The 288,358-nt window shown below is 41.6% G+C and overlaps 5 protein-coding genes across 8 annotated transcripts; all 5 read left to right on the forward strand.

Annotated features, from left to right (window-relative positions):
* The first annotated feature begins 21,674 nt into the window (after positions 1-21,674).
* Positions 21,675-98,414, forward strand: dph6 (diphthamine biosynthesis 6). Of its 2 annotated transcripts, XM_033641931.2 has the most exons (15): positions 21,675-21,813; positions 22,239-22,330; positions 23,457-23,641; positions 38,890-38,963; positions 39,893-40,011; positions 50,600-50,661; positions 52,472-52,566; positions 52,724-52,817; positions 54,771-54,921; positions 55,339-55,464; positions 58,601-58,730; positions 58,861-59,035; positions 80,639-80,887; positions 87,936-88,323; positions 96,692-98,414. In XM_033641931.2, the coding sequence occupies exons 1-15, from the start codon at positions 21,791-21,793 to the stop codon at positions 96,808-96,810; spliced, it is 2,082 nt and encodes a 693-aa protein (XP_033497822.2). In that variant the 5' UTR covers positions 21,675-21,790; the 3' UTR covers positions 96,811-98,414. The 2 variants fall into 2 exon arrangements, with proteins under 2 accessions (XP_033497822.2, XP_033497823.2); XM_033641932.2 differs by lacking the exons at positions 58,601-58,730; positions 58,861-59,035; positions 80,639-80,887; positions 87,936-88,323; positions 96,692-98,414 and having other exon boundaries at positions 54,771-54,937; positions 55,339-55,460.
* Positions 98,415-105,704: 7,290 nt separating this feature from the next.
* LOC117266645 (uncharacterized) lies at positions 105,705-109,652 on the forward strand. Its single transcript, XM_033641927.2, has 2 exons — positions 105,705-105,854; positions 106,172-109,652. Exon 2 carries the CDS (start codon positions 106,221-106,223, stop codon positions 109,506-109,508), a length of 3,288 nt encoding a protein of 1,095 aa, XP_033497818.2. The 5' UTR covers positions 105,705-105,854; positions 106,172-106,220; the 3' UTR covers positions 109,509-109,652.
* Positions 109,653-109,853: 201 nt separating this feature from the next.
* Positions 109,854-185,388, forward strand: aqr (aquarius intron-binding spliceosomal factor). Of its 3 annotated transcripts, none has more exons than XM_033642898.2 (37): positions 109,854-109,950; positions 110,417-110,522; positions 111,073-111,129; positions 111,945-111,985; positions 112,094-112,129; positions 112,238-112,358; positions 112,476-112,616; positions 115,023-115,091; positions 115,254-115,354; positions 115,463-115,539; positions 116,462-116,526; positions 121,646-121,762; positions 121,898-122,011; positions 122,282-122,385; positions 126,680-126,782; positions 130,000-130,120; positions 131,470-131,611; positions 132,271-132,449; positions 134,393-134,560; positions 137,716-137,885; positions 138,839-139,080; positions 139,996-140,145; positions 140,813-140,882; positions 142,350-142,460; positions 143,043-143,152; positions 147,352-147,487; positions 150,421-150,630; positions 152,865-153,002; positions 153,105-153,176; positions 155,301-155,488; positions 155,601-155,772; positions 160,977-161,147; positions 171,228-171,313; positions 177,123-177,297; positions 178,555-178,665; positions 180,322-182,193; positions 184,745-185,388. In XM_033642898.2, exons 2-36 carry the CDS (start codon positions 110,439-110,441, stop codon positions 180,592-180,594), a joined length of 4,425 nt encoding a protein of 1,474 aa, XP_033498789.1. In that variant the 5' UTR covers positions 109,854-109,950; positions 110,417-110,438; the 3' UTR covers positions 180,595-182,193; positions 184,745-185,388. The 3 variants fall into 3 exon arrangements, with proteins under 3 accessions (XP_033498789.1, XP_033498793.1, XP_033498794.1); XM_033642902.2 differs by having other exon boundaries at positions 184,750-185,388; XM_033642903.2 differs by having other exon boundaries at positions 180,325-182,193.
* Positions 185,389-203,483: 18,095 nt separating this feature from the next.
* Positions 203,484-206,525, forward strand: LOC117266627 (actin, alpha cardiac muscle 1). Its single transcript, XM_033641896.2, has 7 exons — positions 203,484-203,604; positions 204,089-204,227; positions 204,484-204,808; positions 204,888-205,049; positions 205,218-205,409; positions 205,927-206,108; positions 206,191-206,525. Exons 2-7 carry the CDS (start codon positions 204,099-204,101, stop codon positions 206,332-206,334), a joined length of 1,134 nt encoding a protein of 377 aa, XP_033497787.1. The 5' UTR covers positions 203,484-203,604; positions 204,089-204,098; the 3' UTR covers positions 206,335-206,525.
* Positions 206,526-207,820: 1,295 nt separating this feature from the next.
* Positions 207,821-211,019, forward strand: LOC117266628 (gap junction delta-2 protein). Its single transcript, XM_033641897.2, has 2 exons — positions 207,821-208,261; positions 208,972-211,019. Exons 1-2 carry the CDS (start codon positions 208,191-208,193, stop codon positions 209,813-209,815), a joined length of 915 nt encoding a protein of 304 aa, XP_033497788.1. The 5' UTR covers positions 207,821-208,190; the 3' UTR covers positions 209,816-211,019.
* The last annotated feature ends 77,339 nt before the right edge of the window (positions 211,020-288,358 follow it).

Raw genomic sequence — 288,358 nt, forward strand, 5'->3', positions numbered from 1 at the left:
ATGACTAGCAAGTCTTTAATTCTTTTTTTAACGATGTAAGCAGTGCTGTGAGTTGTGTGTTTCATGTGTTTAGGGCTTAACCCAGGGTGACGGCCAGCTCTGGGAAAACAACATGGAAAAGACTTCTCACAATCAAATATCCTGTCTGAAGTGTTTTGGGGGAGTTTGTGTAAATAGGGCCCAGTCAGTGCAGCAGCAGAATGATTTCCTGTTACAAGCGCAGTGGTTTGCTGATGAACATCAAGAGGGACACAGCAGGAATTGGCATCACGTAACACAGGCGTGGAAGCAACATGGAGGAAATGGTAGGGCCCGTCGCATGTGATAAATATGCATTATTCCCATGTGATGGTGATTATCGGTTCTGTGGTGCTTTTCAGCATGTGTCACTTTCCAAAGAGGGAAAGATCATTTCCAAATTTTCCCATGCCTTTAAATAGATCTAAGTAATTCCCCACCATCTCAGAAGTGGACAGTAATATTATCTTTAATATGGTAATCATTGCAGAAAAAACACCTTTGTGCCTTGACTTCAAGACTGTAGAACAAGTGTTGGGAATTTATGACTAATCTATATAAGCATACCTTATTATTACTATAAATCATCTCAGAGCTGAGGAACGGAGGTATAAATGACCTTAACCATTTCATTAAATCTAATTAAATTGAATTGACATTAAAAGTCATCATTTCTGGCTCTTTTTTTCATAAGTGCAGATTAGATATGAGCCATGCTGGATCCCCTCAGTGTTAAACACATACTGCATACAGTATTACAGAGTTAATGGGACAGATAATTGACAGTGAACCATAGGAGGTTAATAATAGATGCTTAATTGACTCCTATCAATTTGTTACACTGAACATCACTGTCTAAAGATCTCATTCATACAGGGAGCAGGCGTATTCCCAGCAATGAACATATTTCTTTTTTATGACCTGCACTTTTGGGATGCACAAAGACGATGAAGTGCTGCGTGAAGCAGTGCAGGGCAAGAAAGACAGACAGATGGGAGAGACAAAACAGGTGAAAGTGACAAAGAAAATACTTAAACATACATGAAATACATATCTGCATAGCCTAAATATTGGACATATATTCATTACTGTGAATGAATGACTTTATTTTGTACCAAAAAAGAAAGAAAACATAATAAAAAACAAACAAGACAAAGATAAGTGTCCGAAAACGAGTAGGTAGAAGTAAAACTTGTGTCCCCACCCCTTTCATACATTTCTTCTTTTAACTCATATATTATTTCAACAAATTCCCAAATTTATGTACAACTAATATACAACTATCCCCAGTCTATTTACCACCCAATTAAAAAAGTAATAAACCCAGTTTATTTATAGTCCAAGTATCACCCAGTGTTACAAAATAAATATGCCCTCCCCTAACACAACCTTTCCTCGCCAAAAATATATATTTTTTGTATAGTTTTTTTAAGTTGATTTAAATTTGTGCTTTGTATCAACTCATCACGCAGCCCATTCCACAGCTCTTCTTAGTTGTTAAAATTCTCCTCTTAAATGATAACCCTCTCCCTGTCGCAAAACATTTTTTGAATGTTGCCCGAAAGTGAATTATTTCTCACTTTAAACATAATTGTTGCAGTTTTAAATTGATCAGATCTAAAAATTTCAGTGCATGTGACTTTAAAAACAGTGTGTGCGTGTGTTCCCCATTCACCACATTGTGTTCTGTCCTGATTGCTCTCTTTTGAAGGCTGTATAATGATTGTAGGTTGCTTTTGTAAGTTTTGCCCCAAACTTCCACACAAGTAAGTATAAAGTCACATTGCTATGGACACTGATAGTTGAAGACTGAAGAGAAGTTTAGACATGAATTTTGTACCTCCCTAAGTTCATTAAAATGTATGAGACATGTAGAAATGTATCAAAATAATGCATGTTGCCATGTCAGATGTTTAATTTAAAAGTTGGTTGTAAATGTGTCTTTAAGTGGGTCCTACATGATCCCTCCATAAACAACATACACTGTGGTCTGTTGTACAGATCTATATATAAGGCTGCAAAGAGAGTATCAGAAAGTATTACCAGTATCTGTGAAAATGTTTGATTCTTAACACTTTTCCTCATCTTATAACTGATGTTTGGACCCAGAGAGTACAAAGGGTTTTATTGACTGTATATTACTTGAAGCATTAATTTGGACTGGCTACAGTTCATTTAGTGAAGCTAAAATCACAATAACTTGCCATATACTCTCCTACATTGTCTGTTCTATTGCTGTACGCATGTTCTGGGCAGGCTATCATGTGTATGAGAAATGTTTCCCACAGGAGTATGAATTTGTCCATCAACATTAAGGAAGTGACAGTTTATTTTTTCTGACGCCACTAGACAGAATATGGCGGACCTGGCTCCTCGGTGTGAATGGTGAATATGACAGGTCAGCTACTGTCCCAGGCCCTCTAGGCCTCTCTCGCCGTTTTGGAAGACCTCCGCTGTTTATACATATCTGTTTCACCTTTTTCCTCCTAAACAATTAGCGTGCAGGCCAAGAGGAAACCCGTCCTGTGAGAGCTCCAAGCACATTCCAGCCGGCGCAGCCAGCTGTAGGGCATCATGGACATGTACTGTACATGGACAGGATAAACATGGAGAAACACTTGTACAAGTCACATTTATTAACTAAATAATTAATGGTTTCACAGCCTGGCCTCAGAAATACGTGACATGACCATGAGCTTTTAAAGCAGCATTACATAATGGTGGCACGTAATGTGTTAAAATTATGTGCTAGCACCACAATGCTGTAGGAAAGAACGGTCGCCATTTTGAACACATAGTTCATGTTGTGAGATGGTTGTAGTTTGGTTAGGTTTAGGGGAAAAAGTACCCAGCTGGCACACAACCAACCTTTAGCGCAATGTGGTTAAAATTTTGGCAGTTGTTGTTTCAACATTGAAACAACATTTAATTCTGATGGTTGTAAACAAGTTAACAAACTTCTCATAAATTAACTTTGAAATTCCAGAAAGATCTGTTTCAAGGCTGAAATTATTTTGAAACAACATTTAAAGTTTATGAAACAACACTGTGAAATCAATGTTGATTCATCTTTTAAAATCAAAACAGCATTCAACAGTGATTCAACAGCACAGTCTCACTCTAAGGTCATTGAAATCCGATGCTTGGGCAGTGACTTGCAGCATCAGAAACCAACGAAAAAAGGCATCCTTTAACGCCAGTTTGATACGTGGCCGGTTGGCGTTATAGTTTAACTGCGTCCAGCGGTGTCAGGGGGAAATGCGGCGGGACAGAACAAAAGATACATTGGCGAAAGTCCAAATGGGGCAGATCGGAGGGGTGGTGGATGGGTCCAACAAACAATGACTTTCTAAACACGCTATGCCAGTACAACACTGCAAATTAAATTTTTTTTTGTCCTTCAACAATGAACACAAGTGGTTGGGTTTCGGAAAAAACAACAGGGTTTGGCTTTAGAATCTTACGGGATGTGAATACCACTCTCTCAGGTGAAAGTCAGTGTCACTGAGAGAGCGGTAGTCACATCCTGTAAGATGTACCGGTGTAGCGTGTTTATTTTGAAAGAAATTGTATGTAAACGTTAAATTTCCTGTGAAAACGGAAATGTATCTTGAAAGAAGAGAACTTGACATGGTGTCCCAAAACGTCAACAACCAACGCAGCCAGGCTACCTTGCACGTGGAAAGTTCCATGACCAAAATGTCAATATGTGGCAAGGTTGAGAGAGAATGTGTTGGATTCAGCCATGGTGTATGACATTGTTCCAATAGTGAATAAACATAAAAATGACATTGGGTACTTAGGTTTAGAAAAAGATTGTGTTTTTAGGTTAAAATAAGTACGTACAGGATGCAAGCATGTCGTTATGTGACATAACTGCATCACGTAAAACATCACTTTAATATGGCCTACCTACATGAAGTAATTTATTAGGTAAAGTTAAAGGGGGAAGTTCCGTTTTTTACAACCTGGACCTTATTTCTGGCATTAAATACGGTTGTTTACTCACCCAGATAAGTTTGGTGTCATTTGGAGTCCTTCGGAAGATATTTAGATCCCTGAGAGCCGCGTACATCCATATAGTGGGAATGATCAGGACACTGACAATTAGGCTCTAAATAACACATTATCTGCCGCAAAACTCGTTCATTTCACCAATATGTTTTTATGAATTGCTAGAGTTGCTTGTCATCATCATCATCCAGGTCATTTATACTGACCTACTAACTCCTTTCAAAGAGCTCCTCATCCGTATACTCTGGCTCAAAATGGTAAGCACGTCCATCATATTCAAAGTCGTCGTCCACAACCTCAAAATCTGACAAATATTCAGCCATGTTTCAAAAAACTAACAGTAGCAAATTCCAGTTGTAAACAAAGCTGTGCTGCGGGTGTGGCGGCGCGCGCACCTGGATGACATCATCCAGGTCAGAGGTTAGTAGGTCAGTATAAATGACCCAGATGATGATGACAAGCAACTCTAGCGATTCATAAAAACATATTGGTGAAATGAACGAGTTTTGCAGCACATAATGTGTTATTTAGAGCCTCATTGTCGGTGCCCCGATCATTCCCACTATATGGATGTACGCGGGTCTCGCGTATCTAAATATCTTCCGAAGGACTCCAAATGACACCAAACTTATCTGGGTGAGTAAACAACCATATTTAATGCCAGAAATAAGGTCCAGGTTGTAAAAAATGGAACTTCCCCTTTAAATAACTCAGTGTTGATTTTTGGTTTGACATGGGATACTGCCCATATGCAAGCCTTTTTCCCCCTTTGTTACACAATGAAGTTGTAACAATTAAATAGTAAATACTCTGTCCCTCTCCCTCTTTCTACCTCTTTAACTCATGGTAATTTTATGCTCCGGAGGCTCATCGACTCATAATTTGAATGAATGTAAATAGTTTGCATTGGTACACAGGGTTGGCAGCGTGCCATGCATCACTCGGAGGACTTAAACAGTTTGAGAGCAGACTGATAGATGAACCTCGCCGGAGATATGTCGCTGGATGGAGAAGGGAAGGTGTTGGAAGGTTGAGAATATTAATCATAGCAATTATTGAAAGTGTTTTTCGCTGACATCATCGTGCAGACCCATATATCAGCCAGGAGCAGCATGCTTATGACTTAGTGACACCGGCTGAGTGGAGGACATTGAGCAGTAAAAATTAGCAAGTTATACCGAGTGAAAAATGAAGCCATCAGAGAGCCATAAGCAGGCAGCATTTGTTATTCCAAAGAACCCAATTCAGGAAGAAGGCTTTACGGGTCTTGTTGTTTGTATTGTCGTTGTCTTTACTGTGGAATAGATTCCTTAACAGAGTTACATCTATTGTGCAATCATAGGTCCTTAGGAAAGAAGTGGGCCAGAAGACGGAACAACAGCTGAATGGTATTTCATATCCGCAGGAAACAAAAGAAGTACAGGCATAAATTGATAACGTCAAAGATTCACACGCAAGTGACCTAAAAATGCAGGAGGAGTCTGTGTGCTGAGATCTTGGTGTTCTCTTTGTCCTGTAGCAGGAAGCAGCAGATACGACTCTTGAATCAGCGTTCTCAAGGCCGGAAGAGACTTCCTTAAGTAGAAATGAGCGGCAGTAGAGCACTCACAGTCCTCCATGGAATTAGGTTAACAGTCAAACTCTTTCTACAGAAATGTACCCTGATTTAGCTGTTTATATCGTCAGAACTTGCTCTAAGTTTCGTCTTGTTTTATTGTCTTTATCGACTTCTTTTAATCATTTTCTCCTAAAGTGGCCACTAAACTTAAATTTAAGTCATACTTGTGGCTTTCATCAGTCCTTTATACACAGAGATCACACAATAGGGCCGCTACAAAGTCCCTTCATTACATCACCTTTGCTTTTTAACACTGAACCACACAATGGCAGCATAATGCCACCCCAGTGTGTGATTTGAGAAAGCATGCCAGTGTCACAGAATCACAAGAGACATGGCGGGCAGCACAATAGTGTTGGCCTCTTGTGTTACATGTAACATATGCATTGGGCAGCACTTTCTAAACAATAACAGTGGCATAACATGGCAATAACAATCACTTATTGTTCCTGTTCTTTGGCAGTGTATCTCGCCCTCTGCTCAGAGGGTAAGGAGCTGCCTGACCTCATTGTCTCCCCAGTTTGCGGACGTTTTTGGCTACTGGTATTTTTCTTTGAGTTAGCTGCTAACTCTTACTAGCTGCGGTCCATGGTCCCATCCTGCTGGCTGTCCCTTTTATGTTGTGTTCACACCAAACCCAACGCAAATTTCATGTTGTGTTACTGGCGCTAGTTTGAACGCTAGAATATTTTGTGTTGACTCGCTTCATACGTGGAAATAGCTTGTGTCATTCCCACGTGCAATTGCTGAATTGATGAATTAACTTCCGCCGGTACTTCCTCAGCATCATACATCCCCAGAGGAACTCAATGCTGATTGGCTATTGAGGCGCAAAAAGGTTGCTGAAGTTCGGATTTTTCAACTCTTGTGAATAAGGGTATGACGCGAAATCACACTTGCCTAATTTGCGCTGCTTATTTTGCGTCCATTGCACTGTCTGGCTGGAATTTGCGTCTAATCGCGTCTTTACATTGACTTTCACTTGCGCGCATTATTTTATCTGCACCCAATGTGAACACAATATTACACAGATGCTGATTTAGCATTGTTACCACCTCTGTACCCCCATTCTGTGAATGTACCTATTAAGAATGGCAAGGCAAAATAACGGCAATGGGATGGTTACTTTTGAAATGTCGTAAGTTACAGATTACTAGTTACCCTGTTAAAAATATAATAAGTAATTCAACTATTTTAATTATATCATCAAAGTAATGTAACTAACTATTTGATTTTTAAATTAATTTTCTTGCAAATGTTTTAAAACTGGGCAATAAAGCTCAAAAATGGCAGCAAAAAGATGCAAAGTAACAGAATGAAAGTTATGTTCTATATTTAAACTTTTTACCAAAAAGAATATTTTTGGATGTTACCCCTTAGAAATCGCCAACATTTCAATAAGTGAATGTAATTTAATGTACATGTAAGAAGTTACTCCCCAAGATTGATAGTGTGTTCATCTTTGGGTGTTTAGAAAAGAAAGCTCTCATGACATTTAAAGAAAGAAAAGAAAGTTAGGGTCCCTGATCTACATCAAAGACAGCATTAATGTGCATGTCAGTCTTTTATCTGCCGTCATTCAGCTGTCTGACTGCAATGAAAGAGTCACAGTCTTCTTTTTACGTGACACTTTCTATATACTGTACCGCTCTTTCGTCATGCTCTGTGTAAGCCTGTGCGTCGCTCCTTCCCTCCCTAAATTTAAGATGTTGTAAACACACCGCAGCCTCTCCCTCTTTGGAAACTCTGGAACATCAGAGGGGTCCCTGGGTCTCTTACGTCTCTCCTGCTGCTCAGGGCTGCATCAGCTCCTCTGGGCAACCGCCCAGTTGGCTGGGAGTCTGCTGCCCTGACCCTGAACCTTGAATATGAGGGGTTAGCCAAGGGCCAGCGCAAAGGCTGAGGGTGGGTGTGGTGGCGAAGGTCAGGATGGGGGAGGTGGGGAGAGGGGGGGACAGCTATTAAACACAACAGAGGAAGGCCCATCAGGATGTGTCTTTTATAGCTGGCTGGTACTTGAAGGCATCACACCCCACTCCCACAGATGAGAGGCAGGCAGTCCAGCCAGCAGATGAATCCTGTAAGGGTGGAAATGATGGGATCAGGGTTTTTACAAGGTCAGGACGAGGTTAGTGAAGGGGCACGGACCCAGTAATCCCTCCTTTTCAGTCTCAGACATAGGATGTCTGTTAACTCATTCACACAGTACCTTCACACTGTAGCTCTTAACACGTGTTAAGACCTGAATGAACAGAACAATATTCATTTTCTTGCCAAGAGTTAGAAGGTTGATGCCAAAGTGGCAGTTGTACAGTTGTACAGTAAATATGTAGCTGGAGCCAGCTTGAGCCAACAGCCGGTTAGCTTAGCTTAGCTTAGTGTAAACACTGGAAACAGGGAAACAGCTAGCTTGAATCTGTCCAAATGTCAAAATTAATGAATAGAATAAATTTTATAAATCTGGCCTCAATCAGCTTTAAAGCTCACTAGTTACTATGTCACATTTTGTATGTTTAATCTATGGAGAAAAAAAAGAAAAGTAAAAATGACATATTATAGTTTACAGATGGTTCTGTGTTGGACTTTTTCTTGGCTAGAAGCAGTTGCCAGGCAACTGACGAGACTCCAAGAAATTGTGCTGCATATAACATCGGTACTTTTTTTTTTGCACTTCGTTTTTTGTATATATTAGATAAAGTGATAAGGGACTGTTATTTATAAGAGTGGAGGGGGTCGTGTAAAAAGGAGGAGACATGCCATTTAATTTTTTTAAGCACTGGGGAAGGACTTATGTTTTTTATTTTGGCTAAGGGGAGGAGCATAAAAATTTAAATTGAATTGAATTGAAGATTGGTTGTATTTTTTATTTATTTTTTTACGCCTGATTTTTATTTTTATTTTTTAAACATGCCTGTTTTTAAAGATAAAAAAATGCCAAAATTTATCATTGCCAGAAAATGTAAAAACAGAAATGATCATTGGATTTTCACATTTCTGCCGGTACTTGGACACATCATGTGCAATGAACACTTCCATCAGAGAAATGAATAAATAAATAAATAAAACAAAGCTTAAAATAATGATATTTCATCAAAATCTCTTTATTTTACGTCTAATTTAAAATTTGGTTATACATATATAAAATTTGGTTTCATACATCAAAAGGTACGTTTTAAAAATCCAATAATTAATTCATAATAGAGGGAGGGTTATGTATTTTCCGTAGCTTTGGGGGGTCAAAATTAAATGAATATACAGTACAGGCCAAAAGTTTGGACACACCTTCTCATTCAATGCGTTTTCTTTATTTTCATGACTATTTACATTGTAGATTCTCACTGAAGGCATCAAAACTATGAATGAACACATGTGGAGTTATGTACTTAACAAAAAAAGGTGAAATAACTGAAAACATGTTTTATATTCTAGTTTCTTCAAAATAGCCACCCTTTGCTCTGATTACTGCTTTGCACACTCTTGGCATTCTCTCCATGAGCTTCAAGAGGTAGTCACCTGAAATGGTTTTCCAACAGTCTTGAAGGAATTCCCAGAGGTGTTTAGCACTTGTTGGCCCCTTTGCCTTCACTCTGCGGTCCAGCTCACCCCAAACCATCTCGATTGGGTTCAGGTCTGGTGACTGTGGAGGCCAGGTCATCTGCCGCAGCACTCCATCACTCTCCTTCTTGGTCAAATAGCTCTTACACAGCCTGGAGGTGTGTTTGGGGTCATTGTCCTGTTGAAAAATAAATGATCATCCAACTAAACGCAAACCGGATGGGATGGCATGTCGCTGCAGGATGCTGTGATAGCCATGCTGGTTCAGTGTGCCTTCAATTTTGAATAAATCCCCAACAGTGTCACCAGCAAAACACCCCCACACCATCACACCTCCTCCTCCATGCTTCACAGTGGGAACCAGGCATGTGGAATCCATCCGTTCACCTTTTCTGCGTCTCACAAAGACACAGCGGTTGGAACCAAAGATCTCAAATTTGGACTCATCAGACCAAAGCACAGATTTCCACTGGTCTAATGTCCGTTCCTTGTGTTTCTTGGCCCAAGCAAATCTCTTCTGTTTGTTGCCTCTCCTTAGCAGTGGTTTCCTAGCAGCTATTTGACCATGAAGGCCTGATTTGCGCAGTCTTCTCTTAACAGTTGTTCTAGAGAAGGGTCTGCTGCTACAACTCTGTGTGGCATTCATCTGGTCTCTGATCTGAGCTGCTGTTAACTTGCGATTTCTGAGGCTGGTGACTCGGATGAACTTATCCTCAGAAGCAGAGGTGACTCTTGGTCTTCCTTTCCTGGGTCGGTCCTCATGTGTGCCAGTTTCATTGTAGCGCTTGATGGTTTTTGCGACTCCACTTGGGGACACATTTAAAGTTTTTGCAATTTTCCGGACTGACTGACCTTCATTTCTTAAAGTAATGATGGCCACTTGTTTTTCTTTAGTTAGCTGATTGGTTCTTGCCATAATATGAATTTTAACAGTTGTCCAATAGGGCTGTCGGCTGTGTATTAACCTGACTTCTGCACAACACAACTGATGGTCCCAACCCCATTGATAAAGCAAGAAATTCCACTAATTAACCCTGATAAGGCACACCTGTGAAGTGGAAACCATTTCAGGTGACTACCTCTTGAAGCTCATCGAGAGAATGCCAAGAGTGTGCAAAGCAGTAATCAGAGCAAAGGGTGGCTATTTTGAAGAAACTAGAATATAAAACATGTTTTCAGTTATTTCACCTTTTTTTTTTTTGTTAAGTACATAACTCCACATGTGTTCATTCATAGTTTTGATGCCTTCAGTGAGAATCTACAATGTAAATAGTCATGAAAATAAAGAAAACGCATTGAATGAGAAGGTGTGTCCAAACTTTTGGCCTGTACTGTATTTTTAAAAAGTCACCCTCTTCCCCTAATAAATGAAGAACAGTCCCTTATTGGCTATATTCCATATTTGAAATGATTTTGTTTTAGGCACTGATTGTGTAACACTACTTCCTTGTTTGGTAGTGATCTCCAGTCCTTCTGGCTTGTGCCAAGCGGGCTACAAATTATCTTCTTTAATTCACACCAACATACAACAAGACAGCTACGTCCAGCTTCACTTTTTGACTCCACTGTAGCTGTAGTTACTCTTACTTGAGGCTGAGGGGATGTGAAATAGCAAATCAAATGTATACATGAAAATACAGAAATAAAATAATAGTTTGAGTGCCATGAATAATAACGGCACAATTACTGTAATACAACTTAATTCTGTGAGTCCAAAATAACAATGTGGAATTATTCCTGCTAAAATACAAATCATTAGTATGGTGCCTTAAGTAATTAAAATAACCGAAAATATGTACAGTAAGTAAGGTTACAATTAGGTAGATTTGAGATTTTCAGTCTGGTGAAACTTTTATGTATTTATTTTTACCATTGTTCTATTTAAACAGTGACAATAAGGGACCATTTTGAAAAACTTCTTTGGTGTATCTCATGTAGGACACTGCCAAAAATTCCCTGGATGTTTGAGCTGTGTAGCCACAAAATCAAACCCAGAAGACAAACAATAAGCAAACATGGATGTTTTGAGAGGAAACGTGGGATTTGGGTCTTTTTATTTTTTTTAAGCATTGCTGTTTGGCAGCCGATGTTGAAAGTCACACCATCCGTGGGAAGCTTTCAAAACAGGCAGTGCAATATAATGATGATATGTTCACTGAGTTTGTTGAAGTGAAATGTATGGATCTCAGTGTCTCACCATAAGGTAGGAAATTGATCTTAAAACTTGGAACTTTGGATACATAAACATGTATACTCGTACAGCTGAAGATCCAAATCCATGCATCACTATTATTATCACCCTCCAGATGACCCCATCCCACTCACACCTCCTACCCCCGTCACAACCCTTCGACCCTGCAGTCCTCCAACCTCTCCTCCCTAACACCGTCTCGTTCCTTGTTTCATTTTCATTACAACTCTCCTGCGGGGACTTGAACTTGTTGCCCCGCCTGAACTGGGGTGACAGCTCACTAAATCACTACCTTTTAGTGGTGCTGCCCCCTTTTTTATACACTTTAATCACCCGACTCCAGTAACCAGGAATATTGGGCTCAGTGTATGGAATTCTCCTCATAAAAGAAAAGGCAGAGGCCACTGATGTGCTTCTCATGGCAGAGTCGCGGCTAGAATTCATCTCGCTCTTGCTGAGACGGTGGAGGGGAATTGATGGAGGCAGGGGGGAGTCTCTCTCTCTCTCTCTTATGGGTGACAATCAATTGCTCAGGATCAACAGGTTTTAGGCCGTAAACTTGAGGCCATCTCCTATCTAGCCGACAGTTTCTCATCTGGCAATGCCGGTGTTAATGCTAGTGGGAGGCCTTGGATTTTGTTTGTTATTTATGGTTAGTCACAGGTTTAGAAATGGTTCTGAATGATTGGAGGCTATCTTTCACACAGGGCCTGTCACAAGCTCTAAAATGGTTAACCCTGTGTGTACACACTGTGGCTGGGATGTGTGGAAAGACAGAGCAAATGCAAACTGGTAATGCGGAGAAGTTTTTGTGAATAGAAATGTTTTTTAAATACATATTTTACCATACAAATTGATCCCTTATTGAGCGAGATAACTCCACAAATCCAGTGCTGAATGCTTCTTTCTTCTCATCCCTCTCCTCCTCTGCTTGTCATCAACATACACAGTACCTGCCTTGATCAGTCCCTTTCCTCAATGCTCATCCCTCCCCTGTCCTCCTCCTCCTCCTCTCCCTCTATTTCATCTCCAACCCAGCATTAATCCTTATCCTCCCTAAGGAAGCCCACTTCGTGCAGCAGCGAGGGTATTTAGAGCCAGTGTTGACATTGGACAGCACGTTAGACAAATATCCCCAACTCAAAAACCACAAGACAAATGGCAGACCCGGGCTCGCTGTGTTCTGGCAGGGAGTTTGCTGGTCTGGCTTTGCTGTGGCCAGTTATTCAGCACAGGTGACGTCTTACTGCAGGGGAAAAAAAACTGACCGCCGATGAGGGTAGGTGGATAGATGAAAGAAAACATGTGGGCAGAGTGAAAAGAGGGAAGGATGGATAGAAAATGAAAGGAAAGAAGAGACGTGTGATTAATGCGGAAAATGAAAGAAAGAAAGCTGGAATTAAAACCAGAATGTTTTTGGATGGCATTATCAGGAAATAACAGGAAAAAAAAAACATACAGCATTAATAGTTTGGCAAAAACGTTGGGGTGATGATGTTTGAGCTTCAAATGGAAGAAAAAAAAACTAACATTACTAAATCATTTGTCTCCGGAGACCATACATGGAGGCTTTTGGAAAACCAACAACTCCCACAGACAACCAGGTGGTGGCTTTGATTATGGGTGCACATTACATCATTCCAAGGTGGAAACAAACACACGTACCCACACACAGACAGCTCTCACACGCAGACAGGGCCCTATGACTGTGACAAGCTATCCACACACACTCAACACGTTACCACACGCGCACACACACACACAGCAACACAAGCACCACACAGACACACTCTTCAGAGATATGGGGCCCCGTTTTGACAACCGCCAAGTTGACTTGGCATTGGTCGGACTGGAGTGATCCAAGAAAAGCAAAGCGGACCCACGAGAGGGCTGGGGCTTTTGTGTTTGTGGAGTGTCACACTTCATCACGAGGGAAACCCATAACAGGCCCAGGAAGACCTTTGAAGCTATGGGAGGGGTGTGTGGGAATCGCCTCTGTGGCTACCTCTGATGTCAACTCCAATATTCTGATTGCAGGCTATTTCCTGGATTAGGATTGTGTTTGTCGGCTGAGAGGGAAACTGTCCGAGGATTGTATATCAGAGGGCAGACGAGCTAATTACAGCATCCCACCAGACAATTTACAGATTAAAAAGTATTTTCACCAACGGCGGCCTTTGTACTACTTAGTCAGCTTAGTTACAATATTTATTCATCAGTTACCACAAGAAACTAGAATTGATCATATTGATTTACAGTAATATATCATCACTTCTATTTAGGTATATTCTGAAATGATTCTTCCATATACATTGATAAATATATCAACCTGATGATTTTATTTAAAGAGTGCGTTTGCGTTTGCTATGCATTAGTAAGACATTTGAGTTATGGTTTGGCTATGCAGACAGGTATACGCGTGGTTTCATTTAATGCAGATAGGCTACATGTCCAGTGGTTTGGATTACAAAGACACGAGTGTCTCTGTAAACCATTAGACTAAAGATCCTGTATATGGAACAGTGTTTGGCAGCAGGGTCAGGTGATAGTAGTGTGTGCTGTTTGCTTTGGCTGCTTCATAATTAGTGGAATGGTGGCGTACTGTAATGGACCACATCCTTTTGGCTGGAGCTTCACAGGGCTCAACCACTGAAGCCATAATTTGATTCTGGGATACTCGAAGCAGGGCAAGACAATTTCAAATCAAGGCGAAATATTCAGGAAATTGCATTTGTACTTAAGGACGGCTGGCCGGGGCGCACATTGGAAAGTTTCTTCTCCTGCAGTGTTTGATAGGTCAGAGTGAATTTTTTTCAATTATTTTTTTTTATTCATTCTGAAAGTCCTGATTCGTGCATAAATCCTCTTTGTGACTCTCTCTTAAAGATCTCAAAGGTCCATGGTTACTACGGACGAACAAACAGAGAAGAGCGATGACTATTGACAGTGCAACTTCAAAAACAAGTACCGACTGCCAGTTGACTTACGTCACAAGGGCAACACTTTTTGGATCTCTGGAAAGTGAAGTCCAAAAAGGCACCTGCAATTACTGCTTATCACCATAGGCACTCCAAAAGTTAACAAAATAGATATCTTCACTCGTAACTTTAAAGGCGGTGGCTGATGCAAAAATGTGAATGGCCCTTGCTAGAGCAGTGTTTGGTTCGTCTGTTCTGGGCAACTGCAGAACAACATGGCAGACTCCGTGGACGAGGACCTGCTCCATATGTACATATAAACAGCCCATTGTAAGGTAACAAAATCACAATGACTAACATTTTCCGGTGATTATAAACTAATTAAAAGTACTATGCACAAATCTGGTGCTTGGGCAGTGATTTGTAGCGTCAGACCCTGACGAAAAAATGTTTTAATGTCGGCATGATACACAGGCGGTCGCCATCAGGGGGAAACGTGGCAGGACAAGGACAAAAATTAAGGCAGTGAAAGTCTGAGTGGGGTTGGTGGAAGTGGTGGTGGATGGGTCCAACAAACACCGACTTTCACCCAGGAGAGCAGTTTTCGCGTCCTACAAGATTATAAAGCTAAACCCTGTTCTTTTTTCCTAAACCTAACCACGTGTTTTCATTGCTTAAACCCAACCACATGCATTAGTTGTTCAAGGAAAAAACATCCATTCAAACAAAATATTACGTCATAGAATGTATTATGTATTACTCTTAAGCTATAAAAAGTTCAAAAGCAGTTTTTTCAAAGTTCATCATTGCTATTTCTCTCTATGGATGGCAATGTTTGCTTGTTGGTCTGTCTGACAGTTGGTTGGTCAGTCAGTCCATCCAAATATTGGATGTATTGCCATGACTTGTTAAACATTCGTGGTCCCCAAAGGATGAACCTTACTGACTTTGGTGTTCCGTCAGTCTTTCCTTCAGTGCCACCAGCAGGTTGAATTTTTTGGCTTGGATCATCTATCCATCCATTTTCAATCGCTTCTCCAAAGCTGGGTCGCGAGGGCAGCAGGCTGAGCAAAGCACCCCAGACGTCCCTCTCCCCAGCATTGCTTTCCAGCTCCTCTTGGGGGACCCCAAGGCGTTCTCAGGCCAGACGAGATATGTAATCCCTCCAGCGTGTTCTGGGTCTGCCCTGGGGTCTCCTACCAGTTGGACCTGCCTGGAATACCTCTAACGCGAGGTGCCCAGGAAAAACTTACTGCCATCCATCCAGTAGTTGGCTCTGGGGACAACTATTGGATGGATGGCAATAATTAACCCTAACCCTAACCTAGCATTGGTTGTTAAACTTACATGGTGAACATGGCAAAACATTATACTTGCTAAACATCTGAATATTAGCATGTTGACACTTGCATTTAGCTCAGAGCACCACTGTGCACTGAGTACTGCCCACAGAGCTGCTAGCATGGCTCTAGACTCTTAGTCTTGTTTATTAATAATGAAAAGAATGTCAACATCTTAATACCAGATTTATGGACTTGGCTGGACTTTCTCCAAGCTGGCCACAAAATGTAATTTGTTGGTATCAAAATATTCTCAAAAAACAATCCATATACAGTGTATATACATATTATTGCGCTATTTTCCATTGTGCATATCATTATATGTAAGAGGTGTGAAATATTGTCACACTCTTAATTAAATGGATCCCTGATCAATTCACGTTGGATAAAAATATGAGGCATAAAGACAAGTAGCACTGAATCAGCACCACTTTCACATGGCTCTGAAGGGCACTTTTCTAGGTAAAGATATTTATTATTTTGACGACCAAATAATAGTTATCAGCAAAACGATCTCAGGGCTTTCACAAAAGAGCAGCAGCTCATGAGGCAAAGCATTTTTTATCCATTTTAATGCTTTATGTAGGTCTGACGCCAAATGGAAGAAGGGTAAAAGCCAGATTTTCATTGGGGGATTTAGACGGGGGGAGAAAAAAAACTCAATTACTGTTTGCAGACTGGGGCTGTTGTTAAGGACAATGGCATGATCAAACACAATTTGGATCAAACCACGACTTTATTTCACATTCTCTCACATTTCCAATCAAGGACCGATTAGCCTCAGACATTAATGAGCCTACTAATCCATTTGGGCCCCTCGTGATAACAGTTAATTGTCTGTAAAAATGTGTACAGATCCCCGTTTGGGTTGTTTACTAACTGATTTGGATGTGGTTAGGCCCTAAAGAGGTATCATTATGTTGATAGTTCTTTGGAAAATGAGCCCCTGATGGAGGCAACACCAGAGTGGAGCAGAGTTAAGAATACACAGGACTGCTTTCAACCGTTGCTCACTTGAGTGCAAATTTATCACTATCTTAAGATAACATTTGGCTGTCATCAGCCCTCATTGAACTTCATCTATAATTAGCATGACTTTTCTGTTGCACTCGGTACACTATGGTGAAGGAAGTGAACATTTTCTTACACAAGCCTCTGACATTTAGATAGATGATGATTCACACTGTAAGGTCCAGGAAAAAAAATCCAGGAACTGGACAACCACATGTTCCAGGCAGCTTGATTTGGCATCCTCTGTGTCCTCTGCTTCGTGTTTGTGGCTTAGTTGAAACTTAAATCCGTATTACAGTAAAATTCAAATCCAATTTGTGCTCTGCATAAAGTCACAGCAGGAATTGCACATTGGCTTGAGTTGCAGCAGAAACTTCTGTTTGACATCAGTTACTAATGCTTACTGTAACAAGAGGAAATTGGGATTACTATGACAAAGTTTGCTGCTCACATTCCTTTAAGGTCACTCACAGAATGAAATCTTATAATTTTGGTTTGGAGTTTAGTCAGACATATTTGCCCCAATTATTAAAGGAATACCTCACCCTCCCAAATGAGCTTTTGTTTATCAGTTACTCACCCAGTGTAATTGTAACCATAAATACTGCACATATTATATTTTTGGGTTGTTTTTATTACTTAAGATAATGTGTTATTTATTAATGGGTACATTATTAACACTTAATTAGTCATAGATTCAGCATTATTGAGTTGCGGGTAAGTTATTATTTCATTGTCATTTATAGTAGTTTGTGTATTGTTTCATTTGTTTTTTCATGTGCAGTGTTGAAGTTGTGTTCCCTTGGTTATGAGCTAATTGGTTCCTTCCTTGCCCTTGTTTGTGGGGACAGGTATGGGTGATTCACAAGAGAAAGTGAGTGCCTCATGCTAAACAGTGATGAGAAGCTGCTGTACCACTAAGTTGGGATGTGTTAGTACTGTCTTGCCATGTTGATAAAATATTAAAGGAAGAGGAAGAAACAAATGTTGCAGCCAGCTTAATACCCACAGCCCAGAAGAATGGGGGAACACCAACAATCAAGAAAATAGGATTACGTAATGTTGAATTCAGGAAGAAAACTGTTTGTCTCACACGCCTCCAGTGTGAACGAAGAATCCAAAAATGGAGAAAATTCTTGATGAATTGAAGTCATAAGAGTCTGTGGACTGGGTACACCCTGGACAGGTCCCCAGACTATCACAGGGCTGACACATAGAGACAGACAACCATTCACACTCACATTCTAACCTACGGGCTCACCTACCTCTCTCTATTGTATTAATTTAATGCCTGCATGTCTTTGGACTGTGGGAGGAAGCTGGAGTACCCAGAAAAAACCCACGCTGACACAGGGAGAACATGCAAACTCCACACAGAGGGGCTTCCCCTCCCCGCGGTTCGAACCCCACACCCCAGGTTTGAACCAGAAACCCTCTTGCTGTGAGGTGACAATGCTAACCACTGCACCAGCATGCCACCTATTTTATACACATAAACAATGCAAGCCTGCATGCTTGCATGAGACTGAGACTGTCCTTGCATTAGACTGTTTATAGAGAATTGTATTTAATAGTAAGGATTTATGGTGAACATATATGTGTGAGACCTGGATTATACTGTACGAGTTGTGTGAGAGTTTGTAAGTGGATGTTTTTATATACTTTTGCTGATGTGTGAAGCATTTCCTTATGACTTTAATTCATCAGGAATATCCTCCTTTTTTGGAACCTTTGCTCACCTTGGAGGCATTTAAATCATGAGAAAAAACATAATTAAACATAACATGGGGTAAGAAATTGATATACAAATGGTCATTTTAGGGTATTCCTTTAACATTCAGTGTCTCTGACAGAAACTCTACCTCAGGTATATACATACAGGACTGTCATAGTCTGAGTGAGTGTGAAAATATCCATTGTAAGATTCTGAGCAATTTAAAAACTGGTCAAAAAACATAAAAGATGTACCCATATGGAGAATAAACTGTGGTAACTATGAAATTTGTAGATACCACTACAGTGGATCTGTTTTGTCGACACTTCTCATACAATAATTATTATATTATATCAGCTATTGTATATGTCAATGATACATTAAACACTGTATTTTAAACATTGTCAGAGAACTAAAGTATATTACAGTTGTTTGTCATCATTTTTCTGAAGTTCATTCTCGACATGAACACGATGTAAACCCTGTCAAATGAATAATATTTTTGCATTACAGTATGGTATAACACAGTATCGATGAGTCATACTGAAACACCCAATTATTAAACTGCTAATGTTGCTGTTGTCATTAAGTTAAACATTTATTGATGAGATTTTTTTTCCTAATTTATCCCAATGTACACTCAAACACCACGTCATTTTAAAACATACATTTTTCCTTAAATTGTGCCGCTTATTGTTGCATGTCCAATCAATAAAAATAAGTAATGCTTTTTATCATTAAACTTAAGATTCTGATCTTTTATACTGAACACATTACAAGCAAATTTTCTCTAAATACCCACAATCCACTCCTCCTGTTCAGCAGTATACGTGATGCACTGTGTTACTGTGCAGCACATGTACTTGCTTTGTCATGTTGCTGAAGGGACCAGAAGTGTGTATGTATGTGTGTTTGTATTCTGGCCACTCAGCGTGCAACCTTGGCTGGCCTGTTCTGACACTCAATTTATCGTCTTGTGATTTGAGGCCTTAGTTTCTCATTACATCCAAAGTTTTTGTGTCCTTGTGCGACAAAAATTAGTTTGTGTGTCTGTGTAAATCACCTGTCATATGCACATGCTCCTTTAAGGAAAGGCCAAGGGTGTCATTTGATTCCTGCTGCCTTGCTTTCATATTTATGCGTCTCATATTCACGTCCATTGGCTGTGTCTCAGTTGGGCTATCCATCAACACTTTTTATCCCCATCGCACCAACAATACGGACATAAAACGCTCTTTTACGTCAGCAAAATGCTGCTACAAATAAAACCCGAACAACACACCTCTTTATTTGTCTGGGTAATAAACTACATAAATTAAAACTGATAAGTGACAAAATTTGCATGAGTCATATCCTATGGGTCTGGGCTTTAATGGAAATGACCAGAGGCAGTGAAGCTGTGTTATAAAGTACTGCCCACAAAATTGGAAAACATAGGTGATATATTAATGAGTTTACAAAACTGAGGGACAACCAGACCCAGGGGGACGTGTCCTGCTCTCTTCAAGACAAGGCTATTTTTCAAACCAACACGTCAAAGAAACATTTTGAAAACTATATCACTCATGCTGTCAAATGAAATGTCCGGCACTTGTGAAATATTCATTTTACAAATTTATTTGTGGTTGTTCTTTGTTGTGGTGGGGCATGTATTGTATTTGGCCTCACCTGCCCAGGGACTGAGGATGAATATCACCTGTCCAGTAAGATGTCTCTATAAAATATGTCAGTCTTTGCTGTGTTTTCTATTGTAGCCATATCAAATACTGATAACATAATGGCTAATGTTGAATAATCTAGAATTATTAAATACTGTAAATGAAGAAAAAGGAACACAATCAAGCAAAAGAACAAGAAAAGTAACTGAAAACATTACTCATATCAAATCCTAGATGTGCACTTAAACAAGCACATATTCATCCATTAGAAAGTGATCATTTTTAAAATATGATTAGCATATTTATCTTTTTATTGGCATGATTATCTGTATGTGGATTGTTATGTTGGGATGTGGCACCTTGCTATTGTATGTCTCTTTGGATGTTGAATGTCTGAACATCAGGGACCATGATGTAAATAAGTCCAACACTTGTTGTACTATCCCAGACAGTGTCTTATATGCTTGTATTTTTACTGCTGTATTTGAATTTTGCCAAATGAGCTAAACTTAAAAGATCCACATCCTCAGTCTGCACCGCCTGCACCGCAACACAAATGATGCTCATCTGCAGCTTGTAGATTTTGCCATACATTCAGGATGAATAAAACAAAAAACCAAACAAAAACAAAAAAGGGAACCTAGTTAAAAGCGGTGGGATGAAGAGACGTCTCTCTCAATTTTGTACGCTCAAACAAAATCAGTTGCCTTTAGCCTGCTTAGGGGTAGAAGGTGAGGGAAGCACACAAAAGCAGTGCAATTATTCTGCTCTGGCACAACAACAGAGAGCAAAAGGAGCATCAAAGGCTTTCCTCTGAGCAAAATAGGGCTCCCTCAGAGGAAAAGCGCAACCTGTGTGTGAACACCAGTGCATGGACTTTTGGTCCTCTCTCGAGACGCAAGAGGCAAAAGGATGTGTGTCAGAGTCAGTGTAAAGCTACAGTGCTTATCCACTTTGATTATGTTAGAGTACAGTTTGCGTCAGCAGTAAAATTTGCTTAAAATGTGGTAAGTTCGTGAGAGCTAAAATAATAAATAAATAAATTGTTTCATATATGAAGTGTCCAAAAAACCACATTTTTAATTCATCACATGTAAATGTGTTTATTGTAATATTGCATATAAAATTCTGCTTTTACAAGTGATATCTTATATCGTATTCAAATTATGAAAACTTGATAAATAAAATAAAGTTGATAAAATAAAGTTGAAATAAAATACATGTGCATGTACACACTGGGTCTGCCTGCCTGTTGTGTTAATGAAAAAGAAAGAGATGCATTTTATTCATATATTGATTTTTTTTAAAAATTACATTTATTCATTTATTATTTTAATTTTTGTTTTATTAAAACTGTTATTCATTATTATTTGTTTTAGTTTTTGGTATGTTTTTAAATGATTTGGTGTCACTAGTTGTATCTTTAATTATAGTATAGCCACAGTATGTGTTTTGTAATTTAAAAATTCTAAATTATGATATTTACATTTTAAACAACCTGTTTAAATGCCTGTTAAGAATTTTAATTTGAAAGAGAATTTTAATTTGAAAGAAGAAAGAAAATGCCAGGGACCGATTTTCCATCAGGCATATTAGAGGGCAGCCTCGTTTATAGAGGGGTCCTTCATAACCCGGAAGTCTAGCTCACATGTTGCTATGTTCATACACCGGTTGCTAAGCACAGTTCTCACGTTGTGTGCCATTACAGTCGAAACTTTCGCTGTCATTAGTCTCTTTAGCAAAAGATAAGAGGATGAAAGTGGTCGCGTTAATAAGGTAACCGCGTTTATTTGATATAAATGTCCCACAATTCTGTCAATGATGTTTTGTGCTAGCATGGCAGTAGCTAAGTCTCACCTGAACTGCTGTCAACAAATGCTAGATAACTTGTTTCTATGAGGTGTAAGATGTTATATTACGCCTCTGGCTTTGTTTAAAGCCAGGATATACCGTGTCACTATTAAAAATCTAAAGTTATCGACAATAAAGGTGTTGAAAACCAGTATAAGAGTAGCACACAGTTGCTAACTCTATGGTTAAGACTGTTTATGAAGAGCATCCTCACCCACAAACTGCATATTAACACTGCTGCGTCACATCCCCAGGGCACTAACCGTGCCCCTCTGATAATGTATAGGTCTGCATCTTAATGATTGAAACACAGCTTCATGTTTGTACCTATTTCTCATGCTGTGTTCCAGTGGGGGCAAAGACAGCTGCTACAACATGATGCAGTGCGTCTCTGCTGGGCACCGGATCGTAGCTCTGGCCAACCTCCGCCCTGCTAACACAGGTGAGGAAGATGCAATGCTGGGGTTTGTGTGATCTACAGGGGGCTAGCTGGGCTATGTGGGCCAGCCAGCTGCACTTCTGCGGACCAAGAACTGTGCACTCTGTTGGTGCTGCAGAACTTGATGTACTGTGAATCCTCCAGGAGGGTGTGCATGCAAGTTTATATGATATGCTTTAGAGCTGCAAGGATGAGGCGATTAATTGATTAGTTGATGACATAATGTTATAGGGCAACTATGTTGATAATCGATATTGAATTTTCAAGCAAAAATATTTGATGCCTGCAGTTTAACTTGTAAAGATTTGCAGCTTTTGCCAGTCTTATTATAGTAAAATTAATATTGTAGGTTGTATCTCACCCTGGTAAATATGATGCAAATTTTTCACTGTTTTCTGTTGTTTTATAGACCAAACAGCTGATGGATTAATTGAGAAAACAATCTGCAGATGAACTGATAATGAAAATAATCATTAGTTACAGCCCCACTATGTTCACGATTACTTTGGCTGAAAGAAAGATGGATACCAGCTGGGTTGTTGCACAGTAAATATATTTTTAAAAAGAATGTTTTTCAAATTTTGAGTTTTATTCTAGTACACACTGTTCCTGGTTCATGCTGTTGGGAATTCAGTTAATGAATAAAAACACAGTGGAATAAATATTATGTGTTATCATGAGGTTAAATGATACAATGAATAATGAATTGTGAAACATTTGAATATTGTAATAAACCCAAATTTATCAATGAAGTTTTTATGGTGACTGATGTTTGTTTGAAGTTTATTTCTATTAGTTTTTATTTTAAAAGGCTTGTTTTTGTTTCATGATGCCATTTTTCAGTGATGCTTTTCAGGAAAAAAGTGAATGACAGTCTTCATAAGAAGGATTATAATTTGATTTAATTATTTACTTCATTTATATATAGATATGAATATTTTGGCCCACATGAATCTTGATGCAACTATGCAGTATTTTGTTTTTAAACTTCTTTGCAAGCCAATAGTTTTAGTTATCCAGAATTTTAAAATATTGCAGTGTCACATACACATAATTACTATTTCTCAGACACGTGATCACTGACTTTTCACCAGACACTCACATAAATATTCTCTCCTCCATGCCACAGATGAGTTGGACAGCTACATGTACCAGACAGTGGGCCACCAGGCCATAGAGCTGTACGCTGAAGCCATGGATCTGCCCCTGTATAGACGCACCATCCAGGGCTCGAGCCTCGACACCAGCAGAAACTACAAAGTGACAGAGGGGGATGAGGTGGAGGACCTGTATGAGCTGCTGCGCCTCGTCAAGGTAGGCCTCACTGTCCCCGCCATTAGTGAGAAGTAACAGATTTTATATCCTCACACTGCTTTCGCCTGCAGAGTGGATGCTGCCTCACATGTGGGTTTCAGTCCAGGTGCTCTGGCCAAACGAGACACCCACGCCCTCTTATTTTCCATGCACACACACATTTTACAAGTTTATTTATTTTCAGTCAGGATATTGTACTGTGTCGTCTTTATAATTAGACGTACAAATAAGTTCAAACTGCCATATATTGAACTTATAGGGCCAAAGCAGACTTGTAGCAACAGCTGCTCATGGAGAACAGGAGACAACAGGATACACAGGAAGGCAATCCAGGCACTTCTATGCAGTAACAGCTATATAGGTGGCGCTTTACCTTTGTTGTTGTGTTTTTAAAGCCCTGACGAAGACCTGCAGTGGTCAAAACATGTTCGCTTTTTTAATGATTTAAGCAGTGTGAAGGGCACACACATCCCAAAAACTACATATTACAGGTGCTGAATCAAAAAACTAAAGCAAGAACTAAAACTCAAACTAAAGCAAGAACCAGGCAGGAGATGCGCACACTGTATTAAAAGCTGCCAGTAGTTTTCATTGTGCAACATTCCGATCTAACTGAGATCTTTGTCAGGCATTTTTTTAATGATTTAGCCACTCAAAACAAAGGAATACTTTGCACATCTATTTCCAGACAGGTGCATAGAAGAGGGACGAGAAGATGTTGCAGCACTGAAATCATTATTTTTGCAAGTTAGACAGCGTGTGGGAGTCTTTTCTACAACGATTTTGCCACTACAATTAAGGCTTTTTAATACTTCTGTCCTCGTTTTCTATATGTTTTGGACTGCCTGGATGCCTTCCTGTGTATCCAATTGACTAAATTTATTTACACACACATAAGAAACAAATCAGCATTGGTATCCCACCATTGGGACACCTCAATCTTGCACCTGCCAAACTTAAGTCCAAGATTCGTATTTGATGACTCCTTAGAAAAACATCTGGGTCTCTTTGTCTTGCCAAAAGTTCTAGTTTCGTTACTTGCCATTTGTTGGTGGGCTTTTTCCATTTTGTGTTGGGGAGATTTAGTGTGATCAGGTTGAATAATCCCTTTCTGTTATGTCAGTTTAAACATGTAATATGTGCAAATAAATACATGTACATATTTATCTGTACGTACCTGCATGCATAAAAAAACTGTACAGAAGTTGTAGGAATCTGAGTGGTTGTACAAGACCTCTTTAAAAAATTCATAGCAAAATGGAAAAAAAATGACATCAATCAATAAAGCATCTGGTCATGAAGCTAGAAAAGAAAAAAAATCCAAATTTTATTGTTATATGTGATAGAAGAGGCTTCACACATTCTTGAAATAGAGAGTGAAATTATTCCAAATGCTATGATAATACACCATCATTATGTGAACTCACCATTGCAATGCTTCACTGAGCCTATACAATAGTCCTCCTTTTGACTCCTTGCCACCACTGACATATGCTTGACTGCTTCTTAGTGAACAAGCTCTCAGAGCACTACTAAACTTCTCATCTCGGCTAAGGTTCATGACATATGTCACACTGTTGAGATGTTTTACAAGTCATTCTCTGTGGATTCAGAGTCACTTTGTAGCCCATCAGCACTGTCTCCGAGAGACCCTGCTTGTCGAGTTTCATCTGGCCCGCTGTACACTAACGGTCCTTAGCACCTATTGTAAAGTGCAACCAAGCCGCTCAGTAGATTAAAAAGCTATGTTAGTGCTTTTAGTCTGTCTTATTTAGTACGTCTTGATTTCACTTTCAAAGTGGAATAAGTTTTCTTTTCATCTTACTCTGGGAAAATAGCGTGCCTGTTGTATCAGTTAATCAAAGTTTCATGTGTGAAGTTGGAGAGAGGTGCCCTTCAACAACCGGCTTCACAGGAAAAATCCCATTCTTTTTTTTATCTCACTTGACAGAAGATCAGATGCAAAAATTAATCACCAAATTAATATTTCATCAAATACCACTTTTGCCAGGACGTTGAGAAAATATTCATTTGATGCCAAATTATGTATGAGACCTCGGTGGTCTGATGTGGTGCGGGGTGGCTGACTGACAGGTTCGAGACAACTGTGTGTGTGTGTTTAACACACCGCTGGCACTGCCTGCCTACCTGACCGCCTGCAGCCATGAGGAAGCTACCTGGACGCACACTTCAACAGCTCTCCCTGCTGTCAGCGTAAACAGGGTGTGGGATTGATCCTGTGTAACACTTTTCCCCCTCTGCAACCCCCCCACACACACAAGCTCTCATTTTAGCTTGCAGCATCAAAATTTAAGAGCTTCTTATGGGATGGTGGATAGGAGTTTGTTGTTGAGACGGGAGTTGGCTTGACGTGGTGTAAATGAGAGAGAGGGGGGGTTTGCTGCTCGGTTCTTCCTGTAGGTCTGTGTGGAGACATGTTCATCCGGAGCTGAGGGCTGCTTCAGGGCCCCTGCATGTCCGCACACCGCCTGGGTGGCAAGGGCCAGTCAGCCCGCCTCGGGGCATTTCGCGCCCTCTGTCTGACTTTCTTTGTCGTCTTCTGTATAAATCGCAGGCATTACACATGCGGCTACATGAGAAAGCCCTTGTTTGTGTGTTTTTCTTGTGAGTACGCACACATTCACACAGTCCAGTCTCTGGTTATCGCGCTCTCGTGAGTATTCACAGTCAAACAGTGGACGTCTCCTTGATACGTGATGCAATATACCGTCGCTGCCTGTGGTCAGGGCTCTAATTGCAAAAGGCTGCTAATTTCCCATTTCCAGGGCTTCTCTGGTCTGACCTCACCAGTCAGACGGGCCATAGATCGGGGCAGTTGGAGTCCCATGGGGCCCTCGCGGGCTAGCAGACCTCCAGTCGTCGCCCCGTTTACCCCTTCTCGCCATCATCAGCAGACCTGCACCATAAACAACAGGCTTCCTCCCTCTCTCATTGAGTGATGTCAGCCATAAGAAGCCAACTTTCTCATCTCAGATTTCAACTGCTCTCTGAAGTTGTTTTTTGGCACTCTTACTAATCGATAGGTTTCAGACTTACTACTACTCTTGTACCACATTGTTAAGGGTGGTAAACTCACACAAGTTATTGCATCCCCTGTAATTAGGAACTCAAAAATCTCTTAAAAAGTTGTTGGTTATGGTCAAATTTAGTTATATTTAACCCATATACCTGATTTACTAAGCAAAACAATATTTTTTTTAGCCATAAAGTTTGTGATGTTGTTGATAAGCGAAGGAAATGATAGAGGGGGGAGGAAGAGGGAAAAAAACACTTCTTTTGATAATGAGCTGTTAAATCACCCTTACTGGAAAAGAACAGTTTTAGCATGAAAAAAAAGTGCTCTGTTTGGAAAGTGTGATATTTTGAAAGATTCTTTCTAGCAGTTTGAATTAATTAGAAGTTACAAGATTATATTTGGCAAATGACACTTGAGCATAGATGAAAGAATTTTTTTTCTCAGATCCGGAGTTGATGAGTTTTAAGTGGATATTCTTCCCTCCTCCTCTTCCTCCTCCTCCTCCTGCTTTGCAGTGCCTGCGACGGCCCTGTAGCATGAGCCAACAGTGCCATCTATGGATCGTTCCCAGAAGCTGACTCTCTCCACTCTGGCCTCTCAGAGAATGTTTGGAGCCATTGAAAAGATTCAAAGGAAGAGATCATATTCTTCAGAACCATTGTTGATGGAGGAAAGAAAGCTCAATTATAACGAAAAAAAAAAGAGCCGTCCATCTCCTGGCTGTAGTGATAATGGCAGAATGACAATGCGGCCCTATCCTTGGCCCCTTTGCTCTCATCGCTGGCTGTGTATGGCAGTGTGTCTTTGAAGTGTGTAACCTGATAGACATGCAAGCCGCGGTGTACCCCATCCCATCCTGCTAGGTGCTGATCTTTGAACCCGCTCTTTGAGGGTGAGAAATAACAGTTTTGTCAGCGGCAGGGGGGAATCGTTCACTTCTGCACATCTATGGCTGAAAGGGTGTATTTTTATCGAATAGGTGATGTCCTTGTGTCCTCTGCCAGGCTTCAAAGGGACGATAGAATATGAACATTGCGTAAAAAGATACATTTCGATTCGCAGTTTGTGATGTAAATACTCTGTTTTCATGTTGAAGTACTCTTTGTGTGTCCATACTTCATGTGTGTGGCTGGGCTGCTCTTCTCTGCTGTGATCTGCTCTGATGTGTGATACAGATCAGCACTGTCAGTCACCCCTGGCTGTAACGCCAGTCCCCCCGAAGGCCTGCAAAACCCCTCATATTAGTCATATCACATCCCTCAAGTCCTTTATCCTTCCCTCTGTGCTCTGTGACCTGACACAGTGGCTCTTTATGCCCCGTGACCCTGCTTGTGTGTGTGTGTGCGTGCATGCGTGCGTGTTCAAGGTCAGGTCAAATCGGGCCTCTGTTACATGATAACAGGTCTATCTCTGTTCTCCTTGCACACCTCTTTTACCCCAGTTTGCCTTCTTTCAACACTTTACGGTAGGAAGAAGTGCTCTCGCTGCCCTCATCCTCACACGCTTTTTCTGTCTGCCAACTGCAAACTACTCTATGCTGCATGCAAGTAGATGTTATTATGTTTTAGTAGGTGTTAGTAAAAGAAATATTTTGTGTTTTAAAGGTGGATTTCAGCAGATAGAACACCTTACAATGCAAAGATGTGCCCTTTAAGTAGCACGACTGGCGAGTTTTGGGAAGATGCAACTTTGGTTTCAGTCGCTCAGTGTAGTACCAGATAACATATAAAAAGATAGTGACTCTATTGCAGCAACTCTGCAACCTTTGAGCTGATGAATAAAGACAAAGACATTTAAGCTCATTAGAGTGATGAGGAACAATAGATGATATCTACGCACACGTTCCTTTCTGCCAGCTCTAATTAGCAGCGCTGTGACATCTCTGTCATACTGAGACCCAGCTTTGAGAGCGATGGAAATGTTACTTTCAAATCTAATTTCTTCTCCTGTAATGCTTCCGACTTTACAGAAACACTGTTTCTTTTTTGTTTTTTGGATAGCTGATATCACGGGTCAGTTAACACCCAACTTCCAGTTCTCTCTCTCTCTCTCCCCCCCCCCCCCCCCCCCCCCCCCCCCCCCCTTTTTTTTTTTTTTCATCAAACCAGTTTTTTTTCCTGGATACGTCTGGGAAAAGTCTTAAAGAGGCGCGCTGAGACCTTTGGCCTTTGTAGATGAAACATTCCCTTCCGCTGGTGTGTGTTAAAACACCTTGTTTTTAGTGAGATAATCCTTTTCTTAAACTCGCACACACTCTTCCCCCCATCCTCCGATTCTCCTGACCTTTATTACACACACACGCACACATTCCCCCCTCATCCTCAGTCTCTACCGCCGCTCCATTATCGACATCAGCAGACAAGAGTGGGGCCCTCTGAGATCGCAGAGGCAGTCTGTCCACAAGTCCAAACATTCTTTTTTCATTCCTCCCTCTCCCTCGCTCCATCTTGCTTTCTTCTACTGGCATCTTTGTCTCCATTGTATTGTCGTCGCACTTTCATCCGGACCCTTCAGAAGCCTGGCACTGCGTTGTTGCGAGTGCCCTGATGGAGGTGTATCCTGCTGCGAGGAAAGGAGGGAGAGGAGAAAGAAAGGAGCTAAGAGAAGGAGGAGGAGGAGGAGGAGGAGGAGGAGGGCAGGCAGGCAGGCTGGCTGGCAGGCGGAGGAATCTCCAGTTGAACCAGCAGCTCTGTGGTATTGATTAGGGAGCTGAGGTGTTGTGAGACAAGTCATTGAGGAGGGGTGTGAACTACGAAAGGAAGGGGAGGGGAGGCGGTCAAAATCAAACACGCAACCCTTCTCTGATTACCGGCATGGTGCAGCATTAGATGTACATCGGGGGCTCAACAGGAAAATGGATTTCTTTAAAAAGCTGCTTAATACATAAATCATGACCTCTGGGGTCACAGCGAGGGTTTAGGAGATCAGATCAATAACAAAGCTAATGCAAGCGAGTTGTAGCCTGTTTGTGGTGCAGAGAGACCTCTAAATGGTGTTATTGGAAGCAGCTTACAAACAGTCTGAAAGCGATGGATAATCACTTTGTAGAAACTTTTCCTTTATTATGTTTTTACTGCAAGTTTAGAGCACCGCACTCAGGGATACATTTCAGCTAGATTCCTCCAAACAGCTGTCTCTCCGTGTCGCCTCGCCATGTGATAGCCATTGTTATCTTTTCCTTTGGTCTGAGACTGCTTGTATTTATGTTGGTCGACACTGTGGCAGTGGGGTTGAGATTGCAGGCTTGTTTTGCACATGAGGAAGGATAGCATTAGCGCTGAGATAATGGCGCTGTGTATTGTTCGCCGGCCGTGTGGAAGTGGTGGGACAGGATCTATTAGACGCAGGCCCATTTCCCTCCCAACTGACGCTAACAGTCCCCACAAACATTAGATAAAGAGCCTAGCCTCAAGCCTTTGTAATTTGTTTGTATTTTTCTGCTTAATGTACTTTGCTCAATCTTGTTTAGCGATGATGGAAGCTGATAGCCTTATCTCGCCTTGCCAAGGGCATGAGCCACTACCACTGCTTGGTTGAACATTGTTCCAATGAAGAATGTGTGTGTGTTTATAGTCCTTTTTTTTGGCGGATTTTATTCGGATGCCGGATGAGTTGTGTATGCGTCTACGCGGTTATTTGCATTTGAGATATTTGCTGATATGTTTTGTTATGCACTTATGTAAATACGCCATCATGAGGAGTGCATTACTGTAAATTCTCTTTTGTTAGATTGTTCATATTAGAAATTAAGGGAAATGCTGTGATCATTTTCTAAGCCTGGCTGACCAAATTTGATTTTCTTTTCCCATTTTTGTCGTTGTTTGTTTTGTCACTTTTTCCTCAAAATGCCTTTGGATGTCCCTCCTTTCAAAACAGCCGCTACTTTTGATCATCAGAGGTCTATTGTTACGTCTTCACTGTCACCCTGCATGAAAATACATATATTTTTTCACTCTCTGCTTCCTTCTTGAGGAAATTTCAAGCAAATCTGAAAATACAAAGTTGGATTTAACTTATTGCTCCATTTGGATTGACGCCACTTTTTTACTTTTCAACCCAGCCACTGAGGAGGTTGGACTTGTAATAAAACATTTTAAACTCACCAGTACTAACAGCTAGTCAGGTCCAATTCTGCCTGTCTCAGAGCAGACAGCTGAGGAATAGTGCTCCGTCTTTCAACTCCCTGCCATTCATCTACTCCAAAATTAAGAGGGCTTTTATGTTTTGTTTTGTGAACCATTCCCCTCAAGAAATATTTGTGGCAGGCCTCATCACCTCCCGCAGCTAAAGTCATAACCAGCCATAGAAAAACACTGTCTGGAGTCTGGAGAGTGGGTTAAACCAGCATCACTGCTATATTTTCCCTCAGTCTCTCTCTGGGGAGTGAAGGAGGAGGAAGAGGAGGGGGGGTTCATGATGTCTGTTGGAGCTATGGAGGATAGAGGACAGGAGAGCCAAGATGCCAAAAGCCTGGAACCTGACCTCATCAGAAAAACATTTACATTTTGGTGTGTGCATGTCTCTCTCTCTGTGTGTTTGTAGGCCAACCCTCGACTGTGTGTATACACACGGATGTCGATACATGTGCGTGCACCCTGCGGACTAGGTGGTTGTTACGGACCATGAAAAGCAACTGACATAGTTTACCTCTCTGTGGCATGAGACTCCTTCTTTTGATTCTGTCCTGCTCGCTTTCTAGAAGCAGCTTCCTGTCTCAGACGCTCAAACGCTCTTACCTCAGCCAAGTGGGAATGCCGCTGTGACAGAGCTGGGATTATGAATTTGTTTTATGCCTCACAGAGAACGGCTGCCGATGCCTGTTTATTGGAGCACCTTATCCTTTTAATGGCGAGGCCTTGGAAGAATTTACACGGTTTCTCGTCGTCTTAAAAAATTGACAATTTGTTTAATGTAGAAACAAGCATTAAATTATTGCATTTAATAAGAGCCAGTAATAATAACGAAACTTGTTTGCTTGAATTGCGTGTATTCATGGACATGTAGTACATCGATAAACAACCTTATGTCTCCCCGCTGCTTCCCGACATTTAGTTTTCCATGCGTGTAGATATGGAAAGCCTCCTTGTCCTTGGCCTGCTGAAACTAGGGCTTTGTGCTTGCTTTGGCCAAGGCCCTCTCCCTCCCTGTCTGACGACTGGCTGCGCCTGTGTTTACGTAACCATATATATCTGAGAGGAAACTCGTGAAACGTTAATCTCCCTACTTTTTAACCCTGATGAATTTCTACATTTTCCAGCTGTGCGGCATGGCATATTTATGCTCAGGCTCTATCGCTGAAAACAGCTCTGTCATTGTAAATGAATCACTATCCAAGACTAAAGAGTGTGTGTGTGTGTGTGTGTGTGTGTAAACTTCAGGCTAGGAAACTGTACAAATACAAACTCAGCCTTGAAAAGCTGCAGTGGTACCTTCGTGGATTCAATTTGCTGCTTCTTTTTCATTCCTCTCCAGACCCAAATCAGTGCACGCCGGCCTGTCACTTGACACATGTCTGTTGGCTGATAAGCGTCCTTCACTCATCGCGCTGATGAGACAATGTCTCATGTCATATCCTCTGCTGGCTGGTCACACCTGCATCAGCTGGAGGGCAATACTTTCCCCTGCTCTGCTTCCTCTCCCCCTTGTCTTGTATCTCTGACCTGCATCGTCTCAGAAACCGGTCGGGGTATTTCGGTTTATGAGCAGCTAGCTTTGTGTGCAGTTTGTTTTTCTTATCCCACCGCTCTGTATGGTTGAGGACTGACACGTGGTGAGTCATCTCGCCAGCCCATCCACAAGCACAAAGGAAGAGCCCGTCTTTCAACAGCTGCTTCAAACAGACAGCCCCACCAATTTACAAAAGGGAATGTCTCTGAAAGCCTTTTTGAACAAGGTCTTGGCCGATGTTTGTTTTACAAAGACATTCGCTAAGGTTGCATGTCCATTTGTTGCTTTATTTTGACGGATCAGACATTGTGTGTTGTGTTGTAGCCTCAGTGTATATAAGCAGCGTATAATCTTGTAAGCAATGGGTGTAACTGTTAACATTGTAATTGCTCCAAACGGCATCCTATGCCCTGTGCACACCTCTTCCACACACGATCGCTCCTTCACCAACTCAGGGAGTCACCTTGAAGTGTAACTGTCTGTACAGAATGGTAATGAGGAAGCTGATTTAAAACAAATAACCAGTGTCTCCTCCTACTAAGCTCACACTAAGCTTCCTGTCAGTTTGGCATGTCTGAGTTGTCAGGACAGCCCAACACGCCCCGGGACTATGTCCGCATTACATTAAACACAATCGCTTGACCCAAGCTGGCCCTATCCCCCTGTACCACATCTACTTGAGCTGCTACAACAAGGTCCAACCCCTTTTTTCCATGTTCCCACCATGTAGGGGGAACAGGGGAGAACAATCCCATTACATTACAACAGGCCCAGAGCTGATCTAATGGAGAGAACATTAAAACCATGTCGCGTCCAGTCACTTATTTGATGGATCCTGGAAGAGAGGGATGGAGAGGGGAGGGAGCATTGGAGAGAAGGGGGGAAGGGATAGAGGGTTAGATGTGGTGTCGATATGACAGTGCGGATGCGGCAATGGAAAGCTTGCGATGGTACCCCGGTGCCCTTGAGCAAGCTGTCATTCAAACCACTTTAATTAATTTCTCCACTTTGTCTTCTTCCCCGCCTCCCCTGTCACACACGAGCATATTACACGCAGGAGGCAGTAATATAATAGAAAGTATGTGTCAACAACTTTGGACTCGATAAAAAGAGTATTTTGTAATGGAAATATGTGGCCTTGTGTCTGTAATCGCCAAGATGTGCCAACGCTGGCTTCCTCGTTGTCAGAACAGGCTGAAGCAGGCATTTTGGAAACCCACCATTTTGCAAAATGGAGCTTTGTATTGTTAGGGTGTATAATTAAGACCTCATTGTGACAGCCATTGAGAGAGAGCTAATGAGGGTTCTGATGTATTCCATATGAATATGAATATTGAATTTTTAATATTTTATGGCTTTCTAATTGCCTTGGTTGCTGTTAATGGTTTTGACTGTTGAATATTACCCAGACTGAATGTGTGGCATGCGTAAGTACCTTTAAGCTGGGAGCTGATGAAATAGCCGCATTCTCAAGCCGAAATTCTTTGCTTTATGATTGCCGCGTATGTATCTTTGGGGCAGATACATATCTTGACTGAAGGCATGTCTGTGACTGTGAATACATTTGAACCACTCTTTTACTCCCTTACCAAGATGAATGTATATATAATTACAAAGTATATCACGCACACTACCTTGATATAGAGTTTAATGGCCGTATCGTTTCTTTGTGGAGCATGTCTGCTGGCCTTAATCTTCCCCACAGCTGACATCTTAATAACTCAGTCCTCTCCATCCATTTCCACGGGAGACATCCGGATGTGGGGGAAGGATTAGTTTAATGAATTTGACAATTAGTAACAGAAGTTAATGACTGCATGGGGCTAAGTACCCTGATGGACATGGCTGGGGGGACTGAGGGCTTCCATTGCTCTGGGCCATAGATCCTCATTAATAGCTTTGCTGCCTGCTGGAGAGGACAGGGGAAGCCAGGCCAGGCCTTTGTTTAGTCTGCCTCTGACGGGGCTGCTACGGGGTTGCACTGTTGCACAACGCCAAGCCAGAATTAGTCCCGCTCTGGGCGTGAGTTAATGCGGGGCCTCGGGTCCTGGATCAGGTGAAGCTTCCTTTAATGAGCTGGGGTCATTAAATGTTGAAAAAAGAAAAGTGACATGGAATCGGGGCAGGCGTGGAGCTGTTTCTTCGGATCTTGTGCCAACAGTCATGAAGAAAGAAAAGTGGCTCGCGGGTCACAAGAGCCCTGATGACCTCTGCCTTGATTTATCGTTCTGTTAGCTTCTTACCCGGATCCCACCTCTAATGTAGTCAAAACATCGTTTAGCCAGATAGCTCTCATAAAGATTTTATTATTATTTATTATTATACTGTGCTTCATGAGCTACCTTGTCGCTTTGTCAGGTATTCCCACTATAAACCATTTTGATAAATTTTTCAGCTACCATAAAATCAAAGTTTGTGTTTTTTATGGCATCATGAATACACATGAAATAATTCCCATAATATCCATCAATTCAGATTTATACATACATATACCACTTCTTCACAATAATTCATCCCACCTTTCCCACAGAGGATGAGAAAGTATGTCTAGAATTTACAGAATGGCGTCCAGAACAGCATTAGCTGCCCCCTCATTCCTGCCTGTCTCCTGGTGATAGCTGTAATAGCGACAAAAACATAACCGCATCCAAAAATAATCATTTTCCAAAGTGGTTTGCCAAAAGGTCTACGAGCTGGAGACTCCATTGAAAACAAGGGGATGTGTGAGAAATTGGTCTTGTGTTAGTGGCGAGTATGCCGGGGTATTATAAGGCTGCATGATGTAATGTAATGAGAGCCAGTGTAAAGAGAAGCCATTTAATTGGTTGAGGCTGAGTTGAACCTCAGAGGCCTGAGCCAGGGGTGAACAATATGGACCTAAAATAATGTCACAGCATTTCAGGGTATTTTTGCAATATTACACATATTGAAAAGTATTTTATTTTTAAGAACATACACTTGCAACAAAATAAGTGTTACAGTTTTTGTTATGTCAGTTTAAATGAACCAGACTGCCTTTAAATAATCACTACTGTACATGAATTATCTTTCAGTTGTTTAGTTTGTAACCAACAATCATGTTCTGTCATACAAAGTACAACTTGCCAAAGTTTAGGCAATGCCATGCTGAGCCAAGGGGGTTTGTCTGCTTAGTTTGAACTCACTATAGTTGCTGCAAACCAGTTGCCAGAAAGATGTTGGCATTGTACATTTCTGCAAACCACGGATACATGATATTTGCATGTTATTATGTAGCGGATAAGCTGAAGCTTTATGTTTCAACAATGCTGTGGTCAACAGTGATGTTTCGGCACAAAAACCACTTGGTTATAGGTAGGAAAAGATCGTACTTCGGCTTAAAATACTTGGTTTTGTGGGCACAGTCCATGCCGGAAATGCAGCAGCGTCTTGGTAAAAAACAACTGCTTTTCGTGGCACAATCCCTGCTTGAAACACTGTGATGTCTCACTTCTAAATTCCCATGTTTGGTGATAGGGGTTTAACAATCCATGGATCTGGATTGACATATAGATTTAATGATCAACAATCCAGTGTCATAGCTGCAAAGTGAAAACATCGGTACATGTCATTATCTTTAGGTTACACCTTTATTTTGAAAGTCTGTGTCACCGTCATACAGCGACGGATACGACGAAAATAACATTATTTACACTGGAATTAATCAACAGTGTGGAAATAGTTTTGATTTTGGAGAAAATACAGGTCAACACACATGCCATATGTAAACAATGACATAACGCTACCTGCCTGGACGGGCATCTCACTCCGCCAGCATCTTGCAGCAACATTAGCTGCTCTGTTTAAACAGTGTTAGGCTGAAAAAACGTGCATGCAGGCTGAAACTCAACCGTGCTGTTCTGTCAGGAGATGCAGTAAGGTCAGTTTAAAGTAAACTTAACTGCACCTCAGTGGTTACACTAATGTGTTGTCTTTATCTTTTATGCCAAAAGCAAAAAAAGAAAGGGGGACAGCTTCTTCTGTAACTGATTGTGTTAAAAGGGCATTAAATATTGTCTCATACCGATCGAAGGCCCCTGAATTGCATCAACTCAAAATTGTATTGTGGCAGACTTTTTAATATCAGCAAATGTTGTATTGTTGTCCAGAGAATCGGTATGATATCATATCGTGATGAAACTGGTGATTTACACCCAGATTTGGTGACTAAAAAGCTGCTGGAAGATGCAGCCATGACCTGCTCAAAACAAATGGTTTTGTTGTTTGTTGGTCTTGAACAGTTGTCTGCTGTGGTCTGCTTGGCAGGCGTCTTGCCTAGGGGTCGCGCCATCCACCATCCACCATCCACCATCCACCATCAACATCCCCAACGTGACAAAGTCAGCTCATATAACTTTGGAAACACTGACATGATGCATATAAAACATGCAAATATAATGTATTTGTGGTCTGCAGAAACATACATTGCCAATGTTGTCCTCTGGTGATTGGGCTGACTGTCGAGCTCTCCTTGTGGGATTTTTCGCTCTCTTCATACTAAGTGGGTCCTTCTGCTTGAGGTGGTGAAATGAGTTTGTTGTATTGTCCCCTTCCTCGTTAGTCTTCTTGCACTTTGGAGGTAACTGTGGAGTCGCTAGCTGTGTGTAAAGGCATCATTATGTCAACAAGCTGACATATTGCTATTATCAAAATACATTTTTTTTTTATCATAGTAAGAGTTATACCAGTATTTTCTTGAACAATATTATATGGCACACCCCTACTAAGAACCTACAACAGTCTGCCTCCAGAGAGAAGAGGAGACGGAGAGACAGAAACACAAGACGAGGATGTTGTTTGCTGTTGCTCTGATGCTGTTATTCTGTCAGGCCAAGTCTGGTCCTGCCAAGTTTAAAGCCGAGGGACCAAATTGGTGTTGATGTAGCACTCTCCTTCAACACTCTCATTCCTATCGCTTTTCCTCTTTCTCTCTGTCTCTCCTTATCCCGCTCTTTACCTCCTAATATGCCTCTTTAGGAAGTGACAGTTGTATTTAGGGAAAAGGTTATCATTGTATTAGAATAGAGTGCTGGCCCTGAGGCTTACCTAGAATTACATGACACTGCCTGCAGCCCCCTTCGCTCTGTGCTGGGCCTGAAATGTTATCAGTCTGACTTAATTACTGTCACTGGGCAGTGGAATTGACTGTAATGTATATTCCAGTGTTGGACACGTTGGGGAGATATTAAAACTTGAGTAGTGAATCCCAAGTTCTTAAGATCTCTTGGTGTTTAACGATAGGTCAAAGAGTTAAATCCTGGCTGTGTATTTGTCTGTATGTGTTTAACTTCGGCTTTATACCTCACATCCTCCGCCGCACCGTAAACACCACACACACATGCACATAGCCACACACACACAGAGAACATCCTTTATCTGATTAGCTGGCACGCCTTCGTGGAGCTGTGTGTGTGTGTGAGGCACAGTGCGTTGCAGCGCAGCGTCAGGCCCCAGGCAGGGCATGGATTTCATTTAGGAAAGTATCAAAGGTTTACACGCTGTTCGCTTTAATCAGCATGTTTATCAGGCAGAGAAAAATTGCAGGAAGGGACCACAGGGAGAAGGAGGGGTGGGGGGGTTATCTTAAGGACCAGTAGCCAGGGAAATTGATAATGGCTACAAGGTAATTTACTGGAGACTTGTGCATCCCTCCACTGCCTCTACCCTTGCCTCTCATTCTAATTACAGCCCATGTAATGTTCTAATGAATCTGCAGGTGTGTGTCTGTAGGGGAGGGGCGTGAAGGTAGGGAAGGGGGTTGTGTGCATGCATGTCTATACACTGCTTGCTTGCACCTCTGTGTGTTTGTTTGTGCGTGTCACTCCAGATCAAGCCTGTTTTTCGCGAGAGAAGATTGAACGCATCTCAAGGCTGTGTCAGTGTCTCTCGAGTGCGTCGTTGTCTCACTGTTTCTGAAATATGAATATGATATGAAAAGCAATTAGATTAGCCCTCAGCAATATTAAAGATACATGCCACTCACAGACACAATGCTCCACTGATACTTCAAGCTGTCACCACGGTTCCGTCTTCCAGCTGGGCTTGCGTTAGAGGATGGAGGCTGCGGCCAGACACACTCATCTCCCACTCGCACTAGACTGCTGATAAGGTCCAGGAACTGCCTTTAGTAGTGCCGCTGCCTCCAGTCACACACCCACATGTATGCATAAACACACACGTTTGCTGGCAGAGCTATGTCCGCAACCCTTCAGGGGATATGGGCTGGACCATGAAGGCCTTGATACAACCAGAGTGTAAACATCCCGATAGAACTGTGGTCCGATGAAAGGAAAGAGCTGTTGCTGTCTTTGTCTGGTTCAGTCTGTGTGTGTATATGTTTACATGTGTTTGTGTGGTTTTGTTCAGATAACACTTTGGGATACCATTGTCCGTTGGAAAAGGAGTATTTAACCCCTGTGGGATGGTGACATCATATTGCTGTTACAATGCATGTTGCTCATACTGTTCAACGGAAAAGGCAAGAAATCTTTGTGGTTAAGTTTCCTCCATCTTTTCCTCCCCACAGGAAAAGGAGGGTGTCGAGGCGGTGTCTGTGGGGGCCATTCTCTCCGATTACCAGAGGGTCCGTGTGGAAAATGTGTAAGTCAAACACACACACACTCATGATCCAGAGCACACTATCTAACTAAAGTGCACACACGCCCACTGCGTTTAGGCCTCTGAACTTGAATGACGCACACTCTGTGGTCCACTGAAGGAAAAGAGCACATCCTCTGTAGTCAGTGTGTGTTCCAAACTTGGACGGAGTTTTGTTTAAACACATGTGCACACACATGTACACACCAGTTTTGTTTGTGCCGTTTTATTTAGACTAGCTTTGATTTTTATGGTGCGGCTCTAATTTTATGGCGCAGGAATGAAACTGATAATTGTCATGCGATTTTTGGTAATGTAAAAAACGCACTTTTCCCATTATGGGTGTTATTCGCAGAAAGCTGAGGTGGTTTCCTCGTGACACAGACAGACATGTGTCTTTCTTTTTCTTGTTTTATTCTTCCTCTCTTTGTTTTTCTTTGCCCTCTGTTGTCTCTCTTTGTTCTTTCTTGTTCTAAACTTGCACAAACTGGACGCACTGCAACACAAAAGCTCTCTTCTTATTAACAAACCCTGCTTTCAGTCAACTATTGTTTCCCCTTGTACACATTAGATGAAACGCGTAAACATCTCACGCATTTCTTGAGCAGGAGACATTTGTGTGCAGACTTTTCGGGTCCAGTTACCTGCTGTGGACGTGAGTGCTTCACATGAGTTTATGCGACAGACAAGCCGCAGCTTAAGGTGGAGTTTTTGTTTTGTCTTTGAATAAAGACACTGGCAGTGGCGGCAGGTGGGAGCATGTCCTGTGGGCCTATCTGGGTGGCAGCCTTCCCGCAAATGGAGAAGGTGCCCAGCCCCAGTCGGCTTTGAAGTCGTTCTGAAGCTGGCAAATACTCAATATTAACTGCTTTGCATATCCTTCTCTGTCTACAACCTACTTCTCTGCTTCTTCCCTTTCACCTGTTTCCCAGATGTTTGCGGCTAGGTTTGCAGCCTCTGGCCTACCTGTGGCGCCGAGACCAAGAGTCCCTGCTCCCCGAGATGATATCATCTGACCTCCATGCTATCCTCATCAAAGTCGCCGCCTTCGGTGGGTTTGCGTCTCAACCTTTTGTGTCTCAGGCAGCTGTATTTTTACTCTCTTATTACTTTCTCTGATGGTGCCATGTTGGTTAAGTGGTGTTTGGCACGGGGGTAGAAGGGACAGAATTTGGATAAGTGAGGGATAGGAGGAGGAGGAGGAGGAGGAGAAAGGTAGGTGTAACCAGAAAGAAAAAAAGAGAGACAAGCAGAGTAATGCCCTAATCATTAATCTGTGGCTTAGCAGCGGTGTTGAGACTTGTGCCAGCGGCGAAGGTATTGAAGCAGAGAACAATATGAAAAGATAAGAAGCACAGAGAGAGGAGGTGTGAGGGAAGTGTGCAGTGGTATTGGGTGGGTGTAGGGAGGGTGGGGGGGAGGGTTGGCAGTTGAGAAATAATCACAGGTGATTGCCCCTCACATTAATGCATGCTGTCAATAAGCGACGCATGTCCCCATTGTGTGGGAGAAACACTGAATTCTCTGCTTATGCATAGCTCGGAATACATGGTCCGTGAAGCGAAGATTAAAATCTCTCATTTACGTTTTTTTTCAACCGCTTCAGCACCGGGGAAGAGGTTAATGTGGTATCACCTGCTCTCTACCTGCCTGTTTTGGAGCCTGAGGACAGAAAGATCAGATTACTGAATAACAGGAGAGAGTAAGAAAAAAAAAGTTTTCTTTTTCTTTTCTCAGGTACATGACGTTAAGATCCCTACCTGTATCTACTTGACAGTGCAGCTGGATCCCTTTTTGACTGTGCCAGTGATAAATGATAATTACGGCTACAAATGGTTCTTTTTGCTCTCAAACTACTCACGGCGATAGATCATCATGTAGACACTGTTTACGTGCTGTTAAGTGCTTGTTGTCACCTTTGGTAGCAATCAGACGAAAAGGGGTCCATGGCTGACTGATGACCTGGAGAGCTGAGCAGCGCGTTTAAGATATTCTACGCGTCTTTCAACGGTGCTCAAATAACCTCTCATGGAATGCACTTGTCAAGCCATTTATCTTTGGTACTTTATTTGCTGGACCCATTTCTCATTTTTAATGGTCTCGTGATAAAGGACTTTTTGGTAATAAATAATATGACTTGTCAGATGCCCGTCAGAGAAGAGATGATGTCAGAATCCATGTTTTTGAGATTCTGCGGCGTTATAATTGCTGTTTGCCAGTCAAAAAATATTTTTGTTTGCATTACACTTACACCAAATAATTTCCATGTCTGCATTTCATATTAATTGATAGTCATAAAGCTAAATTACCCTTCTGGAATAACACACATGGAGACAATAACCACACCTTAAAGACCTCAGTCACCTCATAACCCAACTCACCTCCGCCAAGCTCTCTACTCTAAACACATCTTCGTTCTAAAAGCAAATTCTCAACATTTTTTGGAAGATTATAATTAGAAAGGAAAATCACCCCCGGGTGCCTTCGAAGTGTGTATCTTGGCCTCCGACTGTAGGTGTTTGTGCGAGTATGTGTGCATGTGTGTTTTGGCTACAGGTAAAAAGGAAAGCTCTTATCAGCCCTGACTCCTCACCTGTCCCGAGGCAGTGGTAATTAGAAAGGAGGGAATTGAATAGGGGTGCAAGCGCCCACGGCATTTTAGGCAGCACTCACATAATTGCAGCTTTGGTGGGAGCAGGTCTGAGCAGTGAGGTGTGCTGTTTAGGGGAGATTGGGTGACAGAAGGGCGTACCTGGTGGCCTTTGGTGTTTTTGTGTGTGTATGTGTGTGTGTGTGAGTGAGAGAAAGATATTTTGAGGGATTTATTTGTGCAGACCGCATGAGGAGGATGAAAAAAGCAAACAACTCTTACAGGGCAAAGGTTAAGTCTGTGTCTGAACTGACAGCCAAACCGGCTTATGATATTCTGTGGTCGTATGAAATGGGTTTTGGTGGGCTCTGAATAGCGAGGAGTCATTCAAGATTAATATTCCTTCATTAGGCACTCAGAAAGACAGGTGGAAATTAGCTGTGAATGGATAAAGAAGAGAAAAAAATACTTTCTTTCTTAAGGCAGGATATATTCCTTGATGACAAATCCCTGCAGTGAAAAGACAGCTGTCCAAATGCAGGATGATCCTCTAAGTGAATTCTCTAGAAGTGTTCATTTGCGTGCTGATGGCAGCCTAAAACCACAAAAGAGAGAAAGAGGATTTGAGTCTTTGAAGATGCCAAATTGCATGTAGTGAAGTAAGTTCAACTATCTGAGTCTAAGCCTATGAATGTCAAAAAAATGCTTCTAATTAGCAAAAAAAAAGCAAGGGAAATGCATATTTTTTTGTTGGGGAACCGCTCTTTATAATGCAGTATCTCTTGAGCTAACTGTGCTAATTGGCAATTCCAAAAGCTAGTATTAAATATTCATGTAATTAGTTAATTGATTGATTAGTGCAGGTGTATATGAGGGCACAGGTTCAGCAGTTAATTGGTCCTCAGCTCCAGAGATAATTGGCATGTGTGAAATCAAGGTCTATCCGCCGGAAAACCTTTTATCACTGCATGATCTTTTACCCTTCACACGAGCAGAGCCTTTGTGCCATGAAGAACGGGATTTATGTCACAAATTTGCTTTTACTGATCACCTCACCCACTTAAGCACGTTGAATATAATTTAATATATATATATTTAAAGGACAATAAATGTTTAAAGACATCAAAGAAAATTTACCGAAGAGTCGTCAATGGAAGGCATTGAGTAGGCAATTTAAATAATGTACGTTCTGTTATCTGGAGAATGAAAATGCAACTTGTTTTTTTAATTACCTACCGTATATAAAGCAGTGTTTGAGCTGTAGATCGTAGGCATACAGATATGACAAATTGGTTTAAAGAAATAATACCACGCAGAAGATATTTGTACAAGATTGGAGCATGATCAGACACATATTAGCAGCTCCTACAAAAAGACAAGATGCAATTTGTTCCTGGGATTTTTTCCTGTGCTGTCCTCTAACCCAGGCCAAATTAACTTTCCTCATTTGAGTCAATCAGTTCATCTCATTTGTTCTCATCTGAGGCACTACTTAACCATTACAGGAGATTTTGAGGCAGTTACAATGAATGATAGACCCATGGTTTCTGACTTTAGGGTATTTGTTTAGCTGGAGTCACATGTTTAGCTACTTGCTTACAGTTAGGTTAAATAGCTTTGTTGACTCAGTTCAAAATCTGAATAAAATTCTTGAGACCGCTGCAACTCATGTTTGTTTCATAAAATTGGCAAGAATAGTGACAAATCCAATTTTGTTTGAATCAGACTGTCAAGTTGATGTCGTCAGATCACTTGTTTTGTCTCCTTAACAGCCCAAATATATTCTGCTTGCTGTCATTCAAGATAATCAAAGTTTTGAGGATTGGCTACTGAGAAATATTATACCTGAGACTGTTCGGCATTTTGGCAAAAAATACTTAAACGATGTATGACTAATCAAAACAGTAAATAAAACCTTTTGTTTGCCTTTTCTTTTTTCATTATTTGGGTCATTTTTTTGCCCTTATTAGAGGTAGGGTGATGACAGGAAAGGAACTGATACAGTGATGGGGAGAGAATGACATGCAATTATATGATCAGGGCCTAAAACCTCCCCTTGCTCTTATCCAGGGGGCGGGAACCTTTACTGTAATGGCCACCATTTTAGGCCCCCTTTTATTGAAGACAACTACCTATTACGTCTAAATTTGCCTATCAACATTATTTTAAGGTCTAAATGAGCATTCATTAATATGTTTTACCAAAGGGTGGCTACTCTGCAGTGTGCAATTTATGATAGTTTTCGTACTATAACTTTGCAGCGTTAGCGGTGAAAGCAAACCAACCGTCCACGCACTTTCACATTCTCTGTTTTCCTGTGAGACATCATCACTTTTAGACTTGGAATCCACAGCTAGCCTCGCTACGTAGGCTCTAGACTAGTCACTGCTATTGAGGTTTAACAAAATTTAGAGGAAAGGGCACCAGGCTGTAGAAATATAACTTACTTACTTACACTTCTTTTCAGTGGAAAATATAAGATTCACTTTTGACCTACGACCATGGTAAATGAAAATTAAAATGTTAAAAACCTTTTATTAGTTTTCGTCAATTTTTTTGTCAAGGCCACAGTGAGCCACTGGAGAGGGGCCAAAGAGCCGCATGTGGCTCTGGACCTATTCTTACCCCTCTTCTTTTAATGAAAATTAATAACATCCAGATAACTCAAAGTTTGCTTACTCATATTAAGATAACAAACATAAAATTATCACTCATAAAGTTAATACCTGGACAACTGTTATACTTGCTAGTCCTGTTGGCCAGTGACCATGACCTTATCTTGCCAGCTCAACCAGACTGATGTTGTGGCTCATGGTTGCCCTTTAGCCCCTCTCCAGTGGGGCACTGTGGCTTTGAGAAACAGTTTATGTAAATTGATGAATTATTATTTGTTTTTTTACATTTTAATTTTTCATTTACCATCTTTATAGGCCTAAATTAAATCTTAACATTCTCCAGTTGTAAAAATGTGTAGCCTATATACTGTATACAAAAAAAACCTTTAGTATTTCATCAAATAAAATGTGTGTCATAGCTTTATGGCCTTTTTATTGCCTTTTCCTTTAAAATTCGCTGAACCTCAGTAGATATGACAAGTCTTTAGTCAGCCTAGCTAGGCTAGCTATTGATCCCAAATCCAGAAAAGTAAAGTGTTGGAGGAAAATGGAGAATCTAGTAGTACGTGGCCAGATTTTGTTTGTATTCACTGCTAATGCTGCAATGTTAAAGTTACAAAAAGATCGTAAAATGCACTGCAGAGTAGCCATCTTGTAGTAAGACATATTAACGAATGCTCATTTAGACCTCAAGTAATGTTGATAGGCTAATTTAGACTTAATATGCTGTGTTGCATTCATTAGGTTCAAATATGTATGTAGCTCCATAAAATATTGTGGGGCCCAAAATGGCTCCTTTAAAAGTAAAAGTTGCTGACCTCTGGTATAGCTGGAGTCAAGGTTCAGCTGAAGCAGCTTTAAACAGTTCAAGTATTACAGGAAGTAGTTGGTAGTGTTTTTTTAACCCCCTCACACACATTGGATCTATTTATTGTATTGGATTTATTAATTTGCAGAGGTTAATTTAGTCTGGGTTGAGTTCTGTATGCTTGTAAAGTACTCCCAGTTTCTCCCTTTTGATTTGTTGGACTGAAAAGATTTCATCTTGATGTGATTGCTACACAATTCATGCTGCCTATTATTCTGCTCACAGACGCTGAATTTCAGATAAGAGCCTGACAAATTTCACATATAACCTTAATCTTATCATCCTTTGTACGGTGCCGCCTCCCTCCCCTTCTTTCTTCCTTTCCGTTTTGTGTTTCTCTCTCTCTCTTACGAAGATTAGGTGATAGTGAACAGCTATTGTTTTGGCGGGGATCTTTGAGAGCGTTGTTTAAAGGCTGATGCAGCTCACCTACTAAGGAGGAGATGCTTATTTCATCCATTTAAAGGCTAAAATGTTACACATCATGAATCCAATTTTCTCTGCCTTTTCTCTCTGAAGGCAGGGATTAAAGCCGAGCTGTCAGCTGGCACGCCAGATCTTAAGACAACCCGCGGATGTCTGCGATACTGCGCTCAGCTCAGCTCAGACAGTATCTAGAATCTCCCGTCTTTTAATTTAGCATTAGGCTCAGTAAGCAAAATCACAAGCAGTTTCAATTAAATAGGCAACTCACTGCTGTAGGTTTACATGAATCAATGTGTTCAAAGTAGGAAGAGGCCAATCATGATCGTTAAAAAGAATTAGTGCAAAAGTGTGCTTTGGAAATAATTGCCATTGACTTCTATAAGGGTGGACGTGAGAGCAACATTTTCTCTTGAGTTCAGAAAGAGAATATGCTTTTTTTATCTGAAAGCTTTGCTGTTTGGTCCAAGAATTAACTTCAAAAAGTAAGTTTCTAAGCACAAAGAAAGGTTTTCCATATTCTGCTTGTTATTTTATGCTTTGTGCTGTGGGGTTAAAGGAATACATCACCCCCTTATTGATCATAAGTATATCTCTTACTCACCCTGTGTTACGTTGACTTCCTGAAGAAAACTTTGTTTTTCATGCATGCCTTTGCCTCTTCCAAAAACTGAGAAAATTCTTGATGAATTGAAGTCATAGGGGTCCACATTTAACAACAGCAAAACTATATCAAAACATCCATTTAGAAACTCTTACACAGCTTGTGAAGTATAATCCAAGGCTCAATTATCCAGTGGTATGCTCAGTACTTCCCAAACAGGCTGCCCTTTTTTATCACTTTCCCCGCCATTACGAGATATTCTTGCAATCTGTGTTTTCACTGTTATAAGATAGGGGGCGCTCTTACACATCTTGTGAAATAGAACAGCACTGCCATGTCCAAAAACCAATGAAGAAGAAGATCCTCTGGAAACCGGAAGATGTTTACAGAAATGTATCAGCTTGTGAACAGCACGAAAATGCTGGCGCCAACGGAAAAGTTCACGGTTGTGCAAGCCCTGGAGGTGTTGTTGGACTCAGACTCTGATAATTACCGTTTTGATCAACATTCTGAATGTGATTTGTATGAAGAAGAAAACAAGTTTGGTGGGACGAAACAGGATGTCCATGAGTCACACGGACAAGACGACCACAGAACATTGAACACAGAAAGACAACAGAACACTGAATTATCACTCAACCTGAGAACATATTCTGCTTTGCCTCAAAGAAAATATTATTATTATTATTATTTTTATTTATACAATTCAAACTGACGTAAGGAAATGAGAAAAAACAAAATATATAAATGTGAAATTAATTTTGGACTTGAAAATGACATTCTTTGACAAAAATGCAATTTTCTCAGTTTTTTTGTTTAAAATGTTTTTTTTTCAATGAAAATGCACAAATTAAAGTGTTGATAAAAAAGGAATGGATTGAGACAGAATCAAATGTTTTTTTTTAATTTAAAAACAGAAGGTCTCGTCTTTAGTTTCATGCATACACTGTTTACGTATTCATAGAACAAATTATTCTGTGGGTCTTGAAAGATTAGTGAATATGATCAAAAATGCTGGCAGTGGCTGGCAACCTAAAAGTAATACTCTGGTGGGAAAGTTTTAAAGGGATAGTGCACCCAAAAATGAAATTTCACCCATTATCTACTCACCCATATGCCGAGGGAGGCTCAGGTGAAGTTTTAGAGTCCTCACAACACTTGCGGAGATCCAAGGGGAGAGGAGGTAGCAACACAACTCCACCTAATGGAGGCTTACGGCGCCCCAGATTCAAACATCCAAAAACACACAATTGAAACCACAAAATATCTCCATACTGCTTGTCTGTAGTGATCCAAGTGTCCTGAAGACCCGACATAAAAAGTTGTATGGAAAAAGGTCATTTGAACTCTGTTTTTAGCAATATGGAGATATTTTGTGGGTGAGTAGATAATGGGTGAATTTTCATTTTTGGGTGCACTATCCCTTTAACGGGGCACTAAACTAAAAGTGAAACCTAATCTATGCTCTCATCAAAGCCAGACTCCATTTACAAAAACAGTAATTTTTCCTTGCTGAACACTTGAACCGCTGGTAAATTTTGTGATCAGAACTAACCCTGTAATACACCAAAGTCACACAGTAACACAAACTAACTAACTGATCAAGGCAGCGGTAGACCAACAGCTCCTGTGTTCAATGAGGTAAAATTACTGTTTTTGTCAATGGAGTCTGGTGTTGAAGAGAGTATAGATAAGTAGTACTGAAGTACTGAGCATACAACTGGATAAATGAAACTTAGATGATACTGCACAAGTTTTGGTAGAGTTTGTAAACAGATGGATATAGTTTGCTGTTTTTGGATTCCTCGTTCACTGGAGGCATGTAAGAAAAACAACTTTCTTTACAAATTCAATGTAACAGGCTGAGCACGTGATCTACAGTCATTAGGGGGTTGAAATAGTCCTTTAACTTGCACTGTGTCATTTAATGTTCTGCATGAAGTTTTTAACATCAGTTTTTTACAGTTTTTTCATATCTGTAATATAAAAACAAACTTTATGGCCTAAATGGCTCTTAGTTTACTGGTAAACTTCTTATTCTTGGCTAATTTCAAGGCCTTAAATGTCAACAAGGTTTTTGAAAAATGCTCTCCCTCATTACTGAGCTCCCCGGTTTTAAAGTTCACTGAATTTAATTGGAGTTTTATAGGATAATATGAGGTAAAAAGCCCTTTTAAAGGAGAGCCATTCCTCTCAGTCTCTCTTAGGGAAGCTCCTCTCTCTCCAAAGTGCGGTCTTACTGTCTCTGGCGGCAGACTAATGGCAGCTTCTAGTGGGCTTATTTGGGTTTAATGTGGCATAATGAGGTTAGGTAATTGGGTTTAGGTCAAGTTGTAAAACAGGTTCAGAGGAGACAGAGATGTGAAGATCATGTAAATGAGTGGTGTTAGATCGCTGAAGGCTCACACCAGCGGCTACTCAAAAGACTTCTCAAAGCAGGTATAGTACAAGTGCAAGCTCATCCCACCTATCCTCATTTCCAAATGGTTTCAGTAACCTTAAGTCAGTCAGGAACATCAATTAAGAAAACACTCCTACAAGTGCTAAGTGGTCTTGGGAGAAATGCCTCCACGTTAATGCCATCTTTGTATCATTTTATCACTCACTCCTGTCTTGCTAGATTTCCATCGTCCTCTCCCCTCCTTGTAAATATCAAATCATGTATCATATATTATTTAAGAGCAGGGAAGTTAATGAACATATTAAAAAACGTGGCATCCCCTCAGCAATTTGGAGCCAATTATTAAAATTTGTTAAAAGGCATGACTAATTAAAGAGGATATTTAAATGGGATTGAATTTTAATGCTTTTTTTTCTTCGCCTGCCTTATTACCTTTGTGGCAGGGTTAAGATGAGAGGATGTTGAGATTAGATATTCTCACACTAATTAAGACCACAGATCCCCTGGGAAGAGAATAGGGGCCTACTCATTCTCTCCCTCCACACTCTCTCTACCCTCCCTCCACTCCCTCCGCTCCCTCCATCTCTCCCCCGTAGTGCTGGACCACCGGGGCCTGGAGGAGAGGCACAGCTGGGATTAAGATGAACCCAGGATGGGATGCGACGTCCTTCCTTCATGTTTCCCTCTCGTCTCTCATCCATTGCGCCCCATGGGGCCCCACGGATGACACGTTAACCTTTGAGGTTGTCAGGCCATGAGAGAGGAGAGATTCTCACATTGCGATTAACTTTGCTCCTTTAATTAAACACATGAATGTGCCGATGAGCGTGATCACATGACGCTTCGGAGTAGAGGAGCTATATTGGATTTTCCAAGAAATTATTAGGGACAGTTCAACACAATTTTTTTTTATTGCGATGGCATTACTGTCACAACTGCACGTCACTCTGCATAGGTCATCAGCAACTTGTTAATAATTATGTCAATCAATTAAGAGGCAGCCACAGAAAAAGGACATGGAAAATTGTTGGAGAGTTAGGGAAGCTATTGCCAGTGACCGTTCGGTTCTAGTAACTTTGCCCTCATACTTTTAGATAGCAATCAGGTTTTCCGCTGAACATAGTGGCAGGAATATATAACTACACAGTTTGGAATTTCCTAAAACTTAGCATTTTACACTCATGTCCTGTTTTGTTTTTACTGTTCTATTCTTCGTAGTAAGCACCTGGTACTCTTGGCAGAACTCAGAACAGTAAAGAATGTACAGTAGGCTGCACTTCCTTTGTGAAAAGAAGTTGTTTACAGGGTGAGATGGAGTTCAGCATGGTGCCATCAGCGACAGGTGTCTGAAAGACAAAATCGGGATTTAGTGTCACGAAAGAGTAAAACCTTTTAACGTTCAACAAGCCGAGGACAACTTTCTGTTCCTGCTAATGTGTGCATAATCCCTAAATTAGACTGATCAAAGTGCTAGTCTTTGGGTGAAGCTATCGTCTAGATTTGGATATTTTATTAGAAGGGCAGGAGGTTATGGCAATGGGCTGTTTTCTTTTTGTCTTGAAGTGTACTTGTTGGTTGGTTGGTTTTACTTGTTTTTTTTTTAGGTCTGGGGAGTGAGCTTTTATTTTAGGAGTGTGGCACCACTGGGTCTTCACACACAGCTCTCCTCCAACCTTCTTTCCCCTCCTTCTTTTCTCTCCCATGCCTCTGAGTCACTTCCATGCACCATTTCAGGGGAAGGGGAGGGAAAAAGGCAAATAAACAAGATCTCTTTCCAGAGTTTATATTCTCAAAGGGAACTAGATGATGGGGGCGGCGGGCGAGGGGGGCGTGGGGGGTCTGCGGCCAGCAATTGAAAACTGTTGCCCTTACCCGGAGAGATCTGTGTACACTACTTGCAAAGTCAAACAAATAGACCCAGGGTGCAGGTTTACGTGTGTGTTTGTGCGACTGCCCGTAAACCTCCCTGCCTGTCATCTTCAATCACTGTTCTCTGTTCCTGATCAGACCTCTCTCTCTTTCTCTCTTTTTCTTTCTCTCCAAACGTGTATCTGTGTCAAATTGTGTATTTCTGTCTTTGTGTATGGCTGTGTGTGTGTTCGTATTACTCCTGTGTGCGTTTCTCACGTGGATGCCAGGCCTGGATCCAGAGAAGCACTTAGGAAAACCTCTGGCTGACATGGAGCCCCATCTGAAACAGGTCATAAGCTGGTAGATATTCTGCCACCCACTTTACACTCTTGACTGCAGTATTGTATCTGTTTCATGTAGGGATGTTTATAATTACCAATTTAACTGTTATACGACAATAAGAAGTTTGACCTACTGATACTATCAAATAAACAGTTATGGGCTACGGGTGGAGTCTGCTGCCTAGACTGGAGTCATATGACGCCACCAGGGCAATACCATGATGTTGCTCCTGGGAGGTGACTGAAGTTACAGCACCCCTCAACAAGCTAATGATGCAGAGGCAGGGATTGTCACCTGTTACCTCTTTCCACTGTCCTCCCCTCATTGGATACTACCGTTAATCCCCTTCAATGGTAGCAAGGATCAGGAAACTTTCTGTTGCTGCCCTGACATAAAACAGTCAGTGTCTGCCCAGTTAGCACAAACTAACACAGCAATAGCAACTAACATCCAACACTGAGCCATTAAACAGTACCAATAAACCCACACTGCCCCCCCCTCATTAAATACTAATGTTAATCCTCTTCAGTGGTAGCATGGATAAGAAAACTTCCTGTTGCTGCCCTAACACAAAACTGTCAGCCCAGTAAGCATGAGCTAACACAGCAGTAGTAACTATCATCCAACACCGAGCCATTAAACGTGCCAATAAATGCACACTGTCCTCCCCTCATTGTATACCAATGTTAATCCTCTTCAATGGTGGCAAACTTTCTGTTGCTGCCCTTACATTAAACTGTCAGCCAAATCGGCTCAACTTAGATTAGAAAACATTAACCATGATTAGATGATTAGATTAGAAAACATTAACCATGTGATGCTAACAGTTAGCCCTGTCATTGTGGGTGTGCAGGACAGGCAGACTCTCAACGTCCCCAATGCGGAGCTCACACTGTAGTAATCAGTAGTGTCATGATAAACAGAGAAAGAGAAAGGAGGTGCTGAGCAAAGCAGTATGCTATATGCAGCTCTACAGTGAGATAAGATCTTACTCATTTTAGATAGTTAACTTTAAATTTGGAAAAAAAAATAGCATCCCTAATTTCATGTATTTTTACATGTTCATCATTTGCTTACAGCCAGGTTGCCTTATGTTCATGTTTAAAGTCTTAAAACATCTGGAAGTTCCTGGAATTGTGTTATCATGAGAAAATATCTCCAACTGATCATATTCTGGTACAACTGCTGTTTTTTTGTCACTGTTCAATTTCTTTGGGGTATTCTTTTTAAGCTAGTGTAATCCTCTTCAATGGTGGCAAGGATAAGCAAACTTTCTGTTGCTGCCCAGACACAAAAATGACAGCTTGGTTAGCATGAGCTAACACAGCAGTAGCAGCTAACAACTCACCTTATTAGGTAACATTAGCCGTGTGATGCTAACAGTTAGGCCTGTCATTCTCCGGGCTCCAGCCTGCATCAGTAGTGTCATGATAAACAGAAAGAGAGAGACCGAGTGAGAGAAAAGAGGTGCTGAGCAAAGCGCTATGCTACATGCAGCTCTACAGTGAGATAAGATCTTACTCATTTTATATAATAAACTTTAAATTCGGTAAAAAACAAAAAATCCCAGCATCCCTAACTGCATGTACTTTTACATGTATGTAAAAATTAAACTAGTGTACAAAATAATACACTTCTAAACTGATTATGTAGACACTTTCGTAATCCAAGACTTGTATTATTTTGAATTACTTGTAATGTGCTTATATGTTGCACATTTTAGTTTTACCTATGGAAATGTAAATAGTGTGTTCAAATAAAATAAAATAAAAAAGTTTTGAAGTATTTTAATGAGGTGTTTTGCTTTCACTGATTAGCTCTCCCAGAAGTATGGAGTTCATATTTGTGGAGAAGGAGGTGAATATGAAACCTTCACCCTTGATTGCCCCCTCTTCAAAAAGAAGATTGTTATGTGAGTAAAGAAATATTAATGTACAATAATTTGTCTGTATCAGAACTCACTTACACCTTTTTGGCATGAGGCTTCTGTAAGTTTGAAAAGTTTTCTATCTGCCAGCACTACTGTATGTGAAAGTTTTTTGGGGGGGGGTTGGCTTGTTTATGTGCAGTGATGCAGCGGAGATGGTGATCCACTCGGCAGATGCCTTTGCTCCAGTTGGCTACCTGCGCTTCACCAAGATGCACACTGAGAACAAAGACGCTGTGAGTCAAACTTCTGAAGGAATCCAAGAGTGTAACTTGTTTTACAAATAGGATCAATGTCCTCCGATAGCTGGATCAATCATTCCACAACAAAAAGTTTGAGTAACTTTGGGGTTGATTCCTTCAAAACCAGTCTGAGGGCAAAACAAATACGAGAACAAAACCTTTTGGTGTCTGATAACTTTGTCGAGCAGAAGAGAAACACAGCACTGCAGGGCAGGGTTCACATCAACCTCCAGAGGGCCTCTCTTTCTCTCTCTCATTTTCGCACGCTCTTGCTCTCGGTGTCTCCCTTCATCCCTCGCTCTCTCTCTCTCCTCTAGCCCCACATGGCCTACTTTGACATCTGCAATATTCACTGCAGCCTGAAACTAGGCCCAGCTTAATAAACATGTCCGCTCACATTAAGGCGCTTTGCATTCAGGTAGCTGGCTAAGCGGACACAGACGGGGGTTGCGGGGAGGCAGTAAGAATTGGCTTTTGGTATATTAGAAAGAGCTGAACGGGGGGTTTGCAGACAAGAAGGGTGACACTTTGAAACATTTTTACTTTCCCTGCAACAACAGACAACTTTAGAATCCTTAAATTATTGTCGAGGATTCTGCGATGGAGACATTGACCTCATTTACGTGTAGTTCTAATTACTGTGGTTGGAATTGTCTGGTTTAATAAGACACCTACTAGTTGATGAGCGTTCCTGGCGACAGGAAGTGCTGCTTGCACGCCGCTGTATTCTTTGCAGCGGGGTAAGACTATTAGGGTTACACTGTGGGATGCTACTTGCCTGTAGCTTCACGTCTCCAGGGTAAAGCGTGTGATTTGCACGTGTGTTTCTCTGTACATCACACGATAATGTGTGGATATGATTTTGTGTTTGTTTGTGTGCAGGAGAGTGAATGTGTAGCCTTGTGTGTGTGTATGTGTGTGAGTGTGTGTGTGTGTATCTGCTTGTTGGGTGGGGGCTGGGACTGTTATGGACAGAAAACATACCCCCATCCCACAACCTCCGTGACCCTGCAGCCTCACTCCCTACAGCTATATATTTTTTCACTCCCCATGCCGCCGCTCCCACCCCCATCACACAAACACGCACACACACACACACACACACACACACACACACACACTCACACAGCCCCTGTAGCCCCCCCTAGGTTGCTGGGAGAAGAGCAGGGAGATCCAGGGCCTGCAAGGGGAGGCGAAGAGTCGGGGGGGGAGCAACCAGGGGAGAACCTGCCCTGGTTCAGCCTTCTGAAGCTCTTCTCGTCAGGGTGACAGATCTGCGGTGACACCAGCACTAGAGGAAACTGCACCGGGCTCAGGGGGTGGGGATGGACCACCATCATTTGCCCTCCGTTAATGCTAGTCAAGCTATTTTTCATGCTGGCCAGGAGAGAGGGGCTGAAGTATAATTAATTTGATTATCATATGGCCTAATGCAGTTGACAGCAGATGAGGGGGGTGAATGAGTGTTGGGGAGGGTGGAGGGGGGGCATTGAGGAAAATATGAAATATGTATTCAAATGCGAGATGCCCCAGCAGGATTTGGCAGGTAATATGTATGCCTTAGAGAATGGTAATGATTTGTTATTTAAAGAAGTAGCAGGCAAAGTATAAGTAAACAGAAGGAAGAAGCTGGTGAAATCCAAAACATGTCTCACCCATCCAGTCACGAGTTTTGACTGACAGCCAGTATGATTGAATCTACAGTATCAGAAAACACCGCTCCCTATTCGCCTGAGCCGCGAATATGTTAGCATGTTGTTTCATATTCATTCACCTTGAAGTTATGTGTCTGGGCCCTTGTCATGAAAGACTGACACACACAGCCTGCTTGGTGGGGTATTTGAAAAGGTTGGCTAATTATACGGCGTTTTGTCTGTCTTTGCAAAAGGCTCAGCGCTCTTTGGTGGGCGTTTGGCCTGATGTATTCCCTGTGGTGCTTTATTGCAGGATGTGGTGGCGGGAGCTTTGCCCCATGGTAGTTGTCCTTGCCAGAGCGCCATTGACAAGATGACTGAGGAGGTGGAATATGCTGATCAAGCTCAAGACAACCAGCAAGAATTTACATCAAATTGTGACCTTAGTTGTCAGCGGGGCCACGGTGAGATTCATTTATGGTGAGACACGCACGTGCTGACATGCATGCTTGAGTGTGTATTTATGTGTGTGTGTGTGTGTGTTTGTCAGATGGCATTTGTGTGTGGTTTGTGCTCCCTGAATCTGTGTCATGCGGCCAGCATCATGATGCTAGTATTTTTGAGTGATTGTTTGACAAGAGCTGTCATTTCAGCAGTCTATTGGTGATAGTCTCTGAATTCATTTCTCCTTTGACATAAACCAACATATGCATGAATTACCTCTCACACAGTATTATGCACTATTTGTAAATGAAGAAATAAGATACTTACATACTTAACTGTGTGTTCTTAAAGTCTTGAACAAGCTGTATAAGCCTTGGACCAACCATTTGTTGTATAGTCCAAACCAGCTACTCATCTTCATGTCCCTCTTTCTGCAGATCTCCCTCCATCCTGCTCATCAAGAAGCTCAAGAGGCTATCAGTGGATCTCTGGCATCAATGGCCTTCAGAGCAAAGATCCTGGGATCCAATGCCAGACATCGGCAGCTTTCACACAGCTGCAAAGTAAGGCAAAGTGTTAGGGAGTGAGAGTATTTAGGAAGAGAGTGAACACTTTTGAAGAACATGGTGTACTGAAGCTGTTTACATGCTTTTAAGTATCTCTACACTCAAGAAAAACACAAAGGTCTGCTAGAGAATTCTTCTTAAAGGAGAAGCGTGTGGGATTTAGTGACATCTAGTAGTGAGAATAGCAGATTGCAACCAGCTGAAACTTCTCCCATGTGCCAAGCATACTCTCCCGGTTAGAATTCCTTCAGTGTTCAGTGTTCAAGAAGTTACCAGGAGCCGGATTATCCGCAACAGTCTCTTCCTCTCCAAAACAAACAGACCAGGTGATTAAAACCAGTAAAAACACTATATAAAGCAGTGTCACGTTACAAATCAGTGTTCCTCTGATGCTGTTTTGCATGTCAGAGACAAGCTGCTAGCCTAGCACCAGCTAATGTGTGCTTACCAATTTTTTCTGATAACGAAAGATCCAGAAGTTCAGGAGGTTTTTATTAGGAGCTGAATTATCCGCAGTGGCCTCTACTCTCCAAAACAAATGGGCCTGGTGATTTAAACTGGTAAAAACACTGAATAAAAGTTTCACTTGGTTTCAGTTGGTGTTTTTGAAACACTTTTGGTGTAAAAGGGCTGCTAATGACAGTGGCTGACCCATATGGCCCTATCTAGAGCCAGTGTTTGGTTGTCTGTTCTGGGCTGCTGTAGAAACATGGTGGTGCAACATGGTTGACTCTGTAGACGGGACCTGCTCCCTGTGTATCTTTCGTAGATCAAGGGGGGATGATACAGAATTTCTTTGTCCAGAGTTGATTCTACAGGGCTGACTGTATTACACTCCCTACCTTAGCCCCCAAAATCCAATAGAGGGGAATACATATAGAAAACTTATTTGTCCCTTGGGCGTCTTTCTTTCTCCTTGCTGCATTTGCCAAAGACACATGAGGAGGTGTGGCGGAGCTTGAGAAGTTGCTCTTTATTCAAAAGTGCTTGTCAACCCAGCAGGCAAAACCCTGTGTGTCAGAGACTCCGTCCGTCACAACATTGGGATCGCGAGTTGGCTACCAAACAAGGACGTGCACTTCAAAATTAACCCAAACCAAGGCTCTTTTAAAACACACACACACCCCCACACTGTGCAGTCATGTTGGGTGGGTTATCATTTTTGCCCTGCAGAAGTTTAAAAGTGTGCGCTCTTACAGTGTATCTGAGCCTCTTTTTTTTCCCTTTCTCTTTTTTGATGGAGAAAGAGGAGCGAAAGATGAAAGGCATATTTAATGTTTATCGTGGTGCTCGGCTGAACAGCCTTCACAGTGCAGAGACAATATTAAACAAGTTAATATTTAATGAACAACCTCTTTGTATGAGGGCGAAGTAGTCTGAGACGCTAGTGTTGGCAAAGGAAAAACAAACTTGAAGCTCTTTCAAATGATTGTAGGGAGAAAGACTTTGCTTTGAGCCCTTGTGCCTGTGTTTGCATCCAAAGCCTACAATGTGCTCACATACTGTGATAGACTGCTCTGTATAGAAGGGGACAAATACCATTACCACTTTAATGCAGTTTCAATGGATTTCAGTGTCAGGAAAAAAAAAACTTTAAAACTATCCACCTCTTCACTACAGTGGTGATAGCCTTCAAATGTCTGAGCAGACTGACTTATTTGGTAGGTATAGCACAGCTAAAATCCTGACATTTTGACACAAGCAAATGCCTGTGAACTGACTTGGACTCCATGAGTATTTGTTCACTGGCAAGCTCGCCTGTTGCGGTGGGAGTAGATACAACTCTTAACTTCATCGAAACAAGATGTCAAAAGAAATACTGGAACTACAATAAGTTTATAGAGGTAAACCAAAAACATGACTCTCAAAGAACCAATTGCTTGAAATTGGTGACCATTCACAAACAAACAAGGAGATACAGGGGCCAAATGCAGCACTTCTTTTTGGTCATAAACCTGCCATTTTGCCTGTGTAAACACAGTACATTTGGGTTTTATTAGGAGCATATTGCTTTTTTATTTTGGAGTATACTGCCTCTCTGCCAGTTTAGCTTAGGCCAGAGATGTACTTGCTTTTAACTGTACATTTGCGTGTGAGTGATGGCTGCCTCGTGTATCCTTTGTCCATTAGGACCTCCTCAGAAATGAACGCTACGCACCCTCATTTTTTGATACACACATTGACAGTAGGGGCAGTGTGAGAGACACACTTGCCATTGTCACGATGTGCTTGATTTAGGAACCTTACATACAATCTACAATGATGCCACTGTTGCTTTTTCTGCTGTGATCTCAGAAACTGTAAAAGCTAATATTAGGAACTGTAATATTCTTTGTTTCACTGAAACTTGGAAGGTGTGGAGGTGCTTGCTTAATGTTGAATAAGAAATGATAAAGGGACTTCACTTGTATAGTGCCTTTCTAGTCTTCCAACCACTCAAAGCACTTTTTACACTATGTCACATTCACCCATTCACACACTAGTGGCCGAGGCTACCATACATTTTGCCACCTGTTACTCAGTAAGCATTCACACGCACTCACATACTGATGGAATAGCCATCGGGAGCAATTTGGGGATCAGTATGTTGCCCAAGGATACTCCAACATATGGACTGGAGGAGCCGGAGATTGAACTGCCGGTCTTCCGATTAGTGGATGACCCACTCTACCTCTGAGCCACAATGCCCCAAACTGGTGTGACAATAGGAGTGTGAGCTGATGTCCCTTTCCTGCTCGCCCTGCGCCAAAGGGGGAATAAACCCCCTGGAACTCTTGCGGTTGCGGAGCAGAGTCGCTGCACATGTTCGGGGGAGCAACCATGCAGCTATCTTAAGATCAGGATATGAAAAAAAAAAACAAAAAAAAAAAACATGATGCATGCCTCCAATGACGTGAGAGATGGAGCAAATCAGAGTCTAGAGCAAGATCGAGGACACCACTGTAAACTCGATGTCACCAATGACAATTCAGCTCACAAGCCAGCCAGTTGTGTACGTGAATTTGTGGTTAAAAAGCAAGAATATCTCCAGCCTTAGTCAAGTTGGAATAAGGTTATAGTAGTTTAGGTTGTCTTACTGTAGTTAACAATATGCCACACTACAGTGATTTACAGTATAATGTGTTGTGTCCAGGTGAGTTGGACAGCAGAGGGTGGAAGATGAAGGACATCATCCTGGTCCACCTTTACGTGAGGTCCATGGAAGACTTTGCTCCACTCAATGCAGTCTATAAGAAACACTTTGGCATAAACCCTCCAGCCAGGTAAAGGTGCAAACACACATGCAGACCTTTCCCACAAACCCCAAAGCATTTGCTTCTCTGTAGTAGTTATATTCTCAATCCAGGTTGTTGCTGTAACATTCATATTATGTTCCCCCTCTTTTTCTTTCAGGGTGTGTGTTCAGGCTCCTCTACCTGCTGGTCAGCTGCTACAGATGGACTGCCTGCTCCGTGACTGGACCGAGCCTCTGGAGGAAGGCTGCTTCCACCAGAGGGAAGCCCTGCATGTCCAGAGCCTATCCCACTGGGCCCCAGCCAACATCGGGCCCTACAGTCAGGCCCTCAGGGTAAGTCTCCATGGCAGGGGTGGTGTTCCTGGTAGTGGGTAAGAGTGTTGACAGTTTATTAGACTAATCATAAACTAAACTGTTGATAGACTAATCAGTTATTCAGCCGGTCATTTCAGCAAAGGTATATGCTTTGCGGCCAGCCAGTTATTTATATTTTCCTTAGTTTATTTCTGATTGTCTATTTATAATTTTCTGTTCATTTCATCTCGGTTCTTCGCACATCTTATGTGGCTACTTACTGCAAATAATCCACTGAATCCCTTGATCCTTGTCGAAGGGGCTGAGCCAACAACAAGGAACATTCTTTTCTTTTGCGTCATTGTTAGCAAAGCATTTCAAAGTATCACTTTATAGAGGTAAGCAACAGATCAGTGGAGGAATACCAAGGATTACTTGGATGAATGATGAATCTCAGTGATGACTCTTGTGATGCTTTGTTATGCTCGACTCTTACAAAGCAATTGAAGTGTCTCAGATTACATGCAGTACTTTGTGTTCGTCTCTGTCTCTGTCTCACGCGTGCAGATGCATTTGATTGTTGTTACGTGTGATAGTTTGTTCTCATTACTACTTTTATGTATACATGTAAATAGGTATTCGTATTGTAGTGGGCAGTGTGTACCCATTTTTGCACTTGTTTGTAAAGCAACGAATAGAACTTCTTTCATATTGTTTCAAACCCAGGAAGAATGTGCAATTCAAAGGCAGAGCAGAGGAAGTGTGGGCCGTGGTTGCACGGTTGGCTTGGTGTTTTGTTTACCCAGTGTGTATTATATGGGATTACACTTGTCATGGTACTGTCAACAAGGATAGTGTCCATCTCCTCCACACTGTCCTTGATCCTGCAGCCAAATCCGTCTATGAGTGAGAACATGTGTGGATTAGCCATTCATTTAGAGCTTGACGGCATATCTCACCAGTGTGTCACCAAAGCTCAGAGGATCCTGTGCAGTTTGGATTCCTGGGATGTAACCTACAGAGTCAGGTTTGCTTTTAACATGCCAGCAGTGTTTGATTTCCTCAATGGAGTCTCATTGAGACATGAAATTGAAGTCAGCTGTAGGCATGTGCTGTTGCCTCTGGAAAACAGTCTAATCTCTCATTTCTCTAATGATCATTCATATCCAGAGCAATTTGAGAAAACAATGAGAGGAGTTTGCTTGCTCAGAGCTGTGCGCGACGCTTCACACGACCCCTGCGTCGCCTCACAGTGTGTCTGCTCCTCTTCCACGCTACGATAGCTTAATTTGATCAAAAATGTATTAACAACTCTTCAGTGCAGCTCGAGATTTTTACATATTGATACAATTACCCCCTTGCTGTGAGCAAGCATGCAGTGCCACCCCTCCTCTCACCAGTGCGTTGACTCCATCTTAATGACAATTTTCCGTGGTGACTGTTGCCGTGTGACACCATGGCGACAGGGCAATGGCAACAACAGACACAGAAAAGCTGCTATGTGAGGCCAAATAACCTGAAGCCCTCTACATACACAAGAATTAGTAATTAAAAGAAGGATCCAGCTATATAAGGAGAAGAGGGGGGTTGAAGTTGAAATGATTAAAGGATGAATTGGTGATCCTAATTATGTCCAGAGAATGTAATCAGTTTTGTGCAGCAGAGGTGTTTTTTGTAATGAGCACTTTGAGGGGGCAGTGACTTAATGGAGGAAAAATATAAATTGAGAATCGCCTTCGATAAATAATTATGGTCAACTGTTTACCTTCCTATTTGTTAATCTGACAAAGCATAGTAATGCTAACCATTTGAATCTGCTGTATTCAAATAAAGCAATAAGATGTGAAAGGCTGAGAAGCTGCTCTGCATTGTGCCTAACAACACCCCTTAGCTGTTCTAAAATCACTGTAAACCAATTAGGGTTGCCCCTTGAAGGTTGGAGTTTTGAATCATCAGTCGGAGACCCCTTAGTTGACTATGATTGCTTCAAGTCGAGCTTTAACTCCCCAGATTTCACTGCAGAGCGAGCGTTCTTGACTTTCACGCTACTCTTTGGTACGGACAGCTGCGGACGTGGTGCAGCGCCATGGAGGAGGAGAGGTTTCGAGATAACATTATCTTCTCTCTTCTGCTTAGAAGTATTGAATTTACAGCTCACAGATACTTAATATGATACAATCTCTGGCTTTTGTTTGATGTCTAGTATTAGCAAAAAATGTCACTGCACATTTACGATCGCGCAGTTATCTTGTTTACTATATTAAAAATGCTGCTGTCACACTGAATGCCTTCTGAGGCCCGTTCAAACTTTAAAACTTTACAAGGGGGGGAAAAAGATCATCAAATATTCATATTAAATGGTGGAATCTGGTTTGACTCAGGTAGTTCTGAGTCGGGTACAGCCATAAAACCATGGCCTTAAGTGGCTTATTGCTTTTATAAAACAGTTACTACCAATCAGCTGAAAAATTAAACCAAAAGCTGCACTTCCTCCAGTGGTCATGTCCATACAAAAAATGGTTTTGGTCTTTGTAGCAAATTTTCCTATTCGTGACAACTGTTCTGGAGGCTGAATTTTCATATAACTCACCCCTTTAAATTGCATAATTAAAGGCAGGCTGCTGTCAGTGAAAGGCTGTCTGTGCGTAGTGTCTATGGGCTCTCAGTCTCATCCAAATATTGTCACTTTTGGCTTCAAAAAAACAAGATGGCAAAAAACAAAATGCCAAACTTGAGGCTTCAAACGGGAGTCCATAAACCAATTGGTGATGTCGCTATGGCTAGTTTCATTTTTTTTTAAACACTCTATGGTTGCTACATATACCTAGCAATTTTTCATAAAATAAAACACATTGATAACAAATTCTTCCACTGATTACTGTAGTTCTTCAACAGCATTTAGCAGAATGGTTGCCAAGCAGCAGGCAGATGCAGTTGAAAGTACTGGCTGCTTTACAAATTAGCAGCAACATGGAGCCAAAGCAGTTCACCCGAATGGGCTCTAGTAAACTTAAGGTTAGGAGAAAGACCAAAAAAGTTCTCATCATGTTGTAGTTACATTATAACCACATTTGTATCTACTATTGGCAGCTATTTTGCTCACTTGGCAGCAGTATCATTTTACTACACTGCGACAAAAATTATATCCCTAGTAATGGACGACATAGCGAGAGAAAACTGAGCATAGTAGGTTAAGTTAAATTGGTAAATTATCATAAATTGTGGGTGTAGTTTATTGGCTTTGGATGGAGATTAAAGGCTGGTAGATTGAGCAGCAGCACCAACAGGTATATCTCCAATGAAGTCAGGACATAGTAGGTTCCTTGGCTACTTAAACATAAATCCCTGTAGTCTCTTGTTGTTCCATTGGCGGCATTCATGACAAAAGGTCATGAATTGGTGCAGTAATACTGAAATTGTAATGCGGTCACAGCTGTGTGTTATAGAGTATTTTACAACAGCTTTAAACGCAGCTCAGCCAATCATAATCAAGCAATGGAACTGTATGTTTTGTAACAGAGCTATAAACCGATCAATTTCCAGCTTTACTAGGACCAGTTTATTCTTTTGACAAGTGTCCAGTGGTTTTGAGAGACACCACATGGCTACTGACAGAACATGGTACTCTGGGCCCTGCAGGATTTGACTACAGTAGGTCCCCCCATTGAAAGGACGCTGCTGGTGGAGGCAGAGAGGAACGGCATTAGGGATTGGCATGTGATGGATGCTGGACCTTCAAACTCCATCCATCTATTCATCTATCTGCCCGGCTTGTCATGTCTCTCAGCTTCAGCTCTCGGGAATGGCAAGCTGACTGACTGTCAACTTGGCCTGGCGAGCTGACAGATTCAGATCTGACTTGATTTAAAGAATTAGTTAACCTTTATGATGTCAAAGCTGCGGGCCTCTCTGTGTATTGTATGTTAATGTAAGATATGCTGGTAGTTTAGGTAAAAGCTGCAAGCCATAAAGACAAAAACAGTGAATTAATGCATGCTTTCATACATCTCCTATGTTCCATACCTGACTGACACGTGTTTAGAGGTTGCTATAATTTGTGTTACTTGTAGTATGATGTATAATTTACGAGTGGAGCAGGATCAGAGTTCCTGCCACTAATTTTATATTGTTTGTTTTGCTGTCTTATTTATCAGAGATCTAATGCAAATCTGCTGTCATTTGTTTAAACACAATTTGCATAATCTAATTGAGATATAAGAAATTTCACTGTTTTATTACATCAATCACTTCATTCAAAACAAAAAATGCTCTCAGACATCCAGTATCTTTGTTGCAAAACTATCATAACAAATTCACTCATTACAACAAAAGCCAAGTAATGGCATGCTTTTAAAAGAAATAAAAGTTATTACTGCATTTTCTGTCAGATGTTTCTTAAAAGGAGCTTTTAAACAATTCTATTGCATTAAGATAATAGCTAGATTTCTGTGGCCAGCGTTGCTCCACATTTTTACACAGAAATCCATTTGTTCTCATAACAGACGATTACACATATGAGTTGCCAGATGGAAAAAATTGACCTATCATTTACTAAAGTCAGAGTTAACAACAGGAGTCTCAGACTGTGGGACCTTTTCCACATCTATGTAGATTAATGCTGCCTGTTCAATCACATTCCCTTTGGAGCCACAGTTACAGAAGCAAACACAATAGCCAAAGCAGCTCTGAATAGGACGACTATCAGTTGAATGGCTGTTAAACATCTCCTCTTTCCTGTTAAGGTAAGTGGCTCACCCCTGGGATATTTGCTAGGAAATTATACTCACTGATCAGATTCTGCGGGGTGTGTTTTGGGAGCTGACTGCGCTAGCCTCAGGTTGCTGGTGAACACTAACCCTTTGCCTCATTCCCCTAATTGTGAGTGACAGTCAATATTGTGGGAAGAGTGTCTTGCACAAGCCCGCGATAGGATTTGCATTGGATTTTGAAAATTGTCAAAGTGGACTGTGAGGCATCAGGAGGAAAGTGGATCTGACGCTGCCAATTAGCGTCAAAGGGAGGGGTGCACTGTGGCGGGAGGGAGAATTTGAATAATCTCCTCACAGGAGTCTTAATGTCTCAAAACATTGAGCTGAAATTTGTCTGACCCTCTTGATGAAAAGTTCAGAGGTCAGGCTGAGTCACAGTGAGGCTGGGCCACCCATGTAGGACCAGAGGGAGGCTGCAAGAATGACTCAAAGAAGAGCATGTGTAGACGTTTCCTCCGCTTGTTGGAGGCCTCATTTTGATTTTGTTTATTTAAGCCAACAAAGCAGTATATAGATTACATTTTCAAAGATTACTTTAAGGACTTTAGAAGATAATTACACAGAGAGCAGTGTTGTCACGACACTGGAATTTCTAACCTTGATACAGTACCTTAAGCAAATTTCGATATCCAAATCAAAAGCTGACATTAAGAGCATACAAGTTAAAATTGTTATTAAAAGATTAATATAATAAGGCTATAGCAAAACATCACTAATGACTTTTTTCTTGGTTAGTAGCAGAGAACAATGGAAGTACAGTACTAAACATTAATAAGAGAGTAAGAAAGAGCAGCTGGTATGGGTGTACCGATACTGCGAAAAATAAGCCTTAAAACTGTCTCAAATATTCAAAACTGATATGTACCGATAAATCGACATTTTTGTCAACGCTAGTAGAGAGTGACAGGAAACATGAGATGATAGAGATGGAAAACAAATGCAATAAAGATCATAGACTTGTGGTTACGTTACGTGGTATGTTTCCAAAGTGCCTCAATAAATATACACGTTTAAAGGGACACTTCACCCAAGATCTACTGTTAGCTTACCTAGCATCACTGAGCTAGCTAATGTAACAGCTCAGCCAAGGAGGACGGCACTAATGTTTATATCTCGCCCTGTCACAAGCATGAGCCTTTCGTCCATGAGTAGATGCACTCTTCCTTCTGTGCAGTGATACAGTTGGAGGGTGTAGTTTGGTAAAAAAGAAACTAGTTCCTACATGAAACCATTCACAACAAGATCTGTGGATTATTGTGAGTGACCAGATTTTAATTTCTGGAAAGAAATTGTTTGGTGCTTTGAAGCACCACAAGCTAGTGCCATCTATTGCCACTATATTGGAAAGAATGCAGACATGTCTTTATTTTTATTTAACTCTGTTTAACCAATTAGTCCCATTGAGGTTGAAAAATTGTTTTAAAAGACAGACCTGGCCAAGGTAGCAGCCAATCAGAACACATTTAAAATGCAATAAATATAACATATAATACACAAATCCACAATAACACAACAACTAGTCAAACACAGTGGCCTCTCAGGAAAAACACGCACATGCCTCTGTCACTACATTCTTTATGATGTCCTGAAATTCATCAATGGATATAACTGTTTCTAGTTTTAGATCTTTTTGAGGGTTGTTCCATGTCCAAGGTGCAGATCTGTTAAAACTGGGGTAACATTAAAAAGCAGCCACCTGGAGGAGCGTAGCTGGTAACTAACAGAGGTAGGGAGTATCCCAGTATTGCTTTATAGATAAAAATATACCAGTGCTGTTGTCTGTCGTCCAGCCCACCAAATCATAATGAATGCTGTGCTGAGTAAGTCGCTTTGCATTCGTAATAAAATGTAGAGATACATGGTATACTGAGTCGAGGCTACATGAAATGAAGGAGGTTGCATGCATGTACAATATATCATTGTAATCAATCACAGACAGAAAAGTAGCTTCCACAAGTTTTTTCTTAGCACTGAAAGTAAAACAAGACTTACTTCTAAAGTAAAACAAGTAAATCTCTACGGCTGATATCTTCAACACTCGGCAACTCACACCAAAAAAAAAATCTAGATTTACAAATAGCGCAACAGGTAAGAGGAGAAATATGTATATTTGATTTTGGGCTGAACCATCCCTTTAACACATCATTTCCCATCTATGTTTAATAAGAAACGTACAGATATGTTACAGTGATTTCCATTACAAATGTACAAGGAGAACAAGTAGTGCATGATGAGTTTGTTAAGATAGCAGCCCTGCTTTATGGCGAACAATCAAAGCGCTGACAGCTAAATATGAGCCAGTGTGGCGAGTGAGAAAGCACAAATTTTAGTGATGAATAGCAGAAATTAAGCTAAGTGCTTTAGTTTTATGGTTTGTTGTTCTCACCCAGAATGTTTCACTACTGTAAAAGAGCCAACATGCACAATTCAGCAGCCCCCCCACCACCTCGCCCCGCCTTCATCACATCAAATATCCCCCCACCTCCCCAAACTTCCTCAGTCTACATCTAGAGACTACATCTACCTCAATTACCACAGAAGAGTAATTAGCCAAAAAACAGTGCGTGCATCTGCGTTCGGGGAGGTATTCATGCAGCACGAACAGATTAATTAGGACATTTAACTTCATTTCTAATACAACAAAATTAATCCCATAAAATATGAGGGATCTCGGAGGAGGTGCCTGTCAGCATCTGACGCCTCTCCCCTGTTTGCCATAATCTATTAAAACCTTGCTTTTATCTCACCTCTCCCCTGTCATACTTTATGGATTTTTTCATAAACACGGCCCATACTTCATAAATGTCTCAATTTTCTAGTCTATTAACATTACTTCAAAAGCACTTGATAAAAGACGAGGGCATGCGTGAAATAATGCACCAATAATACGAAGCGCTGGAGGCTAGAACAGTAGGGGCGGCTCTCCGGCGTGCACGCTCAGACAATGCAAGGGATGTTATCAAGTTTAATAAAGAACAAATGATCACTTCCAAGCAAGGAGGAGGGGAGATGAGGCAGGGAGGAAGGGGTGGGACCAGGAGGGGAACAGTTGTCGAGTAATTGAGTCGATGAAAAATGAGGTCTTTGAAGGCTCAGCGGTTTGAGCAGTCATGAGAGTGAAGGCTCCTCAAAACTACGGCGCTCTTCAGCACTTGTAGGTACTTGCTCCTGGTTGCATTGGAGGATGTTAACACAGATTTGTTTTTTTTCTTTTCATTTCACTGAAGGCACAAGTAGAACGGGACGGTTGTTTCCTTTCCTGAATGCCTGAATTGTGTGCAGTGAGTTGAACCTTTTGTCTGGGGAGAGTCAGAAAGGCTTTTTGACTGACAGTCGGGCTTCACCTCACAGCCTTTCCCCAGCGAGCATCGATTCACTTCCTGTCTCTGTACATCACCTGAGCCTGTCTCTGTAGGCTTTACTCATCCTACCCCAAACACTGGGGTCAACTGTCTTCGCTTGAGCCGGACACACACGAAACACACTGATCAAACCCAGTAAGACCTTGCCGCAATGGCATGTCGGCTGTATGCCCCGAGGCCAGGTCTTACGCACACACACAGAGACACACACATACACCTGTGTGCTCTTTGTGAAAGGCCCTGGCTGTATGACAAGGTAAACCGGTTTGGTCATTAAAATGAGTCACAGGTGACTCACTGTAACACACTTATGACTGACAAGACAGGTTTACAGCATTCAGACCTCTTTGATTCACGTGCAAATAGATAAAGATGTATGCAAAGGCAAACAACATGGGCAATTGAGCATGCACACATTATCTCAGACCATCGGCACCTAACATTCAATGGCAAATGTTTGCTCGTGTGCAAGTCTGTTTACCCATGTGTGCATACTCTTCAACATTGTCTTGTATGCAAAAAAAGGGACCTCCACATTCTAAGATGTATATCTGCGTTGACATGGACATAGGTCCGTCCTGGGACATAGCTGCAGCTATAGGACGGGGGTTGGGCGCTTGTGCCTGTAAATGTGTACACATATATGTGAGAGGTCATACCAGACTACGTTTTTAATCTGATGAGGGGGGCAGTTTTATGGGAAGTGGTAGACGGCAGAGGAGGTAATTACGTTCCTCCCAACCCCATCCACGCGCCCCACATCCCCCCCTCCACTTTCTCTCCTGCTGTGACCGCACAGAAGCTGACCTGCCATGGCGGTGGTCATTTTCAGGAGTCAGTGTGTATTTTAATACATTATCCTGCACCGCCGCCACTGCTGCCACTACTGCTGCTGCTGCTGCAGCACCACGTGGGGACAGACTGGTATCAGCTTGTACCAGGCGAGGACAGGGGAAGGACTGGATCTGTCAGAGTGCATCGACTCTCATGCGGCCGTGTACGCCGGCGCTGTGCCTCTGCCCCGGCCCCTGCCACACTCCCACTCATTAATGGGCCCGGTCCTGACAACTGATCCTAATTGCCTTTGAACAGCTCTTCATGTATTATTGGTGCCTGACTGCCTTGGTTCATGTCAACAAGCCATGGGAGGCAGGGACAGGATAGCCACAGCCATCGTCCCCCTCTTTCTCTTTTACATACTGAATGATGTGGAGATACATGTATACTAGATATGCATGTAAATATAAATGTGTCACCTGGGAAGCCGCAAGACACAACAAAATCTTTTGTGAATGGTCAGCACCCCATCCAAGTACAAATTACTTGACTACTGCCTGTGATATTTTAGTGGCTACAGTACAAGAATAAAATGTACTAGAACATTTAATTGAATGCAGATAAATGCAATCAGTTATGATGCATGAATCTGATTTCATTTGATAAATTGTAGACTCCTGCTTTTTAATTTAACACCACATGCGACACGAGTGTGTACGCGTGCGCATGCTTGTTTTCTCCTCACTTTGTCACTGCTGATGACATCAAGAAGGCATCTGAGAAGCGTCACGTAAAGATCCCACCACGGCACATATCTGCCACGACACACGCCCTATTACAATCGCAATCACAAACACTCCAAAACACATCATTATTTGTAGTCCCGTGTGTGAAATATTACCCCCACGTCCAACTATTTACTTCCCATTTTACCCCCTCTATTTGAATAAGAGCAAGGAGAGGTGCGGTAGCTCCGGCTTTTTTATTTGCGGAATGAAATAACTGAATACCAAATGCATAGATAAAAAGCATAGCGGCGTGTCCTGTCCACTCCCATCACTGTCTGGGAGAGGAGAGACGTATGACCATCCCATTACTATGGTAACTAGCCACTATATTCAGAGCTGCCCGGGTGTGTTTCTTCCCCCTGCAGTGACGAGAGGGCATAGCTGACAGGGCCAACACACACACACACACACATACACACACACGTACACAGACATAGACAAAAACACACAGATAGGGAGGGTCTGGAAGATGCTCCTTCTGAAATATACACGTGTGGCAAATACAGACAGAACAATACAGGAGCCAGACATACAAGTGAGGTGACATACAGAGACTAATAGGGAACAGCATTAGGGTGAAATATAGCCCCCTAACTTTACAGTGTTTGACCCACAGCCAAAATCTTTTCTCCAAAACAAGAAATGTGGAAACATTAGAGGAATCTAGGAAGAAAATTTGAATTTAAATAGGCACAAAAAACTGCATTATTTCTTCATATTTTTGATGTATAGCTGTCTGTCTAGCATTTTATTAGTAGTGTTTTGTTTGCAAAGAAAACATGTAAGAAACCATGATAGATATGTCACTAATAAACAGTTTATAACGCTAATTGTCACCAACCCAGACTGTTAAAGCAGCTTGTTACTGCTGCAGATTCACCTACAGACTGCTCCACAGTCCTGCGCTGTAGTTTGTGTATTTTAGGGAACCTCTACAATTATTATGCTCTCCTGTGCTTCTGCAGTTCCATAAGTTGCACACATTAAAAGTGGCAGTCAGTGCCTCTGGTTAGAAATGATTATTACATCCACATGCAACAGTGTGCTCGCTTTGCCATTTTGTCTTCATTTATTAGCTTTTTTTTTTTTTATTATTATTTTTTTTTTTAGCAGCAGCAGCAGCACAGACGAGTCAGACAAGAGTTAGCGTTTACATTCCATTTACTTTTGGCCACTCGCTTCATCATAAATTTCCCATGGAGCAATTCTTCTGAGTAGTAACTTTTAACCCGGGTCATTCATTTTTCAAATGCCATTGTCATCAAAGCACGTTTTACCGAGGTAAAAACCCCTGCAGATGAATAATATACAGCCTCCTGTTTTTTTTTTCTTTCCGCGGACATATCAGCATGTTCACTTTTAATATATATTTATTATTGATATTATGGATTTATTATGTAAGGGGATGTCAGGCCCCGTAAGTCTGAGTAATGTAATGTATTTGGGATGCTCAGGGTAAGAGTTCACTCAATATAATATAGAGTACACACAATATTTTCCACATGTCGAAATTTATCGAGTTGAATCGGATGCTCCGACAGCAGTGGTAATATTTGCTTTATTTTTCAGCGGGGATTCAGTTCATTTTCAGCACATTGTATTTCATCAGTTATAGTGAGAGTGTTATTATGTGTGGAGCACATTTACAGTAAAATAACATTTTTATATAATTCTAAAATAAGTAAAACCAAAGATTTCTTTGATTGAAATTATTTTTTATTTTTTTAACTGTTAATATTTTTAAAGACACCTTTCAGCTACATTAGATTTTAGGTGTTTGATGATTAAAATAAATATAGAACAGCACTTGTGTGTAGATATTGAATGAAAACCCCAAACAATTTGTACTATTTTTTACAATTTTCTCCCATATTTTCCTTCATCCATATTCATGCATTTCACTGCAGGAATTTGTGGCTTATTTATGCGAATATTTTGACTTTGCCAAAAAAAAGAGAAAAAGAAGAAAATCCAAGAAGATTTCGATGCTGTCTCGCCAGCCTGTCCATGGATTGAGAGGACTTGGTATGAACAGCATTGTTGGTGCTCCAGCTGCCTTTTTAATGCAGCCATACTGCCATCTGTTGAGACCAAACGGGACTACATGTCTTTTTGCTCCCCTTTGCATTTCCTGCACCGTCTTGTTCAGCCTGTCTTTTGATTGTCTGTTATACATATTTTATTTGTGAATACTGAACAACATGTTGGGTCCATTACAAGCGACAGAGTAGCAGCAGTGTCTGTGTGTGTGTGTGTGTGTGTGTGTGTGTGTGTGTGTGTTTAAATGGATGTTTTGGATGTGGACGCAGAGGACTTTTCCCTCTGAACCAGCAGCTTCATGTTGATCCCAAGCTGATGATTTGTCTTTGACATTCACAATGTCTCATTCAGAAAAGACATTTCACACTGTGGTTCTCTCACACACTCTGTCAGACACACACACAGACTTACTTAACTTCACCACTACTGACAGTTACGCTTTAATGGTTGTGCCACTTTGTGTTGACATAATTCTTTTGTGCCCAGGTTAAGTTAGTGCCTCCATTACCAGCCAGACTGAGAGATGTAGCTTCAGAGCGAGGAAAAAATATGAAAAGACAGAAGAGACGAGGTGGTCACAGCTCGGAAGGGAGAAAGAATGGGGGGTTGAGGGTTGCAGTTTCAGCATCATTCAATCAGACAACATGCCCCTCAGCTGAAACAGCGAGACCCTCCCCGATTCTCTCGAATTAGGGAGATTAGCAGGAAAGCGCATAATGCAGGATGATGGAATTTGTCATAATTTGCATTGTCCTGGAAAGATTCGGTTTGATAGAGCGATGCATGGAGGGGCTTGTCATGTCCCACGGGCAGGTCATAGAGGAAGCTTGGCAGAAATGATTTTTGCGATATGTGCATCAGTCGTAAAAGCCTCACAACCAATTTGTCAAAAAATGTGAGGTCGGGACAGTTGAAGGCAGCAGGGCATTTTGCCTAACGCAATGAAAAAACATGCCCCTCCATCACTCTTGATCCACAGCCCAGCTCTGGTGTGGCACAGTGCTCCACAACAACAGACAATTTTATTACATCAGCGTTGAGTATTTGTTGTGTTATTTGATCCTATTTCTTCATTTTAACGTCATTATTGCAACAGTAAATTTGCACGAGAACAAAACAAAAACAAAACAACCAAACTGTATCAAAACTAGTCTTATTTTGTGGTTAAAATTTTTTTTTTATGACGGCAGAAAGATTTACTTATTTATGTGATTATTCATGCCTGTTGGCATTCAGAAGTGTCTCCCTGAGCATCTAGCAGTCAGGCTCCCCTGACCTTGGTTATAGCGCTGAGCGGCAGCTCCTGACCACCATAAAGTTGACCAGAGCTGACATGACAGTGTTACTCTTCCACACGGTTCAGTGTCTATGGAGTGGGCATGTCGAGGGCAGACATACAGGCACAACAGAAAAATACACATAAGCTCAGAGAAGGTGGGGGTTGGGGACAGACCAGTGTCCCTTAGCTCAGACTGACCACACGTTGCCTCAACAATGGCTCATTATAGTTGTATACATTTTAGCGTACTTCTAAATTTGTCGTCATAATAACCTTTTGTTTTGAGCATATGCTTATGGTTTGTTTTTCTGAATAAATGTGCAGTTTTAGACCTGAGAGAATGGATTCAGAAGTGCCCTATACTTGCCTTTCTTTGTGCACTTCATACGGCTATTTATGTCGCCGTTTAAGTAACGCTGATTTTGTGTGACAGTTGAGCATACAGGGGTTAGGCTCAAACTGGAGCACAAACAGGAAGAAAAAAATAGAGATGGTGGGAAAAAAGAGGATGGAATAAAAAAGGCAAATATCCCCCCCCCCCCCTTCCCGTGAAGCCTTAAATGAGAAGCCTAACATGGGGAGAGATTCTGCAGAGGGAAGAATGGTTGTGGTTCTCCTGAAAGGTTTGTATTTGTAGAAATGAGGTGTCAGAAGAGGCAGGATTTCCTCAGGGCGCAGCACAACATGAGCCCATCTCTTATCATTTCCCACTCCCAGACGTGATCTGCTTTGAATGCACTAATGCTGAAAGAGCCCCACAGACTTGAAGCCAGTTCAAGATGAAATCACAGCACACATCCCTGACAAACTGCCATCCACCACACAAGGATTAAACAGTCGTTGCATATCAAATCCCCGCCAAAAAAGCAGAAATAATATATGCACTTAAATACATTCAACAAAACTTCAACCTCAGTTTTTTGATCCTCACATTTTGAACTATTTTGAGCTATTTGCCAGCCCTAAAATATTCAAGAAAAGGAGAAAATTACTGAAGTGAAAAAGGAGTCGAGAAAGAAATTTGGAAATTTGTCACATACATTAGGAATGTTCCATAAGGGATTAAAAGTGAACCAAAGACCATCCCATTTAAAGTAAATTCAAATCAAATTAAGTTCTGAAAGGAGCATACCATGTAAATGTAGCATCCTTGGTTTGTATTTTACTCACACATTTTTAACATCATGTCAAGCTTTTTAAAAAAGACACACAACTTTCAAAAATCATCCTTAAAAAGTTTTTAGCTCTAAGTTAGAAAACCTGGTTTCCTCAAGATGCACTCATTACCCTTACTCCATGGTGAGGCTGTAAACAACACTCAAAACATGTAACATCTCCGTGGAAGGACATATCACAAATATTAATTACATTTTGCCTTTAATTACCCACCCTGTCGCTGATACTCTGCTGCCATTACCCTTTTAGCTTAGCTACATGTGTCCTTGCATAAGGGAAAAGTTACACCATATTAATCTAACCTATTTTACACATTTTGTATTATCATTTTCCTGGTTAAATTATGCATGAGGTCTCAATGGGGAGAAATGTGACCATTAGCATATCTGATAGGAGCGGTGGAGCAGTTTTCCACCTCTCTCTGTCCTTGGAACCAGGCAGAAAAACCTGACTGTTCGTCAATACCAGGTCATTTTATCCAGGCCAGCCCGGTTCATCCATACCATTCCAAAGCTCTGCTAATGACACTCGGAGACGTCCTCAACATGATGGGGGCCCAGAGGGCTCTAACACCAATGTGAATATAGTCTAGCACTGTCTGGTCATCTCTGGGAGCTCTCTGACAAAAAACTGCAATTAGAAACACCTCAGACACGCCAGCCTGAAACGAGACACCGTTAAGGGTTGGGAGCGGACACAGCCAGGCGCTTCCTGAGTACATTTACATACATGTTACTGTCTGCAGCTCGCAGGGATGGGGAGAGGGGGAATGTCTTTGGGGATGGTGACCTTTTGACATATCATTGGGTTTATTAGGAAAGTGATGGCGTTTTAGCCATGAAATAAAGGTTGATAAAGCACGAACAAAAAAGTGCTTAGTTAAAACTGAACATTGAAGAGTCCGTTGAGGTGCATTTTTAATGAATTGATTGATTATATTAGATATTAAAAATACAGTACAGAAATGGGCATACAGTACTGAAATTCATCAGAATATTGCAGTAAAGTCATATGACTTATTTCCATTACAAGTCTAGACACAAAATATCAATGCTTCACAGTAATTTAAGATTTAAGACAATACAGGAAACACGATCTTGACAAAAGTTTCAGAGAGAGATATTGTTTGCAATTCTTGTGTTTGAATTAGTTATACATGTTATTGTGACACATCAACGGTAGATCAAAAATAAGCATTTGACCAGTTGACTTCACGGAAAAAACACGAGTTTAACTTTTTAATTATTTTGAATTCTTTACTAAATATTAAATATTGAAATTTGTATAATGTTTTGATATTCTTTGTGATATGAATTTTGTCCCAATTGCACACCTATAGATACTGTATCTTTTTAAGGATGGAAAAATAATCCAAGATATAATTAAAAAAAAAGCATTCATCTTTCCTCAAAAAAAGCAACAACTAAAACCAGAAATTTCTGGAAAACTTTAGTTATGACAGGAAATATCAAATATTTTTAAGAAGCAGTCAAATACAAATAAACATGTAGTATTGATTCACTTTTTTCTCTGTGGGCCATTTAGACTGCGAAGGCCAGCATTTGAAAAATACTTACCTTGTTATAGAAAGTTTAATGTCATATGCAATTGTTTGACCCTTATGAATATTAAAGGATCCCATCTCTGGCCTATTAAAAATGCATGTGGCATTGTGGTTGTTGATCACGTTTAGAACACCCATGCAAATTGGACTGTCTTCCCTGTCAGGGCCTAAGATGAATAATGTAGTTGTGTTGTATATTCAGGGACACACCATTGACAGTCAATTAACAAGTTTGATTGGTGTGTGAACTCATTCTTTTGAACTGTTAATTTTATGTAAATAGTATTCGCTCTCCCTTCTCCACTGTCTCTCCCCCATCCAGGTTCACCACAGAAAGCTGTGCCCCCACCACCACAAACCCCCAAATCCCCAATTCCACCTCCCACTAAGAGTAACCAGAGCGGGATCCTTAATAATTGATCATCACACACCTGCTTGGTGGAAGCTATGGGAGTCTGCCTTTAACAGTCAAGGGGCCCCATGCTAGCCCCTTTTGATATTCAAATCGACAAATGGTAGCCGGCCTTTATGAATTCAAAGTGGAGCGAGCTCTTTTCATGGGGACGAGCTTGTTAAAAGATTCTGGCCACCCGTCCAACCTGATGGAGCCTTTCTTTGTTGGAGTGGATATGATGGCATTTGATGGCTCATAAATGGAATGCCAATGACAATTTGTTGTTGATGTGTGGGAATCTGGCTTTTATGTTCGGCAGACATAGTAACGCAGGCGCTCGGGCAGATTGTGCTTGCACGTAAATGATCCAGTGATTGATCCAACTGGTTAAAAAGCAGCAAGGGCCTTATCGCCTCCCTTTCTTCCACCTCGCTCACTCGCACCCCTCTTCCCGTCTTCCCTCCATCTCTTGTCTCTCACACTGTCCCAGTAATTTGGGGCAGCGGAGATGGAAGCTGAAGATTCATCAAAGTTGACAAGTGAACCCAGGAGCTGGGGATCATGGCAAACCCATCTGATTATGGAAATAGCCATGACTATGTTTGCCCTCTAGCTAAACAGTTGTTTGGCTAGCATCTTGCTTTGCCAGGATCCTATTGCAGTAGAGGGGGGATATTCAGTTTTCCTCCTTTGAACAAGTTGTGTCATGGCCTATTTGTGTAGGCCTTTTCAAATTAGACCAAGTAAAGAAAACAAAGGGCTTGTTTGGAAAGAGTTGGAGAGGAAGTTTGGTTCAGAAGGTGCTAATGCTGCATTTCCACTGCATGGTACAGCACGGCTCTACTCATTATGACAATCTCTTTTGGTTTTTCAGTTCGCAAAAGTTGTGGGCAGTACCTGGTACTTTTTTGGTACCAATTCAGTCAATGTTCCAGGCAAACTTAGCTGATACCAGAGGGTGGAGGTAAATCTGATAGGTCAGAGAAAATCGTCACGAGACTCGTCCCTTGCGCAACCCAAAACAGCCTGCATTAACTCGCTAGCATGGATAGTGGCTGCAATTTTTTAATTCACTTAATGCAGATTTTAAGAAAATTGCCAGTCCACAAAGCTACGTTGTACACTATGCTAGTGGTTCTCAACCTTTTCGTGTCAAGGACCCCTAATTTGATACTTATAAGGTCAGGGACCCTCGTGTGATAAGATTTCACCTCAGGAACCTCCATCTAAAAAGATTTTGGTTGTTAGTTAGAGATGATTACACCCCGAACTCTATAGCTGTCAACTACAGTTGAGGAGGCAACCATGGAAGAAGTGAAACCCATGATCAGAATAGCTACTATTGTAACTTACTCAACTGGGCTCACTTCTACAGTGAATTGAATACTGAAAATAAACTATTCTCCATTGTTTCTGGGGATTTGCTGGAACTCCCTCAAGGACCATTCGGGTCCCACTGCACTTTGCTATACAATTGACAAAGTGCAGGTGTTCCTCAGCTGGTTGGTTGCCGATGATTTGTGGATTCAGTGAGTCTCACTTTAAAGTCAGCAGTGTCAAGCAATGGCGCTATGGCAATCAGCTGAGAATCCCACCTACACTGACTGTGTACTATCCACAATGGAAAACTAAATACAGCAAAGGTACCTGGTACCTAAGTGAGCTGCGTTAAGTTGAGTTTAGTCGAGCCATACCATGCAGTAGACATACAACATAAGTCTTAAGTAATACCTCTGGTCCACGCTAACCCTGGTAAACTCACAATGAAACATGATACCTCTGGCTGTGTCTTTGCTAATCAGTGAAGGACCTTGTCTGCGGCCATGTATCAATTGATTCCAGCTTTCTTGATCCTCCCTGGAGATGCGCATGTGCTCCAGGGTCCCTGCATAGGCCAGCAATTATCAACATGTCACCAACAGCTATTTGCATTGACCAGCGGCTAGTGTGCGGCACTAATGCCATCCAGCCTCAAACACAGAGGAGCTGCGGGGTCTCTAAAGACCTGACCTCCCTAATGCCACTCCTCATCCCTACTCATCTCTCTGCATTAAACAGATAGATTTTTCACAGGTTTCATTATACAAGAAGCTTAATTCTAACACAGGTATTTAACAGAGAATTGAGCTTATTATCACATGGTTAATTATGCTTATAAATAACGCACGTGCAACGGGGATGCATTGGCAGGCTTTTCACAGAATACCTGCTTGTGAAATGAGAGTTGTTGGTGATGAGATGCTGAAAAATAACAGAGGTGGAACTTGTTAATTAATGCACTGCTACTCAAACATTCACTTATAATTAATGTTAACTTGATTATAACACCTCACTGATGACTATTATACTTTTCTTTTTTTTTAGAAAACTAATTTTTGAGTTTGATGACTAGTTTTCTGCTTGAATAGATGTGATTGAGTTCATTATTGTCTAATTAATTTTTTTTTTTACTTTTTTTACCCACTTTCACTATAAAGGCAAATGTTGCTGGGGTTATATGCATATATTTAAACTATATACAGTACAGGCCAAAAGTTTGGACACACCTTCTCATTCAATGCGTTTTCTTTATTTTCATGACTATTTACATTGTAGATTCTCACTGAAGGCATCAAAACTATGAATGAACACGTGGAGTTATGTACTTAACAAAAAAAGGTGAAATAACTGAAAACATGTTTTATATTCTAGTTTCTTCAAAATAGCCACCCTTTGCTCTGATTACTGCTTTGCACACTCTTGGCATTCTCTCCATGAGCTTCAAGAGGTAGTCACCTGAAATGGTTTCCACTTCACAGGTGTGCCTTATCAGGGTTAATTAGTGGAATTTCTTGCTTTATCAATGGGGTTGGGACCATCAGTTGTGTTGTGCAGAAGTCAGGTTAATACACAGCCGACAGCCCTATTGGACAACTGTTAAAATTCATATTATGGCAAGAACCAATCAGCTAACTAAAGAAAAACCAGTGGCCATCATTACTTTAAGAAATGAAGGTCAGTCAGTCCGGAAAATTGCAAAAACTTTAAATGTGTCCCCAAGTGGAGTCGCAAAAACCATCAAGCGCTACAACGAAACTGGCACACATGAGGACCGACCCAGGAAAGGAAGACCAAGAGTCACCTCTGCTTCTGAGGATAAGTTCATCCGAGTCACCAGCCTCAGAAATCGCAAGTTAACAGCAGCTCAGATCAGAGACCAGATGAATGCCACACAGAGTTCTAGCAGCAGACCCATCTCTAGAACAACTGTTAAGAGGAGACTGCGCCAATCAGGCCTTCATGGTCAAATAGCTGCTAGGAAACCACTGCTAAGGAGAGGCAACAAGCAGAAGAGATTTGTTTGGGCCAAGAAACACAAGGAATGGACATTAGACCAGTGGAAATCTGTGCTTTGGTCTGATGAGTCCAAATTTGAGATCTTTGGTTCCAACCGCCGTGTCTTTGTGAGACGCAGAAAAGGTGAACGGATGGATTCCACATGCCTGGTTCCCACTGTGAAGCATGGAGGAGGAGGTGTGATGGTGTGGGGGTGTTTTGCTGGTGACACTGTTGGGGATTTATTCAAAATTGAAGGCACACTGAACCAGCATGGCTACCACAGCATCCTGCAGCGACATGCCATCCCATCCGGTTTGCGTTTAGTTGGATGATCATTTATTTTTCAACAGGACAATGACTCCAAACACACCTCCAGGCTGTGTAAGGGCTATTTGACCAAGAAGGAGAGTGATGGAGTGCTGCGGCAGATGACCTGGCCTCCACAGTCACCAGACCTGAACCCAATCGAGATGGTTTGGGGTGAGCTGGACCGCAGAGTGAAGGCAAAGGGGCCAACAAGTGCTAAACACCTCTGGGAACTCCTTCAAGACTGTTGGAAAACCATTTCAGGTGACTACCTCTTGAAGCTCATGGAGAGAATGCCAAGAGTGTGCAAAGCAGTAATCAGAGCAAAGGGTGGCTATTTTGAAGAAACTAGAATATAAAACATGTTTTCAGTTATTTCACCTTTTTTTGTTAAGTACATAACTCCACATGTGTTCATTCATAGTTTTGATGCCTTCAGTGAGAATCTACAATGTAAATAGTCATGAAAATAAAGAAAACGCATTGAATGAGAAGGTGTGTCCAAACTTTTGGCCTGTACTGTACATATTTATATACATATATATATATGTCACCAAAGTAACGTTTCTCTAAATGGCTGCAAGTGTCATTAGAGGAGAGATGACAGCCTTTAGCCTGTGTGTTTTTGTGAAAGATTAAATGATGAGTTCAAACTTTGGAGTCTAGGGTGGAAATATCCTAACGAAATTGTAGCCGTTACTTGTTTTGATGATGTAGGCACAGTGATGTCACCCACTGGTTTGTGGACTGTTGTTTTGAAGCCTCTAGTCTGGCGCCAGTAGTGACCTGAGGTGACCATATTTGGACAAATTTGAAACAACTCAGTTAATAAAAAATTAAAGTAATTATAATGTATACAAATTCATCCCCCTGGAATGTTGAAGACCAAAATTGTTTTTGTACCAGGCAGTGAACATGTTAATTTCTGCTGTGAAGTTTGGCATTTTAACATGGGTGTCGATAGGGACTGACTCGCTCTTGGTGCCAACCTCAAGTGGCCTTTGGAGGAATTGCAGTTTTGGGCACTTCCTTGCTGGCTGCGTTCGTCAGCCCCAGAGGTTGACGCTTTGTTTTTAGCCAAACTAGCAGTACTCTGCTGGTCAGTTGGTCTGTTGATACAACTTTTTGGTTAAGACTGAAATACCTCTACAACTACCGGATGGGCATTTATAATTTTTGAGCTTGGTCTGCTACTATAGTTTGAATGTGGTCCAGCTTTGCTTCAAGTGTTGAGATTGATGCCTTAAAGTTGGCAGAGAGGGCCTTTTGGTGGTCTTCTAGGAGGTTAGCTATGGTTGAGCTTGTTGCTATCGTTAGCTTCACCGGGGGAGTCAGCTTCAACAGTCTCTTTTTTGCAGTGTTTGGCTGACTTTGATGCCATCTTTAGGTGATATGTTGTGTCAATATCCACTGTTTGGTTGCAATAAAAGTGGAATTACGGGGTTCTAGAAGATTAAATACACAAAAGTTTTGGGAGTTTCCATTATACCCAACCCCACATTAATAGTTTTTGACTTATGTATCTTGACAGCTGTTGGATGGATTGACATTCCAGTTGGTACAGACATTCATGTTCCCCTCAGGATGAGTTGTCATAACTTTGATCATTAACTTTCCCAACATCAGTTCAAAATTTGTCCAACACTTTGGTTTATAATCAAAATCAAAACTAATCACATCCTCATGAGCTTCAGTTTTACTTTGTATTTAGGCCTAATTAGCCAATACATTCTAACACACTAACCTAAGATGATGAAGTACAAATCACGTCCTCATCAGGTTGCTAGTTTAGCTGTAGACTGTTAATCTTGGTTTTTTACCATAATAAAGCCACATTTCTGTGTTTTTCTCATATTTTCTCTTTGCCAGGTTGATGAGTCAGTTTTCTGCGCAGGCCAAATTGCGTTGGTCCCTTGTACCATGCAGCTGGTGAAGGCTGGCACCAGGACGCAGGCCCATTTGTCCTTCAGCTATGTGAAGAAAGTTCTGGAGGCTGTGATCAGCAGCCTGACTCTAGCTCATGTTGTCCAGGCCCACTGCTACGCCACAAGACACCAGGACATCCCCATCATCAGGGCCGTGTGGGAGAGCATGCTGCGGGCTGCAGAGGAAGAGAAGGTCAGTCTGTGTGGAGTGAGATTTTTGTTTATGAAATATATACCAGTGGTTAAGAAGAAGAGCAATGACTGGCTGTTTTATTATAGATGCAGAGGAAATATTGATCATACTTACAATCCGATACTGCTCCCACATAGAATGAACACATCTTTAATGGATTATAAGACAGTGGGATCTATGTGTTGATGAATAAATAAAAGAAGGGAAACTTGGTATGGTATCCAAGTTTTTCAGAGAGGCCTTTCAGAATTGTGTTTTATAGTTGTGAAATAAGGGAAAGTTCTTCGCCCCTCTCTGCCCCCTCGAGACCCAAGCCGCTGCGACTGATATTTACCAGTGAGTGCACTCATGAAAAGTTGATGATGTGGGAAACGCTGGTGTCTTTGATAATGTGGAGCTTGGCACAGAAGCAGATGTCTTCCTCAGAGCTTCCCTAATCCTTTGCCCCCACACACCATTTTGGAGCTCCGTTCAACTCTCAGAGCAGCTTATCCCCCTCTCCACCCCTCTTTCCTGCCACCTCCCTCCATCCTTCCCTCCATTCCACCGCCCCGGCTTACAACCCCTGCTCCGTACGTCTAATAGGGGCACCAGTCTCCCCTGGCAGCCCTTCTCCTCCCACAGTAATCTGTCTAGCCATGGGAATAGGGCCTGAGGGAGAGAGGCAGGAGCCCACCTCCAACATGTGGCTCTGTTCGCTGGTGAGCGGTGTTTAAGACGGGAGAGAGGATGTCAACTTTGTGTCAATTCCATAAAAGTATTGCGGTAAAATTCTAAATGTGTTGGTGAAGGCCAGCAATCATACACTCAAAGCATTCAGAATTATAAAGTCTGAATTCATATACTGTGGTTCGGCTTATTTCAGGCAAGAGCTGGTGTCTGTTTGTGAATTTATGGCGCCTTATAGTAACTCACAGTGGAATAGAAATCTTGAGAGCGTTGACAGTGTACCATCAGTTTAGCATGCAGAATGGGAGGTCACCAGACTAGGCTCATGTCAGAGGTCACGCAAGATGGACAACACCGTCCATCTGTTGTGCTTCCATGTCAGAGCAATCAAAAATATTCATTCAGCTGACCCACGAGTGCCGCCAGGAGACCATGTTTTATTTCCAACCGATTCCCAGATTAAGCAGCTCTAATTGACAGCTCCATATGTAAACAGGTGAGTTCTCCCCTCAGAGCTAGCTTAGGCGGCGGGTTACCAACCTGACCTCTGGCTCTTTCTTTGCCTGTGAGGCAGATCATCTCGGTGCGACTCCCCAGCTTGGCCCTCACACTTTCCCATCTCTTCCACTTCAATTGCAGATGTGTAAAGTGCAGGAGAAGAAAGATAGCTGTGGTGGTGGGGGGCTACGGTTTCATCCTAAACTAGGTGAAATGCTCTCTCCCTGGGGTGGGGATTATACAAAGCACCGCTGCTCATTTGAACTGACTGTAATTAGAATGTTTAACTCGGGTCAAACACAGATACACAGCTCCCACAGAAAACTGAAATGACTGCACCAGCTGGTGTTAGCACAAAGAGTTCAGATTTACAGAACTATAGTAGTTCTATAAGTTAATAACCTAATTTATAAAGCCTTTTTTTATACATTTTTTTTCTAATACATTTTTTAAAGAATAATTGAGAAAAAATAGAGATTCAGTTTGCACACCATAGACCATTCTCATTATCACTCTTTTTTATCGATTTTTTTAAATTATTAATAGCCTTTTTCAAAACTACATCTATAAAGTATTTTACACAAGGAAGGTAAAAGAGAGAAAAGAAAACGAGACACAATGCAGGGACACATACCAACCAAAAAATCAAATCATACTTGGCGATAGTGTGATGTCATATTTTGCTCCACAACAGTCTTTTCTGTGTAACCTATTGTGCTAATCCTGGGTTATGAAACAGTACTAAAAACACATGCAAATTTAATTTTAAATTGAACGTAAAATGGAAAAGCAGTACCTTATATTTGATATCAAAATATCATTGAAACAAAAACAACTAAAAATTACACGTTAAGTACTTAAATACACCATATTTCGTTTTGTTTTCAGTTAATTAATATAAGTTTTATTGTAAGTGTTATGTATCAGAAGTTGTATTAGTACTTTAAGCATTTAAAGTGTCCGTTCTTATCCCTTCATTTTCCCCCAGAATGCATCTGTTCTTGTAATGCATCCTAGTGAAGAAAGAAACCATGAGCTCAACATGCAATATGTGGTTAAATTCTAGATGCTGATTGAAATCCAGCTGTCAAATCTTGGATTATGTCACTGTACACTTTCCTAAACAAAACAGACATGGTATATTTGTCAGCGTATTTCCAGATGGCGGACCTGAGAAGCGAAATGTTAGGAACAACCGGTGTCTAGTGTGTGTGAGAAGCCACAGGGCCATGTTGTTGTTGTTGTGCGTTGATAATTTCTCTAATCAGGTGGATGAAGAAGCTTGCAGGGTTAATTGGGAGCATACTGGAGTTGCTACAAGTGTGAAATTGTATTTACGGTGCATTAAACCATAAGGAGCCTGTTTGTGTGTGTGTGTGTGTGTGTGTGTGTGTGTGTGTGTGCAGAGGGTTTGATGAACAGGGAGATGTTGATGTGATAAGTCAATAAATGTTAAACAGACGTCCCTTTGTGTAGCGATGACTGGTTCTGAAGACAAAAAGAAAAAAATAATTATGAAGCAGGTTTAATTATTTTTGTTGAGTTTGTTGAAATTTTGATAGGTGATAAATTGAAATGAATAGCAGTGAATTTGCAGCATGGAGTGTTTCCTCTCTGCATACCACAGTAAAATCCTTTTTACATTATTTCTCTCCTGCTTACTTAGGACTTTTGAAGTAACGTTAGCCCCTGGCATGGTTTTATAATGGCCCCATACCCTTAAACTTTCCCTCACCCCACTGACATGGCCCTGTGTGTTTCATTTACACAAACAGTCTGACGAGCCTCAGAGTGGAATCCTAAGAAAAGAGAGTGAATGAGGGAGTGAATTGGGAAGGGGTATTATAGCAGACTGACAGCACTACAGTAAGTGCTGAGACATAGAGCCACATGCTGAAGGCGTCCCGCTGGGCAGGAAATGTAGGGGAACTGGCTAAGCAGTGCAGTCCCATCAGCTCCCCGCTGTTCCCCGCCTTTACACCACTTCCTTATTACCGTGTTTACCGTTCGGCTTTCACGCCTCTCGGCCCTCCAACGCACTGCACGCTCCAGGCACACGGACGCGAGTTAGAGGGAGGAAAGTGGGGAGAAAGAAAACAAACATAAGGAGAGGCAGGTCACACCCCATCAGTGTAGAGAGCTGAGCGCAGCAGATCCAGGCTTCATGCGTTTACCTGCTGCCTACGGAGTGAAGGAGCACTGGGGGAATGGCTGCATGCCCTGGAACTGAAGTGGGATGAAGTAATGAGATGGATTGTGTTAAGTGGCTGGTGTAGAGTGGAACCGAGCCCTCTAAACACACACATACACACTTTCTGCCACCCGCCTGCCCTCCCAACTTGCCACTCCAGCACTCAGCTTCACCATATATCAAAGTTTGTGTTTTATTGGATTAATTTAATAAACGATCTGTGGTCAGGTAGAGATGTCAGCCAGTGTTCCCCCCTCTCACTCCTCTGGTGGGGTAATGGAGGTCTGACCAGTCAAGTCTGAAACATACACACACATGCACATACAGAAAGACATACACAATAACAAAGCTTTAATACATTTGGTTCTACACAGTGTTCCTGCAAATCTTTAAAAAGTGTTAAGAGGCAGTGAATTCATTAGTCTACAAATAAGTCCTTAATTGGTCTTAAAATGTCTTACATCAGTCTTTCAAAAGTCTTAAAAATGCGAAGACATGGGAATTAGGAATTAATGAATCTTTTTTTCTGACTTTTTATTGCAAAATCACAAAATAATTAGCAACATCAATTTTTAAAAAAATCATTTACCAAATGCCTCCAACATTAATGTCACACAGATCCGGATAGCAGAACCAACAATATTCATATTTATTTCTGCCAGGATGCCCAGAGCAGAGGATCCGCTGTCTGCTAGCTATCTGTCACTGTACACTGGACGATTCAATTGAAATTGGCCATTTAATCAAAATTTTGCAGCATGGCTGAAACTGATATAAGGTAGTTCATACTCGACTTGCTGTATTTTATGCAAAAAGTTTGCCCAAACTTGGCACAGTGGGAATCAAGGAAGTGGAATCCCACATGCAACATGAGAAACACCAAATTGCCTAGAAAACCTGCCAACCAATGTCAGGTGTTTCCCAAAAAGTAATGTTTTATGTTACAATAAACATTTGGGCAAGACTGTTCCTAACCCTATGTTATCGATGTCCATTCATGTTTTTTTTCCTTAAATTTTGATTATGGTAAAAATCAGTCTTGAATTTCATTCCGGGCAGCATTAAAAGGGATTTGGTGACATCTAGCGGTGAGCATTGCAGATTGCAACCAGCTGAAACTTCTCCTAGTTAAATTTCTGTCAGTCTTCATTGTTCAGGAGGTTTTTCCAGGGAGCTGAATTATCTGCAGAGGTCTCTTCCTCTCCATATCAAATGGACCCCTTAATTTAAACCGGTAAAAGACAAATAAGGGGCCATACACATGACGCATCTTTAACCGCCTGGAAAACATGAGGTTGGCCACTGGGTGCTACTTTTGTGCCTTTTTTTGCCAGCTTTCAAGAGCGCAGCGGTAGGTTGCATTTGAGGTTGCTAAGCAACCTCAACAAGCATGGTACTATAGCCCATTTACCTGAAATCCTGAGTTCAGAGCTGATCTTCTTCCAGGCGCTGTTTGTAAGTGTGTAGGCCTATTGTCCAGGGGACAGATGTAAAGCTTTGGGTAGCCCTACACTAACATGATCAACTTCTCCTCCATATTTATCACAGACTGATATTTACAGAAGAAGGGAAAGATATCTGTCAGCTGTGATTGGTTGTTCCTCGTTACATGACATGCGGTGCACGCTGTTGCGTTCCACAAGTTGAACTCTGTTTATCTCGGGGTGCAGCCATCGCGCCCTGAAAACTGGGCACTTGGGAACACATGCGCAACGCAACACCGTCGCTTTGGCATTTGAGCGAGCCTGCTGCGCGTCTGCATTGAAACCAATGAATTTGAGGGTGCAAAAAATGCAGCATGTGTACAGCCTTTAAAGCAATTACATGTTTAAAAATCTGTGTTTTTCCAACACTGCTCCATGTGGAGGGGCTGCTAAATATGGTGGCTAATGCGAAAATGCGAATGGCTCTATCTAGAGCCAGTGTTTGCTTTGTCTGTTCTGGGCTACTGTAGAAACATGGTGGTGCATCATGGCGATCTCTATGGATGAGGAGCACACCCGATATAGATATAAAGGGCTCATTCTATAGTAGCAAAAGCACAACAATTCTTATTTTCAGATTAATATACACTAACAAAATCGTATCCCCGTACATCCTACACACTGAACCTTTAAGAAAGTCCTAAAAAGTCTTAAATCTAACTTACCTTAAACTGTAGAAACCCTGTCCACAGAACCGCTGAGCAGACTTCCCACCTATTGTAACATTTTGGTGGATGCATTAATAAAGAAAAAGGAACTGATTTAACCCTGTCCGACAGCTCTGACAAAAAGTCAGCAACTGTGCCGTGACAGTAAAGTCCTGCCAGAGGCTGGAGCTGCTGCAGTGCTGAAGTCTCCTGATCTCCTCATGGACGCTCGGTTGGGTATAGTACCTCAGTACCCAAGGCCTGCAGGGTGGCCTTTAAGCCTGGCTGAGCAGGACCCCCTGTCCTGTCACTTCTCTCCCCAGTTCCCACTCTCTGTTCCATGTTCAATCACTATTGACAAGTGCAGGAGCAGTTCCCTCTAGGAGAATACCTAGCCTGTGCCAGAAGTGCTAATATAACATTTATCAAAGCGTAGGACACGTATGTGTGCTGTCACTTTGTCTGACATGCTAAGAGGTCCATGCTGACACGGCTATTGTTCTCTGCTCCTGTGATTGTTATTGTTGATCATGGCGAGCTAGGCTCTCTTCAAAATCAGCAGAGTGAAGAAATCTTAACCCCTGCACACATACTCAGGACTCTTGCTTTTTTCATGGTTTTTCACTCTCCAAGCCAAGAGGTTAGCTGTTGATACACAATTAAGCGTTTGCTAAAGTTTAATCTGAAGGTAAGTGCTGCTTCAGTGAATCTGGCTGATTGGGTCATGACGGCTTCGTCTGTTGGAGGGACAAAGAGGCCGCCGTCTGCTCTTGTCAATGATTTCTCTCTTTTTTTTGTGAGTGAATATCAAAATAAAATGTAAGTAACCTGTTATTATTCTGCACTTACGAAGTGGGGTGTAAGTGGATGAAAATTGATCCAGCAAATTGAAAAGGGGGTTAAGTGTTTTTGCCCTATCGACTCCGACTGAAATGGTGGTTGTATAAAACACTCATTTCTCTCCCATTAGCAGATGAAGCCACAGCCAAGTATTATTAGAGGGCCACATTGTAGCATTGCTCCAAGACATTTTGTTACTGCTAATGGCCCTCAGTTCAGAGGAGAAAAAAATAAAGAGATTTTGGCTCTATAGATAAAATTGAGGCAGTTTTCCCCCTAAATGTTTGTGGTGAAACCGCCATAGCATGTTGTGAGTGATCTTCTTAGAAAGGTGAGAAGTCATCTTGGGTAGGACCTGTCATGTTAGCAAATGCAGCTCAAAGTGAATGCATTTGTGCATTTTGTTTACGGTGGCTGCAAGCAGTATGGATTTTGTCTGAATTGTTTGTACTCACCGTCATTACCGAGGGTCACCTCACAATCTCATGTTAATTGATAGCCTGTCAGTCCGTCAAGTAAAAAGCCTGTCTCAGTGCTGTGTGGTGGAGTTCTATGATGCGCTTTAGAATAATGTTTAATGTTGATGGAGCAGTGTTTGTGGTCAGAAAGCGCAGCATGTACCCCAGCAGGGGGGCTATACATTTGATTGCAGTGTGTTGCACAACACAGTATATAATTTGTCAGCCTGTTCATCTGAATTCCATCTGTCTGCATTGCAGGACTTGTTGTGGGAGCCGGAGAACAAACCTGCACCATTATTGGTCGCCGTGGTACCTGCCTTACCCAAGGGTGCAGCTGTTGAGCTTCATGTAACTGCAGTTCAGGATGATCCCACCAAAAGGACTTCCTGTCACGTGACTACAAAGGTGGCGTGCGGATCCATAGAGTGCTTCACTGTAATGTCTGCTGACATGTGTAGTGCTTCACTTTCACTTGCCCTGGCCGTGCCTGGTGATAACCTGGAGGTCAACAGGGTGAACGACGTAACAGAGGCAGTTGGCGCTACATTCAAGAAAGCCATGAAGACGATGGATGCTGAGCTGGTGCCACTGTGTGCCAGGGTGTTCTACAAGTGCAACCACTCAGTGGCACAGCACATTGTTAAAGGTATGTCATTGAATATGTATCTCACTCAAGACACTACACATCTAATATTTACACTCATTAAAGAAATACCTCACCCTGCAAATGACCATTTGTATATCAGTTAATCACCCCATGTTATGTTGAATTCTTGCATGCCTCTGGTGAACGAATAATCCAAAAATGGAAAGAATTCTTGATGAATTGGAGCCATTGGGGACCGCATTTAACAACAGCAAAACAGTAGTAAAACATCCATTTACAAAATATAGTGAAGGGTACAAGTTATTTTTATTGATGAACCTACATAACACCCTACAGATAAAGCAGCGATGGGAAGTAGAGATGAACATGGTCATATCACAGGACACCTGGAACGAGGATGCACTTAGGCACATCTGGTTACAAATTCCAACACATGGAGGGAATTTACAAGGGAAACAATAATTTGATTTTCCAGAGCACCAGAAATAGTTTCTATTATGGGCCCAACACACTCCAGCTCATGTTGAAGAAACTGTGCAACATGCACTGCCAATCACACCCATATATTTTGGCAATGTCCGAAGTTAGGTGTATATGGAGAGAGGTACTTGATGCCCTTAAGGAGATCTTTCAACAAGATATTTCACAGGACTCTACGGTAGCACTACTGGGTGTTATCCCTTAACGTTTGAATCTGAGGGATAAGGAATACCTCTTACATATATTACTTACAGTAAGTGTATAACCATCAGATAGCTGAAACCAGCCCCCCCCCCCACATACAATACATGGATCCAAAAAGTCTGGGACCTCTATCACATGGAACAAATGACATACTCATTAAGATTATAATAATCCATCTTTACTAAACGATGGAGTTCTGTCATGGCTTTATTAATACAATGAGATTTATCATGCAGTAGGGCTCTGCCAAATGTTTACTTTTATATTCCCCCCATGCACATATCACATATATGCATTATATGTCATCGTCTGAAGAACAAATCTTGCGCCTATACTGTATCTGTGTGATTATATTGTGGAGTGGACAGTAAGTACTATTATTTTTCATTCCTTTTTTTTTTTTTTTTTTTTTTCTATTTAAATTTTGCTTTTTCTTACCAATGGTTTAAGACTTGGGAGCAAATGTTCGGTCATTTCTGAATATAATTTCTATAAATGTTATATACAGCTGGGGGAAAAAAGCAAATGTATACACCATATGGTGTGGATGAAAACCAAAGAAAAATTAAGCTCTAAAAAACCCCCATCCTCTTACAAACTTTTACTCGTTTCGTTCAGTACAATCCATGTCTCATTTATCCAGTTGTATGCTCAGTACTTCCCATACAAACTGCCATTTCCAATGGGAACTAAACTGAAAATTAAACATAACATTGCTCTCTTCAAAGCCAGACTCCATTGTCAAAACCTGATTTTATCTCACTAAACACGGGAGCTGCTGGTCTACCACTGCCTCAATCGGTAGTTTATTTGTGTTATTGTGTGACCTTGCTGAGTCTGAACTAACCTTTTAAAACACCAAGTCACACAATAACACAAACAATACTAACCGATTGAAGCAGCGGTAGACCAGCAGCTCCCGTGTTGAGTGAGGTAAAATTACCATTTTGTCAATGGAGTCTTGCTTTGAAGAGAGCGTAGACTAAGTTTCACTCCATTCAGTTCGCCATTGCAAAGGGCTGTTCAGGAAGTAATAAGCATACAGATGGATAAATGAGACTTGAGTTGTGCAAGAGTTCGTCAACAAATGTTTTATAAACCTTTGTACTTGTTAAACATGGACCCCTATGACATTAATTCATCAACAATTTGATCAGTTTTTGGATTCTTCGTTCCCTGGAGGCATGCGAGAAAAACAATGTTATCTTCATGAATTCAACATAACACAGGGTGAGCAATTGATATATAAATAGTCATTTAGGGTGTGAAGTTTTCCTTTAAGAGGATTTATCCTAAATAAGCTGTTCTGTTGAAGGCAACACTGTTCTTGCAAGTTAAGCTCCACATCATTGTATTAATGGAAACAAAGTGACAGCCCGTCTCTCTCTGCACTCTCTTTTCAAAGAAAGTTCGAGCTGACATTGGTTAAGTAAACTCCATAAGATATTCTAGGAAGCAGTCTCTCCAGAGGACCTCCACTTCTTCCTGTGTTTAATTATTGTAAGCCATTTGTTGTGTCTGCACTGTGTACAGTAACCCAAGCAGCTGGCACAGTCTTTTGTCATCATTACACTTTTATACGCCACCATCTCCTGCTCCCCCGGATTCTAGGTTCTCGTCAAGGCAAATGTGGAACGGTATTTGTTTTATCCTGAGAGATGTTCTCTCGGAGGGAAAAAGGGCGACGAGCACATCGATCACACGGGCTCACTTGTCAAGTCATCGCTGAAGCAGTCAATTAACATTTTTGAATCTGTGCCAAACCAGCCATCTTACTGTCATTTTTAGCTTTGACATAACTCATCTTCTTGAGGACGTGAAATTATGGTTACCAGTGATGAATGGGAAAAAGGTTGATCCGTTTCGAATACGTGTTGATATGCATGACAGACGAACACTGCTATTTGTTTTGTTACCTAATTATATAATTGTTATTCAACATTGTTTCATGATATATGATGCTTGTCATTTATTTCTTCTGTCATCATCCACGTTAGAAGAGTAAGAAGATTTAGCAGGGAGGAGGAATCTTATTTAAATATATCAACAAAAAAAAATGATATACACAGTTCTATTGTTGATAATAGATGTACATATGGTAATAAATGCTAAATGTGTGTATTTTAGTACAGCCAAAATCAAAATTTATGATTGAAGCTTCTCTTCAGAAAGTATGTTAGTTTGTCTTTATAAAAACCTAACTGTGTTACTGGGTCATTGGTTTACTGGAGCAAAATCAACCTCAATCTTTACCCTTGAAATGTGTGTTTCTTTGATTATGGACTGCACAGACTGCTCCCCTAAAACCATTTACTGACTCATCATCGAGCTGGAATCTGTTACCTTACCCTGCACGCACAGCCGAGCCCTGCGAGCTTACCCATGGGCGTTTTTATGGGTCACAGCCTATGCTCATCGGGTGATGAATCCAAAAAGTCAAAGGAGGAAAAGTAACACCTCTGGCGCTAGCAGTCACAGCCTTCCAACTGCTGCTGTCAGCGACGAGCAGACAGACAACAACACTGGAGCAAAATGTGACTGCACCCCCGCCCCCCTCCCCCTTGGGTTACTTGCGTTAAGATTCACAGCTGATAGACATGACATATGCTTCAAATGAAACCTTTAAACATCTTGTCTCAACTTGTTACTTCCAATAGAAAGGTTCTCTCAAAGATAGACCCCTTCAATTCAAACTAAAACCCCAACTTTTAGAGAAGGACCTGGATAAGGTCTTGTGATCGAAGAAATTCATTATTTTATACAGTTAAGTATAAAAATCAATCAGTCAATCAATTTTGATGTATTTGCTTCTAAATATTCAAATAAAAAGGTTACCTCCAGAACTGAAAAATACAATAACTGATTTTGACCACTTGGAGGCAGCTGAAATAAACTGTGAACACAACATTGACTTGTTTTCACGTTTTACAATAATACAATGAACTTGTTAACAAACAGTTGCCTGTTACACATCCAGCAGATATGGGGGGAAATTATTATTTATTGGAAGTTGTATTTGTTTCCACCTGCTGTTCAGTTCCATAATCACTCACCTTTTAGCTCTGTTTTGGCCTCCACCAACTCCTTACGAAAATATCTGGTTCTTCTTCTTCTTCTTCTTCTGGCTCCACTGTAGCTGCATTTCCACCAAACATTTTTGGTATAGTACCCTTAGAACTGTACATAACCCGGGCGGTACAGTGGTGCAGTGGTTAGCCTTGTCGGCACAGTAAGATGGTTCCTGGTTCAAACCTCGGGGTGGAGTTTGCATGTTCTCCCCGTGTCAGCGTGGGTTTTCTCCAGGTACTCCAGCTTCCTCCCACAGTCCAAAGACATGCAGGTTAATTGCTGACTCTAAATTGGTCGTAGGTGTGATTGTGATCGTGAATGGTTGTCCCAGCCCTGCGATAGTCTGGTGACTGAATGAATAACCCGTACGGACATGTACGTAAACCCTTGATCTGTTTTACGTTTCCACCACAGACAGCACTGTGAGAGGTGCCCTTTACATCTTGCTGATCGTCTATGGAATACAGTTTCACACAGACATTTTCAGAACATGAAAGAAAAGTCTGGAGTGTTTAGAGTCATTGACGGAATCGATGGGATACATAAAAATGGCGGGTTTGTGGTTTGTGCATTGAATGATGATTCTCACTTGGTCGATCAACGGACTGTAGCATTCATAGCCCCACCTTTTAGTACCTGACCAGCGTGCTAGGTTCCTCAACAGAGGGGTCACAAAAAAAAACAGTACAGAATGGAACGGTTCTACTGACGCCAACGAAAACTTTTGACGATGGAAATGTGTAACGTACTGGAGTGAACTGAAACAGACTGCTTGGTGGAAACAGGCTTATGTTCACTTCTTGTTTACTCTCTGTCTGGTCTGTTTGGTATTGGTTAGGTGGTGTGTATAGTGAGGGTTATTTAAAAGCCTTTACCAGCTGCCTGCTGCAGCTGAAAATGGAGACCTAAGAACACTTACAGTACAGAAAGGTTGTGGAGCAGTAAAAAACAAAACAATGAGCTGAAAGATGATATTAAGCCCCATAGAGCTGCAGAGTTGGATGATGTTTCTTTGTGTGCTTTGTGTGTTCATCACTACAAGCGACCCCTTCACATGCAAGTATTGATTATTGCTGCTTTATAGAAAGGTGTGAAAGTTTTGTGTTTCTCTGTTAATCTACTGCACACACCCAACCCCCATCCTCTTTGCTCATTCTTCTTGGACTAAATGAACAATTTTCATGAGCCAACACTTGCTAATTACCACCTCGTTTACCGGTTAATTTGACCAGTTTGGAAGTCAGTGTAGCACAACTAAAAACCACTGGCTCTGGGCCTTGGCCACTGCTTAAAAGCCCCATAAGCCCAGCAGGCATCAACCATTCCACACAAGAACCCCCTTTCTCTCTTCTTTTCACCATTGCCTTCACTTAAACCCCTCCTCCTATTCACTTAGCCTTACAATATTTATATATTAATCAGTTTGAACAAAAATAGCTGTTGATGTTTAGCATAAAAGGGTGTTGTGGGCATTAGTAATGATTTGATTTTGAAAACACAGAGATTTAACAGCAGCCTTTTCAGCTCCCTGTGTGTTCGCTGTGAAGCAGAATAATGGCCGGTCCTCTTGGGTAGATGGTTTAGTTCCATCCCATTGCTAATGTGATGGCTTTTTGAATCTTACAGCCTCTGTCCACTGGGCCTCTCAATGAGGCTCCCCGTGTAGCCCAAAGGGGGGTTGAGAGACCAGGGGTCGGGGATTGGGTGTGTGTTGGGAAGCGCTCACAGGATTTTGTGTGATTTTACAGAGGCATTTATAGAGATTGGAGCAAAGCAGTCTGTGTCGTTACTCGCTTTTCACTCACATAGACAAAAGAGCACAAAATTGCCTGGTCACTCAAGTCACCTTCACCCCCCTCATGTCTCTCATTCATGCATAAGCAGGCATGTCTGTGTACACACACTGACAGAGACTCTCAAAGAGAGAGCACAATTATTTCCTCTCTGTTAATACAAAGATTAAAACATCCTGACATAAAACAGGCTAAGTGCGCAAGGTGTGATGAAGGGTGTGTTTCTTCTCGTAATAAAACCATCCCCTGTCTCTGATCTCCCTCGCTGGTTCAGTTGTCAGCTAGCCATCTCCAGAGGATCCTGCTTCCCAGGGTGCACCACATGCTCTGATAACACATATTTAGGCTTTTAATGCCCTCCAAAAAAGCCCTGTGTTCAGTGGGGGTATTTTAAGCTGTAGTGCATATTAGCTAATTAGAGTGTGTGGGCTCTTTGTAAAGATCTTTGGCATGCTGCGTGCGCTTCAAATGAAAGAGAATGAGGCTTATTAAATAGTGCTGAACTGCTCGCGTAACCTCTCTGTCCTGATTTCTCTCTCTACAAGTTCACATAAATGTCACACAGTGGTGCTGCAGTACTTGTAAATGTTATTGAAACAACAGGTCCTCATACTCAAATGAAAGAATAGGTCATTTGCCAAAACAACGTATATGATTGTGTGAAACGGTTGCAGTTTTAAACACGTGGTTAACATTGTGAAACTATTTGGTTAGGTTTAGGAAACAGATGTACTTGGTCAGGTTTAGGAGAAGATCATGTTTGTTGTGTAACTAAAGTATGTAAGTTAACTTTTGTCACATGCGTGTACGTGATGCAAGTAAAGTGCATTATGTAAGTTATCTTATGTATATAAGTGAAACAAAGGTCAATGTTGACCTTTGGTTTCCACACGGGACATGAATAGCCATCTCCTGGGTGAAAGTCCTGTGTTTGTTTGTACCATACAGCCACCCGAACTTCCTCCCTACTCCTTCCCAAGGAAATGCGCCAAGCTTGGAAGCCACTTTGACATAGTGGCAGTCAGTGTCCAATCTGTCCTTGTTGCCCAAATGGAACTGTGTATGTGCAGCTGTGTTCGATTTGTGTGATCGGAAAGTTACTGACTTCCGGGTCTTGGACTTGATAAACTTCCAGCAAGTACACTTTGGCAATGCCAGTGCCTCATTTAATGTAATGGATATAAGCTTTAACATCAAACTAAGTGTTTTTTCTTCGACAGAGTATTTTCAAAAATAAAAAAGAAGGATCAGATGCAGCTTATACTGTAGCACCCTGTATGTATGTATTGAGGCGAATGAGAATGCTGCAGAACTAGCCTCAGAATGATCCAATTTCTAATAGTTCTTCAAAGTAATTCAGTCATAGTTGTCAGTACATTGAGTAGTACTGTACAAAGCAAAACATGAACTGTTAATAGTTAATTCTGCAAACTTAATCTTCCAAAAACTATAAAACGGGGCTCAAAGTTGCTGCCCACACTGTGTCCATAGCAACATTATACTTCCTGTTTCTTACAATGGTTTATCTGGTCATACTCATATCATCTACCTCGTTCGACTGCATCCAGAAGAAGTTAAAACCTGTTTTTAAAAGTCTTGATAACTTTCTGATTTAAATGCATTGTTATTTCTGGAGCTGATGATGGGAGGAGCTAACATGTGAGCCATCTTGAGTTGCGCATGTGCAGTACCGATTTGGCAGCCCGGACGGATTGAGCATTGACAGTGGCCAAACTGTGGAATTATAATTTCGGGTCCATCGAGTGATGCATGCGACCCAGATGAACTATTTCCCATAGACTTACATTGTGTAAGAGATGCCTGTAAGTCAGGGGATACTTTTTTGTGTCACAACCCCCATAAAATGATCTGTTTCACCATCAGAATTGGATGCATTCGGTCTGATAGGATTTTAAAAGTGTATAAGAGCCACAAGGTTAAATTTTTTTTATGGGTCTGTGTTTGTCCACTGAGACTAGACTAGTCATCAGGAATTACATCTTGACATTCATTGTATTAGACAATGGAAAAAAAGACTGATTTGCAGTACTGACGGCACAAAAGTGATACAGCATGCTTTCCCAGATATGTAACTCTATCATGACCATGCCAGATCACAGCGACCACACCCAAGTCCCATCCAGCACGCTTTTAAATCAGAAGGAATAAGCCAGGACAGTCAACCATGAGACAGGAACACTTGTGACCAATTAGTGCAGGGAGCAGAGGAGGGAATGGGCAACATCCCAGCGGGCCACCGCTAAATAGACAGGCTGTCATCAAGACCAGGCTCTGAGACGCTCAGTGAATTCTCACGTGTCCACTGCCCGTCTGTAGTCCGGCCACACACGCACACACACACACACATACACTAACAACGTCTCTCAGCTCCTGTAAAACTGAGATGTAGTCCCAACATAGCTTCCTAACATCCCAACACAACAGGAGCAGAGGATCCATTCCACTAGATCCCCCCAACAAGCTGCTCAATTGTCCAAAAGGGCATGCCAGGGTTGCCCCCCCTTACTTCTGCATGTGTGTGTGTTTGGTTGTATATGGCTCTGTGTGCAAGTTTGGGAGGGGTAGCTTAGAGTTCAGTCCTTGCTGACCATATGTCTGCACTGCAGGGAGTTGGAGGTGGGGGGTACAATCTGTCAAGGATTTAAGAATGCCAATAATTTGTAAATAGGACCATGTTCCCTGGTCGAAGGGTTAAGTGCAGCCTCTGTCCTGGGACGGCCCCAGCGGAGCAGCTGTATGAGAACCTAATGTCAAACACCAGTCCAAGTTCTCATGAAACTAACACCTCCGTCTTTTTTTGCCCTCACCGCCATATCTCCCTCCCCACCCCTACCTGCCAGGACTTGAAGAAAGTTTGACAAGCTCTCTTGGAGAGTCCAGTCCATCCGTGGCCCTGGTTCCAGTCCTGGACTTGCCTGACTCCCAGATCCTCCACCTGTCCTGCTGGCTCAGTTTATAGAACCGCAGCCAGAGTCAACAACCGGACTCCATTCATCCACGGCACTGGAATTCAGTGGGGCTTTTCTAGAGGAGCAACTCTTGACAGCCCAACACCTAATGACTTACAACACGACATCAGTGAATGTGGAAAATAAAAGCTGCATAACTGCTCATTAATGTTGACTGTTTATCACCCCTGATTGTTGAAATGCAAAGCTTTGTCTGTCTCCACGTGCTTTTGATGATGTGCAGTTTTGAGGATGTGTTTATTCCACTTCATATCCCAGACCTTAGGCCAATAATTCACTTAGTCCTCCACTGGAGTTGTATACTGCAGCAGCTGTTATTCTGCCTTGAAGAGGAGCTGTCTATAACCTAACGCTGCATACCAGTAGACTGGAGACCGTAGTCTACAAAAGGACACACCGGCAGTGTCTCATTCCACGAGGCGATAAACTGTATCCCCTGATATCCCACTGTTTGAGGTGGAATTTCTCTCACCACGTTGGCTAACACCCCTCATAAAGGCCTCGCGCCACTGCTGACACCATCTGTTCAGTTGTAAACCTATAGATTTACTGTGTGACTGGTTTGTGGCAGTGTGTAATGTGTGCGCACGCGGTGACCGTGTTTGTCCCTCTCATGCTCCATGGGATTCAAGGTGTGTTATTATTGTGTAATAGGCAATCAGTGCCGAGCACCTGAAAAGATTAAGCCTCTTTATGTTTTCTATTGATTCTAAGGCAACCTGGTTAATAGGAGAGGGACACTACAACGCACAGCTGCGGGGCAGGTGTGTGTTCTGTGTGCTTGTGTGTGTGTGTGTGTTGGGGCTGTCAGTGGACATTGTGACAATGTGGGAAGAAAATAGCACTATTAACCATTGCTCCTGGAACATTTCTTTTCTCAAAGATCATGAACTGTATTGATGATCTGAGCTGGAATGCGTCTTCACTCCGGCTATTCTCTTCATCGCGCTTGTGATGGCAGGAGAACGGAGTGGGCTATTGATCTTCACCCACTGCAGTGTTGTTTTGATTGTTGTTATCAAAAATTGAACAATAGAGGCAGCCAATAGAGCCTGAAGATTTTTATTGAGGGTTGAAAAACACAAACAAGCAATTATTTATGAGAGTGAGCAAGCCAATGCCCCATAAATATACAGTGTGTGTTAATGTTCGCCTGTTTGGTTTTAAAGGGCCACATCAGGGGGAGACTGAGAAGTTTGTGAACTGATGCCACTGCCAAAAACGCACTAAGATATGGGTATTTTTTTTCATGAAGTACTTTTAATATGTACTCATACACCTGAGTAAACTCCCATACATTTCATCCACAAATATTTGATTGTTTTAATGTTTCCAATAAATGCAGCTGTTTAACAGCCACATATTTTGCAATGACACAAATAACCAAAGAAAACATTCTTCAAAAAATGTAATCCCTGTCAATTTTCTTGCTCCCTTTAACTTTCTGCGTGTGTATGCCAAGCAAGGTCTTGCCTAACACGAATGTGTTGACTATGCATGATCGACAGTCTTCCCTCATAAACAGTGGTTTATGGGGATGATTGAGAATTTTGTTCTGTTCAAATTAAGCAATTAAAATGAAAAACAACACACAGCAGTCCATGAAAATGTATTTCAATTATATATAAGGCACTAGATTTAAAGAAACAGTGTGTGAGATTAAGTGGGATTTAGTGGCATCTAGTGGTGAGAATTGCAGATTGCAAGCAGCTGAAACTTCTCCCAGTTAGAATTCCTTTATTGTTTATTATTTCGGAGGTTTTTACCGGGAGCCGAATTATCTGCAGAGGTCTCTTCCTCTCCAAAACAAATGGAGGTGGTGATTTAAACTGGTGTAAACACTGAATAAAGCTATTTCACGTCACAAATCAGTGTTTCTTTGGTGCTGTTTGGCTTTGCGGATGGGCCGCTAACGTAGTACCTGCTAATATGTGCTCACCTTTTTTCTCTGATAACTTAAGATCCAGATGTTAAGGAGGTTTTTACTGGGAGCTGAATTATCCACAAAGGTCTCCTCCTCTCCAAATGAAATGGACCTGATGATTTAAACTGGTAAAAACACTGAATAAAGCAGTTTCATGTCACAAATCAGTGTTTCTCTGAGATGGGCTGCTAGCCTAGTACCTGCTCATATGAGCTCACTTTTTTCTCTGATAACTTAAGATCCAGATGTTTAGGAGGTTTTTACCGGAAGCTGAATTATCCACAATGGTCTCCTCCTCTCCAGAAGAAATGGACCAGATGATTTAAACCGGTAAAAACACTGAATAAAGCAGTTTCATGTCACAAGTAAGTGTTTCTCTGATGCTGTTTGGCATATCGGAGTTGAGACACTAGCCCAGCACCTGCCAATGTGTTCTCACCTTTTTTTTCTGGTAACTTAAGATCCAGATGTTCAGGAAGTTTTTACTGGGAGCAGAATTATCCGCAGAGGTCTCTTCCACTCCAAAACAAATGGAGGTGGTGATTTAAAGTGGTAAAACACTGTATAAAGCTGTTTCCTGTTACAAATCCGTATGGGCCGCTAGCCAAGCATCTGCTAATGTGTTCTCATCATCTCATCTATTAACTATAAATTTTTACTGGGAGCAAAATTATCCACAGACATCTCTTTATCTTCAAAATAAATGGACGCTAGGATTTAAACTGGTAAAAACATTGAATAAAGCAGTGTCTTGTAGAAAAAAACCTGCTTTTCTTACATTGCTAATTGCAGAGGGACTGCTGACTACGGTTCAGACACAAAAACGTGAATGTCTATCTTGAGCAATTATTTGGTTTGTCTATCCTTGGCTACTGTAGAAACATGGTGGTGCAACATGGTGGACTCCATGGATGAGGAACCGCTCACTATGTAGATATAAATGGCTCGTTCTAAGGTAACGAAAACACGATTCTCATTTTCAGGTGATTATACACTTGAGAAAAACATACATGTATACTTATTATATATCATTTCTGCCAATACATCCACCTAAATCTACACACTGGACCTTTAGTTTTATTATTAAAATGCCACATTTACCAGATATATATGTATTGGGTTTTGAATCCATGTGCTTTTTTCTCTGGTGGAACAGTTGTTAAATTTCAAGGGCTTTATGTGTCACAGAACACAGAAATATAAGTCTCAACATTTCAGTAAACATAGAGGAGCTCCGCCACTAAAATTCAGCGCACGACAACCACTTGTCGATCACGCTGTAAACATTACATTCTGTCTTTCAGCGGGCATGTTTTCATACAGGCTCAGGCAAAGCCACAAGCATATCATCACACCCTCATCATAGCCAACGTGATGGCCTTTGGCAGACACATTTCTTTGTGTCTTTACCGCTGTGTTTTCTCACAAAATGAATAAAGACAGGGTGACATTTAGTTTTCTCATGTGTTTTGTCAAATGTACAGTTTCTACTAAGCTGACCTGCAACCGCTCTGCAAACAAACTGGCTGTTGTGGCTAACATTGTCCTTTGTGCGCAGTGTACCACCCTGCGGCTCTTGTCATTGTGGCCTTGCACATGGACTTTAACTGTGTGTTTCTTCCTCCAGGCTAACCAGGCTGATGTGTGTGACTCTCTTTCCCCTTAGCAGTGTGGGCTACAGTAGGGGAGCCCAGCTCTGGAGCGGCCTCGCTGCACGAGACGCCTCCTGACATTGTGGTCTGTTTGCCTCAGTGACTGTGGTTTTGTTTGTTTGCATATTTGAGTCCTTTTTGTTTCATAATGTATTGTTTTCTTCCTCCCTGACGTATTGTGAAAGCATGTCTTCCTGGTCATAGAGCTGACTACATGAGACTTGTTCTATCTGCTGAACTGGCAAGCCGTCACATGCTATTGAGTGGTGTCTGCTGCCCTCTTGTGGTCAACATAAACAGTGCAATATATAAGTTTTCAATTGAATATGTACAGTATTTATACAACAATTTATAAATGAAGTATTAGAACTACAAATAATAACATTTATCCCTCATCTACTCATGCTAAACATTTCTTGATTTTGGCATTTTTACTGTTTTATTTTTTTGTCTATAATTTTAATTAATGGTTGCCTGTGTGTGAATTTTTTTTATTTCTGATTACCTAACAGCTCAGCTTTATTTCTACCATATTGTTAAGTGTCTTTAATTTTAAATTTTGGGGTATAATTTGATAGTTTCCTGTGCATATTCCATCTTTTCAAAACTGTTTTGAATAACAATCGATCATCAAAAAAGATTGTGATTGATTTTTGTCAAGTGACTAATCAATTTCACTTCTGCTGGACAAGTCAAATAGTTTACAGCATGAAATCCTGTTGTGCCGTATCCTTGAACATATGGACACCTCCTGTTTGATTCTGCCATTCACTATAGAAATATCAAATGTCCAGAAAATATCAACAACCACTGGTATGAAAACTATAGAACCAGAAGTACATTCAACAGGGTTTGTGGTTACTCTGGGTTTTGCCAGACTAAACAAGGGTCACAGACCAAACACTAGACCAGTACCCCAAATCTCAACGCAGCACAAAATGGAATCATATTGCCGTCTGTGTTACTCCTGAAAGGAAACATTCTTACATTTTTTAAACCTGCCAAAACACTGAGGCATATATACAGTACAGGCCAAAAGTTTGGACACACCTTCTCATTCAATGCGTTTTCTTTATTTTCATGACTATTTACATTGTAGATTCTCACTGAAGGCATCAAAACTATGAATGAACACATGTGGAGTTATGTACTTAACAAAAAAAGGTGAAATAACTGAAAACATGTTTTATATTCTAGTTTCTTCAAAATAGCCACCCTTTGCTCTGATTACTGCTTTGCACACTCTTGGCATTCTCTCCATGAGCTTCAAGAGGTAGTCACCTGAAATGGTTTTCCAACAGTCTTGAAGGAGTTCCCAGAGGTGTTTAGCACTTGTTGGCCCCTTTGCCTTCACTCTGCGGTCCAGCTCACCCCAAACCATCTCGATTGGGTTCAGGTCTGGTGACTGTGGAGGCCAGGTCATCTGCCGCAGCACTCCATCACTCTCCTTCTTGGTCAAATAGCCCTTACACAGCCTGGAGGTGTGTTTGGGGTCATTGTCCTGTTGAAAAATAAATGATCGTCCAACTAAACGCAAACCGGATGGGATGGCATGTCGCTGCAGGATGCTGTGGTAGCCATGCTGGTTCAGTGTGCCTTCAATTTTGAATAAATCCCCAACAGTGTCACCAGCAAAACACCCCCACACCATCACACCTCCTCCTCCATGCTTCACAGTGGGAACCAGGCATGTGGAATCCATCCGTTCACCTTTTCTGCGTCTCACAAAGACACGGCGGTTGGAACCAAAGATCTCAAATTTGGACTCATCAGACCAAAGCACAGATTTCCACTGGTCTAATGTCCATTCCTTGTGTTTCTTGGCCCAAACAAATCTCTTCTGCTTGTTGCCTCTCCTTAGCAGTGGTTTCCTAGCAGCTATTTGACCATGAAGGCCTGATTGGCGCAGTCTCCTCTTAACAGTTGTTCTAGAGATGGGTCTGCTGCTAGAACTCTGTGTGGCATTCATCTGGTCTCTGATCTGAGCTGCTGTTAACTTGCGATTTCTGAAGCTGGTGACTCGGATGAACTTATCCTCAGAAGCAGAGGTGACTCTTGGTCTTCCTTTCCTGGGTCGGTCCTCATGTGTGCCAGTTTCGTTGTAGCGCTTGATGGTTTTTGCGACTCCACTTGGGGACACATTTAAAGTTTTTGCAATTTTCCGGACTGACTGACCTTCATTTCTTAAAGTAATGATGGCCACTGGTTTTTCTTTAGTTAGCTGATTGGTTCTTGCCATAATATGAATTTTAACAGTTGTCCAATAGGGCTGTCGGCTGTGTATTAACCTGACTTCTGCACAACACAACTGATGGTCCCAACCCCATTGATAAAGCAAGAAATTCCACTAATTAACCCTGATAAGGCACACCTGTGAAGTGGAAACCATTTCAGGTGACTACCTCTTGAAGCTCATGGAGAGAATGCCAAGAGTGTGCAAAGCAGTAATCAGAGCAAAGGGTGGCTATTTTGAAGAAACTAGAATATAAAACATGTTTTCAGTTATTTCACCTTTTTTTGTTAAGTACATAACTCCACATGTGTTCATTCATAGTTTTGATGCCTTCAGTGAGAATCTACAATGTAAATAGTCATGAAAATAAAGAAAACGCATTGAATGAGAAGGTGTGTCCAAACTTTTGGCCTGTACTGTATATATATATATATATATATATATATATATATGTGTGTGTGTGTGTGTGTGTGTGTGTAAATTGCCAGAACCAAGCACAAACAAACACTTGGCGCAGCATAGAGGAGCAAACCCACCAGCTCAGACCTCAGAATTGTTTATAGAATAAGAAATAAAGGTTTGAGGATCAAAATTAACATATCAGAGGGAACGTATGGTTTAAATGAGAAATGGAAAAATGCCATGTCAAACCAGAGACGCCGTCAGTTAACAGGGGAGGAGGACTGTGAACCTGCCTGCTAACAGCATTGCCAGAATGCACAACAAAGCATCACTTGTTTATTAGATAAAAAGTTCCAGGGGAGGACCCCCAGGCCACCTAAAAGAAGTCTAGGCTGAGCCCTGAAAGTCCTTAAATCCTAGAAACACCCTTGGGAACACCTGACCTGCATGGGCCTACTTAGTTAGTCTTAGGGCTGCTGTGAAACTGTGCCTTCTTAGGGCAACAAAAAAGTTTATCTGAGGTGCGTCAAGAGAGGATGGCAGAAGAAATATCCACACACCAATTCAACTGAGCTGGTCAGCTACAAAAAAGGTTCACAGGCTGAGATCAATGCCACAAAATGTCAATTTATAATACAAAGTGTTCAAAGTATCTGGCCAATGACCACATGCAGTACTTTATAGAGGCATTATTACAATAAAGTCGGCAATGTCAGTGGCACATTGTGGAGCAGTGGCATAAGGTAGTTACGTTTGGCCCCAATGGATGCTATTATGATGGGCCCAGTAATGTAGGCTATCATGCACATATTGTCTCATCACATGATCAGAGACTTGACACTGGATAACATTAACATACGTATTAGCCAGCAATCATCATTGTGTGACGACCCCTCCGCTCCACTAGGTGTGCCTGTTTTCCTGGCTGGTCTCTTTTGTCACAGGATGCGGGTCAAGGTGGAGGGTCATCGTTGACATCATGAGCCACACCTGGGCCAATGTGCTTTATGATATAAAGCTCACCACCTTTCAGCAGTTTCTGCCTCTTCCCTCACAGCACAGCTGCTGTTCAGTTGTGTTGTCTACAGACATTTCCTCACACCCATACACCCATATGACTGTTTAGTGACTTTCACATTTATTCATCATTATTTTGTAAATAAATAAGTTCTAAACTTTTTGTAAACTTGTCTCCTGTCCTTGTTGCAGTGTAAGAGCTGGGTTGTAAGAAGTGGGGGCTGTCCAAAGCTAAAATTCACCATGTTGGTAAGACGACAGGTAAGACGGCTTTGTGGTGATTTGGCCCAGTTTGGTTGTGTTGCTACCTCATGTGACAATTGAAAGCTTGTCCATTAAGGTTGAATGTTGCTGAGTGTGTTGTACCTTTAGTAGCAACAGGCACATCCTCCATTGCACTTGCCGGTTAGGTACTTTGGTTCAGCTATGTGCTGGTTTTGGCTGTGTGCTCTGTGTTGTGCCTTTGCTCTGGTATCCGGTTTTGTTGGGAGACAGACCAGTTTAGTCACCAATATGCACTGCTCAGTAATACAAAAATTCAATTCTCAAAAATAAACAACTTTGCTATTAAATAAAGTTGCTTCCATAAACCCAAAGTTGCAGAAACAGCCTACTGACATGGAGTTCTGGAGGTCCCATGTACATGGTCATTGATCATAAATCACTGTTTTTCTATCCCTGCTAGGTTGTATGGTGCTTCCCCTTTAGGTTGCATCAGTTTTTTTTTGTAGTGTTGTGGCAACATGGTTAGTGTCAGTTTCTTATGGGCAATTGTCTCTGGAGAACGTCTGTAGGATTGCAGGTCGCTTTACAAGCCTGCTGGTTTCCAGTGCGTAAATGCCTACCAAAAGCCACATGAAGACTAAAGCTACAACAAAGCTCCAATATGTTATGCCCCAGCTCAGGGGAGCAACAGAGTAGTCAACAAAATATGCTTAGTCAAATAAATTTTATTGTCAAATGAAACAAAATAACAGAACAAAAGAGGCAAAATAGAGGTGGACAGAGTGCTGCTGCCAAGGAAGATGGAGAGAGTGGGAGTGGCCCAGGAGGGCATTTATGAGATGCTAGAGGTCACATGGTCATGTGGAGGGAGGTTCTCAGGTCGACCTACAACAGCATGCAGAGAAAAAGAATCAGGTCAAGAATATCAGCACATGAAAATTGCATACCTGTTCATCACAAAAAATACCAAAGAAAATAAATTATTAAATTCAACAAATGTAATAGTTTATTATAGTTTATTTGGAATAATAATTTTGCTACAGATGCTATTGTTCTGTGAATACAAGCAAACCTCCAAGTTGGGAATCACTGAAGGCCCATTCTCCAAGGTTTGATGTATGTAGCTACCTATTGTCAGATTTGAGACAACTCATGACAAAGCCTGTTGCAAAAGATTTTGGATCCCACTGCACATAAAAAACAAAGAATAGGCTATGACAGTTTATTTCACTTTTGTGTTTAGTGTAACAACCAACCAATTAGAATGATTGTTTCAAGCAGATTTGCTAAGAATACGTGACAGGCTATAAGCACGTTAGCATTATAGTTTTAAGTTTTATGACTGTTTTGTTTCTAATAAAAACATGAATATCGAGAAAATTAAATCAATAAAATGTCTCCTCGCTCCGGATAGGAACTAAATATCTGTGTTGCCCGCCGTACCTTTTAGAGTGACGCACATGTCTGAGTTCCGGCTTGACGTCACAGAATGTTGCATCGTTAGCAAGAAAGCTAACAGAACACCGACATTTACAGCTCACAATAAACACATTCGTTGTAGTAGGACTTAGGAAGTATATAGTAAGTGTTTTTTGACTTATACCCCATCAGAGCGAGGACTGCTAGCCAGTTCCGACGTTTTTGTAAACGCTTATTTCGAATTGTTGTGTTAGCAGTGTGTAATGGCGGTTATTGTTAAAGGCTTTGGAGATTATCGTACTGCGAGTTGCAGTAATATATTGTTGATATTATACATATAAGGAATATTAAGTTACGTTTCTGTTTTCGAAGTTCATTAACATAAGTCATTATATTTGACTGTTTATTATAATTATATCGAGGTTAGTTTAAGTTACTTAATGCTGGCTTTACGTCTAATGCCATGTACTTTGTTCTAGGTCGAATGAGAGGATCGCCACTTTGGGGGAAATTCGAGAAGTTGCTGAGATGAAGTTGCATCAGTGCCATCTTTGTTCAAAGTCTTTCCCATCGCCATCTAAACTTAAGAGACATTATGTCATCCATACTGGCCAGAGGCCCTTCCTCTGCACGATCTGTGGAAAAGCCTTCTCACAGTCTCATCATCTAAAACTGCACAAGCAGAAAGTCCATCCTTCAAGGCCTCCATCGGGACCTCAGGATCTACAGGATGGAATTTTAACTCGTGACCAACACCCAAAATGTGATAATCCAGCTGCAGGGATTAACACACATGGCAGAAGTAACTACACTCCAATGCCTGTGCCTGTATCATCTTCTGTGGCCTCCCATATGGAACAGAAAAGGGAAATTGTGACTGACAACATTTTTCTTCCGTCCTCTGAAAATATGCCATGTGTAAATAATGGCTCAGTGACTCTGGATGCAGTACCTCAGACGCAAGTTGATTCTGCAAATGGGGACACATCTGTACGCATTGCCAGCAGGGGATACATCTGCAAAGTCTGCTTGAAGTCATTTAGCTCATCTCTTCAGCTTTGGGTTCACGCACCAACTCATAACAAACCAAAACAACGTGAGACGGGTAGAGAGTCAAGCAAGACTTTTTCTGAACAGGGTTATTCAAAAGGGCACCTGCAGACACAAAAATTGAGCTCAGGCAGAGGCAAAATTACCTTAAAACACCAGTGTCATAAATGTCTGAAAACCTTCTGCACACCATCCAAATTACAACGGCATTTCCTTATTCATACGGGGCAGAAACCCTACTCTTGTAAGAACTGCTTCAAATCCTTCAGACAGAAGGAACATTTACAGTGTCATTTAAATAGTCCAAATAGATGCCCACTTACTGCCGGCACTGAAAAGAAACAACAGCGGTTTTGTCATAGCAGACAAAGCTCAGGTCAGTCAGCAACGCAACAGCGGCCCACCAGCCATCGCCCTTGCACGAATTCCTCAATGGAACTGGAGCTCCAGTGTAAAATAAGTGTAAATGCAGTGCAGGATCTGAACACGACTGAAATCAAGTCAGAGGCAGTCGTAAATCAAGAGCAACCATTAAATACAAGCGGTCCGTGTCAGAGTATTCATCATAAGTCAGATGAACAAGAGCAGCAACATTCAACACGTGAACACTTAAAACCATTCCAGTGTGCGATCTGCAGCAGATCGTTTCGGCTAAGAGTCAATTTAATACGTCATCGTAAAATTCACAGGAACCAGAAAGAATTGGGAGGTCTTACCTCTGTGCAAAACAGCAATGATAGGATGTCTGATTCTGACGCAATGAAACATTCACCTGAACCCATCGACTTGAACATCATCGTTAAACCAGAAACATGGAGTCCAAATGGCAGTGATTACAGTGACTCGCTTCCTCAGGATTCTGAGTTAATCACAGCAGCAGAGCAGCAGAGGCAAACCTGCCGTGCCACCAGAGAGCGGCAGAGAATTAAACCTTTACATCAATGCCATACATGTTTAAAATATTTTCCATCCGCATCAAAACTTCAGAGGCATGCGATGACTCATACTGGACAAAGGCCCTTTGCCTGCGAGACATGTGAAAAGAGATTTCGTCAGAAATCACACTTGAGGGTCCATTGTCGCTCACACCTGCGGTCTAGATATCCCAAACAACGATCGCTGTATATCAATCGGCCGCCGTCTCGTAGAGGCAGGTTTAACACAAGGACTGCAGCAGACGTCTCACTCCAGGAAATGTTAGCAGACAAGAAGGACTTTGAGACACACACTGGCAGCTATGTAGTCTCTGTGAAACATTTAGATGAGACCTCTTCTGTAGTAATTATTGAGAGTAACAGAGAACCAGATAAGTTGTTGCCACATACCTCTAAGAACAATGAGGTTGTGCGAAATGTTTCTAACATGACTGCGAAAAGGAAACAGATCCCTAAGTCAACGCAAAATCCCGGCATCTTGCGACACCAGTGCTCCCGGTGTTTAAAGTGTTTTCCGTGTGCCTCTAAATTACAAAGGCATGAAATGGTGCACACAGGTGTGAAGCCATTTCAGTGTGCTGGGTGTGGGAAAGCATTCAGGCAAGCTGGGCATCTAAAAATTCATGAAGGAAGTACCTGTAAGGGCAAACCACCCAAGCCAGTCAATCAGCAGGGGAACAGCAGAAAAGAGAAAGCACATTGTCAGCCGCAGCTTTACCCAAGAATCAGTGTTCGTATCCCTCAGAAGAAAAAATCTGCAAACACACACAATACAGTGTCACATTCTGATTGTGCTGAAGGTAATGGAGTGAGTGCAAAAGCGAACGGTCTCTTAAAGACAAAAGCTAAAAGTAACGTAGCTTGTAAAGAAAAGAAACTTCACACATGCCGAATATGCTTTAAGAGCTTTCCTGCTCCAACCAAGCTCTCAAGACACATGGTCACTCACTCTGGGGTGAGGCCGTACAAATGCAGCCTGTGCAGCAAAACCTTCACACAGCACAGTCATCTAAAAACTCACGAACACAAATGCCGACAGAGTAGCAAGATGTTTGATTGTATTCAAGAACAAATACAAATTCCTAACCATCTCCAGGATACATGCAGTGTAAACCTTATAGATTTTAATGTAGATGCAACAAAAGAGCAGCCGGAGTCACATTACACAAGTGTTGGTCATTACTCTTTAAGTGATGGAGATTTATCTTATTGTGCAGAGGCAAGACACACTGAGTGGTTGGCGGTGCCAGAAGTAGGCTCCCAGGAGGAGCAGAGAAAAGCAGAGGAAACGCAGAGAGACAATTGTCATCAAGCTACAGACAGTTACAGTTATTCATTCCCCTCTGATCTTGCATCTGAAATAAATAAGCTTGTCCAAAATCAAAACATGGCACCTTTGTTGCAACAGTATGAAAGCAATGCACATACTGTAGAAACAACATGTCCGCTGGCGCCGAAAGGAGTTGCAGCTATTTCAGATAGCAACAAGCTGCTCGGTGATGAACTCCCAAGTCCTGTGGTTGAGAATCAAATGCAGCCGGATGATTACTGGTCCGAACCGATAATTGTGTTCGAATGCGGCAATTGCATCACAAGTTTTAAGAGTCAAAGCGATCTCAAACAACATGTTTGTTCAACTCATGCTCAACCTGAAATGACAAAGCCAGCCGACAAGAATCGCTGTGACATTTGCTTCAAACGTTTTGTGACTCCCTCTAAACTGAAAAGGCATTATGTTATCCACACAGGTCAGAGGCCGTTCAGTTGTGACATCTGTGGCAAGACGTTCAGTCAGGCAGCACATATTGGAAAACACAGACTGACTCACTGATAGTTTGCATTTTTACTGTGTAATGTTGGTTTTATTTGTACAGTTGTGTTTTTGTATGCTGTATGTATAATATGCAGAAGATGTATAATATGGACTTGTATATTTTAAGTATTTGATGAATTAAACATGTTTCATGATATTTTATATCGCCTCTTGCTGAATTTGTTTAAACTGCACATTGAATTGGATGTGAAAATATGTCAAAAAAATATTATGATATTATTTTACAAAACTCTTTTCCAGTTTTAGTTGAGACTTGAGTTGTTTTTGAGAAATTAAAAAAAAAACAACGTTAACAGTAGGAACGGAAGACTTTGTACCTGGGGACGATTTTAGCGACGTACCCATTCCGGAAGTGGGTCGCGTCCAGCGCGTTTTGGTTGTGTACATGCGTAACCGGCTGTCTACCGACAGTTACACTCATGCTGAACTAAACTTGAAGGTTTGTGAGCGTACTTAATTATTATCACATATTTATTTATACAGTGAGGCTAACAGTAACTTAAACGTTGAAAGTTATTTCAGTGTTAGCCTGTGAGTGCTACTAATTAGCCTAGCTCAACTCCTGGTTTTTCAAAATAGCTAACGTTTACTCATGTTAGCGTTTCACGACGCTATGCTAATAATAATACGTTCTGTGCACATATTCATACTGCGTTTGGTTAAAGTACCAAAAAGGCATGTACGTAATTGTAGTGTTAAGAATTGCACACACTTTTCACTAATATGACCTACTGAAGTTTTTAATCTAGCTAGCTAACTTTCTCAGCACCATACTTGCTTAACGTTATATTGAGTCCATTGGTGTAAGGTACGAGCTCAGTACACATAGCTAAGTCCAAAGCCTGTTGGTTTCATTGAGTAGCTACGGTCACTTTCATACAATAAATTATTTCTCTCTTTGTTAGTCTTTCATCGTAGCTGTTAGAGATGGCCACCACGGAGAAAGAAACCCCCGCTAAAAAGGCTGCAGCGCCTTCTGTGTCTCAGATAAATGCCGAATATGTCACACAGGTAAGCATTCTGCATGTACACTACATATGTGGTCCTGTACTGTGTGTTGAAGTACGTTGTCCCATGCTGTTTTGTATGTACACTCCATATGTTTTACAGACATCTGCTCACATGCACTCGGTTTTGTGCATCTTTCTGTAATCAAGTATCTCTGTCAAGTGGACCTAAATTATGCCCGTATAGAAGATCCTACCACATACAGTTCAAAAAGTCCCAATGTGTGAGGTGGGGAAAATGATGGCAAATGAGAGGAGTGTACTTGTGACAGAAGACATGGGTGTTTGTGTTTTGGATCACATAATGGTCAGTCTAGAAGTGAAGAGTGAATATATGTTGAATTTTTGCTTTTAGATAGTTCTCTAGTGAACCACTAACATCCAAACCAGGAAACGCCAAAAGTATATATCTAGTTCTAACTTATTAATTTTCCTTACGTCTACAGCTTTTTAAGGAATCATTTGTATCAACTTTCGTTTTGCTTTATGAACTTTTGTATGCTGATGCTGTCATGATTATTATTCTTCATGTGTTTACTTATTTCTTATTTCAGTTGGCTAATAAATATTGGGCACCTCATGCAAAGAACAAACTGCCCTTTGATGCCAAGGTGAGTTATATGCATTGCTGAATCTCAGAGGTTTCAAAGGTATATTTAGTTTTTGTAGCTGAACTACTTTAAGAAAGAAGTTGCAAATACATGCTCCATATACTGTGTTTATCATAGTGTTAGTTGCTTTAGGGTGTCTACAGGTCCTTAAAAAGTCTTACAATGTTTTAAATTCAATATTATAAATTTTAGGCCATAAATGTCATTAAATAGTCTTAAATTTCAATTTGTTAGGTTTTAATTGCCACAAAAAAATAACCTAATTTCATTTTTTGTTTTTAATGCCATATTTTTTACATTTGTTTTTTTATCTGATATATATATTTTCTTTTTTTTGTCAAAAATGTCTCAAGCTCTGCTCTGTGAATGTACACACCTCAGATGTTATAAAATTCTTTAAACCTACCACTGAATCGAATACTGTCTTTTTACTTTATACTTGCACTTACCTGTTGGCAGCTCACTCTAATAACCACATTCCTTAATAGAAGCTACCTCTGCACTGGACCACATATATGTTCTTACATTTATACTTACCTGCAATTCTTTGAAAAAGAAAAATATGATTTGCCCAAAAAAAATAAGTATTAAATTTGGTTTTAAAAAAGATCTTGAAAAGGTCTTAAAAAGCATGAAATGTAGGTATCTGATACATGTAGACATGCTGTACTGTTTTAGTTTAATACAGAGGTGTAAAGGGTTGCTTTCACCAGTCAGTCATTTCTACCTAAACACACGTTTTTAGCTTTGTGATGCGGGTCGTCTGTGTTTGTATTAACCCCCAAGAATTTTAACAATCTTTGCTGTTTGTGTAGGTGATGGAAGATGTCTACGATAAAGAAATTCTCAAGTCCAAGTAAGTGAATACATGTCATCTTTACTGTAAACTGCTGTGTTTACTTCAGTGAACACATTTTGTAGTTACTTATCTCACTCTATCGTCTTCTCTCCCTTACATTTTCAGATTCGCCATCAGAAAAATTATGCTGCTTGAGTTCAGGTAGGATATGTCACTTCCTCTTATGTCCTGTTTTTATTTAGCAGTCAATTAAAAAAGTGGTAGCACATCATTGTGGATAGATATTCATACACTACTTTAACCTTTCAGCCAGTATCTTGAGAACTACCTGTGGGTGAACTACACTCCAGAGGTGTCCAGCAAGGCTTACCTCATGTCCATCTGCTGCATCGTCAACGAGAAGTTCAGAGAGAATGTCCCAGCTTGGGAGGTAAGAAATTCAGTGCCACATTTATGTTTAGTCTAATTGTCATGGCATGGTGATCTCAGTCTCTGGAGACACCATATGAGTTACTTATCATTTTGTCTTTTGAATTGTGTGCACCAGGTGTTCAAGAAGGACCCCAGCCATTTCCCTTTCTTCTTCAAATGTGTGATGGAAGCTGTATTAGCGGGCGAACAGGTCGGCCTCACTCTGAAGGAACAAACCGTGCTGCTGGTCTTCCTGGATCACTGTTTCAACAGTCTGGTGTGTAGCACTACACTAATACTCAATATCTTGACTCAGAGGAGGAGTTTGTAACTTTGTTATGACGCTGCCTGTAGGGTCAGTAAGGATGTATTCACATTAATTCCGAGATTACTTGAAATAATCAGCTCGTATTTTGATTACAATAGTTAAATGGTTTAAGTAAAATGGCTTCTCATATATATGGGTTACACAGGTTTGTTTAAAAAAATCTGTATTGCTTATCACATCACCATGAAAGCAAAGAGCAGTGTTTATTAGGGCATGTCTAGAGAAAATGAAGATGTTAAGCACTGATTTCAAATATGGTTGAATATAAGAACTTTTTGATTACTTATTTTACTGTGGTATATTTAAATGCTGTGAACAATTGTCCAGGGATATAAAGCCACAGTTTGTCAGATACACCCCCAAAAAGCAGAGACACTTTGTAAAATGTATAAAAGACTCCCATAATTTGCAAGTCCTTGTCAACATATGTTCAATTGAATACAGTTCAAAGACAATATATTTAATGTTCAAACTGATCAACTTTATTGTCTTTTGGAAATATACACACATTCTGAATTTGATACCTGCAACATGTTCCAAAAAATTCAGACAGGAGCATGTTTAGCACTGTGTGACATCACCTTTTCTTTTAACAACACTCAGTAAGCGACTGGGAACTGAGGACACTAAATGTTGAGGTTTTGAGAGAGAAATTCTTTCCCCCTTCTCGATTGATATATGACTTCAGTTGCTCAACATTCTGGGGTCTCTGTTGTCATATTTTGCGCTTCATAATGTGCCGCACATTTTAAATGGGAGACAGGTCTGGTCTGAAGGCAGGCCAGTCTCGCACCCGCGCTCTTTTATTAAGAAGCCACGCTGTTGTAACATGTGCAGAATGTGGCTTGGTATTGTGTTGTTGGAATAAGCAGGCGCATCCCAGAAAAAGACGTTGTCTGGTTGGTAGCATATGTTGCTCCAAAACCTGCATGTACCTTTCAGCATTAACAGAGCAGATGTGAAGTTAGCCATGATGCCATAGGCACTAACACTCCCCCATACCATCACAGATGCTAGCTTTTGAACTTTGTGCTGGTAACGGTCTGGATGGTCCTTTTCCCCTTTCGCCTGGAGGACACTTTGTCCATGATTTCCAAACAAAATTTGAAAATTGGACCACAGCACATTTTTTTACTTTGTGTCAGTCCATCTCCAATGAGGTCGGGCCCAGAGGAGGTGGCTGTGTTTCTGGATATTGTTGAGAAATGGCTTTCAATTTACACTTGGATTTGTAGATGTAGTGACAAACGGTGTCTACTGACATTGATTTTCCAAAGTGTTCCCAAGCCCATGTAGTAATATCCTTTATACAATCATGTTGGATTTTAATGTAGTAGCGCCTGAGGGGTCAAATGTCACAGGCGTTCACTGTTTGTTTTAAGCCTTGCCTCTAAAGTGCAGAGCTTTCTCCGGATTCTCTAAATCTTTTGATGATATTATAGATTGTCGACGGTAAAATCCTAAAATTCTTTGCAACAGTGTGTTCAGAGACGTTATTCTTAAATTGTTGAACTATTGCAGTTCATGCAGGTTTTCACAAAGCTGTGAACCTCGCACCGTCCTTACTTGTGAACAACTGAGCCTTTTAAGGATGTCCCTTTCATACCCAACCATGGTTATATCATTTGTCACCAGGTAACCTGTTTATCTGAGGAATGTTCCACAACTTTCCCAGTCTTTTATTGTCCCTGTCCCAACTATTTGGAAAGGTGTTGCAGACATCAAATCCAGAATGAGTGTGTATTTACGAAAAACTATCAGTTTAAGTTAAGTATGAGTTTATCAGTCTTTGTACTGCCGTCAATTAAATCTAGGTCAGACAGGATTTACAAATCATTGCATTCTGATTTTATTTAAGTTTTACATAGTGTCCCACCTTCTTTTGGAGTTGGGGTTGTACTCTGAAAGATGAAGGGGAAGCGTTAAACATTCTATCGTTACTCCAAATATGATCCCAAGAAATGTGCATGAGACTTTGAAGAATGAGGGTTTCATTTTAAACAGGTCAGGCCAAAATGCCCTGTTGCCCAAGATATATGTAGAAATGAAGGCAGTTGTTTGTAATGTCCACTAGGGGGCAGTAGCACACCAGACAGTACAACTTGGGGTCAGCGTCTCCCACCCATCTGTATCCTCTGCAGCCGCATTAAACCACAGGGAAGCACTGCAGATGTCTCACTTTAAAATCTGCTGCGATAGCCTGCTGCACTTTGATTGTATCCTATAAAGCCCACTAAATATTTTAGTTGCAGACTTTTATTATGGGCTGAAGTGTAATAAAAATCTGTCATACACAATGCATTCTGACAACTCTCTTTCTCCCTCCCTCTTTCTCTTTGTGCGCCTCCCTCCCAGGAGGTTGATTTGATCAGAGAGCAGGTGCAGCAGCTCATCTCCCTGCCCATGTGGATGTGCCTCCTACCAGTAAGATTCCAACCTATTACCCCAATTAAGTTTTTCTGGTGGTCATTGGCACACAAAGTAATGACGCTTGATAATTTCATTGGAGAGAATTATCTCCTTGCTTTGACACTAATCTTTAGATAAAACTGTCTCTTTACTGATTTGCTTCTGTCATGTTTGCAGTCCAGACTCCAGCACGAGCTGAGGAAAGTTCCAAAGCTGCAGAAGTTCTGGAATCTAATCACGAAGAAATTTGATAAGATGGATGCTGACGCAGCTGAGCAGTAATATAATTTTCTTTGCTTGCGTGTTCAGATCTATACAGACTTGGAAATTGTGTTTTGTGTCCTATGAGTTTCCAACTGATTCGCTTTCTTTTTGTCTTTTTCCAGGGCAAAAAAAGAGAGGACCTTCCTCTCAGCTCTCATTAAAAAGTTTCTCGGAGTTCTCATGTCAATTCCGCCATCAGGTAATTTCCTTTGGGATGTCATAGTGTTGTGTGCAACTACTTAACATGGAATAACTTCAGCAAGAAGAATGACCATTCTTTCAGTCCGATATGAATAAACAAAAAAGGTGCATCCCTGGTTTGGATTTCTACCCCCAAATATTGAGTAAAATTAATGATACTGGGTGACTTTCCCTGTGACTTTGCTCCCAAAGCAGGTCTTTGCATGTGCTCTCTCTACCTTTTCCCAGCATGATTAATGTTCTCAGGATTTTCTCGAGCTTGCAGAGTGTCAGAGAGCACATGTATTCAGTCCAGTATGAAACACAATATCACCCTTTTTTTAATCACTATTTCAGTTGCACTGCTCCCTTTCTTTCCGAGTCGTGCAGCCGCCGAAGGAGCATGTGCTTCAGCTGCCATACAGCCACCGGCGCTGACTACTATGTTGTAATGCAGGCCGACACAGAGGCCCCCCACCTGAATGCTAAAAACAGACCATGTGTATTTGTGTGTTTAGGTAGAATTCAAACCTGACAGGGTAGATTACAATCCAAAGCCCAGCGGGATCCACATCACTCTAATGTGTGCTGTATGCCTCAGCTTTAAGCACATGCATGCACGTACACACTAACATGCTTAATGAGGGCTGAGGTTCCAGCATGCCGCTGTGCTGGCAATGCAGTATCTCATAGTGAGGCTCACACACTCAACATGGCACCTTGGTGTTGTCCACATGCGTTTGCTGCCCTCATGTCCTTGTGATAGCTACACCTCCTTTGCACTGCTACATCTTATCGTTATCTTATCATTTCATATCTTTTTTTTTGGTCTTGTATGTTCATATAATCATGTCTGCTTGTCTGTCAGATTGCTTTTGTCACTGACAACATGCATTCCTTGATACTTAGTGATCAGTGATTTCCTCCCTCCTTTTCCATAGGGCCTGCATGCATGGATAAAGTGCATTACTGTGAGAGATTCATTGAACTCATGATTGATTTGGAAGTAAGTCACATCCTCCTATTCAGTACCTTTTATAATCTTTTGTCTTTCTCACCAGATTTGATCTCTCACTTTAAAATATTCAGCTCTAGATGACGCACTCACTCTTAACAGACTAAGCAGACACTCATTTCCACTATGTGTGTACAGTGTATTTGCTTAATCATGGTATTCTGATGAAGGAAGTGGCGTAGACATCCGTCTCTGCTGAGCTCGTTTGCCTTTTGTCCTTCACATTTATAGCTAACTCAGGTCAACTGACAGTGGCGAAATGTCCAGTCTCAGCTCCGCCCAATGCGTCTCTGTCATTGCTGTCTGCAAAGCTATGCAATATTTGAAACAGTTGTCTTTGATTGGAGTATGAGAAAGGTTATTTTCAGCCTGATGGCTGTTGACATGTGGTGTAAGGTGTTAGGAGTAATGTGAGGTGTCTGCTAGACATGAGTGCTGTGACCTGAGACCCAACTGTCTTCTGGAATGATTTCAGTGTTTCTAAGGAGCAGTTGGTAAACACATGTTTGCTTTGTTATATTATCATTTTTTTTTATATTAACAACAGACTGTTTTGAATTAATTTTCAAATATCACACCTTAAAGCAACAGCATGTAAGATTTAGGGGGATTTAGTGACATCTAGTGGTGAGAAATGCAGATAGCAACCAGCTGAAACCTCTCCTGGTTAGAATTACTTCATTTCGGGGGGTTTTAACTGGGAGCTAAATTATCTGTAGAGGTCACTTCCTCTCCAGAACAAAAAGACCAGGTAATTTAAACTTGTAAAAACACTGAATAAGGCAGAGTCACATTAAAAATATCATCCATCCATCCATCCACTTTCATCCACTTATCTGAGGCTGGGTCGTGGGGGCAGCAGGCCAAGCAAAGTGCCCCAGACATCCCTCTCCCCAGCAACACTTTCCAGCTCCTCCTGGGGGACCCCAAGGTGTTCCCAGGCCAGATGAGATATGTAATCCCTGCAGTGTGTTCTGGGTCTGCCCCGGAGCCTCCTACCAGTGGGATGTGCCCGAAACACCTTCAGGGGGAGGCACCCAGGAGGCATCCTGATCAGATGCCCGAACCACCTCAACTGATCCCTTTTGACGTGAAAAGCAGCGGCTCCAATCTGAGCTCCCTCTGGATGTCCGAGCTCCTTACCCTATCTATAAGGCTGAGCCCAACCACCTCGTGGATGAAACTCATTTCAGCCGCTTATATGCAAGATCTCATTCTTTCGGTCACTACCCAGAGCTCATGACCATAGGTGAGAGTTGGGATGTAGATGGATCAGTAAACCGAAATATTCGCCTTCCAGCTCAGCTCCTTCTTCACCACAATGTACTGGCGCAGCGCCTGCATCACTGCAGATGCCACATCAAACCGCTGATCCATCTCACGCTCCATTCTACCCTGACTAGTATCTCGGGGTCTTGTCCATGAGTGAGGGAAAAAAAAACAACAGTTTTTCAAATGCTCTCATTGCAGAGGGGCTTCTAACGATGGTGGCCGACGAAAAAACACAAATATCTAGAGCCAGTGTTTGGTTTGTCCAGTCTGGGCTTCTGTAGAAACATGGCATTGCAACATGGCGATTCCCATAGAAAAGGACCTGCTCCCTATGTAGATACTATTGGCTCATTATAAGGTAATGAAAACATGCCAATCCTTATTTTCAGGTGATTATACACTTAGAAAACATACTTGTTTTAATCAATTTCTCCCACTATACCCCCCTAAATCCTGCACCTTTAAATTCTTTATCTGCTGCATGCTGTTGCCTGCAAATTTGAGATACATGTATTGTAGGTAGTCATTTAAAAAAACTTGTCTCTTTCTATATTTTGGGTTTTCATGGGCAATTTTGTGTCTGTTTTGTACAAAAAATTCAGCAATCTGATTGAAAAGTGATGCTTGTCTCTCATTCAACACTTAGAACCCAGTAGAAGTGTGTGGCGGTGTAGTTTTCTGCAGAGACTCGTCCCTCTGCCTGTATTTTCTTACTTTCTTTGTGTTTTTTTTTGTGTGTGTGTGTCGGGGACATCAATGAAGTTGAGGCTTCCCAAAAAGGTAGCAACCAGGTGCCAGACAGTAAGCAGCAGGCATCCAAGAGACACAGTGCCAATCTGATTGAAAATGGGATTGTACTGTTTGTCTGTTTGTCTTGGCTTGTCTATGTTTTACTTGCTGAGACTGTCTAGTGCGCAGCTCTACTCTTAAGAAGGAACAGTGTCTTGCCCATTTGAATTCAGTGTTGGTGTAACCCACACTGATGCATTGATCTTAAAGATATACTATGCATTTTCCTAGAAAACAATTATTAGACTCATACAGACGTAATCCCTCTCGATCATCACTTATGACCTGCTAGTGTGTGGCAGTGTTGTTTTCCGCAGACTCGTCCCTCTGCCTGTATTTTCTTTTTTTCCTCACATTTTTGTGTTTATGAAGTTGGGGCTTCACAAAAAGGTAGCGACCAGGTGCCAGACAGTAAGTGGCAGGCATCCAAGAGACACAGTGCCAAAAAACAAACAAACAACAACAAAAAACTGCAAATACAGCGAGGCAAGTGAATCTGGGGCTGGTTTTCACTTTTTTTAAATAGGGTTCTAGTTATAAGATATCTCTTGCTATACCACAGAGAGGGATAGTTTTAGTTGATGGATTTATCAAGCAGAGTATATTCTATGTTGATATTCATGGTGCATTTTCAGTCACATCAGTTATCAAAGAAGACTTGGCATTTTCGGGGTGATGAAATAGCTCGTAAAGATGAGGAACTTTTATGAACTATAATCATATTGGTTCATTTAAAAGAAATGATAAAGGAAAATTAAATTTGACATAGTGTTTTGGGGAGGAACCGTTGCCAATGAGGTTGGCTATCCGGAGTGAAGACACAGTGTCACATAAGATTGTTGCTGCTGCTGCTGGCTGTGCAGATCTCCTGTTACTAGCGAGGAAGCTCAATAGATTTCATCTGGCCGTCCTGCTGACAGGCCGGCCTTGCTGTTCCTGGCAGCGGCTAGTGGCCGGCCAGCTAACTGTCTCCAGAGACATCTTCTGTCCTTCAGCGCTATCCTTTTACAAAGCCTCAGTTGCCTGAAATCCATACTTCCCCTCTCTGATGATGACCTGAAAATTAATGCAGGGAAAAAAGATCCCTGTTTTCATGCGTCTTGTATGCCAGCTGTCAGGACTGTGTTGAGATCAAAGATGGCTGTTGGATATAAAGGTATCTGTTCTCTCGGTGTTTAGGTATCACTTTGCTGCACCTGCTGCCTTTGAAGAGCAGTTTTCAATGAATAAAATAATAGATATTTCGTTTTGTTGGTGTTTTGCATTTCGGTATTCCATTTCATATTCTGTTTCACGATGCCGTTTTTTTCCGGGCAGTTCTGTTTCAGCCTTTATAATGTGATAGATTGAACCCCTTTTTTGTCCTGTGTGCACCAGTCATTCTCACACTCAGCCTGTCAGCCCATCAACACGTACAGTATTTCTTTGTTATATTCCTACCAAAGCAGCTCTGTTATCTCGTTTTGACAGGTTGCTTCTGTACTTGCCTTTATGTCATGTTCGTGCGCTACATCAAGCAAATAAATGATGGCTATAGAAGTATTCTTCTCATCCCGCTGCCAGTTTGCCTCATTGTTTGCCTCTCTATCATATGTTTCAAAACAACCTCAAGACAAGAAAAGACCATGGATCAATAAGATGTATGGATAATCATGGGCCAGATGCTGGGAAATGTTGTCGTGGTTGAGCCTATTGATTCTTTTGACCCCTGAGAGATGTCTGTTCATACAATACCTAATTATTTTTGTCTGTGGTGATGGAGAGCCATCCGACAGTTCTCCTGAAAACATGGCTTGTTTTTCTTAGTTATTTTGGTCCTGTCCATTGAGTAGAATTATATTATATCCAGCTATGCTCTCTTCCATGCCACCAGACTCCTTGGACAAAAACAGTAATTTTACCTTGCAGAATACAGGAGCTGCTGGTCTACTGTTGCCTCAATCGGTTAGTTTATTTGTGTTATTGTGTGACTTTGGTGAATCTGAACACTTTACAACACAGGTGACATAATAACGCAAGCAAACTAATCGTAGCAGCAGTAGACCAGCAACTCCGGTGTTCTGCGAAGTAAAATTGCTGTTTTTTCCCCCAAGGAGTCTGGTGTAGAGCACGGCTTGGGCTGCATCTTCCCTGTTAGAACCCGACCTGAGTCCGAGACGGTTATAACAGAGCCCAGCCCAAACCCGACTGCCTTCCTGATTTTTAAGTCCAAACCTGACACGGTTTATTACCTGACATAGTTATCACCATGGATACAGCTTGTCTGTTTACCGTGATCACACATGGACAGTGTGTAAATGACCATCAAAAGGCTGCTGTTACGCACAGTCAAACACGCCGCACGCACAGCAGCACACACACTCAGTTGGAGCAGAGCCTGTGTTGCATTCAGGCATTATCTCATAAATTAATTGAATAGGCCATAGCACAACACAACAGCAAAATTTCTGATTTGTTATCTGAAACCAGGCCCAACGGGTATCCACACTCTGGTCTGGTGGCTTTTAAAAGAGCATAGATAACGGCTTCAGTTCCCTGTCGGAGGGGGCTTTCTGACATCACGGTAAAGTGGTGAAAATATACTAAATACAGTGTACACTGCCTCCTGTCCACAGGGGTTCATTGCTGAGCTGCCTTTTTTCCAAACTAGGGGCATGCCGACAGCTACCTGCTGTAGGTAATACAGCGACTATGGATAAGTCCCTCATACAACTCTCAAAGCTCAGTATTTTAGCCACAACTTAAAGCCTTTGGGTTTCCTCCAGGTACTCCAGCTTCCTCCCACAGTTGAAAGACATGCAGGTTAATTGGTGACTCTAAGTTGGTTGTTGTAGGTGTGAATTTTAGCGTGAGTGGTCCCTCTTTGTATCAGCCCTGTGATAGTCTGGTGACCTGTCCAGGGTGTACCCCGCATCTCACCTAATGTCAGCTGGGATAGGCTCCGGCTTCCCCGTGACCCCCAACAGAATAAGAGGTTATTGAAAATTAATGAATGAATGTACGTAAGCCTGACGTCCAAATCTGTAAACATGGTGTCCTGTGTGTCCAGGCCCTGCTGCCCACCCGACGTTGGTTTAACACAGTGTTGGATGACTCTCACTTGGTGGTCAGCTGCCACCTGTCCAGCCTCACCCATAGAGAGAAGGAGGGACACCTCTTCTGCCAGGTACACAGCAGCAAACACAGGGAAACTGCATATGCATGTACACTTGAAATTACTGTATGTCAACACCCTGAAATCCAAATCATCTCATCATTTTCATGCGTAGAAGTAACTTGTATTATTGCTACATTTCTGCAGTTGCTGGACATGCTGAAGTTCTACACAGGTTTTGAGATCAATGACCAGACAGGAAACGCCCTGACAGAGAAAGAGATGACCACTCTGCACTATGACAGGATCCTCTCCCTACAGGTAAACAGCATACATAAAGAGGGACAGACAGACATGCTGTGGCAAATCTGGGCTGCCTGCTTTGTCTTGTTTGCTTTGGTTCAGCTGTTGTTTTTCACTGGAAGTGCTCAGGATGTTCTTTGTGGATCTTTTGGATATTATTGTGCATCAGGCGTATGTAGCTTCATGTTGTTTGGGAGAGCAACTGTGTAATATGAAAACAAAATCATACTGCTTGCTACCAATCTGATTTTCACATGAGTGTTTTGCTGTGTGTTTCCTGTCTTGCAGAGGGCAGCTTTTGCTCATTTCCCAGAGTTGCAGGACTTTGCCCTGTCCAACGTAGCAGCAGTCGACACTCGAGAATCCTTGACCAAACACTTTGGGCATCTCAGGTAGATCAAAACATCCGGAGTGAATCTTGAAATGAACAAGTGCACTTGCAGCTCGCCAGTGCACAGATGGAGGGATGTGGAGGGAGAGTATGCATGATTGAACTGAGTACAACTACAGTGAACTGAGCACCAGAGTGTTGTTTTAGCTAACAGGACCACTTCCTGGTAGAGGTGGCTCATCCTTTTTACCCCATGCCCTTATGTACTTTAGAGAGCACATTAAATGTTCTCAGAGAGCTGTCAGTGGTAGAGAGTTGCACACAAACAAGCCCTCCAGCAGTTTGTCTGCAGATAATATACAGATCTGACCTTTTATTTAAGGACCAAAGCATACAAGCCTCAGTTGAAGTACCTGCACACACAGACTGCCTACCTATCTTGGTCTTATGTTGCAGTATAGCATAAGCACCGCCGTTGCTGCCTGACTTCCCTGCTAAATGGCAGCTAGTGAGCCCTTGAACAGGCAGCTGGTACCAGCCAGAGAGAGAGGCATGCCTCATTAATTTAATCGATTTGCAGTGGCTTGAGAATAAACTCTCCGAACAGCTGTGTTTGTCGGATCATATTAGCTCGCCAAAGAGCTAAAAAGCACCCTCGCTTTGATGAACTGGCCTGTGTGTGGTTTTTTTAAACTCGCGCACGCTTGAAGGGGAGTGAAAAGACATTGATTTATTAGTAACTTGTAATTACTTTGGGGTTTTTAACCTTTCTTGGCATTTTAATGTCATAATGAAAATTTAAAATTACTCACCCAAGCTTTTAGAAAGTTTATAACCACTATGTTTTGGCTTTACAACACACTCAAAGTGGGTGACTGATTACTTATTTGTCTTCATGTTTTTGTTTGACATAATTGCTCTGAGGTTCTGTGCTGGAACAACACAAATTGCAGTCAATGTTTGTATATCCATCACCTCGTTTTAACTTTTTTTAGTGGATTATAAATTCTTAAACCCCACACTAAGTTTCTTTGAGTCAGGCGGAGGGTTATGAGCCGAGCCAAGCTGAATCAGGTAAAGACTGCGCTGAACCATTTCATGTATTTGTAGCAGCTCTGCTCCTTTTCCCCAGAATTAGGATTTTGAATATAGCAGGGACTGCATTGTTCCCCACTCCACAACTGTCACCAAAGCAGCTCCTGGGTAACTCCAAATATGCCGATCAGATTTAACGAGGCACTTTTCATCCAAACAACTCACGCTAATGCCAGTTTATTCCAGCTGCGCTACCCACGGGCTAAGCTCCCAGTCACCCGCCGCTCTGAATTTATCCGCTAAGTCCCCCAAACGCAGCATTATTGCTTAGTCTGCCCACACATATACACACCCATTCTCTCACATACATATATACACACACGCACTTCTTTCAGTTACATAAAACATGCAAGTTTGTGTGTCATTTCAGACCCCCCCAAAAATGAATTTACTACATGATCAAAGAGTATGCATCACTTTGTGAAATGCGAGCAAAATTGAAGAGAGTCATCAGGAATGGGAATGCCAAAATAATGGGCATAATTAGCTCTGTGGATTAGTCTTCAGCGTGGTCTTGTTATCGGAAAGGGTGTTAGTATTTTATCGATTCCACTTCTCAGTTAATCCTGGTTCCTGTTCTGAGGATGTTATGTGACTAAGAAAAGGAATGGGAAGATTCAGGCTGCCATAAAAGCCCTTTGTCATAATTATTTATTTATTTTTTTTTTTTTTTCCTTCTTTGGAAAAAAAACAGAACATAGAACATTCCTTGACAACATCACAGAATATGTATGACAGTGTGAAAAAACAAAACAAAAAAAAAGCCATTAGGGCCCAGAAAGCTGAAAAATAAATAAATGGACAGTTAAGACATTACAGCATAGTGTGGGGTTCCCCTCAGTTAGAGAGGTATCTTGCTATAGGTAGCCACCTCCTCACAAAGACATCAGACCTTAATTGTAATTGAGCAGTTAAAGCTTCCATTCCATACACCTCCCTCAGCTTCTGTTTCCACTGTGCCACTGTAGGTGGCTGTGGATTCATTCATTTTATTTGTCACCATTTTCCTAGCAGTCATCAAGAGTATATGAAACGGGTGCTTTTGGGCTCTGGCGTACATGTCTTCAGGAGTTAGATCAAAAAGAAACTGACTTGGGGGTGAATAGTAAATCAATTCCCAGAACTTTATCTATCTCTCTTTACCCCCTCCCAAAAAGGAAGCATCATTGGGCAATCCCAAAATGTGTGCGAGTGGTTGCCAACTATTCCACATTTTCTCCAACAGTATATTGTAGCTGGGTTATCTACAAATTTGGAAACCACCGAAGGCGTCTTAAAGAACCTTGTCTTCATCTTCCAATCAAACTCCTTCCAGATGTTACTATTAATACCCTTATGACATCCAGTGCACATTGTTTCCCACTCTCCATCCTCAATTATAATATTTAACTCCAGCTCCCATTTATTTTTGATATAAAAAGTATTGTCTGGTGTATCCAGTAACAGATTTCTGTATATACGGGAAACATGCTTTTTGTTGGGTAGCTGATGTTTAATTATATTAATAAAGAATGTTTCTAGGTTTGTTGGAGCATTTTTAATTATATTCCAATCTTTATGGCTTGTGATGTAATGCCTAATCTGAAAATACAGGAACATATCACTTTTTTGTCTTGGAAAACATTGTCACAGAACAACTGGTCAATAACCCTTAGGTCTCTGCCTGCCCATCTCTTAAAAGTGATATCTGTTGTTGAGGGGGGGGGGAATCCGGATTTCCAGCAATCTGCATAGCCCGTGAAAAGGCAGCTGTCCCTCTAATTCTCTTTTGGACTGTCGACCATACTTTTAAGGTGTCTTTCACCCATACATTTTTGATTTCCAATTTCTTCTGGGACTGCTTGCTCAAAAACACTAGAGCGGATAGAGGTATAACCGGCAATGAATTCTGCTCTATGTTTACCCATCCCGACTCCATGTCATTGTTAATCCAGGCTACCACTGCTGTTAGTTGCGCGCCCCAAAAATAGTATTTTATATTGGGGAGGCTGAGTCCACCCTTGTTCTTCCCAAGAGTGAGTGTTTTAAAGTCTCACTCTTGGTCTCTTATTTTGCCATATGAATCTAGATATAAGCTTGTCCAGCATATTGAAGGCTGATATAATTTTTTGTTTTTTATTTGTCTTATTAATGAATGTCTTGTTGAGCTTGTTATGTCAGCTCATATTGTGGCTGTGCGTACACAAGTGTGTAGCTGATTGTGCCCTGTTCTGGCTAGGTAACATCTTTGGGGATTTGCTCTTTGCTTAATTGATGACATTATGCATTAGCTAAATAAAGTTGCTGTTTAATGGCTTATCCAAAATCTGAGCAAGGGTCAAGACAGCCTTCAGGCTGAAGAGTAAACTTATTGTAGGCCAGTTTTTATGATGTCCCCATCCTTACCTTACCCTGCCAGTTGCTCAGCTGTCAGTCACGACCTGGCCCTGTCATCTCCATTACTTAGAGTGAGTTGTTGTGCTGCTGTTATTTTGTTGCTAAGGGAGGGAATGTCCACATGACCTATGCCAGGTCATCCACCGGGGCCACTAAATTGCAACACTGGCAGAATTGCCACCCCACTGCCCAAGCGCGGCATCACAAGTAGCAGAATGCATGCGCATGCACGGTTACAGCCAGGTCAGAGCCACGTGTGGCTGTCCGGGGCTGTCACAATGTGTCCAGGCCCTGTCCTTCGTTGTGTACCAGACCCTGCCCGTGTCACAGTGTGTCAGCCTGATTAAAACAGGTCTGTATGCAGAGAGCCATGCCTCAGCTTTCCGAGACGGAGATGGGCTTTGATTTTCATAATCCTGTCGCATCAGTGCGCCGCGGCCCCTTAACACACACATGCTGACAGAGCAGGAGTGAGTGTCAAAGCAAACAGAAGAATTGCTTTGTGCCGCAGTGCTAACAAGCACATGAATTTGATAAGGCGGTGTATCTTCACACATATAGTGTTGTCGCTGTCGCCATTTGAAATATCTCTCTCAGAGGGGGAGGTAGCATCCCAAAAGAGAGGCTGAACCCACACATTTTTAATTTTTGCAAATATAATGCACTGAAGCAATAATACACAGTGGGAATGTTTTTTTATTATCAATGTATCATTCTCTCAATCTTAATCTTCACCTTTTCAGTCATAACCAAATCATTTACTTTGGTCAGCAGTTATTTATTCCTTACTGTCATCCCTGCTCTGGAGTGTCAACTACATGTGTAATCACAAATGCAACTTTTCTAGCTGACTAACCACTTGTTTATCTCATCTTTCACCGTAGTCCCAATACGCTCCACCAGGTGGCCTCATATCTGTGTCTGCTGCCAGAGCTGTCTGAAGGACAAGACACCTCCTATGAGAAGGAGGTTCTCCTTGAGCTGCTGGTAGGTGCAGTCTTGGCTTTCATTAAATAGTCCATGCAGACGTTTGAGCTCTCAAGTCTTGGTGGCATTTTTAAGATATTTATTTACAATTGTCAAATATTGCCTCTTTCATGCAGTGAGGGTCTCGGGCTTCACAGTAGGATGTGATGTCAGGATAAAGATAATTACATCTATTACAGTGTAATCTTGGATGGAAATGCAGAGACGTTCTAGTGACATATGGCTTATGGGAATGGGAATTCAGACTTATATGCAGAAAATATGGTCCTGTTGCTTTACCACACATCAAACACAAAAATATTTATCCCAACAATATAATATATAACGCCTCAGACATTTGAACTGATTAGATGGAAGTAGTTAATTTGTGTGAGGGAATGAAGCAATACTTCAGGCACTATGTGCTTGTCAACATGCCATATAAAAGATGCATAGTTGGTCTTGGTGCACCTCCACAAACAATGTTGGCGACCAGTTATTTTCCATAACTGGCCAGTCAGCGCTACGGCATAATAGGTTTTGTGTTTCTCATTTTAAAGTCATTAATTTAAGCCCTTGACCTTGGAATACATATAGCATCCCCTCTCCACAGCCCGTCCCTCTTGAGTTTACCTTCTAATCCAATTACAGCTTTATATGGGCATTTGTGTGACGTAGGGTAAACTGAAGACAGTGACTTTTTTTTCCTTGTCCTTTTTTTAAGTATCTCTTGAAAGGCTAGAGCTGGTTTGATTGTGCTCTCTGGTTCCCCTTCCCCTGCTCTCCCAATTTTCATTTTTAAAACCCCCTCCAGGAAACTGCTGGACCTTTGTCCCACTAGTCTTCCCAACACACACTCACACATGTGCTGCAGACCTCTTCATCAAAGTGGGTGTTTCGAGGCTGACCTGCAGTTATTCATAATTACCCACTCAGACCCTCCCCAGGTCCTCTCCGAGAAGCGATGGCGAAGAGCCGTTTCATAATTATCTGATTAGATTGTTGCAGGAGATAATGTCAGGGGACTCATTTGTTTGTGCCCGAGGTTGCCCCCAACAACCAGCATATCTGACCGTGTGGGTTTAAGAGGAGGGGGCCACAGGACTAGGACTCTGCCACGCCGTAGCAAAACAATTGCTCTCTCTGCAGAGAACATTATCATGAATATGCCCAGGGAGGAGGAACCATTCTTTTTAAGAGGCAGTGCACCAGAGCCAGTGTTTAGGCTCGTTACTTCCCCGGGTGCAATAGATGAGCTAGTTTGTATTCTAAAGGAAATATCACTCCCCTTGACACTGTTAAAAATTTATGGAATTCATTTCTTTTCCCAGAAGAGTAAGAACATAATAGCAAAATGGTTGTGTGCACATCCACAAATCCTTAGCAGGACAGGTGCTGGGTTCAAAGATTAATGCAGTGAAATTGAGACATACATGCACATCAGACTAGAAGCTTCCTGTTTACCAGCAGTGTTTGGACGAAATTGTTCTTTTTCAAGAAAATACATACATGAAGGTAATGAGTAGTGAATAAGAGGTGAACCAGTTTGTCCATTAAAAAAAATAGTTCACTGCTGGAAAGATGGCATTTTCATAAAACTATGCTATCTATGTAGTAGAAAGACAAAAAAAAAATTGGAATTGGTGCCACATGACCAGAGAAAACTAAGGTAGGTAGGTAGGTACTTTATTAATTAAGGAAATTGCATAAGAAAGGGGCTGTGGCATTTGCTTTTGTTCAAGATTTAGTAACCTACCATTACACGGACCAGAAAATCCTTCCACTGGTAGGTGATGTTATGCAAGCTCCTCTGTTTAACATAATGGCAGCTGGCTGGTAACAAACAATATTGTATTACAGGTAAACGGTAAGGTGGTGCAGTAACAAAACCTTGGTTTATATTTGATCAGCACTCAGTTTTTTCTGCCTCTGTTTTTACGATACAGAAAGCAGCATGGAGCCTACTGCCTGTTCACAAACTCTCACTACAGCTTAACAGGGCACTAAAGTATGTCTCTGAAAACATTGTAGATAAGAAATAGGCAATGCAGTAACATAATTATGGTTCAGATTTGATTGGCAATGCATACTTTTACAGTTTGAGTGGAGTTTGGGCTGCATTTGTGGGACAGAGAGAGGGGCGGGTCTCTATTTTGATCCACCCTTTTAACTCTTTATGTCCGTGGTGGTGGTTAATATGAAAATGCAGAATTACAAGCTGTCGTTTGAGCAACAGCCCCAGAGCCAGCTGGGATGAGCAGGGAAATCTGGGCTGTGGTAAGATGGAGGGAAATTTACCACAGTCTATTTACACATAGGATTCACACTTTCACACAAATTAGCAAAGTATACCTTTAATCTAGTAGCCAAAAACACAAAATGGAGCGGGAACTCTTTTGATGAGTAATTAATTATTGTAGTTCAGTTTTTCAAGCAACAATGCCAAACTACCTGGTTACAGCTTCACAAATGATTCGCCTCCTTTCTTTGTGCTATCAGTATTAGTAAACCCACACTGTCTTTGGGTTTTGGACTGTTGGGTGCAAAAATGAGACATTTAAATGTAACCTTTGGCTCTGAGAAATTATGATGGTCATTTTTCATTATTTTCTGACATGTTAAAAACAAAACAAAATATTAATCAATGAAATAATCCCCACATTAACTGATAATAAAAGTAACAGCCCTGGTTTATACATCAGAAAATAACTAGTGACATCATTACTATGCAGTAACATTCATATGTGTAGAGCATCTTTATCTAAGGTTAAAATATCAAATCATAACACCTGCATAATCCTGTTGCTTTTGATTTAGTACTTCTAGATTACCCATGCCATGGTTGCCCATCCTTCTAGATAGAATCACATGTAAACAAATATGATATCCTGGTTTGATCATCCAAAATATGTGTAAATGTTCAGCCCTTAAAGTAGCCTTTACTTTTATGTCCATTTTCAAGCATGTACTGTACATTTAAAAGAGCAGTGGCCGACTGAGGTCTGGCAGCAGAACTGCACTGAGGATGATAAATAATAAAAGGCTTCAGTTGAACCAGACGTGAACTGTGGGAATGATGAAACTATTTGTTGAGTGACCTGATTTTGTGGGAATGTTTTCTCTGTAATCCCTCGTCTCACTTTGAGAAAGAAGGAAGGTAAAGATCCTAGACATTAAGCCAGCTGTCTGTGCCTTTGTCCTCACTGTCTCATTCTCTCTCACTGTTTGCCTCACACAGGTGTCTCGTCATGAGCGAAGAATCTCTCAGATTGAACAACTTAACCAGATGCCCCTTTATCCAACAGAGAAGATAATCTGGGATGAGAACATCGTCCCGACGGAGTACTACTCAGGCGAAGGTGTGTGTGGCATGTATGAATTGTGATGGGCTTTGCATGTCTGTGCGAGTTTTCGTGCACAAGAGCATACATGCTAGTGTCTGATCAGTGCCTCGTACTCAGAGCCTATGCCCACACCTTGTGTTATCCCTGATCCTGAGGGCACTCATCTGGCACCGAACTGGCACCTCTCTTGGGGAATCCTCTTTAGTTGGCAAGGACACCTTCAGCAACTCTTATACCACTGACCATTGGAGTAAAATCCCTTAAGCATATTACTTGCAACTTGTAACATGAGTAGTCTGTGTAGAAGCAGCAGTTTACACACTTGGTATTACAAAGGTGGTTTGTTGTATTATAGAAAAAATAATAATGAACTTTTAGGGACTAATTGTAAGCATGTGGGTGTGTTTGTGTGTGATTACTCACCTATTTAGATTAATATCAAGTGACAACCTTTGTAGCTGAAAAGTGAAGCCAACATGAACATGCCAAAAACTGCAGTTCCTCAATTGGCCATATGAGGCTGGTTCTTAGAGCAAGTCAATTCTCAGAAGCCCCTTTTACACTGCCAGATTTTCTGCAAATGTTGGGCCATTTTGCCGGCAAGCTGCAAGCGTTTAGACACACAGAGCCGGATTGGCGAGTTGATCCGAGGTGCCCAATTTTCCGCCTCGTAGGGTAGTCATATTAGCGGAACCCTTTTAGTTTAAAAAGACCAAGGCGGCCTCACGCAATAGGAGGGGCTGTTGAAGACTTGTGAGAGGAGCTTTTGATGACCCCGCACATGCGAGCCATTGGTGGTGGACTAACAGGAAACAGCTGATAGCAGGAATTAGTGAGCAGCTAGTAGCAAGAGGGAAACACAAACCTGACAGACACTGTAAAGATGAGCAACTGGGGAGACAAGGAATTGCGCGCCCTCCTTGTCCTCGCAAACGAAGAGGCCATTAACCATCAGATGACAGGAACGGTGAAGGACGGGCCAGCTTACGAGAGAATCGCCGAAGGACTGACCAGCTGCGGCTTCCCTCCCACATCACTGTTTACGTCACACGCTGAGCTACATGTTTTGTTACTTGCTCACGCCCCCCATTGCCCCGAAAAAGGCACATTCTGTTTAAACAAAAGTAGGCAGGCGGCATTTTGCTGCACTCCCCGATTTTGTTTTTATACTGCCAATGCTGAAAGAAGACTGATTGGGCTTTCCTGCAAATTTGCACAATTCCTATTTAAAAAGGGCTAAAGATTGCGACAGCCAAAATGCCCAACAACGCTTCAAAACGCGAGTCCACAAACTAATCGTCAGGGTGGGTGTGTTCATTATTTGTGTACAGTCCATGATTATTATTTAGTCTTTCTCTCTTCAGGTTGTCTGGCACTACCAAAGTTGAATCTCCAGTTCCTGACCCTCCATGACTACCTATTGAGAAACTTTAACCTCTTTCGTCTGGAGTCCACCTATGAGATCAGACAGGACATAGAGGATGTGGTGTGGCGTATGAAACCATGGTGAGATGTCTTCAACTCTGTAAAGCTACAGGGAACATGATCCAGAATCTCTTGTTGTTTTCAAGATTCAAGATTTTCAAGTTTAGTTTTTTTTATTATTTTCTTGTGTGCTAGCATACATTAAAAAAGGAAGTGTTCCTCCCAGCCCTCAGCAGTGCAGTAATAACAGATAAAAGTATAGATCTAAGATTTTCCTTAAAATGTAAAAGGGTGGTAAAAGGCTCATGTGCAGTAATAAAACCTATCAATAGACAAATTAGGACAGAGTCTGATTTTGAAATAGGATCTTCACACTTTGATAAGCATCACTGGTGTCTTTTTTCTGCCTAAGTAGAACAAATTTCTCCCATTAACTCTGCTGCAGCTCTCTTTGTCTTCTCACATCAATGAAAGCAGATTCTTGTCCTCTGGTGGCATGACGCATTGATGATATTTTATTAAAAGACTGTGACATTTGGTAAATCGCATTTGGAAACCCATTGCTTAACATACTAAGTGCTCCCATTATGTCAAGTGATGTAGCAACTTGTTTGTTGTTCCTGCAAAAGTAAATAAGTAAGCAGAAGTGCCATGTGCTGCCCTAAATCCAACTGATTTCAATCTTGACAACAGCCCACAGCGCTTGTCTAACTTCTTGTTGTGTCTGTCCCTCTGCGCAGGCAATCCGAGTACGGTGGAGTGGTGTTTGGGGGCTGGGCCAGGATGGCACAAACGATCACCTCTTTTTCCATAGTAGAGGTTGCCAAGCCCAATATTGGAGAGAGCTGGCCTGCCCGTGTGCGAGCTGATGTCACTGTTAACCTCAATGTGCAAGATCATATCAAGAATGAGTGGGAAGGTAAATAGAATATGTGTGTGTGTGTGTGTGTGTGTGTGTCTGTCTGTCTGTCTGTCTGTCTGTCATTGTTAGATCTTTTATGGTCAATATCTTTTATGTTTTTTAATCACTTTTTATACCTGTCTGCTTATGCTGATTTAGTTTTCGGCCCCAGGCGCAGACTGGCCAATCATAGCATAGCACTGGGCCGGCTAAGACCAGGTTCCGACACCAACACAGTTGTGCTCCATTGACTCTAATGCAAATGTTTCAGATTCCTTCATTTTCAGGCTGGTTTTGTGGATTTGGAGCTAAATGTTGTGCCTGGGGCACGTCGTGTATTAATGATACTCGTTACCTGGAGAGGTTGGAAAAAGATATTTGTTTCTTCCCTGTTCCAAAACTAAAATCAGACCCTGAAAAGTGTAGGGTTAGCTAGCTAGCTACTGAAGATATAGCCTACTGAATGTATACACATGCTGCTTTTGCTTTTTAATGATTATAACAGTGAAACAAAGACCGACCCTGCTGTACAGGAACCAGTGAAGGGAAGCAGGGAAACTTTGCTGATATTCAGCTGTGTGTCATCGCAGTGTGTGCTGATGAACGTTGTTTGACTTCCCCCGGAGATCCCTGCTCGTCCAGCGACAGAGGTCCGGGTGCTGGCAGCAGCACAGGGGGAAGCCCACTGTGATCTGTAGCCTATAGTTATAGCCTATAGCCTATAGCTTCTAACTATCTTTGTCTTTTAACCTGTTGTTGCTGCTGAGTCAGTTTGACATCCTGGATATATCCTTCAAACACAGACTGTAGACCCCTCTGTCTGCTTCTCTCTGGAATCACTGTTTAATTTTTCTAAAAATATGATATTTCTTCAGGGAGTGCAGTTAGTTACAGCTTGTCAGACTATCACAAAGGGGCGGGGCTTAGTGAAAGGTCAGTTGTGTATAGAGAGATTTTTATACAGCAGCAATGCTAATCAGAGGAAACACTGTGCATTCTGTCCTTACTTATATTTTACTCACAAAGGATAGTGGAAAGGAAACATCAACAAAAAAATGGATTAAACAGCACTTCCTCACACATCTATGGCTTTTATACATCATTGCCCTCCCCTTTTTTTCTGCCTTGCTCCACCTTTTCTTTTCCTCTCTTTTCCCTCCGTGTCTCCTAACAGGCTTCCTAGTAAGCAGTTTATAACCTCCATAAAGTCTTCCCTCACCACACACTCTTTACCATCCCACTGGGCCTTGACTCATGACCCCCACCTACCTCACGTCTCTGTGAAGACATGCTATTTCTTTGTAGCCTTTACCACTGAGTCTCTTTGTTTTATTTTCTGATCGTTTTTCTCTCCATCTCTCTGTGTGGCCGATAAGGGCACTGTAGATAATGTTAACAGGAGCTTGTCAGCCTTGAAAGACATTGATTCACTGGGAACATGGAAAGCACAATGAAGCCTTCGGCGAGCCGCCTGCTGCAGCTCTCCAGAGAAAGATATAGGATATGTTCACGCCAGCGTGTGCCAATAGTGTATTGCACTAATTAATATGGAAAATAAATGGGTTCTTTCCGTAGGCAAATGCTGTAGAAATAATGATGCGATCAGTGGATTAAAAAACCCTAGTATATCCCAAATTGATGTATCCACTTTCTTTATACCCACTTTTATGGTTTTACTTTGTTTCTTGTAATTCAGTGGAGGTATGAAGTATTACTTCCTTCCATCCACTAGCTCTTCCACCATCGTATAATTAGAGCTTCATGTTTTAAAGATCAGGCAAATGCTGACGGGATGGTTTCTCTCGCATCTCCCACATACTCTGTCTCACTCCCCCATCACTTCTCTTTCTTCCTGTGTCCCTTCCCTTTATCTTTCTTTCCTCTCTGTCTCTAAAACCATTTTTGTTCTCCTCCCTTTCTCTTTCTCTCTAACCCATCTCTCCATCCTCTTCCCCCTATAGGGCTGCGGAAGCATGACGTTTGCTTTCTGATCACGGTGCGGCCCAACCTGCCCTATGGCACACGCTTCGACCGGCGCCAGCCCTTTGTGGAGCAGACCGGCCTGGTGTACGTGAGAGGCTGCGAGGTGCAGGGTATGCTGGATGACAAGGGACGTGTCATTGAGGAAGGTATGCTCATATATACCCCTGCCTACACACACACACACACACACACACACACACACACCAGTGACAAATGACATCCATCCACCCATCAGACCTCCTATATCCCCACCGAGATCCACAGGACAGGGTCAGACTGCTGTTGTCATGGTGACAGTCACAGTGAGACTTGACCTGTTCACATTAACATTCCATTAACCTGAGGTCGACAACAACACCTGAGAGCGTTGGGCCCTGCCCTCTGCATTCTTTATTGGATTTAACTGAAGAGCTGCATTGGCTATATCTGGATAGATGTGCTTCTGTAAGAGAACACTGAATGTGCTTGTCCTGCAGAATACAGTCATATAGAAAACACTCACCTCTATCTCTGAAACCAGGTATGGCCAGCCACAAGGCGTTCTAGCATTATTTGAGCACAGCATGAAATTTGATCTGTAAGCGACCATATTTCGCTAATAAAAGCATTCAGATCTGCTGTCATCAAAAATAAGACTCAGACACTCTGTTTTGTGTGTGTGTGTCCACACGAGCGGGATCCCCGCAGATCAAATTCAAATTTTTGGTCTTTCCTGGAAAGTAAAATATGTTTATATAGTAACTCGATCTCCGCTGTTTACCCTGTTGTGTTCCTCCCCACAGTCCAAAGCAGTCCCTCTGAGTGGTTGCTTCACCTAAGCTAGCCTGCAGCCCTGCTATTCCAAGTGTTTGCCTTTTCCCCATGTCGGAACATGTGCCCATGCACTGAAGCACCCTTTCCCCTATCCTCTCTCATCTGTTTGGATTAAATATGCAGAGGGCAGGGCTTTCTAAATAGACACACTGCCAGGGAACATGCCCTGCCAGTGTCAGCTTGGTTAAACTTTCAGATCCCCAACGGTGCTCAGTGGTACTCTGGGTAACTGGGTGGTGGTGAGACATAAATCAATGGGCACTTTATGGAGGTGTGGGGAGATGCAAACTCAGACGTGCATTTTGGGACACAGTTACCTGACTTTGAATTGAATTTTTTAACCATAACCTTCAGTCCAACAATGGGCAATTGCTGATATAATCCCGCAGGTTTGTGCACTTGTTACAGTAAAATGACAAAAAAAATCACCCCACAAAAACAGTTTGCGGTATTCTCAGCCAATCACCAATTGCTCATATATTTTTCCAATCACCAAACCCTAAAATGATGCTACAATAGTACAAATTCTTAGCGAGTTAAATGAACAAATGCGTCTCCATGTAAATCTACTTGTGTATTGATTTAATCCCGCCTTTTAATAACAGACAGTTTAATACAATGACACACACTTGCTTTGGCCCACACACCTTGGCCCAGCTGTCTTCATTGTTATCCCGTGGTGTCGAGGGTATAGCTTCCACTCTTAAGCTATCACCACACTCATTTTAGTAAGGGGGGATTTGATGATCCCCACATAGCTGTACACATGTGCACTGGAACAGACGCACACATGCGCGGGTACACACACACACGTCAGAGGTCAACAGGATTGAGTTTCACTCTCCTGCTCTGTGCCCTGCAGCTCCATACAAGAATCTATTTAGACATCTGTGGAAGCTGCACTTGCTGCACCACACAGGCTCCCTATGGGAGTAAGCCTAAAGCCTGTGGCCTGTCAGTCAAGCATCTATGTAATTCCAGTTTCTGTGGAGTCGTAGTATTGTAGCAAGGCAAGCCATGGTGAGCTCTTTTCAAAGGGTTTTGTTTTTAACGGAAGGGTTGGATGGAAATTATTGAAATCATGGTTTTTGAATAAATTTAAATAAATTTAGGTTTAATATTCACCTTTGTCCCTTTAAAAGCTTTTTTCTGACATTTTTTTTTATTATTTTTTTGTTTTACTGGCCTGGCCTAGAATAAGATTTTCTTTAGATTGTGTAACATTTTATGACAGTGATGTGAAAAATGGCATACAAATTTAGATACATTATTCATAGGGTTGGGTCTTAGTCTTAGGTCTTTTAAAATTTTGAAGGAAATAGCCCACTACCAAGTAGTATTGAAACTTCTCCAGTCAAACTATACCTTTATTTGATCCTTTTGTTACCCAGATCTAGAAAAAAAAGACCGTATGGTTTTGCTTGCAGCCAACCATTGCAAGTGTTCTTGAATTAAATTCAGTGATTAAATGTGACGTGTGATTGTCCCACTACCACAGCAGCTACATCCCATACAGTCTGTGGTGTGCTGAGATGCCACCAAAACATTTGAAAGTATGACTATATTACACAGCTGTGGCTCCTGGTGGCATTTTACTCAACTAAACACTTGCATTCACATAATAGGTATTTAATGAAGTACCTTATTGGTATCTGTATCACTTTAAGGGTACTGTCACACCTGCTCTGTTTGGTTCGGTTCAGTCAAACTCAAGTTTGTTTGCCCCCTAAGTGTGGTTCGTTTGGGCAGGTGTGAACACAGCAATCACACTCGGGTGCGCACCAAAACAACATTCTTGAAGAGGTGGTCTCATTCTGGTTACAAACGAACTCTGGTGAGGTTCGTTTGAGAACGTGTTCCGACCTCGATCTGAACCAACTACAGTCACATGACATATTGTTTGGGTTAAACATGAGCATGTTACAGTCCTGGAGGATTATTAATGTGCACCTCCTGCTGTACTGCCTTAATATGCACGTTCAGCACATCCAATGCATCAAAACATTGTTTTCTAGTTGGAGCCGCGCCTCGTTTTCAAACTGTATGGTTTGACTAAAATGAACAATGACAGCAATATAGTCCACGATGAGCAGCGCTAAAATCAACCTGCGTAGTTGTCCGTCCATTGTGACATTAGAAAGTGTCACATTTATCTTGCAAGTGTACTCTTCTTCAATGCTTTGTTTACTTCCTGGATTTTTCCCGCATGGAAATTCTGACCAATCAGTAGCAGCTCTCTCGCGTTTTGATCTGGTCTGCTTGTAAATGCTTGTAAAACCAACTCTAGGCAATTATGCAACTTTATGACAAAATTAGTCCCTGATTTGGAACAAAGCAAGACAACACCTAGGTCTGAAAGCACCCTAAAGATACTGATATTGGCACTGGTAATGTTATTTCTTTAACAATACTGATCTTTAATTATTCATTACTAGAGGTTATCATTTTGTTTCTGTAACAAGTTTTCTCTGCAACCACTCTGGTCTAGGACCTGACCCAAAGCCTAAGCTGCGTGGAGATGCCAGGACATTCCGCGTATGGCTGGACCCAAACCAGTATCAACAGGACATGACCAGCAGTATTCAAAGTGGCACTGAAGACCCATATGAGACTTTCAACATCATCATGAGACGCAAACCCAAGGAGAACAATTTCAAGGTCTGAACTACACGCTGAAGCACAGAGATCAGCCCTGACTGTACATTGTATCTGAGTGCTTTATCTTAAGACCTTGAGCTCTGGTCCTTACATCCCAACCCCAGAGTGATGTATCGCACATATTATATTCTCTTGGGTATTGTAGCTGTAAGGTTGGGGCCAGGGCAACTCTGAGATTACCACCCACTCAAGGCCCTCCCAGTGATCCCAATGAGAGACACTTCTCACTGGATAGTCATGTGATATGTACCCCCACCTCTCTCACCTTTAAGAATCCCCTTGTGGCAGCAAGCCAGTATTGTATGGTATACTGTTGTTATGCTTTCTGTCGGAAAGCACAACCATGTTGTATTGTCAGTATAAAATACAGCTGCTGTTAAAAAGGTTAAGAAAGGTAAAATGTGTTGACATTTCGTAAGTTTTTCAGCAGGTCACAGTAAAGTTATCCATGCAAGAGTGTGCAACTTTAGTTAAATACCCCATCTGTCTCATGTTGTTTTGCTCCATTTTGTTAATGCACAAAATCCTTTTGCTGTTTATCACATCCTTTTATTTGAGAGCTTCTCATTATGGCTTTGTCAAATCTGCTATTTCTAATTCTGCACACCCATTTCTGTCTTTCACAGCCAGCGCAATGTCAGATGACTTTGAAGTGTTTCTTTTTTTATGAATTGGAAAAGAGCAGGAACTAATGGGTATTCAAGAAACATTCTTCCCCATCTTTGATGTGTGACATAGATAAAAGTAAACACATTCCCCTACCCAGTGTTTGATGCTCAGGGTATTAGACAGTTTGCAGTTCATTAAAATCTAATTGACAGACGTACAAATTACCTGCTGTCCCATCAGCCCACCACAAAGCTATTCTTATCCAGATAAACCACCTCTTGTGGGATGGTTGTCTGTTGTCTGATGTTCTTCATTGCTCACATTTCTCTGTCTCTCTGTTTTAGGCAGTGCTAGAGACCATCAGAAACCTAATGAACACAGAGTGTGTCGTCCCAGACTGGCTTCACGACATCATCCTTGGGTATGGAGACCCAGGCAGTGCCCACTACTCCAAAATGCCCAATCAGATCTCCACGTTGGATTTCAACGACACCTTTCTGTCCCTGGACCATTTACGTTCATGTTTCCCTGGTTACACCATAAAGGTCACTGAGGAGAACCCAGAGCTGCAAGTCTTCCCCTTCAGGTGAAAGTCAAAAATCCAATAATCAAATGACAAACGGAAAGGCCTTGTTGAGGTTGACTTACCTTGATCAAAGTAAATGTGTTGATATTAGGGCTGGGACGATATGCTTGTCCCCCGATTTGTCACTACTATGATACTTGGGTGCCAATTTGATATGTATTGTGTGCGAAATTACGATTTTTGTTCACTTTTTTAACACTAGATCATGGGAAAAAGTTGCACTGTACACTTCTAGGGACTGCAAATTATGAGACATATTTCCAAAAACAATGCTGTTTTTATGGTCTTATTCTAACAATTAATTTCCAGTAAAGCACTGTGTGACCTTGCACTTCGAAAGCTGCTGTATTAAATAAACTTAACTCTCTTTACATACTAAAATGTGTATTACATGTATAATAGAATGAATAGAAAATACATACCTTTTGAAGTAAATGTAAACCGCTGCATTTAGCTGTCTCTGCTCATCACGCTAGAGCTATGTTTCCCATTCATTGAATTATTTTTGGCAGCTGCAACAAGATTAATACTGACCACTACTTATTGATTTTCTATTTGTGTTAGTATTTAAAATGGATAAAATCTTGTTTCATTGTAGAGCTGTGCTCAGTGCATTGCTTTGCTCAGCCCCTCGCACCACTCTCACTCTTTCTCTGTGTTTATCAGACCACAAACAAGACAAGAATTAGCTAGCTAGGTAGCCACACTGCAGGCTCCGTTTTTCCCCACTGATAGGCGACTATTTGCCAGGAGGAGATCCAGTGGAAGCTCCGGAGACAGATTCAGTAGCGGCTGTAGCACCTCAAATCCAGCCAGTGCGAACCCCGCACTGGCGTTTACAGATGTTGTCACAGTACTACATAGTATATTAGATATGGCCATAATAATCCTTTCCTTCTTCTTTTGCTCCACCAGAATCACATTTCCCATCTCAAACAAAGCAGAAAAAGGGAAGAAGAGGAAGGCTGATGAAGAAGTGGAAGACAAAGAGGAAGACAAGACTTTGATCGTTGAGCCCTACGTCACCCCCAACCGAGGGCCATATCCCTACAACCAGCCCAAACGGTGAGAGGTCATGGCCAAGACTCAGGCCTTCCTGTTTGCATCTTAACAAGATTAGGGGTCAAGAGGTTGTTCAGTCTTTGCTTAACACTCGACCTTTCTCTGAGGTCAGTGTACTGAGCATACCTTAAGTGCTTAACCTCAATCCAAAACATCTTTTCACTATAAAACATCACAGAGGCTTATTATAGACACCCTACTCTGGCCCTGACTATTTTGATTTGTTTGTCCGCGCTTGTCTCCATGGTATCCGCTCTGACTTGTCTGCCATTCGATGTTGTGGTGCTATTTTGGTTGTTGTTATGCCTACAATTATAGATGAAAATTTTTTTTTATGCAATTAAAGGTGAACAGCAAAGGCTTTAATATCCCTGCACTAATTAAAACACCACAAAATAATTGCCCTTCATGAAAATTTAAGATTCATCTGATGGTGTTTTAGCATTTCCAGTTTGCACTTTGATATTTAAATCTTGATAGCAACAACATGTCCATGGGGAAGCCCTGACTTAACTATCTTTAAAGATGGTCTCAAAAAACATCACAACAAAACTTGCGGCATTAAGCATCTGTTTTAAGAAAAAAAAAATGTGTTTATGCTGTCAAGGCTATTCAGCATCCCTGACTAATTACTCGATGTATTAATATCGGCAATGTGCATTTCTTACAGGAATACAATCCAGTTCACTCCGACTCAAATTGAAGCCATTCGAGCCGGGATGCAGCCAGGACTCACCATGGTAAGGGCTTGTGTATCATATATGCTTCTTACATTAGTTTCAAAACTGAATAGAAAATCTGCAAGATCTAAATCATCTTTTTGACTAAATAAATGTCAAAATTTCAACAGACAACAACAGATCATAAGTAAGTATAAGCATAAGTAGTATCCATGAATATCTGGCATTCATGGAATACTTGTTCAGCCACCTTTTCTTTTATTCTATGGAAGATTAAGTTGATAGCAGTATTAAAAAAATACTTAAAGTTACAGAACATAGTGGACTTAGTAGGAGGACGAGCTATGTGTTCAACCCTTCCCTATAAAATAATCATGCATATCCTTGACTGTCACACTGTTTGGGCAAAGACTTGGTCCAGTGAGTGCTGATACTGCTGATGCATACTGTTCCACCTCGCTGGTGTGACGCCAAAGATTTGCAACCATTAATCTTAGTGATGTACACCAGGGGAATTCCCTCACCTGTAAATATGCTGTTGTTGATGTCCCTATCTCCATCACTCATGTGCAGCTATGACAAATTTCCCCGAAACTGTCTCTGTAATTTTGGCTGTGCCGATGAAGTCGTCAACCACATGTAAAATGCCACATAGTACAGCTGTGGATGCTCCCAGTCCATACGTACATCCACAGCTATGTCATTCCAGCCTGCTATTGTTATCTCGACAAGGGTAACACACAGTGTTTTGACGAAAGTGCCATTCTGATGTGGTGATTGGAAACTGGCAGTAGGGTCTGGGTTATTTATTGTGCGGCTAGCTGAGGCAGAGATGTTAAGTAGGCTATCGGTGGAGTCATAAACAACTCTACATGCATGTCTTTCTCTGATCCTCTCCTCACCGCCTCCAAGCTTCCTTTTTGCCATATGTTGTCAGTAGCAATAACAAACACACGCCAGCCTTGCCTCTCATATTGGGGAACCAAGGAGCTGATTATCTCTTGATTTATGCAGGAATATCTAATTGTGCTTACCGTTTCAGCAGAAATGACTCACCTGAGATACCCATGCGAAAACCAACCTGTTTCATGAATATTTATTTAGTAAATTAGATGCTATTCCCCCCAGTTAAGTAAATATGAGGCTCATTATCATTGTAACCTTTATAGATGGAGAGCTAGTAGCATTCAGTACAAAAGGAAGGATTGAAGATGCCTTTTATAGCTTTTCTCCTCTTTCAGTAGCTCTCTGTGTTTTCCCCATCTGTGCAGTCACTGGGTCTCGGCATGCCAGGCAACACCACAGCCTTGTTGCATTGTATATCTGTGCACAGCTAACGATGGGGCACCAGTCTAGCCCGTTCTGACATGCCCATGGCCTAGCTGTCACAACCATTAGGCTGTCTCCGAGGCAAGCGCCTTTGCACTGTGACCTAACTTCTGATTGTGCTTCTCTTCTGCTTCTTTCTGTTAAAATTTTTCATTCCTTTCTCCCCATCACTTTCTTCTCTTCCTGCTGTGTCTCTAGGTTGTTGGACCACCTGGTACCGGAAAGACAGATGTTGCCGTTCAGATCATCTCAAACCTCTATCACAACTTTCCAGAGCAGAGGACCCTCATAGTCACACATTCAAATCAGGTTAATCCACCACACGCACAGCACGTCTACACTCAAACCGCCTCTGAAAATTTTTCCTAACACCCTGCTCAAATAAAAGTGAAGCTGTCTGAAGAATTTAGAGCTTGCATCACAACTGCCCATTAATCAGGCGATAGTCCTATTCAAGCCATGGAGGAAAAATTAAAATCTAAGCTCCCCTGTGACCCGGTCTTCTCCCCTCAGTATTTAATCATAAAGTAATCTACTGTTGTTTTACACCAGTGGAAACTTGCCAAAAGGAACCTTGGCCACAAGAAGCATAGCTGGATATAATGATTAAAACCTTTTTCTTATGCAATAGTTCCCCTGTCCATTTATATTCCTTATACAGGATTAGACACTTACCTCAAAGCATGATAAATACCTCAGATATATTACACAAAGGCAGCTCTGCAATAAGAATTAGACCAAATTCATAGAGACTGAAAAAGAGGCAGAAAGTTAAGACAGGCTTATATGTACAAGTACCAACGATAGATGAGAACATGCACACACACTTCAAAGAAAGTATTTTCCATGTCTGATCATGTTTACTTGTTCCCTTGGTTCATTACACACCAGGCTCTGAACCAGTTGTTTGAAAAGATCATGGCTCTAGACATCGACGAGCGCCACCTCCTGCGTCTGGGCCACGGAGAAGAGGAGCTGGAGACTGAGAAGGACTTCAGCAGGTGAGGACAGCCGGGGACAGGTGGAGAAAACACACACACACACTGATAGATGCACCTAAACAAACAGAAATGCAAATGTAATATTTGAGACAACTTGAATTCACACATGCATGTGTGGAAATGCATTCAGCAAATGGTGACAGACTTATAATGCATGTATGCTGCGGAGGCAACACTTAAAGTGAGATCAAAGCAGATAACATACACACATATGTACACAAAAGCAGCCCAGCTGCCCACATACATAATGAGTGTGAGCCAACACAGTGACAGAGCTACTTGATACTCCCTATGCAGGGCCATGGAGCTGGTTTGTCTTCATTAGGCACTGTTGGCCTCTCAGGCCTTTTGACCAGTGTAAGGGATCTCTCCCTACAGCCCTACACTCAGGCAATTCCTGTCTGATTAACCCTTTCATCACTGCTGCAGACCCCAAGAAATGATCTCACGCTCATTCTTAGTAGAGGGAAGGCAACAAGCTGTGTAGGGAGACATGATTTTAAAAACATTTTTTCATGGATGGCTAAAAGTCTGATTACATGTTTCCCAAACAGTTGAGTAAAAAAAACTGATTCTGATCATTCTGGATGTTTCGATGATTTTTTTTTTAAAGGTATACTATGCAGAAATTTTTTATTACCAATATCCAGTGAAAGCCGACCCCAAATTCACTCTGTTCACTATATTTGTTTTTTATCTGTTCTGTATCCACGATTTTCATGGCTGTTTTTTGATTTCCTGCCGCTTGTGGTCTGGTACCTGGTCACTAACTTATAAAGACACAACCACACCTGTGCACTGTGCGCGGGAACCTCCAGACCTCAGCAAAATAAGAAGAAAATACAGGCAGAGGGCAGTGTCTCTGCACATAGATACACACACCTCCAGTGGGTCACAATTAAATGTTGAGGGGGACTAGTTTTATATGAGTCTATACATTATTTTAAAGCAAAATCCTGCATAGTAAACCTTAAAAAAAGCAACATTTAACTAAATACTACCACCATAATTCTGAAGGTACAATAATGACTAAAATAAAATCAATAAAAACATTAATTAAACTAATAAATACAAGCAAATGCTTAATCTATAAGTTGAACAGGGAACAGGGAAGTAGCTTAGTAGTTGTCATTGTCCAAGCTTAGGAATACATTAGAATGAATTTTGAATGAATAATTCATTTGCAACAATAAGACTGAATAGCTGATTAATAAAGAATCAGATGAATAAACACATTTTATTTTACGAATTTAAGACCTTTACAATGTTTATTGGCTCTGGTCAGGAAGGACTACTCTTAAATATCTGGCGGGCGACATTATCTGAGTGCGATTTAACAAGACCAACGTATAGTTGTTACAGGATTTTCTTTGTCTGCACCCTAATAGATGCATAAAACACGCAGTGCTGCTATTCTTCATAAAGCTTAGGTGGCAGGGTCCAGAACAAATGGCCTCAGACAGGAACCACTAGAGTCCTGTTAAGGAAGCCCCAGTAGTTCCCAGCTCTCTCATCCACGTCGTTGTGTAAACTCCACTGTGTGTGTGAGCGTGCACGCATGCGCGCGCGCACACACACACACACACACACATAATGCCTTGAAGGATAGTGACTCAGTCCTTACTACTGAGACATAGTGAGATGGGAAAGGAGAAGTTTGGGGGCAGCGCATTTTAAGCACTCGTGACAGACTTGAGAAGGCGCGATTATCTCAAGATACCCAAAACATTTACAGTTCTACATGACTGCAGCTAAATTTAACACCGTTATTAGATGAATCAGCCAGAACCTCCTTTTTCTTTGCTAACAAAGCTTTTTTGCCAGTTCCTGGATATAAATAGCTCAGTGATATTGGATATTAATTAAATTTTGATGCCGTTACTATTTAAAGTTTCCTTATAGCCTTCATTGTTAATTACCACCTTATCCATCTGTGGCACCGAGCACCCTATAGCTCTTAGCAACACTTCCAGCGGAGGAAGGGAGGGGGGTGATGCATGTCGCTCATTTGGTACGCTCTCTGTATGCTCACTGCGAGTGTATGACTGTAATATGAATAGCAGTGTATGGGAGCGGATGTCTGCACATGGAAGCAGTCTGTTACATTTTTAAATTATGCAAAAACACTGACATAAAAGAAAGAGCTTTAGCTAGCAGCATTTAATATGTTCCCGCCTGCCTGGCTGCCTCATAACAACATGCAGACTCCACACTCCTTCCACCCCACTGACACAAGCGAGAGGAGAGAGCCAGAGAGTTTTAATTAACACTGTATACGAGATGACAAAATAGAAGGCAGCACTCCCCCGAATGCCTAACAAAGGGAAAGCTACAGCATCATCAATTAACAATGCCTCCCTGCATTTCATAATGAATTTCGTGCTTTTTTTAATGAGGCTACAGAGTGTGCATGTTGGTTTCTGTATAGGGCAGATCTTCAAAATGTCCAAGTTGTATACAGTCTTTCTTTGTACCATAGATTCTAGGTAAAAGAAAATTATTTCTGGTCTAGAAAAGGGCATGATGCAACTTTTGCTCTAGGTGGAAATGAAATGCAGCATCCTCATTCAGTTTCTGCGGTTGTGTGCAAGCTTTATATTTATTGGATTTAGGGGGGGGGGGGGAGGGGGGGGCTGTTGATAAATGCTGTTGTTGACACCTGGGTACCTATTCTGGGTTTTCTGTCTCAGTAGCTGAATTCATTACAGGTCCGTCATCCTGGGAAGCAAGGTCACTCCCCATTTTTATTTAATTTTATTCAGGCCAAACAGGCAGACCACTGTGACTGTCTTTGAGTCATCTGCTGACCGAGGATCTTTGCAGAGGGTCTAAAAATAGAGCTCACCTCTAGTATTACCCTGTGACCCCTCCCACTTCCTGTCTTCCTGTGTGTGCTGCTTGTCTCGTTGCTACCTGATAATTGTTTTCAAGCAGTATTGTTTGGTTTCACAAAAGGATGCAACATAGAACCTAAACAAATCTTGTGTACAGTCAAGGACAGCCTCTGCCCTCTTTAAACCATCGTACTCCACTGGGTCAGATTTACAATATACTTAACATATTTTGCTCTGTTAAATGCTGTGTGTCCTCAGACGACCAGGCTTTTCACCACCTGCTTGCTTGCAGCCAACAGCATAAACACAATATCAGTAATTACAAGCAAAATTCCACACAATCAACTCAACAATCGCATAATCATGATTAACTCTGTACTATTAATCCATTCGTGGACATTTAACAGGCTGATGCCACAGAGGGAAATTATCCAGATCAGAGGCTGAATCCACAAATGGAGCATAGGGTTAGTTCAGGCAGGACACAATGTCAAGCTCAGCTCACATCCCAGCTACATCAGCTCATCTCAAACAGCCCAGTCAACTGATGGAGCAGCTGATTGATGATGGATCACATGATTCTTTTCAATGCAACCGATTGGAAAATCTCATCCAGGGCTCCCTGTTTAAACTGCCTTGGCCTTCCTACTGTTGCTGCGTCCTCTGCAACCCGCCTCAACTCCACCTCCTCCTTAACATGTTGTGTCTGGCTTATCAATGTCATTTCTGTTTGTCATTTATGCTGCTCTGTTCCCTGAGGGTCTTTGCAGCTGCTTTTCCTGCCTTAAGCTTTCCATGTATGCGCATGGAAGGGCAGGAATGCGTTCTTGTTGCGTTCTCTGCCTCAAGCTTTACTCGTTTCCCCATGGAAGGGCCAAAAGGTGTGTTCTCTCCACCTTAGTCTTTTTGCGTAGGCCTAGGAAAAGCAGAGAGGCCCCAGAACAGAGCCATACTGCCAAATATAATACTGCAAATGGAAATAAAGTTTTGTTTGACTAAAGTGGTCCTGACTGAATTAAAAGAAATATTATCTCCCCTGTTTGTTATATGCAGGAGTTTATCTTAAGGTCTCTTTCTGGGTTGCCACACCAGCATTTAGGTCGATGAACCTAGGTCCTGACGCCAGTTGTTTTGCGGTGCAGTTGATACTGGAGCACAGGAACTGACAGGAGTCAATCTGATCACATGGTGCATCAGAAGTTTTATAATATATTAGCGTATCAACATTAACAGAGTTAGTGTCCTTTTGAAATGAGACCATGACCCGATTGTGCATTTAATCCTAGAAACAGCTGGTTGAACCTTAAACATGAATCTTCTTACATCATTGTATCATTCTTAATCTGTGCTGTCCTGTGTCTCCAGATATGGCAGAGTTAACTATGTCCTAGCCAGAAGACTGGAGCTCCTCAGAGAGGTGGGGAGGTTACAGGAGAGCTTGGATGTCCCGGGAGATGTTTCTTACACCTGTGAGACTGCAGGACACTTCTACCTCTACCAGGTAAGACTATAACTCGGTGTGTGTATATGTGTTTCTGCACCGTGCAGAGAAAGTCACAAAATGTAACAGTCAAGCAACGTTGCATAGGCTATTCATCTTATTTTGCTCGTGACATTGATTCATACTGTCCAAAAAAAAAAAAAATTCCTAATAACATATAAGTTTAGCAAAACAAACCTCACAAACGCCCAGTTGTTTTTCGCAGTCAGCCTCTCTCAGTCTGACTATTAAGCCTCCAAACATCCTTCAAATTTGTGTTTTGATGTTAATATTGATTTACAAAGGGAGGGAGAGAGTTAAGGGGATCCAGGAGATGTTTTGCTGAATTAATTAGAATGGATTTCTGCATTGTCTGTCCTGTTCCTCAGACATATCCATGCCAATCAAACCCAGACGTTATTAAAGTTTCCATTCCCCAGACTCACTGCTCTCTGCCTAGACTGCAAATTTGCCAGAAACAGTCTCAAGCCTGGCTGTTTATTAGTGTCGCCTAATTAACACTGTCCTCTCGGGCTGCAGGAAAAATGCTACTGCAGACAGTTACTCACTTGCTTTCCGGTGCGTCTGTAGAAAGGTTCTAAAATAGATGTTATAAACAATTGTACCGTAAGGAGGTGAAGTGTGTAGCTGTCATTTCCAGTGTTATGTGGCACTCCAGTTAATATCCATCTTTTTCTTTTTCTGAAAAACCTAAGTATCACATTACAACATTAATGCATGTCATATGGTGTAAAGGCAGTGAAGATGCCAGTGAAATATTTTTTAGTGGTGGTCATAGGCTAGCTAAAACTACTATGGCAGATAGTTGTCTAGTGAATCAAAGCAATAGAAAATACTTGGATACCCATCACCGTTACCCGAGCTCTAGTGTCAAAGTTCATGTCTGATGGTGCCATTTTTGCACCTTGCCAGAAATCTCAGTTGTCTGCCACACACATACACACACACACACACCCACACACACACACACACACACACACACACACACACACACACAACTGTGGCTCCTTATTAATTTGGTGTTGCGTAGAGACTTGACTCTCAACACACACTTTATTGTAACTCTAGTTCTTGTGTTTATTTTAGCTCTGAGAACTGGCCAACAGTGTAACAACTCCTTGACATTTACATCTTCAAATGTCACAGAACTAGAGTAGTGAAACTGTGACCATGAGCATAATACTCACTGTCAGTGATAACAAGGCACATATACACAAACTAAGGTTTTCGATGGTGGTCTTAATAGTCCGTACAGACATATATTTAACACGCAGTTAAGCTTAGTCCTCTGGCAGACTCATTAATGTTACCCTTAATGTTGTTTTTCATAGGGGTATTTATAGAACTAGGCTACCCCGCTGTTTGGTTGAAGCTGGTTTATTAGATGCTCAGCAGGGGCACCTGTATACAACTGAGGCTATCTGTTCCCATTTGTACATTTCTGTGTAATGTGTTTATTGCTATGGTCAAATAATTGTAGAGAAAATACAGGCTGGGCAAAGCCATGCAGAACACCCACTGTGTGCTTGTACGGCATTTTGTAGACCTCAGACAGGCATCAACAAAGTCAGCGCTTGTGCAGTGTGCATACTATAAAGGACCTTAGTGAGTTTATTTATGTAGTGGCTAAATCAAGCTACAACCACTGTGCTGCCACAGTCCTTTGTTGTGAACAGTTGTGATTTTTCTGTCAGCACAATATCAGTGCTGCGAGTCATGCATACCACCCCTCTCCACCTTTCAGGCACTTAAGAAGTCAGAAGACCTATTTGTGTGTGATCACATAAAAACACATAGAACCATAATTCATACAAGCCACAGGCATGTGTGTAGGGCTGGGTATTGGTATTTGATACCTTTTAAGGCAGTGGTTCCCAGCTGGTCCAGCCACAGGCTCCAGATTGCTCCTTAGTCATAAGTTCAAGGTCCACAAAGTTAAATATATCCAGCATCATACTAACTTGTGTTTTGTCTCAGTTAAGTAGCTGCAGGCAGCATTTTGCTGCACTCCCCAATTTTGTTTTTATACTGCCAATGCTGAAAAAAGACTGATTGGGCTTTCCTGCAAATTTGCACAATTCCTGTCTAAAAAGGGCTTGTTATTCACTCACTCTATCAACAGGAAAACGTTGTCCCTTCAAAATAAAAGCTTGTGTCAGAAATTCACTGTACTTCAAATAAAGTGTGTTTTTAACAAACTTCACACGTTCACGAGTCACTTGCGGTCCATCCGAAATGGACCTGCAACCCACTTTTGGACCATGACCCACTAGTTGGGAACCTGTGCATTAAGGTTATCGACTGAAATCACCCAGTACCAAGTAGTAGTGAAACGTTACCATTCAATTGATGCCTGTATTTGATCCTTTTGATCCTGGACTGTCCAGACTCCCCACTGGATCAAGGAACTTTCTGTTGCTGCCTACTCCGGAGGCACTCTCCCCCCTTAAGAACGTTCAGTTCAACATCTAGTCAGTTGGCACAAGCTAACACATCTGCAGCTGTTAAAACGGTCCAAACAAACTCACAACAACATCAAAACAGCTCGGCTTAGTTGTTAAAAACTGTTTGGTAATGTAAACTGTAACGTAAACCATATGAACAGTTAGCCCTGTCACTGTGTGTGTGTGAGGCCAGATGGACTCTCTGTCCATGGCGTAGAGCTCACACTGAGCTACAGCAACAGCTACAATCAATGCAGTCTGTGGTTTGGTGAAGTTAAATGCTGAAATGCTACCAAAACATTCAGAATTATGACTATAGTACATGCCACTCCATTCATATTACAGGTATCGAATGATGTACTCTATTGGTATTGGCACTTTACTTTAAGGGCACTGATACTAATACTGGATCGTAATCACTATCACTACTGGGTTTCAGCCTCTTAACATTTAGAGGGTATTGAAAGTTTGCTGTCTCTCCCACCACAGGTGATCTCTCGCTGGGAAGAGTACATGAGCAAAGTCAGGCCCAAACAGGGCAAGAAGGTGGAGGTGCAAGCTGTGGCAGCACACTTTCCCTTCCACAAGTACTTCTCCAACGCCCCCCAGCCTGTGTTCAAGGGCCGGTCATATGAAGAGGACATGGACATCGCAGAGGGCTGCTACCGCCACATCAAGAAAATATTTACCCAGCTGGAGGTAAGAATGTCACACACACACACACACCCACCCCCACACACACACACACACACACACACACAGTGTACTAGTTTCCTCACTGCTGAGCAACACCCAGCGGGATGTAAGGAGGCTACTTCAGTGCAAAAAGGCAATTTTATTTATAGAGCACATGCCATTACAGTTAGATTGAATTAATTAGAAGCACACAGGCGCACATCACCTCCAGCTAGTCTGAGGTAAACATGTATTGCCCTTACTCACAGAGGCTGTGTCAGCTGTATTTGATTGTACTCACAGACTGTGTCCAGGTGTTTCACAATCACCCATGCACAACAAACTGTGCTGACCAAGCCACCACAGTGACAGGTTGTTGTAGATTAATAGTGATTGAACAGACACTGTCTGTGTCTGTGTGGATGTGTCTGCTCATAAGCAGCTCTTCTGCCAATTTTGCATCTCTCTGAGCTTTAGTCATCACCTGTCTCTTTGCTTTAGTTGCTATAATGAAACATTATATAAGATACTTAACAGCGTATTTGTAGATATGATTGCTGACCCTTTTGAAAAGATAGTTGGTACAACAAAGTGATGCAGGCTATTGCTGCTCCTCTTTTTTACCCTCCCTGTCACTCTTTTCACGCTCTTTCCCACTGACAAACACACAGCTGAATGTGTTATAATTCCTCCTCAGTCCGTCGAGTATTTCTATAGGGATAACAATAACATTTCAGATTTATGGGAACACCAAGAAGGTCTCCGAAAAGCAATAAAGAAGTTATTGGCTGGAGGTAATATCCCAACATGTGTGGTGACCTTGATTTATCTGGCTGGCCTCTGTATCACTGCATCACAGCACCTCTCCCTCCTCCCTCGGCCTCACCCATGCTGCAGTGAAATCTGTACGCCCATTAAGAGGTATTTCTGTCTGTGGTGCAGGGTAGACAAAAGCAACAATGTGCTGATTTTGCTTATCTGTCTGCCTCTTCAAATGTAAAAGCAGTTTGGAATAAGCTGTCATAGGAAAATCCAAAGAACACATTGCTAGACAGACAGACAGCAACACAATGTGCCTCCCGGGTTCCTCCTGTGTAGACATCTCTTGTTTCTTCCTCTGCAGTCCCACCACTGTTTACTTTTTTCCTCTCTTCCCTCTCTTCTCAGTGTCTGTGAATCCTTACCATCTTGATTTCACCCTTCAACCGCTCTGGAGCCATGGGGGTTAAAAATAGATCTCATCAATATTGCATGTTTTGATTGGTTTAATATTAATGCTAAAATAGTAACGCATCAAATATTTATACCCCAGTGCTGTCCGAGTCCACTTCTTCCGTCCTCTCCTCCTCTCTCCCTTCCCAACCCCTACAGAGCCAGTGTGGCGACCTGAAAATAGCACGCCTGTTTACCCACATTGCTCCTCTGTGCTTCTCCCCCACTGCGCGGTTTTCATACTGCCATGATATCGACACTCTGAAGTGAAGTGGCTCAGATTTTGTGTAAAAACTGGCCCTCAAATTTCCATTGCTGCATAAGCCCTGTAAGGAAATCTGTGCTTAAGTACTGCTCAAGCTGCAGTTATTGAACAGCAAACTACACCCAGTATACTGTCTGCAGAGCAGCCCTGTGGCTCGCTGACCTCTGTTACACTGCATCATGGGAAAAGAGGAGACTGTTTCCTAATGAAAATAGAAGGCAGAGGGATTATGTTAATTGTATGTTTAATTAAAAGACGGACAGATTGGCAATCACTGCAACATATTTTACGACTGAACATGACTATGAATCAAAAGAAGGGGCAGTTGGAGCTATTAAGATGGCGGGGATACGCCACCCTACAGTTTATAAATGTGGGTAGACACAAAGATGTATCGGTGTTGGATCTGAGAATTGAACTTTGCCTTTTTTCTTTTAGAGGTGTGATTATTTCACCTTAGATAATCACCTTATCCATCATCTGTGACAGTAATCATCCATCATTTTGTCAGGATACCATGATTTAAGTTCCCCCTACCCACACCCACCCATCCACAGTCTGTATGAAACATGAAAGCAAAACTTAACTTCATTCATAAATAGATGAATGCATATCTACAGTATGTTAATAAGTCTGAGATTGTTTAAGTCTTCCCAGAGGTCTATATACAAGTAGTTTTAAATTGCCTGTGGGAGGTTGCTGTTTTTCTTGATTTCTCTTCGCTAGTTGTGTTCCTAAATATTTCTCCTAACCCTCACTTTCTCTCTTGTCTACCCTGCAGGAGTTCAGGGCCTTTGAGCTGCTGAGGAGTGGACTGGACCGCTCCAAGTATCTGCTCGTGAAAGAAGCCAAAATCATTGCCATGACCTGTACACATGCTGCGCTCAAACGTCATGACCTGGTGGAGCTGGGATTTAAGGTACACTCTTCTCAGTTGAAATAAAGACAGCAGCCTGGTTAAGCTTGTATTTAATGTAGTTACGTTAAGTGCTTGGTTTAAATTGCTGATTCTCTTTGATAGTATGACAACATCCTGATGGAGGAAGCTGCCCAGATTCTGGAGATTGAGACCTTCATCCCCCTCCTGCTACAGGTAACCCTGTCCTGACTAAATCTCAAACTTGTCTTTTTTCAAGTTGAGTTTTTGCACTGTGAATGAAGGCTTCAGTCAATCACATGTAGGCTAAGTCCAAACCAAGAGGGCAACCTTAGAACTTCTTTCCACCTTGGCAAAGCAGCACATACCAGATTCACTCCTTCTGTTTTTAGCTTTCACAATAAAATCCCTAGACATTGTGTAACTGTTAAGCTGCGGGAACTCATTTACTTTTCAGTTTTTTGCTAGAATAAAACTCAAAATGGCTCACAGTATCTTGGGCTTTACAACAACTTACCTCAGACAGACTTCCAAACGCTACCAAAAAAGAAGCCTAAGAGAGATCTGAGTCAGACATACAGTAGCTTCCTGGACTGAAGGGGTAATAATTTACCTCTTTGTCCTTCTCTCTGCATCTGTCTCCATGTTTTTTTTTGTCTATGTAATCACTCTTCATCTCCGTATCTCCCCTATCATTGCTTTCATTGTTGTCCCCGCTACAAGCTGTTTTCTGTCTGATGCACTATGTAAGATATTCCTCACGCAGTTACTCTCTGCACGGTCAACTGCAATCGTATAAGAGCATCCCTTACACCCCGTTCTCCCTCAGCAACTTTGTCTAAATGCTACATGACAAGGCCGTTTATTTTTTGAAGATGTTTATTTTGGTTTTTGGGGGAGGTGGATGTACAGCCTCGAAACCCATCATGTGAAGACAATAAACCTCTGTGGTTAATGGACAATATTTTGGGATATTCAACAACCCAGTCTCTCACCCAACTTGTCAAATACAGATGCTTGGTCAGTGGCTCTGGACGTCAGATACGGACACATAGAGACACCCTTTAGCGAGGGTATGACATGCAGCAGACTCAATGGCATTTTTTTGGTGCTCTGAGCAACTGTTACGGTACAGAGAGCAAGAAAGTGCGCATTGGGCAGGTCGGAGGGGAGGTGAATGGGTCAAACAAACTCCAGACTTTCACCCAGGAGACTGCTGTTCTTTTCCTATGTGAAACAAAAAGTCAATTGAGTTATTTCAATAACAACATAATGTGCCAGGATGTGGAGCATACGAATGAGGTTACATTACGTTAGTAACAACGTTGTTTTTTAAGCCAAACCATGTGTATTTTTCTATACCTGCGAAGAAGGGAAAAAAGGGAAAAAGAGAGGAGAAAAAAATAGACTACTAAACGTTGCTCTGGGTCAATAGGATTGTGGAATTTTTGCAAATTTGCATGGCTGCAGGAATGAATAGTTTTGCTGCAAAATATCAGCAGCCAAGTATTTTGCATTTTTGTGTTATTTATTTGGCACGTCCCCAGTGTGTAAAGGTCTCAAGACTGAACATTTGAGCTGTTAATCTCAACTATTGGAAAAACTATAGCCATGCCTCGTCAGAAAACTTGCTGCTAGACCTCAGCACTGTCATAAACTAACAAACCTAGTTTAATCCTTTACTCAGGACTCCACTTTCTGCCACCTGACTTCCTCTATTAAGGTCTGACTGATGGGCTCCAAACACAGTAATGGTGCTTGTCTTTGGTAGTTGTGCCTAATTGTCCAAGATAGTGCTAATGTCTGTTTACAGATGAGATCATTAAGCACATCAGCTCATTCAACGACCTCGCCAGAGATCCTGTCTTTATCTCTCTTCTCTAGTGAGTCACAGTCCGAGCCTTCTGCCGGGTATACGTCACAGCGAAACTGTTTATTTCTCCTCCGCCTCCCCTTCGCTTTCCTTATTCAGCCATTCGACCCTTATCAGTCATTTAAGTGATTAAATCAAGTCTTGATTCGCAATGGTTGGTATATCAGATTTGTCCGAGGTCAACCTCCAAATAAACCACATCTAATGAGCAAAACCTGGCGGCATGACGTAGACAACTGTACAGGCCCTTCATGCTTTACTGCCCACTTGGAGTTAAATGTTATTATCTGCTGAAGATCTGATTTTGCATACAGTATATAATCTCATCAAGTGATTAGACAAAAAGAAAATTTAATTAAGTTGTAAAAAAAAAAAAAAAAAAAGAGGAAAAAGATTACTGAGTCTAGGACAGACGGTTTAGGTGTCCTCTGTAACAGGTGCTCTTACCACTTATTTTTGTCTTACAGAACCCAGAGGATGGCTACAGCAGGCTAAAACGTTGGATCATGATTGGGGACCACCATCAGTTGCCCCCTGTTATCAAGAACATGGCCTTCCAGAAGTACTCCAACATGGAGCAGTCTCTCTTCACCCGATTTGTGCGCCTTGGAGTACCCACCATAGATCTGGATGCACAGGGCCGTGCTCGTGCAAGGTAGGTCACCATGACTGAACACGAAGCAAGACTCGTATTTGACTGGTACTGTATCCTCGCAGATAGGACATAACCATGTGACCTAATGTGTGTTTGTCTTTCTGTCCCACAGCCTGTGTAACCTCTATAACTGGCGCTACAAACACCTGGGGAACCTGCCTCATGTCCAGCAACTGCCTGAGTTCCAGGTTCCCAACCCGGGCTTGACCTTTGACTTCCAGCTAATAAATGTGGAGGACTTCAATGGGGTGGGAGAGTCTGAGCCCAACCCATACTTTTACCAGGTCAGTAGAAGTGCACACTACCACACACACACAGACAAATAGAGCTGTTGTGGTGAAAGAATTTCTCATGTGGTGACTTAGGGTGGCTCAGCTGTGCTATATGTGGTATTACAACCTTTTCTTGTTGTTTTTGCAAATTGCTTATCCGGATTTTAATGATTTGTACATAAGCTTTATTATCAAGGTATATTGTTGCTTTTCAAATGACAAAGATGGCACAGTTAAAAAATTAAATACTTGGTCACTGTTAAATGCAGAAAACTGAAAGGCAATAAGGTGCGCAGTGTTTTTCAGCTGAGGCGCTTTTGTTGTGTCTGTTTTTTATGATACGGAGTATCAGTGGAAGTAAAAATGTTGGCTCAAGGTAGAGTATCTACAGGCTCTGGCCCTTGCTCTGGATGAAGGGAAGGCTGAATCACTTAGAAAAGAGGACCTGCAGGTCTACGTGGGTTCAGTATTAATTTTCCTCTGTTGTTGTTGTTCAGCAACGTAAGGGTTGGTCTTTGTGGTATCTGTCCTGCCCCTTCACTACTTTGCTTGAATTTCTGGGTAACAACTCAACTCAACTCAAATGTCTTTTTAAAGCACATTTAAAAAGTACTCACGTTGACCAAAGTGGAATAAAATGCTAAAAAACGCATACATAAAAGGCGACATAACTGTCAGGTACATAGCTCACACATTTAGAGACACAACACACACAGGCACACGTCAGGGAAGACCACATCAGGGGGACTCACACTAATGAAATAAAGTAGGATTTTAGCCTGGACTTAAATGAGTCAGTGGAGGGGGCAGATCTGATTGGGAGGGACATGCTCTTCCACAGTTTGGGAGCAGACACAGCAAAGGCACAATCACCCTCGAGCTTAAGTCTGGAGCGTGGGACAGCCAGAATAGAGGGTTAGAAGGTCTGTGATGTAGGATGGGGCCAGACCATTAACAAGTGACAGCGATGGGTGTTTTACTCCAAGTTGAATATTTTTCAACTCTCAGCAACCAGAAAAAGACAGTAAATGTGCAGTGATCAACACAGAATTAGTCTCGCCACCAGACAATCAGAGATCTCCACCCTCTGATAGTCTGGGGACACTCCTTTCTAAAGTGTGTTTAACACACCGGTGAAAACGGCCGAAAAAGGACACTCCTTCTCGGAAATGTGCGCTCCCCCTTTTCTTGTCCGCAAGGAAACAAACACACAGAGAGCTTGAAAATGGATGCCAAGAGATTAAACTCCATTTTATCAAACGTGTGCTCATCCGTGAAGAAAATATTTTTTCCAGACGCAAACGCGACAAACATCCACTAACTTTGACGGAGTTTTCTGCAAGCGCGGCTGAGCCATTTTGTACCGCTACACGTGTTTCTAGTGAGACTATGTTACAAGCACAAGAGTTCAGCGAGCCACCGAAGAACCGCCCTGCAGATTTACTATTGGTTCTGCAACGTAGGGAGTTTTTTTGAACTCTGAAATTGTATCCACCCATCTAAACACAAAATCAGGGAGAAAGTCATCAGTCTTTAGTTAAGCAAAGTGTCTAAAGACTGACTTGTGAGTCTAACACAGAATAGACATTCATGGTGTCATCATGGTGCTGGCATTTGTAGCATTGTGTAAATACATGGTGCTCTCATGAAAAAAAAAAAAAAAGCATGAACATAAAGGTACTGGCAGTTGCTTTCCATCCCCTGCAGTTGGCATGTCAGTAGCATGGGATTGCGGATATTTTGACAGCCCTATACACATATATCAATAAAGCACAACTGTTACCTGTACTCAGTATATCTACCAGTTATATGACTCATTCAAACCCCTTTCTTCTACTTTGGAAATCTATGGCAAAAGTCAAACTATGACTATAACTAGAATAGTTATTTCTAGAAAATAAAAACAGTTAATGTAATTGTGAAAACTAACCAAAACAAAACTGGAATAAGTACGAAGGATAGACATGTTTTCAGTTGTATATACACTGCTGCCTACAGCAGGAACCCTCAAAGACCTGTTACCTTAATTTGGAGGACTGTGAAAACCCAGTGTATAATGCCCAGTGTGTCTGTAGCACAGGTACATATTACATTGTTGCAGAAGTTGTTTGTGTTACACAATGTGTGGCAGTTTTGTAATACAATTTAGACACTCCTTTACACGGATACACACTCATGCACACTTAGTTCCACCAGAGCAGAGAACAGTATTTCTCCTAACCTCCATTTCCTCTGAATCGCTTGTTGTACAGTAGTTCATTCATTTTAAAATTTTAATGATTTAGCTACCGGCCCGTATGATATATTCATAACCCTGCTTAGGCTGCCCAGCACAGACCAGTGGGTTTGTCCTTCACACCAGGAGCCAGATTGTGTTTCATCATGACATTGCTGAGACACTCAAGACTGTGTGTGGGCGGAAAGCAGGGTTGAGAGGGGTGTGTTAAAAAAAAAAAAAAAAGAATGCTTCCTCTGGCACCACACCAGCACAGGAGCCCAAATGTTACTGTCAAATGTAACAGCAAAACTATCAAGTGTGATGGTAACATTTTAAGTACTGAAATGTAAGCAGTGACTATACTAGATTATTCAGTGGTTCCTCTTTAATAAAGGGAGGAAGCCGAAACCAGAACAGTTATGAAAGATAAGAGAGATATTTTACAATAACCACAACAATTTCCAGGACTCAACAGAGCTTGTAGTCGTCAAAAATCAAGGAGTACTTGATCTCAGACACTAATTAGTAATACATCATTTAAGATACTGATTTGTTTATAAGCTGCATGGCCAATAAACATATCACTTTGCTTAATGAATGTTACGGCAGTGTTTAACATCTTGCATGCTCATGTCCGTGAAGCTCCTTATTGTTCTTAAATCCAGACCATGTGCACTTCTCGAGGCACCGGGTCACATGAACCTCGACTCCTTTTGCCTTTTGCCATTTTCAGGCTCCTCAGGGGAATTGCCTGTATCACTCACTATGCTGTTCACACACACATACACAACTACATATGCGCACACACTTTCACACACATGCATGCACTTCCCTAGGAACCAGAAGGGATAAATTGGACACTAGAGAAGCAATTGTATCCAGTGCATGCTGAATGACTGTCACAGCTGAACAAACACTACCACAGCCCTGCTTTGCACTTAGGCAGGAACTGCACATCCGTCATACACACTAACACTCGTGCGTACACTCAAACACTTCACAGTCCAAAGGTCTGTTCCTGCTTTCTTGCCTCATTTGTTAAAGCACTTTCCATATTGAGTCTCAGCCCGTTGATAGTACTTTCCAAGTTGTCAAATGGCTCATAAAGGGTAGGATGCTTATCTAAATCCACATCTTCTGTTGTTAGAAAAGGGCTTTTCTCAGCCACTGGGCTTGTTACTCAAAGCTTTTCTGCTTCGCAAGCTACACTTTAAATGACATAAGAGTAAAAAGCTTTATGGGATTTACTCACGGGTAGTCTAGATTTACTACTCTTATTTCCTTTTATTTTTTTGTATCCTCAGTCTCTCCCTGTTTGTCTTGTTTCTGTTTCATCCCTCCATCCTCCCAGTCCTCATGTAGCCTAGGGCCATTGGCTCAAACTCCAGTGCGTTGGGTCTGACCTTGTTATGGTTAACAAGTTCTCTGGGGTGTTGGGGCATTAGATCACATTTATGTTAAATATGCACATGAGGCAGGCAAAGCTGGAAATGCCAACCACATGTCTGCTTATACATTACTCCTCTTGCGTGTCTGGGAGACTCTTGCATGTCTTTATGGTTCTCGTGATCTTTTTTCTCTACAGCAAAACTGTAAAGCTATCTCAAAAGTATCTTTTGAGACACACAACTTAGATTAGGTACTTGTAGAAACACACTTGGTCCCAAATATCAAATGAAGTGCTCCCTTATCATGTTTCACAAGGAACTAATCGTAACGGTACGAACAGAATGAGTATGACAAGGCCACCAAGGACCACATGTGACTCCCAAAATATCTGTCTCGTGGGCAGATTAATCATCTGACATTGCTGAAATATTTCATTGTGGTTTTCAACATTTTGTAGATAATGTTGAATACTGTCCATTTCATTCCTAACATGTACTGCCCAACTTGGATGCACCATTTCTATCCGTGAAAACACGGTGCGTGCCATTTGGAGACAGGTAACGGGGAGAAGAACAAAGGCTGTCACTGTTTATGATGTGTTGACTCCAGTGCTGCTGGATCAGGAACTGTTGATGAAGCTGCATAAATTATTATCAAAGATGTGAGGCTGCGGTCCAGGCTTAATTGAAAGTGGATGAATAATGCATACTGTTGCCTTTTTTTCTTTTCTTTTTTTGTTCACATTTTGAAGGGCAGAGTGTAGCCTTGGAGCCAGGATGCACATGCACATCCTGAGGAATTTGTTGATTGTGAAATGGTCGAATGATGCATGCAGTGCTGGCCTTTACATTTAGTTACATTTGGAGGACAGGATGTTGTGTTGTTGTCCTTGGGCCTGGACATTTGTCGTGATGTTTAAGACAATGTTGTTGTTTTATACATAAGCACCAAGGCCTCCTCCTTTGTATAGAATCTGGAAAGAAAAATGAAAATTCTGCATTTCCTAGTTAAAATATTACTGATTTGATAATGTTAGTATGTTATAACAGTCTGCCATCACACTAAGTAATGAAACTTAGGATGATGCAGCCTTTTGCCACACTTCTAAAAGAGTCAGCTACTCTATACTTATTGAATATCAAAGCTACAGTAGAAATATGCTATTCGCCCTTTCTTCTTTCAGTGCAGGGGATCCTAGAATGGGACATTTTGTCCCAGCTTGGCAAGTGGTGGTGTCGAGCTCTGTCTGAGGCAATTAATTCCAACCCAAATCAGATGGCTACTCATGCATGAATGAGTGGGCTTTTATCTGGCTGAAAGTTAAACACTTGACAAGCGAGAAAGGGCCAGAGCATAATGTTAAAGTACAAGGGAATGAGATCAGCAAGGTGTCAAACACAGCAGACAGCGCTGGGTGTGCTGATAAGAAGAGAGACAGGTGTATGTGGGTAATTCAGCTCAGTGCTTTGATTCACTACAAAATGACTGCATTGAGAGACAGTTGCTTTCAGAGGTGCTTTTCCTCTCTCATTACTTGTGTATAATACTGCATAGTTAAAATATAATAATTATAATCTTATCTCCCCTTTTTTTCTCTCTTTCTGTGAAGAACTTGGCAGAGGCGGAGTATAGCGTGGCTTTGTACATGTACATGCGTCTGCTAGGCTACCCTGCTGACCGCATCAGCATCCTCACCACCTACAATGGACAGAAACACCTGATCAGAGACGTCATCAACCAGCGCTGCGCTGGCAACCCCTTCTTTAGTCAGCCTAACAAGGTAAGGACATAACATGCAGCAGTTGAGCACAGTAAACAGTTCCTACACTCACATCCAATGATTGTATCGCAATTTAAATTATTGTAAAGCAAGTTTAAGGAGAAAAATGTCCTTTTTCTTATGCAATAGAAGTATGACTGTGAGATGAAATATGCTAATGCAACAATATTCAATAAGGGGCTTAAATCTAAATCAAAATAGTTGGTAATGTAATATCACACTGTCATATCAGCACATAGCTTTTTAAAGTAGTATTAACATACATTAAGCACAGCAGTATGTAGTTCTGTTCAGTTTAATCTCCATATAGTACTTTCATTAACTGTTCTCTTACAAGGAAGTGGTCTTGATACACCCAGAAAGTACTTTGTTCAACGACTCAAAAATAATGAAATAAAACAATGATTAAGTCCAAATTATCAAGCTACTTGAGGGGATACTTCACCTCAAAATCAAAAACATATTTCCTCTTAACTGTAGCACTGTTTATCATGAATCAAGATTGTTTTGGTGTGAGTTGTCGAGTGTTGGGGATATCAGTCCTAGAGATGTCTTGCCTGTCGGATATAATGGAACTAGATAACACTCAGCTTTTGGTGCCAAAAATACTTAAAAAGAAAAAGATCAACAGCGATGTCTCTTTCTAGAAATCATGACCCAGTTACTCAAGATAACCCACAGACCTTGTTCCGTGAAGGAACTATTTTCTTTCTACCAAAATAAACCCACCAACTGTATCACAGCGCCGAAGGAAAAGTGCATCTACTACTAGCCCATCTAGCACCACTTAGTTAGACAGTGTTACAGCTCAGCCAAGGACGCCATTAATGTTTAGATCTTGTGCTGTAGTGCTGGGGCGATTCATCAATAATCGACGTCACTGTTTACAGAAATACATTGATTTGCAAAACGCGCATCAGAATATTATAATTAACACCTAGTTGAAGCATGGATTCAAACTAAAATGGCTTACTACGGCTATGGACAGACAGCCGAAGTGAAAGCATCTTGGAGTGCTTTGTCAAGATGGCAGCAAGACACTACTGTCCTGTTCACTTTTTTTCCTCACCCAAGCATGATATTTTAGGATTATCAACACGTGGAAAGTGTTACTATTAGTAGTAAGGCCCGTTTCCACCACAGGAACTTCGGGGTAATTTTACGGGGCCAGGGCTGTTGTTGTGTGTCTCCACCGCAGGAACCACCCCCGAAGGACAGAGTTACGGAACTTTTACAGGGGCTAAACAAGACCCTGCCTCGGAGTAGGTACTCAGAACGGCCCCGAAAAACTCCTGGGTGGGGCTTGGGGTTTATGTTGGCACTGATTGGATATACTCAAGGCGGGATGTGACGTCAACAGAAAGCGACAAAATATCTTCTCCTCTTGTTCGTAGCTTCCACCGCCATGTAAACGAAGAGACACGCCAGAAACCCAGCAACCACCTCAGCTCCTTCCATGTTGATAATCGTCTTTCTTATGTCTGCTTTCTTCTTCTCACTTCTGCTTCATACTTCTGCTTCTTCTTCTTTGTTGTTGTTCTTCTTTGTTTGTTTCTTTGCCGCGTCGCCCCGGGCAAAATGGTCGCGCAACGATTACGTCACATCCAGAGCCCGGTAACTTTCCTACTCCGCTCTCTCAGTGGAGACACGGCGGTTGAGAGGGCCGAGAGAGAGGACATTCCTGTAAAGTTCCTGCCTCCCAAATAGTACCAGGAACTTCTTCAGTGGAAACGGGCCTGTAGTCACTTAAACTTCCTGCACCTCCTCTAACACTACACCATGCATCACCTAACGTTTTTCATTCGGCCGGTGAAGTTTGGTATGTAGAAAATAGTTCCTACATGAAACTGCTCACAACAAGGATACTGTTGAGGTTTTCAATATCTTATATTCATTATTTTTGATGCTTTGAACACCACAAGCCCAGTGCAGTCTACTTCCATTATACTGGAGAGAAGGCACACATCTCTCTGGCCAATAAACCCAACACTTGACAGCTCAAACTAAAACACTCCAGACTGATGAATAGCACTACATAAAAAAGGAAAAATATGAAATTTTGATTTGGGGTTGAACGGTCCCTTTAAAGTATATTCATGAAATGCTGACATTTACACATTTCATGTAGCATTCTAACACTGAAACACATCCGCTTCCACACGCATGAACTTTACACGCTCCTAATATCACTTGAGGCTGACACATTTCTCCTCTCCTGCCAGGAAGGGATCCACAGTCCCAACAGACATGTTTTCACCTCATATATATGTAGGACTAGTATAGTAGAAACATGCATGACACATAACATGCACATGAACACAGTGTCTTCACACCTTTAGATGTCAGCTGCAGTCAGAGCACCAACCCTCTATCCTCTGCTGCACTGAGAGAGAAATTCACAGCTCTCAGTTCTCGCAAGGCATTTGCTGTTTCTGCCTCCCACAGTCTTATTTTTCTCCCCGTGTAATTTAAGCAGGTTTGTATATTTTGACTACAAGTTTTGTCAACTGTCTCCATCCTTGCACATACAACATCTCCTTGAGTTACATGGATCTGCGTGGTTGTTGCAGGATGAAAAATAAGTGAGCAACTGATGGAAGTTCTTAACTCACATTTTCTAGTTATAGGCAAAGCAAAAGAGTTTTTTTTTTTTGTTGTTGTTTTGTTTTTTTGTTTTTTTTTCACCCTGGACTTCATTGTCCTGCTCCATCAAATCATGAGACCATTTGGACTGCTGCAGGTCATAAGACCCAAATAGAGCAGGACGCTCTGTCCCCATCAGTTTACATACCAGCCGGCTGCATACCTCTGTAAACTGTGTGTGTGTTTGAGCAAAAGGATTTAAATGTGCATACTTTGAGAGTGGGTGTAGACTCCATGCTGTGTTCATCCCTGAAGAATACTGTTAAATTGTCTCCAGCCCACGGTATTCCTCCCCACTCCTCTTGTCTCTCTTCTCTCTTTCCTTCCTTTACACTGTGTTAAGTCAGCAGCCCGTTGGCAGTTTCCCATCCGTTTTCTGTTTGTACTGTTAAATGCTCTTACCCGCTAGCCTCAGGTTACGCTTTCCTCTCTCTCCGTTCCTTTTCCCTACCCACACTTCCTCACCTTTCTCTGCTCTCTGTTCTTCAGGGCTTTCACACACTTTGTAATGTCACAGACTATTGAGGCACGCCAGAGAAAGTTGCAAGATTGGAGTGTAACTGGCACATCACCAGTCAGTTGGCGCGTCATTGTGCCATAATGGCAGAGGGTCAGCATGCCTCCAGTTATGTTGTGATGTTGAAATATGTTGTTTTTTGTTGTTGAATGTGTAGTGTGAGTGGTAAGCAAGATGGATTTCCTCAATGGGCCAACGAAATTGGTACATGCCAATACAGCAGGGGAGAGTGAACACAGCCCAAACACCAGGGGCCAGATGCATAAACCATGTGTATGCACAAAAAACATGCCTTTGACTCCTCATAAACTATAAAGAATGAATGTGTAGTGTGAATGTGCGCACCTCATGCATGCTTCAGACCAGTCATACACACAGTTTTAGCTGAGATAGCTGCAGGTGATACGATAAGGACAAGATTAAATATAAGTTGAGAGAGGGATAACATCGTTTTAGGTTGCCTATTTCCCTGATTGTGTTATTATATTTGCAGGTTCCACAGTGCTCTGTGAAATCTCAATAAAAGGCGCATTTATTAAGTGAATTTAAAATTATTTTTTAATTGTAAATTTCATCTGTATTTTTTATTTACATTCGTCTACCTGTTAGTGATAGTCTCTTTTCTGTGAAGCACTTTGTGAAGTCAATTTCAACATGAGCACTATATGAATGAATCATTGATGTCATGTTAAATAATAATGATTATCAAGATTTTTCCACAATTATGGTTTGCAGAAATGTGATAAATAAGTGGTAAGGTCACTACAAATTGCTACAGCAGTGTGTCATGACAGTGGCTTTGGCAACATTGGAGCACCTCGCTGATGTGACACAAGCACCTTTTAGATAGGAATTGTGCAAATTTGCAGGAAAGCCCAATCAGTCTTTTTCAGCATTGGCAGTATAAAAACAAAATCGGGGAGTGCGGCAAAATGCCGTCTACCTAGTTTTGTTTATACAGAATGCACCTTTTTCGGGGCAATGGGGGGCGTGAGCAAGTAACAAAACATGTAGCTCAGCGTGTGACGTAAACAGTGACGTGGGAGGGAAGCCGCGGCTGGTCAGTCCTTTGGTGATTCTCTCGTAAGTCGGCCCATTCCTCACTGTTCCCGTCATCTGATGGTTAATGGCCTCTTCGTTTGCGAGGACAAGGAGGGCGCGCAATTCTTTGTCTCCTCAGTTGCTCATCTTTACAGTGTCTGTCAGGTTTGCGTTTCCCTCTTGCTACTAGCTGCTCATTCCTGCTATCAGCTGTTTCCTGTTAGTCCACCGCCAGTGGGTCGTGGGCACGTGTGGCCTCATCAACAGTCCCTCCCGTTGCGGAAGGCCTCTTTGGTCTTTTTAAACTAAAAGGGTTCTGCCAATATGACTACCCTACGCGACGGAAAATTGGGCACCTCGGATCAACTCGCCAATCCGGCTCTCTGTGTCTAAACACTCGCAGCTGAGAAAATCGAATTTTTGGTTTAGTCCGACTGAAACCGGACTTTTAAATGCATGTAAACAGCTTAGTCCAACTGAAATTGGACTATCCGTAGCTCGACTAACACACCTAGATAATTCGATTGAATAATTATAAGTAATTATTGCTGCATATATCCACTTGGATTGGAGTCGGACTCACCATTCTGCGCATGCACCACTTTTTCTTTCGCGGGCATTCACCCGGGCGAAGAAGGAGGTGTAGTAGCAGCAGTTCAGTATATAGCAGTGCAGTAACTCCCGGAAAAACAAGCAAACAGCATGGCGACCGAGAAGCAGAAGACACACTTCTGGACGGACAAGGAAACTACATTCACGCCCTGCCATCTTCATTCGTCGTTAGCTTCGTCTTCGAGTCATCCGGAACTAGTTCAATACGCACTATATTAAAAAGGACATAACGCTGCCTATCGAGGCAGAGTCAGACGTACTTGGTCAGAAATTGGATTTTGTCTTCTGCACGTATACTCAGACAAGACGAGAAGTCTGACTTGACTAATTAGCCGAGCTATGAGCTTAGCTTGACTACTGCATGCATGTAAACGTACTGAATGACATCCTCAAATGTCTTGTTTTGTCAGCAACCCAAAGATAGATTCAGTTTATTGTCATAGAAGAGTAAAGAAACCAGAAAATATTAACATTTAAGAAGCTGGAACCAAGGAATTTTGACTGATTTTTTCTTAAAAATTAACGGATTAAGCGATTATCAGATTATTTTATTAAATAGTTGACAACTAATAGTTGCAGCCCTACCATCAGCCTAACCATATATAAGCTTAAGAAAAGATAGTGCTGCTGTTACTCTATTTCTATGTCTTTCTTGTTGGCAACAAAGATTATCAAAAAGACCAGAACCTGTCTGTTGCTTGATACGATTCTCCAGCCTGACGTAAGAAGTAAATCTTTAAAAACGGGTCATGAATACATAGTTCTTAGATAAAATGGAGGTCTAAGCTGAATCTTGCTTTGTTAGTATGGCCATTTTATGTAATTTAGTTATTTATTTTTGGTTTTTTAATGGGATTTGTTGACAATAAGAAAAATACAGAATATCATCAGCCTTATCCTTTAACACATGAGGGCAAAGCACAAATTGCTGATTGTTACTGTTTATTAATTGTCTAACAAGTAGGCAGGAAGTGAATCCCTCTCATGTCTTTGTATGCGTGGTGCATTCTACCTCCTGCAGGGCTGGAGGCTTTCATCTCCTGTTGTTGTGTCTGTTATTTTGTGCTGTGCAATCCTACCTTGTTGCTTTGTCTTCAAGTCTATTCCCTGTTCTGACAGCTCGCCAGAACTTGTGCTTGGTCATGTTAAATGTCCTGCAATGTTACGACATAAAGTGTCATTCATTGTGCTCATGGCCTTAGTCAGTATGCATGCCTGGTAATAAAGTGACAGGGGTGACAGGCTGTTAGATTTGCTGAGAAGAAAGACAGCCAGAGAGGGAGGGAGATGAAAAAGAAAGACGGGCTCTTGTGGGAAAATGCTGAGCAGCTGAAAGGTCATGGCGCAGAGCGTTGGGTCCACAGTGTGTCTGGGAATGTGTCACAATAGCTAAAACCGAGCAAATGTCAACAGCCATCCCACTTTACTGCAATGACTTTAATTAGTGAGAGAAGAAGAGTAGGGACAGTTAGCATCAGTCACAGTCCCAAAATCAAATAAACACTTGAGCCCAAGCTGTCTGCTGAATCTCAAAGACAACAGTTGGCACACATATGCATGCGTCTTTAATGATGATGCTTTTTTAGTTTACGCTATGAATTTTACAGACAAAGTCCATCTGCGTTTGTTTTCTGTTGGTACAAACTCATTGCATCAGTTGCATCCCTCAACGTAGTCCTGACAAGCAGCCATGCAGTGAAACTTAATAATGGAATTTTTGGAATTTTGAGCAATTTTCATTGAGTTAATCTGTGTTAAGTTAGTATGAAAGCACATTAACAGAGTTAAAGCAAGATGAATTACAGGGGAGTAGTGTTCATGTTGAATCTTTGAGTTCAGCGTCTGCATCCCTCATTTCATTGATACATATGGCTGGCTGTAAACACACACACATAAACACACTTTCTCCATCTTTCCTGAGAGCAGGAGCCTCTTTAATAACAGAAAAGAAAGTCTTATGACCAGAACACAGGTTTCGTTTAACCAGATATATTGACATATATAGGGAAACGTCTCCCAGCATGTCCCAGCTTGCCTTTTTTTTGTTTTAAGGCTGATAGGAAAACACAAGATGAAGGCACAAGAAATAAGACATTACACTGTTAACTGAAAAGCTGAATAATCCAGCACTCTGACCCCAAGGTGTAATTGCCGTGAATAAGACATAGCGGGATGGATAGAGTGACTAACAAAGAAAGAGAAGAGAGATCTACACTTGGCCATTTGCTTAGAGTTGGCCTGCTTGTTTTCATGACAGTGAGAATAAAAGAGGGCAAGATGGAAGAAAGTGATTCACAGTCAAATAGCTTCTGTTGGCAACAAAGTGTGTGAGGACAAATATGGGTCTCACAGAATATTCTGTGTGTGTCTGTGCTCCTTCTTTCTTCCGCAGACATGCATGTGCCACAATGACATGACCTCTGTAATTCACTCCCTGGAAGATTGCTCATAAATAACTAAACGCCATGCAAAATGCTACGCCTTAGGGAGACTCTCTATCTGGGCTTGGTTGTCACTGTCTGTGGGCTAAGAATAACTCCCCCTCTTAAGCGCCCCTTCTCTGCTAAACAAGTTGTACTGTTTTAGTTAAAAACTATGCGGTTATAGCCTACTTCAGCAAAGGCTGTGATGGACCATTGTGTGTGTATACCACATTTGTGAGAACATGTGCGTGCATGCATGCATACCGCGGCTGTTTGAGTTGAACATTAAACATTTGACTTGGACATACAGCCCGCAATGCCTCATGCTATTGTAAAACAGACATATTGTTGCCTCTGGTGCTGCACCTGTTCTACATAGCAACAGGGAAACGTAAATAAATATTGGTCTGCTGCATCATTCGTCCCATCTTTCCCTCTTTTACAAGTTCACATGCACTGTGCCCACACTCCCTTCCTGTTGCCCAAAAGGGGTGCTGGAGGGGTTTGGCACAGGGAGTTCTAGGGTCACTGAAAGTGGCATTAGCTAATAGGAGGTAACAGCGACCACAGGATGACTTATTTAGCATGGCTGGTCCATAGGTTGGTTGCTGTAGTCCTGGACTAGTGTGGCTTCCTGATGGTAGCTGATGACCTATTGATCTCTACAGAATTGATCTATAGTGGAAAGACCAACCTCTTTCTGCTGGGCTTTGGACTTTGCAACATAAGGCCTATGTAACTGCACAGTAGTATATTTTGTACAATGGTAAATAAGGAAGACTTTTGACCTGTTTTGTTTATGTAACCATTATTTACATGCATTCTTGCTTTATGTAGGTTAAGGCTAACATTATTGCTTCTTACTTGGTCGCCATTGCCATTGCCATTGCCATCACCAAGTGGGTGGACACGCTGGTTCCACAAATATTTTCTGCCGTTTATCTTTCCATTTTATATATTTTTTGAAAGGATAACATCAGTGTTACATAACATAGAAATTTGGGAATCTCCTAGAACATCTATAGGACTGTTGTGACCATCAGTTTTAATCATTTCAATTATGCTTCTTAGAGATTATGTTTTTTTCTTCTGGTGACATGGTGGGCGGACAGCCCTAAGTACTCCAACACCCTACCTACGGGAGTTCCTACCGGTACAGGCAGCTGCAGACCCAGACCCAGAGTGAGTCTGGGGGAGAGTGAGATGGAGGCAGCTGCCTGGAGGAAGAAAGGCATTGTCCGGTTAGGCTTAAAGATAACGTTATCTCTTGCCTTCTGCTTAGAAGTGGTGAATTTACAGCTCACAGCAACTTAATACGATACAGTCTCTGGCTTTTGTCTGATATCAAGTGTCCCTCCACATTTCTGATCTGTCATTAGCGTAGTTAGAACGCATTAGCATGGAGGGCTAACTTGGCTTGTTTACTCGCTCTCACTCTGAGCTTAAAAAATCCAAAATGCGGCGTGTTTCAGACGACTGACAACTTGCAGATCCTTTGCGCTTTGTGCAAATACGTGATGGCTCCATTTTTGGCTCACGTACCCTCACGCCGCAAACACTATATCAAGCAAAACATAGCTTATTTAACAGAAGCGCCATTGAGACATTTTCGCGGAATCCTTGTTAATCAGTCTGTGTCCACTGCCTTTATTCAGAGGTTTTTGCGCGTCCGTGAATACAGCGCAGACGGAACTCCTCGGGAGTTCTTTTTTTCCCCTCAGTAGCAGTTTGTGGAGTTTTGAATTGTGGTTTGGATAATTGATTAGTCGATCAGAGCAAAGCTGATGATAACAGAACATGGGAGGATGAAATGAGAGGAGCAGACAAATAAAAAGTTTCACTTTTACTGCTCCGTCTGTGCCCAGAGTATGCTCTGCACTGCAAGAGTGTGGAGCAACAAAAAACTGAATGGTAAATATAACAGTGCTCCTAATGAACGATCCAGCTCCAAAAATAAAACATCAAAGATGTTTAAATCGTGGCATGCCACCACAAATTTTAAGAATGTGTTGGAAACCCTAGGTCTGGCAATATCAGGCTAGTTCTTTTAACAGCAGGACCAAACTTGTGAGAGTTTGAAAGCCCGTGCATATAGATGTTGATGACATGTAGGCTGTAGGAGCAGTTGTACATACAGTACAGCTAGTACTGTGTCTGATGGGTTCAGTTTTTACATGGTTTCATCTCCATTTCTTCGCTTTGTATCAAGCTGGAAGTGCAGTATGTTTTCTTTATTATGTAAGGTGTAACAGCACTGGCAAAGTCAAAACACAGCTCTGTTCTTCATGTACAGGAATAAGTACGCTTCTCAGCAAGACAGGATTACCAGGGTATAAAAGCAAATTGGCTGACATGAGTTTTCTTTTGCTTTGAAAAAAAAAAATCCCACAGAGAGTCACTTCTCCATTCTCTGTCTCCCCCCTGAAATAATCTCTGATCCAGTCAAGCACCAGGGCCCTCAGTACCTTGGCCCTGAGTCTCAGGGGGGCCAGGTAAGAGGCTAGTGGCGGCAAAAGCCCTCTAAGCCGTATTAGCCCCGCCGGTTGCCCATGTGGCCCACAGCGATAACAGCAATAACAAGAAAACACAGGCGCCATCATTCACCCCCCCCCCCCCCCAAAATAAATAAAAAAAGAAGAAAAAGAATTTAAGACGGAAAGCGGTCTCCTTCATGTTTCTAAACATTTCAGCCAAATCCTTCCACCTACCTAAAATGCACACACTCATTTACTTTGCAAAATACATCAGCTGCCATGGCTTAGTTAGCAGTTTTTTGATATGTATGTGTATATTTGTGCCGGGTTTTTTCTGTTCAATAAAGAACATGTTTGTGTGTCTGTTCAGGTGACAACAGTGGACAGGTTCCAGGGTCAGCAGAACGACTACATCATCCTCTCACTGGTCCGCACCAAAGCCGTGGGACACCTGAGGTAATTACTTCAATGCATACCAAGCACAAAAACTTGCCTGACCTAAAATAGACACTTTCAGCAGCTATTCTACTACAAAAATACTTGTTTAATAGGATGTGCACCTAAGATACACATCCTCCAGGGAAGCAACACAGCAAAAATGTAGGCACTTAACTCTCTTGAGACAGCTGCTCTCAGGAGGCGTTCTCCCTTTGTCATGTTTAACTACTGAATGAAGTTTGCTAAAGGAAAAAGAAGACAATAACACTGCGGCTGTCTTCAAGTATGTATGAGCTTAATTTTTAAGGCAGGGAGGATAAAGGGTGCTTCAGGACAGGAACATGTCTGTGGAGCGGCTGTACTTTTTGTCCTGGTTCAGAGAAGCTATTGTGCTCTGATGATTGGGGTGAGACTATCACACAAAGAGCTCTGCTGTGATCAAAGGCGTACCATATAACAGTCATTAAGAGGCATGATGTTTAACCAACTGCAGCGGTAGGTTTTATGTCTTTTTGTTCCATGTCCCATTGCTTTTTGCTCAGCTGTACTCCCTTGCTGGCCTCTTCCTCTCAGTCTTCAGCTCCGTCTTCTTATCTCTCTGCTCCCTCTTCTCTTCATCACCGCCTCCTTCCCCATTTCACTGAATTGATTTGTAGTGAAATGGCCCTTCACTTCTCAGCAGCCGTGACACCCCGATGAGCTCTTCACACCTAATGTGCTGCTTGTTTTAATACCAGACAATTGAGGCTGAACTCTTCCCCAGTACTTCAGTTTGCCATGCTGTGATGTACAGTAGCTGCTTCTGGAATTGCATCGCTCACAGCTTTATCACAGCTGCACTGCGAGTGCTTTTACCCGCCCTCACATTGGACAGTCTGCAAATCGGAACCCCACTGCAAATAACAAGCCATTCCTTTTTTAGCTAAATGCATCGCCCCCTCTGTACCCCACCCTTGAGCTTGGTCACTTTTAGCCGGCAGAGAAAACACTTTAAAACTCTATTTTGTTCTTTTCTCGTCTCTCAGATAAAGGAATGAATTGACATAGCTGGGAATGAGAAGTGCAGCAGGCCTCAGAAAGTGGTAGTTTATCTTGCTGGCAGCGCCTGCTTTCCTCTTGGTATCTTTCATTTGATCTTGTCTTACACTGGATATTGTACCCTGCCTCATACACATTCTCAGCCCACACTAAGTGGGAAGGTTGTCAAAGGTTGTCCTTGTAACAATGTGTGAGAACTCTACTTAGCAGATAGTGAAGGGTATACAGCAGTGCTAGAGTTTCTATTCTCCTAGATAAGTATCTGTATCAAGGACATTAAACCCTAGTTTTTTTAATTAGCTTCTAAAGAGTGATGAGCTTCATGAACACACATTTTTCTGCACGAATTAGAACAGTTTTTTGGTAATTCAGCATGAAAATATTTGAATCAAAATTTGATGGCAGTTGTGTGGCTGATTGATTATGCTGTCAGTCTACGTTAAATCTAATCAGCTGAGTTCATGGGTGTCAAACATTCCTCCTCTTCCTTCTTTCAAAACCCTTTTGAAATGAATTTCATATTGTGCTTGTTTCCTTCTTGGTGGCCAATTTGTATTCCTTTCCATACTTTTTTTGTGCGTGAGTACTTTGAATACTTTAATTCAAGTACTCACATATGGAAATTACATAAATGTCCATCCCTATTCCATACGCTCCTGTCTTCTTGTGGTCCAGCTGTTGTCTTTCCTGTTAATCCAAAGCCAATTGCTGCTTTTTCTGCCGCATTTGACAAGGGCTTGATTGCTTTTTGCGGGAGTGACCCCTCACCTCCATTTTCTTCAGTAGACTGGCTTGAGTGTTGAAGCCACAATGTGTGCGGGGAAACAAGTTTTTTTTCTAGGTCCGCGTTCATTTTCAATCCCGAGCAGCCTGCAGAAAGCTTGCATCCTTAGATGCTATGTGGTGCTCTGGAGGTTGGCCTGTGGGTACAAATGGTGTAAAGTGGACACTGCCACTGTTTGTAGGAAAGCATTTGCAGTGGTTTGCCTCTGTTCTGAGGTTGAGTCCAACTGTCTGGGAACTAGGTTATGCCTCCAAGTGTAATGCCCTTGGGCGAGGTTTGTAGTGCACCCTGTTAAAATGTGGCTTAGTGATGCAGGTGCTTGGCAAAGGGAGCAAGGGGGCATCTTCTCTGAACCACTGCTCCAGATTCTGGGGTGTGGGTAGAGGATCATTGGTAAATGTGGACCCGCTCCCTTTAGATAAAAAGTGCTCAGTCTAAAGCATTTCCGACTTCCGTTTATATATAAGTAAATATGCTGAACCATTGCGATGGATTCAGAGTTTGCAGTGACGCCAATTATGTTCCGCCTCGTTAGTTCACCACATGGACCGTTAAACCTGGCAACAACTGCAGCCGGCTCAAACGTGATTGGTCAATATCACGCGGACTACAAACAGCCTAGCACCGGAAACCAGGGCTCTTCCGCTCTTCTTCCGGAGGCAAGATCTCCGGGGTTTGCCTACAGACTCTACATTCACTGAATGTAGAGTCTGTATAGAGACTAAGTCTAAAGTAATAAAAACATAGTGATTCTTATTTTCATGTGATTATACACAAAATAAAACATACTTATTATATTCTATTTCTGCCAATATTTCCCCCTAAATCCTACACACTAATATTCATTCATATCTTGGTGTTCTAAGTGCTCAGCTGAGTGGTTGAAAGAGCAGTGGTTCATGGGAAATTCTTGTGCTGTCCACTGTGTTTTTCCCATACTGGAATCACTGTGGTGTACCACAGTCCTACCTCACAATCCAACCCCCAGTACTCTCCCCTCTTCCTGCATCTGTCCTCATGGCAATCTGCTGCCGTGACAACCACAGGGGACGCAGCTGACCATATGACAAGCTGACCCTTGGTTTGACAGGAGAAGCATCCCTGCTGATGCACACAGGCACACTCACATGCAGGAGCACACTCTTTGACAGGGAAGCACAGATCCAGACACGCTCTGACATGTACACACACACATAAACACACATGTGAGAACACACACGCGAACGGTATTCGTCCACTTTGCCCTGCCATGTCGCAGCACAGCACAGGTGGGCGTCTCTCAGTAGTGCCATGTCCACAGGCTATCATGCCTCATGATTGGTTCATCTTTTCTAGAGCTCTGTGCTCATTGGTTGCAGGCTGTTGTAGTTTGTCTCTGTGGAAATGTTGGGCTTTCAAGTTTGATTTTGTACCATTTGCAGTAATTTTACATAAACCTACCGGCTGCACGTGCTCACTCACTCACTCACTCACTCACTCACTCATAAACCCTGCACAATGGTTTTTATAAGCCATTTTTTTCTTTCTACATATTCATGGAACTCATCATGCATATTGCAAGGATTAATCCTCTTAATCTCATGAAGTACTCAGGTGGACATATTCCACATTTTTTTGGCTACATTTCCACATATATATGTGTTGATGTGTGCTGCATACACACATGGGTGTGTGCCAGACTGTGTGTCAAAGCAAAGACTGTTTTCATTCTTAGCAGAGCTGCTTGAATAAGACAAACACTCCTTCCCCCTCATATGCTCTGCCTCCTTCCGTGCTCTGTAGATTTCTATAAGCCAGTATGCTTTTTACTCACAGATTTACAGGCCAGCTGGTCATACTTTGCACAGCTCCATTACGTTGCCCATCCAAACACCTCGAACACACAATACAAAGATTATTTCATGCACACAGTTTGAAAGATAACCCCTTCTTTTCATGGCTGCTTCTCTTTGTGAAAGAGAACATTTTTGTGGCTTTTTAGATGTTCAAGAATATCAGCCTCTATTTCACCATGTGTCATGTATAGAACTTTCAAGAGTAGAGTAGAATACGGGGATGTGTACTATGAGAATGCTTTTTTTTGTTTACGTAACATATTGTGTCTTAAGTTTGGGCTGTCAAATGCAGACCTTTGTACATCAAGTCCGTATTTTTCTTAAATTTTCTTTAAATCTGTTATCTGTTAAAAAATTGTTTCACACAGAAACCTTGCACACTGAGTCTGTTGCGCTAAATTGCTACCCTGGAAATCCAGAGTTCTCGCAAGAGCACAATTTGAATTTGCTCAGCGAGTCACTCTGGCAATCAGTAATGATGCTCATTACCCATGCCATTGGAGCCAAGCTGCACCAATCACATCAGTGTATCTGATATAGGCGGGTCAGAGGTGAGCTAAACAGATGACGACAGCGCTGCGACGACAAAGTCCGGAATCAGTCAGTAAATATTGCAAGATGGCTACGGATGAACACCAGTTGTTTGAAACGGCTTTGGCTGCTACAGTGAACGAGTTAGACTTGGCTTTTTCTCTAAAAGAGGAACAGAAGACGGCGCTCGAATCTTTCCTTTGCAAGAAGGACGTTTTTGCTGTTTTGCTGACCCGATATAGCAAGAGTCTAATCTACCAGTTAGCTCCGCTGGTAGCTAAGCGCTAAGTATTTTTATGATTGGTTGTAGTGTTATCCAATTGCGTAAAGTGATATTTTCAAATGCATACTTGGTGCCGCCCCTCGAGTTGGGCCATTTTCATTACTCATACCCAGACCCTAAATCTTTCTAGATTTGGGTCTGGATTTCCAGGCTACTAAATTGCTCTACTAATTGCAAAATGGCAGCACGGTGGTGCAGTGGTTAGCACTGTCGCCTCACAGCAAGAGGTTCCTGGTTTGAATCTAGGGTGGAGGGTTCGTATCCCGGGTGTAGGAGCCCCTCTGTGTGGAATTTACATGTTCTCCCCATGTCAGCGAAGCTACTCCGGCTTCCTCCCACAGTCCAAAGACATGCAGGTTAATTGGTGACTCTAAATTGTCCGTAGGTGTGAATGTGAGTGTGAATGGTTGTCTGTCTCTATGTGTCAGCCCTGTGATAGTCTGGTGACCTGTCCAGGGTGTACCCTGCCTCTCGCCCAATGTTAGCTAGGATAGGCTCCAGCTCCCCCACGGCCCCCCAACAGGATAAGCGGTTACGGAAATTGAATGAATGAATGAATGCAAAAATTTGTAATACAAGACAAAAGGTTTGCTTCCTTGCTTCTCTCCTCTGGAGGTACCTCCCTGGCTGTCGCCACTTTCTGCACGGGCCTTGCTGTCCACCTTCTCCACTCTGTCACACTCTCTTTGTGTCTTTCTGTCTGCGTGTGGTCCTCATCCTCTATTACAGCCTTCTTTTTGTCACCATTATCCACCTTAATATTACTATCTGCCCTGTTAAAAATAATACTGTGTGCGTGCGCCCTGTTCCACATATAACAACTTCAGATAAAGAATACTGATTTGGTGTGTGAAGGCATTTAAGCATGTTTTTAACTTGGGTACATGGACATTAAGTGGAATTCCGCTAAAACAGAGCACGACAGCAAACCAAGCATGATTCCTTCATTCTCTGGCAAATGACTCCCCTGTCTCTAATCTCTTAATTCTACAGGATGGCATAAAAAGTAACCTATCTGCCCTCTCTTGTACTCTCCCTCCTCTCCCTCTCTTTATCCGTCTTGTTTACCCCTGCCCTTTGCCTTTCATTCCTTCATTTCTGTCATGGCTTCTGTTTGTCCCCCTCACCTTGCGCTGCTTATCCTTCACTAAACCTCTCCCCTCCTACTCGACACTGCTTTTCCCTTCCTTTACAATCTTTTCTTGATCCTTTCTTTGATCCCTTTTTTTGTTTTTGCCCCTACACATGATTTCCCTCTCCTCCTACAATTTCACACTTTCTTCCCACTTCTCTTTTTTTCCCCTCCTTGTGTCAAACCAATTTTCAACTTTTTTTTTTTTTCCTAACACTCCACAGGGATGTGAGGCGTCTGGTGGTAGCCATGTCAAGAGCCAGACTGGGTCTGTATATCTTCGCCCGGGTGTCTCTGTTTCAAAACTGCTTCGAGCTGACTCCTGTCTTCAACCAGCTCACTGCCAGACCCCTGAAGCTGCACATCAGGCCGCATGAATACTACAGCCAGGAACAGCCCGTATGTAGACACACGCATGCACACACCAGTTTCTTTAACCCCATAATCTTATACTTCATTAAATTTGGCTGATGATTAAGCACTCCAGCTCCATATTTGCCAGTAAGAACCGACTATTCCATGTTTCGCTTCAGGACCCATTTCCACTCTCCAACATCCCTCCTTGTCGTTGCTGCCACAGCCCCCTGACTATATCTAATCCTGCCTCTATATTTTGGATGGCATCATCTTTCCCTCTGGTCCTCACTGGTCCCAGGTCTTACCACAGCTTTACCCATAGACCCCAGCCTGTTAACAGCATTCTGCAGGGCCATCTGCAAGCATGGGAAACACGGGCCTGGCTGTAATTAACCCCTGAAGGTCAGATGGCAAAATCACTCTCCCAAATCCCGCCAGGCCAGCATGAGACGACTGTTGTCTGGTCACTGTGTCTCGCTGACTGGCGTGTGTGGCAACAGGGGTGTCTAAAATACCCCATAGCCTCTGACACTTCCTCTGACTCTAGAGTGTTCATCCCCATGGGGGACAGCTCTTTTGGGCACACACATGCGGCCCCTGCTTAGCCCGTCTATCTGGAGTCAGTAAACCCCTGCTGTTTACACGCAGATGCAAAGTCAGATTTTTGTCTGGCAACACTGAACCAGAACTTTGACAGACTACTTAACAGCGCTGATTCAGAGGCAGTTATAAAAATAAAGGATAACACTGCTGCTTAATGCTCCATATGGATATATATGTATTTACAGCGCTGTAGGGTGGTACTGGACAGACGGTAAAGCTTAAAGTCTAATCACACTCAATCACTGGAAAACGCCTTGATGTTTTTACTGATAGTTTTACAGTAATAAAAGCACACACAGTTAAGTTTTACAGTACTGAAGCTGTCAGCGCATTCACTTGATGCCCAGAGGGCCTCTCTGAGCATCACCCCTGTATTTATTAAATATTCTGCTCGCCTCATTCCTCAGTTTAGACTGCCGCACTCTGTCTGCATACTAATTCTGTTAAATTACAAACTCTGAATCCCCGATTCCTTTTGATAGTATGTGAGAAGTGATTGCTGGAGGCAGTGAGTGAGAAATGTGCTTTAAAATAACAAGCGTCACAGGCAGGTGAAGTGTCATTTCCCTCAACATTTTCATCAGATCCATACTTTACCGTGCGGCGCCTTAAAGAAAGGTATACGCTTTCATTACCATCACATCCTGGATTAGAAACAGTCTTTGTCTCACTGGTATTTTTTGTTCCTTCCCTCAGAGAGATGCTTCTGGACAGCCAGACCAAATCATCAACAACATGCCAGAGATGACCAACCTTGTGTACAATATGTACATGCACATGATTCAGACCTCCCAGAAGTACAGACAGGTAAACACCTTTTGATAAATACAATGATGAAGAATGTGAAAGACAGGATATAGTACTGTATCATATCACTACTGTCTCAAAAGTATATTGCGGAAAGGAGGCTGATATGACTAAGGCAGTATTCAAAACCTCCTACTACATACTAAATACTTAATTCGTTGGTAGTATTCAGTATGACACTTGTAAACCGATGTATTTAGCAGTATGCCAGGAAGAAGCAGAAATAAACAACAGCATGGCAAACCACCACTACTACATTTCGTCCGTTCACCTGTGTATAAGGGCATCTGCACCTGCTCTGTCCCTAATAACAACAAATAGAATTTAACATTTGATTTAAGTTATGTACATGTCATGTTGTTTTCTTATTGACAGTTTTTTAAGGTTAATGTTGCTTTCTTCGTAATATCAGATGTTAGCTTAGCAGGCTTAACTTAAACATTATAGCTTTGTTATGGGTAGCAGGACAGATGTAGTGATACGTTCATTACAGATGTCACAATTGTGAATTGTTTTCCCTACACAACAGTAAATTAGAGTTAAAATGTGTATTCCTCTTTGTCCACCACTGACGAAGGGGTTGTTGTGATGGTTCCAAGGCATTGCATTTTTGGATATAGTTTGTCTGATATCAGACAGAATTGTCAAGTGTTTACTCTTCGTTTCTATTGTCCATCTACTCTCAATGACTTCTCCAGGACCAGAGCGAAGTAAAACAAACTACGATGTCAGGTGATATTGAGAAGACGTCAATTTAGAACAGCCTCGATAACAATGTCTTATCTTGTCTGTAGCACTCGCCATGGTTGTAATTACTCCTCATTGGTTCTGGTGCAAAACCTGTTGATTTCCAGCACGTTGCTTCACAACAGCGTTAGTCCCACCCATGTCACTGATCGGGTAATTAAGTCCCCACAGGGCACTCAGTTGTCGTTTTTTTTAATTAACCGGGAAAAAAAACTGTTTCATGTCACAATGCCAGACAACTCTAACTCAGCGGAGTAGGTGGATTAAAAGGTCAGGGCCAAGGCTAGGGTGAGGCAGACTGGTCGAATACATAATGGAGATTCTGAGACACCTTAGCATTTTTGGCATGCTGCAAATTTTGCTTTTGTTTGCATACTACATGCTCAATTTGGCCAAATTAGTAGTAGTGCCTGTGTAGTAGGCGGTTTTGAATACAGCCGAAAACTATATAAAATTTGTACTTTTACTGTATCGAGTGTACACACGATATTAACATGTTCGTCTTTAACTTTCTTTAAGTTTGGTGACACTAAGTGTTTAAGCACAGTGCTTAAAGCTGTCACTGTCTCTCCCTGGTTGCTATTTTAGTATTTACTTTTTAAACTGTAATGTAGAACAGTAAATGGGTCACATGTAAGAGAGCTATTGTAGTTGAAGAGGTAGTTGTGAAGATTGAACAGGCCACAAGCCAAACACATTCATAGTGGAGCTCAGGTGATTTTTACACTGTAGTCACTGTCACATATTGTCTCTTGTGTTGACCTAAAAAGGAAGATGGGACAAGTTAAAAATAGATTTTGCTTGTATGGTATATACTACATCGCCTTCAACATAGATTGTTTCCTAGTTGAATGCACCAAAAAATCTTCATGTACATTTTTAATATTTTCCTTTCCCTTGGCTTCTCAGCAGCAACAGCAGAAACTGGCACTACCTCCTCAACAAACCAAGACCGACGCTGTGGTTGAGAAAGCGCCAGTTAGCTCCGGGGAGCCACAGGAAGAAACCCCCATGGAGCAGGACACCCCAGAAGGAGAGGCAAAAAACTCTGAGCCAAACTCAGAGGACACCAGTGAAAAAGAAGAAAAGCAAGACACAGTGGGTCACGCTAAGATGCCAGAGCATCCCGGCAGAGACAGCGATAGTGACGGCGAGGACAGCGGAGAGGAGCAAAAGGAGTAGAGGCTCCACATATGGGACTACTGTTTAATTAAAGGCCTCAGTTGTTGAGGGGACCAAGTGGACTGTCCCTTCAGGAAAGATTAGCAGGGAGTCAGTGATTCTGAATTAGTTTTCTACTGAGAGAAGATCCCGGTGATAATGTTGCATCCTTTTTTTCTAGAACATTCAATTTTGTAACCATCAGTACTTTTCTATTAAAAAAAAAAAAAGTAAATCCTCTATTGTCTGTGACATGTGTTACTATACATGCACCCACCCGCGCTTATAATACTCTTAAAGAGGTCCTGAGCTGTATCACTCTTGCACGCACACTCTCCCAGACAAATACAGTGTATAGTCAACATGTTTAAGCCTTGTTAAAATCTCTCTGTCATGATACTTCCATCCATTCATCTGCTTCCCTCCTCTGCTTTAAGCACAACTCAAATCTGATTGGCTCAGCCTATACCAGCTACACAAGCTGCGACTAAGCTGCATTTGTAGGTCAGTCACTTCACCCAAGGGCCACTGTGCATGCTGGGGGATTTCAACTCACCCTCTGGATGTACACAGTCACTCAACCAGCGAGCCTTAAATCCTCTGCCATTCATAACTTTGCGTGGAGTACTGAAAGGACCGCGCTCTGCAGAACAGCGCGTTAGAGTTTATCGACCAAATTTAGGCGTAAAATTTTATGTTGAGGACAAAGCAACCATTCAAAGTTCAAACTCAGGTTTTGATAATTAAAACATACGTCCACTCAAAATGAAGAGGTTAACACAGTCCACAGCCTTGTGGGCAAAAACACAGACTGGAAATTCATTCATTATCATGCACCAGAGGTTGGTTGTTGTTACATCATACCTCGGGCAGGCTGAGAACAGGTCAGCTGCACAGCTGCTCGAGCCTGGGCCAGTCTAAAGACCTGATGGAGAACCATGTGTTGATAGATGTGGAGAGACATATTCTCTGCATTCAGTCAAGTGTGGAGCCACATAGCATCTATTTTTCTACTTTCAGAGAGCGGGGCACTCCGGGTCGAAGTTCCTCCCGAGTATTTTGGAGTAGTAGGATATGCCTCTCTTTCGGCTGAGGAAAGGATTACAATGAGAGGTTAGATAAGGAAGATAATCCCTGTCGGCTGAGGCTGCATGTACAAATCACTGACAGTTTTGGCATGAAGCCCACAAGACACAGACCAATATACTGTATCACATGATGCTGGAATATCTCATGATTTGTGCTGAATGACTGAACATAGCCACAACAGACTTTATGAAGCCGTAACACGAACAGTCATGCTGATCCATCTGATTAGTCCTCTACAAACCCATGACAGCAAGCATACTTTCTCTTGAGTCACATGAATGTCTGCATTGTGTAACATCCACCCTCTGCTGAGCCTACCAGTTACTAACTTTCTGTTTTCTCCCAGCTGGCCACGAGAGAATTCAGTTGCCTGTGGTGCCTTGTTGTAGGAAATTAGCACTAACTGGTGGGACGTGACTACTGCTTGCACACTCTGAAGGTCTCGAGCAGGATCTGGGAGACTGGAAGGAATAGCTACAAGGGAGGAGAAGATCAGGAGCTCACGTCCTCCAGAAGCTTTCTCTGCTGAAGGTGAACATGTCTTTTATACTCACACGACAGGTATTCATTAGGTTAATAGCTACTTTGCAAAGCTCTCCTTCTAACCTTTGCTACAGGCTGATGTGTCACAGGGACTAACAGCATGCAGTAAAACTGTTAATGTGCATTTGGTCATGAGCACAGATGGTATGTTATTGTTCTCTTTATACTGGCTTTTAATTTGCCACATAAAAATGTATTTTATGCAGATTTTTGAATCATTTTTTAAAGACTTCTGGTTATGCAGTCATTTTAAGGCAGTGGTTTCCAACTGGTCCAGCTACAGGGTCCACATTTCTCCTTAGTCAAGAGTTCAAGGTCCACACAGTTTAATATATTACGGGTGCTTTCAGATCTAGAGTTCGCTTGCTTTGGTCCGAATCAGGGACTTATTTGTTACTAATTTTGGTTCGTGTTCTCATGGCAGATCAAATGCTTTGTGCGAGAAAGCTGCTATTGATTGGTCAGAATTCCCATGTGGGAAAAATCCAGGAAGTAAACAAAGCATTGAAGAAGAGTACACTTGCAAGATAAATGTGACACTTTCTAATGTCACAATGGAGGGACAACTACGCAGGTTGATTTTAGCGCTGGTCATCGTGGACTATATTGCTGTCATTGTTCATTTTAGTCAAACCATACAGTTTGAAAACGAGGCGCGGCTCCAACTAGAAAACAATGTTTTGATGCATTGGATGTGCTGAATGTGCATATTAAGGCAGTACAGGAGGAGGTGCACATTAATAATCCTCCAGGACTGTAACATGCTCATGTTTAACCCAAACAATGTGTCATGTGACTGCAGTTGGTTCGGATCGAGGTCGGAACACGTTCTCATCACAAACGAACCGCACCAGAGTTCAGTTTGTAACCGGACCGAGACCTTCTTGAAGATCTTGGTCTGGTTACAAACAGACTCTGGCACCTATGACTATTGGGGTGCTTTCATACCTGCCCTGTCTGGTTCGGCAGCAATGCAATCGCACTCAGGTGCGCACCAAAACAACCGGATCAAGACCTTCTTGAAGAGGTGGTCTTGGTTCAGTTGTTTTCGTGCACACCCAGGTGCGATTACTGTATTCACACCTGCCTAAAGAACAGCACCCAGGGGGCAAACGGACTTGAATTAGATTGAATTGAACCGAACCTAACCAAACAGGGCAGGTATGAAAGCACCCTAAGAGTCATACTTGCATTTGGCCATGTCGTCAAGCTAGTCTGCTGTTTCATCAAGCAGCTGTCCGATAGTCACTCACTCTACAGCATGAAACAGCACCCCAAAATAAAATCTTGACACGTTTGCAAGTCACTTACGGTCCATTCAAAATGAACCAGTGACCCACTTTTCGCCCGCGACCTAGCAGTTTGGAACCACTGTTTTAAGAGGCTTGCAACAAACAGTACAGAAGCAAGAAACACAAGGTGCAAGAGGAAGAATTTAAGGGAAGTTCAGCAGAGTGCTTAAGTGTTTTTGAGGTTTGAGCTCATGACAGTGGTCAGAGTCCAGTTGTCACGGTTGTGCAATGTTATTCTGTCTTTAAAACAATTTAGTCACTGGTGTTTTTTTCTTTTTAATGCGAAGGCGTTTCCCAAAAGCACGGGATCCACTGTGGGACACACTCGTGTTGAATGTGTTGTTTGTTGTCCAACCCTACGAGACAGCAGTGTCACAACAGGAAATTACACATTACATTGTCAAGACAGCAGTGCCCTGAGGGCTGAAGCAGCTGACCATTGTGTCTTAAAGCTACAACAGACTTAAGGAATCAGCCTGACGGCACACAACACTTTCACACCCATAAAACCATCAGATCTACAATCTCAACTTCAAGGCTGGGCCTCAGGGCAGATTTTTCTGGTGGATTTCAACACACAAAAGCTCCTCTCGCTTAATGTTGTATTTCTTGGTAAAATAAAATCTCACTCTAGCAAACGTCTCCACATATGTTTAGCAGCCATATATCCATTTATATATGCATAAATCATCAGGTAGGGAGAATTCACACGTTGCACAGCATTCCAATTAGCAGTTTTTCTTCCTGGATAATACAACAGGCATTTTTATGGCTTAAAATAGCAGCATATCATACTCCTGGCTGCCGTTATCAGCGCTGACAGATAAAGTAATGCTCATTACCAAAGTTATGCATGATCTCCGCTGATCTGCTATTAGTGGGTGACTAATGTGCCAGCGTCGGTCCTCAACACCCTGTAAGTGGGCGGCCTGTTGACCTCACCAGGCAGACAGGCCTGGTGGTTATTGCTCGAGGTTGCCAGCTTATCATGCTTTGTCAAGGCCACTGCCTAATCCTGACAAGTACATCCAGATCATCAACAGGGCACGTTTCAATCTGATAATCTTCTATCATCGCTGAAGAGGCGCGGCCACTCACAGGAACACGGATGTGACTGACACGCTGTTATTTACGATCCTCAAGTGCACTTCTGGCAGACTTCCTCCCGAATTCCGATGATCAGTGACAGTAGTGTCTTTGGCTTTGCAATGCATGCATGACTTTCATCTTCCTCTTCTTTGTCCCAGACTAGGATGGGCAGTTGTGGGTCATGTTTCTGGGGCATCATCTGGCTGCTGGTTCTGTTCTGCTTCGGCTGGCCCCTCAGCATCACCTTAGGGGGTCTCTACGGCCTCGTCAGCCCCCTCACCACCTGCCTCGGCCTGGACCGACTCTCCGAACTACTCCTGGAGGGCGCCAGCCTGGGCCGGACCTGTGCCAATAACATGAGGCACGGCAAGCCTCTGTGTTGAGATCCATCCTGAGAGATCAGGACTGGAGATGGAGGCAAGATTGTTGCTTCTCCACGGAGAGAAGCTTTTCTTCAAGGAGAACTGTTCATGTCTGTTTTATGTGGAGATATCCTGAGATGATTAGCACTCTATACAGTGAGACACTTTTCACCAAGTTATGTAACAAAAAGGTCCAGAAGGTTTGGAAAATGGATCCCACTTGTTCTGTTAACATGTTATTAACCATGGGTTTTAAATTTGTATGGGTTTGTTCGAAAGGAAATAGGCTTTGTGTTCATGGTCTGTGTTTGCTGTTTAATTCACGATGACACTGCATGGAGAAGATAAGAATGAAAATGGCAATTTAACAATGGAAATGCTTAGACTTGTAAATGACTGTATGGAAACTTTTAATGCGATTAAAACTGCTTTGAACTTGCCCTCTGTGTTTGTTGACTGACTCATTGTATACAGTATTTGGTGGAAAATCCATGTTTTAAGGTGAAGGTAAATAGAGACAGAAAGAGCTGAAGATATGAAGGGATGTTTTTTTTTGTTTCCTTCAATTATTGTGTTTACCTGCTCTTTTCCTATTGAGGGTAACAGAGAGTTGAAGCTTATGCCAACATGAATTAAATTGAAGTCAGAGAGATGATTTGGAGACACTTTACTAGGTCAACCCCAAAACAGACAGATTCGTAATCACTTATATTACATATGTTCACATCAACAACTTACAGCAGCATATTTTTGGGCCCCTTGGGGAGCTAGTGGCTACTGGCTAGAATTAACCCTAACCACCTCTGACCTCAGTGCATGAACATGAGAAGTGGCAGCCACTCACAACAGAGTAGGTCAGGACCAGGCGAACATCTCAGGAAGAAAAACGTTGCCATGGGGGCAGTGGAACAAGATGTGAACACATTTACATGGTAAGAACACATATGGTTGTTGATTTTGTTTAATGACATACTATACTATGACTTCTTTTTATTATTATTATTATTATTATTGTACTGTGACTTTTTTATGACAATTTTATGGCATACAATACTATGACTTCTTGTACTGTGATGTGACATTTATTGGCCGCTATATTCATTTGTCGACATAGTATAGTATGACGTTTTTATGGCATATTTCAACATTGTATAGCATGACAATTTATTGTATATTTCGACATAGTATAGTATGACGTTTTTATGGCATATTTTGACAGTATAGTATGACAATTTATTGTATATTTTGACATAGTATAGTATGAGGTTTTTATTGCATTTTTCGACATAGTATAGTATGATGTTTTAATTGCATTCTTGGACATAGTGTAGTACGACATTTTTATCACTGTTATTTTTCCTAGAATGTTAAATTCAGGAGAAAACACATGCTTCATTGAGTCCCTGAGTGAGTCATGAGATTGTTATGTAAACTCTTAGACTGTATATTGATTTTGTGTTTTGTTAATTATACAAATGCAATATTATTTCTGAAAGGTCAGTGCAATCGGATGGTTAATCCAGACACCACAGTAATGTGTAGTGTATAACTTTTCATGTATGTATGTAAATTGTATGTTTGTAATTTGAATGTGTTTAGAGCCACCAGGCTGAATGTCAAAGACAAATTTCCTCCCTGAGGACAATAAAGTTTATTCCGATTCTGGTTCTGATGGCGTTTTTATTGCATTTTTCGACAAAGTATAGTATGACATTTTTATTGCATTTTAGGACATAGTATAGTATGACGTTTTTATTGCATTTTCAGACATAGTATAGTATGACGTTTTTATTGCATTTTCAGACATAGTATAGTATGACGTTTTTATGGGAAATTTTGACATAGTATAGGACGACGTTTTTATGGCATATTTCGACACAGTATAGTATGACGTTTTTAAGGCATTTTCGACATAATATATAGTATGACAGTGTTACGGCATATTAAGGCATAATATAGTATGACGTTTTTATGGCATTTTTCAGACATAGTATAGTATGATGTTTTTATTGCATTTTCGGACATAGTATAGTATGATGTTTTTATGGCAAATTTTGACATAGTATAGTATGACGTTTTTAAGGCATTTTCGACATAATATATAGTATGACAGTGTTACAGGATATTAAGGCATAGTATAGTATGACGTTTTTAAGGCATTTTCGACATAATATATAGTATGACAGTGTTACGGCATATTAAGGCATAGTATAGTATGACGTTTTTATGGCATTTTTCAACATAGTATAGTATGACGTTTTTAAGGCATTTTCGACATAATATATAGTATGACAGTGTTATGGCATATTAAGGCATAGTATAGTATGACGTTTTTATTGCATTTTTCGACATAGTATAGTATGACGTTTTATGGCATTTTCGGACATAGTATAGTATGATGTTTTTATGGCAAATTTTGACATAGTATAGTACGATGTTTTTATGGCATATTTCGACACAGTATAGAATGACGTTTTTAAGGCATTTTCGACATAATACATAGTATGACAAGTGTTACGGGATATCAAGGCATAATATAGTATGATGTTTTTATTGCATTTTAGAACATAGCATAGTATGACGTTTTTATGGCATTTTTCGACATACTATATAGTATGACATTGTTATGGCATATTAAGGCATAGTATACTATGACGTTTTTATTGCATTTTCGGCCATAGTATAGTATGACGTTTTTATGGCATTTTTCGACATACTATATAGTATGACATTGTTATGGCATATTAAGGCATAGTATACTATGACGTTTTTATTGCATTTTTCGACATAGTATAGTATGACGTTTTTATGGCATTTTTCGGACATAGTATAGTATGACGTTTTTATGGCATTTTTCGACATAGTATAGTATGATGTTTTTATGGCAAATTTTGACATAGTATAGTACGATGTTTTTATTGCATATTTCGACACAGTATAGAATGACGTTTTTAAGGCATTTTCGACATAATACATAGTATGACAAGTGTTACGGGATATTAAGGCATAATATAGTATGATGTTTTTTTTGCATTTTAGAACATAGCATAGTATGACGTTTTTATGGCATTTTTCGACATACTATATAGTATGACATTGTTATGGCATATTAAGGCATAGTATACTATGACGTTTTTATTGCATTTTTCGACATACTATATAGTATGACGTTTTATGGCATTTTCGGTCATAGTATAGTATGACGTTTTTATGGCATTTTTCGACATAGTATAGTATGATGTTTTTATTGCATTTTAGGACATAGTATAGTATGACGTTTTTATGGCATTTTCGGCCATAGTATAGTATGACATTTTTATGGCATTTTTCGACATACTATATAGTATGACATTGTTATGGCATATTAAGGCATAGTATACTATGACGTTTTTATTGCATTTTTCGACATAGTATAGTATGACGTTTTATGGCATTTTCGGACATAGTATAGTATGACGTTTTTATGGCATTTTCGGCCATAGTATAGTATGACATTTTTATGGCATTTTTCGACATACTATATAGTATGACATTGTTATGGCATATTAAGGCATAGTATACTATGACGTTTTTATTGCATTTTTCGACATAGTATAGTATGACGTTTTATGGCATTTTCGGACATAGTATAGTATGACGTTTTTATGGCATTTTCGGCCATAGTATAGTATGACATTTTTATGGCATTTTTCGACATACTATATAGTATGACATTGTTATGGCATATTAAGGCATAGTATACTATGACGTTTTTATGGCATTTTTCGACATAGTATAGTATGATGTTTTTATTGCATTTTAGGACATAGTATAGTATGACGTTTTTATGGCATTTTCGGACATAGTATAGTATGACGTTTTTATGACATTTTTCGACATAGTATATTATGACGTTTTATGGCATTTTCGGACATAGTATAGTATGATGTTTTTATGGCATTTTTCGACAGTATAGTATGATGTTTTTATTGCATTTTAGGACATAGTATAGTATGACGTTTTTATGGCATTTTTCAACATAGTATACTATGACGTTTTTATTGCATTTTCGGACATAGTATAGTATGACGTTTTTATGGCATTTTTCGACATAGTATAGTATGACGTTTTTATGGCAAATTTCGACATAGTATAGGATGACGTTTTTATGGCATTTTTCGACATAGTATACTATGACGTTTTTATTGCATTTTAGGACATAGTATAGTATGACGTTTTTATGGCATTTTCGGACATAGTATAGTATGACGTTTTTATGACATTTTTCGACATAGTATAGTATGACGTTTTTATGGCATTTTCGGACATAGTATAGTATGACGTTTTTATGGCATTTTTCGGACATAGTATATTATGACGTTTTATGGCATTTTCGGACATAGTATAGTATGATGTTTTTATGGCATTTTTCGACAGTATAGTATGATGTTTTTATTGCATTTTAGGACATAGTATAGTATGACGTTTTTATGGCATTTTTCAACATAGTATACTATGACGTTTTTATTGCATTTTAGGACATAGTATAGTATGACGTTTTTATTGCATTTTCGGACATAGTATAGTATGACGTTTTTATGGCATTTTTCGACATAGTATAGTATGACGTTTTTATGGCAAATTTCGACATAGTATAGTATGACGTTTTTATGGCATTTTTCGACATAGTATACTATGACGTTTTTATTGCATTTTAGGAGATAGTATAGTATGACGTTTTTATTGCATTTTCGGACATAGTATAGTATGACGCTTTTATTGCATTTGAGGACATGGTATAGTATGATGTTTTTATGGCATATTTCGGACATAGTATAGAATGACGTTTTTATTGCATTTTTCGACATAGTATAGTATGACGTTTTTATGGCATTTTTCGACATAGTATAGTATGACATTTTTATGGCATATTTCAACATAGTAGAGTATGACGTTTTTATGGCATTTTTCGACGTGGGATAGTATGACATTTTTAAGGTATTTCAGGACATACTATAGTATGACATTTTTATGGCAAATTTCGAGATAGTAAAGTAAGACGTTTTTATGGCATATTTCGGACATAGTATAGTATGACATTTTTATGGCATATTTCGACACAGTATAGTATGACGTTTTTAAGGCATTTTTCGACATACTATATAGTATGATATTGTTATAGCATATTAAGGTATAGTATAGTATGACGTTTTTATGGCATTTTCGGACATAGTATAGTATGATGTTTTTATGGCATATTTCGGACATAGTACAATATGCCTTTTTTTGCCATTTTTCGACATAGTATATTATGACGTTTTTATTGCATATTTCGGACATAGAATAGTATGCAACTTTTCTTGCATTTTCGGACATAGTATAGTATGATGTTTTTATTGCATTTGAGGACATAGTATAGTATGACGGGGGGCGGCAGTAGCTCAGTCCATAGGGACTTGGGTTGGGAACCGGAGGGTCGCCTATTCAAGTCCCCGTCTGGACCAAAAATATGGAGCGTGGACTGGTAGCTGGAGAGGTGTCAGTTCACCTCCTGGGCACTGCCGAGGTGCCCCTGAGCAAGGCACCGAACCCCCCAACCGCTCAGAGCGCCTGTCATGGGCAGCCCACTCTGACATCTCTCCACTTAGTGCATGTATAGGTCCAGTTTGTGCATGTGTGTGTTCGGACCTGTGTGTAATTGACAACAGAGTGAAAAATTGAATTTCCCCTCGGGGATTAATAAAGTATATAAAATTAAAAAATTAAATTAAATTAAAAAATGACATTGTTATGGCATATTGAGGCATAGTATAGTATGACGTTTTTATTGCATTTTCAGACATAGTATAGTATGAAGTTTTTATGGCAAATTTTGACATAGTATAGTATGGTGTTTTTATGGCATATTTCTGACATAGTATAGTATGACATTTTTATGGCATATTTTGACATAGTATAGTATGACTTTTTTTTGGCATTTTTTTCGACATAGTATAGCATGACGTTTTTATGGCAAATTTCGACATAGTAGTATGATGTTTTTATGGCATATTTCTGACATAGTATAATATCACATTTTTATGGCATATTTCAACATAGTATAGCATGACATTTTTATGGCATATTTCGACATAGTATAGCATGACGTTTTTATGGCATATTTCGACATAGTATAGTATGACTTTTTTTTGGCATTTTTTCGAGATAGTATAGCATGACGTTTTTAGGGCATATTTCGACATAGTATAGTATGACGTTTTTATGGCATATTTCTGACATAGTATATTATGACGTTTTTATGGCATATTTCGACATAGTAGAGTATGACGTTTTAATGGCATATTTTGACACAGTATAGTATGACTTTTTTTTGGCATTTTTCGACATAGTATAGTATGACTTTTTTTTTAGCATTTTTTCGACATAGTATAGCATGACGTTTTTATGGCATATTGACATAGTATAGTATGACTTTTTTTTGGCATTTTTCGACATAGTATAGCATGACGTTTTTATGACATATTTCGACATAGTATAGTATGACTTTTTTTGGCATTTTTCGACATAGTATAGCATGACGTTTTTATGGCATATTTCGACATAGTATAGTATGACGTTTTTATGGCATATTTCGACATAGTATAGTATGACTTTTTTTGGCATTTTTCGACACAGTATAGTATGGCATTTTCATGGCATATTAAGGCATAGTATAGTATGACGTTTTTATGGCATTTTCGGACATAGTATAGTATGATGTTTTTATTGCATTTTAGGATATAGTACAGTATGATGTTTTTATGGCATTTTTCGACATAGTATAGTATGATGTTTTTATGGCATATTTCGGACATAGTATATTATGACGTTTTTTTGCCATTTTTTGACATAATATAGTATGACGTTTTTATGGCATTTTCGGACATAGTATAGTATGACGTTTTTATGGCATATTTCGGACATAGTATAGTATGACGTTTTTATGGCATATTTCTGACATAGTATAATATGACATTTTTATGGCATATTTCGACATAGTAGAGTATGACGTTTTTTATGGCATATTTCGACGTAGTATAGTATGACTTTTTTTTGGCATTTTTCGACATAGTATAGCATGACGTTTTTATGGCATATTTCGACATAGAATAGTATGACTTTTTTCGGCATTTTTCAACACAGTATAACATTGCATTTTCATGGCATATTTCGACATACTGTAGTATAGTATGACGTTTTTAAGGCATTTCAAGACATAGTATAGTATGACATTGTTATGGCATATTAAGGCATAGAATAGTATGATGTTTTCATGGCACTATTGGACATTATTTAGTATGACGTTTTTATGGCATTTGTCATTGACGTTGATGTTGACGTTTGACTGGGATTTTTTGACATAGTATAGTATGATATTTTTATATCTTTTGACATAGTATAGTATGACAATTCACTGGCAGTTTTTTTTACATAGTATAGTACGGCAATTTCATGGCACTATTTGACACACTATCTCTGACATTTTCATCGATTTTTCTTTTTTTGACACTGTGTAGAATTTTTTATAGGATTTTTTGCCATAGTACACTATGATATTTTATGGCATTTTTGACATAGTTTAGTATGATGTATAGTTTGACATTTTAATCGATGTCTTTTTTTACATAGTATATTACAAATTTTTTGGGGATATATTCACATAGTTTAATAATTAATTAATAATCAATAATTTTGGGCATTTTTCAACATAGTATAGTAAGACTTTTTTTGGATTTTTTTTCTTACATAGTTTAGTATGACAACGCTATGGCAATTTTGACATAGTTCAGTGTCACATCTTTATGTATATTTTGGTATTTTTAATGACACAATATAATAACACTTCTATTGCAAATTACGCAATAATCATTTTTGCATTATATACAATTACATTTTTAGGAAAATTTTAATGTTACTCACTGAAAGACTCTCAGACAATGAGCCAAGAATAAAACTGTGCAGACTATGTTAAAACAGTTAGACATAGTTAAAGTGTGCTTCTGTCAGCAGTCATGCAAAGACTGAGAAACAGTCAGAAAATAAGTGTGAAAGTAATGTGATAAGGAAAACTGTCATCAAATTTATGAGGTTCTGGATTCGAGGTTTATGTGTCTTTTTTCCTTTGGAACCTTTGAAAAGAACGATTGAAGTTTTGACAAAAAAATGCTGTGAAAAAGTATGATCTAGTGGCTCAAAGTGCCGGGTGGTTGCACTGAAGTTTTGACATTTTGGGTTCATGCCTGAGTAAGTTATTGAATTTTGAAAACCAACACCCAGAGGAAAGGGTGAGAAGTTCTCAGCGAAGAGCTTTGAATGTGAGGGGAAAGTGAGTACAATTCATCTGGCATACTGGATAATGTGCATTTTGGATTTTTCTTTGCACTACTTTCACACTGACACTATTGTAAATGCATGAGGACAAGAGCTAGTTCAGCACACAGTGGTTGGTCATAGGAATGCAAAAAGCAATTTATCTAATATACCAGATGAACTGTACTCAGTTACCCCTCACATTCAGAGCTCTTCACTGAGAACTTTTCAACCTTTCCTCTGGGTGTTGGCTTTCAAAATTCAATAACTTACACAGGCATGAACCCACAATGTCAAAACTATCTCAGATACACATTGAACTACTGTACTGATGAAACAAACAACACAAAAAAGTCTTTAGATTGAGTTGGCTGTTTCAAAGTCAATTCAAAATTCTTCACCAAGGACTAAAATATTTATAAAATGTATCTATTAAGGTAGATAAGGGTTAGAAGGAAGGAAATACCATATGAGAGATGGATAAGCTCACAAATATGTTGTTCCATATTCATCGCTGTTCAGTGAAAGCCATGTATCTCCAAATTTGGTGATGAAGTTTTCAAATAAAATGATGGATGTCCCTTTACGAATTATGTAAATGATCCTTCTTCGGTTAAATTAGCGATTGGAAGAACCTATTGTATCACAAAACTGTAAACAGGGCTGTATTTCTTAGCTCATGAAAAGTTGACATTTTGGTTTTCATAGGACAGTGATGAAATATAAAACATAACTGCAATGAGATACAAGTCTTAAATACAACATTCTGCTCTTTGGAGATTTAAATCGTTTTGTGCTAATAATGAGTCACTTTTATCTCCTGTTGTTTCATATAGTTAAATAATTTGCTGACAATTTCTAAACATTTTTTTCTCTTTATTACAGGTGTAAATGCATACAGTATCAGTGTTTATTAAACAAATGTTTTAAAAGATAATTATTTTAGTGTGACTAAATTCCTTTTCAGTTTTGTTTCAAAATGATGTTGGGGAAAACTGATTTCCAATCTCTGTCTTAAAAGGAAGTGTTTGAAAATTTAGGAAATACTCTTCCTCACTTTCTTGCCAAAAGTTAGATGAGAGGGTTGTGTCTATATGAAGTTGGAGCCAGCATGTTGTTAGCTTAGCTTAGCATAAAGACTGGAAGTAGAGGGAAACAGCTAGTGTGGGTAAGCTAAGTTAAATTCATTCATTCATTCATTCATCTTCTAACCGCTTCATCCTCTTGAGGGTCGTGGGGGGGCTGGAGCCTATCCCAGCTGACATCAGGCGAAAGGCAGGGTACACCCTGGACAGGTCGAGAGAACCCACGCTGGCACGGGGAGAACATGCAAACTCCGCACAGAAGGTCTCCCACGCCTGGGATCGAACCGGCAACCCTCTTGCTGTGAGGCGAGAGTGCTAACCACCACACCACCGTGCCACCCCTAAGTTAAATTTCAGTGTAAAAATGGAAAAGTTGTGGTTTAACAAAATGAGATTAAATGTGTGAGATGCAGAGGTGCTGGTAGGTTTCCAGTCTTTATGCTAAGCTAGGTTAACCATCTCCTTGCTGTAGCTTTAGTGTGCAAAGAGTGTGTTTCTTTAAATCCTAATTATTAGTTGAATAAATCCTGTTTCATTCTTTATTTTACTCGTGATATTCCTGAATTACACTGTTACATATGTCTTCCATGAACCCCTTCCCATTTTTTCTTGTCATTGTTAGATAAACTGCCACGAAACCTTAACTTTGACCTACAGTCAAGTTAGGTCTATGCTAATACACCATGCAGTATCTCAGAGGGACATCAGGCTATGTTTAATTCCATTTCTTTAAGGCTAGTTGTTAGTTTCAACTCATGTGACTCAACCAAGTGTGCTCTGAGCTATCATGACAAATAGGGAAGGGAACGCTTGTGCTTGACCAAACATTTTAGAGGAATATCATGGTAAATTACCATTTTCATGTGGCACATACTAATTTAGTGACCTTAAGTCACCCTTTGCTTTGCTGCTGCTGTTGGGGTCAGTTTGGTTTGCTTCAGTAGAGCTTTTGTTGAGCTCTGAGGCCAGAGGTTATGTTGCTCACAGGAGTTTATCCTTTTGTGAAAAAATAAATGTCATGAAAGGTTTTATTTTCTGCTGTTTTTTGTCTGATTCTCTTACAGTAACTAATGCAATGGCAAAGGAAATAGTCTTAAAGCCAAGTGGTAATGCCAGAGGTTAAACATGGGTCAACATCGAAATAATGCATTATATTAAGAAGAGGGATGTTCAGTGGTGGAACCTAACTAAGTACATTTACTCAAGCTGATATAAATTCAGTATATATTCATATATATACATATATATATATACGGCTGTATTGAGTGGGCTTGAGTAGGAAGACAAGAGGCTAGCAATGACTTTCTCTCCTTCCCGGATGACGGGTGGAAGGTATGGGAACTTTTCCTGGGTCTTGAGAGGCATGGCATTGGTGGTTATTCTAATCCGCTCTAGCTCAGCTGCCAAACAGGCCAGTACTTGGTTGTGCCACCAGGTGTATCTGCCTTGTGTCAAGCTGATCCTACTAAGATGTGCCTGAGGGTTGCTGGAACTGTACACAGAGGACAGGCTGGATCCTCTTCCATTCAGTGATTTAGGTTTGTAGGAAAGGGCAGGATGTTATACGTGGCTCTGATGGTGAAGCTCAGTATGTTAGTCTCCATGCTCCATAGCTCATTCCATGTGACTTTCCTTCTCTTGACGGCACCCCATCTTGTCCAGCTGCCTTGCTTGGCTTGGGACATGGCTTTGGCACACCTGGCAGCTTCTTCTTGGTGGTGCACCTCCTAAACCATCAGGAGCCGGTGATCAGTTGGAGTAGCCTTTTGCCAGCTATTCAAGTCCACGGCATTTGGCGCATGCTTTCATTGTTGTCAGTGTCGTCATGTCATCCATGTACACTCCGATTGGAGGATGACACAATCCACTCTTCAAGCATTCCCATCTGACCACCCATGTTGATGCTCAGGTGACGAGCTCCATTCCTACGGTGAATGCGATAAGCTAAATGGGACAGGTCGTCATTATGCTTTTCTCAAGGTGCTGCCATGCATTGGTGTTGCCCTGTGTTACACAGAACTGGAGCTCTTGGGCGTACACCTTGTGATGCCCTCTGGGACCTGGATGAAGTTGAACGTAGCACACAGGGTCTCATGAGGCACTGACCTTAAGGCGTCCTCAAGATCCAGGAACACCACATGGAGATTTTTCTTTTCCTCCTTGGCAGTTTGGATCTGATGCCAGATGATGCTTGCATGTTCCAAATATCCTGAGAAGCCCTGAATCCCTCTTTTTTTTGCATCGCTGTATCAGTAAAGCTGAGAGTCTTTGAGCCACAATACCAAAGAAGATCTTTCCTTCCACATTCAGCGGGCTGATCTGGCGAAACTGGCTGATGGTTGAAGAGTTCTTTCTTTTGAGGATTAATGTGCTTCCTGCCCTTCGCTATGCCTTGGGGATGACTCCTTTTACCCATGCCACTTCCATCAGCTTCCAGAAGTGTCTCAGGATGCCATGGTGTTTTTATAGAGCCTGCATGGGATGCCTTTGGGCCCTGGGGCAGACGCTGTTCTTGCCCATTTTATTGTATTTATCACCATGTACATGTAGGCAGCCTTGAGTCCATCTGGTGCTTAGGCTGGTTGATTGGTGGCATTGGTGGTATTGTGACTGACTCATGCCTCTAGTTGTCAGATTGGTGTTCCTCAGGTGCTTCTCCAGTTCCCTTAGTGGTTGTCCAAGAATAATTTAGATTTAAAATGATCTTGACCACACACAATAAAAAATGCCGCGAAAACATTAATGCATCTGTGATATATGATCCAGACGATACTTATGTGATTTTACATTGCTGTAGTATTACTTTTACTTTTAAGTCAGATAAAACTCTTTAGATGGCTTCTAAAAAGGCTAATTTCACCCTTAGACTTTCAAATAAATTTTGAATCTTTTATAATATCGACAGCTAACTTCGTACTAAGTTCACAGCAAACTTCACAGTCAGTTCGCAGCAGAGGTCTACTTCGACTGAAAATTCCAAATGAGGTACCTATTCCTTACTTTTATCTTGTGATACACTTTTGAAGTTGGTTGGAGAAACAGTAAAACATGAAACAGAATCACAGTTCAAAAGAAATCCCAGAGGAGCAGACAGGGGTCATAAGGACATGCAATAGAGCAGCAACTCAACTATTTGGGGGCAAAAAGAGCAATACTTTAAGCAATATTTTATTGATCCCTGAGGGAAAATGCTCTTGAAGCTGGAGCAGATTTAGCTTCCTAACAGCGTCCCTGCAGCAGATAGGGGGGATGCATATTGCAAAAGCAACATGTTGGTTCATAATATCTTGCTGCTGTAGAGGCTCAATTAAACAGTTTGAATATATGCACGAATATCAGAGAGCAAAAGCCTATTTAGCTGAACTTCTACGAGGCGAGGTGTTTGGGTACTAAACTCAAAAGCTTTCCTATCAGCTTTGAGTGACACGGCACAGTCACTGCTACCACCAAAATAGCTCAGGATTCGATACTTAGGGACCCCTATAAAGAATTACCAAAATTCTCTTGCTGAGCAGCCTACCTACAAATCTGGGTGGCTGTCTATTTTGTGGCTTATATAAATTTGACTCATGAATATTTAATTTCCAATCCAAAGCGGTTTTTAACCTCATTTGCTACCCCTCACTCTTGACTGATGCACGCAGTGACAAAACCTCACTCGTTCTTTTAAAACGGGGGTTATAATCTGTGACAAATTTATTTAAAAAAAAAAGAAAAAAAGAAAAAAGGGGGGTGGCCAATGCCCGAGTGTGTACTGCAATATTTATGTGAGTGTCATAGGAGGCCTAGTTAGATTGCTTTTTTTGTCTGCCCAGTTCTGCTCCCAAACATCCTGAGGATAGAAGCCCCTTGCCAAAAAAAATCGCCCGATTTTAATTCAACTTTCTCTGTTTTTCCTCCCAGAAGTCTTGGCAGAGGACACAGCAGGCGATAGGCCTTGAAGCCAAGCTGACAGTGCCACACTGAGAGCAAGAGGAGGAGAGGGGAAGAGAGAGATACAGAGAGAGAGATGGTGAATTTTTCATTAGGGTCTGAGACTGGCTGTGGAAAAAGCCTGTTCCTACTGTACTGGCTGCAAGGAGACCTGGGAGGCAGAGAGTGAGAGTGAGAGTGAGAGAGAGAGAGAGAGAGAGAGAGAGAGAGGATAAGTATAGGCCTCCCCGTTCAATTAACCACATACTGCTCTGTAATTTCATCCTCACATTCACACACATGCACACACAAACACACGAGGTGGAGTGGGTACACTGTTAAATGGCTATGGGAGGAAATGTCAGTTTGCAAGGCCTCAAAGTGGGCCACTTCTCCAGTCCACATTAGCAAGAGCTTTTCTTGGTTTCTAGTTTCCTAATGAGAAATTTAGAGAGTTTATTTTTTTGGAGTTTGGATAATTTAGTAGTTTCAGCTACAGTTTAATAAGGTAAGCAGGGCACGAGCTACAACTGAGGACACTGAGGTCATGCTCCATGTATTTGTACTGGCCAATTTAGGGCTTTTAGCAACACATGGTGGGGGCTGGTTTTATGTTTCTATTTGATATACTTACTTTTGAATAGCAGGTTAACAGTGTGGAGAGCAAAAGAGGCAGAGCATATTGGCTGAAATACAGTCTCAGAACCCATCGGCTATTGTCCGATGATGGGTTGGCTTCATATTAGCTTCCTTTTTTTTAAAATCTGGATTGATATTCAGATATTTATTTATTATTTTCATTTTTATAATTATTTTTATTAGGTTCCAGCCACAGTTTCATATACCTCTATTACTGGATATTCACAAAACCACTTTTTAAATCAACTGAATCACTTTGAACCAAACACAAAAACAGCAGGAGTAACAACCTTACTATAAAAACAACCACATACAAATTACTAGGATATGCTACAGTCTGCTGCGTGTTATTAATCAAGTATATTCAAGTCCAGTTCAGAAGGGTCCACCATGTCCAAGACCGGTTGCCATATTTTGATAAATTCCTCAATATTATCATAAAGACTGATATCTAGTTGAAATGACCAGCACACAGAAGAGGAAGCCTTGGCCCGGATATCCACCAGCCACACCAGGGCTGCGTTCAGCCCCAACAAAAGATAGCAAAATGTTTATATAAATAGAAATACACTGAACACCATTGAACACCCTGTTGTGTTTCACTGGTGCAACACCTTTTAATATGAACAAGCTTAATTCTATTCAACTTAAGAGGCTGTTTTGGCAATGGAAATATAGGTTCACATTGCCAAAAGCAATTGTGAAATAAAAAACGTGGATGACTGAGAATCTTCACCAACATATGAAGCTCTAGCGAAAGTTCAGTCAGGAAGATAATACTTTTCATGCTCAGGCTGTAAGTTTCTTTCTCACCCTTGCCATTCACTCCTTGCACCTATGCTCACTCACTGTCTCTAGGTGACATTGCCTGGGTCTGTCAATTGAGTCATCAGCTTATTCACAATCAACCAACAGCACAGCGACACACCCTCTCTGTCAGCCTATCATCTCACTGCTCCTCACTTTAAATATGGCTCTTTCTCTGCCGTAGTTCTTTCTCACTGCAGCCGTGCATGCCCTCCTAATCTTTACAGATTCATCAGCCTCATCTGCCTCAGCAGTCAGCAGCCTCAGAGTCATCAGCCAGACTCCAGGCTGTCGCTCAGATGTCCCTCAATCACAAAATATCTCCCTGTGGTGTCCAAGCACCAAAGACTTCTGTTAAATCTTCATCAGCCTAAATCAATTGTTAATCTGTACACTCATATTCTGTATTAAATATGATCCTTACTTCATTTTAATGTCTCTCCTGGTTGAAAACCGGTTGCACACCATTTTGAAGAAACATATTGTTCAACCTGGAAACCCTAGCAAAATGGTGCACGCTGTTTTGAGACTGAATATTATTGTCATTAGACCAAAAGCCAATGGATTCAGAGACTGATTATAAATCGATTAGTTGATCAAATTAATCATCAAACAATTCAAACAATTGACTAATTGTTTAAGTAATTTAAGAAGCAAAAAGATATCAGATATCCTTTGATTCCACGCTCTCAAATGTCAGATTTTGCAGTTTTTTTTTCATGTCCTTATTATGTATAATCTTATTATAAAGTGAATATATCTGTTTTGATTTGAAAACATTGCCTTGGGTTCTTTGATGTGCATTTCTCACTACTTTCTGACATTTAAATAGCCTTTATAGCCTAATAAAAATGATCAACAGAATAATCAATAATAAAAATAATCATTAGCTGCAGCCCTAATTAGTTTGAGAGACATTTTATATTTAATTCATAATAAATGTGAAATGTTTCCGTCCAGCTTTGATTGTTAGTACATAAATATTGATGCAGTTGCATTTTATTTTAATGAATTTCATCATGTTGCAATAAGATAATAAACATAAAAGAACTTTTATTTTGACATGCACCAGCTTTTGAATCTGTAACTCTTTTCCAAAAATGAGAACTTATTTTCCCAGAGTCTTAATACTTGTTGCCTGTGAGCCTGTTACATAACAGACGTTCAGAAAGTACAAAAAAATGAAACTGTGCATTTTAAGAAAGTGAGACTTATTGTCCAAAGTATCGATGATAATGCAAATATGCAAATGTTTGCTGTCTAACTGCAGCCACACTGACAGTTATCCAAGCCCTGTGCTCCTTTGAGGTACAAACGCTGAAGCCTTAAACATAAGCCAACAGCCTGTCACTCAGTATTCAGCGCATGGGCCAGAGAGAGAGGACACCCAATTTTCACTGAGCAATATGTTCCATGTCTTCTTTCTGCTGTGACCTTTAAATGGCCCCTGACGCTCAACACAGATAAATGCGCCATGTTGGAGAGAACAAAGTGCTTTCAAACCATTTGTATTGAGCGAGTTTTTGATGAACAGCTCAAATGCTACAATCCAGCGCGGGGACATTGCCATATATGTACACATTATTGATTTAGGTACAAAACCTTGCCTGCATCAGGCAAATGACTGCGCCTCGGGGTTCTCTAAAAGGGCTTGTACTCTGTTTATGATGCGAAATCCCCACAGAAAATCAATAGGTTTTTTGTTCTGGACGGTTTTGTCCTTATTATCTCAACTGTACTGCTGAGCAATGAGGCCGATTTCCTGAGGCGTCGTTGAGTAGGAGGAGAATGATCGTGCCGCAATGATTTAATCTCAGTAGCAACAGCTAAAGTGAAAGTCACACTACAGGACTGTTTGAGTAGCCTCCGAGTGACCCTGGTTCTGGTATGAATCTTTCACACCCGTGGCTGCTCTGAGAGTGAGCACAACAAATATTTTGCAGTTTAACAATACTACTATCTACATCCTGAGCCCATGACCTCACAGTGATAGCACCTGGACACACTATGACAAAGGATGGTGGGGCCAGGGAAACACTTATATATCGTTTTTAAACATTTTAGTATTTTGGCACAAGGGCAAACTCATGTTGAAAGTCCACCCTTCCCTCTTGATCTTTACAGTCCTGCTCTCCATAGACAGATTTAACTAAGCTCTGGTCATAAAATGTTAGCATTATTTGAATACTGGGGCAAAAGGATGCTTAAAGCAGACCACAGCCTACCATTCATTACATAAGACCAAAACAAAGAGTCACACAGTGAAGGGTTATGGCTCGGGGTCGGGTGACAGCAGCATATGATTCATGGCTCGCTGTGCCCTTTTGTCTTGTCCTCCTTGTGGTGGGACCATCCACTGCTCTTAGCCAATGTTATTTCACAGCCTTCAGAGCTCGCTCCCCGTCTGTTTCAAGCAAACCGGCAATGTCATTTCCTATGTCTTGTTCTTTCCTCAGTGCAGAAATAAGGAAAGAATATGGCATGTGTCACAACAAGAGATGTTCCTTTTTCTTCATTGTTTTGATGTCGCGAAAAACAAACAGTATCAACATTGCTTTTGATTTATCTGTAAAGGTTTCTTATACATCGCAGTGACTTTTATTACATAAAAAGGTAATTACCAGACCAGTGGTGGGTGTTTGAGGTACTGGTATGTGTTCAGACAGAGGACGAGAAATATGCCAAGGAGGATAAATTCAATGCACCGCGATAACCTTTGATATTACACTCAGGCCAAAGTATCTCTCTCTGTTAGATCTTTATATTTTTTGACTGATTATTGTGTGTTGTAGTCTGAATTTTCTGACAAAGACATTGAAAAATGTTCTGGTTTGCATTAGGATTTCCTTACAACAAGTCAAAGTGGAAAATACAAATGGAAAACCAAGAGAGCATGACTGAAGCATGAATTTTAATCATTTCAAAATTTTCCATATGCGGACACAGCGTGTTGCATGGCCACCACATCAATAACGTCCAAGCGGCTCATTAGAATTATGGAAACTCATTGATTTTATGCAAATTAAACTATGACTGTATCTGCAAAAAAAAAAATCTTTTCATTTGCCATATGGTGAGTCAAGCAGCATGCTTTTGTTTATGAATATATGTGCATGAAATTGAATAAAACTGCTCTGAGTAGCGACACACACTCTGACTGTACTAAAATGGGGATGTTTGGTTTGCAGCAGAGGTTTCCCCTTCTTCGCTCAGACAAATGTGAGGTTTGGAGCTTCTAATAGAGTCAAACAGCTGCTGACACCAGCTGCGTGGCACAAGTTGTTGCTCCATTTGGTACTGTGGGGTTACATGTGTCCTGCCAGTCGCAATGCATGTGTGTTTAGGGAACCTTTCCAGAAACACAGACACAAAAGGAATGGAGTAACCTATTATTTAGACTACCAAAAACAAAGCTGGATATTCAGATACAGTATATGTGGAGTGATTAGGCCACTGGTTATGGCCTATGTCCTTAAATGGGACGTTATACTCAGATTGCCTTTGTTACAACACTGATATTTATAGGAATATTATATTGATATCAGGTGGAATTGTGTCATACTGTCGCTGTCCTTCACTAGATTAAGCCTTTCACAGACACAGTCATGTTTTTCAGTGATATTATCATGATTTATAGGCAAGGAAAAGATCAAAAGGAAGCCTGTCATTGTCTGTCTGTCTGTCCTCACCGCTGTCCTCTCATGGGCGGCACGCACAGATGTCCGCGCGGGAGTTCCCTCTCTCTGTCCATTCATGGAGTGTCTGTTGTCAATAGGGCAATGGGTTACCAAATATGGACACCTGTCAGGGTATAAAGTGGTCCGACGTGACGATCCGGCACCCTCTGGTTCACACCCTGAAGATCCGGCGTCTGGTGCTGATCTGGTGAGTAAACCTGCACGGCTAACTAAGGGACCGAATGGGGCCAAACAACCAGTGGATTTATCACAAGAGGATCGATACAGGATTTTTCATCCTTGCCTAACCAAATGTCAGCAACTAACTGAGACGGATCATCTCACAGCATCGGCTTCTTTTCTTTTGCAGATTGTGGATTATAGTGGTGTGAATACTAAAAAAATAACTTACAGTTCTTGTGTTAGTGACCCAGCAAAGAAAACCCGAACACTAACACATGCCTTTAACACGCACTTCTGTATCATATAATATCAGCAGCAGCAGCAAACGACAGCTAACCGTCATTCCCTTCACTGCTTGTCCACAAAACACGACCTTATGTGTGTTGTTTGTCGTACCCGGCTTGGAGAGACAGCTTCAACCATGCAATCCAAACAAACAGGGGATTCCATTATTGGATCTAACCGTGTCACTGCGGGCGTGTGCGTGCGCGCCCCCGTGTGTATTGCAGAGCTGACACCATGTGCGACGACGAAGAGACTACCGCCCTGGTGTGTGATAACGGCTCCGGCCTGGTGAAGGCTGGGTTCGCCGGCGATGACGCACCTCGCGCCGTCTTCCCCTCCATCGTTGGTCGCCCCCGTCACCAGGTGAAGTAAACTATTCATAAACTATCACTTCAGACTTGATGGTATCACATTAAACAATCTGTGGCTTTAAGAAAAAGTGCCAGATCAAGCGTGCGTAATTGCGCGCCAAAATTACGCATCGATATTTCAATTTATGACTGACATAAACCGACCATTTATGTTTTTTTTTGTTTGTTCTGAAAACAAAAGGTGGTAGTTAATGATGCTCTAGTAGTTCTCCACCACATCACTGATTTCCCGATGCTCCTGTTTTCAGGGCGTCATGGTGGGTATGGGCCAGAAGGACTCCTATGTCGGCGACGAGGCCCAGAGCAAAAGAGGCATCCTGACCCTGAAATACCCCATTGAGCACGGCATCATCACCAACTGGGACGACATGGAGAAGATCTGGCATCACACCTTCTACAACGAGCTGCGCGTGGCCCCCGAGGAGCACCCAACCCTGCTGACAGAAGCCCCCCTCAACCCCAAAGCCAACAGAGAGAAGATGACCCAGATCATGTTCGAGACTTTTAATGTCCCCGCCATGTACGTGGCTATCCAGGCCGTGCTGTCCCTGTACGCCTCTGGGCGTACCACAGGTATGACATATAACTCAGGTGTGTAGAAGATTTTGTTCAGTGAGTTAATACATGAAATAACTGTTGCATTAATCATCAGGTATTGTCCTGGACTCCGGTGATGGTGTGACCCATAACGTGCCCATCTATGAGGGTTACGCTCTTCCTCACGCCATCATGCGTCTGGATTTGGCCGGTCGTGACCTCACAGATTACCTCATGAAGATCCTGACTGAGCGTGGATACTCCTTCGTCACAACCGGTGAGTATAGACTACTAATTCATATTTATGGCGGACTTTGGTTGGCCATAACGCAGTTATCAGTACTTTAACACTGTAAAAAAACACAACAAAAAAACATATTTATGCTCCTTCTCATATTTTTTCCGATGATGCACATTTGACTGACATAATTCTGGTCTCCTGCAGCTGAGCGCGAGATCGTGCGTGACATCAAGGAAAAGTTGTGCTACGTGGCTCTGGACTTTGAGAACGAGATGGCCACCGCCGCCTCCTCCTCCTCCCTGGAGAAGAGCTACGAGTTGCCCGACGGTCAGGTCATCACCATCGGCAACGAGCGTTTCCGCTGCCCCGAGACCCTCTTCCAGCCCTCATTCATTGGTGCGTAAAGGCGAGCGCAAACATGGAAGACTTAATTTAGTTTTAGGGACACTGTCCCATGAACTGTGGACTTTAAAGTGTTAGTAATTAGTCATTATTTTAGGTATTAAAGTATTAGAGTTTGCCAAAAGTATCAAATTATCTTATAAACAAATGAAAAGTGATATGAAGTTCAGTTGTTTTCGGCGCAGATCAACACAGAGCTCTTATTAAAGCAGAATAAACAGTGGATGAACGCATGGCTTTTCTAAAATACACGTGCTTATTGCTCATATATTTTTGGTTGGCTGCCTAAATATGATCACCAAGTGGAGGTCACAGTTTATCCACCGTCGGCTTTATCACTTCATCGCCGATAAATACACACGAGTCATCTAAAGCAGGGGCTTTGTTCACATTTGCGCCACAGAGCGCGCAGCTGTTGGCGGAGCTGTCCGTTTCAGCACCTGTTAGGACAGCTGACGGCGGTGTCAGATGTGTTCTCTGCAGCACTAACTTTTCCGCTGTGTTCGCACAGGCATGGAATCTGCTGGCATTCACGAAACCACTTACAACAGCATCATGAAGTGCGACATTGACATTCGGAAGGACCTGTACGCCAACAACGTTATGTCCGGCGGCACCACCATGTACCCGGGTATCGCTGACCGCATGCAGAAGGAGATCACCGCTCTGGCCCCCAGCACCATGAAGATTAAGGTAACTCAGAGTGTTTTATGAGGGAATATGACTGTGGCATTTCTAGGAGGAGAGTATCAGAGTAACAAGTGTGTGTGTTTAGATCATCGCCCCTCCTGAGAGGAAGTACTCCGTGTGGATCGGCGGCTCCATCCTCGCCTCTCTGTCCACCTTCCAGCAGATGTGGATCAGCAAGCAGGAGTATGATGAGGCTGGACCCTCCATCGTGCACAGGAAGTGCTTCTAAGCGCCAGACTGCCCCTCCCTCCCCTCCTTCCCTCACCCTCTGTCATCTCCCCCTTTCTGTGCCAACAACCCAATTTACGGCTCAAGAGGAATTCGTATGTTGTCGTCAAATTATTTGTTTACACTACAGGTGCAATTTATATGTGGATATGTACAGGTTTATAAATAAATAAAAGAGAACCGAGACTTGCAGGAGACGCGTCTTTCTTTTGCAGGATCTGGTTTGGGATCTAAAAAAACCTCCCCCTGTCTTACTCTCTGTGTCTCTCGAAAGCAGCGGAGGCTTCTGTCCTTCTGTCACGTGATGGATGAGTAAAGGTTACTAAAGATTTGAATTAGAAAAGATTACAGTGAGCGGAGAGGATAAGCCACCTCATGAGAAATTAACCGCACCAAGTTTCATTGAGTGCAAACACCGCTGTCACGTGATCGGTAATCCCCAGTTTCCCAGGTTGGACAGAGCTCACCCTGCCTACCTGTAAAGACACATTTAGATGATGCTATTAATAGCCTCATATAATTAATAATATGATGCACTAGTAAGAAGAAGGTACGTTTCTAAGGCTGCATGTAAACCCAAAGTGAAGCCACTCTTTTTTTGGATAAAGACACACTCAGATTAGAAGTGTCAGACCACACACCAGTCTAATATTAGTGTACACACAATGCGGCGCTCCAACTTGATCAAATCTCAGGGCTATATACAGGGCGGGGTCACATATTTTGCTTCTATTTTTAAACCTCCACACACACAGACAGCGAGGGAGAGAGAGAGAGAGAGAGAGAGAGAGAGAGAGAGAGAGAGAGAGAGAGAGAGAGACAGGCAGGCTGCCTTGTAAAGCGATTAGCAACTCGGATGGTACTTTCACTCTGTCACTGTATCCAGAGCATCATCTTTGCCTGAGGTGAAAACAACAGCTCTACCAGCAGGCTGCGACATGTGGAGGGATACCTCCAGGGCATGCGAGGCTGTCCGCTCCAAGACAGGGGGATTGGGTTCATTTATAAAGCCGTGCAGGCTCAACAATAGGTTGTGTTAAAGTGATTAAACACACAGGCTACACGTCTTTGTAACCACCTGCATTATATTGTTAAGTTAAAAACACACGGACATCACCTTGACCCATGCGCACAGAACATGGTGCACCCACAACCCCTGTCCAAAAAGGATGGAATTGTTATATGTGGTGCACATGTGGTTCTGTAGCTCAGTGAGTTGTAACAATACAGCCATGGTTAGAGGTTTGATTCTCACCCATGCTAAAATGTATAAACTCACTAAAGGTTATGTGCACACAATCGTCCTCGGCAGTGTCCACTGAATGGCGCACGCTATATACAAAACTGAAATATTGAAAATCAGAAGCCCTGGTCCTCCTGGCTGCGCTCCACCGACCTGTCTGCGCGTACGTGACGCATGGGAGGGGGGAGACTACTTAAAGGCGGATTAACGCTGGCAAGACATTAAATCCAACCTCCCTCCATCCAGACGCAGCGCGCAGCCCATCAACCTGATCTGAAGATCGAAAATAGGGGGGCTTATAGTAATCAGCCCTTCAGACTCCCATGACAAGGAAAAGTGTGGCAACGTCGTGGGAGCGCTCGGCACACACAGCAGGACGCTCGCTGGCGCTGCGCGCTCAGCACATAACCAAGCAGATAGCGCGCAGAAAGACGGAGAGAAGCGGGGACGGCGGCAGCATCCCGTGACGGATGCATTTCTTAGCTAAAACCGGACGTTTTGGAGACTGAAAACAAGAGAGAGAGGGAGAGAAGCAGGACTGGAAATAACGCGCTTTTTTTGGAGGGATTTGAACAGAGTGCCATTGTGCTCTAGTCTTCTCCGGATGCTCAGAAATGGGGGAATGGACTATACTAGAGAGGCTCCTGGAGGCTGCTGTCCAGCAGCACTCTACTATGATAGGAAGGTAAGATGATGAGCAAAAATCAGGACAACAGAAGAATCGCAGCAGCCTCCAGGATCGTCTTTAGCATGGTTCCCAGTCCCCCGTTTCTGTGTTGTGCCTCAAGGATCGTCTGTAGCATGGTGCCCAGTCCTTCGTGTCTGTGTTGTGGATTTTTTTCTGTCTTGTTTCACAGATTTCCTTTTTTTACTCCCATCCTTCTAAACGAGACAGCTGAGTAAACCACTTGACAGCTGTCGTTTCAGAACCTGGGATGGTGCTGCGAGCAGCCTAAACTAAAAAAAAAAAATAAATCCATGTGTCATTTCATGTGTTCATTTTATCCACGTATCCCTTTGATGTTTGGTGGTGAGTTGGAGTGGTGGTTGTGCACTCATGGGTGGCAGAAGGAGATCGGCGTTATCACCTCTTTCCATTAACAAAGCGCACACAGGTACAGGCAGAGCAACGCCGATTGCTTACATGTCATTCTCATTTCAGCCATTTGATCAGAAAACACACTGGAACACACACAATCACAAGAACACAGTAATAAAAACACACACATATCCTCAAGAGCGTCCTGTTTCAGCACTGGACAGCTCCCCAAATCCAACACACACTCGAATTGGACTGTGAGCGCTTCAGCCACCGAGGCTGCGCACAACTGAACCACACTTGTACCAGATAACACACTTATTTTCACATTGTTTGTTTGTTTGCTTGCTTTTTAGGATCCTACTAACAGTGGTGGTCATCTTCCGGATTCTAATCGTAGCAATAGTTGGAGAGACTGTCTATGATGACGAGCAGACCATGTTTGTTTGTAACACCTTACAGCCGGGCTGCAACCAGGCATGCTACGACAAGGCATTTCCCATTTCACACATTAGATATTGGGTTTTTCAGATCATCATGGTGTGCACCCCGAGTCTTTGCTTTATCACGTACTCGGTGCATCAGTCGGCCAAGCAGAAGGAACGGCGGTACTCAACAGTCTATCTGACACTAGATAAGGATCAAGATTCACTGAAGCGAGACGAGAGCAAAAAGATAAAGAACACGGTTGTAAATGGAGTACTTCAGAACACGGAGAACTCCACCAAAGAAGCCGAGCCGGACTGTTTAGAAGTCAAAGAGATCCCTAATTCGGCAATGAGAACTACAAAGTCCAAAATGAGGCGACAAGAGGGCATCTCCAGGTTTTACATCATCCAGGTGGTTTTCCGAAACGCGCTGGAAATAGGCTTTTTGGTGGGTCAGTATTTCTTGTATGGATTCAACGTCCCGTCGGTGTACGAATGTGACCGCTACCCCTGCATCAAAGACGTCGAGTGCTACGTCTCCAGGCCCACGGAGAAGACTGTGTTCCTGGTGTTCATGTTCGCCGTCAGTGGGTTCTGTGTGGTGTTGAACCTGGCTGAACTCAATCACTTGGGGTGGAGGAAAATCAAAACGGCCGTGCGAGGTGTGCAGGCTCGGCGGAAGTCCATTTATGAAATCAGAAATAAGGACTTGCCGAGGATGAGTGTGCCAAATTTTGGCCGCACTCAGTCCAGTGACTCTGCTTATGTGTAACACATGGGAAGAAAGGAAAAACAGATGTATAAATAAAACCATGATGGACATGATGGACAGCTCCGCACGCCTAATTCGTGTCATGACTTTAAGAGTGGGCAGATTTTTTTGATTTGTTGGTCTTTTAAGGACTTCATGGCAAGCGTGGGTTACACGTTTGTTTACTTATTTATTATTGCACTGATGCAACTTTTTAGTAACGTTTATACTCTGTAAGATGCTAAATGGAGACCATGTTAACGTGTTCACATATTTACTCTTCTGTGGGCTTGTTCTGCTGTACTTGAAGAGAGTAAAATGCAAAAATTTGCACTAAGAGGTGAACACTTGAGGGCCTGACCTTATCCAAAATGTACTACTGACCTGACGGTGTTTTTAAGACGTTTTCTTTCCACCTGTTTTCTGGCATCAACCTAATTAAATGGCACCATACACAGTAGTTAAAGGACAAATCTATCATTCAGATTTATATATGCATAGATATATAAATCCTTACTATGGTTCGACCTAGTTGAAATACATCATGTTTATTTTTTATGTTGCCTGTGTTGCACCACTGACCTTAACATATGTAACCATTCCATTGCTTTATAGCTGACTTGCAAAACAGTATCTGGTGAATTTGCTGCAAACGCTAACGTCTGTGACTTCCTTAATTTATGACACACCAAAGCGCCCACTGCTTTTATTTGTGAAGTGTTTTTTTTTTCTTGCTTTTGTGTAATCAAGTGCCATACTTGTATATAAACATGATATATATGTATACATATAAATATATAAATATATAATAATCATCATGAAAGCTGATTCCCTGCTTGGATTATGCTAAATGCCGCCCAGAATTCTTTTTTTATTTGCTTTAAATGTATTTGTTGTGATTTAAATGAAGATGAAAAAAAAAAAATAATATAACAGTTTTCTCTGTTTTATTTTGCAAATGACTGGAAAAAAAAAAAAAGAAATGAAGTGCTAGTCTTTTTTTATATACAAGAAGTAAATGTTTCTCCCTAATCAAAGCCGATCAAAACTGGAAAAAATAGCACAAATTGACATTTTTATCAAAGAAAGGGCAATAAAAATCTGCTCTGGTGCTACAGTTTTTTCATAGAGTGGTTTAAATGTAACCGAAACAGACCAGAAAAAAAAAACACAAACATCTTTTTTTTTTCTCTGTGGAAAATAAAAGTGGGATTCATGTACACCAGCAATGTGTGAGGTGCAGTACTTTGTGTCTGCTGCTTGAGCTCATGTTGACTGACCTATCACACAGATATATATATATATATATATATATTCAGGGGAAGTTTTGCCTTGGTGCAGTGAAGATGTTAGCCACACCCACTCTGTACAGAAAAAAAACACTGCAGGACACACCTTGTACAGGATCTCATCACTCTGCAATATGTTGCAATACTGATGCTGCTTATACAAGACACATCAATACTTTTGCTCAGTAACGGAGTGGTCTGAGGGAACTTTTAATCTATATGCATCAAATCTGACACTGCTCTGAGCCCTTACAGTGAGCTATACGTTCCCACTGTCTCACTATGAACTTAGTTTGTGACTTTCCCTGTACTCTGCAGGAATGACAAAAAGCTGATCATGATTCTGAATACGGAGGGAGCTGCCCTTTCTGCAGCTCCGCTCATCCCTTCTTCTCTCATTTGAGAATGTAAGAAAGCAGCCTGAAGTGAGGGGGGAGGTTGTGTACTCCTCATGAAGGTCAAAATGAAAACAAAAGATGGGGGAGAGGGGGAAAAAAAGAGAAGGTGCTGAAGACTGTGTCCACACAAAGGAGGGAGAGTGAGGGTGAAATAAAGACACAGAGAGATAAAAATGAGATGTATGCAGCTGACCGTTGCAGGTGATCTGGGAAGGGCTGGTCTCTTCATGATTCTCCTGCCAGGATGACTCTGCAAAGCTGGGGGAGATCGAAGAGCGGCGGCACCGGCGCATCCATCTCCAACTCAGCGGGGAACCCAGATTTCTCCCTAAGTCATGAACTTGAAAAAAAGAAAAGCAGAAGAAAGGAGAGCCGTTTGTCAACTTCGCTTTGATGCAATGCAGTGCACGCCTGTGTGCATCTTTGTCTTCCTCTCTTTTTTCCTCCTGCTCATGTGTGTCTTCTGCAGGCATTCAAATACTCCTGAAATGGCCCACTAAAAAAACCTTTATTTACTTAACATCACAAAATTATAAATCAACCTTAAGAAATACAAAAGTAAATATAACAAATCTGCACTGTACAATTACAGTACAATGTTTAAATGCAATTGCCATAATTTCTTGCTTTAGTAATTTCCCTGTAACACTCAACCTGGTGTCAAACTCCAGCAAAATGGCAAAATTATTGGGGTATGTTCCAATGCAATTATGCATGCTGTCGTGCATTTACATCATGTGAGTGTTGCAGGACTCAGCAGAGATTACACTGTACCTGTGTGTCTGCATCTTTGCAGAGTCGTGACAGCCAGGTTACAGGCCGCGCAGAGACGAGTCACAATGCAAACGCACCGTATATAGATGTTAAGTAATCTCAAGGCCCTATGCATTTATCTACCGGCCGTACCCATCCTGACAACTGCAGTGGAAGACATCAAGGCTGCACGCGAGCTATTTTAAGACTACAAGGCAAAAACACTGCAGGAACACCTCCAATTTCATGTGATTGCAGGTGCTCAGGGTGAAGGAAGAGATTGTTAGAGACGTGTCCCCCCCCTGTTAATATGAGTCATCGACAAAGAGACGCCCTAATATTAAAGGAGAGGTCCTCTCCCTGTGGTGTGTGTGGGAGTGGAAGCCACTTAGATCATAAACAAACAGCTCTTTTTATGAGCTATGTGGGCCACCTCATCATCACTCTGTCCACCTTCATTCAGGACAAAGACAGATTAATATTTAAGATCATACGCTGCACACACTCACTTGTAGGGGTGTGTGGTATGCAGGTGACATTGTTAATTATAAGATGTTATTTCTGAATTAAATTCACAAAAATGCGCACATACAGAGATTCACATAATTAAACACAAGGCAGAACATAACATAAATATTCATGTTCATTCATTTACATGTTGCAATAAGCAGAAATGTCTAAAGTTTGAGTTTAATGTGATATAATACTCTGAGGTCAGCAGGCAGGCTGTTCTAGGGTAAAAACACAACCCTATATGAGTTCAGTTTTGTTTATCACTGCAGTATAGACTGTTGTACTCACCAGTATCATCTTAGGAACATTAAGTATGAGTCAAAACCCAGTTGGTGCAGGTTCAAAGTAGCCAAAGTGGCTAAAATTGCAGCATTAAGGTTGTGTGCTGCAGTACAGCAGTTCCTACACATTTTTATGTAACAGTCAAACTCAAAGATTTTGTCCAAAGGCACATGATCTAATAGGAATTTCACTGTTTGGCACAGAACTGTAAAACGTTCACGCTGCAGGGGAGGATATGGATATTTTAAAAAAGCTCTTTCACTGTAATGCTGTCTGTGTCCTAATTTCAAAAATTGTAGCTTAAACTATTCCTCATTTTTAAAACACAGACTTGAGATGAGACCAGTCAAAGGAAGTAGTAGTATAGCGTCATATATTTAGCTACATGATAGTCAGCTCCAGGCCTGAGTCAGAGAAAACTGGGTGAGTAGTTTGCAGTTTGAGAAGCAGATCGAATTCTTTTTGGTTGTTTCCACATGATACAAACAAAGAAAGGATGTTTAATGGTTTGAAATTGCAGATGAGACATATATCTTGAGAAGAGTGTGTTTTTATCTGAGGGACAAGGCCGGACTGGCGGAGGTGAGTGATGGAGCTGGACTGCTGACACCTTTATTAACAACCATGGCAGCCGCCTTACATCATACTGACACCTCCTCTTGGAATAAGGTGGTGGACAAGAACAGTTGAACAGATTCCAAAATACAGCCAAATCAATCATAAGAGGACTCAGAAGAATTAGAAATTCGTCATATTATCTGGGGTCTGTCTGGGCATTTGTCTTTTGACATAATAATTATTTGTAACTTCTCTTCTATTCATTTATATCAAAACTGCCCAGCTAAATGCAACTGTATAATATTATTTTGATGAGAGGAAATCCCCATGCCTGATTTTCTCGCAGCAGCCTCTGCTCTCTGCGGCCTGTCAGAAAATGTGACAGACTGAACCACAACTTTCACCTGAAAGTGAATCCTGCAATCCCTTTGCCCCAAAACGAGCATGTCCTCCCAATTTCTACTCTTTCACCAATCTGAAAAGAGGAGGCTGGCTCCGGGGGAGCGCTGCTTTAATTCTGCCTTTTGCGCAGATTACTGCATGGAAGGGGGGAGAGCAAACAGAAGAAAAAACACTGAATGTGGGTCTTTTTGATCCACTCAGCCAGAAGCAATGAAATTAGCCTGGTTACTGCAGCACATATGCACGGCATAGCATGGCATAGGCAGATATGGCAGACATTGAAACAAAACACACTTGATGTTTGCATCCATGTGGGGAAGGAAGACCGTAACGCATTTGCACAGCGTGACCAAGTTTCTAACTTTCCGTCTGCCAGAGGAGCAAAAGCATCCGCTCTCTTCTGGCTGTAAAGTAGTTTCCTCTGTCTCCAGCCGCAGTAGTTTCTCTCCCTCCTCACCGCCGCCGCTGCTTTATGGCAGATCAGGGAGGCACAACACCAAACTTTCATTCTGTGATCTGTGCTTTGGGTGTTTTTGTTTTTAAACTTCTGGACTTTAATGAAATCTTCGCAGGACAAGGGCAAAAGGACAGAGAACATTTGACAGAGGGATTTGGCGGGCCGGTCTGGTTGGTGGTTGGGCCATATTGGCTCACAGAGGAGGATTTGGTTGAGAATAAGCACTGGCACTGACAAAATATACCTGACAGACCTGACAGCAGATTAATTTCCCATCCATTTTTTAATGTGACCCCCAGGATTAAGAACATTAGGGGATTATACACAGATTTGTTCGCAGTGGGACAGCCAGCACCTGGGTGAGGACACAATGCATCCAAAGCCAAAAAAATGACATATTCATCCTCTTTTTCACCAGGTAGGTCAGGTTGAGCTAGAATTAGTCAGGGTCAAGTCAGAACTTTTGATAAAGAGACCAGTTAACTTTCCCTGTTTGCATCTTACTAATTATTTTCTCTGCATTCAGCATTTCTGTTACGAGGCTCGAGCATTTGGAAGCTGCCCCCCCTTGAATACTACAGATTTTTTTTGCCATAATGCACCAACTTTCTCTGGTAAAGCAGTTTGTCATTAATGCAAAGCAGTCAGAGCAAGGCCATGCTGCAGCAAAAACAAACCCTAAACAATTTCCTGCTTGTGACATCTTTAATTTCCCTCCAGAGGTGACAGTTCATTCTGACACCTACTGCTTGTTCTAACTTTCTATGCCCACTCGCCTCCTCTGCATTCCCTAATAGCTTGTACTACAAGCAGCACATCGACCCTGATAAATGTTTAGGTTCTGCACCATTACACAGCCAATAAAAATCAGTGGCTGGCAAGTCTTAATCGGACACGGAGCGCTTGCCGGCCAATTGGACTTGTAGCGATATAGGAGCTACAGAATAGCAGCATGCTTAGGAAGATGGAAGAGACAGCAAGGCAGAAACTATAGAGATATTAATTTACAGCTGCCCATACTGAAATGCAATCACACACACAGAGAAGAATGTGAATCACGACTGTGTATTACAGAGGCACACAGGGATGGAAAATAATACTCATCTTGTGAGATTTGTGGCTGCACAATAAAAGGACCACCTTTTAACTTGTCTGCTTTGCAGGCAGATGAGCAAGGAGGCTGCTGCTATAAAAAACGAGGAGCCGTAATGGAATGCAAACAAAGAGAAAGGGAAGAAAAGAAATATCGCCACTTTGATGGCGAATTCTGTTGTTTCTTAATCCTAGGGGAAGTGTGAGATTACACAATGCGGGTTGGACTCAGTGACTCCGCTGCTGCTGCTTGGTTTGTTCATCTACTCTACCTCACTGTGGTTTACCTTTGGACTCTGCATGAACCAGACACACTGCTGTCTGCTTTCTCTCAGTTGCGAGTATCTCGATTACTCCTTCCTTCCTTTCCTTAATGCCTTGCCCTCGTGCCAAAGAATCCACCTCCCTCTTTCTTCAACTCCTTCCTCTCTACAATCCTCTCTCATCTCTTTCTCTCTCCCTCCTCCTTAGTGTGTGTCTGTTCTCTCCCTTCCTACCTTTTCTACTCCTTCACCCATCCCCCCACTCCCACTCTGATGTGATGCCACTTTGCCACGAATCACGTGGCTGCAGTTTTACTGAGCTCCAAAGACAGGTATGAAATCACACTTTACATTGCAGCTCTGTGTCTTTTATTGATGCAGCACTTTTTTACAACACCATGGTTGAGTTCTGAACCAAAGCTTTGAAAAGAAAATAGGTGGAGGATTTAAGATATATCTGGCTAAAGGTTTGCTGTTATAGCAAATATGTTAAAACAAATGTTACAACATATTTTAATTCAGACAGATGCCTTTTATCCATTTAAATAAAATCGATTGAATACTGGCATAAAAATAAAGTTACAGGTCAGACTTTGCCAGGAAATCAGCAGTGCACCATTTTCCCCAGGAGCTCTATCCATACAGAAACACATTAAAGGCACACACAGACTTTCCACGTTCCATGTCCGTGGACAGTTGTGGACTTATACTAGTCACGCAGATATATCGTGCTGTTTCATTCTTACAATGGATGTTTGTCTTGAGTTCCACGATTGCACATTTTCTGATCTACACTCCATTCGAGTTGTTTGCCAACCACCTTAAACAATCAAGAAGAAGCAGCATGTGCATCACAGTCACACATGAGCAACTGCATGCAAGTGACCATCGCCTGTCGAGGCAATATTTGTTACGAATGTAGGCAGTGTCTGATGCGCATGACACGGAAAGCTATCTTGCTAGCTAATGTTAGCTAGCTTGCTAATCAAATCTGCAAAATATTATGCGCTGTATGTGCTGATATGCTATTGGTACATTTTCCATTTTCTTACCTTTCATGCCTGTCTCCCTGAGTCACTGCCAGCCTTTTCATGGCCAATATCATACAACATTGGCAAAGAAAGTCAAGGAAGGATCCTTAAATGGCTGAATTTCAAGGATGCTACATCATCAAACCCCGCCTAAGGACTGTTCCAATGTCAAGAATCCTTCAAACTCTAGCGAGGACAAAGTCCTTCATTCAGAGAATTTTCGAGTATCCTCGCAAGTATAACTGCCCACAATTCTTTGCGCACGATTTCCTCAAAGTGAAGACGGGGCCTCTTCAATGACATCTGCGCCAGCAGAGCTCGGCAGGATTTAGATAAATATGTTATTTATTTGGATTAATATCTCCAGGAGTTTTTATCATACAAGCATAAAAAAACTATTGACAGAAACCTCATAATTTTGACTTTCCAATGTGTCCACTGTCAAATAATGAGATTTTTAAAACACCGTGATAAAAACGTAAAGGTTTTAAAATGAATCAATAACAGCAGTGATGGTGTGCTAAGTGCCACACAAATTTCATTTAGCCTACCTGTTTGTTTATAATCCAGAAATACATTGTCCCTCTATGGCCTACTTTACATTACATGGTTCAAGTGACCCAATTCCGATTTACACAGTAGTCAAGAGTGCTGGACCGGAAGTGTCGCACAAAAAAACGGAAGCTGGCTGCGTTGTGTTTTGCCTCCGTGTTTCCGTGAAAAATAAGGTGAATAGAACATGTAAACAGCAGTCAGGAAAAATCGGATCTAGGCAACAAATCGGAATTGGGCATCAAGACATGGTAGTGTAAAGGCAGCCTAAGTCATATGACTTTGAAAATACTGCTACACTTGTTCAAACTGTACAACAAGAACATTAGAGAGTGCCAAAATTATCACAGTACCCTGAAACCCTCTCAGTCAACTGAGGGTTAATGACACACACCTGGGGACACTTGATGGCCTGTTCCAATGTGTGTTCCCCGAATACTAGGAAGGACTGTTGCCTTGCCTCTTTAGGATCCTTTCTTGGAAGGACTCATCCATGTTTGACTGTGCCCTTTAGAAACAAAATGGCCACATTTCTTAATGCCGTTTGGCTGTCTTCAATTGCTTTAAAGACAAATTATATAGATGTGGGTGACAGCAGATCTTCTCACACAACTTCTCTAGAGATGCATTGCATACACCACCAACTGGACAGTCAGCACGCTTAAGAAAACAGCTAAATCACTTCTTTATACTTTATACTTTTGGTCAATCAACGACATAACGGCACATAGCAGCTAACATCTGTTGAAGGGGGGCAGCCACTGGAACCAGTTTCTTCCTTCTCTCCATGATAACTTCAATTTAGCTGAACTCACAATTTAAATTTTCCATTTACAGTTAAGGTCAAAATTATTAGCCCCCCTTATGAAATCAAAACCCTTATCCTTCCAATGACATGGGCCATAACCTTAAGCGTTTATAGTTTGTGTGTGTCCGCAAGAACAAAGACAACATCTGCATAAGGTCAAATGAACATTTTTATTGGTTTGCTGAACTGAAACAAGAAAAAAGCAAAAAATGCAATGGTCAAAATTAATAGCCCCCATGTGATTTTGTGCTTTCAAAACAAATTAACTGGGTTTGAAACCACACCTGAGCAGTCAATTAGGTTTGAAAACACACCTGAGCAATCAATTAGCACTGAACCTTATTTAAGTGACTTCAAGAAGCAGAGTTAGTATCACTTGACCACTTGAATGAAAGGGATACTCCAGGGTTGCTCTATAATCTTCGTAAGAAGCAATATCATCATGCCAAAAAGCAAAGAAATCAGCCTGGACCTCAGACAGAAGATAGTGGATCTTCATCTTCAGGGGGAAGGATATACTGCCATTTCCAAGCGTTTCATGGTTTCTAGAACAGCTGTGCGTTGCATCATTGCAAAGCACAAAGAAACAAAGTCTGTTAAAAATAAACCTGGCCGTGGTAGAAAACGCAAGATTTCCAAAACTTTGCAGCGAAAAATAATCAGAGATGTCAACAAGAATCCCCAGACCTCTGCAAAGATGATTGTTGCTGAACTGGCTTCCTCTGGACTTGATGTTTCACGCAAGACTGTTGTGAGGGTTCTTCATTGTGGTGGACTTCGTGGTCATCGTGCAAGAAAAACCCCATTGCTCTCACAGCGGCACATTAAAGCCCGACTGAATTTTGCCAGAGACAATCTGAAACATAAGGGTGAGTTTTAGAAGTCTGTCCTTTGGTCTGATGAAACCAAACTTGAGCTGTTTGGGCATATGGATGCTGCTTTTGTTTGGCGAAGGAAGGGCGAGGCCTTCAACCCTAAAAATACTGTCCCCACAGTGAAGCACGGTGGTGGCAACATAATGCTGTGGGGCTGTTTTGCTGCTTCAGGGACAGGAAACCTTGTTCGGGTGCATGGGACCATGAAAAAAGAGGATTATGTGGGTATTTTGAAGGCTAACATCAAGACATCTGCAGCCAGTCTAGGGTTAGGTCGTTGCTGGGTCTTCCAACAAGACAATGACCCGAAGCATACATCAAAGTTAGTCAAAAACTTTTTGAAAGACACCAAAATCAAGGTTCTGGAGTGGCCCTCTCAGAGCCCTGATCTCAATCCTATCGAGAATCTGCGGAGGGAGCTCAAGGTTCGGGTCCATGCTCGGAGACCAAGCAATTTGCATGATCTTGAACAATTTGCCAAGGAAGAATGGGCTAAAATCCCTCAGGAGACATGTGCCAACTTAGTTAGAAACTACCAGAAGAGGTTGTTGTCAGTTTTGGATCAGAAAGGCTACACTATTGACTATTAGTTGTCAGAGGGCTAATAATTTTGACCATTGCACACACAAACTATAAACACTTAAGGTTATGGCCCATGTCATTGGAAGGATAAGGGTTTTATCTGATTTCATAAGGGGGGCTAAAAATTTTGACCTTAACTGTATATAGTTTAAATTTACTTGGGGAGTATTCTACTGTAACTTAAATAAGCTGTCTAGTTTTGTTTGTATTTTGACAGCACTCTAGTATCCAGAGTGCCACATACTCATCATCAAAACTCACAGAGATACCAGCTTCCTACGTCTGTCTGTTTGCTATAAAACTTAATATTGAAATCTGTGATCTTTGGGCATCTTGGCGATGTGATGCAGATGGTAGCACTAACCCCAAGTTGCCTGTTGGCCATGAACCAGCGATACTCCCAGTAGTGTGTCAGAATGCAGCATTTGCCCAAGATGACCTATGATAGGACACACACACTACCCACACTTCCTCCCAGTTTCCAAGCACACATGCTGAGCTGCTCCCTTCTCAGTGTTTCAAATGAAAACAGGGCTGTTGGGAATTTTTTTTTTTGCAGGAACGTATGCTTGTTTTGTTGTTGCTGAGGCATTAATTAGACTGAGAAATCTTGCCTTAGACCCTCCTTCCAAGCCGTCCAGTTACACACACACACACACACACACACACACACACACATACCCACACACCAGCAAGCCAGCTCTGTTTGCCAGAAGATGTCTTAGCTGTAAGCCACTTGAAATGTGTGCATGAAATTCCAGTTGATCAAGGGAGATCAATCGTAATGTGAGTGCTGTTAATTTCTCTGATGAAGCCGGTGTAAATTTGCGAGTTGGACGAGCTTGTAGCATCCGAGCTTTGGCGTGCAGCAAGTGTTGATTGTGCTAATGATTCTCTGCTTTCTCATGCCAGCTCATTTTTACAGCCAAAGGTTACACCGCCGTGACTTCATATCGCAATTAACACGCTGTATTTGGATGCTGCGAGAACAAAATGGTGTAGATGAGATTCAAATCGAAAAGAAGACATAAATACTGTACAATAAAATTAATATGAATTACTTTATGAACTGCTCGGAAGCTTAATCTATTATAAAACACCAGAATTTACTATATATTGTATCAATAATGTCGTAACTTAAGCTGTCAAATAAATGTAATGGAGTAAAAAGTGTAATATTTCCCACTGAAATGAAGCAAAGCAGAGGGTCGAAGAAACAAAAACACAGTATTTAGTTACATTCCATCACTGAGGAGGCAAGGCAGAAATCATTACAGGGGTGCTAGGACCAATGAGGACCTGCATGAGGCCAGCGAGGGCAGAGGAAGGTGCTGTAGCCTCAGGGTGCTGATGCAGTGGAATCCTTAAAGAAATGGCTTAATGGTATTCTGGGATCAATACACCAGCAGCAAACAGATGGGCTCTACCTGCTGAAGGTCCATTTCTCCTGACTTCAGCTGATTTATGTTCTCACACTGCAAAAAAATGTCTGTCTTCAAAAGTCAGTTAGTCTTGAACCCTTATTGTCTGCCATTTAGACGACATAATTGCATTTCAGAGAGCTTAAGTTGTTATGGAGAACACTATTATCTTGAAAATTGGCAACTTTGCACAGTTTCGTCCAGTATCACAAAAAATCCTGCAGACGAAGCAACTTTGAGAGTTGCAATATTTCCCAGATATACCATAACAACAACAATAACAACAGTACACTATGTCACCTGTTGTAGCAATTACACATTATTGGTATCAGCTGACATTGGGCGAGAGGTCAGGGTACACCAACACAGAAGAGACAGACAACTATTCACGCTCACATTCACACCCACGGCCAATTTAGAGTCACCAATTAACCTGCATGTCTTTGGACTGTGGGAGGAAGCCGGAGTACCCAGAGAAAACCCACACTGACATGGGCTCCCCCACCCCAAGGTTTGAACCCTCCACCGTGGGTTTGAACCAGGAACCCTCTTGCTGTAGGCGACCATGCCAACCAGTGCGCCACCGTGCACCGTATACATTTATATCAGTGGGTGAAAATGGGTGAAAATCTGACAAGCAAGCCATTAAGAGTTATAGACAGGGGGACAAAATTTTCCCCAGCACCACCACCCACACTCTAATACCAACCAGGGCAACTTCAAATGATCTCACTACAGTTAAATGGTTACTATGTGGACTGACATCATCACAAATGAATACAGTTGGGCTCACTGAATACACAGTCTCAGTTTTCCAGTCATGCCCAATTTATGCAATTCCAAGATTGTTTAGGGACCCAGTATTCAGAAATATTCAAATACACCAAGATGGTAGTGGCACTTTTTCCCTCGCCAAAATTTAGCCCAGCTTTGGAACGTTTAGCTTCTTCCTGACAAGATAGCATAACACAGTTGGTACCAATAGATGCTTTAGGTCATCTAGTATTACATGACAAAATGTATTTAAGAAGTCCTTCATCATCACCTTGAGCTGACAATGTTTTCTTTTGTGTTTTCGATTCTACTTTCTATCTTTACTCGAAAAACGAGCCCACTACGGACAGTTTTATGTGCTAGTCTGCCTAGCTACTTACCTTTATCGTCAGCTTCACCTGTCATAGCTGGATTTTCTTTACCTGTTTTTTCCTTGTGGCCAGCAATTTGGCCCCTCCTTTTTCTTGTTCTTACTGTAGCCTGACTGATTTTTGGTGGGCAATTTTGACTTAGCTAATCAGGCTGCAGTTTGCTTTACATCTGTACATTAGCAACACATCTGACTGCGGGGGCGGGGGGTCAGTAGATAAATTGCTGTAATCTTATGTGCTATATCGTAGGCAACTGGATTTGCTTGAGTTTCTTGAAGATGGAGACTTCTTCAGTTCTGAATTGAAGAAGCCTCTTTGATAAGAGGTGAAATGTCTTCAGGAAACTCAAGCAAGTCCAGTTGCCTACAATATAGCACTTAAGATTAGTCTGACCTGGATGACTGAGAAAGAATGACTGAGATAAATTCCTGTACTTGATCCCATTAAAGGGTCAACCATAGACCTTGGCATGGGTCAGCTCCAGGTGTTGAGCCGAGGTCCCTTTGACCCACCACCATCTTTTGTGGCACAAAACCTTCTGTGGTTTTTACTTTGTTTAGGTGTGCATAATGATGATAACAGCTTTGTGGAACTCAAATCAAGACTTTAGGTCATGTAGCATTAACGTTATCATCAGCTGCTTCTGTCAGCTCTATAGTGTGCATGCATGACCAGAAAAATCAGGTGTATTTAAACTCATTTAACTGTGAGCATGAAATGATGATCCATTAAGCGTTAGGTGATTACATGAACTAAAGCAGACTTCATTTATCATTTATCTGTATTGATGTTCATTCTACATAATTTATATGTGCATTAGATTATGGTGAGTAATGTATAAGGCTTGTATTTGCATACCTTAGATACCAATGGATTTATCTACCTATATGTTTGAGCTGCATTATTTAATTTCACAGTCGTAACACACCATTTGTCACGACAGCCTAACAAAAAATTTTTTCTATTTAACATTAGCTTCCAAAATCTATTCCCAGTTGTACTGAGGTGTTTCCTCTTTCCATCATTTCCTTGTTTCTTTCCACTGGCGTGTGAAAGGAGCTTGGTGCCGTGCTTTTCCAGTGAGAGCTGCTCAGGCTCAGGCTGGTCTGGGAGCTCTCCCATGGCCTGAGGAGGCACAACTGGAGACAAGCTGGTCTCCCTCCAAACAGAGATTTGGGTTCACATGACCTGAGCGAGCAGCTGTCCCCCACAGTCCTCCCCTGCAGCACCGCACACTTCACAATGGGAATGTCCTCTGTGCAGAAACTCTGCATGTGCAAGCCATGATTCAAACAAAGCACTGCCCCCTCTATCTCTCCCTCACACACACACACACACACACACACACACACACACACACACTATGAATCCAGCCATCATGGACAGAACGCTGTGTTCCCCCCATGTTGACATACAGGACCATAGAATCGCCTCATGAATATCAAGTGCTGGTTTGTAGCTTGCCAAGTCATTACTGAGAGCTTTTTTAACAGCCCGAGGGCACATGAACTAAAACCATCCATATTAAATAATATTTCATATAGTAATCTGTTTGGCTTGGGTGCAAATTAGCAGTGCAAACACGTCTGTTTGTTCCTCCTGGAGACATAAATTTAAAAAAACGGGTCACAAATATACACTTTAATTTGGGATAAGTCATTTCCAAAAACAACTGGATGCTAAGAAGCAAACATTACTCACAAAAATGTTTGTTGGGGACTTTTAAAAGCTGATTTTGTGTATAAAAAATAACTACAGTCTCTGTGTTCACTGTGATGAATGAAGCAACATATCGCTTAGCTCAACAGTGCAGCTCATTAATGGGTTTTTAATAGTTCTTGGACAACGATGGAGGTCTACGGCACAGAGGAATAAGCTTCATCTGGCTTTGGCTACACAGGCAACACTTAGCGGTGATATTAATTGCTGATTCTGGTCTTCTCACTTAATTTGTTGACAATAAGAAAAACATAGAATATCACTTATTCACTAAAGTTAGAAGATCCTTAGTAATAAATGAGTCAGAGTTTAAAGGGACAGTTCACCCAAAAAATTAAAAGTTGGTCAATTAAGTGTTGGGTGTATTTGTATTAGTGACGACTGCCTTCTCTTGGAAACAATGGAACTAGACAGCAGACCTTGTTGTGAGCAGTTTCATGTTGGCACCATTTCTTTCTTCCAAACTACAGCTGCCAACCAAATCATCATGCAGAAGGAAGCGTGCATCTATGCTAGCTCACCTAGCACCACTGAGCTAGCTAACATTACAGCTCAGTCTAAGACAGAGGTGTCAAACATACAGAACCTGCCTGCCAAAGGGTCCAATCCAGCCCACTGGATAACTTTGCACACCCAATAGTGATGCACTTGTGAAGGCTATGAGGTGCTAGGTTTCAGAAGCAAGTTAAACAGTGAGTAGGTTTCTTTATGTAAAATGCTGCTTCAGAGTACCCTGGAAATCCAGAGTTCTCGCGAGAGCACAATTTGAATTTGCTCAGCAAGTCACTCTGGCAATCAGTAATGATGCTCATTACCCATGCCGTTGGAGCCAAGATGCACCAATCACATCGGTGTATCTGATTTAAGCGGGTCAGAGGCGAGCTAAACAGATGACGACAGTGCTGCGACGACAGAGTCCGGAATCAGTCAGTAAACATTGCAAGATGGCTACGGATGAACACCAGTTGTTTGAAACGGCTTTGGCCGCTACAATGAACAAGTTAGACTTGGCTTTTTCTCTTAAAGCGGAACAGAAGACGGCGCTCGAATCTTTCCTTTGCAAGAAGGACGTTTTTGCTGTTTTGCCGACCGGATACGGCAAGAGTCTAATCTATTGTTCTGATTGGTCGTAGTGTTATCCAGTTGCATGCAGTGATATTTTCAAATGCATGCTTGGTGCCGCCCCTCGAGTTGGACCATTTTCATTACTCATAGCCAGACCCTAAATCTTTCTAGATTTGGGTCTGGATTTCCAGGCTAGCTTCAGAGGCTTTTCCACCCCAATCAGAAAACAGTTCTCTTCTTTCATTTTAGTTTGATGTGATGTCAGGATTACTATGCAGGAGTGAAAATGTGAGTAAAAACTGAGAAATATTGCAAAATTGCATTCATTCTTTTGAAGACATCACAGGCTGTCATCTGTTTTGTGAATGGGTGAGCGTTTTTAAAATGTACTCCTGTAAACAAAAGAAAGGTAAAAAATTTTAAGGTGTTTATTATTTATAGGATATTATGCAATGGTTTTACTGGTCCTGCCCACTTGCTAACAAATCAGACTGCATATGGCCTATGAACTGTCATCCATGATTAGATGCACGCTTCCTACTGCGCAGTGTTACTGTTAACAGGCGTAGTTCTTTGGCGCTTTGAGCACCAAAAGCCAAGTGCCATCTAGTTCCATAATATTTGAGAGAGGCAGACATCTCTATGGATGATATCTCCAACACTCAGCAACCCACACAAAAACAATCTAGACTGATAAACAGCACTACAGGTAAGAGTAAAAATATGTATTCTTGATTTTGAGGTGATCTGTCCCTTTAACACTCTTGCTTCATCAGTTCTGTATGGTTGTGGTTTAATTAGATTTGATACACAGGGGTGTCTCTCTGACACAAATATTAAATTCTGATTGGTCCATCAAAATAAGTGACATTAAAAATACAGAGTTTAATGTGAAATAATCAGTATTTTTGAAATTTTGATAGATGATAGTTTGTTCATGTATGGCCATATTACAAAGAGTAAGATGGATGTTAAGGGCTTATGAAAACTGTCTATGTTGGACATTTTTAAATCTGGTGAAGTGGAAAAACTGAGACCCTGATGAAGTTGCCACAGATGACCAATCCCAGTCCTGCAGCTAGAGTTATCATTCATCATGTTCCTTAATTCCTCTCCTTGCCCTCCTGCTCTCCCTTCCCCCTGCACTAAGGAAAGACTCTTTAACCTTTCTGTAGCCATAAAGGATATTAACCACACAATATATCTGAGCAAGCCCGTGCTCTGAGATTGTCCGCAGACACATACTGAGTGCAGCCTACTATAGCCACAGGAGGCCATCCTCCTCCGACGCCTCAAACAGCCCAACAGTCCAACGATAGTGCATGTCTGGGAGACACAATCACTGCGTTCCTCTCCCACTGAATCCTCATTAACAGCTGATTCATGTGACAATCAGAACTTCAGCTGCCATCCCGCCTCGTGGCCGCTGTAATGCCACACAGGAAAAATTGACGCTGTCTGCATTTGAGAGACAGGAACTATCAATTGTGCTCTCTGTGCCTATGTACAGTATGTCATCTCAGCAAAAGGCGTGTTTTGTGTGTGTGCGTGTGTGGTGTGTAAGGGGAAGGGGGCTAGAATTGGTTATCCATCAAAGCTGTCTCTCCCCTCGTTCGCTCTTTCTCTCTCTGTTTGATTGCCTGGGCATGAGGGAAGGTTTTAATTATGTTTTCTTTTATTCAAACGATTAATCCTGAAGCACAGTGCACCAGGGTTCCCCCTCGGGAGACGTCACACATCTGGCAAAGACTGTGCTATTATCATCACTCTCTCTCTGGGTTACTGGAGCCCCATTCTTCCTCTCTTTCCACCCAAAGGTGTGTTTAAACACACAGACATCCATTCATGCAGTCACACACAAAGAGTATTTATTTAATGCTAATAATACCAATTTTCCTAAACGTGGCTGCTTTTCTTCGGCTTAATAACCCATTCAGGGTTTTTTTTTCTAGCTGATCTGTCCCTGACTTCATTTACATTTTTAGGGCAGCATGTAACAATCCTTTTCATTATCATTAATCATTGTACATTTTCTCATTTAATCTATCAGTTTGTGTGGAAAATTGTGCACACAATTTCATCTAGTGACATCGTTAAAGATATTTCATACAATAATAAAAAGAGAAAAGCAGCAAATGATCATATTTGAGGGGCAAACATTTGGCATGTTTTGCTTAAGAAATGACTCCAACACTGTGTCAATTATTGAGATTGTTGTACATTGAATAACAGATTCACTGACAAGTCATTTCAGCATGAAACATACAGGCTGTTCTCTGCTAATTTCTTTTTATGATGAAAAGTAATGCACCCAAATTCGTACATAAGGCTGCAATCACCTGACCGAGGCACAGAGTGGAGCAAATAAGGACGCAGTCCCGACGTTGCTGTGGTGGATGGGTCACAAAAATGTGGACTTTCCCTTAGGTATGTGTGTTAAAAACTGTGTGAACTTTGAGTCATTTTAAGATACATCCTCACCATGTTTATTTGTCTAAACATAAACATTAACTACATAACTGTGCATTAAGGATGTAACTACATTCATGGGGCGCTAATTTGTTGGATATCATACAAACTGCTGTGTGCATTTTCATAGGATATCATATGAACCGTTTTATGAGGATATGTTGAAACTTATCATAGTAGGTAATGTATGCAAACATATGTAAATGGTTGCACTGCATGCATGCCTGAAAACCTAAAGACTTACATCTGCCTGCATGTGGTTAATAATCTGTGCAATACAATTTATGTGAGCCTCTATTTATTGGCGATTGATCAAAATGTCATCTACAACTTTTTAAATTTTTTTCCATCCCTGGGGTGGAAGCACTGCAACCTGATCTCACAGAAATATGTGAAATGACCATGACCTTTCTGCACTGTGTGGTGGTGGCATATAATGTGGTAAATTAAGTGGTGGCGGCAAAGTTGGGTTGAGGCACCAAAACTACTTGGTTAGGTTTAGAAAGAGATTGTGGTTTCATCTTAAAGAAGAGTGTTTCTTACGTACAAGACACAAGTGATGTATGAATGTAAAGTGTGTAAAATGCAAAGTTTAAGAAAAAACTCACCCTTGATTTGTGGTTTCACAAGGGACACAAACACTGGTCTCCTGAGTGAAGGTCCTGTGTCTCCGCAGACTTTCTCACTATACGACCTGTGTGGTTGTAGAATTAACCACCGCCCATTGCATGATGATGTCATTAAACCAGAGAATTTCCATCCAGATTGTTTGGAAAATTTTTATATTGTATATTTTTGCAAACCAATGATATATTTGTAAAAAAACAAAAAAAATCTTTTTGTAGCAGATATGTTGAAACTTAATGTTTCTCAACAATGTTGTGGTGAAGGTGTTAGGTATAGTCACAAAAACCACTGGTGATGGTTAGGAAAATATCGTTTTCACTTAAAACACCCATGTTTGGTGGCACAAAAGCCGCTGGTAAATGCTATGATGTGTCAGTAAAACAAAAAAAAAACACCCTAGTTTGAAGCCACAAACACTAGGGGACAATGCATAGAGGGGTCAGAAGAACACACTCAGGTTCGGTGGCTCAAATGCCGCTGGGAAACGCTGTAAAGGGTCAACAAAAAACAAGCAGTGTTGTTTGAACAGTGGTCTTTAGTTTGGCAGGCATCTTGCCTAGGTGATAAATCTCATCTAGGTGACACACCATCCACCATCCCCTCCACCTCTCAATGACACTAGTCAGCTTATAAACATCAACATTGATATGATACGTATGAAACTTGCAACTGCAATGTATTCATGGTTTGCAGAAATGTATAATGAGAACATTTTCTTCTGGCAGCTGGGATGGAATTTGTCTTACCACCATGTCAAAGGATCCTAACTGATTTCCATTGGCATTGTTTCCATAGTGCCATTATGTAATCTTAACTCAGTATATGCCACGACCATAAAATGCAGGCCGTGGTCATGTCAGGTATTCCTGTGAGACCAGGCTGAAAGCACGGGACAAGACCACATGAACATTGTCTGTGTATACAAACACACTCTCACTCACTATATGAAATTGTTCAGTCAATCCCGGCTTCGCAATGACCTCTCACATGACTGAAATAGAGTGTGAAATTTCTCCTCAAACATTAATGAGTGCAGACCTGCATTACATCACCTCTGTATCTCATCATGGGAGCTTTAAATCTCAACACGGCCAGAGCTGAAATGAAATGAAAACGTAAGGAATGGTAAACAGGGGGATTACACTTCAATGGAGAAGAGAAGCAAGAGAGAAAGAGATACAGAGAAATGGCAAGTGGAGCAGTCGTGGATGAGGCCACACGCATGTTACTCTTAGACTGCTGTCTCTTCCAGCTAGCCAGACATGACTTCACTGCAGCTTCCTAGTTTGCAGATATGACCTCACTCATGCAGACGGAGCCTATGCCATCCAGCATTAGCTAGAAGCAGCCAAATGCTTTAATGCAAGTTGCTCCCCTCCTCTGCGGGAACCTGAAGCACCCATACAAGCTGTTTCTAGCCTTTGATAAATCATGCAGTGTTTACTACTACACAGTGTACAGAGGAGCAACCCAAATCCCCAAAAACGTTTGGGATGATCCTGGACTGCATAATTCATCAGAGTTGAGGTGGAACTGTGCTCCAGCACCAAGACGTCTGGCTGGAGATATCCATCTCTACACTTTCAAGGCTGAACCTCAAATTTGTTTACAGCACTGTGGTGTATAGGTCGTGTTTTACAAAATGTACACATGTTATACAAAGGCACAACCATCATTACAGTGTGCCTCCTTCTTTTGAGGTGCCAGTCTTTTTTAAATGTTAGCCTTTTCACCTTTGAGTTTAAAGGATAATTCTATTCTTTTTCCAACATAGGTCATCCGTCCGTCCGTCCGTCCGTCCGTTCGTCCATCCATCCATCCATCCATCCATCCATCCATCCATCCATCCATCCATCCATCCTCAACTGCTTAACCGAAGCTGGATTGCGGGGGCAGTAGGCTGAGCAAAGTATTCCAGATGTCCCTCTTCCCAGCAACACTTTCCAGCTCCTCCTGGGGGACCCCAAGGCGTTTCCAGGCCAGACGAGATATGTAATCCAGCATGTTCTGGATCTGCCCCAGGGCCTCCTACCAGTGGGATGTGCCCAGAACACCTCCAACAGGAGGTCCTGATCAAATGGTCCCTTTCAATGTGAAGGAGTAACGGATCTACTCTGAGCTCCCTCCGCATATCCAACCTCCTTACCCTATCTCTAAGGCTGGACCCAGCCACCCTTCTGAGTAAACTCATTTTGGTCACTTGTAGTAGTAAACGTTAGTTTAGTAGTAACATTTCAGTCATCAAACTTATTGCTGAGATGTGGGAGCGACACAGCGACATCACAAAGGCAAAGTTTAACGGCACAAAAAAAAGCAGTCCTTTAAGCAGACAGATTGTTAACAAGCCAGCAATTTATTTGGAGGTAAAATCAAAAGTGAGTGTCGTAATAAGCCCTCACTGCACAAGAAAACTACACAGACCACGCAATTACAGCAAATGCAGTAGGTCAAAGCTACAACAAGGTTTCTTATACCCATTAATACACTAAGGCCCAATCCCATTTCTTATTTTTAACCTGCCCCTTGTTTTCAAGTGTGACCTTGACCCTTGGCACAGAGTTCTAAAGGGTAGAGGTTGTAATTTTCCCCAATGAAATGGGATGATAGTTCAAGACCCTGATATGTAACTTGCGATACTCCCACTGAGATTGACAATCTCTTTCATGAGAGAGACCTGGCCGAGGTAGCAGCCAATTGAAACACATTTAAAATGCAACAAATAGAACATATAATACAAAAATCCACAATAAAACAACAACTATTCAAACACAGTGGCCTCTCAAGAAAAACAAGCACATGCCTCAGTCACCACATTCTTTAAGATGCCCTTAAATTCATCATTGGATATAAGTGTTTCTAATTTTAGATCTTTTTGAAGACTGTTCATGTCCAGGGTGCAGAGTAGGAAACTGCAGTTTTCCCCAGATCTGTTAAAACCCGGGGTACATTAAAAAGCAACCACTTGGAGGGGTAAACACACATGACCTGGACATTGTAAATAAACCATCTTCTGCATTTGCTGTTTTCTCTTGCATATTCATGGACTTCAATTAAATCTCAGGCGTTGTTAGGCTTGTTATAAAGACAAGGACCATAATGAATCAAAACAACATTAAACTAAGACAGTACGATTGTTGTTAGAATCTTTAAAGTGTGCCTTTCAAAAACCTCCAATTGGAGGGACATGTAGCCCTTACACTTCACCCTACCCCAACAAGAATTGGGACACAAGGGATGTATTGGAATTAAAACACACATTCTATATAGACCATATCAGTCTTTTCAAAACTCCATGTCTACAATAACCTCAAAACCCCTTCTGCCCTCTCATAGTTTTGATGATGACACAGTTTGCATGACCTTGTTTGTTGTCTCCATTCTGGCACGTCTTTTGCCACTCCACTCACCCACCTCTGGGTGCCCATGTCTGCCAGCCAAGCAAACACTAACTGTCAGTCATTTTTTCTGTCAAAAGGCTGAGAGCGTTCCCTCAGGACCGATGTCTCCAATCAGCCAACTACTTTCCCCCTCTCTCCTGCCCGATGTCCCTATGTACATGTTCCACTTCAGCCTCTCAAGTGACATGAAACAATGGAGGGGAGAGCGAGTTTGCCAGAGTTGTTTGGTGGTGCTGACAGACAACTGGTGACGCAGGATGTCCTGATGTCCATCTCCAGAGAGATGGACTCGGGAAGAACTCAGTGATGAGAGTTGTATAATATATAAACAAACACACACACACACACACACACACAGAAACTTCAGCTTAAAGTGATGATTCATGGATGTCTTCAATCACTCCGGGGAGTCTCTCCTGAGTCATCTCATTGCTCACCTGAGAGTCCGCACCTCCACACTCAGCTAGTGACATACTTTCTATTCATTTTGTTTCCGTTTTATACTGTAGCCTACGGGAGAGTAATTTAGAGACATAGACACTTTTGTACATTATTTCCTTGGGGCAGAGGCAGCAACTTTAATGTGTGAATGCAATTTGAATATTTTCTACTAAAGGGGTCAGGGTTGACAGCAGCACCCCTGGAAAATGAGGATTTCCTGCTGGAAGGTCTATCCAGAGAGGTTTTTCAGTATGGAATAAAGAATATTGTTCTATTTCTGCTGCAATGTGTCAATGCATTTCCCCCAGACATCTTTACTTACACTGCCTAGCTGCGGTAAATAACCTGCGCTGCTATGGTCTATTTTTATGCCTGTTAATATCATATAGGTGATGGCATAAAACACTCAGTCTGCTGAAATGTCAACATGATTTTTATACCTGACAGTCTGAAAGGCACAGTGTGTATGGGCCACACCTCTCTGTGTGCACCTATAGACATCCACAGCTGCCAGACCATAGAGAGCTCCTTAGCTCATTCCAAAGGCTTTTAACACCCTCTGCATCATTCAGTACCCAACACATGTGAGTGAGAGCAAGTAACATATGCCACCCTCGCATGATGGACTCCAAACTGCTGCGGCTCAGGTTGTGTGAGGAAGCTATGGTGCCGTACCAGGCTGGCGGTGTACAGGAGGGAAGCTGCTGGCCCGCTTTCTCACACTCCATTAGCTGACTCGAGATGAAGAGTCTGAGATCTTATTCGCCCTATTTTGCCACCATGGTAACACAGGAACTGTGGGAGCACAAACACACACTCACAAAGCTGTCTAGTAAGACATCATGCCTGTCAGCCGCCATAGTCTGCATCATAAGCGGGGCAGACCAAACCAATACAGCACTGTGAAAACAACACAGATTACCCTCCTTGCATCCTTCGTTAGTTCCTTCCTATCACAAACCGGAGAGTGTCTCCTCTTCTTCGTGTCTCTTTGATTACTTGTTGTCTCATCAGTGCCAGAGCTCAGCTGTGGCCAACGTGCCGTCCTCATCTCTCGACCTCGACTCTGTTTCTGAGAGATGCCAGAGGCTATTCAGACTGCCAACATACAACACGACCCAAACATGCAAGCATGCAGAGGACACACTCAGACATACAAATGATGTTATGGGCACTTATGGGTGATAAAGACAGTCCTTGTCCTCTCCTGTTGTATGCACTGATTAAACATAACTCAATGCAATTGATTAACCCTACAGTCCACATGGTAGTCTGGAATTGTAGCCTAGATCACACTACATTACAATAGGGGCCAGTCACAGTCTCTACTGAAATTTCACAACAGCTTGTAAGCATTTATTCATGCTCATGTTCTTGAATTCAAACCTCAATAACTGATTTTTTGGCCACTCAATGCTCATATTTAAAGGGACAGTGCTGCTGAGGGTTGGAGATGTCTGCCTTCTCTGGAACACAATGGGCAGAAGAAAAACAAAAAACAAAGTGCAGTACAAAGTGTATTTCTTAGGGACTATTTTCAGTTGATTTTGTGTATGAAGAATGTAATCAAAATAAACCAAGTCTCTCTGTTCATTGTAATTAAACAACAAATTGCTTAGCACAACAGTGCAGTTCATTAATGTGTTTTTAATAGTTTTTGGACAACAATGGAGGTGTATGGCACAGAGGAATAAGCTACATCTGGATTTGGCTACACAGGCAACACTTAGCAGTTACATTAATTGCTGATTCTGGTCTTTTTTATGGGATTTGTTGACAATAAGAAAAGCATAGAGTATCAGAGGATTTATCCACTAAAGTTAGAAGTTTCTTAGTTATAAAAAAAAGTAAGAGTTTAAAGTGCTACTTATCAATCTTAATTGTTTTGAGGTAAGTGACAGAGTGTTAGAGATATCAGCCGTACAGATGTCTGCCTTCCCTTGAATATAATGGAATGAAATGGCATAAAAGAATTTGAAAAACTCCAGTTATGTCTCTTTCCAGATATCATGATCCGGTTACTCAAGATAATCCACACAGAGCTAGCTAACGTTACAGCTCAGCCAAGAAGGATGCCATTATTGTTTACATCTTATGCTATTACAAGCATGGGCTTCTCTTCCATGAGTAGATGCACACTTCCTTTTGTGTTCTGAAAGGATTGACAGGTGTAGTCTGGCAGAAAGAAAATAGTGTAATATAAGAAAATAGTACTGCTCACAACAAGGTCTGTGGAGTATCTTGAGTAACTGGGTCATGCTTTCTAGAAAGAGACATTGCTGTTGAGCTTTTCGAATGTATTTTTTGGTGCTTTGAGTGCCATCTAGTTCCATTATATTGAAGAGAGGGCAGGCATCTCTAGGGCCGATATCTCCAACTCTTGGCAACTCACACCATAACAGTCTGGACTGATAAATGGCACTTCAGGTAAGAGGAAAGCTATGTATTTCAGAGTTGCTAATACAGACTTTTTGTATGTAATGCATTCATGTCGCTCAAAGGCTTTTTACAGATTTAAGGACTCAAACTCAAATGACACAAGAGTTTGAACTTTTAACATTCAAAAGCAGGCAGGCTTGATTAAAAAACCATGATGAATAAAATTACACTCTGCTGCATGGCTGAAGTGGCTCATAGTGACTTGCAGGTAAGAAAAAAAAGAAAATCCAGAATGACTCATGTCAGAGTTATTATGAATGGCTCTATTGAATTACATTGATAAAGCTAAACTGCTGCTCATTAATGAAGCGTGTGATTGAGTGGTTGCCAATTCAGCTGTATTATGTAATAGGCAGTCACTTTATACCTGCAGCAGGATGCTACGGTTTCCATTTTGTAAAGCAGTCTTTCCACTTAACCTTTGTTCCCCCTCCTCTTCCTCATGTGTGTGCTCTGTTTGTGCACCTGCTGAAGATTAAAGCGTGGTCGACAGTCCGGGGCTCTTTTGAATGTGGCAGGGCCCAGAAGCAGCCTGTTTCCATTAGCAAACATGGATTTGTGTGCTCAGGACTCTGTGTTCTCTGCCTCTTTCAGTTTTTCTTCCCTTTTCACCCCCCAACCTCTCCTCTGCTCTGCTCTGCAGGCCAACCATCGAGTGATGTGTGCACACTAAAACCTTAAGATCTCTCCATGTACAAATCAATTTGAATGCTGTTTGTTTCTCGAAGCAATTTTCTTTACTAAAATATCAATGAGAAACATCTCGTTTTGATCTCTGTTCCGACTCGTTCTGCAGTGTCCTGCTTTGTCCTTTCCCGCCCTCCCATCCTAATACAGTAGTTGGTATTCCACACAGCACGGCTTACATTCGGTGTAATACAGAAATGTCATTCAGCTTCACGCCTCTTTCTCAAACATTACCATACAAATAAAGGCAGGAGAACAAAAGGATTAGAATTTATGTTCTGCATAAATCTAAATAACAGCGCGAGCGAGCTTCATGCATCAAAACCTCGCTAATGATAATAATAAAAGCAATAAAAAGCTGTCCATTACTAACACGCAGGGTATAGATTGGAGTAAATTGACCTAATAAATAATTCTCTTTCATTGGTGAGCACATTCAAAGAGGGAATTAAATATACATACTGCACCACTGCATATAGTGTGTTTTCTCAAGCTATGTTTACATTCAGGGTTCAAGAGTTCAGTTCAGGCTTTTATTACAGGATGAAACCATAGTGTGTTTTACAAACGCACGCAGTGGTCTGTATATTCTTGGAATTTATGATTTTAATATAAATGTAATAATCATAGAAATAGAATTTTATTTCTACGAATACAGTATTAGATGAGTTACAAATCAATCAGGTCAACCAGAGGAATAATGGAAACATCACTGATATCAAAGGGATAGTTCGGATTTTTTAAAATGGGGTTGTATGAGGTACATATCCATAGTCAGTGTATTATGTGCAGCCGGCACATTCCCTGATTGGAGAAGCAGACAGGAGTACCACCATGAAAGCTAAGCAACACACTGCTGAGGATGGGGGCAGCTGCAAAATGCCTACCTACAAAACAAAAACAAAACAAGAACTCAATACCATTTTTAGAATATCTAACCACTTTACCTTCCCGTGGGAAAGCCCTTTTCTTTGGCACTAGACTTTCTCAACCATAGAGCTTTGGTGTTCCCTCGCATAAGCACAACTGTGTCGTGCACCATAATATTCTGCAGGTCTGCCAAAAAAGGCAAGAGACACACTTGCTGATGAGCGCTACTGTACCCAACCATCAGGTGAAATTGGTAGGTATTTTTTTCCACTGTTATAATCATCAAAGGGACATTGTGTAACATTTTCTGTTGTCTATTGGAAAAAAATGATGTCTGCATTCATAAATATGTCATCATTGGTGTATTATTACCTCCACCAATAATCTGATTTATTCTCGTAAAAGGAGAATTTCGGATTTGTTTGTATATTGTGCAGGTAAGTCATCTGGGGGGTTCCATAACGTTTCACCATCTTGAGAATACATCCGCCAGCAACGGACATACAGCCCCGCCTTCACTGTTTTTGTTGACAGCCAGGCCAGCGCTGCGTGACCGAGAAGCCGAAGGAGAGGAGCAAGGGGATCTGCCCATTGGTCTGACAGCTCATTGTTCCGACCATATTAAACCCATTGTTCCGAAGTCCCGTTGTTCCGAAATCATCATGATGCCCTGTGGTTAAGGTCTGGTTAGGTTTAGGCACAAAAACCACTTGGTTAGGGTCAGGAAAAGATCATGGTGTGGGTTAAAATGAAAAAGAAAGTGGCAAACACATAAGCCGTGAGCCTGCTTCGCCTCAAGCCTTTCCCAGCTGACCCAGAGCAGGTCGCGGCGCACCATCAAGGCAGAAATACGTCCGCCGGGAGCCATTCAGCACCGCGGAAAGCTCCCCACATAACCCGGACCCCAGAGTTAATAACAGGAGGTTGTGGTGTTTCATTCTCTCCTCTCTATGACACGTGTATCTCGACCAGTAGCCTACTTTTGTTGCGCTGCTGATCCTCTATGGTACACAAATACAGTATAGCCTAGTATAATCATATATCGGAACAACGGGACGTCGGACTAATGAGAGGTCGGAACAATGAGAGGTCGGAACAATGCTACGGCACCAGGAACAAGAGGCACTTCGCTACTGCCTCGACACTACTGCAGCATAACGAAGTCCCACTCTTTGAGGATAATGTAGGATTATGCATATGCAGTATCCCGGGAGACGGAATCCTCAACGTCAAGAAAGTACAAAAGGGAATCAAAAAGGCAACGTGACCGGCGAATTCAAAAAATGAAGGTCAACATCGGGGTAGCCTTTCCCAGGTGGAGAGAGCTGCTGAAGGAGAAAGGTAATGTAATCACAGGCCAGGGCTGCTGTCAGCGAGGCAGTGATGCGAGGAGAGGGATGAGGTTTGTGAGGTTGAGCCACTTGTCAGGTGTCAAAAGATAAGACGTGATTGGTTTGTTTCGATTTACACCCGCCCCAACAGTCCTACGTTGTAAATACAGCCAGCATGGTTAGGAGGGGGTTTGTCAATTTGTGTCGCGTGTGTCTGTGTAGGAGCCTGAATGAATACTCCATGAAGTATCAGATGACATGGTTTCATCAATGTTATCATTGAGCTTTTTGGTACACAGTGGCTACCATTGTTGCAATATGTGTTTGAAACAGTGAGGTGCTAGAGTGTGCTATCCGTTAGAATGCAATATATGATTTCAACTTTAGATGGGAGAAATTCCTACACACTGTGGCTTTAAAAAGCAAAAGCAGCATGTGTATACATTCAGTAGGCTATATCTTCAGTAGCTAGCTAGCTAACCCTACACTTTTCAGGGTTTGGTTTTGGAATAGGGAAGAGACATATATCTTTTTCCAACCTCTCCATGTAACGAGTATCATTAATACACAACGTGCCCCAGGCACAACATTTAGCTCCAAATATACAAAAACCGGCCTGAAAATGAAGGAAATCTGAAACGACTGCATTCGAGTCAATGGAGCACAGCTGGTTTGTTGTTGGATCCTGATCTGAGCCGGCCCAGTGCTATGTTATGATTGGCCAGTCTGCATCCAGGGCAGGGACTTAGCGAAGGGTCAATTGACATACAAATGGTCATTCTGTGAGTAAAGTATTCCTTTAGGGAAAGACTGTCTAAAAGTCTGTGCTGTGATGTGTAGTTAGATTACAGCTACACACAGGCTCGTATCATGACACTGAGACTCATTCAGTTGCCGTGGAATCATCTATTGTTCTGTCTACTTGGCAGTTTTCTGTATTTTCTTACCGCAGACTACCAATATGCAGATTTAGCTGAAACACAGTGCCCAGCTGTTAAAAAGGAGCCTGAATTCTCTCTCCATTGATGTTGAGATCAGTACTTCATGAGGATTATTTTTGTCCAAAATGCTAAATTCCATCATCTCCAAAAAGAAGTCAGCACAATAGATAGAGAATTTGCAGCTGTTGTGACTTTAAAGAGCTGTACAATTCTGGGATTCAACACAAAAACGTTTGATCCACACTATCTCCCTCTCCTCATTTGGAGCATGGCTTAACTGAGCCGAATGAAAAGCAACACTATCTCATTGTTTCAAAAGCAGATTATCTGTGACTTCAAAACCCCCACTTTAGGCAATGCAACACATTGCCGTGCTGTATCCGAGCCACTACTCTGCTTCACGCCATAAAAGATTCTGAAAAAAGGAGGAGTGTTAATCTGTTTCCCGATGCAAACCCACTGGAGGAAGGTGGAATCCGCCTGATTTTGTTTTGGTGAACGATCTGCAGTAATACAGACTATCTGTCTCCATCCTTGCATACATTAGGTGCTATCTGTAGGTGAGTCACACACACACATGTGTTTATGCGTACGAGTTTGAGTGTGTCTGAGTGAGTCTGCCAAAGGATTCACACAGTGACTGGCTGCCACCTTGTCATTCACACGCTGTCAGGGGATGAGTGGGTGAAGCGTATTGTCACGAGGAGTGTGAATGTATGTTTGTGCGTGGGTGTGGGTTTGTGTGCCGTCACGGAATACCCAATGGTACCTAGGACATGCTTGTTCCCCTCTTTCTCCTGTTCAGCCTCTGTGGAACTTTCTTTCTTTCTTCCATCCTCATCTAAAGTCTCTCTCTTCTTGTCTGTCCTGCTCCCACTTTCCTTGTCCTCCTACATAAAATGAGGATTTACTGCCCTGATTGGAAAAGTTGTTCTCTCCTTTAGAGCCTCTGTTTCCATCATGAAAGACTTTTCTGCCAATTGGAACAAAACTTAGATAACACACATAACAGATAGAGCAGACACTGGTATATCAGGGGTGTTCAAAGTTTTAATGCATGTGTGCCAATTTGGGAAGCCAGCATATCACTGAGGGCTGCAGAGGCTCAGGACATACAATGTCAGCCCCTTTCACCAAGCAGTCTTGCACAAATTCTCCACTGCTGAACTGGTTACCACGCTTAGCAATTTCATGAGCTACCATATAGCTTGCCCGTGTTACACCTTAACTAAACTTCTCTGTTGGACAAAGAAGTCTTGTTGAAACCCTACGTTTGCCCTCTTCACTTAGGAACTTGTCACAGGATTTGTGATTGGTCTCATAATGGTGTTTAGCATTAAATTCCTGCAGTCCAATGCGTAAGAGCCAATCCACTTGTCCTGAAACCTCCTTTTCTCCTCAGCCATAAAGTGTTTTTTCTGTGGTTGCTTTTCCATTTTGCCTCCACATTAAACTGCTGAGTCTCCACTGAAATCACCAATTTAGCTAACAGCATTAACATTGATGACCAAACGGGATTCCAATGTGCCACTGCCAAGCAACCAGCAGCTTTCTACAAGTTGTCATGTCTTCTTTTTACAAGCAACATTGAACAACTCAGCACAACACTGGTCTGCACAGCCATCAAGAATAAAAATGACTAAACATTTAGATATGAATTCAAAACAGCAGTACAATCAATAGGTGCAGAGTGGATAGTCAATCAAGCAAAATGTCTGCAAGTGTTGAAGCTACAGTACAGTTTGAGAAACGGAGGTATGGAGTCCATCTTTTCATGAATCGTCCCTTTGTGGAGTGGAGCAAACAGGTCAGGTATTCAAGAGGAAAACACTCCATGTTTTTCTTGTGCCAGTATGCCTTAGAAGATAGCATCTTGACACGGGCGACCCAGGAAAAAAGAGAGAGGATTCGTACACAAAGCAACACCAAGACTTTTTGCCATATCCCGTGGAATGTCTACCCAGCATGCATGAATTTTAGGACAGGGCCAGACACAATGTGTAAATGTTGTCATTTCTAACCTGACAGACAGTGTGATAAATGTTATGATACTGAGAGCAGAAGTATTGCAATGGACAGTGGGTGATTAAAATATAATGCGTGCATTTCATGTCACATTAAGGGAGCTGCACAAAATGTCTCTAAGGGTCACCACTGGCTTGTGTGCCCTACTTTGAGCAACTACCTGGTTTATGACACGAGCCTCCCTCAATGCGAAGTAAGCACATTTTTATTCGATAGGGTATGTTCATTATCACATTAAAATTGTTTTAATGCCTTGCATATTAAGTATTAATTTTGACTGAATAATTGTAGTCATCTTTGTTATTATGGCAGTTGAGAGTGCTATCTTGGCTCGAAATCTCCCATAATCCATAGCAGGATTCAAATAATTTCCATACTCATCAAACCACTCAGCGAGCACTCTGGCCCTGTATGGAAGCATTTGCATTTAATGTTTCTCCACTTATTTATTCATGTTTTTCCTTTGTCACCCATCTGTAAATATAATTAATACATATTCATACTGTTACAGAACAATTTCAATGGCAACATTCAATCTAACATTAGCATCTAGATTGTGTTTTTATATTTTGCCACTAGCAGTTGGTTTCAGTTGAACAGTCGACGCTACTGTCACAGCTCCATGGCCTGTACAGTTTCGCTGATATTTTCACATCAGTCATTTTACTCTTGTGGGCTTTAACTAAAACAGGGTAGGTAATCTGTTGATTCAGAGCCACATGCAGCTCTTTTGCCATTCCCCAGTGGCTCTCTGTGGCTTTGGCAAAAAAATTATAAAGGGGAAAAAAAAAAAAATAAAAAAAAAAAATAAAAAAAAAAATATATATATATATATATATATATATATATATATATATATATATATTTAGAATAAAAAATCATTTTCATATTTTTTTTCATTGTCGTACGCATTGAGTGATTCTTACATTATCCACTGTAAAAATGTGTAGCTTACACACAGAATAAAAAAATATTTTTATATTTATTCAACTAAATGTGTGTCATCCAGCCTATCACCTTTTCCTTTAACTTTTTCTGAACCTCATTAGCGATGGCTTGTTTTGGAGCTAGCTACGGATTCCAGAACAGAAAAAAGTCTTGGAGTCCAATAGAGAATCAGTGCATGGACATATTCGTTTGCTGCAATGTTAAAGTACCAAACAATCACAAATATCCCACTGCTGAGTAGCCATGTTGTGGTAAAACATATTAATACATGCTCATTTAGACCTATGAGTAATGTTCATGGGTGAATTTAGATGTTCTGTTACCTTCATTATAAGGCTTAAATATGTTCTGTGGCTCCAGGCAGATTATTTAAAAGCTTTTTTTGGCCAAAATGGTTCCTTTGATAGTGAAGGTTGCTGATGAAAATTTCATGCCACAAATATCCCGGCCAACAAAATTGTGATTCACAATATTATCTTGATACCAATCAAAATATGCCTAAATCTCTAAGAATGGCACTAACACATACTGAATAACTGTGCTGTACATTTATTTAAGCAACAAATGTTTTTATTGCATCACAGATAGAATGCACATCCATTTTCAAAGAACATCATTTTTAGTGAAAACCAAGTGCCAGGTTTTTCAACGATTTCAAAGAGCATCATATCTATTGATGTGAAATAGGACAATATTTGATTTAGATCTTTTGCATTTTTTGAAGTTGGTGCATATGCAACCTGTTTTTTCAGAGTATCTTTTATTGTTGGTTGCCCAGCAGTCTCTTTGGGTGCTACTGGACATGATACTGATGATTATCTAAATAGCGGAAATTCACCATGATCAACTAATCATGGGTATTTTTTATCACAATCTGTGATAAAATTGTAAATTTTCCCATCTTGTATTTTGACTAGATTAATTACTTTTTATTGAGACTTCATGGTGATCACGGTGGTTATGATACTTTGTTCAGTCCTCGCATAAAGGACTGTGTAACTTATCTGCTGCTACAGCCTTCTTTCATGAATCCAGTGTCTTAATTCATACATGTTTACAACACCTTTGGTTAAACTCTTGTTTCTGGTCTCTCATTGTTTTTGATCAGTCATTACTACTACTATTACTGTCTGTTGTTCAATACTTCTTTTTTTCACAATTGCTTAAAATGAATTCAAATTTGTGTCTTCAACAGTTTTTGCAAGTGTGTTTAACTTGCTGCACAGCTGTGCACCTACATGCATGGTTTCAACAATGGCATTAGCATCAACACTGTCAAAATGAGGACGTTTTTATTATTCACAGTAGCAGCATTAATGGCTCGTGACAGCGACAGAGAAGTCTTCCCACAGGTCAAAGTTCATGATAATACACTTTCTACATTTTACTGTATGAAATTAACCTTGTCTTGCAGCCACCATTTACCCTCCGTCTGTATATTGTATTCTGAACTATCAGCATCCACCTCATTCCCATGACAAAACGTTATCTTTCCTGCATTCCATCGTATATCATCTGACAAAACGCTGCAGAGTTCTGCTGTGTCACTCCGTCTCACTGCCTCAGGGCTGCAGCCTCCTCCCAGCCTTAGTAACAGATATATCTTTATTCAGAACTGGCCCTGTACAGGGGCAGGACATCAATCCGCTTTGTGTCTGCAGCCTCTGCCTCGCTCTGCTTCTTGCCTCTCTGGGTGGGGCCTGGTTATTGAATTGTCTGTGGCTTTGTTTTGGCTGGCAATCTCCTCTTTTTTTCCCTCTCTGCTCCAAAATCATGGCCCATTTATTCTAACCCAATTATTATTGAAGCCTGGCTGAGCAGAGTGATAGATGGTACTTTGTTAAAGCTCGGCTGCTGCTGACACACACGACACTGCTCCTACTGCTTCAGTTGCAGAGGCAGCGATTAGGCACACACACGCAGCAACACACACACACACAGAGTGTAGAAATTATACTAATTTACGAGGAATGACAATTTTATTAATTAACACAGCGGTGTGAGGCAATAAAATAAGATGTGAACATGAATGGCCGGACTAATTGGGCAGTGAGTGTGAGGGAGGCTTTGTATTTTATTGTATGTGCTTTGTTTTGACACGGCTCATAAGTCACAACACAATGGGGACAAAAATGTTTAACTGAGGAGAATTTATTTGTAAAGGAAAAATAGAGGAACAACAAACCCCAGTCTCCAGTTGGATTTATTTTCCAACAGTACATTTCTAGTCCAATTGCTGATTAGTACCTTTAATCAGCCCATTTCTCTGAAGCGCTCATGATCACACCGCACATGTTGGAGAGATTGCTGGGCGGTATTAATCCCACTGGATGATCCTGTCTGCTCGTTAAACTCAAACAGACTGGAATCACAACACAATGACCTTCTCTTTACCTGGAGTGCTAACTAGCTCACTGTTACGCTGCTGTCCATAATGAGGACATCACCTACTTGCAATTTTGCAGCTGTCTCTGTCCTCTAATGAACCAGTGTGGAATGATTTGACCTGAACAAAGTCCTGTACGCTATACTTCTTAATGTAAAGCACAAAGATGGTGTTATTTTAGTTTTTATTATTTAGCAATGGCTGCCATGGGAAGACAAAAACCAACAATTAATCTATTTGACTGAAATTTACTGTCAGTTTTTACTGTTAATACTCTATACTGTATAGTTTACATTTGTGCCTGATGTTGTCAAGAAATGCATGCAATACCTATAACATCTCATAATGGGAAAAAGTAGGGAGTGCTGCACTGGGTTAAGGCTCTGTGTAGCTAGATGTAAAAACATCAAGTGCTCCTCAAGGATGGGGCAAAGGGTCACTTAAAGGTTAAAAGACAACAACTGGCCAGCTCACTCATTGTAAAAGTCCATAGTACAGGCAGGCAGTCCAAAAATGCATCCCAGGCACTTTGACTGGAGCAAAAACTTCTGTATTAGTGCTAATTTATCAGCACTAATAAAGGAGTTTTTACTACAATTTATTAGTACTAATAAAGGATTGTTAACTACAATCAAAGTGCCTCGGATGCATCTTTGGACTGCCTGCCTGTGCTATGAGCTTTTACACTAAGTGAGCTGGCCAGTTGTTGTTTTTTACCTATAACATCTCAGTTGGAGTATTTCTTCATTACAATGAACATGGGATGTGCAATTAATTCTGAAACAAATTTGCAATTTAATCTTCAGCTGCTATCATATAATCAAAAGTTCAGAACAAGAAAGTAGGGCTGAGACACATGCCATGTGTTTTACCACCTGGAAAAAGCAGATTGGGTGCTGAATGCTACTCTTTTGCCCACTCTGTGCCAACTTTCAAGGGTATGGAGACAGGTTGCACCTGATGTTGCCAAGCAACCATAACCAGCACCGTATAATAGCTTACTGGGGCTAGAATTTTCCTAGTCGACAAATAATTGTCTTTTAGGGCCATTAGTCCACTACTCGCCCGCATGTTTACGATATTGATTTAATTATTAAATAATTTATTTTGTGCGGGGCAACACAATGGTTTGAGTTGAAGGTGTGAGAAAGAATAGTATCAGTAACATTGTTAACACTGTGCTACATTACAGAGAAATACAAAACCGTACTAATGAACCTTCATTAATATAGGTCTATATTTTATCTACAAGTGCACGTCACACACTGAGCGAGCCGCCTGTTAATGACGCTGTCGGCAAAGCAGTAACGATTGTGCTAAGTTTCTAATGGGCATGTAGCTACTTCCATGTTTCAGATGATACGTCATGTTTGTAGTCGACCAATGAAGATGAGTTTACATATCACCTTGGGTTCGTCCTTCACCTTCTCAAAATGATCCCACACTTTGGATTTCCTGCCCAACATGTTATTAACTAGCCTGTGGAATAACTGCAGGTACCAGCACTAGAAATTAACGTGACTCCTGTCTGGCTGCTGAGCGTGGCCACTTCCTGTGTCTGTCCTTTCAAAATAAATTCCCACATGGTCCAGTCATCTAACAGTCATCTAACAGAGTTTCACATTTGTTTGTTTGTTTCACATGAGTTCTGAGCCGATCTTTGTCCAGGCGTTGTTTCCTAAGTGTGTATTAGACAGTTGTAAAGCTCTGGGCATGCAGGAATACGCTTCATATTGCCTTCCAAATATTTTCAGTAAAGTCTAATATATAAATAATTATGGACTTTATATTATTATTATTAAAAAAAAATGAAATGACCTTTAATGTGATTCTTGATTCTGGATTTAATTTTGATTTTACACTGTGCAGGTGCCTGACTGAATACATGGAGAAAGTTAGCAGGGGATGGCTGGACATATACAGTAGGTGAATGAGGAGCAGGGTGGAAATATAATACAGAATAATTGGCTGGAAAATGATATTAAATGCATAAGCACAAATACCTCAATTATGAAGCAGCTAAAAATAGCAGAATTTAACTTATCATATTCAAAGCTTGTTAGAACAAAAGCTAGCTCACTTTCTCCGTCTTTATTGACCACTATTCACCAGTCAACTACTGCAAGGACCATTACACTCGATTGTGGTGTGCTAATTGTAAGCCTAATATTATCTCCTCCAAGGGCAGCGAGGGGTTATAGGAAGTCAGGGTGTAATGAACATATGGTCATCATAGCTTGTGAGCTAACTGTCTCCCAGCCCACTCCAGAGTGAAGCTTACTCTCCTGGACTGGAGGAGAAGCGCTGCCTGCATGTCAATGAGCCCGATTCCCTGTTAACCAACTGAGTGCACAGGGTCTCTTGTCTCACACACTCTAGCTGCCATCTGCACCCTGAATGGGCTGTTCTGAGGGTGTGTGTGTGTATGTGTGCATGTGTGAGGGTGGAGGTGGGGGGTTGGTGAGACAGAGAGAGCTCTTCAGAGAATGGGCTGTAGTTAACCCCATGCACATGCCTGTCTTGCAGCCGGCTGCTTTGAGAAGCAGAGAGATCATTGAGAAAAAGATCTATTTTTAGACGTGAAACAGGGAGGGGATAAGCATGGGCGGTGTGCACGTGGATGCATATGTGTGTGTGCGTTTGATTCTATGGGTGAGCATGATGCGTAGTGATAGTCTTTTCCAAAACAACGTAGCAGAAGAGGCACAAGCTATCTTAAACTTCACACGCAATCATATAAGCCACACATGACTCTGGGAGAGAAAAACACACACACACACAAATCTGGATATCGTCCTATTGTGCCTGCAGCTAGGCCTGACAGCGGTGTTGGACTTACATCACACACACACACACACACAGCCTCCCTAGCAACGGGACACGTGATGCTAGTATTGTATGCCCAACCTTTTCACGTTCTCTCTCTATGTCTCTAATCCATGTCTTTCATCCTGACAGGTGCCAGCGGCTGGTGAACCAGGCTGCAGATTGATGATTAGAGTGGGCAGAATGGACACATGGACTGGTACCAATCTGAGGTCATGTAAAAGTCTGTTTGTCTGTTGCCGAGGAAGGTTTTAGTAATTGGGACTAAGGCTAAAAGTTCATCTTTAGCTCAGAGGCTAGTAGGTAATCATCGCAGTACACACAGTATAATCAAGGATTTTCATTATAATCCTATAGAAAAACATGGCAAAAGGAAGGTTTTTTATGCATGGGCTCAAGAAGTACTCACAAACCTGGGGGCCAGGAAAAGAGCTGCAAGATAAACTTTGGGGGTCATGAGATAATTTTAACAGAAGAGTATGAAAACTGCAACAGCGACTGTTGGCTAAACCCTGCCCCCAAATGGTGACTGACCAATCATAACCTTGCAACTGTAACTTTGCATGGCATGCCTGTCAAGCCTTGGTGTTCTCAACATGCTGAAACCATGCTCATAAAAAGAGAACTGGATACTGTGTTGGATACAGGGCCTTGTTCATTTCCAATCATGTGCCTCAGTGGCACATGAAGCAAAAAAGAGTGTGGGGCCCATATGGCAGGCACACTGGAGAGTTACAGTAGCCGAGTGGCCAATTTCCAATTTACCCCTCCACTAACCTGAATGGGATAAATTGATGTAATCATGTGGCTCGTCAAGACTTTCCAAATGTTATCAGACTGAATGGATCAAATTGGAAATGGAAAAAAATGGAATGGAAAATAGTCTGAAACTGAAACAAGTCATTTGGCAGGGGGTTCTGATGCTCAAAAAAATGTATCCAGTGATTTACAGATGTCTCTTTGACAATGTAAGTCTATGGGAAAGTCTTTTGGGGCCCCATGGGGTCATGTGACAGACCCAGAAGTTGACCCAGCACTGTTCCTGAGGTCTTGGCGTAGACTGTGTGGATGGGGCTGTAGAGTGATGCTGGGCACGAGAAGAGTTTAGAAGGTCGTTTCTTATTTTTCTACTTTTCCCAAACCTAACATAACAGTGCAAAATTGTAGGGAATGGATTAAGCATTGTGTTTGTTTGCTCTTACCTCAGCTTCTAACGTTGCCATGCCAACTAGCTTACTACCTACAGTAATAGTGACCCAACGTTTCTTCAGAGCAATTGGGGCAACTTACTACAGTTTTTTAGGTATTACATGTTATGTTAGAAAAATCCATATTCAGGACATAAACTGCATAAGAGCATTGATGCTATTATATCAAAGTTGAGAGTAACAACAGTGGCTCCGTCCTGTTCTTTACTTGATTGGGCAATTACAATTCAACCAACCTAGTTACTTGAAAAAGTGTCAGGTGTCGCAACCACTTCAGTCAGCCCTTATTCTGAAAACCTTTTCTCTAAGGCCCAAGATATAGCTGCATTTAAACCACTTGTTTGCATAGACAATTGGCTGCGTTGTAAATGTAATTGCTCATATACTTGCCTGTGTACAGCGTGTTTCCTGGAGAATTCCACATGAGAACTCACTCTGTACAGAACTAACAGATATGCGGGATGTAAATAAAAAACATGGCGACACTCAAGGAGGTTGCTATATTGTTAATTCTGAGATCTTAGTAGAGAAAGTAAAAGCAGCACCATTGTCAATAGTATGTAAGTCTCTGAAGTCACATCATGTCACATCCAGGCCCACAGGAAGTGAGCTGGGCATTGAAGCTAATTTTCGTAGTGGCAAACGTGATGTTGTGTGGCCCAAAAAGACTTTTTCCCATTGACTTACATTGCAAAAGAGACACCTGTAAATCATTGGATACATTTTTTTGAGTGTCCTAACACCCACAAAATGACTATCATAATTAGATCCATTCAGTCTGACAACACATGGAAAGTTTGAAAGAGCCAAGCAATTAAATCCTTTCATGCTGGTTGGACCTGCGTAAGTCTCTAGTGCGCTTGCTCTATGGGCCGCACAGTGCGGCAGCAGTGACAATACATCCATGGATCATCAGGGTAATTTTAAATGCAGCAGTTTAACTTTTTCACTTAATGCACTCACTGAGCAACTTTCATAATAATGAAAGGGGCTCCGCCTTAAACGCTGTATCCAGTTCTCTTTATACATCCATGGTCACTTCACCATACTGCCCCCACTGTTCATGTGCATATTGCACCTTGTGGACGCATTGCGATAATATCTAAGGAAGTGCACAACCAACGCTCCAGACAGAAGAAGGCAAACAAGTATTAAAAACAAGTAAATAGCCTCAGTCTTTTAGCAACTAGCCACTGCTAATAAAAATCTGCTTTTGTCTGTGTATGAACCTTCAGAGCCACTGTTCAAAAATAATAAATTACAGTGCTAAATATTCCATTGCTGCCATTGTAAACTGCATATATACCATGCTAGAAGAACATGGACAAGTATAGCAACCGGAAGAAGTGAAGACAAGGCTTTGCTCAGGGTCAATTACTGGAAAGTTTTAACTTTTAAGGTGTTTAGAAATTAATCAAATAACATATAGGGGGGAAAAACAGTTACAAATAGTCATTGCTCTCCCAAAAGGTTTGGAGCCACAACCCTAAAGCATAATAGTAGCTGAATTATTTGTGGTCTCTGCACCCATATTGGAATATAAAATCACTGCTACGAGTGAGTACCATGTTTCAATCTTCTACTTACACAGCCTAAAAAGCATCAAAGCTAATATGAGGTTATTTCCTACAACACACTGGTTGCGACTGAAGCCAAAGTGGAAACAAAAGCAATCATGTATGTACACACTGTCATTCACATTACCGTATTTTCATTTGCATGCATGCTTCACTCACACAAACACCCCTCCCCACAATCTTTACAGCTCCCTTCATGTAAAAAGGCATGTAAACATTAATGCTTTCAAATGGTGACACCTCCTTGGGTGTGTGATGTGACACAGCATAACTTCGCCGAGACAGAATAAACACAAAGTGGTAACGCTGCAGCACAAGTCTTTCAACCACCCTCACAGTCACGATTGATTTCTCAGTCCAATCACGCAAACAAAGATATCAATCCTTTTTTGTAATAACTCAGAGGATCAATCCGCCCTCTCTGAATCCATTTCAAGTCATTCTCAGCCCTCATTCAACGTTCCACCCCCTCCCCCTTCATCACCCAATCTCAGCACCACACCTCTCTTTCATCTGTGCACCGCGCAGCTCCGGCATGTTTTCATTCCCTGCCCCCTTCAAAACAGTGTCCCCGGTCTCGACCTTTCCTACTGATTGTGTGCTGACCCTGCAAAAAAGCAAAGGCGTTCTTTCGGTTTTAATTATTCATGTGTGATGAGAGGCTCCGGCTTCTCTCCACTGCCAGCTAAGAAAAAAGTGCCTCTACAGTAAATGTATGTGTGTGTATGTGTGTGTCCATGTCCCTACTAAACCTTTATGTGTCAGTGTGTCTGTTTTTATTTGAAGCGTAAATCTGGATCCTTACAATTTAGGTCTAATCTCCACAGGTTTGACATCATTCCTATCTATAACTCTAAGGGATACTGCCAAAAAAGAAACTAGAGAGGACAGGAAACACCAGCAGTCAGACACTTACACAGCTTTTAACCAAACCTCCAGTTAGCAAAACCTAATTGACCGACTGCAATTAGCTGTAATGGATGGATTTATCATTTATGGATGTGCATGTAGTTTACGCTTCTTCAAAACTTTGTGTACGCCATTGCGCCATTTCCTTTTATAAATCCAAAATCATCTTGGAATTGTCTGCACATGGATCAGCCTTATATTCCGCCCTCTACACGCCCAAATTCAACCATAAATGGTCAATGCAAAGCACTTCATGAACCTTGTTGAGCCTGCTAATCAATGTTTTTTACGGTTGTGAATCACGGCAACAGCCAAGTGTCATGGCAGTATTTACATGTTTACAGCAATCAGACCGATTGCTTCACACCTTGCCAAGATGATTGTGACAATCAGTGTTATTCCCGATCATGGGATATCATTTGAAAATGGAAGTTTGACAGGTGACCACTATTTATTTATTTTATTTTGTTATGGCAAACTTGGCCTGCTTCATGAGTAGGACTCATAGTGAGAATATGGACTGTAATGATTGTGTGAAAGCTGTCACTGGCTTTATTTCCAGACTTTGCTCATTTACACAGTCCATGTGTGCAGGTGGTGAAGATGAAGATGGGTGAGGTGATTGGAAAAGCAGAGTGTGTGGCAGCACTAGGGTGTCTCCATTGCACGCAAAGTCGTGTTCACAGCAGCGATTTTACACAAAATATCTGAAAAACACAGGTGTACTTGGTGATATATGTTTACAGTATTAGATCATATAATTGCAATTACTGCAATTACTTAATGCCATTTGATGTGCGCATTTCAACAGCTGCAGTGTGCTCCACTACTGACCACGAGTGTCAGTAGTATACAGTCCGGCCCTCTGCTCTGTGCTCCGGGTAGGGAATGTGATAGTGAGACAGAGCTGATAAAAATAATGAGCAGAAATCAATGTTGGGTGATAAGACTTGAGTTGGGTGATATTTTTTGCAAGTGAAAGGTGCTTAGGGAAAAGTTATGGCTCAGTAGCAGAGGCACACATAACACTGCAGGACTGAATGTTTACGACAAAATGGATCTATAAGTTACATGTGATATAAAGTAAATGTGTGAGAGGCATCATTATACAAATAATGATGTAAAACTGTAGACACATGGTGGTGCAACATGGAAGACTCTACTTACTGCTACTTACATAGATATAAACGGCTCATTAAGGTAATGAAAGCACAACAATTCTTATTTTCAGGTGAATATACACGAAGGAAAACTGCCAGTAGATCCCTCTAATCCCACACACTTGACCTTTAGGTATGGGATATTTCTCACAGGAAGATCTAATGTGCACTTTAATCATTGCATTCCAGTGCATTTGATCAGCATCATTAATATACAGTACAGTATACTGAAACATACACAGCCTCACAGAATGCTATACCTCCATTAAGCTGCTCCAACTTGTCCAAGTTTAAAGTGATTACTTTTCACACCAAGCAGCAAACTCGCTTCTTTCCCTGGTGACACTGCTGACAACTCCACATGACACCTCCAGGAGAAGCATGAATTTAAACTCCTTACAAATTTCACCATTAGGCTGACAAATGAAATGCAGGCTTTAAGTCGGCAGAGCGAGCCTCAAAAGCTGGTATGGAGTGGATGCAAGGAGATTATAGGGGGGCCTCATCTCACCAATACGGGGCAGAAATCACTGACAGTCAAGGCGATGCGGAGCGTCACGCTTCTGATGCATAAAGTCTGGAAGTTCATTACCCCGCATATCATCACTGAGCACACCAAGGACCCCGGAGCTCTCCACATTCCTCTCGCTTCGGTCTCTCTCTCGTTTTTACACCCTCTCATTCTCGCCGTCTCTCCCTCATTCACTCTCTCGGTTGCTGAAGATGATGAAAGACTGGGGAGCACACAGTCATCATTATACACCTCAAACCCCTAAATGTGTCATGGTTGGGCCTGTCAGGCAGAATAATGGCCACTTACTCAGACTGCTAAAGCCATGTTGTGGTGCACTTACATGGACAGGAGCAGAAATACCATGAGCTAATTTGGTTAAAATTGTAGTTTAAATACAAACACAATTTTCTAAAAAGGAAATCCTGAAGACGAACAGCTAACCACGTTAAAATTATACCTATATGTGCATTTGCATGTATGTGGGATTATAAAACAAAATCAAGGTGTTTAATCCCCGTCCAAAAGCACCTGCATGACACCATGACTCAGACCCTTCGCCTCCGCATTTCCATGGCGACACCCCTCCTCTCGCCAGGCGCCAGGGTCACCCACTCAGCCGAGCTCATTAGGGCTGTTGTCACGTTGGCCATGCCGCCCCTGGGTGCCTTTGAAGATGACACTGTGTGTATGTGTGTGTCACAGTGTGGATATCGCATGTGTGCCTGTGTGTCTTTGTGTGTGTAGGCAATGTGTGTTTCTAAAGGTGTGTGTGTGTGTGTGTGTGTGTGTGTGTGTGTGAGGATAAACAGATATAGTGGGACAGCACTGTGTTCTTAACAGTAGCTTGTTGTCTTATCTTCATGTCCAACCCCACATCTTTCATAAATAAGCAGAGATATGGGAGCTGTAGAGGGTGAACTCCATCTCAGCACCACCCACCCCACTCCCACACACACACACACACACACACACACACACACACACACACACACTCACTCAACCCCTCCCCATTGGGCACACAAAGAGAGGCTTCTGAGGAAAGTTAAGTGAGATTGATTGCTTCAGATGATTTCAGAGCAGCTCTTGCCAAAGGGCAGCAGTGATAACAGCGTTGAGATGCTGACAAATGAAACCAACGACAACAAATGAGACAAATGAAAGCCAGAGCTCACAAAACAGGAAAAAAAAAAGTTTAAGTTTGGAGGATTTAATTCTGTTTGTAATGAATTTATTTCTTTGTCATTCGTTCAGGGCTTCTCTCAACCTCTGGGGTCTTGTCTTTACTTATTAATCAGCTGTGACTTTGTCAGAGTGTGGCAGAACACTCAATAATAGATTGGGAGACAAGTCATGTGACTCACACACACACATACACACACACACACACACACACACACACACACACACAAATAGAAAATGAACATGCAATCACACCAGCTGTTCAGAACAGAGAAGAATAAAGGGAATGGAAACAACCACCCAGTCTCTACTCTCACCAACATGAGATGAAATTACACAGAGGCTCCGGGGAGATGCACTTATTCTAACCTGTCCCCTGGCTCAGTCAACTGAGGTAATGCAGCAATCTGCAGAGTGAGACTGAGTGAGCAATACCTCTCCTCATTCATCAATCATCCTCCTCCTTCTTTTAATTATTTGGGATTTTGACAAACCATGTCTTCTCAGTCAAATGTCTTGACAATGATTTTTGGCTTGGCTTTAATTTCACTATTATTTACACTGCATATATAACACATTTCTATTAATTCTAAATCTAATACTGTCACAATATATTGATTTGTATCTATAATTGCCTATTTTATTATGTATATATTTCTGAAAATTAATGAAAGTGCATGTCAGCAAACATGATGAAAGCCTTGATTAAGCAGAGTAGCTGCTGTGGAACTATTCAGGCAATAGCTATGTCTCATCTCATGGTACGAAAATCAACCACACTAACAGAGGAGATACAAACAACAAATTCACATGGCTATTTATTTTAGACACATCAAATTAATAAACCCTACCCCCTTTAATTGCTATGTCTCTCAAACTATCTGTACCAGTGTAGTGAAATCTCAAAATTCTTACAAATCTCTCAAACGTTGTGTCCTTGATTTTGATTATTTGTGTTTAGAATGAGGACTAACTACTACTTTTGTCAAACATTACAGGTATACTAAGCAGAAATCGTTTATTACTGTTTGTAAATAGTAAAACAACAGTAAAAGTGAAAAACAACTCCAGCTTTGTGCAGTCGTTTTGCCTCGCTATATTTGCGTTTTTGGCGCTGTGTCCACAGATTTCGTAACTTTTTCTATGGATGCATGCTGCTTACTAGGGCTAGGTATAGGTACTTGATAGTAAGGTATCAACCAAAGGGGCACCCAGTTGCTCAGTGGGTAGAGCAGGCATCCCATGTACAAAGGTATATGCAATCATTCTTTTGAATATATCCTACTGTCTCCCCATATGGTCCCTCACTACAAACAAAACCATTGAACCCATAGCAAGACTGTACAACTGAGCTTACAAGATCCATGGTAACCATCACACTCTCCCATTCCTGACTTATCAAAACTACATAAATAACCTAGCCATTGAACTCTATTTTCAGATCCTACACAACAACTCCAATCCCACACTTACTGCACTATTTCCAAGTCACAACACAAGACAGCAACACGTCACTAGATCAGTCTCACATGCACTTATTCCTGTACCACCTTACAAAAACAATTATGGTCAGAGATCATTTTGTCACACTTACACTAAGATCTGAAACGAGATCCCACACTACATTAGAGCAATACTCTCTTTTACACATTTCAAACACACATATAAACACCATCTGATGGAAGGACAGACCTGCAACCACTGATTTAAATCCCATATCCCATTTTACTCACTCCGTTACAGTCTGCTACTCTGCAATGCCTATGTAGCTGCCTACATTTTGTTGCTTTGCCTCTATTGAGTGTTTCTGTTTTTATTTTGTATTGTAATGTGTTTTTGTTGCATAACAGGAACCTGCAGAAAAACAGTTTCTAAGTCAGTCCAATTTTAACTGTAACACACAGTGTTACTTTTAATTCCTTTCCTGTATAAATAAACAAATGAAAAATGTAAAAAGAAATGTCCTTGCCGCAGCAGTCGTAGGTTCAGTTCCAGTCTGTAACTCCTTGCTGCTTGTCATCCCTCTCTCTCCCCCCTTCACACTTAAATACTGTCCTATCCAGTAAAGGTAAAAGCCAGAAAAAAAATCTTAAAGGTATCAAACAAAATAGCCCAGTACCAGGTAATTTAGAAACTTCTACAGTTTAACTAGTTAAACTGTAGAAGTTTCTAAATTACCTATTTAGAATTAAATTATTTTCTGCACCTGCATTCGATTCATTTTGTACCAAGATCAAGAAAATAATGACCATTTGTCCAGTTTTACTTGCAGCCAATTACGACAAGCATCCTTTGACTTATTCTGACATGTCATTGGCCCACTACCGCAGCAGCTACATCCCACACAGTCTGTGGCATGGTAAAGTCGAGAGTGGTATTTTACGCAGCTGAATGCTTCCTCTCACATGATAGGTATTGGATGAAGTAAGAAAAAAGGTGTCAAATGAAGTGCTCCTTTGGTATCGGTATCACTTAAAGGGATAGTGCACCCAAAAATGGAAATTCAGTCATTATCTACTCACCCAAATGCCCAGGGAGGCTCAGGTGAAGTTTCAGAGTTCGGTTTTTGTGGTTTCAATTATATGTTTTTGGACGTTTGAATCTGCGGCGCTGACAGCCTGCATTAGGTGGAGTTGTGTTGCGGCGGCTGCTGGAGTGTAAACTTCATCAGGAGCAATAAAGAGCAGGACGGAGCCGCTAATGTACACTGTGCTCTGATAATATCTCGGGCTGAGTTCCACACATTGGAGAAAGACTATACGGTGGATAAGCAAGTCATGAACAGAGCCTGTTTTCAAGTAACTCCACATACTAATGTAGGTAGTAGTATTCAATGTGCTCCTTGCTATTGGAAGTAAAATCAGTAATATGTATGTGCAAGCTAGTTAACCAGTGATGCTAACTATTGTGCCTTACATAAGAGCAGATAAACAAATGTACATTTTCTATCTCTTGTTTTCTCTCTTGCAACACTCAAATTGTCATCATAGCTGACTTTTTGCACATTACAGATGCACAAACTGCAACTCCTATGGTTTGTTTCTTGTGTGTTCTCTGAACGAGGCAGACTGCGGCGGCCAGTCTCCAGAGTGGATTCGCTGTGACACTGTCTCTTCGAGGGCCTCATGAAGGGAGGCTCGGCTCCCCTCGGAATGGCCTGGGAGCTTGTCAGTGGGCTGGCTGTCAGCACACAGTCAGGCCGGGGACGTTTGATGTACCACATGAGAGGACAGATGGGAGGCAGGAGGAGATGGATGGAAGGGGGATAGAGAAGGAGGTAAGAACAGGTGAAAATAACACATGTGCCAAGGGAGGCCAATATGCCATTATGAAGTTTATAATTCCCTTTACGCCCGAGATTTTATGTACGACAGGTGGTGAAATCCAGGAAAGCGGTGCTGAAGTGCCAGAGGAATCGATTAATATTGAGACTGGTAGACGCTGCCTTGTCTTCACTGTGTATGGGAAGACAAGCAGGCAGAAGTGAGGTTGCTAATTAGACAAGTATTGACTTGGATCAGCGTTTACTGCATAACCTTGCGGGTAGAAAGTCGGAAAAGGGAATGATTTACCAATTCAGGCTTGACAATGTCACGAACTCAAGACAATGGGGATATAGACAATCCAGCAAGCTCTAATAAGCCCTTCTTGCAAGCCAGGCTTTGTGATCACAAAAAAAGAGCACAGAAGCCAGATTCCACTGGGTGCCAGAAAATTGTAAAACGTGTCATATTCCTCTAAAATGGCATTATAACTTTCATTTAAAGTGCACCCTGAGAGTGACCGTGGATACTGTAATTAAACGCTGCTATGTAGTAAAATTCAACATGCTCAAACTCATACTAATCATGACCTACATTTCAAAAGAAGCAGAGGCAAGCTGCTTCTTTTGTCTCGACCCTTTTCGGGTGAGGTATTACTATTTCTGCTTCAATTACGTGGAGTCAAGAGAAAAATAATGGTCTTTTAGCACTTTAAAATGCCTGCATTCTTGGTGTCCTCATTATATGCACATAAATAGTCCGACTCACACAGCTGTATTCCAACATTATCACGGCACATGGAATATCACATTCACACCCTGCTGAGAGTCCCTTTATAATGGGCCCATCCCTTGTTCTCTCATTTATTCAAGGTGCCATTCATCGTAATACAAGCAAATCATACCGTCATGGCGACAAGGAGAATTTTGTCTGTGTTTTAAAACTGAAATCTACTTGCCACATTAAACCCATTAGCACACGCATGTATGTGTGTGATGTATGCGGCGGATACTATCACCAAATGGAATGATTACCTGTGTTTGCCGCAGTCCAGCACATAATGAGCTAACACACGCGGAGTGTAGGTGACTGGCCTCCGATCTCTGATGCTTTGGGAGCGCTCCAGCCACACTGGAGGCACTGCACCATTTGTTGCCCTAATTAAGAATTCATTGGCCACTAACGATGAGTTCTGACCTCCATTTCCTGCACCTTTGTCTCCCCCACGGCGTAGTAAATCAGCCTAGAGCGATAGGCTTGACACACACACGCAGACAGAATGATTGGTACACTGTGGCATGCAGCGGAAAGAGGAGGAGCTGGGAAAGGAGGAGGAAGGAGAAAAGATAGGAGGTAAGGCAGATAGAAAAGGTGGAAGGAGGAGATGAAGTAAAATGAAGAGAAAGAAGAGAGGAAAGGAAGAAGGAGGAGAAATGAGTTGGCCAGTCTCCAAAGCCAGCCCTATAAATATGCAGAGTAAGGCTGGCATTAATGTGGAGCCTTGGGGAACGCCTCAGGTACTGATAAACACATCCAACTGTCTGTCTGAGCTCTGTTATCTGTTGCACTGCACTGTACACACCACTGTTATCCCTGTGGGAGACAGGAACACCACTAATCTCCCCCTGAGGTGACACTTGCACCTCGGCAGATCCCCAGATGTTGGGATGCTGATCCCCGTTATTACTATTTTCATCATTGCATGCATCGACAGAGCTACAGGAGCTGCGATCTATGGATCTGCCTCCTGTTGTTTAATTATGCCTTCTTGTTGTCCTCAGATATTTCAGTCATCTGAGTCAGTAGGTGACAGAATTTGATTGACAGATGACAAATAGACCACCCAAAGGATTATAGGAAATTTATGTTATGTTTAATTTAAAGGGAAGTGTTGTTATTTTTCAGCTTGGGTCTTGATCCAATCAAGGGGGCGGATTTTGTTTTTCCTTTTAGTCTGACTTGAACAAGCATTTCAAGTTGTTGATGTAAAGTTAATTTAAAAAAAGTTTAAGGAGGCTCGCGCAGCTTGCACCAATAGGAAGCCAAAATTCTTTCTCTTCTGGCCGACCACATTGGGTCCTTATTTCAGACAAATATGTGCGGCAAGAGACAAATAATTGTTTGATCACGTTTGAATTATGTCATGAATTACACATATGGTGTCTGCTGGTTTAAAAGCTAATTTTGCAAGTCAAGAAAGTTGCAGTTTGTCATAAAACTTTTGAAGTATAAGACTAGACAAGACTATAAGATTAAACAAGTCACAAAAGTGACATCATGACTTTCTCCCTGCTGCCAGGTGTTGCTGGATAAAACACATCATGTAAGATAACCTTACATTTGTGTGTGGAACATAGCTAAGTGACCTAACTAGCTAGTTGGTGTAGGTGACATATATTGTGCGAGACGAGAGATGGAGTTCATAAAGGGGTCTAACACAAAACTAAATGGCAATAAGACAAACCTGCTACACACTGCGACTTCCTTAACTTGGAAAATTATTTTCAAAATTGACGAACATATGTGTAATTCGTGGCACAATTCACACAGGTTCAAAAACTATTTGTCTCTTGCTGCCGACTACCACATATGTCATGGCGGGCACCAGAAGGACCTTGCTTTTCTATGTGCATTAATTTTGCTGAAGGCTGTGTCTCCTGATTCTCTAAAATGGAGGTTTTAAGTTAGGATGACCCAAAGTCAGAATGGCCACAATCATGAGAAAAACGCTTACACTGGATCTGGAAGTGCCACAAAGCCTCCCAGTTTTCCATGGACTGCTGCCTTCTTCCTTTTGGAGCCCATGTTAAACAACTGAACTTACGCTAAGCCCCGCCCCTTTGTGATGGTCCAACTGCACCCCCTGAAGAAATATTATCATATTTTTGCAAAAATGAAACAGTGATTCCAGAGAGAAGCAGACAGAGGGGTCTACAGTCTGTTTGAAGGATATATCCAGGATGTCAAACTGACTCAGCAGCAACAACAGGTTAAAAAGACAAAGATAGTTAGAAGCTAAAGCCGAACTATAGGCTACAGATCACAGTGTAAAAATGAACCACCACATCACTGCTGATCGCCACACAAGACAATGAATATAAAGGGAAACTTTGCTGATATTGAACCAGCTGTGTGGCATCGCAGTGTGTGCAGATGAATGGTGTTTGGCTTCGCCTCCGCGGTGCTGCCAGCACCCAGACCTCCACTGCCAGATGGGCAATAAGAATAAGAATACAAATGTAATACTGGCATATAGTCTGAAAAATAGTCTCACTTCTCTAAACTTGAAAAAACTTCAGGTAACATTTAAGTGAAAAATCAAAAGCTCAACATGTAGTTAAGTTATATGTCACCTGAAAAGAATAGTTGACATTTTAGGAAATACACTTATTGGCTGTTAGCACCACAGGTAAATATAAAGCTTCGGTTTTGTATGGAATAAATAAACTAGTGAGCTTTAGAGGTGCTGGTACTGTCACCTGATTTATTAATGTGTGGACGGAGCCAGGCTATGTGTTTACCCTGGTTTTATATCTTTATGCTAAGCTAGACTAACTGGCAACTGCTTCATATTTACTGTACCATACAGATATGAATGTGGTATAAATCTTCCAATCTCACACTGACGCAGTGAGCACTTCAGAGTGAACCCTAGCACTTCTAATATGCAGCATTATTCCTGCACTATTTAGATTAATTATCACTGTCTTTGTGTTTTTCTATTGTTAGATGTACTTTCTATTGTTAACTGCGCTCTGTGGATTTGTTTTCCTCTGCTCCTGTCACCTTCTGGTCTGTACCTGGATTGGCGTCTATCGGGGATACTGCTCCTCTTATTGCTGCAGATGGCAGAAAACAAAGAGATATATCCTCGGCATAAGCACTTCCCACTGCCAGAACAATGTCAACTGATTTAAACCGCCACGGCTTTCCTGTCACCACAGGCAGGGCTGGGGCCAGGGCTGGATATGCTTGGCTGAATATGAGCAGGACAGATTGCTCATTCACGCAACACAACGACAAAGACAGATCCTTCAAAGTCCCTCACTTGCACGCGCACATCCAAATGCACCAACTGGCATGCAAACAAGCATCCTTTGCCACCGATGCAGTGCACACACACGCGCACACACGTACGCACACACACGCGCATACGTGTACGCGTACACACTCACACACACACACACACACTGCTCGGCATGATAGATGGGAAAAGACACAAAGGTCAGCAGTCAGCAGGGCTTCACTTAGACAGGACTCGGGTTCTTTTACATCACCTTGACTTAGGAGATGGAGCTGACCCAAACCGATCTTTTCCACAGTCCTTGCACTGTAATATACAGTACAGGTCAGCAACTGTTTTAAAGGGCGAGAGCGCTTAAAGGCTTCCAGTATCCCCAATGCTATTTAACCTGCGCTGTGCTGGCCACTGTCACGACCGGACTGTTTCTCATTTCCCCGTCCTCTAGCATATGAAGAAGGGATCCCATGTGGTCGTGAATGACACGTGCATTTATCTTGTCCCCGTTTGCAGATCAGCTCTCCCGTCAGTGTGATGGTATATCTCCCTGAGAAGCTACCCTCCAGGGGAAGTGATATACAGAACATATTATTCACACACACACACACAGGCGTGATTGCACAACTTGTCACAGAGATGGTGAGGTGACTGGTTGTCACACCCGTTGATGCTCGGCCTTCAATGTGCTGCAACCACGAAGCATGCGCTGCAAGCAAATTTAAGCAAAGAAAGACCCTGGAACCACCGTACATAAGAGCTACTATTTGTCGTATTAAGATAAGATACACCTTTATCTATTCCCAGTGGAGAAAACTGGTTGTTGCAGCACTACAAGGACAGAAATAAATACAGACTAGAAGGGCACTCGGAGAGCACAGACTCCCGCCAAGGCCAAACACCCGATATCGCAATGTAAACAAAAGTGTATCTGACCCGATCTGTATCCACTCCAAAATGTAATGGGTTCGTCTTCGGCCCATGCTACATACTTCCACCAAGTTTTATAAAAATTTGGCCAGTAGTTTTTCTGTAATCAGGCTGACAAATAGACTAACAGACAAACCGAACCAAAACCATAACCTCCTTGGTGGAAATAATACTGTAAGCATACAAAGTAATGACAATGAATAATAGTAAATGGACCTGCACTTGTATATCGCCTTTCTAGTCTTCCGAACACTCAAAGTGTTTTTTACATTACAAGTCACATTCACCCATTCATACACTGATAGCTGAGGCAAGGTGCCACCTGCTACCTGCAATTTGGGGTTCAGTTTCTTGCTCAAGGATGCATTGACATGCTGACTGGGGGAGCCGGGGATCGAACCACTGATCATCCGATTAGTGGACAACCCAGCCACAGACGCCCCATACTAAGAGGTACATAAAACTAACATGAGAATAGAATACAAATAGAAAGATTACAAGAGCATTTAGAGACAAAAAGACATGGTAAGGTGACAGATTAATATCTCATTCATTTACCGAATTGTCAAAATTAATAAAGATTCCAAGCGTAGTTACACTATCTCATTATTAGTTGTCCAGTTGTCATTGGATGACCTTTAAGAATCCCGGCGCTGGATTCACATGAAGGAATAATAGAACCTGCTGCAGGGCAGATTGTGGTTAAGCTCCTCTTAAATAACTTTGTTTTCTCAGACACAATGACATGTAAGGTTGCTAGGATCTAATCATAGCTCCTTTAATTGTCCTGACCTTGGAACAAGACGTCAGAGGTTGGGAAAATGGTACAAAGTCAACATGACAACCGGAAAAGATTGATGATGTTAGTGTGAGAATGGTCTTGGAACTTAGCTGATCAAATACAAAAAAAAAAACTGATGTTGACAGACTTCCACATGACCAAATCATGTATTGTCTACAGTGGTTCTCTAAAGCCTGATCTGAGAGAATATTCAGTACTCATGTTCAAAAAAATGAGAGCTGGTATTCTTCCTCTGGCCATTGAGATCAGACGATTCAACAGTATTGAGGAGGAAAACAGAATATGTGAGCTGTGTGATTTGTGTGAAGTGGAAGGTGAGTCCCATTTTCTTTTATATTGTACAAACTACGATGACATAAGACAGCTTATATTCTAGGAAATGACTCGTCTAAACTGACATTTTCTGGTGCTCAGATGACCAAAGGCAAGTACATTTGGTTAATTTTGATGTGCTTAAGTTGACCAATTTTGTTGCTAAAGCCTGAAAGAGAAGGCAAGAACGTTGAATTAGTTGTCTTCCAAAATGATGTTCTGATTCTATATGATTACTTTCCTTGAAATGCTGCCTTAATTATTGTTTGCTGGACTCTGATCCTGGCCTGCTCTGAATTTATGGTGTCTCGTAAATCCATGCGGACTGGGTATAACTGCTTGCATGACACAATAATAAAAAATCATTCATTCATTTAAATAATGTGAAGGGTGTAGTGTTGAACCCACAGTGAATTTTCAACCAACTCTGCAGTTTCAACTCTACGTCTCTAAGTATTTATAGTGTCTTTAAGCTCATTGTTTTGATTTAATTAAGTCTTGTCTTCCTCATCTGCTACTGTTAATTAATCCACTGCACACAACCTGCCAAGCACCAAACAACAGACAGAGAACAATTCAGGCTAGCTGGTGAACACAGTGAAGTATTTAGCAGCTATACTGCCAGATATATTACTCATAAATCGGTAGAGACCAAAACAGAGCTAAAAGGACATTACCATTGCAAACAATTGCCAATGCTCCATGTCTGCTTGATGTGTACCAGTTTGCCATTAAAAAACAGTAGTGGTTAATTATTTGTCAATGTTGTGTTTCTAGCTCACTGCGCTGCCCCCAGGTGGACAAATAAATACTATATGCAGCTTTAATGTATAGGAAACTGATCAAAACATGACTTAACCTTTATTAAAATAACTTTCAATGACATTTAAATCTTTTGAAAACACTAAAAACAAAGCAATATTTTAGTTATGTGACAAGAATTAAACTTTAAATACAGACACAAGGATTAAGGCAGTAATTTTTCATAGGACAAAAAAAACAAAAATGTGTGTTTTTCAAAGGATGAACTGGAATTAATGGCCATGAAAACATGTTGTTCTACTTTATGCAAGTGCATAATGAACCCATGATCAAAGCTCATATTTTAGTGACATTGTTTCAGTAAAAGGTTGTTTTTTGATTAAATGGGCCAAGGCAGACTCACTGTGCTCACTCAGTGTGGGTTGGAATCTGGCTTGTTTTTGTGTCCCATGCCAATCTCCGCTAAATAAAGCACAAACACTGTGGCAAATTGTCTTTTCAAAACACAAGTTCACTGGAAAGCGAACTAACATTGTTGCTGCTTTGGTTTGTTTGTAGCTTAGTCTTTATCCTTGCGGTGACAGGGGATGAGATAGCATGACCGAGCATGTGATCAGCACGGTGACTCTCACGAGAAACCACACTTGACAGTTCCTTCCAGGACACATGGCGGGGACTATGAGTCTGACGGGCAATAAGCTTGGCAACCTGCAGCCTCAGGTTGGAAAAGAAGGCTTAAAGTAACAGGATTGGGGGAGTTTACCATCTGAAGAAGGGAAAGTAAAGTGGATTACACTGTAAATCATTCAAGATCTTTTTACCAGCTGTGGTGGTACCCGACATCTGCAACTTGATGCTCATTTGGCAGTGTTATGCAATATGGAAAACATACAGTTTGCATGTGAATTGACTGCATGAACATGCATGTGCTGGCTAGGTTCCCACCTTGCATCACTTACATTATGCATACCACACATGACACTACATCAAATCATCCACTCTGTCTACAGTACATACTATTGACAGTATCTTGTCTGTATGCATGTCATGTGGTAGAATTATGTCAGCGGACGCAACGGTTGCTTTGTTGTGGTGTACGAATTCCCATCAGCTGTTATATGCTGCTACATGTCAACTTAAACTTATCAGTTGGCGGCGAGAATTCACTGAAGTGTTGTTTCCCCAGCTGTGGATTAGCAAACAAGGGAGCAGAGATCGTCTTGGCCATGGCTGTCAGTGTGGCGAGATAGACAGTGTAATTAGCGCTTAGTGCCAGCATCCAGGGCAGATCCACTGACTGGTGGGAACCCACTGGGAGAGAGAGGAAGACGCTAGCAAAAGGGCTAGAGGCTGACTGACAGTGGAGAGGATGGGAGAGGGAAGGAGAAAGAGAGAGAAGCCAGCAATAATGAGTTGCAGCTCTGGGCTTCTGAGTTTTTCCTCCTCTTTCTCTTTCCTCCCCTCTTCCTCCTTGGCATTGCGTTGAGGGCCATGGGCCTCCAGTGCTGTGATGTCCCTTTTACTGCACATAAGTGTCTGTTTTGACTACATGGAGAGGCAGTGGGGACTTCCACTGAGGAACGCGTGCTACAATAACACCCATTTTTCTCATGTATTATGCATGTCCAGTCAGCATATTCATTCCAGATAATGGGAACGCAGCGAAAGGCTGCTCACATGGAAGCCTGTTTTGCATGTGCAGTCAGTGCAGTTTAAGAGATTATGTTCAGCGTGCCTATTAGAAGCCTGACGACAAATGATTCTAATTTAACCAAAAGCACAACCGTTTTTCATCTCTTTTTAATCGTGATTTAACAAGTCAGAGACAGGCAGCCAATGAGACGCACGCACCAGCAAAAGGAGGCATTTTGGATGTGTATGTGAAGCTGAAAGGATGATGATGATTATGGAAAACACAGCTAACAAAACACTGTATTTTGCACATTTTAGTGAGTAAGATGCATCCTCTAGAGCAGGGGTGTCAAACATACGGCCTGTGGGATAGAACCGGCCCGCCAAAGGGTTCAATTCGGCCCATTAGATGACGAGACTAAGAGGTGCCAGGTTTCAGGAGCAAGCAATGCATACTTCACGTACAATTCTGCTTCAGAGGCTTTTCCACCCTGACCAGAATACAGTTCTCTGATATATCAATGAATACTTACTGTGACCATGTTTAAAGATATTGAACATTGTGCAAAATATAGTCAATCAGCAGCTTCAGTTCAAAAGAATCTGTACCAGGAAATGTGTGGATAAATGCACATGTAATGACAGTGAGTGACTGAGACATACTGTTAAAACCGCACTTATTTTTCTCGAGACATCTCAGGCTGCTCATCTCCTTTGTAAAAGGATGAACGTCTAAAGAATGTACTTGTATTTCTTCACACGAAGAAAAGGGAAAATATTGGTCCGGCCCATCTGAGGTCAGCTGTATGTGGCCACGCCCCTGCTCTAGAGGACAGTGCAACCTTACAGACACTTTAAAGTGCAGTATATATAACACCATGGGTGATCCCCTATGTTATATGTAGGTCCCCCCAGAGAGTGGACACTGACTGACATGCTAATTCAGCATAATGAAAGGTCAGTGTGACAGGGACCCGCCCTCTCTTCCGGGAACGCCGTGACGAGCATTGCAGGCTGCTGCGTGCTTGTGACATGATGTACTGCTGTGCCATTAGGTGCACACATGTGGAGTGAAAGGTGCAGGAGATGTATTTGTGTGTGTGTGAATGCATGTGCCCGTGACGAGCGGCAAGGTACGGCGTATGTGTGACAGAGGTGTGTGGTGGATTTTTAGGCGTGTTCCTGTTGGTGCTAGGCTGCTTAAACAGCACATCGTGATTAACCTGCAGGTCAGTCTGGTGGTATTAAGGCCATCACTCCAATCCCCACATATCCATCACAGGCTTGAAGGTCTGGATTTACAATACTAGCCTCAGCCTGTCAGGTTAAGGCTGGGCTTCCACCGGGCAAGAAGCCCCTGTTTTTGGCTCTAACTTATAGCTTGTGGTGCTATTTGGCACAAGATTTATGGACCTCCTCTCTGCAATACTTCAATACTTAAGACTGATGAAAATCTGCAATCAATAAGCAAATAGGAACTGAAAGGGCAGTCGGGATCTTAATTCATGTGAGACTGGGGTGAGCCGTGGTGTGATGGGAGTGTGGATCTAGGTGTTTCATCAATCCTACAGCTGGACACCAGCCGACCTGCTCCCATTTATACTGAAAACTATAGCGCTACAGGTCTTTAACACCCAATCACTGTTTATTACATCTCACTCAGAAGCTAATAGGCTGGGCAACTCAGTGACTGGTAGATAAAGATAAATTAACACTAGAAACCAGGAGGTATAAATTGATAAATTCAGTTTAAAAAAACAAAATAAACATATCTTAAAACCTTTTAATAGAATGATTGGTTAAAGCTCTCGTACATCAATCATGTTATTAACCATTACAGTTTATCAGCAATTATAACCAAAGTGTTGCGTAGTGTCAGCTCCATATAAATGCTGCAAATGCAAACATTATAGAATGCAGTGAAACTATGTGTAAATCACGTTATAATTAAAACCAAGAGAAAATAACTTTTCTCGTACAGGAACTAGTAAAACATATTGAGAGGAGCCCCGACTGCACAGAGATGCTGAATATGAAACAGCTCAAATCTGCCTGTTTGTCAACAAGGAGAAGATTGATTAAATCAACAAATCACCGCTGTCAGAGGAGTGCAGGAGTCATGGTTACTAAATCAGAGCAGTTGAAGATTTATAACCGGGCTACAGTCTAATCCCCCTCATACTGGAAATCATACGCTTCTCTGGCACAGAAACGTCAGAGGTCTTGGGGAAACGGGGAACAAAATATAAGATAATACTGTGAATTTAACGGATAAATAATACTGTATATATATGATCATCATATGTTGTTAAAAGTTTTATTTGGGGCACTGCTGAAAATTTGAGGATTTAAGCCACCAAAGTCAACTCAATTCATTTTTTTTGTCATCTAATGACATGAGTTTTGTGACTTTCCAAAACGGACAATTCGACAGTCTTGCTCACTGCATAGCTGCTTGGATGAAGGGTGTGAACTTCTCCCTAAAGCTTCCTTTCTTCATTCTTAACATCAACTAATTGCACCACATCTTGTGGCTACAAATGAGCCTAACACCAGGGGAGTGAGTGCTGTCTGAAAACTTTATGCTGGACAATTCAAAGAAACACGAATGACACAAAGTTCACAGAGAGAAATAAGGAAGGAAGTTAGATATAGCTATGACAACAGGCTAACTCCAAGAGCGGCCATTCAGAAAAGTAACAAACCCTCTTGTCTTTGGATGTGGTTGAACCTCATGTTGTACAAATTCACCCGCTTTGAATGTTATCAGTTCATTAAATGGACGTTATCAGTGAATATCAGCCTCATGGATATGGGTTAGAAGGGGCCTGCTACAGCTACTAGTAGGGTCTGAACGCTGTTGTCAGCCCAGTAATTGGCCCTGTTAACTGTGCAGTGGTGCCATCAGTGGCCATAGTAATTTTGACAGGAGCAAATGAGGAAGTGAGGTGACATAATGGTGTAAAGAGCGAGAAGGTCGCGAACAGGAAGAAGTCAGGGTGGTGGATGGGTCAGACAAACAGGAGAATGGCCGTGCACCTTTGGAGGGGATTTATTTTGAGAGTGCTTGCTTCTTTCCTACGTGATTTCAGACAAACAGGAGACCAGGATTTGTGTTCCATGTTAAACCAAAAGTCAGTGTTGAGTTATTCAAACTGATGTATGATGTAAAAGTTTGTCACATTACATCAAAACCTTGTCACATATCTATGTTTGGTCATGGACCTTCCACATCGAGATATGATGTGAAAGGTACCCTGGGTGCATTGGTTGTTGGCGCTCTGGGATGCTGTGTCAAGTTATGTCTGTTACATACATTGTCTTTTTTCAAAATACACTTTTGTTTTAACATGAAATTTACCATTTACATACCGTCTCTTTCAAATTGAGCGCACTACGTCAGTACATCAACACAAATTGACGGGGTTTTTTTCCCCTCCAACTAACGCACGTGGTTGGGTTTAGGCAACAAAAACACATGGCTAAGTTCAGGAAAAAAGAAAAGAGTTTGGCTTTATAATCTTATGGGGTGCAAGCACCGCTCTCCCAGGTGAGAGTCTGTGTTTGCTCCCACCCACCATACTTGGAATTTGGTCACTTTAACTTTTGTTCTTGTCACGCCGTGTTTCCCCCTAATGCCGCCAAGCACCATTAGACTATAATGGTGGCTGGCTGTGTATCATGTCGACGTTAAAGGATGGGTATTTACGTCAGTGTCTGATGCCATAAGTCATTGCCCAAGCCTTTGAGGCTTACAACCACTGATAATGCCCATTCAATCAAATGATAACATTCCGAATGGGTGACAAATTTGAAGCGTACTGAAGTAAATGTCAAAACTAAAGATACAATATTTAAAATATAAAACATTTACCTGACTATATTTACCAACTTCATCTTGATAATGGGAGCTTATTAAATTGCACAGGAAAGGAGATTTGAATGAAAAATCTGTCACCTGATCAAAGGTCTCGAAAAATCCTTTTTGTGTCCTCTGTGACATATCTGACATAACCACCAACATATATACGATTCTAAAGCAAAATAATGCAAGGATGATTTACTTCATTCAGTGAAACATCGCCCATCCTTACCGTAACCGCTGTGATGTGACACATTTCATCCCCGCCATAGGTTTGATGTCCATAATCTCTGTCCTGGCTTGCAGCCCGATTCCTTTATCGGAGAAGAGGGTGGAAAGAGGACAAGGTGTTTTTGTGTTTACTCAGTCATAGACCCACAATGCTTTAATCCACACTTTTTGAAGTGACAAATTGGCACAGGATAAGAAGGAGAGATTTGGACATAGCACAAGAAGCGCCATGCAAATCCTTCCACATGTGCACAGACCCTTTTAGCCTGAAAGCTAAAAGTAGCAAACACTTGAAATCAAATATGGTGCACACCCATGAGTTTGCGCATGACACTGTACATGTTTGCAAACCAATTAAGCGCTGGATATATTAAGAAGGCCCAAAATATGGTCTAAATTTTGATTCCCAACAACCCGAAGCTTTAGTTAGCCTTATTTGCACAGGGTGGGAAATTAATTACAGCTAAAACAAACAGTGACAAGATCAAATCCCTCAACACGTGACCGGTGGCTACAGGGGGAATTTGTGCGCTCTCTCTCTCCCCTCGTTATGGCTATAATTAATTAGCTGCTTCTGGAGATTGTCACAAATACATTTAGTGAAATTAATCTTTCTTTTTCTCTTTCCTCAAGGATAAAGCCGAAGTCTCTCAGGTGATTCCCCTCACTTGACCTTTTGTTACTGCGATGAAAAAAAAGTTAATAAGAGTGCACTCAAGTTCACTTTAATAGCCACGGGCAGATTTCTGCATCAGCTCTCAGTAACAATCCCACTACTATCACATCCATCTGGAAGCTCAGGAATCTCTGTTTTAATGTGGGGAGAAAGGCCTCAGAACGACATTAAGCTCCTCACATCAAAGAAAAAGAGTAAATGGTTTTCTGAGGGCTTTTCACTGTAGAGAGGGAGGAGAAGAGGCTGATAAAGCATGGCAGAACTGCATCGCAGACACTGAGATTGAGATATCGACCTAATAATGTACAAAGGAGCCCTTGATGTACATTCTCTCTCGGTCTGCCCCTATCTCCCTTCTTTTTTCTCTCTCTCTTCATTTCCGACTCCCACCGTTTCTTTTCCGCTCCCTGTCTCTTTTTTAAGGCCTGATTTCGCACCTCCCAGGAGGCTGGAGAAACTTCTGAAAGTATACTCATTTATCCCAATGAGTGGCTTTCAAACTCAGCTCATCCTTCAGGGACTGACACGATTCCAGAGTCCAAGGAGAAGAAGGGAGGAGCGAGACAGATGGACAGGGAGAAGAGTATTAAAAAAAAGCAAGTGAAGAGCCTGATGGAGTAGCAGAGGTATGAGAGAAAGAGAGCAAAGACGAATTGATGGGAGCCAGAGAGTCGTATGTGACTCACCTAGCTCAGCAGGAGAGCAGAGGAAGGACGAGCAGGTGATAAATACAGCAGGATGTCACCCCAGCACCCTGGAAAGCTTTTCTTACGCACTTCCCCTCATTTCTGCAGAACTCCACACCATGGGAACAATACACTGGCCCGACAAGAGCCAAAATGCAAACTCACAACAAACCAACAGTTTATCTATTGTGCAGCATTGTGCAGAGTCATAAATTAAGAAAGAGCAGAGCATTTTTACTTCCACAGTACCAGTAAGTGTCCTCTATAGGCCTGCAGTGCACTCAGTGTCTGATTGGTAAGAAAAACCTAAAACAATAGTTTTTAAGGCAGGAATTCAACAAGCAACTGGAAGCATTTCAAAAGGATCTTTGTCCACTCTGACAGTACGCTTTGCTGGAACAATCCTAAGATGATGTGACATAATAAATTGTTCTGTAGCTAGTATCCATTTGACAGAGGTTTGCTATTGCATTCAAACAATGAACAATGGGTCATAAGTCATTTCTAAAGCTTGGTTTGCAGTTCTGTTACTGGGCAATATTGTAGCTACACAGCTGGTATGGGTACATCGAAGCTGACGTATGCCTTCTCAAAAATCTCTCTACACGTCGGAGCTACATATGCTACAGAGATATCACGTGGCGACATTGAGTTCCTGATGTCAGGGCAGATTTTTAATAGTAGAACAAGAGAGAAAGCTGACAAAAATATGTCTACTACAACCTTCTGTTCACTGGTGATTGCACAAAAAAAGCCCCATTTCCACTGAGCACTACAGTTCAGTTCAGTTCAGTTCGGTATGCTTATTTTTCCGTTTCCACTGTAAAAAGTTGTGGATGGTACTGATGGAACCATTCTGTACCGTCCCCATTTTTAGTCCCCCCTCTGTTGGGGTACCTAGCACACAGATCTGGTACTAAAAGGTGGAACGTTTACTTGTTATGTCGGAGTATGTATGTATAAGTTGACGATGTGAATCTATCAACACACCTTACATTTCAATGTGACAACTCTGACCATTACGCTTGAATGACATACACTTTTAGTAATGAGTGAATCTTCAATCAAGCGTATAAAACTGTATATTAATTTTGACTGGACTATTTCAACGGCATATATTCTAATCCTCACCCAGAGAAAAAAGTATTGCGGACCACCATTCCTGTGGGTTTCCAGTAACACTGAACCCCTGCGCTTGCCTGAGAAAAACTAAACGCAGAAACCCGCTATTTTTTAACATCCCATGGAGAGAGACTCTCACTGCAGCCTGTTCTATTTTGTTCTGAAAGGTTCTGATGTAGGTATGCAACTCCATTCTGTGGACGATAAATGAGGTGCAGACTTCCTGCTGGTGATGAGGGAATACAGCAGTTGCTGGACGGAGCAGTGAGTGACAACAACCCTGCCCACATTTAAGAGTACGGTTTGCAGGTGAAACGCTTAGCTGACCTAGGGTCTAGGTACCATGTCTGAAGGATTACTTTTGGGTCCAAAGGTACTATATCGAAAGTGTCTGGTAGAAACTGGGCTAAATAGTCTCATATTTTTTATTGGGACGAGGTGAAGTGGGCTGCTATTGCGATGGCATTTCTCAGTGTGGCTGGTTTCCGATGAAATCTGCAGTTGAGGCATGCGCCGATCTCATCCTTTGAACTGCACGGCCATGATTATGAAGTAGGAAGGCAGGAGGGAAGGTCTTCTTGACAGCGTCTCCAAAATATAACAACAGGCATAATGCAAAGGTCAGCAAGTGAGCCAACCCTGCCTTAAAAGCAAATGCAAATGCTAATGCTAGCTTTATATACACCCTTCATATGGATGCACATGGACTGCTAATATATTCCATATCTCACCTACACAACAGGACATGGTATTCATGTGTGACTTAATTAATGATTGGTTATTCCTGTTGTCTACTACAGACAGGCAAGAAGGTACAGCTAATGAGCTTCCCACCCTCACACCAGGAGTCATCTGGGGAAGGATCAAAGCTCTGTCTCACACATACACACACACACACACACCGCAAGGATTCACACGGATGTGCAGATGAGACAAGAACATGAGTTAAAAGAGGGGTGGCAATTAGATAGCTGCAGACCACCTTGAAACACCTGGTCAGAATCAATAATAGACTTAAGTCAGAAATATACTACAAATGAGGCTGGTGTGTGGTCTCACAACCGATATCAGAACGTTCCTGCCCCAGATGTGAAGGTGACACCAAGATGAATGTATTCCTGGTAGCTCGGAAAGATGTCTATAATTGTGTATGTAGCAAGTGCCTGAATGTAATCTACCAAATCCTACATAAAGCCAGTAAAACATCTACATTCAGATGTATGTATTTAAGGTCTAACTTCACCACAACTATTACAGCCATTACCCCACATCTTTGTCTTTAATTTCACCAATGTATTGCAGTGAAACTTCCTCCAGTACGCTGGCATTTACACCCAGTGCCTTCTTCAACAGCCTTTGAGAACCCAGAGAATTTGCATTCATTATGGACTATACTGGTGGTTTTATGCAAACACACATACACACACACAGACACTCAGCGATAGCACTGTGGGTCACAGAATCCTGTTTCAACACATGAGCATAAAGCCAAATCTGGAAGTGGCACAGTTCTGACGTCAATTAATTATGCATGTGTCTTCATGGGATAATACGTCTCTTCTGGTGTCTTGCTGGATACTGATGTTGGGGTTTGTTGACTTGTGTCCTGCTCCTGAAAGTACAGGCCAGGTCAGTAGCTGCCCATGTGGGATGACAGGTTACCCTGCTGATGTCGGTCTTTTTTAGAGGTTACAGCGCGACAGGACTGGAAAGATTCTCTGCATCCGCCCGTTGACATGAAATATCTGCCGTGACACCCCGTTGAGAGGGGGGAGATTCCATAAAAAATTCTGCTGACACCTGCAGACGTCGACTTCTATTACTCAGCAGACATCAGCAAAGTCATTTTCTTTGGATAGTCTTCCAGTGTCACCTGTTTTGTCTGCTCTACTTGGTTCCTCACATTCCTTTTCCTTCCTCCTCCTTTCATAAAAAGAGGTGTAACAGGCTAAATTTAAAAAATAAAAAATAAAATACAAATATTTCCATGCCTTAGCAGGTCATTCATCTGCCGTCCTTTCTAGTCACAGCTATATGATTGTCAGTGTTTCCTGGGTCTACCTTCCCTTTTGCCCTTTACTCCTCTGTTTTCAATGATAAGGAAATTTTGCTCACTGTATTGCCTGACATTGGGTGGTCATGGGCCACCAGCTACCATCAATAATACTGACAACCTGTGTTTAGACTGCAACTCCACTGTCTTATAATGAATGACAGGAATGCCATGCAGTTTTGTGGCCACATCAGCTTTTTCTAGATGCTCCACACTCAGAGCAGACACATTTTCAGATTTATACTAACAATCAAATATATATGATACCCCAAAAAATATATACTACAGCCAAGCAACTGGTTGAACAGCATCTGAAACCTCCTGACCTTTTCAATTATAGCAGAGGGCTATGTCTGACAGTTTTTGCAACTTTCTGAAACTGACAATCCCACATTAACAACCACTTTCTACAACAACTGGCCAGGTGTGCAAAGATGAAAAAGTACAGTTTGAACTCTCTAACAACAAGTCATACAAGCTAGTTCTTTTCTGACATACCACCGCCTTAATTCTTTAAATTGAGTGTTTTATATACTACCTGAGTGTAGCGTGGTTCTTCCGGGAAAAATATGGCGTAGTCGGGAAGATACATTTTAAAATGTTTATTCCACCAAACCAACCAAAACAGTGGAAAAAATATGTACAAAGTAACAACAAAATATTTACAAAAAGGTACACTGGGTTCAAAGTTCTTCAGTAACCCAAATTACAGCTGGACCACCGGCCAAAAAAACAAGGACAATAGTCCAAAAACACGCTCACTCAATACTTTCTCTTGTTGTCAAATACCTGCCATGTACCACCAACTCTCCACACCAACATGGACAAGATGGCTGCCTTATAAATCATAAGCCCCTCCCACTGGGCATGACACAAAAAGAATAATTAACTTTGAAATCAGTGTTTCCCTACAAATAGAAACAACCAAAAATGTATTGACAAATAGTTAAGTACAGAGAAATACCTCCTTTAAATATTCACTGTTCAACATGTCAACATACAGTCTCCAATACTGCAAAATAAACATAATTAGCGCAAACACACATTTAAATTAATCAGGTGACCATTTTCCCGCTACGTCCCCTTTAAACCCCAGGAACTCGATACGCCCCTGTTTGGCGGATTCGGCGTCTGACAGAGGGCAGCGGGGAGGACAACCTGGCGTCTGCGGTGAGTGTCTATGCGATATGGATGGGTATGAAGAGGCATGCAGAACAGCGAGTGTTCACCCTCGTGTGAACTACAGAACTGTGGGGCGGTGAATTATGGCGATAATTGCAACCAATGTAGTGGACCAGAACGGGGCTCAGAAATGTTTGATGAGTGGTGTGTAACGTGTAGCGCATAGCGCGTAGCATGTGTGTCTGTGTGTGTGTGTATGTGTATGTGTGCACTGCCCGCACTCAGTGACGGGGCCGCTCCGTCACACTGGGTCACTAGAGTTTTCACCTGTTTGGATTTTACCTCCTCCATGTACCTTGATGAACTGCTGTTCGCGTCAAACATTGCATCAACACAGTTGCTGATCTGATGCTCAACCTTCCTAAACGTTTCCCACACCAGCTTCCATTTGCAGCTTGCATTTAGTTCAACACTCAGGTTCTGAAGCTTACAGGGCAATGAAGGGACTACTCCTTCCTACCTCCAAGCCATGGTCAAAACCAAGCCGCAACCTCTGGGGCTCAAAGATGAAGCCTACATGGAAGAGCCAAAAACTGCAGTTCCTTAAATGGCCACTTGAGGCTGGCTCCAAAAGCAGTTCAGTCCCTATAGACCCTCATGTTAAAAAGCTTGACTTAACAGCTGAAATAAACATGTTTACAGCCTGGTACAAAAAACGGTTTTGGTCTCTATAGCTAATTTCCCTGTTAATGACCACTTTACTTTGGGGCTTAAATTTCAAGGTTTAAAGTTACGCTTAATTATGTGCGTGGTTGCTTTGAGTGAAGATTGTCTGCAAGACATTGTCCATGAGTCAGATCCACCCCTTGCTCATAACCAGCTCCACCCTCTTGTCCAAAGATTGTGTCTCTTCTGGCTCCAAAAATCCAAGATGGCAATGGTCAAAATGTCAAACACGAGGCTTCAAAACAGGAATCCCCAAACCAATGGGTGATGTTACAGTGGCTATATCAATTATTTTTATACAGTCTATGATCAAAACCCTACCCTCCATTGCATTCTTCAGCCTCTGAATGATTGCACATTACATGCTAGCACTTACTAATGTCTAATGTCCTTTAACAATGTCTTTAAGCGTTTGTATTCATGTGGTGAGCACTCTCATAGCTCATTGTTTGAAAGGAATGCCCTTAAAATGTTTGACAACATCATGCTCCTTTAGGGGTTGAATGCATGTATTTTAATAGCATCAGTTAAATGTAAATGTTTAAAGCCTGAAACTTGCCCTCTCTGTTTTGTAAATCTTCACATGAAGCATGCAGTGATTCATTGTAATATACCGTAGGTCACCCTCCAATAATACGGCACAAATGCAAATTTTGTTGAATCTGTTCAACTACTACACTTCTTCGTTGTTGCCTGTAACATTTTAAATGTACTTCCTGGCCTCTCAAACCTATTTTTCTTGCAGCTGTAATATTATAATTTGACTCAAGGCTATAAAGTGTCAAAATGATTTACACTGGTGAGCAAAAGGTCATGAATCCATAATTAAATGACATTTCAGACTAACATGCATTCCTCCAAGAACATGGTATTAACTGAAATAATAACTACAATCCCAACTCCACTACTAAAATTTTGATATTGACATTATCACATCAATGTAACCCTCATATCACTGTCTTGACACTGATATGAAAAAAGCTACTGTTAACGAAAATGGTAAGAAGGTATCCCTCCCTACAACAACCCTCCTGGTCTCAGCAACTATTACTGTCTTAGACCGAACGTTTACTCCAATGCCTTTACAAGGAATTTCCAGATGTTGAATTTTTCATACTTGGCTGTTCAAATAAATCACATTCTAGAGTGAGGAGATAGGTAACTAGCTCAACACAGGAGAGTGTATCCAGGGGATCTAATTGCTCCCCACTGGACTTTAAGATCCTCCAGTCTCTTTCTAAACATGTAACCTGACCTCTGGTCAGATGGATAGAAGGATGGATGATGGTATTCAGTACACGAGGAAATGATGTGTTGCTCTGTATTTGTAAATTAAAGTATTTAAAGTAAGGGTACAGGGCCTCTTCACCAGGGGCCGGCTGCAACAGCTGTTCAACCTTTTATTACAGCTTTATACCTCTATATCTCTGTGGATATCTCTATAAAGATTCTCAGGCATCCAGGTGAGTTGCACTTGACTTAGCACTTCTAGATTTAAAAAGTAACCACAAAGTTGAAACAGGTTGAACTCATCAAAACAGATTTATTCGGAGAAATGAGTTGCTACTAATGTTTACACTCACTACCTGCCAGGTGCCTCTGTTTAGTTGCTAACTGAGGTGCAAAACTAATGTTGGCTCCCCAGTATTCAAACCCTTTAGATTGAAATAGAATACAAAATAAGAGCATATCTGACCCGACACTTAATCAAAATGCTGTTTAATAATGATATAAACTGGGATGACGTTAAATTACATTCACAAAAATAACACAACTCACCTTGAATTACAAAACCCAACGCCAATAAGATTAAAAACTATATAACCAATAATGTTCATTAGGTAAACAGGTAAGTGTTTTGCCTGCTTAACAATTCCTCACAATCCTTTCCCTTCTTCCTTCTCTGATAAAAAGAGGTGACACGACAACTTTAAACATTATTCAGAAACACATATATTGCTATACTTCAGCATGTCATTCACTTGCTGTCCTGTCTGTTTGTTGCTGTCTGATTGTCAGTGTCTTCTTGCTCAACCTGCCACTTTGCACTTTTCTCCTCTGTTTTGAGGATGAGGAAATTTTACCCTCTGTCCTCAGTGTATTGCCTGACATTGGGTGGACATGGGTCACCAGCTCCCATCAATAATACTGACAACTGGTGTTTAGACGGCGACTCCACTGGATTATAATGAATGACACAAGTGTCATGTAGTTTTCTAGCCATGTCAGCAATGTAAGCACTTTTCTGGATGCTCCACACTCAGCAGACACATTTTCAGTTTTATACTAACAGTTAATTTATATTATAACCAACAAATATATACCATTGCCTAGCAACTGGTTGAACAGCATCAAAACCACCCTTCGCCTTCACTTTTTCGACACAGCAGAGGGCTGTAACACTCAGCATAAATCTAACAATTTGTTTGCTCAAACAGTTAAGTAAATATTATACCAAACAAATATGCTGCAGCCTATGAATTTAACCAAACAGTACTTCTGTAGCTCCAAAGGCACAGTTAGCATAATCCAATCCAGTCAGTAAATGTTGTGTATGTTTCTGCAGACCATAGTTATGTTTATTTGCATGTTATTATGTAGCAGATATGTGGAAGCTTTACATTTTTACAGTGCTGTGGTTAATGTGTGGTGAGGTTTAGGCCAGGTGGCAACCTCCAGGGCTGACAAGTGATGCCAAAGCAGAAGTGCCAAAAACGGCAATTCAATGCCGGGCTACTTAGGGCTGATTCCAAAACAGAGCAAATCCCCATAGACTCCCATGTTAAAATGCCTAACTTTATAGCTAAAATAAACATGTTTACAACCTAGTGCAAAAAACAGTTTTGGTCTCTGTGGCTTATTTCATTATTCATGACAACTGTACGGGGGGTGAATTTTTTATAAAGATCCAGTTTAAATGTCACTTAAGCTGAAAGTTCTGCATAATTTAGGGCATGGCCACTTTGACTGACAGGCTGTCTGCTAGGCCTCACTGCAGGCTACTCATCTTGACCTCCTTGTTGTAGGCCCAAAAACCTGGTTATTGTTGTTGGAAAAAGTTCATGTTCAGGATCAAAATAAACCATCTGGGGGCGCAGTCCCTGCTGGGAAAGCAGCGATATCTGTGGGCCTAGGAGTAGCTGGAAACAGAGCAATTACTTGCTGAATCACACCTGGTTTTGTTGTTTGCTGGTCTTGAACAGGTGTCTGCAGCTTGGCAGGCATCTTACCTGGGTGTCATGACATCCACCATCCCCTCCACCTCCTGTTGAGTCATGCTCATGAACTTAATGTTCATTTTACCACCATAAGACATCTCCAATGTCATTTACATTGATTTGGCAGTGCATCCAACCAGCCTCACAACCACACAAGTCGGTTACGATGACAAACTGCTGTCAGGTGAGTATGACAAACATGCAGATGTGCTTCACTTATGCTCTTTTTATCACCTTTCCTTAAAAAACCTATAAAACCACTCAGTCGTTTGTGCAGCACTTTGCATCGAGCACTTTGGTTGTTAAACACTACAGGAAACAGTGATGTCACCACTAAATAAGACACAAATTACTCTTGCTGTCTCGGCTACACATATAGATAAAGCTGACACAGTAAAAATGGAATCAACCATTTTCTATAAATCTGATTTTTGCAGTCAAGTCCTTGGCCGTTGGAAATGATTTGGATTCTTCATTGTTGGTTCAGAAACACAAACAGAGTCTGAAGAGAACACTGGAGGCACCGGATCAATCACAGGAGAGGAAAGAAAACCCTCAGCAGGAAGTCTGGAGACACTTTCAAGTTTCTTTAACAGCTTGTGCAGAAATTCTTCAGTTGTGGAAATCAATAGTTGCATCTGCTGTTTGGGTTGCTGGTCTCAGACGATCTTGCAGGTAAAGATGCTGGATGTAGAGGTCCTGAGCTGGTGTGGCTGTCTGTGATGTGTGGTTCTGGGGCTGGTTGGATGTACTGCCAAATTAACGGCAACGACATTGGAGGCGACTTATGATAGTGAAATGAAAATTCAGTTTATGGGCAACATGTAGTCAGCATGCCAATGGCACACTCCCTCAAAACTTGTGACATCTGTGACATTGTGTTGTGTGATAAAACTGCACATTTTAGAGTGGCCTTTTATCGTGACCATACCAAGGCACACCTGTGTAGTAATGATGCCATTAAATCAGCATCTTAATATGCCACATCTGTCAGGTGGATGGATTATCTTGGAAAAGGAGAAGCACTCACTCTTGATTTTAACAAATCTGCAACAAAATTTGAGAAACATACATCTACTGAGTGCATGAAAAAAGTCTTAGCTCTTTAACTTAAACCTGTGAAAAATGGGAGCAAAAACCACACTGTTGCATTTAAATTTCTGTTCAGTATAGAAACGTTGATATGCATATGCCGTACAAATATAACATATTCATGGTTTGCAGACACTTAAAACGCCAACATATTTCTGATGTCTGGGCTGCATAATGAGGCATTTCTCCTTCTAAACTGCATGAATCCAGCTATCATCATGTGTATGTTTGTGTGTGTGTGCGTGTACGGTGAATGTCACATGGTTTGAGGTTTCATACTTGATACCACAAACATTCATTAATTCAACCTCGAGGGAGAATAAAATCAGTAAAGCAGAGGCCATTAAGAGGGCTCAAAATGGTGCATAATGGCTGCAGGGACGAGCTAACGCGCTGATTTAGCCTTTTTGTATCTAGATGTTGCTCGTTTATCTTTTTCAACTTTCTGACCGCTTTTGAAAATCCAACACGCCACAATTTTTCGTCTGTTTAAATGTTGCTGACTTTTTGTTCGGAGGTCAAGAGTCTTATATTGGGTGTCTTCTCCCACAATACAAAGATGAATCTCTTCTAAATTCAGTTTGCACCCCTCTTTCTCTAACCTTAAAAAGTGTGTCATGGAGAGTCACATCCAGCTGCTGAAAGATCATCTGCCCTGCTGCCACTCTAAAAGCCAGAATAATTTATGTACAACATTAAATGTGAATATTTAGAGTCACTGCTGTTAGAATTCAACTGAGATTCAGGAGGTTGGAGGGTACAAGGTTAGTCAGGGTGACAAATACTCCCTCGACAGACAGCTAAAGGTCTGGAGATGCCATTTCACTTGTCTCAGACACCATCTGCTATTCCCCCAGCCACAGATCCTTTCTTTCACACTTATTCTCTGTTTTTCTGGGAAACATCACACTTCTGCACGTCTACTTTATGCTGCTTATTCTGCATGGATACAAGTGTTTGCAGGAGAATCCGTCTTTCTGCGTTCTGTGGTTTGCATATCACAGCGCTTTTCCTCCTTTCTCTTTCGCTCCCAGCTTCATTTTAATCATGCCATGTCAAAAATATGAGGATTATGAGATTTGCATTGTTTCCACATGAAGCAGACTGGGGGGCTGTTTTTTAGATGCATCCAAGTGATCGCTTTGTTCAAAACAAAAAAGCATGCATGCACATGCATACCCAAATCCAGACGTGCACACACACTGCACACATATTCATGTAGCTGTGCAGAATTAGGGAGTTTAAATACAAGGCAAGGCCCCGCGCTGGGATTTGAGAGGGGAAGATCCCAGCAGCAGACTCTCTGCTTTGTCCAGCTCAGCTCTCTACAGCACACATCATTAATAACTTCATAGAAGAGGAGAAAAGAACAACTGTTACTGCTTTTGATTTATGAGGGAGTCTCTGTGTTTAAGAGTGGATCCAGATTTTCGCAACACAGGCCCCGACCAGTGGTGAGTAAACCACAGTCCCTGGAGTGCGAAGGTCAAGGTTTGTTTTCAGAGAGGTCATCTTGTTCTGGATCAGGAGAGAGAGCAAGGGAAGGGGTGTGGTTTCCAGACTGACATAACATCTTGCTGTTTACCGTTCGACTCCTAGAAGGCACTCTCTGTGCCTCTGTTGGTGCTATTTCAAGAGCAGCATGCCTTCAGTTAGATCAATACATACCCAGAGCAAACAGTGAGTACCTGGCATATACCCTTCCTACTGCAGTGCGGAGGGGAGGATGAAAGGTGTGCTAACGCCACAGTGTTCTGGGACATGCTGTTCGAAGCTGTTCTCTCTGGCAGGGTGGTTTCCAGGTTTGGAGAGGCCGATGGGGCCGAGTCAGGCAGAGGCTTTAATGTTCAATAAACAGTGTGAGAGTTCTGTGAGTGAAAGTGATATTCATGAGGCACGGAAAGATTACCTAACTCAGGGGAGGGTGTGAAAAAAGCGCAGGGAGTTTCCCGAGGAAGGAGTAAAGATGATGAAGATCTTTCTTTTTTGACAGCGCAAGCAGGCAGGCCGTGTTTTCAACAACATTGTCGGCTCAGAATCAGCATTGGCATGCACACGGAGGTGAGGAAGGGGATGTCTGTCATGCCTTTACCAAGAACCTATCCGGGCCTGTCACTATCTTCCCCATATAGGCTTCACAGGCTTAGAGTTAGAAAAATAAGAGAGCAAGTGAGAGGGACGGAAAGGGCAAGAGACAGAGAGATGAAAACATAAAGACAAAGGCAAAGACAGTGACTGAAGGGTATGAGCGCAGGAAAAAAAGAGAATAAAATAATGCAAAAGAAAAAAAGCCCTGAGTCATGCAAGAGTGGGTAGATAAAGCCAGTAAATGTACAAGCATCAGCACAAGTGCAAAGTTAGGAATTTCTGTTGTAGCAGCAATTAATAAGCACTATCTCTTTTGGGCATGTAGGAGGAAGAGATAAATCCTGATCAAGTTTTTTGGTGGTTCTGGTGGATTTGACAGCTCAAGAAAGGATCAGATTGAATCCTCTCATCAAACCTTATCATTAATTCACACATTGAACCGGAGCTCGCCCTGCGTTATCTCCGTGCATAATGAAAGTGCACCAGATCTGGCATGGGGATCCTGTTTTCCATCTCCAGCAGATTTTTTTTTTCTTCATCTACATCCTGGGAGGAGTAAAAGCTGGTGTTTAATTAGATTTTTTGGTATTATCGTGGCTCCTTCAGGGGAAACACCTGTGAGCTAGATGCCAGTTAATAATGCAGCTAAGAGATATACAGATATAATGAGCTTAACAATTAACAAGCATATAATTAGGCTGAAAATAACACCCCTCTGTCTCTATTAAGCAACTGGTACTTGATGTAGCCAACGCAGGACATAATAGTGGAGTGTTGATCTTACAGTGTTACACAGATTCACTATTATAATTCCTATTATTTCATAATTGAATGATTGAAATGTTTACTTAAGATCACCAGGACATGGCTGTTTTTCTCTTATGCCTATTGTTATTGCTTGTATGTTTTGAGTGTTGAGACTACAGGTGTACATTAATACACGGGTACGTGTACATTGATATTTTAAAAAGGTCAGCGTTAATTAAAGTGAAAATTCAACACCTTTTCTGTGGATGTCCGGTCAGTGTTGATGGTAAATGTAGTCGATTGAAGCAATTAATTCCTCAGTGTGTGCAATACTGACCGAGAAAGCGGAGTTCACAGTTGCATCCAGCTGGGTCATCTGATGTTGACAGTAGGTGTTTTTGGACCGAACTATTCCGGGGGCTCCCTGAGAGAAAAGTGCCCACTGGGGAAGTCCCCTGAGAACTACATACCTTCAAGGGCTTTTTTCTGTTTGCATTCGCACAGCTGATCGGAACGCTGGAGTGACGTACTGTAAATCAGAGTCCTGCACTGGGTCGGGAACCCGCGGGTACCCAGCGGGTACCCGCAAAAACAGCTGATTTGCGGGTGGTTTTTAAAAAAACATTTTTTCCCGGGTTCGGATCTGGGTGGAAAAAATAACATGCGGGTTGGATCGTGGGTTTAGATAAACACATCAGTCATTAGTTCGGTAAACTACAGATAACTATCTTGGTCATTATTTACTCTCTGAGGATCGCCTCCGCTATTTCGCAACGGTCATTGGTTCAGCTGTTTACACGCGTTTCACCATCTAATAACACAATTTGTGATTGGACAACAGAATCAACATGGCTGCCACTGTCTAACAAGCGCCTCTTCCAAAACAGTAAATAATTATTTAGGTATTTGAGAAATAAGTGGATAAAACGTACAACTATCACTTTATAATGTTTCTGAAGTGTTTCCCTGATGGATTACTTCTCTCCCTGATGGATTCTAAAAACACATGACGGCTCGTAACTGCTGAACGTCGCTCTGGACAGGAAGTAAGTCTATTATTACACATGTAAAGTTCCTTTACATAGATTAAAAGTTTAAAAGCATTAAACGTAACAAACGAGTGCTTTTACACTCGTATGGGAGAAGAACACAGAGGGTTGATGATGGAGCTGAAGTCAGGTTTTTATTGTGAGAGCTGCTTCATTCAGGTCGTTGTTTACTTACTGGCACCTTAACTGTGGCGATATGCTGTTCAATATTTAGCCAATGTGACCGAAAATGATTACTTTAAATCTGGGTTACGGGTCGGGCTGCAGGTCGTGTTTCAACGGGTCGGACCAGGTTGCAGTACTAATTGGCCTGATGCGCGGGTTTGCGGTTCGGGTGTGGGTTTGTACGTCGCCGGGTCGGGGCAGGGCGGATCTTGAAAACTGGACCCGTGCTGGACTCTGCTGTAAATCAGCCAGTGGTCGGTATAGCAAAGTCACTTTTGCTTTGATGAACCAAAATCGTGTTGTATTTCCATCGTCACATACATGCTCAGTAAATCCTGGACTTCATTGTCGATCCATTTGCCTGTGTTTTCCTCCAAATTTTTTCTCATTATGAGCGTTTGTTTGTATTTTGTGCTGTCTGTTGTTTACACGACTAAGAGGTTTTTAAAAAATGGTGGTTGACAGTGTTGCATTGGCTGTGCTCCACCAGTCAACGTACACTTGACGTGTGATGTCTGGACCTATTATTGTACACTTTTGTCAGTCATGGTTCCTCTTGTCATCAGCTAAGATTGTTCTTAGCTCTTGCAGTGTTGACACTACAAAAATTAAAAGGTTCTTTGAATATGTACTCAGAACTATAAAACAGTCAATCCACTCTGAAAAAACATGGGGTATCATTTATAAAACGATGCGTAGGATCCATACTAAAAATGTATGGATGGACAAAATCCAAAAATGGCATGCGCCAAAAAATGTTCAACAATTTCTACAATCAGGCTTCCACCCCATCATCTGCATCGCCGATTTCCAATCTCCAAACTGTACGTAAGCATGGGTCAAAGTTTCTCCCATCAAGTTTGTTTTTATAGATTACAACTTTTGCGTGGGAAGTGGCGCCTCTTTCAGGCCTTGTTTTGTGCATACTCATGCAATGTTCATAAATGAGACCCCTGGTGATGTACTTGGAGGCAAGGAAGAATTAAAGGTTGGATTTCGCCTTTGGGTATCCATGTCTTTGTTCTCTCTGCTTGTATTGCAAACAAGCTACGTTTCCAACAACCAGAATGGCATCCCAAAATATCAGTGCAGTGCATTCAGATGTATTTACTCAAGACAGATTATATGGCCGAAGAATGCAATCAGGAATCAAGACTGCATAGAAGAGAGGCAGAGACTAGAGCCCTATGTGGGACTGTTTTCCACATCACTCTCCTTCCCACTCCCGCTTGATTTCTGACCGTTACGGCCCCCTCCGGCGGAGTGTGTTATCTATTCCCGCCTATAACAGCAGGGTGGGTGTCAGCTCCCACCCACACCTGCAGACATTTTGAACATACATGCCTGCACATCAGACCGATTATCAAAAGATTTAGTCTTCTCCCGTCCCACAGGGATAAAATGTAATTTTACTGTGTATTAAGAAAGATATGCATACCTGTCGGTAATAAGTGGCAAAATTATATTCTAGTACGTAGTTACATTTATAATTCATCCATAATTACAGTTATTCTGGTGTCTCTGTGATTAAGTTCTATTATTATTATCTGTAATATTCCTGAGAAATTTCTCCAAATGTCCAGCTTGTCTTGCCTCTCTTTTGTATTTTAATGTCCTGCTTTTATCATCTTTTCCACTTCACGTGCTGATGTCTCCATCCTACATGTTAATTAATCTCTGCACATTTTGTTTTTTTACCGCCTGCTCCCACCCATGGCAAAGATAAAACTGCCCGTTCTCGCAAGATTTGTGGTGGTCCCTCAGGACCTCAATCCCAGTGCAGTCCTCTAGCTGAGATTGTGGATGTCATAGGTGTAAGAAGATATGGCTAGCAGGGACCGTCCTGAGCTGCTGAGGACAAACAACGACTGGAGGTGTGTTTGCTCAAATTGCCCTGCGCTGCCAACAGAAACTGAATCATTCTGCTACAATGAATTTTTGGCGTGGGCAGTTTCTGTTGGATGCTTTCACCAATGCTGGGACTGTATGTGCGTTACTATGCATAAAACTTTTACTCCTCACATGGACAGAGGTGTGTTGGACACCTTCTTCATGATCCCAAAATGAACTAAAATAGACAACCAAGACCAACAGGGCCAAGAGGGCAGATGACCACTGCAGCTTTCTCTGTCACTAAAGTATGCGCTGAGAAATTTATTGCTTTAATCGATAACATTTACCATCAACACGGACTGGACACCCACATAAGAACTGGCAAATTTTCCTCAGATATGTATTGACCCCTATAAATACACAAAATTAAAAACACAGTGAAATAAAATGGTACCATTTTCAAGATGTAAAAGAACAATGCACTAGACTGTTGGCTGCTGGGTTGTAGTAACTAGCAAAGCGATATCACAATAGGCGGTTTTTGCCTGGATCTTAATCCGAAAAAAAAATCTTTATATTTCCAAAATAGTGTGGTTGAGGTCTAATTTAGCAGCTGCGTATCACTCTACATTCTTGACGTCATACCCACTTTTGAGCGATACAATCAAATGTGAAGGATGTGGGCATCTCGGCTTTACTTGTAAAGGTACGAGAGATTCAATTCAATTCAATTTTATTTATAAAGCCCAATATCACAAATCACAATTTGCCTCACAGGGCTTTACAGCATACGACATCCCTCTGTACTTAAGACCCTCACAGCGGATAAGGAAAAACTCCCCAAAAAAAACCCCTTTAACGGGGAAAAAAAAAACGGTAGAAACCTCAGGAAGAGCAACTGAGGAGGGATCCCTCTTCCAGGACGGACAGACGTGCAATAGATGTCGTACAGAACAGATCAGCATAATAAATTAACAGTAATCCATATGACACAATGAGACAGAGAGAGAGAGAGAGAGAGAGAGAGAGAGAGATGCAGGTAATGACAGTAGCTTACAACAACATTAATGAAAGTAATAATATTATAGTTATAGTTCTGGCTACTGTGGTACAATATGTTGAAAGTATGTATTAGTATCAGACAGTATACTTGTGTGACAATAGTCATATGTGTATAATAACAGTAGAAGTATGACTAATGACTAATGATGGCAGCAGCAGCAGGAGGCATCTGGCAGGACCACGGCAGCAGCACAACCACACACGTCACACTGTCCAGGCACCGCTGCGGTATGAGTTATTCTGAGAGACAGTGGAGCACAAAGGCTCCGGAGAAGAAGCCGAGTTAGTGACATCCAGAATGGCCGAGTTAGCAAGATGCAGTAATAGGATGAGAGTGAGAGAGAGAGAGAGAGAGAGAGAGAGAGAGAGAGAGAGAGAGAGAGAGAGAGAGAGAGAGAGAGGGAGAGAGAGGGAGCCCGGTGTATTATAGGGGGTCCTCCGGCAGACTAGGCCTAAGTCAGCCTAACTAGGGGCTGGTACAGGGCAAGCCTGAGCCAGCCCTAACTATAAGCTTTATCAAAGAGGAAAGTCTTAAGTCTAGTCTTAAATGTGGAGACGGTGTCTGCCTCCCGGACCGTAACAGGAAGATGATTCCACAGGAGAGGAGCCTGATAGCTGAAGGCTCTGGCTCCTGATCTGCTTTTGGAGACTTTAGGGACCACGAGTAACCCTGCGTTCTCAGAGCGCAGTGTTCTGGTGGGATAATAAGGCACTATGAGCTCTCTAAGATATGACGGAGCTTGACCATTTAGAGCTTTATAAGTTAACAGTAGGATTTTAAATTCAATTCTGGATTTTACAGGGAGCCAGTGCAGAGAAGCTAAAACAGGAGAAATATGATCTCGTTTCTTAGTTCCTGTTAGTACACGTGCTGCTGCATTCTGAATTAGCTGGAGAGTTTTTAAGGACTTACTAGAGCTACCTGATAATAGAGAGTTACAGTAATCCAGCCTTGAGGTAACAAAAGCGTGGACCAATTTTTCTGCATCTTTTCGGGTCAGGATAGGCCTAATTTTCGCAATATTACGCAGATGAAAAAATGCAGTCCGTGAGGTTTGCTTTAAATGAGAATTAAAAGACAAATCTTGATCAAATATTACTCCGAGGTTTCTTACGGTAGTGCTAGAGGCCAGAGCAATGCCATCTAGAGAAACTATGTCATCAGATAAAGAGTCTCTGAGTTGTTTGGGGCCAAGAACAATAACTTCAGTTTTGTCTGAATTTAACATCAGGAAATTGGTGCTCATCCAATTTTTTATGTCTTTAAGGCAGTTATGGAGTTTAGTTAATTGATTACTTTCTTCTGGCTTCATCGATAAATACAACTGTGTATCATCCGCATAACAATGGAAGTTTATAGAGTGATTTCTAATGATGTTACCTAAAGGAAGCATATATAGAGTAAATAGGATTGGTCCGAGCACAGAACCTTGCGGAACTCCAAAACAAACTTTGGTACGTAAGGATGATTCATTACGAACGTCAACAAATTGAAAACGATCAGATAAATAAGATTTAAACCAGCTTAGTGCTGAACCTTTTAGGCCAAAGGGAAAAGGCAGATTGGAGAGGGGGGATGATGTGCAGCAGGGGGCCCAGGCCATGCTCAAACCCGGGCCGCTGCAGTAAGGACTCAGCCTTAATGGTATGTGCTCTACCCGTTGAGCTACTAACTAATATCGCCCACACATTCTATTACATATATCATAATATCAAAGATAAAGATGCTCCAACTTCTGTTTCACTGTGACTTAAGTATGAGCACTGCACTGTATTTCATTCAGTTATGATATTTTAGCAGGGAACCCTTGTCTCTAGCCTTTGACCCTGGACATGGCTGTATTGAAAAAAAATATACAGCAAGCAGGGCTTTAAATTGGATTAAGCTGAACAGCTCTAAAATCTGATGTAATCCTCATGACATAAACAAGCCTGGGGGGATTTTGGGTGCAACAACTGTGACCTTTTAGCAG

Source organism: Epinephelus lanceolatus, chromosome 15, assembly GCF_041903045.1.
Source record: "Epinephelus lanceolatus isolate andai-2023 chromosome 15, ASM4190304v1, whole genome shotgun sequence".
In the NCBI taxonomy this organism is placed as follows: Eukaryota; Metazoa; Chordata; class Actinopteri; order Perciformes; family Serranidae; genus Epinephelus; species Epinephelus lanceolatus.

Coding starts and splice junctions, on each gene's coding strand:
- dph6 (XM_033641931.2), top strand. CDS start 21,791: ATGAAAGTGGTCGCGTTAATAAG. Junction 50,662..52,471: donor TGGAGCCCCATCTGAAACAG/GTCATAAGCTGG, acceptor TTCACTGATTAG/CTCTCCCAGAAGTATGGAGT. Junction 58,731..58,860: donor GGCATAAACCCTCCAGCCAG/GTAAAGGTGCAA, acceptor TTTTTCTTTCAG/GGTGTGTGTTCAGGCTCCTC.
- LOC117266645 (XM_033641927.2), top strand. CDS start 106,221: ATGAAGTTGCATCAGTGCCATCTTTGTTCAAAGTCTTTCCCATCGCCA.
- aqr (XM_033642898.2), top strand. CDS start 110,439: ATGGCCACCACGGAGAAAGAAACCCCCGCTAAAAAGGCTGCAGCGCCT. Junction 112,130..112,237: donor ATTATGCTGCTTGAGTTCAG/GTAGGATATGTC, acceptor TTAACCTTTCAG/CCAGTATCTTGAGAACTACC. Junction 134,561..137,715: donor GGGACGTGTCATTGAGGAAG/GTATGCTCATAT, acceptor ACTCTGGTCTAG/GACCTGACCCAAAGCCTAAG.
- LOC117266627 (XM_033641896.2), top strand. CDS start 204,099: ATGTGCGACGACGAAGAGACTACCGCCCTGGTGTGTGATAACGGCTCC. Junction 204,809..204,887: donor CGCCTCTGGGCGTACCACAG/GTATGACATATA, acceptor ATTAATCATCAG/GTATTGTCCTGGACTCCGGT. Junction 206,109..206,190: donor CCAGCACCATGAAGATTAAG/GTAACTCAGAGT, acceptor GTGTGTGTTTAG/ATCATCGCCCCTCCTGAGAG.
- LOC117266628 (XM_033641897.2), top strand. CDS start 208,191: ATGGGGGAATGGACTATACTAGAGAGGCTCCTGGAGGCTGCTGTCCAG. Junction 208,262..208,971: donor CACTCTACTATGATAGGAAG/GTAAGATGATGA, acceptor CTTGCTTTTTAG/GATCCTACTAACAGTGGTGG.